General features: G+C 49.5%; 2 protein-coding genes and 2 pseudogenes across 3 annotated transcripts; 3 read left to right on the top strand and 1 right to left on the bottom strand.

Moving 5' to 3' along the window:
• Nucleotides 1-604: 604 nt before the first annotated feature.
• LOC147119250 (uncharacterized) lies at nt 605-1981 on the top strand (annotated as a pseudogene).
• A 52162-nt stretch (nt 1982-54143) lies between these two features.
• Nucleotides 54144-110871, bottom strand: LOC147119249 (uncharacterized; annotated as a pseudogene). Its single transcript, XR_015077879.1, has 4 exons — nt 110734-110871; nt 64541-66103; nt 59338-59394; nt 54144-55325 (listed from the first exon to the last, which is right to left on the bottom strand). The product of XR_015077879.1 is annotated as an uncharacterized LOC147119249 (transcript).
• A 5495-nt stretch (nt 110872-116366) lies between these two features.
• Nucleotides 116367-260056, top strand: LOC147119248 (uncharacterized). Its single transcript, XM_085984055.1, is given in 6 exon segments — nt 116367-116469; nt 116988-117890; nt 159767-160437; nt 252151-252237; nt 253891-254540; nt 259990-260056. Coding segments are annotated over 6 exon segments (2481 nt in total).
• A 21633-nt stretch (nt 260057-281689) lies between these two features.
• On the top strand, nt 281690-284688 carry LOC147119247 (uncharacterized; the record flags this gene model as incomplete). Its single annotated transcript, XM_085984054.1, has 1 exon — nt 281690-284688. A coding segment is annotated over one exon (1704 nt), but the record flags the coding sequence as incomplete, so codon positions are not given.
• Nucleotides 284689-288358: the final 3670 nt, after the last annotated feature.

Here is a 288358-nt window from a genome sequence, read left to right as displayed (position 1 = left end):
GGTTGGTGAGAAGGTCACGGAAGGAGGAGCGGCTGGTGAGCAGGCCCGGGCGTTGGGCTGAAGATTGTCGGACAGGAGGAATGTTGGAAATGGAATGGCGGCGTGCACCGATGCAGCGGCTTTGCTTCTCCCAGTCATGGGAGCTTGCAAGATCACATTTCGTTGTTCATGTACTTGTGCAATGACAATAAAGTTGAATTATTATTATTATTATTATTATTATACAGAGATAGATGACTGGGGGAGGGGGTGTTGCTCTGAGCATGCACAGTGCGGGCCAGCGCCAGTGGAGCAGAAGGGGGCGGGGCCATGTGGCGCATGCGCGGTGTCGGCCACAACTCAGCGCGGCGGCCAGAGCGCGGGGGCTTGTGGGTATTGCATCCTTTCAACCTGTGCAGCAGCTGGAGCCTGAAAATCAGCTTCACTGCCCCTGGGCTGGGAAAGGGGAACACAGCAACATTCTCCCTCTTACCCCTTTCTAAACTTGTTTTACAGGGTTTTAGAAGTGGAGCATTTACAGACAGGAAGCTCAGACCAAACATCACGTCAAGATCAGACAAAGTCGTTCGACTCATCAGAACCTGAATATCATTGGCCTTTGCACATGGAAGGAGAAAGCAGCGATCGCAGCGATGACAAACCGCACACGAGGTCCGTGTGTGGATGGGGATTCAGCCGATCGCCTGACCTGGCGAGACACAGGCACCGTCACATCGGGGAGAAACTGGGTAATGGTGGGGATGGCGGGAAGGGATTAAGTTCCCCGCCTGCATTGGAAGTTCAACGGCGCAGTCGCACCAGGGACAGTCCATTCACCTGCTCCGTGTGTGGAAAGGGATTTGTTTGTTCATCCCACCTGCAAACACACCAGCGAGTTCACACTGGGGAGAGGTCGTTCACCTGCTCAAAGTGTGGGAAAAAATTCATTCAGTCATCCCACCTGCTGACACACCAGCGAGTTCACACTGGGAAGAGACCATTCACCTGCTCCATGTGTGGGAAGGGATTCATTGATTCTTCCACCCTGCAGACACACCAGCTTGTTCACACTGACGAGAGACCGTTTCAGTGTTCTGACTGTGGGAAGAGTTTTAAAAGCCCCCAGGATCTGAAGTGACACCAGCTTGTTCACAATGGGGAGAGACCGTTTAACTGTTCTGAGTGCGTGAAGTGCTTTAAAAGCTCCGGGGCTCTGAAGGAACACCAGCGAGCTCACACTTGGGAGAGACCGTTTACATGCTCTGACTGTGGAAAGAGCTTTAAAATCCCCCAGGATCTGAAGCGACACCAACTTTTTCACTCTGATGAGTGACCGTTTAACTGTTCTGTCTGTGGCAAGGGCTTTAAAGGCTCTGGTGATCTGGTGCGACACCAGTTTGTTCACACTGATGAGAGGCCGTTTACATGTTCTGACTGTGGTAAGAGCTTTAAAAGCTCCGGGGATCTGCAGGCACGCCAACGAGTTCACACTGGGGCGAGGCCATTCACCTGCTCCGTGTGTGGAAAGGGATTCACTGAGTCATCCACCCTGCTGAGACATCAGCTTGTTCACACTGGGGAGAGGCCGTTCACCTGCTCTGTGTGTGGTGAGGGATTCACTGATTCATCCACCATGCTGAGACACCAGCGAGTTCACACTGACGAGAGACCCTTTAAATGTTCTGACTATGGGAAGAGCTTTAAAATCCCCCAGGAGCTCAAGCGACACCAGCGAGTTCACACTGGGGAGAGGCCGTTCACCTGCTCCGTGTGTAGGAAAGGATTCACTCAGTCATCCCACCTGCTGAGACACCGGTGAGTTCACACTGGAGAGAGGCCATTCACCTGTTCCGAGTGTGGGAAGGGATTCACTCAGTCATCCACCCAGCTGAGACACCAGCGAGTTCACACTGATGAGAGACCCTTGAAATGTTCTGACTGTGGGAAGAACTTTAAAAGCCTTAAGAGACACCAGTGTCTTCACACTGATCATAGAATCTAACAGCACAGAAGGAGATGATTTGGCCCATCGTGTCTGTGCCGGCTCTTTGAAAGAGCTGTCCAATATAGTTCCAAACCCCAGTTTTATCCCCAGAACTCTGCAAACTAGTCCTCTTCAAGTACATGTCCAATTACCGTTTGAAAGTTCCTGTGGAACCTGATTCCAGCATCCTTTCAGATGGTGCGTTCCAGATCTTAACAGCCCTCTGTGTGAAAACAATTCTCCTCATTCCCCTCTAGTTCTTTTAGCAACTATTTTAAATCTGTGACCTTTGGTTACCGACCCACTTGCCAGAGTGAACAGTTTCTCCCTACTTGCTCGATCAAAACCCCTCATCATTTTGAATACCTCTATTAGGTCTCATCTTAACCTTCTCTGCTATAAGGGGAACAATCCCAGCTTCTCCAATCTCTCCACATAACTGAAGCCCCTCATCCCTGGTACCATCCTGGTCAACCTCCTCTGCACCCTCTCCAAGGCCTTGACATCCTTCCTAAAGTGTGGTGCTCAGAACTGTACACAAGACTCCAGCTGAGGCCAAAACCCTGCAGCTGTACAAAACCCTGGTTAGCCCACACCTGGAGTACTGTGAGCAGTTCTGGGCACCACACCTTAGGAAGGAGATATTGGCCTTGGAGGGAGTGCAGCGTAGGTTTACCAGAATGATACCCAAACTTCAAGGGTTAAGTTACGGGGAGAGATTACACAAATTAGGGTTGTATTCCCTGGAATTTAGAAGGTTAAGGTGTGATCTGATCAAAGTTTTCAGGATATTAAGGGGAACAGATAGGGTTGATAGAGAGAAACTATTTCTGCTGGTTGGGGATTCTAGGACTGGGGGCATAGTCTAAAAGTTAGAGCCAGACCTTTCAGGAGTGAAATTAGGAAACACTTCTACACACAAAGGGTAGTAGAAGTTTGGAACTCTCTTCCGCAAAGGGCAACTGATGCGAGATCAATTGTTAATTTTATATCTGAGATTGATAGATTTTTGTTACCCAAAGGTATTAAGGGATATGGGCCAAAGGTGGGTGTATGGAGTTAGGTCACAGATCAGCCATGATCTCATTGAATGGCGGAACAGGCTCGAGGGGCTGAATGGCCTCCTCCTGTCCTATGTTCCTAACTAGTGATTTGTAAAGGTTTAATATAACTTCCTTCTTTTAGTATTCAGTGGCCCTATTTGCAAAGCCAAGTATCCCATACGCTTTCTGAACCGCCTCACCAACTTGCCGTGGTACTTTCAAAGATTTGTGAATATGGACCCCGAGGTCTATAGATATGTGAAGAGAAAAAGCGTAGGTCCCTTGCAGTCAGAATCAGGGGAATTTATAATGGGGAACAAAGAAATGACAGACCAATTAAATATATACTTTGGTTCTGTCTTCACAAAGGAGGACACAAATAACCTCCCAGAGATGTCGGGGAACATAGGGTCTAATGAGAGGGAAGAACTGAATGAAATCAGTATTTGTAGGGAAATGGTGTTAGGGAAATTGATGGGACTGAAAGCCGATAAATCCCCAGGGCCTGATAATCTACATCCTAGGGCACTTAAGGAAGTGGCCCTCGAAATAGTAGATGCATTGCTGATCATCTTCCAAAATTCTATAGACTCTGGAACAGTACCCATGGATTGGCGGGTAGCTAATGTTACCCTACTATTCAAAAAAGGTGGTAAAGAGAAAAAGGGGAATTATAGACCGGTAAGCCTGACATCGGTAATGGGGATAATGCTAGAGTCCATTATAAAAGATGTAATAGCAGAACACTTGGAAAACAGTGACAGGATCGGACAAAGTCAACATGGATTTACAAAAGGTTACTCGTGCTTGACTAATCTGCTGGAATTTTTTGAGGATGTAACTGGTAGAATAGATAAGGGAGAACCAGTGGATCTGGTGTATTTGGACATTCAGAATGCTTTTGATAAGGTCCCACATAAGAGATTAGCGTGTAAAGTTAAAGCACAAGGAATTGGGGGCAAGGTACTGACTTGGATAGAGATGGTTGGCAGACAGGAAGCAAAGAGTTGGAATAAATGGGTCTTTTTCCGAGTAGCAGGCAGTGACTAGTGGGGTACCACAGGGATCGGTGCTAGGACCCCAGCTATTCACAATATATATTAATGATCTAGACGAGGGCACTCGATGTAATATCTCCAAGTTTGCAGACGACACAAAGCTGGGTGGGCATGTGTGCTGTGAGGGGGATGCCGAGAAACTCCAGTATGATTTGGACAGGTTGGGTGATTGGGCAGATGCATGGCAGATGCAGTATAATGTGGATAAATGCGAGGTTATCCACTTTGGTGGCAAAAACAGGAAGGCAGATTATTATCTGAATGGCAATAGATTGGGAGAAGGGGAAGTGCAACGAGACCTGGGTGTCCTTGTGCACCAGTCGCTGAAGGTAAGCATGCAGGTGCAGCAGGCGGTTAAGAAGGCAAATGGTATGTTGGCCTTCGTAGCGAGAGGATTCGAGTACAGGAACAAGGATGTCTTGCTGCAGTTGTACAGGGCCTTGCTGAGACCACACCTTGAGTATTGTGTGCAGTTTTGGTCACCTTATCTGAGGAAGAATGTTCTTGCCATGGAGGGAGTGCAGCAAAGATTCACCAGACTGATACCTGGGATGGCAGAAATGACGTATGAGGAGAGATTGGGTCGATTAGGCTTATACTCGCTGGAGTTTGGAAGAATGAGAGGGGATCTCATTGAAACTTTAAAAATTCTTACAGGACTAGACAGACTAGATGCAGGAAGGATGTTCCCGATGGTGAGGGAGCCCAGAACCAGGGGTCACAGTCTAAGGATAAGGGGTAAGCCATTTAGGACGGAGATGAGGAGGAATTTCTTCACCCAGAGAGTGGTGAACCTGTGGAATTCTCTACGAAGAAGGCAGTTGATGCCAATTCATTAAATATATTCAAGAAGGAGTTAGATATATTTCTTAAGGCTAAAGGGATCAAGGGATATGGGGAGAAGGCAGGGACAGGGTACTGAATTTGGATGATCAGCCATGATCTCATTGAATGGCGGAGCAGGCTTGAGGGGCTGAATGGCCTACTCCTGCTCCTATCTTCTATGTTTCTATGTCCCTCTGCTCTTGCACCCCCTCAAAATAGTCCCATTTAGATTATACGACCTCTCCCTGTTGTTTCTCCCAAAGTGCATCACTTCACACTTATCCTCATTTAATTTCATCTGCCTTGTGTCTGCTCATTTCACAGTCTGTCTCTGTCCTTCTGAAGTCTGCTACTACTATGCTCACTATTTATTACATTGCCAAGTTTTGTATCATCTGTAAACTTCAAAATTGTACACATATATCCAAGTCCAGGTCAGTTATATATAACAAGAAAAGCAATGGTCCTAATCCCGACCCCTGGGGGAACCCACTCCATACTTCCCTCCAGTCAGAAAAACATCCCTCAGCACTGCTCACTGTCTCCTCTCCCTTAGCCAATTATATACCCAAATTACCATCAGCCCATTAATTCCCTGTGCTTCTATTTTCTGAGTAAGGCTCTTGTGTGGTACTTTATCAAATGCCTTTTGAAAGTCCATAAGAAATAGGAGCAGGAGTGGGCCACACGGCCCCTCGAGCCTGCTCCGCCATTCAATAAGATCATGGCTGATCATCGATCTCAACTCCACTTTCCCGCCTGATCTCCATATCCCTTGATTCCCCTAGAGTCCAAAAATTTATCTCAGCCTTGAATATACTCAAAGACTCAGCATCCACAGCCCTCTGGGGCAGAGAATCCCAAAGATTCACAACCCTCTGAGTGAAGAAATTCCTCCTCATCTCGGCCTTAAATGGCCGACCCCTTATCCTGAGACTATGACCCCTGGTTCTAGACACTCCAGCCAGGGGAAACATCTTCCCTGCATCTACCCTGTCAATCCCCCTCAGAATGTTGTATGTTTCAATGAGATCACCTCTCATTCTTCTAAACTCCAGAGAGTATCGGCCCATTCTACACAATCTCTCATCAGAGGACAGCCCTCTCATCCCAGGAATCAATCCAGTGAACCTTCTTTGCACCGCCTCCAAGGCAAGTATATCCTTCCTTAGATAAGGAGACTAGAACTGTGCACAGTACTCCAGGAGTGGTCTCACCAAGGCCCTGTACAATTGGAGCAAGACTTCCTTACTCTTATACTCCAACCCCCTTGCAATAAAGGCCAACATGCCATTTGCCTTCCTTATTTCTTGCTGTACCTGCGAGCTAGCTTTCTGTGTTTCTTGCACGAGGACACCCAAATCTCTCTGAACACCAACATTTGAAAGTTTCTCACCATTTAAAAAGTATTCTGTTTTTCTATTCTTCCTACCAAAGTGAATAACCTCACATTTCCCTACATTATACTCCATCTGCCACCTTACTGCCCACTCACTCAGTCTATCTATATCCCTTTGCAGATTCTTTGTATTCTCCTCACAGCTTACTGTCCCACCTAGCTTTGTATCAGCAACAAACTTGGATACATTACACTCTGTCCCTTCATCTAGGTCATTAATATAGATTGTAAATAGCTGAGGCCCCAACACTGATCCTTGCGGCACCCCACTAGTTACAGCCTGCCAACCTGAGAAAGATCCGTTTATCCCTACTCTCTGTTTTCTGCCCGTTAACCAATCCTCTATCCATGTTACTATATTACCCCCAGCCCCGTGAGCCCTTGTGTAATAACCTTTTATGTGGCACCTTATCGAATGCCTTTTGGAAATCCAAATATACTACATCCACTGGTTCCCCTTTATATACCCTGTTAGTTACATCCTCAAAAAACTCTAATAAATTCGTCAAACACGATTTCCTTTTCATAAAACCATGTTGACTCTGCCTAATCATGTTATGATTTTCTAAGTGCCCTGTTCCACTTCCTTAACAATAAATTCCAGCGTTTTCCCGACGACTGATGTCAGGCTAACTGGCCTGTAGTTCCCTGTTTTTTCTCTCCCTCCTTTCTTGAATAGCAGTGTTACATTTGCGACCTTCCAATCCGCTGGGACCATTCTAGAATCTAGGGAATTTTGGAAGATCAAAACCAATGCATCCACTATCTCTTCAGCCACCTCTTTTAGAACCCTAGGATGTAGGCCGTCAGGTCCAGGGGATTTGTCGGCTTTTAGTCCCATTAGTTTCACTAGTACATATATTAATGACATTAAGTTCCTCACCCTCATTAGACCCTCAGTTCCCCACCATTTTTGGTATGCTTTTGTGTCTTCTATTGTGAAGACAGATACAAAATATTTGTTTAACGTTTCTGCCATTTCCTTATTCCCCATAATAATTTCTCCTGTCTCGACCTCTAAGGGACCAACGTTGTCAGCTGTGGCTCAGTGGGTAGCACACTCGCCTCTGGGTCAAAGGGTGGTGGGTTCAAGTCCCACTCCAGGGACTTGAGCACATAAAGCTAGGCTGACACTCCAGTGCAGTGCCGAGGGAGTGCTGCACTGTCAGAGGGGCCGTCTTTCGGATGAGACTTTAAACCGAGGCCCCGTCTGCTCTCTCAGGTGAATGTATAAAATCCCATGGCAGTATTTCGAAGAGTAGGGGAGTTATCCCCGGTGTCCTGGCCAATATTTATCCCTCAACCAACATAACAAAAACAGATTATCTGGTGATTATCACATTGCTGTTAGTGGGAGCTTGCTGTGTGCAAATTGGCTGCCGCATTTCCTACATTACAACAGTGACTGCTCTTTAAAAAGTACTTCATTGACTGTAAAGTGCTTTGAGACGTCCGGTGGCCGTGAATGGCGCTATAGAAATGCAAGTCTTTCTTCTTTCTTTACTTTAGCTGCTCTCTTCCTTTTTGATGCTTTTGAATTAATTATTAAACATTTAAGAAATTATTGCAGTGACAAAGGCTGACTCTGAAACTGCAGGAAATTTGTTTTTAAATAATCTTTAGTGAAGCTGCTGTTGCTCTGGCCCTTGGCCAGGCCCGCTGACTGTGGCCCCTCTCCCATATTCCAGCCCCAGCTCTGTGCTGACTGCGGCCCCTTTCCCAGATTCCAGCCCCAGCTCTGTGCTGACTGCGGCCCCTCTCCCAGATTCCAGCCCCAGCTCTGTGCTGACTGCGGCCCCTCTCCCAGATTCCAGCCCCAGCTCTGTGCTGACTGTGGCCCCTCTCCCAGATTCCAGCCCCAGCTCTGTGCTGACTGTGGCCCCTCTCCCAGATTCCAGCCCCAGCTCTGTGCTGACTGTGGCCCCTCTCCCAGATTCCAGCCCCAGCTCTGTGCTGACTGAGGCCCCTCTCCCAGATTCCAGCCCCAGCTCTGTGCTGACTGTGGCCCCTCTCCCAGATTCCAGCCCCAGCTCTGTGCTGACTGTGGCCCCTCTCCCAGATTCCAGCCCCAGCTCTGTGCTGACTGAGGCCCCTCTCCCAGATTCCAGCCCCAGCTCTGTGCTGACTGTGGCCCCTCTCCCAGATTCCAGCCCCAGCTCTGTGCTGACTGCAGCCCCTCTCCCAGATTCCAGCCCCAGCTCTGTGCTGACTGAGGCCCCTCTCCCAGATTCCAGCCCCAGCTCTGTGCTGACTGTGGCCCCTCTCCCAGATTCCAGCCCCAGCTCTGTGCTGACTGCAGCCCCTCTCCCAGATTCCAGCCCCAGCTCTGTGCTGACTGTGGCCCCTCTCCCAGATTCCAGCCCCAGCTCTGTGCTGACTGAGGCCCCTCTCCCAGATTCCAGCCCCAGCTCTGTGCTGACTGCGGCCCATCTCCCAGATTCCAGCCCCAGCTCTGTGCTGACTGAGCTGCTCTCACCTGGGGACAGTGCGTCACAATCGGCCCCCGTGCACCTGAGCTGCTCACCAGGTCCCGCCCCCTTGCTGCGCCGCCATTGGTCGGAGGACCCGCCGCCAGTTCGATCCTCCAGCTCCGCCCCACTCTTCCTATTGGTCCAGAACACCCGTCAATCGCTCGGGCAGTGTGAGCAGAGCATGCGCGGACCTTGGCAGCACCCGCTAACACATCAGGTGAGAGAGCTCAGGGAGCGGGTTCATGAACCCCAGGGGGACGCGGGCTGCTCACACCCCGAGCTCAGGGAGCGGGTTCATGAACCCCGGGGGGACGCGGACTGCTCACACCCCGAGCTCAGGGAGCGGGTTCATGAACCCCGGGGGAGGCTGCGAGATTCTCAGCAGCTCAGCTCTGGTCGGTGCTGTGTGAACGGGCTGCTCCACACCCCGGCTGCTCACGGGGAATGCCAGTGCGGAGGGCCCAGTGCAGAAGGCCCAGGGTGGAAGACCCAGAGGAGAGTGTCCTAGGCAGGAGGCCCAGCACGGAGGACCCCAGGCGGAGGGCCTAGGGCGGAGCGGCTGGTCGACAGAAGCGGAGTCGGGAGATGCTGTGGGTGAGCATGCTGCACGGTTTCTAAAGGTGAAGAACGGTCTCCGGCCCGAATGAGTTCCAGCGGCCCATCTGTGCTCCATCTGGTGGCAGCTGTGAGGCTTTTTCTCGGTGACGGGGGCCGGTTTGTGCGCTGCCATTTTGGTGGAGGAAAGACAGACTGTTTCCATCTATAGTATGGTGCTTGAACAGCCATAAGATGGGAAAAGAGAACGGGATAAAGTGAAAAAGGAAAAAAGGAAAATAAAGGACGATAAAAGGCAAAACAAAGTAATATCGGCAAGGAATAACGAATGTCTTGATGGCTGGGTCCTGTGAGTGATAACAGCAAGAAGAAGGAAATTTGAGTAGTCGTTTTCTTCTTTTACAGGGTTTGAGAAAGTGGTCGGCTTCTATTCTGTGGAAAAGTTGAAGACCGTGGCCAAGGATCATGACATTATATGGTTAGATAACATCAAGTGAAGACGAGGAGTTATTAGAGGGCCAATAGGACTGGCGTAGAACTGGTATTTACTTGTTTTGTTGAAGAAGTTTCGGGTTTCTGGTTAAAAGTAGTTAACTTGAAGTTTTAATTGATTTCTGATATGGTTATGGGATTTTGTATATTGTGGTGTTATTTAGTGTTAAAGCCTTCCTTATTGTACGAACGATCGATCGAACGCTCAAGTGAACACACGCATGCGGACACAAATAATACGCACGCTCACACGCATACACAATGAAACTTATGTTTGACCGAATGAAGGGCCCTCGCTCCCCAGGATGAAAGTTGGCATCCTACTGGGTGAGCGTGAGGCCTGCCAGGTCGGATGAACGAACGCACACATGCACGCAGGTAGACAAATGACACGCACGCACGTAGACATGAACAATGGAATTTACGCTTAAGCGAACAAACGGAGGAATGAATGACTGAATGATTGAGCGATGCCAGTAGGACTGGTGTATACGGGTTCTTTCTTTTCTTGGTTTATTAAATAGTGGCAGTTTGTACTGTAAACATTATTGATTTACCTGTAAAAATTTATTATTGTATTTATATTGTTGACCATAAAGCTGTTTTTGAGGCTTTTAAAAAATAAACCCCGGGGGGACGTGGGCTGCTCACACCCGAGCTCAGGGAGCGGGTTCATGAACCCCGGGGGAGGCGGGCCGCTCACACCCCGAGTGCGGCCCCAGGCCCCATTATTAAAACACTCAACATTATCCGCCCGCCGCTTCCCGGTTTCTCACGATTCGCTCAGCAAAAGGGCCCCACGCCAAACTCCGGGACAGACAGGAAGTCAGGGAGCGTCTGTAAATGGAGGAGAAATGGTGACTGGTCAGGGAGAAACATAGAAGATAGGAGCAGGAGTAGGCCATTCGGCCCCTCGAGCCTGCTGAGCCATTCAATGAGATCATGTCTAATCGTCCAAATTCAGTACCCTGTCCCTGCTTTCTCCCCATATCCCTTGATCCCTTTAGTCTCAAGAAATATATCTAACTCCTTCACACAGAATCACAGAATCACAGAATCCCCACAGTGCAGATAGAGGCCATTTCGGCCCATCGAGCCTGCACCGACACATATCCCACCCTATCCCCGTAACCCCATATATTTAGTCCCCTAACACTAAGGGTCAATTTATCATAGCCAAATCAACCTAACCCGCACATCTTTGGACTGTGGGAGGAAACCGGAGCACCCGGAGGAAACCCACGCAGACACAGGGAGAATGTGCAAACTCCACACAGACAGTCGCCTGAGGCCAGATTTGAACCCGGGTCCCTGGCGCTGTGAGGCAACAGTGCTAACCACTATGCCACTGTGCCCCCCTTCTTGAATATATTTAATTAATTAGCCTCAACTGCCTTCTGTGGTAGAGAATTCCACAGGTTCACCACTCTCTGGGTGAAGAAATTTCTCCTCATCTCTGTCCTAAATGGCTTACCCCTTATCTTTAGACTGTGACCCCTGGTTCTGGACTCCCCCGCCTTCTGGAACATCCTTCCTGCATCTAGTCTGTCTAGTCCTATTAAAATTTTATAAATTTCAATGAGATCCCCTCTCATTCTTCTAAACTTCAGCGAGTACAAGCCCAATCGACCCAATCTCTCCTCATACGTCACTCCTGCCATCCCAGGTATCAGCCTGGTGAATCTTCGCTGAACTCCTTCCATGGCAAGAACATCCTTCCTCAGATAAGGCGACCAAAACTGCACACAATACTCAAGGTGTGGTCTCACCAAGGCCCTGTACAACTGCAGCAAGACATCCTGTGTTCCTGTACTTAAACCCTCTCGCTACGAAGGCCAACATACCATTTGCCGTCTTAACCGCCTGCTGCACCTGCATGCTTACCTTCAGCGATTGGTGCACAAGGGCACCCAGGTCTCGTTGCACTTCCCCTTCTCCCAATCCATTGCCATTCAGAAAATAATCTGCCTTCCTGTTTTTGCCACCAAAGTGGATAACCTCGCATTTATCCACATTATACTGCATCTGCCATGCATCTTCCCTGTCCAAATCATACTGGAGTTTCTCGGCATCCTCCTCACAGCACACACACCCACCCAGCTTTTTGTCATCTGCAAACTTGGAGACATTACATCTAGTTCCCTCGTCTAGATCATTAATATATATTGTGAATAGCTGGGGTCCTAGGACCGATCCCTGCGGTACCCCACTAGTCACTGCCTGCCACTCGGAAAAAGACCCGTTTATTCCAACTCTTTGCTTCCTGTCTGCCAACCAGTTCTCTATCGAAGTCAGTACCTTGCCCCCAATCCCATGTGCCTTAACTTTACATGCTAATCTCTTATGCGGGACTTTATCGAAAGCCTTCTGAAAGTCCAAGTACACCACATCCACTGGTTCTCCCTTATCTATTCTACCAGTTACATCCTCAAAAAATTCCAGTAGAATAGTCAAGCACAATTTACCTTTTGTAAATCCATGTTGACTTTGTCCGATCCCATCGCTGTTTTCCAAGTGCTCTGCTATTACATCTTTTATAATGGGAGCGTCTGTAATTGGAGGAGAAATGGTGACTGGTCAGGGAGCAATGTCATCAAAATATTAAAGTAGAAAGGGCTTGTCATCTTGGGTAAAATAGGAGATCTGAAATTAGATGGCGCTCTGGGTCCAGATGATATCCACCCACGGGTGTTTAAAGAGATGGGACAGTGCTCTGTGAGCCCCTTGCCCATATCATCAACAGCTCAATAGAGTCCGGGATTGTTCCCTGAGATTGGAAGGGAGCTCTCGTCATTCCCATTTTCAAAATAGGGAGAAGTCAGAGCCAGAGAACTACAGGCCCATCAGTGTGACCTCTATCTCAGGGAAGATGCTTGCAGGGATCCTGAGAGATGCTGTTTATGGTCACTGGGGCAGGGAAGAATCCATTAGAAATACTCACACAGCTTCTGGAAAAGAAGGTCGCGTCCCACAAACTTGCCTTAGTCGGACGTGGGACTTGCCTGTTTACTCTGCTTGATGGATCAATATAAGATACGGTAGAGGATGGAGAATCTGTTAATCTTAAAGTTGTTGACACTCAACTCTTGGACCTATTAATTAAATAATAAGACAAGGCGTTAGCTGGAATCTAACACCCACTTCTTTCTGCTCCTCTACTCCTCTTAAAGTTTTACTATTTAGATTTTTTAATTGAATTGGGATGTGGACATCGCTGGCAAGGCCAGCATTTATTGCCCATCCCCAGTTGCCATTGAGAAGCTGGTCTTGAGCTGCCTTCTTGAATCGCTACAGTCCGTGTGGTGAAGGTGCTCCCACAGTGCTGTTATAGAGGGAGTTCCAGGATTTGGAACCAGCGACGATGAAGGAACGGCAATATACTTACAAGTCAGGATGGTGTGTGTAACTTGGAGGGGAACTTGCAGTTGGTGGTGTTCCCATGTGCCTGCTGTCCTTGTCCTAGGTGGAGGAGGTTGCGGGTTTGGGAGGTGCTGTCAAAGAAGCTTTGGTGCAGTGCATCATGTAGATGGCACACTCTGCAGCCACGGTATGCCGGTGGTGGAGGGAGTGAATGATTAAGGTGGTGGACGGGGAGCCAATCAAGCAGGCTGCTTTGTCCTGAATGGTGTCGAGACTCTTGAGTGTTGTTGGAGCTGCACTCATCCAGGCAAGTGGAGAGTATTTCCATCAGACTCCTGACCTGTGCCTTGTACAGGAAACTTTCTGGTATCCAGCACTGATGGGACCGAGCTGGTGCCAACTGTTGTGTCTGTGTATAATAAGACACAGACTGCAGGAGAACGGTACAACAGGTGTTTACTCAACGTGGCTCACACGGGAACTGATCTGTACAGATTACTACGCAGGGCTATATACAGGTGTGGTTACTGCCGGTACTGCAGTATACAGCTCTGTAAAAGATAGTTCCCCCCTTAAAGGTATATACATTACAATTCCTCCCCTTTTAGATTAACAGTACCATAACACTCATTTAACAATTAAATATCAAACTAATTACAATTAACACTTTTAACATGCAACATTAGCTGAAAATAGTCTATTTATATATTCAGTCTTTGGGGAGGCTTTCTGATCCTTTCTGGGTAGCGCCTTTCCCGAGTGTCTTGCTCTTGGTGCGGAGGCAATTCTGGCCCCCTGTCGTCGGTTGGTTCATCAGCTTCCGATGCTACTGTTTCTGGGGTAGATGCGACCTGTACGTCGGGTTCATCACCAGGTACGTATGGGCGAGGCATGGGGTTGAGTTGTTCCTGTGACTCTAGGATCTGGTCAGCATGGCGTCTCACGATGCTCTCCCCAACGTCCACTGTGTACATTAGTGGGCCCTGCCATGTGCATATCGTTCCTGGCTACCATTTTTCTGTTCGGTAGTCGCGGGCCAAGACTGGTTGCCCTACATTGAAGCTCCTTGTTGGCTTCTCATGGATGTGCTGGAATTGCTTACTCTCAACATCTCTTCGTACGTTTGGTCTGAGCAAATCCAGGCGAGATCTTAACCTTCGGTTAAAGAACATCATGGCTGGGGCCTGGTTGGTGACTGCATGTGTCGCATTCCGGTAGGCGAACAGGAAATTGTCCACCTTGTGCTGCAGCGGAATGTTGTCATTGTACATAGCCTTTATTGCCTTCCTAAAGGTTTGTACGAACCTCTCAGCCAATCCATTTGTGGCTGGATGATACGGGGCGGATGTGTAATGCCTTACCCCATTCTTTTTCAAGAACCTCCGGAACTCTTCGGACACAAACTGTGGTCTGTTGTCGAAGCAAATCTGTTCTGGCAAGCCATTCCTGGCAATAATGGTCCGTAGGACTGCAATAGTTTTCTCCGTGGTGGTGGAGGACATTTTGATGACCTCAGGCCATTTCGAGTGCGCATCCACGGCTATTAAAAACATTGAGTCCATGAATGGACCAGCAAAATCAATATGCACCCGTTGCCATGGAGATGAGGGCCACTCCCATGGGTGTAAGGGTTTGGGGGCTTCTTTAAACTGGTTTAAAGTAATTTTCCTGGTCTTGCAGCCTTTGCCTGCACTCAGACCAATTCCAATAAAACCAATTTACAAACAGCGGTTTCCAATCACTACCCCTCCTTTAGTTCTGAGTGGAGGAACTTATAATTAATGATATTAAAACAGAACAAATGGTTTGGATGAGAGAAAAAAATCAAGTTTTATTACCTAAATAAACTACAATCCAAAGAATAAACTATACCACACGAACACAGTAATTACAGTAAAACAATATAACAGGGGGTTGCAGATGGTGAAAACGAGGGATACAATGGCTACAATGTTATTTAAACAATCTTAGCAATTCCCTTAAATCACCACCCCAAACTCCTGCTAGGTTGCCTTGTTGAGGAGTCAGAACACCCTGCTCACCTGTGGTCCAGCGAAGAAATAGAGAGAGAGAGAGAGAGAGAGAGAGAGGGAGGCTGACCTATGGCCCCAGGAAATAAAAAGAGAGAGAGAGAGAGAGAGAGAGAGAGAGAGAGAGAGAGAGGCTCACCTATGGTCCCAGGAAGTAAAGAGAGAGATAGCTTCTCAGCAGCCATCTTATATATGGTGAGCCCCCCCTCCCCCTGCTGTTCTGCCCTGCAAGCGCTGTGTGCAAAATTCCCCGCCGAAAGGGTCCAATACACAAGAGAAAGCTGTGATTGGATTATGTAACGAGAAAGGATTAATTAGCAATCTTGTTGTACGAGGCCCCTTGGGTCTGAGCGATCATAATATGATCGAATTCTTCATTAAGATGGAGAATGAATTAGTTGACTCAGAGACTAGGGTCCTCAATTTAAATAAAGGAAACTATGATGGTCTGAGGAGCGAGTTGGGTAGGATTGATTGGGGAATGGCACTCAAAGGGTTGACGGTGGATAGGCAATGGCAAACATTCAAAGACCGAATGGATGAGCTACAGAATTTGTTCATCCCAGTTTGGCATAAAAATAAAACAAAAAAGGTGACTCAACCGTGGCTAACAAGGGAAATTAGGGATAGCATAAGATCCAAGGAGACGACATATAAATGGGCCAGAAAAAGCAGTAATCCTGAGGATTGGGAGCAGTTTAGGATTCAACAAAGGAGGACAAAGGGATTAATTAAGAAAGGGAAAATAGAATATGAGAGTAAGCTATCAGGGAACATAAAAACTGACTGTAAAAGCTTTTATAGATATGTGAAGAGAAAAAGACTGGTGAAGTCAAGCGTAGGTCCCTTACAGTCAGAATCAGGGGAATTTATAATGGGAAACAAAGAAATGGCTGACCAACTAAATTCATACTTTGGTTCTGTCTTCACAAAGGAGGACACAAATAACCTCCCAGAGATGCCGGGGAACATAGGGCCTGATGAAAGGGTGGAACTGAAAGAAATCAGTATTTGTAGGGAAATGGTGCTGGGAAAATTGATGGGACTAAAGGCCGATAAATCCCCAGGGCCTGATAATCTACATCCCAGGGTACTTAAGGAAGTGGCCCTGGAAATAATAGATGCATTACTGGTCATCTTCCAGAACTCGATAGACTCTGGAACAGTACCCATGGATTGAAGGGTAGCTAATGTTACCCCACTATTCAAAAAAGGTGGTCGAGAAAAACCGGGGAATTATAGACCGGTAAGCCTGACATCGGTAGTGGGGAAAATGCTAGAATCTATTATAAAAGATGTAATAGCAGAGCACTTGGTAAGCAGTGACAGGATCGGACAAAGTCAACATGGATTTACAAAAGGTAAATCATGCTTGACTAATCTACTGGAATTTTTTGAGGATGTAACTGGTAAAATAGATGAGGGAGAATCAGTGGATGTGGTGTATTTGGACTTTCAGAAGGCTTTTGATAAGGTCCCACATCAGAGATTAGCGTGCAAAATTAAGGCACATGGGATTGGGGGCAAGATATTGACTTGGATAGAGAACTGGTTGGCGGACAGAAAGCAAAGAGTCGGAATAAACGGGTCATTTTCCGAGTGGCAGGCAGTGACTAGTGGGGTACCGCAAGGATCGGTCCTAGGACCCCAGCTGTTCACAATATATATTAATGATCTGGACGAGGGAATTGGATGTAATATCTCCAAATTTGCGGACGACACAAAGCTGGGTGGGATGGTAAGCTGTGAGGAGGATGTCGTGAAACTCCAGTACGATCTGGACAGATTGGGTGATTGGGGAGAAACATGGCAAATGCACTATAATGTGGATAAATGTGAGGTTATCCACTTTGGTGGCAAAAACAGGAAGGCAGATTATTATTTGAATGGCAATAGATTGGGAGAAGGGGAAGTGCCAAGAGACCAGGGTGTTCTTGTGCACCAGTCACTGAAGGTAAGCATGCAGGTGCAGCAGGTGGTTAAGAAGGCAAATGGTATGTTGGCCTTCGTAGCAAGAGGGTTCGAGTACAGGAACAAGGATGTCTTGCTACAGTTGTACAGGGCCTTGGTGAGACCGCACCTTGAGTACTGTGTGCAGTTTTGGTCGCATTACCTGAGGAAGGACGTTCTTGCCATGGAGGGAGTGCAGCGAAGATTCACCAGGCTGATACCTGGGATGGCAGGAATGATGTATGAGGAGAGATTGTGTCGATTGGGCTTATACTCACTGGAGTTTAGAAGATTGAGAGGGGATCTCATCGAAACTTATAAAATTCTGTCAGGCCTGGACAGACTAGATGCAGGAAGGATGTTTATGATGGCCGGGGAGTCCAGAACCAGGGGTCATAGTCTAAGCATAAGGGGTAAGCCATTTAGGACTGAAATGAGGAGGAATTTCTTCACCCAGAGAGTGGTGAACCTGTGGAATTCTCTGCCACAGAGGGCAGTGGAGGCCAGTTCATTAAATATATTCAAAAAAGAGTTGGATATATTTCTTAAGGCTAAAGGGATCAAGGGATATGGGGAGAAGGCAGGGACAGGGTACTGAATTTGGATGATCAGCCATGATCTCATTGAATGGTGGAGCAGGCTCGAAGGGCCGAATGGCCTACTCCTGCTCCTATCTTCTATGTTTCTATGTTTCTATGTGATTGGCTAACTCAGAGTGGTTGGACTGGATTAATGTGTCTTCCGGAGCTCCCTGGGCTGAAACAAAAGGGAAATACAACTGCTCTATTGTCCAGAATGCTAGGTGATTTAGACCCATTCAATTCTTAAACGGATCCCATTCAAGATACAAAAGTCTCTTCTGCAGTTTAGATGTATCCACTCGATATACAAACAAATGCTAATAGCATTCAATTGCTTTGTAAACAAAGCATTGTCCTTTGTCTTCGGCCATGTGGTGACAGCCATTTTTATCCCTGGAAATTTAAAAGCACAACGCCCATGGATTCTTTAATCAAAAAAAATTGATCGTCAGAACTGTAAATTATTGCGAATTCTTACAGTCCGCCCTTGGATACTTCCAGCTTGCTTGTAGTATCCTCTTGAAGAAATGAGCAATGATTTCTGACCCCTCACAAACAACCATCCCCTGTATTTACCTCATAGCTATCTGCCACTGATCCCCATCCCGTCTATTCCCCTTAAATTCAAGAAAAAAACCATGGTACGGTAGGCATCTTACAGATACTTCAGTTTTCAATAAGGGGTCTCATACCCCTACACGCTTGTAAAATTATACAGTGTAAACCAATTTTCAATCACTTTTTTACATCATAAGTTATTACAAAATGTTGCAATCTTAGTTACACAATGTACTCAAAATGATCCCAAGCACGGAGATGGTCCTACGCCTCTGCTCAACTTGGAGTTGTCACAAACTGGTCCCAAGCACGGAGAGGATCCTACGCCTTTGCTCAACTTGGGGCTGCAACACAAAAATACAAAAAATCATTAAACAACATGCTTAAACGAACCCCGATCATCACGTGCCGATGATGGGTCGCGAAATTCGAGTGGGCATTGCTCCTCCCACTCGGGCAGTAAATGTACCTTCCACCCACCTTTGATCATCTTAAACTTTAAAACAGGCAGAATGGATTTACAGACCAGCCTGCTCCGCCAGCCCCGAGCCGTTCCCTTGTCCTTTTGTGGAGGCACGGTACCCCTCCTGTTTAAAATATACCTTAGCACAGACCGAGACCGGGGAGCATGGGATCTTGATTCCCAGTCTTTCCCCCTCCCGTCTACCCTCAACTGGCTGTAGAAAATGATGGGTGCCTGTGTGGCGGCTCTCCCTGACCCCACACTGATCCGGCCACCCACTCATCCTTCCCAGCCACACTTATCCTCTTTGCCCGTGGGCCCCCGGGTGAGTTCCTCCCTCTCCCGACTGCACCCACGCGACTCTTGGGTCTCCCCCTCCTCTATACAATCATTCCCGGGCCATCACCACCCACCCCCGGGGAACGTGTCCCTATCACAAGTCGCCCGCGCTTCCCCATCGTGACTCCTCAACAGCAAGGTCTCCCGCACGTGAACTTCGGTCAGGATAGTGCTGGGTTGGGGGCCATGCCCCACCCAGCTGGAGCCATCTCCTCCCCGTAGGAGGAGTAGGCAAGTTCCTCTGGATCCTGTCCAGTTTTTCCCGAAGATCGCTGCAGGGTCTCCTGGATTCGTCCAGTGGCGAGGTGATCCCCAACATTCCGTATCCGTATCTTCATTCGATGCCCAGCTCGGGCTGGGCGAACATGGCTGCTTCATTTTCCAATCTCCTGCAAAAACTTAAAAGGACATGCAGCCAGGTCTCACTGACCTGCTGCCTTAGGTGGAGACATGGTCGGGTCCCTTGACCTCGGACCAAAATACAAACATTTGGCACACATGGAAACTTAAACTCTTTAAACTACCAGTTAAATCAACAAAACTTAAAATACACCTTAAAGCAAGCTATATACACACACATAGCTATAATACAAATGCCGCCCGTCTCCAGACGGCCAGGCTAATCTCTGGCCCCGTCGCAGATTGCTGCTGGCTGCAGCGAAGCTGGACTGCCTCCTGTCTCTGGTCCCCCGCAGCTTATGGCTGTTGAGTGGGGGCCTCTGTTCTGTGGCTTCTCCCCGGCTCGGGAGGCAGCCTTACTCCACTGTAAAGTGGGTGACCATGCTTTCTTAGGCTGGGGCACCCACTGAGACCTTCTGAGGGGTGTCTCTGTGGGGGAAACTTTGGCTGGCGGACCCTGAGCTTGGGTCACAGCCCCAGCTGGCTGGGAACCTTCTCCCCCATGTCCAAATAGCCCACACTGTATAATGTACATGGCAGCCTGCCAGTGCAAATCTCTCTCTGGGTTTGTCTGCTCTTCCCTGCCCACTCCTGTGCTGGGGGCAGGTATACTCTCACCACCCACTGCTGGTGGCTGGAAATTTTCCTCCCCATGTTTAAAACCTGGTGTCAGCTCCCTCCCTATGTCTGCTGCAAGAGGGATTGCTATCCCTGCCCCCGCAGGGTCCCACATCATGGGGGGGACCACTCTAGAAGCGGGCTGGGAAGCTGGTCCCTTTAAACAGGCCACAGTGCCTGTCTTTACAGGTGGTGAACTTGAACTTGCCTTGTACAATTTTTCTGAATTTCTCTGTGCCTCATCCCTGCCTGTAATCACTGCCACTGGCCCGGACCCATATGGGTCCCATAAAGTGCCTGCACGTGCACTCTCTTTGACCAGCATACCGGACAGTCATTGTGGGGAGGCAGAGGTGGGCGAGGCGGTTGCAGCACCATTGATGGCTGCTACCTTTCCCTGGTTGGTCAGGAGAGACCGCATTGCTTCCAGTAGTGACTCAACTGAGGCGGGGGGGAGATTCCTGTCTCTGCCCTTTGGGCTGGGGCTGGGGGATTCTTTCCCTTGCTATCCTTCCAGGGATTCTTACAGTCTTTTCTCCAGTGACCGTCTTTCCCACACCCATAGCAATTTAACCTAGCCTGGGAGGGACTGTTCCCCTCCTGGTGCCACTCTTCCTTATACTGAGCCCCAGGTTTAACCTCGTGGACCTCCTCCTGCTCTCTCTTCACACTCTTCCTAACCCAGCCACCTATACCCCGATAGGTCAGCCTACACACTGCCGCTAAAATTCGCAGGGCTACCCACATACTGAAAACGAGAGAAACAAGAGCTGGTACTTTCTCCAGATCCAGACCACTTATTAAATCAAAAACTGCCTCCACTCCTACCTGGCTCGCCATTGTAAGGGTTTGGGGGCTCCTTTAAACTGGTTTAAAGTAATTTTCCTGGTCTTGCAGCCTTTGCCTGCACTCAGACCAATTCCAATAAATCCAATTTTAAAACAGCGGTTTTGAATCGCTACCCCTCCTTCAGTTCTGAGTGGAGGAACTTATAATTAATGATATTAAAACAGAACAAGTGGTTTGGATGAGAGAAAAAAATCAAGTTTTATTACCTAAATAAACTACAATCCAAAGAATAAACTATACCACACGAACACAGTAATTACATTAAAACTATATAACGGGGGTTGCAGATGGCAAAAACGAGGGATACAATGGCTACAATGTTATTTAAACAATCTTAGCAATACCCTTAAATCACCACCCCGTAACTCCTGCTAGGTTGCCTTGTTGAGGAGTCAGAACACCCTGCTCACCTGTGGTCCAGCGAAGTAAGAGAGAGAGAGAGAGAGAGAGAGGGAGGCTCACCTATGGTCCCAGGAAGGATAAAGAGAGAGAGAGAGAGAGAGAGAGAGAGAGGGAGGCTCACCTATGGTCCCAGGAAGGATAAAGAGAGAGAGAGAGAGAGAGAGAGAGAGAGAGCGGGGCTCACCTATGGTCCCAGGAAGTAAAGAGAGAGATAGATTCTCAGCAGCCATCTTATATATGGTGAGCCCCCCTCCCCCCTGCTGTTCTGCCCTGCAAGGGCTGTGTGCAAAATTCCCCGCCGAAAGGGTCCACTACACAAGAGAAAGCTGTGATTGGCTAACTCAGAGTGGTTGGACTGGATTAATGTGTCTTCCGGAGCTCCCTGGGCTGAAACAAAAGGGAAATACAACTGCTCTATTGTCCAGCATGCTAGGTGATTTAGAGCCGTTCAATTCTTAAACGGATCCCATTCAAGATACAAAAGTCTCTTCTGCAGTTTAGATGTATCCACTCGATATACAAACAAATGCTAATAGCATTCAATTGCTTTGTAAACAAAGCATTGTCCTTTGTCTTCGGCCATGTGGTGACAGCCATTTTTATCCCTGGAAATTTAAAAGCACAACGCCCAGGGATTCTTTATTCAAAAAAAATTGATCTTCAGAACTGTAAATTATTGCGAATTCTTACAGTGGTGTAGAGGGGCCTGTGGTGGTGCATTTTGGACTTTCTGGCATCCTGAGCAGCTCTTGGTCAGGTCCTCGATTTGTTTATCAATTCCCGGCCACCACACATAAGCCCTGGCTAGGTTTTCATTTTTACCCCTCCCAGATGACCCTCATGAAGCTCATTGAGCACTCTATCCCTTAACTTGGGTGGAATTACCACTCGGGATTCACACATCAAGGTCCCCCGGCACACTGACAGCTGTTCTCTCCTTGTTGAGAATGCTGGCAACAGTGAGTCGCCATGTGCTGGCCATCACTTCACCGTCAAATCATATACCCGAGACAGTGTCGGGTCATTTCGGGTTTCCTTTTCGATACAAGCGTTAGTTACTGGTAGGTATTCAACTATAGTCGAATGGAATATTTTGACAGGATCCACTGCTGGTGCTTCCTCCACAGTAGGCAGTGGCAGGCGTGATAGCCCATCAGCATTTCCATGCTGTTTCGTGCCCTTATATTCAATCTCATAGTGGTGCGCCCCTAGAAAAAGTGACCATCTTTGTAGTCATTGCGCAGTCAACACCGGAACGCCCTTCTTCGGATTACAAATGGAGACAAGAGGCTGGTGGTCAGTCAGCAAGGTGAATTTCTGCCCGTGCAGATAATGATTGAACTTTTTCACTCCCCACACTAGGCTGAGGGCCTCCCTGTCAATCTGGGCGTAGTTACACTCGGCTGAGGTTAGTGATCGTGATGCAAAGGCTATTGGCCTCTCTGAGCCATCCGAGAATTTGTACGACAGCACCGCTCCAATGCCGTAGGGTGTCGCATCACATGCCAACCGAATTGGTAATGCTGGGTTGTAATGGGCCAATACCTCTTTCGATGTGATTAGTGTTTTGCTCTTCTGGAAAGCTCGTCTACATTCATCACTCCACTTCCATGGCACCCCAGTTTGCAGTAGGGTGTTCAGTGGGTGTAGTATTGTAGACAAATTTGGCAAGAACTTATGGTAGGAGCTTACCAGCCCGAGGAACGACCTCAGTTGTGACACATTTTCCAGTGCTGGAGCCTTGACTACTGCCTCAATCTTCTCTGGGGACTTATGTAACCCCTCTTTATCGATAACGTGGCCACAATACGAGATCTGTTTTCAAAAAAACTCGCATTTGGGGCGGTTAGCTCGGGGCCCATATTCCTGCAATCTAGTGAGCACCTGCTCCAGGTTGGCAAGGTGATCACTGTCATTTTCGCCCGTGACCAGGATGTCATCCAAATAACACTGGGTCCCTGAGATCCCTTGCAGGACTTGTTCCATTGCCCTCTGCCAAATAACCAGAGCTGATTCTACCCCGAATACCAGCCGGTTGTATTGGTAGAGACCTTTATGGGTGTTGATTGTGAGATATTTTTTTGATGCTTCTTCTACCTCCATTTGCAGATACGCCTGGGCCAGATCAATCTTAGTGAAGCATTTCCCTCCAGATAGCGAGGCGAAAATATCTTCAATCCGCAGAAGTGGATATTGTATGGTGTGAAGGATCGGGTTCACTGTTACCTTAAAGTCCCCACAGATGCGAACCTTCCTTGGTTCCCCAGGCGTGCTGCTCAATGACTTTTTCATCACAGGGATGATGGGTGTAGCCCACTCGCTCCAGTCTACCTTGGACAGTACACCTGAACGTTCCAGACTCTCTAGCTCTGCTTCGATGGCTGGGCGGATCGCATAAGGTACCGGTCTGGCCTTAAAAAATTTTGGGCTTGCGTTTTCTTCAATTTTAATTATCGCTGTCATGCCTTTTAGTGTTCCGAGTCCTTGCTGGAACACTTCTTTCGCATCAGTTAGGATCTTTGACAGTTGCCCAGGTGTGATGTCGTCATCCTTTTTGTCAGCCACAGTCAGTGCCTGTATGGAATGCCAATCCAGTTGTATTTTCCGGATCCATTCACGTCCCAGTAATGGCGGTCCTCCATCTTGCAATACATACAGGTCTAGTTTTGGTGTTTCCTTACCGTTATATATAACGGTCACCCTTATTTTACCTTTGGGGTAGACTTTTTGCCCCGTGTACGTCTTCAAAATAATTTTTGTGTCTCTCAAGGGTATGTGTGAGAATAGCCACTCGTAGTCCCGTCGGTTTATGACTGTTAGGGCTGATCCTGTCCAATTCCATGTTTACCTGGACTCCTGCTATCTGGAGAGTGACGCAAATGGTTCGGTGATCCTCCGTTGTGATCACATTATGTAGTTTCAGACAACTCAGTTCCCTGCTTTCGGAGTCGTTATCACTCTTTTGTTCATCTGAACTATTCTCCGTCATCTTATGTACCTTCTTGTACTTTTCTTTGGTAGGTTTCTTATTGTTGGTTTTCTTTCCCAACCTGCAGACTCGTGCTATGTGTCCTACTTTTCCACACTGTCTGCACACATTGTCTTTGAACCAGCAATCATTCTGGTCGTGTGTTGTTCTGCTGCAGCGATAGCACTTCTCTGTTCCATATGACATTTCGTTTGTGCCATATTCTTGCGGTCTCTGTTGTATCTCTGCAGCGCCCCGTGCTGCTGCTTCATATGATACCGCAATGCTGAAATCCTTTTCCAGCATAAGGTCCTTTTCAGATAAAAGCCGTTTCTGGGTTCCTTCACTTTGAAGCCCACACACAAACTTGTCCCTTAAGGTATCTGCCAGTCCCGCTCCAAACTGGCAGTGTTTCGATAGTTTGCGCAGTTCTGTTAAATAATCAGCATTGCTTTCATCCTTATGCTGGTTCCGTTTGTGAAACTTGAATCTTTCTGCTATCAGCAGTGGTGTGGGGTTTAAATGTTCCTGTAGTATCGTTACTATGTCTTCAAAACTCTTTTCCATTGGCTTCGTTGGGGCTACTAGATTTCGTAATAAACCATATGTCTTTGCACGCATTAAATTTAACAATACCGACGCTTTCTTGTCATCTGACACCTCATTTGCCTTGCAGTACACCTCTATTCGTTCGACATATGTAGTCCAATCTTCGACTTCATTGTCAAATGCGGTGATACTGGCACTCTTTGGCATTTTGGGTGTGGTTTAAAATGGCGTCTCCCAATGGCTTAAAATGGCATCTCCCGTGCTTTCCTTCCTCCCCCGCTGCTGCCAACGCCACTCCCGGCGGTTCTCGTGGCAATGGCGGCGCCCTGTAGGTTTCGCGCGCTTCCCCTGCGCTGCTGCCAATGCTGCTCTCGGTGGTCCTCATGGCAATGGCGGCGCCTCGCGGGTTTCTGCGCATCTCTCTCTCCCTCTCTTCGACGCTGCTCGGCCCCTGAACACTGGCTGCACCCTGTGCGCTCTGCCCTCTCTCTCTCTCCCCCGTCGACGCTGCTCGGCCCTTTGCTGTGCCGCTCGGTCGGGCTCTAGCCCGCCGCTGTCCGGGAAGGGTCTGCGCACTACCTGTTGCCAGCCCGTTTCGCTGGACCACCTTGACTGGAAAGCCAAGCCTGGCTCTCGACAGCCTCCCCCGCAATTCTCGAGTCTCTGCTGGATGACTGGGCGGTTGCCCGTGGTCGACACCTGAGTCTCTGGCCTTGACCTCCAATCCACTGATCTCCAGGAACGAATCCCCGGGAGGTGATGCAGAGTTGCAGGTAGGTTCGAACTTGCCTTGTCGCCAATGTTGTGTCTGTGTATAATAAGACACAGACTGCAGGAGAACGGTACAACAGGTGTTTACTCAACGTGGCTCACACGGGAACTGATCTGTACAGATTACTACTCAGGGCTATATACAGGTGTGGTTACTGCCGGTACTGCAGTATACATGAGCTGTAAAAGACAGTTCCCCCCTTAAAGATATAGACATTACACCGGCCCATCAAAACTGCGGAGAAATGAGCGCTACAGTTAAAACATACGGAGCTCAGAGCTCCGTATGAAGCAACAAAACCTGTTGCTTAGCAACAGCTTCAAAACAGTCGGCGTAGCTTGCAAGCGTCTCTGTAGCTAAGCAACAGCTTCAGCTACACGCTTGCACAGCCACAAATGGAGAAAAAAAGCAACTAAAAGTAAAAAAAGTTAACTGAACCGACTCCTGAATTTTGCCGGTGGATAGAGCGTTCCGGATATTTAACCTCCGTTTAAACGAAAGTTTCCTGTAGATGGTGGAAACGCTTTGGGGAGTCAGGAGGTGAGACACTCGCCACAGAATACCCAGCCTCTGACCTGCTCTTGTTGCCACAGTATTTACATGGTTGGTCCAGTTAATTTCTGGTCAATGGTAACCCCCAGGATATTGATGGTGGAAGATTCAGTGATGGTAATGCCGTTGAATGTCAAGGGTCAGTGGTTAAACTCTCTCGTGTTAGAGATAGCCAATGCCTGGCACTTGTGTGATGCGAATGTTACTTGCCACTTATCAGCTCAAGCCTGAATGTCATCCAAGTCTTGCTGCATGCAGGCACGGACTACTTCATTAACTGAGGAGTTGCAAATGGAATTGATCACTGTGCGAACATCAGCGAACATCCCCACTTCTGACCTTATGGTAAGGGAAGGACACTGGTGAAACAGCTGAAGATGGTTGGGCCTAGAACACAGCCTTGAGGCAAATCTGCAGCGATGTCCTGGGGCTGAGATACTTGACCTCCAACAACCACAACCATCTTCCTTTGTGCTCGGTGTGACTCCAGCCAGTGGAGATTTTTCCACCTGATTCCCATTGACTTCAATTTTACTGGGGCTCCTTGATGTCAAGAGCAGTCACTCTCCCCTCACCTCTCGAATTCAGCTCTTCTGTCCATGTTTGGATTAAGGCTGTAATGAGGTCTGGAGCCGAGCGGTCATGGTGGAACCCAAACTGAACATCAGTGAGCAGGTTATTGGTAAGTAAGTGCCGCTTGATAGCATTGTCGACGACACCTTCCATGATTTGCTGATGATTGAGAGCAGAGTGATGGGGCAGTAATTGGCCAGATTGGATTTGTCCTGCTTTTTGGGGAGAGGACATACCTCGGCAATTTTTCACATTGTCTAAAGTCTCCTCCTTTGTTTCGGTGTCAGTTTTTGACTGATTCCGCTCGAGAGAAGCACCTTGGAACGTTTTACTACGTTATAGGCGCTATGTAAATGAAAGTTGTTGTTGCTGTGCTACCATTGGCTTGAGCTTTGCCAGACAGAATCAGCCAGGGCCGGCGGCTGTGCTGCTCCCCATGGTCGAAATGTTGGCAGCTCGCTGTATCGGCTCACAAGCTCAGAATTAGCAATGTACTGGAGGGCAGATAGTGACTGGGGCCGAACCCCACCATCACACAGCACCTTCAGTATAGGCTCACAGCTCAGAATTACCACTCGGTGAGGTACTGGAGGGCAGACAGTGACTGGGGCCGAACCCCACCATCACACAGCACCTTCAGTACAGGCTCACAGCTCAGAATTAACACTCGGTGAGGTACTGTAGGGCAGACAGTGACTGGGGCCGAACCCCACCATCACACAGCACCTTCAGTGTAGGCTCACAGCTCAGAATTACCACTTGGTGAGGTACTGGACGGCAGACAGTGACTGGGGCCGAACCCCACCATCACACAGCACCTTCAGTGTAGGCTCACAGCTCAGAATTACCACTTGGTGAGGTACTGGAGGGCAGAGAGTGACTGGGTCCGAACCCCCTCATCACACAGCACCTTCAGTATAGGCTCACAGCTCAGAATTACCACTTGGTGAGGTACTGGAGGGCAGACAGTGACTGGGGCCGAACGCCACCATCACACATTCAGTATAGGCTCACAGCTCAGAATTGCCACTTGGCGAGGTACTGGAGGGCAGACAGTGACTGGGGCCGAACCCCACCATCACACAGCACCTTCAGTATAGGCTCACAGCTCAGAATTACCACTTGGTGAGGTACTGGGGGGCAGACAGTGACTGGGGCCGAACCCCACCATCACACAGCACCTTCAGTATAGGCTCACAGCTCAGAATTGCCACTTGGTGAGATACTGGAGGGCAGACAGTGACTGGGGCCGAACCCCACCATCACACAGCAGCTCCAGTATAGGCTCACAGCTCAGAATTACCACTTGGTGAGGTACTGGAGGGCAGACAGTGACTGGGGCCGAACGCCACCATCACACCTTCAGTATAGGCTCACAGCTCAGAATTGCCACTTGGCGAGGTACTGGAGGGCAGACAGTGACTGGGGCCGAACCCCACCATCACACAGCACCTTCAGTATAGGCTCACAGCTCAGAATTACCACTTGGTGAGGTACTGGAGGGCAGACAGTGACTGGGGCCGAACCCCACCATCACACAGCAGCTCCAGTATAGGCTCACAGCTCAGAATTACCACTTGGTGAGGTGCAGGAGGGCAGACAGTGACTGGGGCCAAACCCCACCATCACACAGCACCTTCAGTATAGGCTCACAGCTCAGAATTACCACTTGGTGAGGTGCAGGAGGGCAGACAGTGACTGGGGCCGAACCCCACCATCACACAGCACCTTCAGTATAGGCTCACAGCTCAGAATTACCACTTGGTGAGGTACTGGAGGGCAGACAGTGACTGGGGCCGAACCCCACCATCACACAACACCTTCAGTATAGGCTCACAGCTCAGAATTACCACTTGGTGAGGTACTGGAGGGCAGACAGTGACTGGGGCCGAACCCCACCATCACACAGCACCTTCAGTATAGGCTCACAGCTCAGAATTACCATTTGGTGAGGTACTGGGGGCACGGTGGCATAGTGGTTAGCACTGTTGCCTCACAGCGCCAGGGACCCGGGTTCAAATCTGGCCTCGGGCGACTGTCTGTGTGGAGTTTGCACATTCTCCCTGTGTCTGCGTGGGTTTCCTCCGGGTGCTCCGGTTTCCTCCCACAGTCCAAAGATGTGCAGGTTAGGTTGATTTGGCTATGATAAATTGAACCTTAGTGTTAGGGGATTAAATACGTGGGGTTACGGGGATAGGGTGGGATTTGTGTCGGTGCAGGCTCGATGGGCTGAAATGGCCTCTATCTGCACTGTAGATTCTGTGATTCTGTGTGTGATTCTGGAGGGCATACAGTGACTGGGGCCGAACCCCACCATCACACAGCACCTTCAGTATAGGCTCACAGCTCAGAATTACCACTCGGTGAGGTACTGGAGGGCAGACAGTGACTGGGGCCGAACCCACCATCACACAGCACCTTCAGTATAGGCTCACAGCTCAGAATTACCACTCGGTGAGGTACTGGAGGGCAGACAGTGACTGGGGCCGAACCCCACCATCACACAGCACCTCCAGTATAGGCTCACAGCTCAGAATTACCACTTGGTGAGGTACTGGAGGGCAGACAGTGACTGGGGCCGAACCCACCATCACACAGCACCTCCAGTATAGGCTCACAGCTCAGAATTACCACTTGGTGAGGTACTGGAGGGCAGACAGTGACTGGGGCCGAACCCCACCATCACACAGCACCTTCAGTATAGGCTCACAGCTCAGAATTACCATTTGGTGAGGTACTGGAGGGCAGACAGTGACTGGGGCCGAACCCCACCATCACACAGCACCTTCAGTATAGGCTCACAGCTCAGAATTACCACTCGGTGAGGTACTGGAGGGCAGACAGTGACTGGGGCCGAACCCACCATCACACAGCACCTCCAGTATAGGCTCACAGCTCAGAATTACCACTTGGTGAGGTACTGGAGGGCAGACAGTGACTGGGGCCGAACCCCACCATCACACCTTCAGTATAGGCTCACAGCTCAGAATTACCACTTGGTGAGGTACTGGAGGGCAGACAGTGACTGGGGCCGAACCCCACCATCACACAGCACCTCCCGAAGTGAACTACAAACCTGTTAGCCTCACATCAGTAGTTGGGATAATGCTGGAATCTATTATAAAGGATGCAATAACTGGGCACTTAGAAACTAATAGTAAGATTGGGCAGAGTCAACATGGATTTATGAAAGGGAAGTCCTGTTTGTCAAACCTATTGGAGTTCTTTGAGGATGTAACTAGTGGAGTAGACAAAGGGAAACTGGTAGATGTGGTGTATTTGGATTTTCAGAAGGGCTTCGATAAGTTCCCACACAAGAGGTTGGTGAACAAAATTAGGGCACATGGAATTGGGGGTAATATACTAGCGTGGCGGGTAAATGGAGTTAAGATACAGACCAGCTATGATCTAATAGAATGGCGGAATAGGCTTGAGGGGCTGAATGGCCTACTCCTGTTACTATGTTGCTATCTACAGTGATGACATTTGTAAACTCCTTTTACAGGATGTTAGAAGGGGAGGATTTGCAGACAGGAAACTCCATTCATCAGGACCTGAATATCATCAGCCTTTGAATGTGGAAGGAGGAATGTTTGTCTGTTCTGTCTGTGGGAAAAGATTTCAAACATCAGTGTGACTGGAAAAGTACCGAGACACACACACCCGAGTGAGAGTGTTCCAGTGCACTGACTGTGGAAAGAGGCTTAACCAGTTCCACAGCCTGAAAAACATCGCACCATTCACAGTGGGGAGAAACCGTACACGTGTTCTGTGTGTGGACGAGGCTTCAACTGATCGTCCAAACTGGAGAGACACAAGGACACCCACACCATGGAGAAACCGTGGAAATGTGGGGACTGTGGGAAGGGATTCAGTTCCCCGTCCAAGCTGGAATCCCATCGGCACAGTCACACTGGGGAGAGGCCGTTCACCTGTTCCATGTGTGGGAAGGGATTCCCTCTTTCATCCCTCCTGGTGAGACACCAGCGAGTTCACACTGGGGAGAGGCCGTTCACCTGCTCCGTGTGTGGGAAGGGATTTACTCAGTCATCCCACCTGCTGAAACACCAACTTGATCACCCTGATAAGAGACCTTTTAAATGTTCTAAGTGTGAACTGAGCTTTAAAATTGCAAGTGGTCTACTGAGACACCAACGCACTCACACCAGGGAGAGGCCGTTCACCTGCTCCATGTGTGGGAAGGGATTCACTAATTCATCCAACCTGCTGTCACACCAGCGAGTTCACACTGATAAGAGACCTTATCAATGCCCGGACTGCGGGAAGTGCTTTAAAATTTCGAGGGAACTGACATGCCATCAACGTGTTCACACTGATGAGAGGCCGTTCAGGTGCTCTCACTGCGGGTCTGGGTTCAGGCGATCACCTGAACTCACTGTACACCAGCGCACTCACACTGGAGAGAGACCGTTCACCTGCTCTGTGTGTGGGAAGGGATTCACTCAGTCATCCCACCTCACTGATCATCAACTTGTTCACACTGATGAGAGACCTTTTAAATGCTCTGACTGTGAGAAGAGATTTAAAAGCAAAAGGAAACTAATACAACAACGAACGCACTCACACTGGGGATTGGCCGTTCACCTGCTCCATGTGTGGGAAGGAATTTCCTCTGTCATCCCACCTGGTGAGACACCAGTGAATTCACACTGGGGAGAGGCCATTCACCTGCTCTGTGTGTGGGAAGGGATTCACTCGTTCATCCAACCTGCTTAAACACCAACGAGTTCACAAGTCACTGCAGGGGTTGGATTCTGTTGTTGCTGTTGTTAATCACATCCAGGACTGAACCATGTTCATTCTGACAGTTGGGGTTTGTTTCTGCTGATGTTAATAACCCCTATAACTGGGCTGGAGTATAATATTCTGGATAGATGTCAAATAAATCAGCTTTGTTTTCGTCTTTCCCACCTGAGTGTTCAGCATCACCTGGCTGGAGCTCAGAAAGGACAATCTGGGGGAGGATCATACGGCGGGAACAGTACTTCAACCTGGACACAGTCCTTCAGGGCCACACTGAGAGGGGCAAACGACACTTTGGTCTTTCTCGTCTCTCTTCATTGACAGCCAAGGCTCTGTGAGGGTTAATCTTGAGGCGTGTGAGAAATGTGTCCCAGCCGCTCTCTGCCATGGTTCAGAGCTCCAAGGCACGGAACAGAAGTCTCCTTTACAACTGAGTTTAGAGTCGGGAAGAACAACGGTGAATGCTGGAAACGTGCTGTCAAATCGGAGATTGGTGTCAAACTGCGATCTGTTCCTGGCTGAAAGTGAAACGGCAGGTTTGAGTTTCTAGTCTATAAATGACTGGTAATTATTCTATGAAGATTTAACGTGTTTGTGTGACAGTCCTGAGTCTACCATTTTAAGGCAGGCGTTAATCTATTTAAAATAAACCTGTTTAAAATAAGTTGGTTAAATCTGCATTAAAATAGCAGACGGAGGAGTTCACAGGAGCCTGTTAACTGCTGGTACAATTATACAACAGACATTTGATCTCCAGATAAAGAAGGACCTGCAGCGTGTTTCCAGGAATTCCCTGTTTTATTGATGTGTGTGTGTGTTAGACACCAGGATAAGAACTATTTTAAGAGTTGCACTACTTTATCTTGGCTGCTGTATACTGTAATACCGGTGGTGACCACACCGGTATATAAGTGCTGTGTAATGATTTATTGGGCAGTTCCGCCCCGACCTTCAACTAGTAAAGACCTGTTAAAAGTTACTCTTGTGGTCTGTGTAATAATTCTCATTATAACACACAGACTTAACAGTGGCGACGAGTACGATCTTACCCTGCGGCAGAGATACATCCAAGGCAGTTTAACGGGCGTCGAGAGGAGGCATCCGCCCTCATCATTCTGCTGAGAGAAGACTCGGGTCTGCAGAGCAAAGGAAGAATTCTGACACGAAGCCTTCCATCAGCAACAGGCAGTGATCATCCCTTCTATCATGGTGGTGGGTAAGCCGATCAGCGACGAACAGCAAGTCGGCCACGGTGGCTGTGAAGTAGGGGAGGGAAAAACGGAGGATATAAGGGCGGAAAACTCAACCACGGCCGGGGAAAAGAGCCGGACAGAAGTCGGGGCCAGAGGCGCTGAGACTGGGGCAGCGTAAGGCACGGGAGCCGCGGTGAATGCAAACGCAGCCGGTGCGAAAGACCGGGCTGCAAGCAGGCTGGGAGACGCAACAGCGTCGAGAGAGAGCTCGACCGCGACCGGTGAAAAAGGCCGGGCAGCTACCGAGGCCGCGAGGCGCAGCAACCGGGTCAGCGTAAGGCGCGGGAGAAAATTTTTAAAAAACCGCGGAGAACTCAGCCGCAGCCGGGGGAAAGGACCAGACTGCAAGAGGGGCTGGGAGGCACGATTTGAAAACCGCTGGGGAGGGCGAACGCAGCAATTCGGCAATCGCCATTACAGCCAGCGGGGGAGGAAGGCAAAACGCAGGAAGCTGCCATTTTCGTAGGCGGGGGAAGAAGACAAGCGCGGGAAACCGCCATTTTGAAAAAAAAAATAAAAGAAAAATTTCTTTGTGTTTCTCAAGAAGGTTGCGAAGATGCCTAAGCATGGTAACATCAACGATTTCGACCCCGATGTTGAAGATTGGGCCACGTATGTAGAACGTATAGAGATATATTGTAAGGCAAATAAAATATCAGATGAAGATAAAGCACTAACCTTACTAAACTCAATGGGTGCGAAGACATACGGGCTATTGAAGCATCTTCTATCACCAGCTAAACCAGCGGATCAGACTTTCGCTAAAATTGTGGCTGTCCTGAAAAATCATTTGAACCCCACACCGCTGATGTTAGCGGAACGATTTAAATTTTATGCGAGAACGCAACTGAAAGAGGAAAGCAACGCGGAGTATTTAATTGAACTGCGTAAGCTAGCGAAATACTGCCAGTTTGGGGAAAACCTGACGGAGGCACTGAGAGACAAATTCGTGTGTGGATTGTCGAAAGAAGGAACACAAAAGCGGCTGCTTGAAGAGAATGATCTTACACTTGATAAGGCTGTCACTATTGCAGCATCGCACGAAGCCGCAGCGAGAGGCACTGCAGAAATGCAGCTGAAGGCAGCGGTACTCAGCGTAGATCAAATGGTTTTGGGTACAACGAAATGTTATCGTTGTGGAAAGACAACACACGATCAGAACCAATGCTGGTTTAAAAACCAGGAATGTAGAAAATGTGGCAAGCTTGGTCACATAGCTAAAGTATGCCGGTCAGGAAAGAAGACCAGCAACAAAAAGTCACCGCAGGAAAAGTGCAGAAAGGTACATAAGGTGGCTGAGAAGAGTTCAGGTGAACAGAATTCGGACTCAGACTCCAACAGCAAGGAACTGGGTAGTCTGAGAATTCACAATGTGAGTAAGGAAGCTGACCGACAAATTATCTGGGCCACACTGCAGATAGCAGGAGTCCACGTGAAGATGGAATTGGACACCGGATCGGCGTTGATGGTCATGAATAAGCAAGATTACAAAAGGTTATTCAAACATATTCCCCTACGGGATACGAAGATAGTATTGCAGACATACACGGGGCAAAGAGTATACCCCATCGGAAAGATAAAAGTCAAGGTGGTACACCAGGGTAAAGAACACCAAGGAATGGACATATATGTACTACCTGAGGGAGGTCCACCACTTCTGGGACGGGAGTGGATCAGGAAAATAAATATGGACTGGCACTCCCTAAAAGCAATAACGGTAGTTTCCGGAAAAAACAAAGATGTCAAACCTGCACGATTGTCCAGAATATTGGATGAGGGCATATGCAGCAGTGACAGTGACAAAGCAGAGAGTGAGAACTCGGTGAAGATAATCAGCTCAGACTCTGGAACTGAAGACCAGCCCACGTGCAAAAGACAAGTCTAAAATGGACTTGCAGACTAATGACGAAGGAGTGCATAAATGCTTCAGAAGAGAACAAAGTATCAGAACAGAATTCCACTGAACAACAACAACATAGTTTGACAGAGAATTCTGAGTCTGTCCAGTCTACAGACATGCACATTTCTGAGGAACACTGGGCTCGAACTCAACTCAATTTCAAACTACAACAGCAATTAGAACAAATGATTCGCCGTTTTGAGCAAGAGATGAATGCAAAGAAAAAGTTCTTTGACACAGAGTGGGAGAATCTGGAAAGACAGCAGAAGCAGCTGATTGAGAAAATGGAACAGGAACACACAAACCGTCTGCGCGATGAGGCCAAACGAATCAAAGCTGAGCAAGAAAGGGAATATGTCAAATGCATCGATCAGTTGAAAGCTAAGAAGAAAGAGCACCCTTTTGTGAGCAGCGTCAGCAGTAATAAGCCACTCAGGGAATTGGTGGCAGAGGCAAAAACTGAAGATGCTGCAGAGATCAAGTTTGTTGCTGGAAGAGCTACTTCCAGAGCTTTGCTTCGAATGAAAGAATTGCCAGTTAAAATTGTGAAACCCTTAAGAGAGAAGATTGGCATGGAGAAACATCGTGTCATTTTCAAATGCAAGGTTTCCAGGCCAAATGCTGCTGTCAAGTGGTATTACAAAGACAAAGAGATTCATCCCAGTAATAAATATGAGATTGTGAGTGAAGAGGTGTACAGGAAGCTCGTTATTAGTAATGTCGCTTTTGAAGATGAAGGCAACTACATGTGCGATGCCATAGATGACCAAAGCACAGCAAAGTTATATGTAGAAGAGCAATCAATTGCCATCATTAAACCCATAGGTGATGTGGAAGTGACAGAGCCAAGTGACGCCATTCTTGAGTGTGAGCTTTCAGTTGCTGACGTGAAGCCTCCAAAATGGATACTAAATGGTGAAATTCTTCATGCTTCTGAAGAGGTGGACATTGAGCATCATGGCACTATTCATCGTCTCACTCTGAAAAAAACAACTTGTAAGGGGGGTAGATAGGAGTTTCTGTGGCCGAGACCGAGACTCCAAGATGGTATGTTGCCTCCCTGGTGCAAGGGTCAAGGATGTCTCGGAGCGGGTGCAGAGCATTCTGAAGGGGGAGGGGGATCAGCCAGTTGTCGTGGTACATGTAGGTACCAACGATGTAGGTAAAAAGAGGGAGGAGGTCCTACAAGCTGAATTTAGGGAGTTAGGAGCTAAATTGAAAAGTAGGACCTCAAAGGTAGTAATCTCTGGATTGCTACCAGTGCCACGAGCTAATAAGTTTAGAGGGAGTAAGATAGATAAGCTAAATACGTGGCTTGAGCAGTGGTGCAAGGGAGAGGGATTCAAATTCTTGAGGCATTGGAACCAGTTCTTGGGGAGGAGTGACCTGTACCAAGGGGACGGTCTACACCTGAACTGTGAGGGAGCCGATGTCCTCGGGGTAATATTTTCTAGGGCGGTTCGGGAGGATTTAAACTAATTTGGCAGGGGGATGGGAACCTAGGTAGTGGAAAAGAGGGAAGTCATATGAAGTTAGAAATAGATGGTAGAAAGGTGAGAAGCAATAAGCAAAGGAGAGAAACACAAAGGGCCAAACTAATTCATAATGAGAGTGTGAAAAAAGCAAGCCTGAAGGCTTTGTATCTTAATGCTAGAAGCATTAGGAACAAGGTGGATGAATTAGTTGTGGAAATAGAGGTAAACAAGTATGATTTGATTGGGATTACAGAAACGTGGCTGCAGGGTGGGCAAGGCTGGGAACTTAACATCCAGGGATATACAATATTTAGGAAGGATCGGCAAAAAGGTAGGGGAGGTGGGGTAGCATTGCTGGTAAAGGAGGGGATTAATGCAATGGAAAGGAAGGATATTAACTCGGATGAAACGGAATCTGTATGGGTAGAAATGAGAAATAGCAAGGGGAGGAAAACGTTAGTGGGTGTGATATATAGGCCTCCAAATAGTAATATGGAGGTGAGGGAAGGCATAAAAAGGGAAATTAGAGAAGCGTGCGATCAGAGCACAGCTGTCATCATGGGTGACTTTAATTTACATATTGATTGGACTACCCAAATTAGTAAAAATTCTGAGGAGGAGGAATTCCTGGAATGTTTTCGGGACGGTTATCTGGACCAATATGTCGAGGAGCCGACTCGAGATCAGGCCATTTTAGACTGGGTATTGTGCAATGAGAAGGGACTTATCAGCAATCTTCTTGTACGAGGCCCCTTGGGTCAGAGCGATCATAATATGATCGAGCTCTCAGTCGAGATGGAGAGTGAGGAAATTGAATCAGAGACTAAGGTCCAGAACTTAAATAAAGGGAATTACGAGGGTATGAGACGGGAATTGGGTAAGATTGATTGGGTGGTGTTTCTGGGGGGATTGACAGTGGATAGACAATGGCAAGCATTCAAAGATAGAATGGAAGAATTCCAGAACATGTTTATACCGGTTTGGCATAAAAATAAACCTAAAAAGGTGACTCAACCGTGGATAACGAGGGAAATTAGGGACAGCATAAAATCAAAAAAAAGGGCATATCAACTGGCAAAAAAAAGCACCAGACCGGAAGATTGGGGGCAGTACAGGATACAGCAAAAGAGGACAAAGGGATTAATCAGGAAGGGGAAAATAGAATACGAAAGTAAACTTGCAGCAAACATAAAGACAGACTGCAAAAGCTTTTATCGGTATATCAGGAGGAAAAGACTGGTAAAATCCCAAGTCGGTCCCTTGCAGTCCGATTCGGGAGAATATATAATGGAGAATAAGGAAATGGCAGACCAATTAAACTCATACTTTGGTTCTGTATTCACAAAGGAGGACACAAATAACCTCCCAGGAATATCGACAAACATAGGGACTAATGAGAGGGAGGAGCTGACAGAAATTAGTATCTCTAGGGATATGGTGTTGGGTAAGTTGAGGGGACTGAAGGCCGACAAATCCCCGGGGCCTGATAAACTACATCCTAGGGTACTTAAGGAGGTGGCCCTGGAGATAGCAGATGCTCTAAGGATCATCTTCCGGAACTCCATTGACTCGGGAACAGTACCCGTGGATTGGAGGGTAGCTAATGTTACCCCAATATTTAAAAAGGGGGGTAGAGAGAAAGCAGGGAATTATAGACCAGTAAGCCTTACATCGGTTGTGGGCAAAATGCTAGAGTCCATTATTAAGGATAAAGTAGCGGAGCACTTGACAAATGGGGAAAGGATCGGACAGAGTCAACATGGATTTACAAAGGGTAAATCGTGTTTGACTAATCTGCTGGAATTTTTTGAGGAAGTAACTGGTAAAATAGATGGGGGAGAGCCAGTGGATGTGGTGTACCTTGACTTCCAGAAAGCCTTCGATAAGGTTCCACACAAAAGATTATCATGCAAAATTAAGGCTCATGGGATTGGGGGCAAAGTATTAACGTGGATAGAGAACTGGCTGGCGGATAGAAAACAGAGAGTTGGAATAAACGGCTCGTTTTCGGAGTGGCAGGCAGTGACCAGCGGGGTGCCGCAAGGATCTGTCCTGGGACCCCAGCTGTTCACAATATATATAAATGATCTGGATCAGGGAATTGGATGCAATATTTCCAAATTCGCTGACGACACTAAACTAGGAGGAGGGGTGGGCTCTGATGAGGATGTCAGGAGGCTACAGTGCGATTTGGACAGGTTGGGGGAATGGGCGGATACGTGGCAGATGCACTATAATGTGGATAAATGCGAGGTTATCCACTTTGGGGGTAAAAACAGGAGGGTAGATTATTATCTAAATGGCAATAGATTGGGAGATGGGGAAGTGCAGAGGGACCTGGGTGTTCTTGTGCACCAGTCACTGAAGGAGAGCATGCAGGTGCAACAGGCGATTAAGAAGGCAAATGGTATGTTGGCCTTCATATCAAGGGGGTTCGAGTATAGGAATAGGGATACCTTACTACAGCTGTACAAGGTGCTGGTGAGACCGCATCTGGAGTATTGTGTACAGTTTTGGTCGCCCCATCTGCGGAAGGATGTTCTTGCCATGGAAAGAGTGCAACGGCGATTCACCAGGCTGATACCTGGAATGGCGGGAATGACCTACGAAGGGAAATTAAATAGTTTGGGCTTGTACTCACTGGAGTTTAGAAGATTGAGAGGGGATCTCATCGAAACATATAAAATTATGGCAGGCCTGGACAGGCTGAATTCAGAGAGAATGTTTCCAATGGCCGGGGAGCACAGAACGAGGGGCCACAGTCTAAAAATAGCGGGCAAATCATTTAAAACAGAGATGAGGAAGAATTTCTTCACTCAAAGAGTGGTGAGCCTGTGGAATTCCCTGCCACAGAGGGCTGTGAAGGCTAATTCAATAAATATTTTCAAGAGAGAATTGGATATATTTCTGAAGGCTAAGGGGATTAAGGGTTACGGAGAAAAGGCGGGGACGGGGTACTGAACTGGTAAGATCAGCTATGATCTCAGACGAAGATCAGCCATGATCTCATTGAATGGCGGAGCAGGCTCGAAGGGCCGAATGGCCTACTCCTGTTCCTATCTCTATGTTTCTATGTTTCTATGTAAGAGGACCGGCTTGCTGCAGGTTATCGCAGGGAAATCAAAATCTGAGGCGAGGCTGACTATTAAAGAGCCTCCATCAAAGGTAGTCAAAGAACTACAGAACATTACAGTGGAAGAGAAGCATTCTGCTACTTTGAGCTGTGAGTTTACACCTACTTCCAAGATGGTCAGATGGTACAAAGACCAGAGCTTAATCGAATCTTCTGACCGATACAAATTTAAACAAAATAAGACTGTGATAGAACTTACCATTACAAATCTCACACCCAAAGACTCTGGTGAATATAGCTGCAAATCAAGTAATGCACAGACCACAGCCACACTCACAGTTGAAGCTCCAAAAATAGAAATAATAAAACATTTGGAGGACATAGATACTGAGGAGGACAGCAATCTAGTATATTCATGTGAGTTGTCCCATGATGATGAAGATGATGACTCATCTGAATCATTATCACCCCTACCAGGCCACGCACGTGGTCCCTCCGAACTGAGCCAAATCAGTCTGGAAGCAGAAAAACTTCCCAAGGTACTCGAGCCTTTAGAAGTCAACAATGCTGGTTCTGAAGTTACGAAAATTCAAGCTGTTAAGTCCAGTGAAGGACTATTAGATAAGTCACCCCAGCAACGAAAACCTACTACACCACCAAAAACTACTACACCACCGAGGCGCTATCCGGACCGAGTCAGGAGGCGCAGGAGGCGCCACCTCAGAGACTGAATCTGTGAACTGTTTTTACATGAAGTTGTGTATATATGTTATGATGTTATGTTTAATGAGAAATATATACTGTTAAGCTAAAAAGGGAGGATTGTAGTGTATGTAACCGTTCCACCTTTAAGAGAACCGTCCCACCTTTAAGAGAACTATTTTAAGAGTTGCACTACTTTATCTTGGCTGCTGTATACTGTAATACTGGTGGTGACCACACCGGTATATAAGTGCTGTGTAATGATTTATTGGGCAGTTCCGCCCCGACCTTCAACTAGTAAAGACCTGTTAAAAGTTACTCTTGTGGTCTGTGTAATAATTCTCATTATAACACACAGACTTAACATATACGACCCGGAACATCCACGGCGGTGCGATCCTGACAGTTACTCTGGGATCACTCCCACTGTGGAACTCCACCACTGACCCTGCTGAAGGTTGTAGGCTCAGGGAGTGGGGCCTCCGGGAGTGGACAGTAAGAAAGCTGGGCTTCAGTATCCTGACAAATACATGGCGAGGAACCAGAGGAATCATTACTGAGGAACTGTGTGGGATTTACTGGCCAGCGTAGGTCTAAGGATGAGTAATGCCTGACTCACCAAACTGTTTTACATTAAAGCCACAACAGAAAGGTCCAGTTTTCTCCTGGAGTTTGAGAGAAATCAGGTTTGAAAATGATGCAGAGTTTCGGTCAATGAGGGAGCTCCGGGCTGAGCCCCGCCCACTGGCTGCCGCAAGCCCTGCCCCTCACACACTCCGATTGGTTGGAGGACCCGCCGCCCGCTTGGTCCTCCAGCCCCGCCCTGCGCTTCTTATTTGTCCGGAGCTCCCGTCAATCACCCGGGCAGTGTGAGCTGAGCATGCGCGGACCTTGGCAGCAGCCGCTGACACATCAGGTGAGAGAGCTCAGGGAGCGGGTTCATGAACCCCGGGGGGGACGCAGGCCACTCACACCCCGAGCTCAGGGAGCGGGTTCATGAACCCCGGGGGAGGCGGGCCGCTCGCACCCCGAGCTCAGGGAGCGGGTTCATGAACCCCGGGGGAGACTGCGAGATTCTCAGCAGCTCAGCTCTGCTCGGTGCTCTGTGAACGGGCTGCTCCACACCCCGGCTGCTCACGGGGAATGCCAGTGTGGAGGGCCCAGTGCAGAAGGCCCAGGGTGGAAGACCCAGAGGAGAGTGTCCTAGGCGGGAGGCCCAGCACGGAGGACCCCAGGCGGGGGGCCTAGGGTGGAGCGGCTGGTCGACAGAAGCAGAGACGGGAGATGCTGTGGGTGAGCATGCTGCACGGTTTCTAAAGGTGAAGAACGGTCTCCGGCCCGAATGAGTTCCAGCGGCCCCGCCTGTGCTCCGTTTGGTGGCAGCTGTGAGGCTTTTTCTCGGTGACGGGGGCCGGTTTGTGCGCTGCCATTTTGGTGGAGGAAAGACAGACTGTTTCCATCTATAGTATGGTGCTTGAACAGCCATAAGATGGGAAAAGAGAATGGGATAAAAGTGAAAAAGGAAAATAAATGGAAGATAAAAGACAAAACAAAGTAATATCGGCAATGAATAATGAATGTCTTGATGGCTGGGTCCTGTGAGTGATAACAGCAAGAAGAAGGAAATTTGAGTAGTCGTTTTCTTCTTTTACGGGATTTGAGAAAGTGGTCGGCTTCTTTTTTGTGGAAAGGTTGAAGACTGTGGATAAGGATTATGACATTATATGGTTAGATAACATCAAGTGAAGACGAGGAGTTATTAGAGTGCCAATAGGACTGGCGTAGAACTGGTATTTACTTGTTTTGTTGAAGAAGTTTTGGGTTCTGGTTAAAAGTAGTTAACTTGAAGTTTTAATTGATTTCTGATATGGTTGTGGGACTTTGTATATTGTGGTGTTATTTAGTTTTAAAGCCTTCCTTAATGTACGAACAATCAAACGAACGAACGCTCAAGTGAACGCACGCATGCGGACACAAATAATACGCACGCTCACACACATACACAATGGAACTTACGTTCGACCGAATGAAGGGCCCTCGCTCCCTAGGATGAAAGTGGGCATCCTACTGGGTGAGCGTGAGGCCTGTCTGGACAGATGAACGAACACACGCATGCACGCAGGTAGACAAATGACACGCACGCACGCAGACATGCACAATGGAATTTACGCTTGAGCGAATGAACGAACGAACAGAGGAAAGAATGACTGAATGATTGAACGATGCCAGTAGGACTGGCATATATGGGTTCTTTCTTTTCTTGGTTTATTAAATAGTGGCAGTTTCTACTGTAAACATTATTGATTTACCTGTAAAAATTTATGATTGTATTTATATTGTTGACCATAAAGCTGTTTTGAGGGTTTATCCTTTTAATTGTAGTCAATGAATGTAATGGATTTACTATGTAATTGATGAGTTGTATAAGTACTGTTGTACTTGAATGTTTAAATAAAATTAAATAAACCTAGGGGGGATGCGGGCTTCATGCACCGAGTGCGGCCCCAGGCCTGATTATAAGAGCAGTGAACATTATCTGCCCCCACCCGCGGGTTCCCGTTTCGCTCCGGCCTGAATCTCAACAAAGCGCCAAATTCCGGGACAGACAGGAAGTGAGTCAGGGAGCGTCTGTAAATGGAGGAGAAATGGTGACTGGTCAGGGAGCGTCTGTAAATAGAGGAGAAATGGAGACTGGTCAGGGAGCGTCTGTAATGGAGACTGGTCAGGGAGCGTCTGTAAATGGTGACTGGTCAGGGACCGGATGTAAATGGAGGAGAAATGGTGACTGGTCAGGGAGCGTCTGTAAATGGAGGAGAAATGGAGACTGGCCAGGGAGCATCTGTAAATGGAGGAGGAATGGTGACTGGTCAGGGAGCGTCTGTAAATGGAAGAGAAATGGAGACTGGTCAGGGAGCGTCTGTAAATGGAGGAGAAATAGAGACTGGTCAGGGAGCGTCTGTAAATGGAGGAGAAATGGTGACTGGTCAGGGAGAAATCATTCAGCATTTTTTGGGGGTTGGTTTGTGTGAACTAATATATCAGTGATTTTAATGAGAGTTTTTCTGTGTCCCAGCTCCTGTAAATACTGGCTGGAAAGGGGCCGGACTCTCAGGAGGCTCCACACCGCTGACTGCTCGTGTGTCAGTGATCTCCCATCAGATTAATGTGCTTCTGCTGTGTGTGTGTTTAATAAAGTGCCCGAAGCCCTCACTGTAACACTCTCTCATATCCCAACTGCAGTGTAATGTCCGTGCTGTGTGCTTCCTGTCCAATATCCCCCTGATCCCTGGCTCTCCTGTTACACCAACTCGGTATAATGGGACAAGAAGTGCCAGCTCAAGAGATTCCCAGATCAGGGACGGAATGAAAGGTTCAGACATGTGGAATGTTAATCTTACACAATGTGTGAGATGCTGAGCATCCGCCCAACATTTCACCACCACACCTTCTTTTAAATAGTTTCTTCAATCTCTCTTCTGAAGCCATGGTTTTGTGACAGAGTCAGGTGAGTGAAAAAACTGGGATTGGAGGAAAATACTATGGGGTTTGTTTTCAGGAGAGGGAGGAGGGAGAGTGTGTGGGACCGGGATTTACAGCTTTAGGAGTAAGAACAAACAATGTTCCACAGAAACTAAAGTTGTCTGTTCTGAATTTCTATCCTGTACTTACAATGCTGACTTTTATAAATTCCTTTTACAGGCTGTTGGAAGGGGAGGATTTGCAGGCAGGAAACTCAAACCAAACATCACTTCAAGATCTGACAGAGTCACTCGGTTCACAGGGCCTGAATAACACTGGCCTTTGAACATAGAATGAGAAATGTTTTAACCAGTTTCACAGCCTGAAAAAACATCACACTGTTCACAGCGGGGAGAAACCGTACACGTGTTCTGTGTGTGAATGAGGCTGCAACCGGTCATCCAACCTGGAGAGACACAAGGACACCCACACCACGGTGAAACCGTGGAAATGTGGGGACTGTGAGAAGGGATTCAAATACCCGTCTGAGCTGGAAACTCATTGAAGCAGTCACACTGGGGAGAGGCCATTCACCTGCTCTGTGTGTGGGGAGGGATTCACTCAGTCATCCCACCTGCTGGCACACCAGCGAGTTCACACTGGGGAGAGGGCGTTCACCTGCTCCGCGTGTGGGAAGGGATTCACTCAGTCATCCAACCTGCTGACACACCAGCGAGGCTGTTCACCTGCACCTTGTGTGGGAAGGGATTCACTCAGTCATCCCACCTGCTGGCACACCAGCGCGTTCACAACTGACTACAGGGGGTGGATTCTGCTGTAATTGCTGCTGTTAATCACATCCAGGCCTGAACCATGTTCATTCTGACAGTTGGAGTTTGTTTCTGCTGATGTCAATAACTCCTGTAACTGGGCTGGATTTTAATATTCTGGCTATATGTTAAATAGATCAGCTTTGTTTTAAACATGTTGTAGATTTTTCTCTTTCCCACCTGAGTGTTTAGCATCACCTGGCTGGAGCTCAGAAAGGACAATCTGGGGGAGGATCGTACGGCAGGAACAGAACTTCAGCCTGGACACAGTCCTTCAGGGCCACACTGAGAGGGGCAAACGGCACTTTGGTCTCTATCGTCTTCTCGGGTGAATTTCTCACATGTGTTCAGGATAATTTTCTGCAACAATATGTTCTAGAACCAACAAGGGGGCAGGCCATATTAGATTTAGGAATGCACCAAATTTAGTGAACAGCCTAACTATGAGTGAACATTTATCTAACAGCGATCATAACATGATCAAGTTCATCATTATGTTTGAAAGGGAGAAATGTGAAACAGCTACAAAGATTCTAGTAGAATAAAGGGTTTTGACCTGAAACGTCGACTCTAATTTCTCTCCACAGATGTTGCCTGGCCTGCTGAGTTTTTCCAGCGTTTTCTGTTGTTACTAAGATTCTAGTGTTAGTTCAGGGCAAATTCAACGGGATGAGACAGAGATTGTCCACAGTAAACTGGAAAAAGTGTTAATGAGTAAAACAACAGATGATCAGTGGGAGATGTTCAAAAAAGAATTTAAGGTGATACAGAAGCAGCTTATACCCCTGAGATGCAAGAGCTCTATTGCCAAAAAAAACCAGCCATGGACGACTAAAGAGAGAAGGGACAACATAAAACTAAAAGAAAAAGTACACAGAAATGCAATAAATAGCACAAATCCTGGTGATTGGGAGAAATACAAAGAACAACAAAGGGTGACAAAACAGACAGTAAGAGCTACAAAAAGGGAGTATGAAAAGAAACTTGTAAGGATTATCAAAATCAACACAATTTTTATTACAATTATCTGAGGAAAAAGAGGGTGGTCAGGAGCAATGTGGGCCCCTTGAAAACTGATAATGGTGATATTGTAAATGATAATAAAAAGGCGGACATGTTGAATAATTATTTTGTGTCAGTATTGACAGAGTGGAAGAGGATAGCAGGCCGGACATCCCAAAGAAACTAATATTGAATCAGGGACAGGGACTCACCAAAATAACAGTAATGAAGAAAATAATGGCACTAAAGAGTAACAAATCCCCAGGACCAGATGGTTTCCAAGCCAGGGTTTTAAAGGAAGTAGGTGAGAACATTGCAGATGCCCAAACTATAATCTTCCAAAGTTCTCTCGATTAGGTAACCATTTCATCAGATTTGAAAACTGCGCATGTCACTCCGCTATTTCAGAAAGGTGAGAGAGGGAAACCAGGGAATTAGAGACCAGTTAGCCTAACATCTGTTGTCGGGAAATTACTAGAGTCTATAATTAAGGATAGGGTGACTGAACACCTTGAAAATTTTCAGCAGATTAGAGAGAGCCAGCATGGATTTGTGAAAGGTCGGTCATGCCTGCTGAACCTGATTGAATATTTTGAAGAGGTGATTGAAGTAGACGAGGGAATGTCTGTGGATGTTATTTATATGGACTTCCAGAAGGCATTTAATAAAGTCCCTTATAAGAGTCTGTTAGCTAAAGTTGAAGCCCATGTAATTGGCTGAGTAGCGGGAGACAGAGAGTGGGGATAATGGGCAGGGATTCTAATTGGCAGGATGTGACTAGTGCTGTCCAGCAAGGATCTGTGTTGGGGCCTCAACTATTCACCACATTTATTAATGATTTAGATGATGGGATAGAAAGCCACATATGCAAGTTGCCGATGACACAAAGAGAGGTGGCATTGTAAGCAGTGTAGATGGTAGCATAAAATTAGAGAGATATTAATACATTAAGTGAATGGGTAAAACTGTGGCAAATGGATTTCAATGTAGGCAAATGTGAGGTCATCCACTTTGGACCTAAAAAGCATAGAACAGAGTACTTTCTAAATGGTGAAAAGCTAGAAACAGTGGAGGTCCAACGAGACTTGGGGATCCAGGTACATAGATCATTAAAATGTCATAGACAGGTACAGGAAATAATCAAAAAGGCTAATGGGATGCTGGTCTTTATATCTCGAGGACTAGAATACAAGTGGGTAGAAGTTACACTACAGCTATACAAAGCCCTGGTTAGACCACACCTGGAGTACTGAGAGCAGTTCTGGGCACCACACCTTGGGGAGGATAGAAACATAGAAACATAGAGATAGGAACAGGAGTAGGCCATTCGGCCCTTCGAGCCTGCTCCGCCATTCAATGAGATCATGGCTGATCTTCGTCTGAGATCATAGCTGATCTTACCAGTTCAGTACCCCGTCCCCGCCTTTTCTCCGTAACCCTTAATCCCCTTAGCCTTCAGAAATATATCCAATTCTCTCTTGAAAATATTTATTGAATTAGCCTTCACAGCCCTCTGTGGCAGGGAATTCCACAGGCTCACCACTCTTTGAGTGAAGAAATTCTTCCTCATCTCTGTTTTAAATGATTTGCCCGCTATTTTTAGACTGTGGCCCCTGGTTCTGTGCTCCCCGGCCATTGGAAACATTCTCTCTGAATTCAGCCTGTCCAGGCCTGCCATAATTTTATATGTTTCGATGAGATCCCCTCTCAATCTTCTAAACTCCAGTGAGTACAAGCCCAAACTATTCAATCTCTCCTCGTAGGTCATTCCCGCCATTCCAGGTATCAGCCTGGTGAATCGCTGCTGCACTCTTTCCATGGCAAGAACATCCTTCCGCAGATGGGGCGACCAAAACTGTACACAATACTCCAGATGCGGTCTCACCAGCACCTTGTACAGCTGTAGTAAGGTATCCCTATTCCTATACTCGAACCCCCTTGATATGAAGGCCAACATACCATTTGCCTTCTTAATCGCCTGTTGCACCTGCATGCTCTCCTTCAGTGACTGGTGCACAAGAACACCCAGGTCCCTCTGCACTTCCCCATCTCCCAATCTATTGCCATTTAGATAATAATCCACCCTCCTGTTTTTACCCCCAAAGTGGATAACCTCGCATTTATCCACATTATAGTGCATCTGCCACGTATCCGCCCATTCCCCCAACCTGTCCAAATCGCACTGTAGCCTCCTGACATCCTCATCAGAGCCCACCCCTCCTCCTAGTTTAATGTCGTCAGCGAATTTGGAAATATTGCATCCAATTCCCTGATCCAGATCATTTATATATATTGTGAACAGCTGGGGTCCCAGGACAGATCCTTGCGGCACCCTGCTGGTCACTGCCTGCCACTCCGAAAACGAGCCGTTTATTCCAACTCTCTGTTTTCTATCCGCCAGCCAGTTCTCTATCCACGTTAATACTTTGCCCCCAATCCCATGAGCCTTAATTTTGCATGATAATCTTTTGTGTGGAACCTTATCGAAGGCTTTCTGGAAGTCAAGGTACACCACATCCACTGGCTCTCCCCCATCTATTTTACCAGTTACTTCCTCAAAAAATTCCAGCAGATTAGTCAAACACGATTTACCCTTTGTAAATCCATGTTGACTCTGTCCGATCCTTTCCCCATTTGTCAAGTGCTCCGCTATTTTATCCTTAATAATGGACTCTAGCATTTTGCCCACAACCGATGTAAGGCTTACTGGTCTATAATTCCCTGCTTTCTCTCTACCCCCCTTTTTAAATATTGGGGTAACATTAGCTACCCTCCAATCCACGGGTACTGTTCCCGAGTCAATGGAGTTCCGGAAGATGATCCTTAGAGCATCTGCTATCTCCAGGGCCACCTCCTTAAGTACCCTAGGATGTAGTTTATCAGGCCCCGGGGATTTGTCGGCCTTCAGTCCCCTCAACTTACCCAACACCATATCCCTAGAGATACTAATTTCTGTCAGCTCCTCCCTCTCATTAGTCCCTATGTTTGTCGATATTCCTGGGAGGTTATTTGTGTCCTCCTTTGTGAATACAGAACCAAAGTATGAGTTTAATTGGTCTGCCATTTCCTTATTCTCCATTATATATTCTCCCGAATCGGACTGCAAGGGACCGACTTGGGATTTTACCAGTCTTTTCCTCCTGATATACCGATAAAAGCTTTTGCAGTCTGTCTTTATGTTTGCTGCAAGTTTACTTTCGTATTCTATTTTCCCCTTCCTGATTAATCCCTTTGTCCTCTTTTGCTGTATCCTGTACTGCCCCCAATCTTCCGGTCTGGTGCTTTTTTTTGCCAGTTGATATGCCCTTTTTTTTTATTTTATGCTGTCCCTAATTTCCCTCGTTATCCACGGTTGAGTCACCTTTTTAGGTTTATTTTTATGCCAAACCGGTATAAACATGTTCTGGAATTCTTCCATTCTATCTTTGAATGCTTGCCATTGTCTATCCACTGTCAATCCCCCCAGAAACACCACCCAATCAATCTTACCCAATTCCCGTCTCATACCCTCGTAATTCCCTTTATTTAAGTTCTGGACCTTAGTCTCTGATTCAATTTCCTCACTCTCCATCTCGACTGAGAGCTCGATCATATTATGATCGCTCTGACCCAAGGGGCCTCGTACAAGAAGATTGCTGATAAGTCCCTTCTCATTGCACAATACCCAGTCTAAAATGGCCTGATCTCGAGTCGGCTCCTCGACATATTGGTCCAGATAACCGTCCCGAAAACATTCCAGGAATTCCTCCTCCTCAGAATTTTTACTAATTTGGGTAGTCCAATCAATATGTAAATTAAAGTCACCCATGATGACAGCTGTGCTCTTATCGCACGCTTCTCTAATTTCCCTTTTTATGCCTTCCCTCACCTCCATATTACTATTTGGAGGCCTATATATCACACCCACTAACGTTTTCCTCCCCTTGCTATTTCTCATTTCTACCCATACAGATTCCGTTTCATCCGAGTTAATATCCTTCCTTTCCATTGCATTAATCCCCTCCTTTACCAGCAATGCTACCCCACCTCCCCTACCTTTTTGCCGATCCTTCCTAAATATTGTATATCCCTGGATGTTAAGTTCCCAGCCTTGCCCACCCTGCAGCCACGTTTCTGTAATCCCAATCAAATCATACTTGTTTACCTCTATTTCCACAACTAATTCATCCACCTTGTTCCTAATGCTTCTAGCATTAAGATACAAAGCCTTCAGGCTTGCTTTTTTCACACTCTCATTATGAATTAGTTTGGCCCTTTGTGTTTCTCTCCTTTGCTTATTGCTTCTCACCTTTCTACCATCTATTTCTAACTTCATATGACTTCCCTCTTTTCCACTACCTAGGTTCCCATCCCCCTGCCAAATTAGTTTAAATCCTCCCGAACCGCCCTAGAAAATATTACCCCGAGGACATCGGCTCCCTCACAGTTCAGGTGTAGACCGTCCCCTTGGTACAGGCCACTCCTCCCCAAGAACTGGTTCCAATGCCTCAAGAATTTAAATCCCTCTCCCTTGCACCACTGCTCAAGCCACGTATTTAGCTTATCTATCTTACTCCCTCTAAACTTATTAGCTCGTGGCACTGGTAGCAATCCAGAGATTACTACCTTTGAGGTCCTACTTTTCAATTTAGCTCCTAACTCCCTAAATTCAGCTTGTAGGACCTCCTCCCTCTTTTTACCTACATCGTTGGTACCTACATGTACCACGACAACTGGCTGATCCCCCTCCCCCTTCAGAATGCTCTGCACCCGCTCCGAGACATCCTTGACCCTTGCACCAGGGAGGCAACATACCATCTTGGAGTCTCGGTCTCGGCCACAGAAACTCCTATCTATCCCCCTTACAATTGAATCCCCTATCACTATAGCCCTATCCCTCTTTTTCCCGCCCTTCTGTGCAGCAGAGCCAGTCATGGTGCCCTGAACCTGGCTGCTGGTGCCTTCCCCTGATAAGTCATCTCCCCCAACAGTACCCAAAACGGTAAACCTGTTTTGGAGGGAGATGACCGCAGGTGACTCCTGCACTGTTGGCCTTGGGAGGAGTGCAGCGTAGGTTTACCAGAATGATACCTGGACTTCAGGGGTTAAATTACAAGGAGAGATTAAACAAATTAGGGTTGTATTTCCTGGAATTTAGAAGGTTAAGAGGTGATTTGATTGAAGTTTTCAAGATATTAAGGGGAACTGATAGAGAGAAACTATTTCTGCTGGTTGGGGAGTCTAGGACTAGGGGGCAGAATGTAAAAATTAGAGTCAGACCTTTCAGGAGTGAAGTTAGGAAATACTTCTACACACAAAATGTGTTAGAAGTTTGGAACCCTCTTCCACAAACAGCAGTTGATGCTCGGTCAATTGTTAATTTTAAATCTGGGATTGATAGATTTGTGTTAACCAAAGGTGTAAGATTCGAAATTTTCAGTAATTAATCACGCAAGAAAATAGGGTTAATAAGACAGTTTATTGACCAAAAGAAGCTTGTACAGAAAAACCTTTGATAAAAGGGCATACAAAATGGCCACCGGACCTCGTGATCAGTTTCTGGGACCATTTGATTTCTGCTCCTGCAAGCCAGACAGGCTTGTGGATTGAGGACAGTAAGCCAGAGAAAGCCAGTATCGGGAAACCGAAACTCATGGAACTGAGCATACATACTAATTAGATTCTAAGTACAGGACAGTTTTGGGTAACAGGATGAGGCCCATCAAGAAATGGGCGGACAATTGAATGAACACTTAAACCCATTTACTGTACAAAGGAAAACCGTTTAACAGCCATCAAGGGCAATCTCCAGACCGATCAATATACGAACCGAGTTACGGTGACAAAGAAAAAGACATTATCGGCCCAGGAAGGCCAGTTAAGCAATCACCGGCTCCCGTTACAAAGACAAAGCGCCCCTGCAGAGATTTCTGCCTGCCAAAAATATTAAAAAGACTGGACTATGATTTGGCGGGAGATAAGACTGTCCCAAAAAGGTATAACTGTGGATTGAAAGGTCCATCAGTACGCTTCGCTTCAGATTCACGCTTCGGGAACACGATTCAGTAGTTACAATTTGATTCAGGATGTCTCTTCTTTTGAGAACGCTTCGGGATGGACTCTTTGGCCAAACAAGGCTCGGCCACGACGGGAAGACGAAGGAGGGTGGCCCGGGTACCTTTGTCGGGAGATCATCGACGACCCAGGCCGAAGGAGAAGACACCATCGGGAAAAACGATGATCCAGGCCGGAGAAAAGGACACTCCGGGCCTAGCACTCCAGTGCCTCAACATCCCATTCGGTAACGGACCTTCCATGTGCATCCATTTCTACAACATCACATCGGTAGCAGAGTCTCCATGTGCATCCAGTTCTTCGGCAGCCTTTCAGTAAAGGTAACACAGATTTAACGGATTCATCCATGACGAGCGCTCATCAAGGCTGTATCTGCTGCTTCACCGCGTAAGGAAAACCAAACTGCGCCAGAAGTTTCCAAATCCACGTGACGACGGAAAGCTGTGCCAAAAAGGCTGCGAACTCCCTTTTCGCGAATCTGAAAGTGGTGAGCATGATCCCAAGTTCCTCAAGTCGAAACTTAGTTTAGGTCTAGGGGAGGGGGTTAAGGGTAATCGTAATGTGTTTCCCCTTTTACGATGTGCCGTGTGTTCCCCATTTCCATAGAGTTAAGTTTATAGATATGTGCATGCTTGTAGTTACTTTAATCTGTGCTTATGACATGTATTTATAATGCTGCAAACTGTTCAATAAAGGCATCCATTTCGTGCTATTCAACCTGGTCTATTGAGTCTTTCTCTGCACTACAGTTCCCTGCACCTAAGTCCAAGGTCTAGAACCGTAGGGAAGAGTGGGTCGAACCACTCAAGGGTAGTTATTGCACGAAGCTTGGTAGGAGACCAGAACGAGCAAGAGAAACCCCCTACAAAGGTATTAAGGACTATGGGGTAAAGGCGGGTATATGGAGTAAGATCTCATTGAATGGTGGGCAGGCTCGAGGGGCTGAATGGCCTACTCCTGTTCCTATGTTGCCAAGCTCTGGAATTTCATTCCTAAACCTTGCCACCTCTCTGCCACTCTTTCCTCCTTTAAGATACTCCTTAAAACCTACCTCTTTGACCAAGATTTTGGTTACCTGCCCTAATATCTCCTTATATGACTCGGTCAAATTTTGTTTGAAAATGTTCCTGTGAAGCAACATGGGCTGTTTACTGTGTTAAAGGCACTATATAAATGCAAGTTATTGTCTGTGACCACTTACACTTTGATACCAAATCGAGGTACCATTTACACTGTGACACCAAATCCAGGGACCATTTACACTGTGGCACCAAATCCAGGGACCACTTACACTGAGGCTATAAATGGGAATCAGAGAGCCTCAGTGTGGAGAATGGTCATGGTTGTGAAACCAGCTCTAGTGAGGGTGAAAGGCAGGTAATGGATGAAGATATGATGGTGGAATCAGATGGTGATTGGTGGGGCCTGGTGACAGGTTATTGTCAGAAGCCCTTTTCAGGCAGGCTGATGACTGGATGTAATCTGCACAATACCTGGATCCGCCTGTTCTTGTCCAAAATCACAAAGTCTAATGTCCGTGATGTCTATTTCTGTGAGAATTGTAGAGGTGTGAAAGAAGAGAGGAAATCAGGCTCGGGCCAGAAAGAAGGTTCCTTGAATGAACAATTCATGAGGCTGTTTTGTGACTCGTCTGCGTGAGGTTCAAAAACATGAAATGGAAAAGGACGCGTCCAGTGACACTGGTGCTGTCAATAGTGCTTTCTAACCTTAATCACTATTTCCTAAGCGTAATATCCTCTCGACTACCCCCAAGCACTGACCCCAATCCTGACCACTAACCCCAATCCTAACCAATAACCATGAGCCCCAACCACTAACCCCAATCCTAACCAATAACCACGAGCCCCAACCACTAACCCCAATCCTAACCAATAACCATGAGCCCCAACCACTAACCCCAATCCTAACCAATAACCACTAGCCCCAACCACTAACTCCAATCCTAACCAATAACTACTAGCCCCAACCACTAACCCCAATCCTAACCAATAACCACTGGCCCCAACCACTAACCCCAATCCTAACCAATAACCACTTGGATTGGGGTTAGTGGTTGGGGCTAACCAATAACCACTAGCCCCAACCACTAACCCCAATCCTAACCAATAACCACGAGCCCCAACCACTAACCCCAATCCTAACCAATAACCACTAGCCCCAACCACTAACCCCAATCCTAACCAATAACCACGAGCCCCAACCACTAACCCCAATCCTAACCAATAACCACGAGCCCCAACCACTAACCTAATCCTAACCAATAACCACGAGCCCCAACCACTAACCCCAATCCTAACCAATAACCACGAGCCCCAACCACTAACCCCAATCCTAACCAATAACCAGTAGCCCCAACCACTAACCCCAATCCTAACCAATAACCATGAACCCCAACCACTAACCCCAATCCTACACCTTAACCCCAGCCCCTGACCAAGGATTATTGACAGGGATCAATGGAGAAGCTAAAGAGCTGATAAAGGAAGTATTTGAAACAATTATCTCGATTAAAGAAATAGTGCAAGGTATGTTAGTAACAAGAGATTAAATCAAAGAGACCATCAAAATCAGCAATGACAATTACAAAGATCAGAACATTTCTAAGGCTGTCACATGCAGTATGTGTGGAGTTTAAAAAAAAATCAGATCCAAGAGATGTTAAATGATACAGAAAATAACAGATTTCAAATCTTATGCAAGGTAGTTCTGTAAAGAGGTGGTTCAAAGGAATTGCAGATGAGTGTAAAGTGAGACACTACAGTTCAGTCTATGACACCCACAAGCTGTGTACACAAATGGAACAAGTTTGGGGTTTGATGTGGTAGGTGAACTAGATGAGAACTGAAATAATCCAGAGTAAGAAAAGGCCCAAAAATGGAAGAGTCAGTAACAGAACATCAATTAGTCTCCTCTTATCATGGAGAAATCAAATATTAGACACACTGTGTGTTTGAAACAAAGCTGATTTATTTAATATTTGTCCAGAATATTAATCTCAAGCCCAGTTATTCTAGTTATTAACATCAGTAGAAACAAAGCCCAATTGCCAGAGTGAACATGGTTCAGTCCTTGATGTGATTAATAGCAGCAATAACAGCAGAATCCAACCTCTGCAATCACTGGTGAACTCGCTGGTGTCTCAGCAAAGTGCATGACTGAGTGAATCCCTTCCCACACACGGAGCAGGTGAATGGTCTCTCCCCAGTGTAAACTTGCTGGTGATTAAGCAGGTTAGACTTCCAAGTGAAAACCTTCCCACAATAAGAGGTGAAAGATCGCTCCTCAGTGTGAACTCGCTGGTGTCTCAGCAGAGTGCATGACTGAGTGAATCCCTTCCTACACACGGAGCAGGTGAATGGTCTCTCCCCAGTGTGAGTGTGTTGGTGGGTCAGCAGGTCGCTTGTGTTTTTAAAGCTCTTCTCAGTCAGAACATCTAAATGGTCTCTTAACAGTGCGAACAAGTTGGTGAGTCAGAAAATGGGATGACTGAGTGAATCCCTTCCCACACACAGAGCAGGTGAACAGCCTCTCCCCACTGTGAACTCGCTGGTGTATCTGGAGATGGTATAACTGAGTGAATCCCTTCCCACATTCAATACACGTGAACAGTCTCTTGCCAGTATGAACTCTCTGGTGTATCTGGAGCTTGGATAACTCTGTGAATCCCTTCCCACACACGGAGCAGGAGAACGGTTTCTCCCCAGTGTGAACTCGCTGGTGTCTATGGAGGTTGGATGACTGAGTGAATCCCTTCCCACATTCAATACACGTGAACAGCCTCTCCCCAGTGTGAACTCGCTGGTGTATCTGGAGCTTGGATAACTCTGCGAATCCCTTCCCACACACGGAGCAGGTGAACGGCCTCTCCCCAGTGCGAGTGCGCCGATGAGTTTCCAGCTTGGATGGATAATTGAATCTCTTCCCACAGTCCCCACATTTCCACGGTTTCTCCGTGGTGCGGGTGTCCTTGTGTCTCTCCAGGTTGGACGATCGGTTGAAGCCTCGTCCACACACAGAACACGTGTATGGTGCGATGTTTTTTCAGGTTGTGTAACTGGTTAAAGCTTTTTCCACAGTCAGTGCTCTGGAACACTCTCACTCGGGTGTGTGTGTCTCGGTGCTTTTCCGGTCACACTGATGTTTGAAATCTTTTCCCACAGACAGAACAGACAAACATTCCTCCTTCCACATTCAAAGGCCGATGATATTCGGGTCCTGATGAATGGAGTGACTGTCAGATCTTGATGTGATGTTTGGTTTGAGTTTCCCGTCTGTAAATCCTCCCCTTCTAATACCCCTGTTAGAACGGATTCTTTTACCCTCAGTCTGGTTCAGCAAACACTGAGTCGAATACAACTGGATGAATTCAAATGATTTATTATCCGCGGAGTCCTACTCTGAAATGTCGGCACCGACTCCTGCAAGAGTCTGACGAACCCAACAGAGCAAGCAATTTGCCATACAGTGTGCTACATTATTATACTTGCATTTGAGAAGACATTAACACATCGTACATTCTGAGCCAATCCTGAGCTGTGCACGTATACATTTAATTTGATTTCCTGGCCTGGCAGTTTGAAATAAAGAAGTCACATTTAACTGAATGGGTTACAGTTAAGTAAATATCCTGGTAATGTGCTCATGATCACCTAAACATTATGCTAATGCGTTTGCAATCATGGTAAAGCGTTTTCTGATCGCCTATTGTCTGTATAACTTCTGCACACTGACTTATATTGTTCCTAACAGCAAGGTGTGACATTTGTGGGCGCCAGCCATATTAGCAGCCAAAGATCAGTTTAGCCTTTTTATTTTACTTCTTGCTGCCTTCGCAGTTTCTGGTTTCTATTTCCTTGACCTTGGTATTCTCATTCCCTCCTTTTATCATTCTATGATAACCAACCGTTATTCGGTTACGTCTATTTTATCTCGTTCATGTCTCCTTGTGAGGATACCTTCTACCCTCGAATAGTCGAAGCTGCTCATAGGGGTCAGTCCATTTCTTTTCCTTTCCTGGTTGGACTTCGGATAACAGCTTTGTCCTTTGGTATCGGTAGTTCTGTTGCATGGTCCTGCAGTAACAGACTTGGTCACCTGGCGTCGACAGACGTAATCAAATTTGCACTCGGTCCAATAGCATGGCAATGTTCCTCTGTGTATGTATCTCAGCATTAGCGAGCGGTGGGGCTGTCTAATAAGCCCAATGTAGGTGTCCCAGTTGATCACATTCCATTTCCCGAACCCGCCTGGGTTATCATCATTGCACCGAAGCACGTCTCCGTGGCATATGTGGTGTACCCACTTGGGCTGGTTCCGCCGGCATGTCCTCCTTCTGGGCTGTCGAGTTATTCCAAGGGTGATCAGGACACTGATAGAGAGGATCCACAGCGACGTCTGCATGGCTGGTCGGTGCGGCACGTCTGTTTAGGGAGAGATTTCTTGGAAGCAAGAGAGGTTTAACATTCTTTAAGTTTCAGGCATAGCATTACTGACAATTTTACAGTGGTGGAGGTGAACCCAAGCACTCTTTCCCTCTACTTTGGCAGCAGTTGGGGTGGTGAGTAGGACTTGATAGGGTCCTTCCCAACGAGGTTCCAATCCTTTTCGCGTCCAATTCTTGATTAATACATACGCTCCGGGCTCGACCTGGGACGGACTGACTATAGGAGGGAGGTCGATGTCGGCAGCGCGTACCCGGGAGTGCAAACTTTTCAATGCCCTGGTTAACGACAAAATATAGTTAGTCATTTCTGCCGTCATGTGGTGAAAGTGGACAGTCTTTGGGACTTCCTGGTTCCACGGGGTTTTGACAGGTCTGCCATATATAATTTCAGCAGGGCTTAACCTTGCTGCACCAGCTGGGGTAGTACGTATTTGGAACAAGGCCACGGGGAGTAATTTGAGCCATGTAGTTCCCGTCTCGGCCTGTAATTTGGCAAGTTTATTTTTCAAGGTCTGATTAGCCTGCTCGACCAGTCCGGCGGCCTGTGGCCTGTAAGCACAATGTAGCTGCTGTTGGATGCCCATTTGAGTGCAGAACTCCTTGTTTACCAGACCCACGAAGTGAGGGCCGTTGTCTGAACTTAATCGGTTTGGAATTCTGTACCTTGGAATAATTTCTCTCATTAAAATTTTTACAACAGTGGAGGCTTTGTTACCCGTAGTCGGGTAGGCCTCAATCCACTTACTAAATACATCAACAACAACCAGTACATATTTATAACACTGGCACCTTTCTAACTCAATGTAGTCCATCTGGAGGGTCTCAAAGGGACCCGTGGGTAACGGCGTCTTACCCATTTCACAAGGTATGCCTTTTCCCGGGTTATGCTGCTGACAAATGAGGCAGCGACTGCTAATACCTTGAGCCAGGGATTGTAATCTAGGATGCCACCATGTAGCTAATAACGTCTCACTAGTTGCTCTGGCACCACAATGAGTTGCAAAGTGTATACATTCAATAACCCATAATGCTAGCTCATCTGACATACAAGTTTGCTCGGCAGGGGTGACCCATAATTTAGACACACAATCATATGTACAACCGAGCTGTTTCCACAGTCCCTTATCACAGTCAGGAGCGTCCTCCTGTAACTTAATGATGTCTTGGATGGTTGGCATTGGCTTTTCCGAGGGAGACTTGCTTTTATTTGAGCTTTTAGTCTGGCTCATCATTCTAGGCACAACCACTCGTTGTTCCTGGGATGCTTCCCTAGCTTCCTGGTCTGCGCATCTATTCCCTATATCTACAGGGGTCTGTCCTGCTGTGTGTGCGGAGCACTTTATCACGGAGATCTGTTTTGGTAGCAGGAGGGCTTGTAGCAAATGAGATACTAATTTTTGATGAGATATCTGTGTTCCTGCAGAGGTTAGGAACCCTCTGTTTTTCCATAATTGTCCGAAATCATGAACCACTCCGAAGGCATATCTCGAGTCTGTATAAACGTTAACCTTTAAGTCCTTCCCTAAGATACAAGCTCGTATTAATGCGAACAGTTCTGCTTGTTGGGCGGAATACGGAAGTTCAAAGGCGGCCGACTCCAAAGTATTACTGTCCTGATCTACGATTGCATATCCAGAAAGTCTTTTCCCAAGGGGACTGACGGACGCACTTCCATCTACATACATGGTTGTGTCAGGACTCTGCATTGGGGCATCAGATAGATCCTCCCTGACGGAGGTATCTTCCTTGATTAAAAATAGACAATCATGTCCTGGGTCTGTTTGTTCGAGGGGTGGTTCTGTGAGAAAACATGCTGGGTTGATAGTAGTACAATGCTTAAATTGCAGTTTAGGATTATTCAACAGGTATATCTCGTACTTATTTTGTCGGGCCATGGTGAGGTGCTGAGTTTGTAATTGGCCTAATAATGCAGTTACCGAATGCGAACTGTATACAGTAATATCTTGTTGCAAAGTTAGGTTGGCAGCCGATTGTAGGCTATTATAGATGGCGGTCAGAATCTGGGTGCATACGGGATGCCCTAGCGCTACCGGATCTAACTTCGAGGAGTAGTAAGCCACTGGCCTATGCTTGTCCCCATGTTTTTGTGTTAGGACAGCAGTCGAACAATCAGTGAGGATAGTGCAGTATAGCTGGAGGGGCCTGTCATACAGGGGTCTCCCCAGTGCTGGGGCTTGTGACAATGCTTCTTTTAGGCTTTCAAACGCTCTTATGGCAACAGGGTCTAGCTGAAACTTGCCCTCCATACTGGTGTATGGTGTTAGTCGTTTGGTTTCTAGAGCGATGTTGGGTATCCATTGTCTACAGTAGTTTACCATCCCCATCCATTGCCTCACTTGTTTTGCACTACGGGGTACGGGAAACTGACAGATTGGCTCAATCCTGCTTCTCTCTAGACTCCGCTCGGTTGCTGAGAGCATGAAGCCGAGGAATTTAACTTTCTGTTGGGCCACTAGTACCTTTGATTGAGAGACTACGTACCCGAGTGAGAATAGGTGATTAAGCAACTGGGCGGTGTCTTCCCGGTTACTTTGTTCGTCAGGGCTAGCTATTAGCAAATCGTCCACGTACTGGACCAGAGCAGAACCATGTTTCAAGGTCAAAGTCTGCAACTGTCCTTGTAGGCACCTAGAGAATAATGTTGGAGAGTTTACAAAGCCTTGCGGCAGTCGGGTCCACGTATATTGTTGTCCATTATAAGTAAAAGCAAAGAGGTACTGGCTTGCCGGTTCCAGTGGCAAGGCGAAGGCGGCGTGCTGGAGATCGACTACTGCAAAGATTTTCGCTTGTGCAGGGACCTGGGCCAGAATGTAAGCTGGATTAGGTACTAGTGCATGAAGCGGTTGTACAATAGCATTGATAGATCGTAAGTCCTGTACTAATCTGTACTGGTTTGGCTTTCCTGATTTTGGAACTGCAAGTATGGGCGTGTTGCACGGGGACTGACATTTAATCAGGATTCCTTGTGTCAGTAGTCCCGTGATCAGTTTATCAATGCTGGGTATCGCTTGTTGTTTCAGCGGATACTGTCGTATGGAGGGTAGTACAACATTTTCCTGTAGGGCGATTTGGATGGGAGTTATTTTAACGCATCCTACCTGTGTGGGGTCTTCTGCTCACACTTGCGGATTGACGTATTCCGGTACCTCACTCCCAGCGTGGTGGTGCAACTGTGTCAAGACTACCTTTGGCTCTTGGTATAACAGGATAGTTCGACCGCCTGACAGGGCCTGCTCCTGCCGGTCATCTGGGTTAGCTTGTTCAACTGCCTGTTTTACCATGGGTCCCAGATCTTTCGCACGGTAGGGGGAGTTCACTTCCCGGGTGAGGTGTGGGGCTACAGTTAGGGGTTGCTTCCACAATTCCGAGGGAACCTCAACATATTCTGCTTTCCCCTCCGGTCCCGTAACTATGGCTCGGAGAAGAACATCCCACTCAGTCCCTTCATAAGCTTGGTAAAAATTCTCCAATTCCTTATCCTTTCCACTTCGATCATAAGCTAGGGTTACATGAGATGGGGGTTCATCTTTTAAGTCCAGAGTCCACCATTGTGGGGTGATAGAGACGTAACATTGTCTTTTAGGGGCCCATGGTTTTACAGTTATTCCTTCGTTCCCACACTCAAGTCTTAGTTGAAATGCACATAACAGGTCTCTGGCCATGAGATTGCAATCCAGCCCATTTGAGATCACGAATTGGTGTTTCACAGACTCATTTTGAAATGCTACTTCAACTGGTTCTGATATCGGGTACTGGCACACTTGTCCTTGGAATCCGGACAGGCTTTGTGTCTCCCCGGTTTTAGGGAGATTGAGCTCTGATCGGACAGATGACATAGCAGCTCCGGTGTCTACCAGAAACGTATGCCGGCTCCCTTCAATCAGCAGGGATAGAACAGGCTCCTTGTCCGACTGGAACCCGTTCGCCACGAGGTTGGCTAGTCAGTACTGGGGAAACGGATTATTCTGGGAGAAGTCTGTATATCTTCCTCGTCCCCGATTTCCCTGCCAACCTCCCTGTTGTCCTTGCATATGGCCCCCTCTTCCTTGTCTTCGGGAGGGACATTCCCTGCTCCAATGGCCTTGCTGGCCACAATTAAAACAGGTATCTGACCCTGCTTGCCTCCCTCCTCTTCCTCTATCGCCGAAATTTTGTCTTGGGGGAGCGTAGGGTGGGCCATAATTAGGGACGGTTGGTCCGTTGGGATGGCTGGTATCTCTGTACCCTTGTCTATCAACCTACCCTGGGACGCAGTACTGGGGCTCCGTCTGATATCCTATCACATCTTGGGTGGGCTTTGGCTCTTCCTTTTTTATCACGTACTCAGTCTTGACCTTGACCTGGGGCTGACTCTCTTGACTCTTACTCTTTCCAATAATATTTCACTGCCCTGGCCATCTGGCTGGGACTATTCTCTGACCTGTCCATATTGTTAGTCTTAATTGCTTCAGACACCGAGGTTGGTAGGCAATTTATCAGGATAGCACAGTATTGTGGTGAGTTTGCTCCGTTCCAGTAATTAGCATCTCCTGACTGACTCCGATATACCTCAGAGAATCTCTCTAGGAATTCCTCTGCTCCCTCGCCCTTTCGTGGTTTAGTATCCAACACCTTGGATATATCAATGGGTTTCTGCAGGGTGGTGGTTAAAGCAGTGAGTATGGCGCGTTCACGAGCAGCACTCTGTGCGTGTTGAGCCTCTAATGTGGCATGGTCCTCAAAGCCCAGGTTAACCAAAAACCTTGCGTGTTTGGCGGGAGTCAAGATCTGCTGTACTAACGCCCATAAGTCTCTTGATTCAGCATTATAGACGAGTATAGTAGTCCGGAGGAATTCTACAAACAAGGTGGGGGATTTCTTCCTATCTGGCATCCCGGCTAAGATAGCCATTATCTCGTTAGGTTTCCAGGGGTAGAAGATACCTATGGTTCGGGGGTTATCGGCAGCCACTGGAATATTCGCGTTAAAGGCAGGGTTAGGCATTTGTCTCACCGGCAACTGCCGGGGTGTCGGTTTATGTCTGGCGGGTCTCTCGGTATCAGATTCTGATTCCAGGGATGACAAGTCATCTCCTGAATCTCCACTGTCAATGTCACTATGGTCCCGGCACTCTAAAAAGGACCTTAAAGCCTTGAGGGTACTCTGGCTCTGACTCTCTAGTCTCTGACTTTGAATCATCTGCCTTTGATTTCTCCGTTTTCGTGACCTTGATGGACTGGGTTGGGGTGGGGAGGGTGTCGTCGGGGGCCGATTATTCTTAGTCCTGAGTCGGGTGTAAAAGGCAACAGGGTCGGTATACTGGGGACCAGGATGTTGGTCTCTCATCTGGACCGGCGGGGGATTATTTACTTGAACCGTGACTGACGGCGGCGGGGAAACGGCACTGGCAGATACTTGAGGTGTCGGCGCGGGGGTTTGTACAGCTGGTGCGGGTGCCACCGGGGGATAAATGTTAACGTACGGGGGGGGAGCGTGGGGAACAACCTGAGCCCTGTGATTCCATTCGTCCAAATCATCATCACCATCTCCCTCTGTCAAGGCAAGGCCAACCATTGGATTACTTAATCCACTCTTAGCAGCCTTTCCAGGCTCGCTCATGGTCTTTTCAGGCTCCTGTTTTGAGCGTTTCTCATGAGCGCATTCCTTTTTCAATACCTCTACTGATTTGACTACCCCTCCCCCTGTAAGTGCTATTCCTAATTTTAAGGCATTATCCTGCCAACTTGCTAGCAAGGAAGTTTCTTTCAGTTCCTGACAGTACTGTCTCCATAGGGCAATTAGTTCTTTGGCTGTGGTACCCCTGTTACTTTTCCAAATTAGTTCTTGAGCCTTTTTAGCGGCATCTAGATTCTTAGTTCCTCCTAGTGGCCATTGATCACTTCCTAATTTCTTATTTAATCCTCCCGACAACTGTCTGAGTTGCTTCGCTTTGTCAGGATGTTGTTCACAAAGGGTCTGTAAGGCACTACCCGATTCAGTCGTGGTATCTAAACAGTTGCCCATCTTACTCCCCTTGTGAACTTTACATGGTCGTGTTTTAAACTTGTTCAGAGCCTAGGCGGGCCAAGTGAGATACGAGGTCGACGCGTTACCTGACACAAGTGCTTATTTCTAAGTTTACACAGTTCCTAGTTATTCCCTCAGTACGTATACTGACCCTCAGTGATATCCGATCACTGACCCTCAGTGATATCCGATCACTGACCTAATCACCTATCCCTTCCAGTATTCGCCAGACTGACCTGGATCTCGGCGGGACACCACACGGGGGTTAGCGATTGGCCGACTCATCGTCAGACTGGCGGAATCGGAGGAAAACCGAGGCAGTACAAAAATTACTCACATCGGGGGCCCATTTCCTCTCTCCACGTCCGAGATGATTCAGCTCCTAGTTCGCGAACTCTCGGTGACTGTCCGTTGAGATCCCACTTCTGACACCAAATGATAGAACGGATTCTTTTACCCTCAGTCTGGTTTAGTAATCACTGAGTTGAATGCAACTGGAGAATTCAAACGATTTATTATCCGCGGAGTCTTACACTGAAATGTCGGCACCGACTCCTGCAAGAGTCTGACGAACCCAACAGAGCAAGCAATTTGCCATACAGTGTGCTACATTATTATACTTGCATTTGAGAAGACATTAACACATCGTACATTCTGAGCCAATCCTGAGCTGTGCACGTATACATTTAATTTGATTTCCTGGCCTGGCAGTTTGAAATAAGGAAGTCACATTTAACTGAATGGGTTACAGTTAAGTAAATATCCTGGTAATGTGCTCACGATCACCTAAACATTATGGTAATGCTTTTGCAATCATGGTAATGCGTTTTCTGATCGCCTATTGTCTGTATAACTTCTGCACACTGACTTATATTGTTCCTGACAGCAAGGTGTGACATTTGTGGGTGCCAGCCATATTAGCAGCCAAAGATCAGTTTAGCCTTTTTATTTTACTTCTTGCTGCCTTCGCAGTTTCTGGTTTCTATTTCCTTGACCTTGGTATTCTCACCCCGTAAAAGGAGTTTACAAAAGCCATCACTGTATGTACAGGATAGAAATTCAGAACAGACTATTCTAGTTTCTATGGAACATTCTTTCCTCTCTTGTTCCCTCAAAGCTGTAAATCCCCATCCCACACACTCTCCCGCCTCCCTGTGCTGAAATTCAAACCCATCGCACCATCTCCAACATTTCTTTCCTCCGCTCTGTTTTCTCCCTCCCTCTACTCTGGTTGGGTTCAGTTCTACACCCGCTGTGTGCAGAGTGAGAATAAAATCAGTGAGTCAATGATTGTCTCTCCTGGTCACTGGGACCCTGAAGCCCCGCCCACTCTCTGTTCCTCTACCAAGATGGCCGCGCATGCACCGTGCTGCAGGTGGAACTGGTCCGTCTTCGCTCCACCAAGATGGCAACGCGTAAATGATGAGCGGTTTTGATCGAGCAAGTAGGGAGAAACTGTTTACTCTGGCAAGTGGGTCGGTAACCAAAGGTCACAGATTTAAAATAGTTGCTAAAAGAACTGGAGGGAAATGAGGAGAATTGTTTTCACACAGGGTTAAGATCTGGAATGCACCATCTGAAAGGATGCTGGAATCAGGTTCCACAGGAACTTTCAAACAGTAATTGGACATGTCCTTGAAGAGGACTAGTTTGCAGAGTTCTGGGGATAAAGCTGGGGTTTGGGACCAAATTGGACAGCTCTTTCAAAGAGCCGGCACAGACACGATGGGCTGAATCACCACCTTCTGTGCTGTTAGATTCTATGATCAGTGTGAAGACGCTGGTGTCTCTTAAGGTTCTTCGAGCTTTTAAAGCCCTTCCCACAGTCAGAACATTGAAAGAGTCTCTCGTCGGTGTGAACAAGCTGGTGTGACAGGAGGGTGGATGACTGAGTGAATCCCTTCCCACACATGGAGCGGGTGAACGTCCTCTCACCAGTGTGGAAGAGCTGGTGTCTCTTCAGCTCCCCGGAGCTTTTAAAGCTCTTTCCACAGTCAGAACATTTAAAGGGGTTCTCTCCAGTGTGAACAAGCTGATGTGCCAGCAGGTGGGATGATTCAGTGAATCCCTTCCCACATATGGAGCAGATGAACGACCTCTCCCCAGTGTGAACTCGCTGGTGTCTCTTCAGCTCCCTGGAGCTTTTAAAGCTCTTCCCACAGTCAGAACATTTAAAGGGTCTCTCGTCAGTGTGAGCTCGCTGGTGATGCTTCAGATACTGGGGGCTTTTAAAGCTCTTCCCACAGTCAGAACACTGAAATGGTCTCTCCCCAGTGTGAACAAGCTGGTGTCCCTTCAGTTCCCCAGGGCGTTTAAAGCTCTTCCCACAGTCAGGACACTGAAATGGTCTCTCATCAGTGTGAACTCGCTGGTGTTGCTTCAAATCTCTGGCATTTTTAAAGCTCTTCCCACAGTCAGAACACTGAAATGGTCTCTCATCAGTGTGAACTCGCTGGTGTCGCTTCAGTTCCCTGGCGCTTTTAAAGCTCTTCCCACAGTTAGGACACTGAAATGGTCTCTCATCAGTGTGAACAAGCTGGTGTTCCTTCAGATCCCTGGTGCTTTTAAAGCTCTTCCCACAGTTAGGACACTGAAATGGTCTCTCATCAGTGTGAACAAGCTGGTGGTCCTTCAGATCCTGGGGGCTTTTAAAGCTCTTCCCACAGTCAGAACAGTTAAACGGTCTCTCATCAGTGTGAACAAGCTGGTGTACCTTCAGATACTGGGCGCTTTTAAAGCTCTTCCCACAGTCAGAACACTGAAATGGTCTCTCATCAGTGTGAACAAGCTGGTGTTCCTTCAGATCCTGGGGGCTTTTAAAGCTCTTCCCACAGTTAGGACACTGAAATGGTCTCTCGTCAGTGTGAACAAGCTGGTGTACCTTCAGATCCTGGGGGCTTTTAAAGCTCTTTCCACAGTCAGAACACTGAAATGGTCTCTCCCCAGTGTGAACTCGCTGGTGTGTTTGCAGGTGGGATGAACGAACAAATCCCTTTCCACACACGGAGCAGGTGAATGGAGTGTCCCTGGTGCGACTGCGCCATTGAACTTCTATTGCAGACGGGGAACTGAATCCCTTCCCACCGTCCCCACCTTTACCCGGTTTCGCCCCGGTGTGACGATGCAAGTGTCTCGCCAGGTCAGGCGATCGGCTGAATCCACGTCCACACACTGAACATGTGTGCGGTTTGTCATCGCTGCAATCGCTGCTTTCTCCTTCCATGTGCAAAGGCCGATGATATTCAGGTCCTGATGAATCGAGCGACTCTGTCAGATCTTGACATGATGTTTGGATGAGCTTCCCGCCTGTAACTGCTCCACTTCTATAACCCTGTAAATTGAGATCAGAAAAGGATCAGAGACAAACTGTTGTTTAATTGTCCCCTTTCCGAACCTAGGGGCAGTGAAGCTGATTTTCAGGCCCCAGCTGCTGCACAGGTTGGTTGAAAGGATCAGCAGTAATGGCGGCTGTAACACCCACAAGCCCCGGCGCTCCAGAAAGCGCTCTGTTGACGCTGAGTCCCGCGCATGTGCTCATGGCCCCCGCGCTCTCCCTCCTGCTCCACAATCGCCCGCCCCGATCAGTCGGCAACGCGCATGCTCAGCGCACAAATCCCTGCAGTTGGAACATCAGGCGCACATGCGGAGCCGCAACATCTGGTACGCGTGAGCGGCTCAGGTGGGGGCGAGTCGGTGTTTCGCCTCAGCCGCCAGGGAGGTGCAGGACGACCCAACATTCTTCCTGTCACTCCCTCGTTTCTGTAATAAAAACAGAAAATGCTGGAAATACTCAGCAGGTCAGGCAGCATCTGTGGAGAGAGAAACAGAGTTAACGGCCCAGTAATTCCGGTCCCAACGCGTGAGTACGGACAGGGTACTCATGCGTGGGCCCATTGGAAGTGCCGGATTTCAGCATGCACAGCGCATGCGCGGAAAACCGGCATTTCCTCTCCTCTGAACCAAGGGGTTAAGAGGCGGTTCCCTAGCGACGTTGGAGGCAGCGCGGACGCGTTGAACTTCGTTTTTTTTGACAGGTTTGTCCGTGCGTGAAAGCCTCCACTTTTTACGAATGTAAAAAGCAGACGTAAGGACTTAGTTTTATATGGTAAGTGGTCTAATAATTAAAGTTCGAAAATGTTTTCCACAGGTTTATTATTTTTAAAGAATTTACAGTAAGGTAAGTGTATATTTGGACCCAATTTCTTGAAAAAAAATTTTTGGCAGAAATTTGAATAATTGTTTAAATTATTTTTTTAAAGTTATTAATAGTTAATTTAATTATTGGAATTTTTAAAAAACTTTTATTTAAAGTTTAAGTAGTGTTTTCAGCGCCTGTACTTTTCATGAGTTTGACAGGTCTTATGTCTAACTCATGAATGGACTTTTGTAAACTCCTATTGGTTGCCCAGTGCTCACGTGATCCCAGCCGGCTCGTCACACTAAGTACGCTGCTGGATCACGCAAGCACAGCGCGCCGGGAGCTGAACCGGGCCACAGGCCGGAAATCCAAGCAGGCCCAGTCTTCAAATGTCAGCGCAATATGTAAGTGTAGGTCGGGGGCTTGCACCCGCGGGAAGCCCCCGACCCGAATTTCTGGGCCAACGTTTCAGGTCGATGCCCCTTCATCATAGACATAGAAAATAGGGGCAGGAGTAGGCCATTCGGCCCCTCGAGCCTGCTCCGCCATTCAATGTGATCATGGCTGATCATCCAAACTAAGTACCCTGTCCCTGCTTTCTCTCCATATCCCTTGATCCCTTTAGCCTTAAGAAATATATCTAACTCCTTCTTGAATATATTTAATGGATTGGCCTCTACTGCCTTCTGTGGTAGGACCAGAGCGGCGGACCTGGGTGAGGATTGAGGAGCGTGGCGGCAGTTAAAAGCGGCGGCAACGAGGCGAGGCAATGGGGGAGAGGGGTAAAAAGTAATCAAAGTGTGACATCACCAGGAAGCAGGTAAGTGATTGGTTGGTGAGTATTTCTCTTTTTTTAAACTTTAACTCTGGTTTATAGTTACTAAGGTCTCTCTGGTGTAGTGGGGACTGTTGGTAAACCATTTAACTGTAGTGTAATTAGTGGGATTGATTGAATTTAAATTAAATCAATTAATTGAAGGGTAAGTCATGGCAGGACAGCCTGGCCACGTGGTGTGCTCCTCCTGCGACATGTGGGAACTCAGGGACACTTCCTGTGTCCCTGACAACTACATGTGCAGGAAGTGCATCCAGCTGCAGCTACTGACATACCGCATTGCGGCGCTGGAGCTGCGTTTGGATGCATACTGGAGCGTTCGCGATGCTCGGGACGCCGTGAATAGCACGTTTACGGAGTTGGACACACCGCAGGTAGAGGTTGGACAGGAAGAAAGGGAATGGGTGACCAATAGGCAGAGTACTAGGTGCAGGCAGGTAGTGCAGGGCTCCCCTGTGGACATCCCCCTCTCAAACAGACACACCACTTTGAGTACTTTTGAGGGGGGGGGTGGTGAGTGGCTTATCAGAGGAAAGCAGCAGCAGCCAACTTCCTGGCACCAGGGGTGGCTCTGCTGCACAGGACGGGAGGAAAAAGAGCGGGAGAGCTATAGTAATAGGGGATTCTATTGTAAGGGGGATAGGCGTTTCTGCAGGCGCAAACGGGACTCCAGGATGGTGTGTTGCCTCCCTGGTGCATTGGTGAAGGATGTCTCAGAGCGGCTGCAGAATATCTTGGAAGGGGAGGGTGAATAGCCAGTTGTCGTGGTGCATATAGGCACCAACGATATAGCTAAAAAGCGGGATGAGGTCCTAAAAGCAGAATATAGGGAGTAAGGAGGTAAATTAAAAAATAGGACCTCAAAAGGTAGTAATCCCAGGATTGCTACCAGTGCCACGTGCTAGTCAGAGTAGAAATAGAAGGATATTTCAGATGAATACGTGGCTAGAGGAATGGTGCAACGGGGAGGGATTCAAGTTCCTGAGACATTGGAACCGGTTCTGGGGGAGGTGGGACCAGTTCAAACCGGACAGTTTGCACCTGGGCAGGGCTGGAACCAATGTCCAAGGGGGAGTGTTTGCTAGTGCTCTGGGGGAGGGTTTAAACTAAAATGGCAGGGGTTTGGGAGCCCGAGCAGGGAGACAGGGGAAAGGGAAACAAGGATAAAAGCAAAAGATAGGAAGGAGAAAAACAAAAGTGGCAGTCAGAGCAATCAACGGCCTAAATCAAACGTGGCCACAGTAAATAATAATTCTAATAGGTGTAAGAGTGTTAAAAAAACAAGCCTGAAGGATTTGTGTCTTAATGCGAAGAGCATTTGTAATAAGGTGGATGAATTGGCTGCGCAAATAGAGGTAAACGAATATGATTTGGCTGGGATTACGGAAACGTGGCTCAAGGATGGCCAAGGCTGGGAACTCAACATCCAAGGGTATTCAATATTCAGGAAAGATAGGCAAAAAGGAAAGGGAGGTGTGGTAGCATTACTGGTTAAAGAAGGGATTAACACAATTGTAAGGAAGGATATTAGCTCTGATGATGTGGAATCTGTATGGGTAGAATTGAGAAATACTAAAGGGGCAGAAAACGTTAGTGGGAGTGGTATACAGACCTCCAAACAGTAAGGCAGAGGTTGGGGATGGCATTAAAAGGGAAATTAAAGAAGCGTGCAATAAGGGCACAGCAGTCATCATGGGTGACTTTAATCCACATATAGATTGGGCTAACCAAATTAGTAACAATACTGTGGAGGAGGAATTCCTGGAGTGTATACAGGATGGTTTCCTGGACCAATATGTCGAGGAACCAACCAGAGATCAGGCCATCTTAGACTGGGTATTATGTAACGAGAAAGGATTAATTAGCAATCTTGTTGTACGAGGCCCCTTGGGTCGGAGCGATCATATGATCGAATTCTTCATTAAGATGGAGAATGAAGTAGTTGACTGAGACTAGGGTCCTCAATTTAAATAAAGGAAACTATGATGGTCTGAGGAGCGAGTTGGGTAGGATTGATTGGGGAATGTCACTCAAAGGGTAGACGGTGGATAGGCAATGGCAAACATTCAAAGACCGAATGGATGAACTACAGAATTTGTTCATCCCAGTTTGGCATAAAAATAAAGCAAAAAAGGTGACTCAACCGTGGCTAGCAAGGGAAATTAGGGATAGCGTAAGATCCAAGGCGAGGACATATAAATTGGCCAGAAAAAGCAATAATCCTGAGGATTGGGAGCAGTTTAGGATTCAACAAAGGAGGACAAAGGGATTAATTAAGAAAGGGAAAATAGAATATGAGAGTAAGCTTTCAGGGAACATAAAAGCTGACTGTAAAAGCTTTTATAGATATGTGAAGAGAAAAAGATTGGTGAAGTCAAGCGTAGGTCCCTTGCAGTCAGAATCAGGGGAATTTATAATGGGGAACAAAGAAATGGCAGACCAACTAAATACATATTTTGGTTTTGTCTTCACAAAGGAGGACACAAATAACCTCCCAGAGATGCCGGGGAACATAGGGTCTGATGAAAGGGTGGAACTGAAAGAAATCAGTATTTGTAGGGAAATGGTGTTAGGAAAATTGATGGGACTGAAGGCCAATAAATCCCCAGGGCCTGATAATCTACATCCTAGGGTACTTAAGGAAGCGGCCCTAGAAATAGATGATGCATTGCTGGTTGTCATCCAAAACTCGATAGACTCTAGAACAGTACCCATGGATTGGAGGGTAGCTAATGTTACCCCACTATTCAAAAAAGGTGGTAGAGAAAAAGCAGGGAATTATAGACCGGTAAGCCTGACATCGGTAGTGGGGAAAATGCTAGAGTCCATTATAAAAGATGTAATAGCAGAGCACTTGGAAATCAGTGACAGGATCGGACAAAGTCAACATGGATTTACAAAAGGTAAATCGTGCTTGACTAACCTACTGGAAATTTTCGAGGATGTAACTGGTAAAATAGATAAGGGAGAACCAGTGGATGTGGTATTGATGCGCTATCAATTACTCATAAAAGACTGAGAGTTAGAAGAGTAACTAAAGGCTTTTATTAACAACAGAATGGAGGTCTGCCTCGCATGGTCGACCGGTCCAGGATACAAAGGGCTGGGGAGCAGTCACCTTTATACTAGGACCTGTGGGAGGAGTCAGCCGAGGCATGTCCAGGCATGTACACAGTGGAATACAAACAGGACAAACAGGAATACAAACAGTGGTTTACCACAGGTATATTTGGACTTTCAGAAGGCTTTCGATAAGGTCCCGCATAAGAGATTAGCGTGCAAAATTAAGGCACATGGGATTGGGGGCAAGGTATTGACTTGGATAGAGAACTGGTTGGTGGACAGAAAGCAAAGAGTTGGAATAAACGGGTCGTTTTCCGAGTGGCAGGCAGTGACTAGTGGGGTACCGCAAGGATCAGTCCTAGGACCCCAGCTGTTCACAATATATATTAATGATCTGGACGAGGGAATTGGATGTAATATCTCCAAATTTGCAGACGACACAAAGCTGGGTGGGAGGGTATGCTGTGAGGAGGATGTTGTGAAACTCCAGTATGATTTGGACAGGTTGGGTGATTTGGCAGAAACATGGCAAATGCACTATAATGTGGATAAATGTGAGGTTATCCACTTTGGTGGCAAAAACAGGAGGGCAGACTATTATTTGAATGGCAATAGATTGGGAGAAAGGGAAGTGCAAAGAGACCTGGCTGTTCTTGTGCACCAGTCGCTGAAGGTAAGCATGCAGGCGCAGCAGGCGGTTAAGGCGGCAAATGGTATGTTGGCCTTTGTAGCAAGAGGGTACCGAGTACAGGAACAAGGATGTCTTGCTACAGTTGTACAGGGCCTTGGTGAGACCGCACCTTGAGTATGATGCACTATCAACAACACCAAAGACTATGAGTTGAACTTATACGAAGTAGGCTTTTATTGACAAAGAACTGGAGCATGCCTCTGCTAGTGGATCCATCCTAAGAGCTCCCGGGGGAAGGGTGGTGAGTCACCTTTATACCCGGGCTTAGGGGTGGAGCCAGGGGCGGAGGCATGCCCGGACCTGTACAGAGTTAACAGTGGTTTGCCACACAGACATGTACAGAGTTAGCAGTGGTTTACCACATTCACCCCTCGTTTAAAAAAGAGTCCGGCGGGGTGAAGTGTTTCAAAAGTTCGTATATGAAAGTCTCTCCGGGGGTCTTGTCTGCCGTAATGATCTTCGTGGTGCCGGTTGCGGCGGTTCTTTGCCCGCGGCCGCTTCTCGCGTGGGACGGAGCACTGGCGTGTCGTCCTCTCGGGGTAGGGATGGCACCGGCATGTCGTCAGTTCGTGGGAGACACCCCGGTGGTGCGTCATGGATAGTGGTGGTGGGTGCAGGTAGTGGATGGTGATCGATGGTGTTTCCGGTGGTACCTGAGGGTGCGAGGTCTCGAATTGAGACTGTCTCCTCCCGCCCGTCAGGATACGCCACGTAGGCGTACTGTGGGTTGGCGTGGAGGAGGTGAACCTTTTCGACCAGGGGGTCCATCTTATGGCTCCTCACGTGTTTCCTGAGCAGGACGGGTCCCGGAGACGTCAGCCATGGCGGTAGTGATGTCCCCGAGGTGGATTTCCTGGGGAAGACGAACATCTTCTCCTGAGGGGTGGCGTTTGTGGCAGTACAGAGCAGTGATCGTATGGAGTGGAGCGCATCAGGGAGGACATCTTGCCAGCGGGAGATTGGGAGGCCCTTGGATTTTAGGGCGAGCATGGCGGTCTTCCACACCGTTGTGTTCTCCCTCTCTACCTGTCCGTTACCCCGGGGGTTGTAGCTGGTAGTCCTGCTCGTGGCTATGCCCTTCTCGAGCAGGTACTGGCGCAGCTCGTCGCTCATGAACGACGAGCCCGTCGCTGTGGATGTAATTGGGGAAGCCAAATATGGCGAACAGGTCGTTGAGGCACCTGATGACTGTGGCGCTGGTCATGTCCGGGCAGGGGATGGTGAAGGGGAAACAGGAGTACTCGTCAATAATATTGAGGAAGTACGTGTTGCGGTCAGAGGAGGGAAGGGGCCCCTTGAAATCGACGCTGAGACGTTCAAAGGGGCGGGTGGCTTTAATCAGGTGTGCCCTGTCTGGCCTATAAAAATGCGGTTTGCATTCGGCGCAGACCTGGCAGTTCCTGGTCATGGTCCTGACCTCCTCGATGGAGTAAGGCAGGTTGCGAGCTTTAATAAAGTGGAAGAACCTGGTGACCCCCGGGTGGCAGAGATCATTGTGGAGGGTCCGTAGCCTATCGACTTGTGCGTTGGCACATGTCCCACGGGATAGGGCGTCTGGGGGCTCATTAAGTTTCCCGGGCCGGTATAAGATATCGTAGTTGTAGGTGGATAACTCGATCCTCCACCGCAATATCTTACCATTTTTGATTTCCCCCCTTTGTCTGTTGTTAAACATAAATGCTACTGACCGTTGGTCAGTGAGCAGGGTGAAATGTTTACCGGCCAGGTAATGCCTCCAGTGCCATACAGCCTCCACTATCGCCTGGGCCTCCTTCTCGACTGAGGAGTGTCGAATTTCGGGGCCCTGGAGGGTCCGTGAAAAGGCCACGGGTCTCCCCGCTTGGTTAAGGGTTGCGGCTAGGGCGAAGTCGGATGCATCGCTCTCCACTTGGAAAGGGATGGACTCATCCACTGCGTGCATTGTGGCCTTCGCAATGTCCTCTTTTATGAGGGTGAAGGCCGCACGGGCCTCTGCCGTCAGGGGGAAGGAGGTTGACTTGATGAGGGGCCGGGCTTTGTCCGCATAGTTGGGCACCCACTGGGCATAGTAAGAGAAGAACCCAAGGCATCTCTTCAGGGCTTTTAGGCAGTGGGGGAGGGGTAGTTCCAGGAGGGGGCGCAGTCGGTCGGGGTCAGGGCCGATGACTCCGTTTTTCACCACGCAGCCAAGAATAGCGAGGCGCGCGGTGCGGAACATACATTTTTCTCTGTTGTATGTCAGATTCAGCCGTTGGGCCGTACGGAGGAATTTTTCCAGGTTGGCGTCGCAGATGGTGACGTTGTCTAGATAGGGGAAGGTGGCCTGCAGCGCGTTCTGGTCAACCATCCGGTCCATCTCCCTTTGGAAGACCGAGACCCCGTTGGTGACGCCGAAGGGGACTCGGAGGAAGTGGTAGAGGCGACCGTCAGCCTCGAAGGCCGTGTACTGGCGGTCCTCAGGCCTGATGGGGAGCTGGTGGTATGCCGACTTCAGATCAATCGTCGAGAATACCCGGTATTGTGCTATCTGGTTGACCATGTCAGATATGCGGGGAAGTGGGTATGCGTCTAATTGCGTGTATCGATTGATCGTCTGGCTGTAATCAATAACCAGGCGCTGTTTTTCGCCGGTCTTCACTACCACCACTTGGGCTTGCCATGGGCTGGTGCTGCCCTCGATAATCCCTTCCCTCAGGAGTCTTTCTACTTCTGATTTAATAAAGCTCCTATCCCCGGCACTGTACCGCCTGCTTTTAGTAGCAATTGGCTTGCAGTCTTTGGCGAGGTTAGCGAACAACTGGGGGGGGGGGGGGTTTGACCTTCAGGGTCGACAGGCTGCATACTTTGCGCGGCGCCGTGTTTAAATTCTGCCGGCTGCAGACTGTAAGTGGGGGCAGGGGCCCGCCATATGCCATCGTGATGCTCTCCAGATGGCACTGGAAGTCTAATCCTAGCAGTATGGGAGCGCAGAGCTGTGGCAGGACGAGGAATTTAAAATCTCTGTACTCCACGCCGTTCACTGTCAGAATCGCTACACAGTAGCCGCCGACGTCCACCATATGGGTGAGGCCATAAAGACCTGGTGGCGTGCGGGCATAACCGATAGGGAGTAGCGTCGCACCGTGTCGGGGTGGATGAAGCTCTCCGTGCTTCCGCAGTCGAAAAGGCAATTTGTGGCATGGCCATTTACCTTTACGTTCATCATGGGCCTGGCTAGTTGATGGGGCCTAGATTGGTCCAGGATGATGGAGGCCATCGGCAAGGTCAGTGGGTTGCTGTAGTATTCGCCCACGCCGGGGGCCTGGTCCCGAAATGGTGTCCAAGATGGCAGCTCCCCCGTGGCTGGTGGTGCCCAAAATGGCGGCCCGCACGGCTCACACGTGGTTGGTGGGGTCCAAAATGGCGGCCTGCACGGTTCACACGCGGCGCTGCTGGAATTGGGGGTCGATTTCGCCCTGCACACTCTCGCGTAGTGGCCTTTCTTGCCGCATTTGGAGCAGGTCGCGTCCTTTGCTGGGCATTGCTGTCTGGGGTGCTTGGCCTGGCCGCAGAAGTAGCATTTCTGGCCTCTGGTCATTGCAGCTGTAGTTGGGCTGCTGGCGGCTTGTGGCCTTACCGGGTCCCAAGATGGCTGCTCCCGTGACATCCACGTGGTCATCCGGTCAGGGGGGTAGGCGTCCATGTTCTGGAGGGCCACGTCTAACGAGTTAGCGAGGGCCACCGTCTTCTGCAGGTCGAGCCCCCTCTGTTCCAGCAGCCTCTGCCGTGTATAGTTGGACCTGATGCCGGCTACGTAGGCGTCTCAGATCAGGTCTTCCGTGCATTCCTTGGCCGTCACCGCTTTGCAATTACAGGCCCGGCCGAGGACTCTCAGTGCCAGTAAATATTCAGTGCCCGATTCCCCGGGGCGCTGTTTTCGGGTAGCCAGGTGTCTGGCGTAGACCTCGTTAACAGGCCTCACGTATTGTTCCTTTAGCGTCGCGATGGCGGCCGCGTAAGTTGTGGCGTCTCGGATGATCGAGTAGACTCGGTGGCTCACCCGTGAGTTCAAGACAAGCCGTTTCGCGTCATCTGTAGTGCTGGAGGCCTCCAGGAAGGCTTCGAAACAGCTCAGCCAGTGTTCAAAGTTATTGGCTGCATCTGCTGCTTGAGGATCCAGGTCTAAACGTTCCGGCTTCAAGATTTGCTCCATGTCGAAAATTTAGTCAATAAAATTGATGCACTATCAACAACACCAAAGACTACGAGTTGAACGTATACGAAGTAGGCTTTTATTGACTAAGAACTGGAGCATGCCTCTGCTAGTGGATCCATCCTAAGAGCTCCCGGGGGAAGGGTGGTGAGTCACCTTTATACCCAGGCTTAGGGGAGGAGCCAGGGGCGGAGACATGCCCGGACCTGTACAGAGTTAGCAGTGGTTTACCACAGAGTATTGTGTGCAGTTTTGGTCGCCTTATCTGAGGAAGGATGTTCTTGCCATGGAGGGAGTTCAGCGAAGATTCACCAGGCTGATACCTGGGATGGCAAGAATGACTATGAGGAGAGATTGTATCGATTGGGCTTATACTCACTGGAGTTTAGAAGATTGAGAAGGAATCTCATCGAAACCTATAAAAAACTGTCAGGCCTGGACAGACTAGATGCAGGGTGTTTCCGATGGCCGGGGAGTACAGAACCAGGGGTCATAGTCTAAGGATAAGGGGTAGGCCATTTAGGACTGAAGTGAGGAGGAATTTCTTCACCCAGACAGTGGTGAACCTGTGGAATTCTCTGCCACGGAGGGCAGTGGAGGCCAGTTCATTAAATATATTCAAGAAGGAGTTGGATATATTTCTTAAGGCTAAAGGGATCAAGGGATATGGGGAGAAGGCAGGGACAGGGTACTGAATTTGGATGATCAGCCATGATCCCATTGAATGGTGGAGCAGGCTCGAGGGGCCGAATGGCCTACTCCTGCTCCTATCTTCTATGTTTCTATGTAGAGAATTCCACAGGTTCACCACTCTATGGGTGAAGAAATTCCTCCTCATCTCTGTCCTAAATGGCTTACCCCTTATCCTTTAACTGTGACCCCTGGTTCTGGACTCCCCGGCCATCGGGAACATCCTTCCTGCATCTAGTCTGTCTAGTCCTGTTAGAATTTTATAAGTTTCAATGAGATCCCCTCTCATTCTTCTAAACTCCAGCGAATATAAGCCCAATCGACCCAATCTCTCCTCAAACTTCATTCCTGCCATCCCAGGTATCAGCCTGGTGAATCTTCGCTGCACTCCCTCCATGGCAAGAACATCCTTCCTCTGATAAGGCGACCAAAACTGCACACAATACTCACGATGTGGTCTCACCATGGCCCTGTACAACTGCAGCAAGACATCCTTGTTCCTGTACTCGAACCCTCTCGCTTCGAAGGCCAACATACCATTTGCCTTAACCACCTGCTGCACCTGCATGCTTACCTTCAGCGACTGGTGCACAAGGACACCCAGGTCTCGTTGCACTTCCCCTTCTCCCAATCTATTGCCATTCAGATAATAATCTGCCTTCCTGTTTTTGACACCAAAGTGGATAACCTCACATTTATCCACATTATATTGCATCTGCCATGCTTCTGCCCAATCACCCAACCTGTCCAAATCATACTGGAGTTTCTCGACATCCTCCTTACAGCACACATGCCCACCAAGCTTTGTGTCGTCTGCAAACTTGGAGATATTACATTTAGTTCCCTCATCTAGATCATTAATATATATTGTGAATAGCTGGGGTTCTAGAACCGATCCCTGCGGTACCCCACTAGTCATTGCCTGCCACTCGGAAAAAGAGCCGTTTATTCCAACTGTTTGCTGTCTGCCAACCAATTCTCTATCCAAGTCAATACCTTGCCCCCAATCCCATGTGCCTTAACTTTGCACGCTAATCTCTTATGCGGGACCTTATCGAAAGCCTTCTGAAAGTCCAAATATACCACATCCACTGGTTCTCCCTTATCTATTTTACCAGTTACATCCTCAAAAATTTCCAGATTAGTCAAGCGATTTACATTTTGTAAATCCATGTTGACTTTGTCCGATCCTGTCACTGTTTTCCAAGTGCTCTGCTATTACATCTTTTATAATGGACTCTAGCATTTTCCCCACTACCGATGTTAGGCTTACCGGTCTATAATTCCCTGTTTCCTATCTACCATGTTTTTTGAACACCAGGGTAACATTAGTTACCCTCCAACCCATAGGTACTGTTCCAGAGTCTATCGAATTTTGGAAGATGACCAGCAATGCATCTACTATTTCTAGGGCCACTTCCTTAAGTACCCTGTATGTAGATTATCAGGCCCTGGGGATTTATCGGCCTTCAATCCCGTCAATTTCCCTAACACCATTTCCCTACAAATACTGATTTCATTCAATTCCTCCCTCTCATTAGACCCTATGTTCCCCGACATCTCTGGGAGGTTATTTGTGTCTTCCTTTGTGAAGACAGAACCAAAGTATGTATTTAATTGGTCTGCCATTTCTTTGTTCCCCATTATAAATTCCCCTGATTCTGACTGCAAGGGACCTACACTTGACTTCACCAATCTTTTTCTCTTCACATATCTATAAAAGCTTTTACAGTCTGTTTTTATGTTCCCTGCAAGCTTACTCTCATACTCTATTTTGCCCCTTTTAATTAATTCCTTTGTCCTCCTTTGCTGAATCTTAAACTGCTCCCAATCCTCAGGTTTACTGCTTTTTCTGACCAATTTATATGTCCTCTCCTTGGATCTTATGCTATCCCTAATTTCCCTTGTTAGCCACGGTTGAGTCACCTTCTTTGTTTTATTTTTATGCCAAACAGGGATGAACAAATTCTGTAGTTCATTCATGCGATCTTTGAATGTTTGCCATTGCCTATCCACTGTCAACCCTTTGAATGACATTCCCCAATCAATCCTACCCAATTTGCGCCTCATACCTTCGTAGTTTCCTTTATTTAAATTCAGGACCCTAGTCTCTGAGTCAACTACTTCATTCTCCATCTTAATGAAGAATTCTATCATATTATGATCGCTCTGACCCGTCAGAACTGCTTGTTCTTTAGTGTCAGCCAGTGGCTCAGTTGGTAGCACTCTTGCCTCTGTATCAGAAGGTTGTGGGTTCAAGTCCCACTCCAGAGACTGGAGCACAAAAATCTAGGCTGACACTCCAGTGCAGTGCTGAGGGAGTGCTGCACTGTCGGTGGTGCCGATTTTTGGAGTAGACGTTAAACCAAGGCTCCGTCTGCTCTTTCAGGTGGACATCAAAGATCCTATGGCACTATTTCAAAGAAGAAAAGCAAAGAGAGGGCATGAAAAAATATTGGCAAGGAAAACAAGTGGAGCCTATTAGGGACTATAAAGGTAACCTGTGTGTGGAAGCAGAAGACATGAATATGGTTCTTAATGAATACTTTGCGCCTGTTTTCACAAAAGAGAGGGACGATGCAGACATTGCAATCAAGGAGGAGGAGGAGTGTTGCAGTGGGGAAAGAGTTAAACGGACATCGCTGGCAGTAATAAGCTTTTTCTAAGTTGCTGAATTGGCAGTGGAGATAACATAGCTGGACATAGAACCAACAGAGGTCAGAGGTGCAACAAAAGCTTGACATATATTTTTCCGATAATAAAGGCGGTACTTTAATGTAACGCAGCATAGGCAACCAATCAGTGAAGATGCATGTGGGCCAAGGTCCAATTGGGTGGCAGGAATGAATTGTGCATGAGATGGCCATGTGTATTGTAATGTATAAAAATGTAGTGTTTACTGTGGCAATTTGGAAGGGTCTGGCTAAGACAGAGCAGACTGTTTCTCCGCCGGTGCAATAAAGACAACTTGACTATCGATCTAAAACCTTGTGTCGAGTGTTGGTTTAAAATACTCCACAACAATTGGAGTCACAAACAGGATTCGAACCTGTGTGGGGATAGACAGTATACATGGACCAGGGTCCCGCAGGGGTTCCACAATAGTCCAAATATATTCCACCGTGTACTGAGTCAAGCCTTAGACGAGTTAGACCTATCAAAGTACCAGACTGCCCTACTCCAATATGTCGATGGCATAATGATTGCATCAGAGGATGCCAAAGGACACATGGGAGCAGTACTAGACACCCTCCAGACACTTAAGAAAGCTGGCTTTAAATTGAACCCCCAAAAAAAAGGCACAGGTTGGACTGTCCAAAGTAAAGTATCTGGGGCACGAAATGAGCCGGGGGTATAAGGCACTCCCGCAGGAACGAAAGGCAGCCATAAAAGACATGCCAAGGCGAGTGACCGTCCGGGGAGTGAGGAAAGTGTTGGGACTGTTTAACTACTGCAGGAATTTTATATCAGACTTTGCAGGGAAAGCAGAGCCAATTCAACGGTTAGTTAAAAGGGGGAGACCCGCCACTGATGAGATAGAATGGGAATCGGAGCAGGACGAGGCTTATGCAAAATTAAAAGCAGCCCTGACGTCCACACCCACACTAGGATTGCCAAATATAGTCAAACCATTCCATATATACTACAGTATAGACGGGAACTTCTATAATGCTGTAGTCACCCAAGAGTACGGGGGAGATATGAGGCCAATTGCCTATTACTCCACCCAACAAACCCACGTGGCTAAAGGAATGGCGAGGTGCGTCGCGGCCCTCGACTGTGCCACATGGGCAGTGCGGATATGCGAGCCCGTCACTATGTCAGGACAGCCATATTACACATGCAAAACACAGTGTGGACCTGCTAAACACAGGCAAAATGAAGGTTGTATCAGACAGAAGGAGGGCAGCTTGGGAAGCAGTATTGATACCCAAGGACAGATTAGTCCAGATTATAAGGGAACATAGAGTCAACCCTGCAGAGGGAATGCTAACAGAGGGTGAGGCACACGAGTGTCAGTTAGTAATCGAAGAAGAGGTCAGAGGAACCGTATCAGAATCGCCCCTTGAAAATCCCCAAAACACCTTTTATGTAGACAGATCTCGCCGATATATAAATGGGGAGCCACCCGCTGGTTGGGCAGTAGTATCCGAGAACGGAGAAACAGTCGCAAAGGGAGGGCTTGAAGGAGGAACCTCAGCGCAGGTAGCAGAACCAGTGGCTTTCACGGAAGTAATGAAATTGGCAAAAGGAAAACGAGTAAATATATACACAGGTAGTGGGTATGCGTTTGGGGTAGTACATGATTATATGATAGCGTGGAATAGGAGAGGATATGTAACCTCCGGAGGGGGACAAATACAGCATGAGGAGGTAGTGAGAGACCTAGTAGAAGCGGTAAAAGGAGAAGAGGTAGCAGTGATTAAAATAAAGGCACACCGCAAGATAGTGAGTGAGCAACAAAAAGGAAATATGCCAGCTGATCAGGCAGCAAGAGCAGCAGGTAGAATAACAGCAGAGGAAGTGAACATTAAAAGAATCCAAGAGGAGACCGAAATGGAGGAGCAGGAGCAGTGGACAAAGAGAGGCGCAGCCAAAGGTAGAGATGGAATATGGAAAAAGGATCATGGGGTGACCGGACTGACACCATATGAACTCAGGACTGGACGAACAATGTGTCTGCCGGAAGGAGTAGCATCTGGTAGCGAGGGACTGGGACCCTTAAAAGATAAAATTAGGAAATACGTACAAACATTGGATAATCAATTGAAAGAGCTCAAACAAGAAGTTAAAGAACAACAAGACATCAGAGATAAAAATACACAAAAGCAGGGGGCCTCGGAGCCCCTACCCAAGGTGGGCGAGCAGGTATTTGTTAAAATATTGCCAGAGAGATCGGGATTCTCACCTAGATGGACCGGACCATTTGAGGTTATCATGACCAGCGATACGTGCGCATGTATAGATATGAGGGGAAAGGGTAGATGGAAACATTGGACCCAATTAAAACGGTACAGCAATAACCCATCTGATCTTAAATCCCACAGGAACAATGGAATAAACACCGGAGATAAACTAACCTCTGGTGATGACCAGGCTTCTGCTTAATTTACAGGGAAACTTCACCATGAAGGTGGGATTACTGCTGGGACATGAAATAAGCGAAGGGACATCCCACATTACATGACAAGTACATGATGAAGAAGCACCATGTTTTAATGGAACAATCACATTCGGAGTCTCACCCACGAAAGAGACAAGCGAACCGAGGATGCTACAATGTCCAGATATGAAACCTGGACCCATGAATGGACTAGTATTATTTACCGAGGGAGAACAATTGTATGGTAATGTGAGACACAAAATTGTACCGGTACTAATGAACTTAACCATATTACAATGGCCAGGATATTGTGAAAGGTTTACTAAAACTAGAGAATTGTAAGCATATATGATGAAGAATGTAATTAACCAAGCTGCTGATGCGACAGGGGCTACTAATTTTAGGGGACATGCTGCATTCCACCAAAGGATTAAGAGGAGCTTAGGAACCGATATACTCACGGGAATAAACACGGGGACATCATTCATTAATGGCCTAGATATACAAGGAGTCCAAAGTAGTGTGGAACGATTACAAAGGGTAATACAGCAGATTTTAGAGAAGGAAACTGGTTTGGTTCGACAAGGATCAGAGTTGGGAGGACACACGATAAGGAAATTACTCGAGGGAATCAAGGTTATAGAGGACCATGCCAGCATTATCAACAAACTAAACCATAGAGATGAGGAACAGGCAAAAGACAGGGTAGGGAGAGGCTTGTGTCATGCCTATGGCCAATGGATCACCGGACAGTTAAAACATAATCTGGCACAGACACAGCGAGGCGAGGTACCAGACTGGATTAACAATACACAGCTCTATGGCCTGAGCCAGAATCCAGGCCCTCTGAGTGCTTGTACCCTCAAAGGGATGACCAGAGTATATCCAGTGATACAAAAATGTAAAGCAGAAGTGACAGCAATGATAGGCATGGTACTCCTGATACCAGTGGTGGGACTAGACATGACTCCATACCCACAGTACCAGGTAACAAACATAGGCATAGTGAGGGGTGAGACATACCTCCAATACTATCCAACTGATACCTATGCCAGCAGGAAGAATGGTACTATGAGAGGAGTCTCCCTAAACGGATGCCACGGGAAAGGCACGCTTACGATATGCCCACATCCGGTAGGAGAAGGCCGTAAGGATGAGTGCGGCTATAATAAGACAGAGGGGTGTGTGTTGGAATTATCACATGTTGATCACCATCACACCCGCTCGGGATATAGAGGTGAAGGGGAGTATTGTATAGTCACCACAGAGACTGAGTACCAATATAGTAATCTTGTATGTGCAATCACAATGCCCAACTTCTGCTTTACGCCAAAGATCCCTGTGACAATTGGACACACCAGATTGGTGTATGTACATTCAAGGGACGAGATAAAACTGAATGTGCCAGATAGTCTGAAGGACGAGTTGGTTAATTATGAAGATCCGGTCGGGGCCCCAATACCCCGCCTGCAAGAAATGAAAGCGGATTTAAGTAAGATGGTGAAACAATACATAGCGTTGCAAAGGAATCTTGGGGAATTAGAAAGGGACATAGAGGTAGAGCTACAGGAAGTCCCGTGGTATGAGAAGCTGTGGGATTGGGGAATGAATGTCAACATACACCCATGGATCCGCATCACTTCTCATATATTAGTGATAGTACAGTTAGTCATGGCTATAGGATGGGGAATAGCAGCATGCACCGCTTGTAAAAAGAAACGGACCAAACAAAGTGAGACGGAAAGAGTTGGAAAACACAAGTTTACTCTAAACATGATGTTAATGCAGGGCCTCCTGAACCAGCGCCTGATCACCACATGGGGCAGGAGGCACAGCGATGCTTATACATGTGGTTTAACTTGGGCAAGGGCCAAGTACCAAAAGGGGGGATTGCAGTGGGGAAAGAGTTAAACTGACATCGCTGGCAGTTTCACTGAATGGTGTATTAAAGACAATAATCTAATGGGCCTTTTGCAGCAGTAAGCTTTTTCTAAGTTGATAACATAGTCGGATGTGGAAACCATAAGAGGCCTAAGAGGATGTAAGTTCTGTTCTGGCAGGAAAGTAAAACAATGAAAGAGGCCGAGGGAGGCAGGAAAGGAGGACAATGAGTCAGAAGTACAATGTTGATGAGACCCATCTGGCATAAACAAAGGTCAGAGGTGCAACAACAGCTTGTGGGATAACGGCCAATAATAAAGGCGGTACTTTAACGCAACGCGGCATAGGCAACCAATCACTGAAGATGCATGCGGGCCAAGGTCCAATCGGGTGGCAGGAATGAATTGTGCATGAGATGGCCATGTATATCGTAATGTATAAAAATGTAGTGTTTGCTGTACCAATTTGGAAAGGTCTGGCTAAGACAGAGCAGACTGTTTCCCCACCGGTGCAATAAAGACAACTTGACTATCGATCTAAAACCTTGTGTCGAGTGTTGGTTTAAAATACTCCACAACAGTGTGGTCACGGACAAATTATTCTGAAGAGCTTTTAAAAGCTACAAGATACGGGACTGAAGACGTTCCTCAAACGGAGGGGGGACAAATCCCAGGGACATGATGGTTTCCATCCGAGGATTCTGAGGGAAGCCAGGGGAAGGAATAACGGAGGGTCCCAGAGTATAAATTGGCTGGCGCCTTTCCCTACATTACAACAATGACAGCAATTCAAAATCAATGAATTGGCCGTGAAGCCCTTTGGGCATCCTGGGGTCGTGAAGGGCGGCGAATAAATGCACCCTCGCCTCTGAGTCAGAGGTTGTGGATTCAAGTCCCACTCCAGAGACTTGAGCCCAAAAATCCAGGCTGACACTCCAGTGCAGTGCTGAGGGACTGCTGCACTGTCAGAGGTGCCATCTTTCAGATGAGACGTTAAACCGACGCCTCGTCTGCTCTCTCAGGTGGACGTAAATGATCCCAGGGCACTATTTCGAAGAAGATTAGGGGAATTATCCCTGCTGTCCTGGCCAATATCTATCCCCCAATCAACATCACAAAAAAAACAACAGATTATCTAGTCATCATCACATTGCATAGAAACATAGAAAAATAGGAGCAGGAGTAGGCCATTCGGCCCTTCGAGCCTGTTCCACCATTCAGTATGATCATGGCTGATCCTCTATCTCAATACTATATTCCCGCTCTCTCCCCGTACCCCTTGATGCCTTTTGTGTCTAGAAATCTATCTATCTCCTTCTGTGGTAGAGAATTCCACAGGTTCACCACCCTCGGAGTGAAGACATTTCTTCTCATCTCAATCCTAAATGTCCTAAATATCCTGAGACTGTGACCCCTCGTTCTAGACCCCCAGCCAGGGGAAACATCCTCCAGTCTGTCTGCCCTGTCAGAATGTTATATGTTTCAATGAGATCCCCTCTCATTCTTCTAAACTCTAGTGAATACAGGCCTAGACGACCCAATCTCTCTTCATACGACAGTCTTGCCATCCCAGGAATCAGTCTGGTGAACCTTCGCTGCACTCCCCCTATGGCAAGTACATCCTTTCTTAGGTAAGGAGACCAAAACTGCACACAGTACTCCAGGTGTGGTCTCACCAAGGCCCTGTATAACTGTAGTAAGACATCCTTGCTCCTGTACTCAAATCCTCTTGCAATGAAGGCCAACATACCATTTGCCTTCCTAACTGCCTGCTGCACCTGCATGTTTGCTTTCAGTGACTGGTGTACAAGGACACCCAGGTCCCTTTGTAAATCAACATTTCCCAATCTATCACCATTTAAATAATACTCTGCCTTTCTGTTTTTTCTACCGAAGTGGATAACTTCACATTTATCCACGTTATGCTGCATCTGTCATGTATTTGCCCACTCACTCAACTTGTCTAAATTGCCTTGAAGCCTCTTTGCATCCTCCTCACAACTCACAATCCCACCTAGTTTTGTGTCGTCAGCAAACTTGGAAATATTATATTTGGTTCTCTCATCCAAATCATTGATATATATTGTGAATAGCTGGGGCCCAAGCACTGATCCCTGCGGTACCCCACTAGTCACCGCCTGTCACCCCAAAAAAGACCCATTTATTCCTACTCTCTGTTTCCTGTCTGTTAACTATTTTTAATCCATGCCAGTATATTACCCCCAATCCCATGTGCTTTAATTTTGCACACTGACCTCTTATGTGGGGCTTTATCAAAGGCCTTCTGAAAATCCAAATACACCACATCCACTGGTTCTCCCTTATCTATTCTACCAGTTACATCCTCAAAAACTCCAGTAGGTTTGTCAAACACGATTTCCCTTTCATAAATCCAGGTTGACTCTGTCTAATCCCATTGATATTTTCTAAGTGTCCTGTTATCACATCCTTTATAATCGAGTCTCGCATTTTCCCTACTACTGATGTGAGGCTAGCCAGTCTGTAGTTCCCCGTTTTCTCTCTCCCTCCTTTTTTAAATAGCGGGGTTACATTTGCCACCCTCCAATCTGCAGGAACTGTTCCATAATCTATAGAATTTTTGAATTGCTGTTTGTGGGAGCTTGCTGAGCGCAAATTGGCTGCTGGATTTCCTACATTACAACAGTGACTCCACTTCATTGGCTGTAAAGAGCTTTGGGGCGTGCGATGGTCGTGAAAGGCGCTATATAAATGCAAGTCTCTTTTCTTACTTTAAGTTCTTTGTTTCGCTTTTTCACTCCATTTTGACCCAGACTGTCTAGCAATGGAGAGCTTATCATAGAATCACAGAAATTTAGGGCACAGAAGGAGGCCATTCGGCCCATCGTGCCTGAGCCGGCCGAAAAACAGCTTTCCAGCCTAATCTCACTTTCCAGCTCTTGGTCCGTAGCCCTGCAGGTGACAGCACTTCATGTGCATATCCAAGTACTTTTCAACTGAGATGAGGGTTTCTGCCTCTACCACCCTTTCAGGCAGAAAGTTCCAGACCCCCACCGCCCTCTGAGTGAAAAAAGTTCTCCTCACCTCCCCTGTAATCGTTCTACCAATTACTTTAAATCTATGGCCCCTGGTTATTGAGCTCTCTGCTAAGGAAAATAGGTCCCTCCTACCCATTCTATCCAGGCCCCTCATAATTTTATACGCCTCAATCAAGTCTCCCTCAGTCTCCTCTGTTCCAAAGAGCAGTTAGTAACAGAGATTGGAGAAGTTTGGGGCTCTTTTTTGCACTGAAGCAGCGAAGGATGAGGGCCAGCCTGATGGAGGCCCAGCCTGATGGAGGCCCTCAAGACCATGAGGGTTATTGATCAAAGGCAAATGACAGATTCCTCTCCAGGCACCTCAACGTCCGCATGCGCCGCTCTTGTTGGGGTTTAGAATGCGCATGCTCAGGGGCAGAGTCCCAGGACCAGCTGCTAGTGGGCGTGCTCAGGGGCAGCAGAGTCCCAGGACCAGCTGCTAGTGCGCATGCTCAGGGGCAGCAGAGTCCCAGGACCAGCTGCTAGTGGGCATGCTCAGGGGCAGAGCCCCAGGACCAGCTGCTAGTGCGCATGCTCAGGGGCAGAGTCCCAGGACCAGCTGCTAGTGGGCGTGCTCAGGGGCAGCAGAGTCCCAGGACCAGCTGCTAGTGCGCATGCTCAGGGGCAGCAGAGTCCCAGGACCAGCTGCTAGTGGGCATGCTTAGGGGCAGAGCCCCAGGACCAGCTGCTAGTGCGCATGCTCAGGGGCAGAGTCCCAGGACCAGCTGCTAGTGGGCATGCTCAGGGGCAGCAGAGTCCCAGGACCAGCTGCTAGTGGGCGTGCTCGGGGGCAGAGTCCTAGGACCAGCTGCTAGTGCGCATGCTCAGGGACAGAGTCCCAGGACCAGCTGCTAGTGGGCATGCTCAGGGGCAGAGTCCCAGAACCAGCTGCTAGTGGGCATGCTCAGGGGCAGAGTTCCAGGACTAGCTGCTAGTGGGCATGCTCAGGGGCTCAGAGTCCCAGGACCAGCTGCTAGTGGGCATGCTCAGGGCAGCAGAGTCGCAGGACCAGCTGCTAGTGCGCATGCTCAGGGGCAGAGTCCTAGGACCAGGGGCTAGTGGGCATGCTCAGGGGCAGAGTCCCAGGACCAGCTGCTAGTGGCATGCTCAGGGGCAGCAGAGTCCCAGGGCCAGCTGTTAGTGGGCATGTTCGGGGGCAGAGTCCCAGGACCAGGGGCTAGTGGGCATGCTCAGGGGCAGAGTCGCAGGACCAGCTGTTAGTTGGCATGCTCGGGGGGCAGCAGAGCCCCAGGGCCAGCAGCTAGTGGGGATGCTCAGGGGCCCAGAGTCCCAGGACCAGCTGCTAGTGCGTATGCTCAGGGGCAGAGTCCCAGGACCAGCTGCTAGTGGGCATGCTCAGGGGCCCAGAGTCCCAAGACCAGCTGCTTGTGGGCATGCTCAGGGGCCCAGAGTCCCAGGACCAGCTGTTAGTTGGCATGCTCGGGGGGCAGCAGAGCCCCAGGGCCAGCAGCTAGTGGGGATGCTCAGGGGCCCAGAGTCCCAGGACCAGCTGCTAGTGCGTATGCTCAGGGGCAGAGTCCCAGGACCAGCTGCTAGTGGGCATGCTCAGGGGCCCAGAGTCCCAGGACCAGCTGTTAGTTGGCATGCTCGGGGGGCAGCAGAGCCCCAGGGCCAGCAGCTAGTGGGGATGCTCAGGGGCCCAGAGTCCCAGGACCAGCTGCTAGTGCGTATGCTCAGGGGCAGAGTCCCAGGACCAGCTGCTAGTGGGCATGCTCAGGGGCCCAGAGTCCCAGGACCAGCTGCTTGTGGGCATGCTCAGGGGAGAGCCCTAGGACCAGCTGCTAGTGGGCATGTTCAGGGGCCCAGAGTCCCAGGACCAGCTGCTAGTGGGCATGCTCAGGGGCAGCAGAGTCCCAGGATCAGCTGCTAGTGCCCATGCTCAGGGGCAGAGTCCCAGGACCAGGGGCTAGTGGGCATGCTCAGTGGCAGCAGAGTCCCAGGACCAGCTGCTAGTGGGCATGCTCAGGGGCAGCAGAGTACCAGGACCAGCTGCTAGTGTGCATGCTCAGGGGCAGCAGAGTCCCAGGACCAGCTGCTAGTGCCCATGCTCAGGGGCAGAGTCCCAGGACCAGGGGCTAGTGGGCATGCTCAGTGGCAGCAGAGTCCCAGGACCAGCTGCTAGTGGGCATGCTCAGGGGTAGCAGAGTCACAGGACCAGCTGCTAGTGGGCATGCTCACGGGCAGAGTTGCAGGACCAGCTGTTAGTGGGCATGCTCGGGGGCAGAGTCCCAGGACCAGCTGCTAATGGGCATGCTCAGGGGCCCAGAGTCCCAGGACTGGCTGCCAGTGGGCATGCTCAGGGCAGCAGAGTCCCAGGACCAGCTGCTAGTGCGCATGCTCAGGGGCAGAGTCTCAGGACCAGCTGCTAGTGGGCATGCTCAGGGGCAGAGTCCCAGGACCAGCTGCTAGTGGGCATGCTCAGGGGCAGAGTCCCAGGACCAGGGGCTAGTGGGCATGCTCAGTGGCAGCAGAGTCCCAGGACCAGCTGCTAGTGGGCATGCTCAGGGCAGCAGAGTCACAGGGCCAGCTGCTAGTGGGCATGCTCAGGGGCAGAGTCCTAGGACCAGCTGCTAGTGCGCATGCTCAGGGGCAGAGTCCCAGGACCAGCTGCTAGTGCGCATGCTCAGGGGCTGCAGAGTACCAGGACCAGCTGCTAGTGGGCATGCTCAAGGGCAGCAGAGTCCCAGGACCAGCTGCTAGTGGGCATGCTCAGGGGCAGAGTTCCAGGACTAGCTGCTAGTGGGCATGCTCAGGGGCTCAGAGTCCCAGGACCAGCTGCTAGTGGGCATGCTAAGGGCAGCAGAGTTGCAGGACCAGCTGTTAGTGGGCATGCTCAGGGGCAGAGTCCCAGGACCAGCTGCTAGTGGGCATGCTCAGGGGCAGAGTCCCAGGACCAGCTGCCAATGCGCATGCTCAGGGGCAGAGTCCCAGGACCAGGGGCTAGTGGGCATGCTCAGTGGCAGCAGAGTCCCAGGACCAGCTGCTAGTGGGCATGCTCAGGGCAGCAGAGTCGCAGGACCAGCTGCTAGTGCGCATGCTCAGGGGCAGAGTCCTAGGACCAGGGGCGAGTGGGCATGCTCAGGGGCAGAGTCCCAGGACCAGCTGCTAGTGGGCATGCTCAGGGGCAGCAGAGTCCCAGGACCAGCTGCTAGTGCGCATGCTCAGGGGCAGAGTCTCAGAACCAGCTGCTAGTGGGCATGCTCAGGGGCAGAGTCCCAGGACCAGCTGCTAGTGGGCATGCTCAGGGGCAGAGTCCCAGGACCAGGGGCTAGTGGGCATGCTCAGTGGCAGCAGAGTCCCAGGACCAGCTGCTAGTGGGCATGCTCAGGGCAGCAGAGTCACAGGGCCAGCTGCTAGTGGGCATGCTCAGGGGCAGAGTCCTAGGACCAGGGGCTAGTGGGCATGCTCAGTGGCAGCAGAGTCCCAGGACCAGCTGCTAGTGGGCATGCTCAGGGCAGCCTCAGGGCAGCAGAGTCACAGGGCCAGCTGCTAGTGGGCATGCTCAGGGGCAGAGTCCCAGGACCAGCTGCTAGTGGGCATGCTCAGGGGCAGCAGAGTCCCAGGACCAGCTGCTAGTGGGCATGCTCAGGGGCAGAGTCCCAGGACCAGCTGCTAGTGCGCATGCTCAGGGGAGAGTCCCAGGACCAGCTGCTAGTGGGCATGCTCAGGGGCAGAAGAGTACCAGGACCAGCTGCTAGTGCGCATGCTCAGGGGCAGCAGAGTACCAGGACCAGCTGCTAGTGTGCATGCTCAGGGGCAGAGTCCCAGGACCAGCTGCTAGTGGGCATGCTCAGGGGCAGAGTCCCAGGACCAGCTGCTAGTGGGCATGCTCAGGGGCAGAGCCCCAGGACCAGCTGCTAGTGCGCATGCTCAGGGGCAGCAGAGTACCAGGACCAGCTGCTAGTGGGCATGCTCAGGGCAGCAGAGTCGCAGGACCAGCTGCTAGTGCGCATGCTCAGGGGCAGAGTCCTAGGACCAGGGGCTAGTGGGCATGCTCAGGGGCAGAGTCCCAGGACCAGCTGCTAGTGCGCATGCTCAGGGGCAGAGTCTCAGAACCAGCTGCTCGTGCGCATGCTCAGGGGCAGAGTCCCAGGACCAGCTGCTAGTGGGCATGCTCAGGGGCAGAGTCCCAGGACCAGCTGCTAGTGGGCATGCTCAGGGGCAGCAGAGTACCAGGACCAGCTGCTAGTGCGTATGCTCAAGGGCAGCAGAGTCCCAGGACCAGCTGCTAGTGGGCATGCTCAGGGGCAGAGTCCCAGGACCAGGGGCTAGTGGGCATGCTCAGTGGCAGCAGAGTCCCAGGGCCAGCTGCTAGTGGGCATGCTCAGGGGCAGAGTCCCGGGACCAGCTGCTAGTGCGCATGCTCAGGGGCAGAGGCCCAGGGCCAGCTGCAAGTGGGCATGCTCAGAGGCAGAGCCCCAGGACCAGCTGCTAGTGCGCATGCTCAGGGGCAGAGTCCCAGGACCAGCTGCTAGTGGGCATGCTCAGGGGTAGCAGAGTCCCAGGACCAGCTGCTAGTGCGCATGCTCAGTGGCAGAGCCCCAGGACCAGCTGCTAGTGCGCATGCTCAGGGGCAGCAGAGTACCAGGACCAGCTGCTAGCGCGCATGCTCAAGGGCAGCAGAGTCCCAGGACCAGCTGCTAGTGGGCATGCTCAGGGGCAGAGACCCAGGACCAGCTGCTAGTGGGCATGCTCAGGGGCAGCAGAGTCCCAGGACCAGCTGCAAATGGGCATGCTCAAGTGCAGAGTCGCAGGACCAGCTGCTAGTGGGCATGCTCAGTGGCAGAGCCCCAGGACCAGCTGCTAGTGCGCATGCTCGTGGCCAGAGTACCAGGACCAGCTGCTGGTGCGCATGCGCAAGGGCAGAGTCCCAGGACCAGCTGCTAGTGGGCATGCACAAGGGCAGCAGAGTCCCAGGACCAGCTGCTAGTGCGCATGCTCAGGGGCCCAGAGTCCCAGGACCAGCTGCTAGTGCGCATGCTCAGGGGCAGAGTCCCAGGACCAGCTGCGAGTGGGCATGCTCAAGGGCAGCAGAGTCCCAGGACCAGCTGCTAGTGCGCATGCTCAGGGGCCCAGAGTCCGAGGACCATCTGCTAGTGGGCATGCTCAGGGGCAGAGCCCCAGGACCAGCTGCTAGTGCGCATGCTCAGGGACAGAGTCCCAGGACCAGCTGCTAGTGGGCATGCTCAGGGGCAGAGTCCCAGAACCAGCTGCTAGTGGGCATGCTCAGGGGCAGAGTTCCAGGACTAGCTGCTAGTGGGCATGCTCAGGGGCTCAGAGTCCCAGGACCAGCTGCTAGTGGGCATGCTCAGGGCAGCAGAGTCGCAGGACCAGCTGCTAGTGCGCATGCTCAGGGGCAGAGTCCTAGGACCAGGGGCTAGTGGGCATGCTCAGGGGCAGAGTCCCAGGACCAGCTGCTAGTGGCATGCTCAGGGGCAGCAGAGTCCCAGGGCCAGCTGTTAGTGGGCATGTTCGGGGGCAGAGTCCCAGGACCAGGGGCTAGTGGGCATGCTCAGGGGCAGAGTCGCAGGACCAGCTGTTAGTTGGCATGCTCGGGGGGCAGCAGAGCCCCAGGGCCAGCAGCTAGTGGGGATGCTCAGGGGCCCAGAGTCCCAGGACCAGCTGCTAGTGCGTATGCTCAGGGGCAGAGTCCCAGGACCAGCTGCTAGTGGGCATGCTCAGGGGCCCAGAGTCCCAAGACCAGCTGCTTGTGGGCATGCTCAGGGGCCCAGAGTCCCAGGACCAGCTGTTAGTTGGCATGCTCGGGGGGCAGCAGAGCCCCAGGGCCAGCAGCTAGTGGGGATGCTCAGGGGCCCAGAGTCCCAGGACCAGCTGCTAGTGCGTATGCTCAGGGGCAGAGTCCCAGGACCAGCTGCTAGTGGGCATGCTCAGGGGCCCAGAGTCCCAGGACCAGCTGTTAGTTGGCATGCTCGGGGGGCAGCAGAGCCCCAGGGCCAGCAGCTAGTGGGGATGCTCAGGGGCCCAGAGTCCCAGGACCAGCTGCTAGTGCGTATGCTCAGGGGCAGAGTCCCAGGACCAGCTGCTAGTGGGCATGCTCAGGGGCCCAGAGTCCCAGGACCAGCTGCTTGTGGGCATGCTCAGGGGAGAGCCCTAGGACCAGCTGCTAGTGGGCATGTTCAGGGGCCCAGAGTCCCAGGACCAGCTGCTAGTGGGCATGCTCAGGGGCAGCAGAGTCCCAGGATCAGCTGCTAGTGCCCATGCTCAGGGGCAGAGTCCCAGGACCAGGGGCTAGTGGGCATGCTCAGTGGCAGCAGAGTCCCAGGACCAGCTGCTAGTGGGCATGCTCAGGGGCAGCAGAGTACCAGGACCAGCTGCTAGTGTGCATGCTCAGGGGCAGCAGAGTCCCAGGACCAGCTGCTAGTGCCCATGCTCAGGGGCAGAGTCCCAGGACCAGGGGCTAGTGGGCATGCTCAGTGGCAGCAGAGTCCCAGGACCAGCTGCTAGTGGGCATGCTCAGGGGTAGCAGAGTCACAGGACCAGCTGCTAGTGGGCATGCTCACGGGCAGAGTTGCAGGACCAGCTGTTAGTGGGCATGCTCGGGGGCAGAGTCCCAGGACCAGCTGCTAATGGGCATGCTCAGGGGCCCAGAGTCCCAGGACTGGCTGCCAGTGGGCATGCTCAGGGCAGCAGAGTCCCAGGACCAGCTGCTAGTGCGCATGCTCAGGGGCAGAGTCTCAGGACCAGCTGCTAGTGGGCATGCTCAGGGGCAGAGTCCCAGGACCAGCTGCTAGTGGGCATGCTCAGGGGCAGAGTCCCAGGACCAGGGGCTAGTGGGCATGCTCAGTGGCAGCAGAGTCCCAGGACCAGCTGCTAGTGGGCATGCTCAGGGCAGCAGAGTCACAGGGCCAGCTGCTAGTGGGCATGCTCAGGGGCAGAGTCCTAGGACCAGCTGCTAGTGCGCATGCTCAGGGGCAGAGTCCCAGGACCAGCTGCTAGTGCGCATGCTCAGGGGCTGCAGAGTACCAGGACCAGCTGCTAGTGGGCATGCTCAAGGGCAGCAGAGTCCCAGGACCAGCTGCTAGTGGGCATGCTCAGGGGCAGAGTTCCAGGACTAGCTGCTAGTGGGCATGCTCAGGGGCTCAGAGTCCCAGGACCAGCTGCTAGTGGGCATGCTAAGGGCAGCAGAGTTGCAGGACCAGCTGTTAGTGGGCATGCTCAGGGGCAGAGTCCCAGGACCAGCTGCTAGTGGGCATGCTCAGGGGCAGAGTCCCAGGACCAGCTGCCAATGCGCATGCTCAGGGGCAGAGTCCCAGGACCAGGGGCTAGTGGGCATGCTCAGTGGCAGCAGAGTCCCAGGACCAGCTGCTAGTGGGCATGCTCAGGGCAGCAGAGTCGCAGGACCAGCTGCTAGTGCGCATGCTCAGGGGCAGAGTCCTAGGACCAGGGGCGAGTGGGCATGCTCAGGGGCAGAGTCCCAGGACCAGCTGCTAGTGGGCATGCTCAGGGGCAGCAGAGTCCCAGGACCAGCTGCTAGTGCGCATGCTCAGGGGCAGAGTCTCAGAACCAGCTGCTAGTGGGCATGCTCAGGGGCAGAGTCCCAGGACCAGCTGCTAGTGGGCATGCTCAGGGGCAGAGTCCCAGGACCAGGGGCTAGTGGGCATGCTCAGTGGCAGCAGAGTCCCAGGACCAGCTGCTAGTGGGCATGCTCAGGGCAGCAGAGTCACAGGGCCAGCTGCTAGTGGGCATGCTCAGGGGCAGAGTCCTAGGACCAGGGGCTAGTGGGCATGCTCAGTGGCAGCAGAGTCCCAGGACCAGCTGCTAGTGGGCATGCTCAGGGCAGCCTCAGGGCAGCAGAGTCACAGGGCCAGCTGCTAGTGGGCATGCTCAGGGGCAGAGTCCCAGGACCAGCTGCTAGTGGGCATGCTCAGGGGCAGCAGAGTCCCAGGACCAGCTGCTAGTGGGCATGCTCAGGGGCAGAGTCCCAGGACCAGCTGCTAGTGCGCATGCTCAGGGGAGAGTCCCAGGACCAGCTGCTAGTGGGCATGCTCAGGGGCAGAAGAGTACCAGGACCAGCTGCTAGTGCGCATGCTCAGGGGCAGCAGAGTACCAGGACCAGCTGCTAGTGTGCATGCTCAGGGGCAGAGTCCCAGGACCAGCTGCTAGTGGGCATGCTCAGGGGCAGAGCCCCAGGACCAGCTGCTAGTGCGCATGCTCAGGGGCAGCAGAGTACCAGGACCAGCTGCTAGTGGGCATGCTCAGGGCAGCAGAGTCGCAGGACCAGCTGCTAGTGCGCATGCTCAGGGGCAGAGTCCTAGGACCAGGGGCTAGTGGGCATGCTCAGGGGCAGAGTCCCAGGACCAGCTGCTAGTGCGCATGCTCAGGGGCAGAGTCTCAGAACCAGCTGCTCGTGCGCATGCTCAGGGGCAGAGTCCCAGGACCAGCTGCTAGTGGGCATGCTCAGGGGCAGAGTCCCAGGACCAGCTGCTAGTGGGCATGCTCAGGGGCAGCAGAGTACCAGGACCAGCTGCTAGTGCGTATGCTCAAGGGCAGCAGAGTCCCAGGACCAGCTGCTAGTGGGCATGCTCAGGGGCAGAGTCCCAGGACCAGGGGCTAGTGGGCATGCTCAGTGGCAGCAGAGTCCCAGGGCCAGCTGCTAGTGGGCATGCTCAGGGGCAGAGTCCCGGGACCAGCTGCTAGTGCGCATGCTCAGGGGCAGAGGCCCAGGGCCAGCTGCAAGTGGGCATGCTCAGAGGCAGAGCCCCAGGACCAGCTGCTAGTGCGCATGCTCAGGGGCAGAGTCCCAGGACCAGCTGCTAGTGGGCATGCTCAGGGGTAGCAGAGTCCCAGGACCAGCTGCTAGTGCGCATGCTCAGTGGCAGAGCCCCAGGACCAGCTGCTAGTGCGCATGCTCAGGGGCAGCAGAGTACCAGGACCAGCTGCTAGCGCGCATGCTCAAGGGCAGCAGAGTCCCAGGACCAGCTGCTAGTGGGCATGCTCAGGGGCAGAGACCCAGGACCAGCTGCTAGTGGGCATGCTCAGGGGCAGCAGAGTCCCAGGACCAGCTGCAAATGGGCATGCTCAAGTGCAGAGTCGCAGGACCAGCTGCTAGTGGGCATGCTCAGTGGCAGAGCCCCAGGACCAGCTGCTAGTGCGCATGCTCGTGGCCAGAGTACCAGGACCAGCTGCTGGTGCGCATGCGCAAGGGCAGAGTCCCAGGACCAGCTGCTAGTGGGCATGCACAAGGGCAGCAGAGTCCCAGGACCAGCTGCTAGTGCGCATGCTCAGGGGCCCAGAGTCCCAGGACCAGCTGCTAGTGCGCATGCTCAGGGGCAGAGTCCCAGGACCAGCTGCGAGTGGGCATGCTCAAGGGCAGCAGAGTCCCAGGACCAGCTGCTAGTGCGCATGCTCAGGGGCCCAGAGTCCGAGGACCATCTGCTAGTGGGCATGCTCAGGGGCAGAGCCCCAGGACCAGCTGCTAGTGCGCATGCTCAGGGGCAGAGTACCAGGACCAGCTGCTAGTGCGCATGCTCAGGGGCAGAGTCCCAGGAACAGCTGCTAGTGGGCATGCTCAAGGGCAGCAGAGTACCAGGACCAGCTGCTAGTGCGCATGCTCAAGGGCAGCAGAGTCCCAGGACCAGCTGCTAGTGCGCATGCTCAGGGGCAGCAGAGTCCCAGGACCAGCTGCTAGTGGGCATGCTCAGGGGCAGAGCCCCAGGACCAGCTGCTAGTGCGCATGCTCAGGGGCAGAGTCCCAGGACCAGCTGCTAGTGGGCATGCTCAGGGGCAGCAGAGTCCCAGGACCAGCTGCTAGTGCGCATGCTCAGGGGCAGAGTCTCAGAACCAGCTGCTCGTGCGCATGCTCAGGGGCAGAGTCCCAGGACCAGCTGCTAGTGGGCATGCTCAGGGGAAGAGTCCCAGGACCAGCTGCTAGTGGGCATGCTCAGGGGCAGCAGAGTCCCAGGACCAGCTGCTAGTGGGCATGCTCAGGGGCCCAGAGTCCCAGGACCAGCTGCTTGTGGGCATGCTCAGGGGCAGAGTCCCAGGACCACCTGCTAGTGCGCATGCTCAGGGGAGAGCCCTAGGACCAGATGCTAGTGGGCATGTTCAGGGGCCTAGAGTCCCAGGACCAGCTGCTAGTGGGCATGCTCAGGGGCAGAGCCCCAGGACCAGCTGCTAGTGCGCATGCTCAGGGGCAGCAGAGTACCAGGACCAGCTGCTAGTGCGTATGCTCAAGGGCAGCAGAGTCCCAGGACCAGCTGCTAGTGGGCATGCTCAGGGGCAGAGTCCCAGGACCAGGGGCTAGTGGGCATGCTCAGTGGCAGCAGAGTCCCAGGGCCAGCTGCTAGTGGGCATGCTCAGGGGCAGAGTCCCGGGACCAGCTGCTAGTGCGCATGCTCAGGGGCAGAGGCCCAGGGCCAGCTGCAAGTGGGCATGCTCAGAGGCAGAGCCCCAGGACCAGCTGCTAGTGCGCATGCTCAGGGGCAGAGTCCCAGGACCAGCTGCTAGTGGGGATGCTCAGGGGTAGCAGAGTCCCAGGACCAGCTGCTAGTGCGCATGCTCAGTGGCAGAGCCCCAGGACCAGCTGCTAGTGCGCATGCTCAGGGGCAGCAGAGTACCAGGACCAGCTGCTAGCGCGCATGCTCAAGGGCAGCAGAGTCCCAGGACCAGCTGCTAGTGGGCATGCTCAGGGGCAGAGACCCAGGACCAGCTGCTAGTGGGCATGCTCAGGGGCAGCAGGGTCCCAGGACCAGCTGCAAATGGGCATGCTCAAGTGCAGAGTCGCAGGACCAGCTGCTAGTGGGCATGCTCAGTGGCAGAGCCCCAGGACCAGCTGCTAGTGCGCATGCTCGTGGCCAGAGTACCAGGACCAGCTGCTGGTGCGCATGCGCAAGGGCAGAGTCCCAGGACCAGCTGCGAGTGGGCATGCACAAGGGCAGCAGAGTCCCAGGACCAGCTGCTAGTGCGCATGCTCAGGGGCCCAGAGTCCCAGGACCAGCTGCTAGTGCGCATGCTCAGGGGCAGAGTCCCAGGACCAGCTGCTAGTGGGCATGCTCAAGGGCAGCAGAGTCCCAGGACCAGCTGCTAGTGCGCATGCTCAGGGGCCCAGAGTCCGAGGACCATCTGCTAGTGGGCATGCTCAGGGGCAGAGCCCCAGGACCAGCTGCTAGTGCGCATGCTCAGGGGCAGAGTCCCAGGACCAGCTGCTAGTGCGCATGCTCAGGGGCAGAGTCCCAGGAACAGCTGCTAGTGGGCATGCTCAAGGGCAGCAGAGTCCCAGGACCAGCTGCTAGTGGGCATGCTAAGGGCAGCAGAGTTGCAGGACCAGCTGTTAGTGGGCATGCTCAGGGGCAGAGTCCCAGGACCAGCTGCTAGTGGGCATGCTCAGGGGCAGAGTCCCAGGACCAGCTGCCAATGCGCATGCTCAGGAGCAGAGTCCCAGGGCCAGCTGTTAGTGGGCATGCTCGGGGGCAGAGTCCCAGGACCAGCTGCTAGTGGGCATGCTCAGGGGGCAGCAGAGCCCCAGGAGCAGCCGCTAGTGGGCATGCTCAGGGTCCCAGAGTCCCAGGACTGGCTGCCAGTGGGCATGCTCAGGGCAGCAGAGTCCCAGGACCAGCTGCTAGTGGGCATGCTCAGGGGCAGAGTCCCAGGGCCAGCTGCTAGTGGGCATGCTCAGGGGGCAGCAGAGCCCCAGGAGCAGCCGCTAGTGGGCATGCTCAGGGTCCCAGAGTCCCAGGACTGGCTGCCAGTGGGCATGCTCAGGGCAGCAGAGTCCCAGGACCAGCTGCTAGTGGGCATGCTCAGGGGCAGAGTCCCAGGGCCAGCTGCTAGTGCGCATGCTCAGGGGCAGAGTCCCAGGACCAGCTGCTAGTGGGCATGCTCATGGGCAGCAGAGTCCCAGGACCAGCTGCTGGTGGGCATGCTCAGGGGCAGCAGAGTCCCAGGACCAGCTGTTAGTCGGCATGCTCAGAGGCGGAGCCCCAGGACCAGCTGCTAGTGCGCATGCTCAGGGGCCCAGAGTCCCAGGACCAGCTGCTAGTGGGCATGCTCAGGGGCAGAGTCCCAGGACCAGCTGCTAGTGCGCATGCTCAGGGGCAGAGGCCCAGGACCAGCTGCAAGTGGGCATGCTCAGGGGCAGCAGAGTCCCAGCACCAGCTGCTAGTGGGCATGCTCAGGGGCGGAGCCCCAGGACCAGCTGCTAGTGCGCATGCTCAAGGGCAGCACAGTCCCAGGACCAGCTGCTAGGGTGCATGCTCAAGGGCAGCAGGGTCCCAGGACCAGCTGCTAGTGGGCATGCTCAGGGGCAGAGTCCCAGGACCAGCTGCTAGTGGGCATGCTCAGGGGCCGAGACCCAGCACCAGCTGCTAGTGCTAGTGGGCATGCTCGGGGGCAGAGTCCTAGGACCAGCTGCTAGTGCGCATGCTCAGGGGCAGAGTCTCAGGACCAGCTGCTCGTGGGCATGCTCAGGGGCAGCAGAGTCCCAGGGCCAGCTGTTAGTGGGCATGCTCGGGGGCAGAGTCCTAGGACCAGCTGCTAGTGGGCATGCTCAGGGGGCAGCAGAGCCCCAGGACCAGCTGCTAGTGGGCATGCTCAGGGGCAGAGTCCCAGGACCAGCTGTTAGTGGGCATGCTCAGGGGCAGCAGAGTACCAGGACCAGCTGCTGGTGCGTATGCTCAGGGGCAGAGTCCCAGGACCAGCTGCTAGTGCGCATGCTCAGGGGCAGAGTCCCAGGACCAGCTGCTCGTGGGCATGCTCAGGGCAGAGTCCCGGGACCAGCTGCTAGTGCGCATGCTCAGGGGCAGAGGCCCAGGACCAGCTGCAAGTGGGCATGCTCAGGGGCAGAGCCCCAGGACCAGCTGCAAGTGCGCATGCTCAGGGGCAGAGTCCCAGGACCAGATGCCAGAGCGCATGCTCAGGGGCAGAGTCCCAGGACCAGCTGCTAGTGGGCATGCTCAGGGCAGAGTCCCGGGACCAGCTGCTAGTGCGCATGCTCAGGGGCAGAGGCCCAGGACCAGCTGCAAGTGGGCATGCTCAGGGGCAGAGCCCCAGGACCAGCTGCAAGTGCGCATGCTCAGGGGCAGAGTCCCAGGACCAGATGCCAGAGCGCATGCTCAGTGGCAGAGCCCCAGGACCAGCTGCTAGTGTGCATGCTCAGTGGCAGAGTCCCAGGACCAGCTGCTAGTGGGCATGCTCAGGGGCAGAGTCCCAGGACCAGCTGCTAGTGCGCATGCTCAGGGGCAGAGTCCCAGGACCAGCTGCTAGTGGGCATGCTCAGGGGCAGAGTCCCAGGACCAGCTGCGAGTGGGCATGCTCAGGGGCCGAGACCCAGGACCAGCTGCTAGTGGGCATGCTCAGGGGCAGCAGAGTACCAGGACCAGCTGCTCGTGCGCATGCTCATGGGCCCAGAGTCCGAGGACCATCTGCTAGTGGGCATGCTCGGGGCAGAGCCCCAGGACCAGCTGCTAGTGCGCATGCTCAGGGGCAGAGTCCCAGGACCAGCTGCTAGTGCGCATGCTCAGGGGCAGAGTCCCAGGACCAGCTGCTAGTGGGCACGCTCAGGGGCAGCAGAGTACCAGGACCAGCTGCTAGGGCGCATGCTCAAGGGCAGCAGAGTCCCAGGACCAGCTGCTAGTGGGCATGCTCAGGGGCAGAGTCCCAGGACCAGCTGCTAGTGGGCATGCTCAGGGGCCGAGACCCAGGACCAGCTGCTAGTGCTAGTGGGCATGCTCGGGGGCAGAGTCCCAGGACCAGCTGCTAGTGGGCATGCTCAGGGACAGAGTCCCAGGACCAGCTGCTAGTGGGCATGCTCAAGGGCAGAGTTCCAGGACCAGCTGCTAGTGGGCATGCTCAGGGGGCAGCAGAGCCCCAGGACCAGCTGCTAGTGGGCATGCTCAGGGGCAGAGTCCCAGGACCAGCTGCTAGTGGGCATGCTCAGGGGCCGAGACCCAGGACCAGCTGCTAGTGGGCATGCTCAGGGGCCCAGAGTCCCAGGACTGGCTGCCAGTGGGCACGCTCAGGGGCAGCAGAGTACCAGGACCAGCTGCTAGTGCGCATGCTCAAGGGCAGCAGAGTCCCAGGACCAGCTGCTAGTGGGCATGCTCAGGGGCCGAGACCCAGGACCAGCTGCTAGTGCTAGTGGGCATGCTCAGGGGCCCAGAGTCCCAGGACCAGCTGCTCGTGCGCATGCTCAGGGGCAGAGTCCCAGGACCAGGGGCTAGTGGGTGTGGTAAACCACTGTTATAACCTGTCTGCGTCTGTCTGTGTATTCCACTAGGTACAGGTCTGGACATGCCTCGGCTGACTCCTCCCACTATTCCAGGTATATAAGTGACTACCTTCCAGTCCCTTAGTATTCTGGATGGGTCGACCACTCGAGACAAGACCTTCATTCTTTAGTTAATAAAAGCCTGGTTGTTACTCGCTCAACCTCAGTCTTTTGAGTAATTGATGGCGCATCAATTTTATTAACTAAATTTTTTATAATGGAGAAGATCCTCACACCAGCATGCCTGGACCTGGACAGTCGGGAAGCGGACGCTTCCACCAAGTTTGCTCACTGGCTCACGTGCTTCGAGACATTCCTGACTGCCTCCACTGCAGTCGAAACGGATGCGGACAAACTGTCTGTCCTGTTCTCCAAGGTGAACCACCGAGTGTACTCAGTCATCCGGGACGCGACCTCGTACACAGCCGCCCTCCAGCTCCTCAAGACCCAGTACACGCGCCCTGTGAACGAAGTATACGCTAGGCACCTTCTGGGGAGTCGCAAGCAACAACCTGGGGAATCGACTGAGGAATACCTCCAAGCACTGTCCGTGCTTGGCCGGGCCTGTGGGTGTAAGGCGGTAACGCCCACTAAGTACACGGAGGAACTGATCCGGGATGCCTTCGTAGCGGGCCACAGGTCCAACTACACCCGACAGCGACTGCTGGAGCAGAGTGACCTCACCCTCGACAAAGCCTCCGACATCGCACTAACGCTGGACGCAGCCTTCCGGGACATGGATGCCTACTCCTCCGCACCGTGGACGCCACGGGGAACGACAACCTGGGACACGATAGGACAGCCCCATAGCACCGTGCCACCCCAGCCACAGCCCAACTACCGCAGCAGTGTCCCAAAGCCAGACAGCAGTATCCCAAGGCCAGAAATGCTACTTCTGTGGCCAGGCCAAACACCCCAGAGCGTGCTGCCCGGCGAAGAATGCGACCTGCTCGGGCTGCGGGAAAAAGGGACACTACGCTAGCATCTGCAAGGCCAAAGCCACCCCGAACGCCAGCAGCGCCGCGTGTGGGCCGTGCGAGCCGCCATCTTGGGCCCCCAACAGCGCCGCGTGTGGGCCGTGCGGGCCGCCATCTTGGGCCTCCCCAGCCATGTGCGAACCACCACAGCAGCAGCCATCTTGGACGACTCCAGCCACATGGGAATCATGGTCGCCGCCATCTTGGACACCAGCCGGGACGCAGCAGATCGCCAACCGCCCCCCCCCCCCCCATCTGATACTCGCAGCGACACACCGACCCCTACGCTGGCCTCTGTGACGCTGGACCAAACGAGACCGCACCAGCTAGCTCGGTCCAAAATGGACGTTAAGGTAAACGGCCATGCAATAAACTGCCTTTTTGACTCCAGGAGCACAGAGAGCTTCATCCACCCCGACACGGTGCGGCGTTGCTCTCTCCCAGTCCTGCCTGCGCACCAGCGGATTTCTATGGCCTCCGAGTCACAGTCAGCGGACATTGGCGGCTACTGCGTGGTGACACTAGTAGTAGACGGGACTGTGTTCAATGATTTTAAACTCCTGGTCCTGCCCCACCTCTGCGCTGCCGTTCTACTGGGGTTGGATTTCCAGTGCCACCTCAAAAGCGTTACGATGGCGTACGGTGGCCCCCTCCCCCCACTCACAGTCCGCAGCCAGCAGCCTCCAAATTGCCCGCCGCGCACCAGATGCAACCTCTCCACACTCAGAGTCCCACCCCCCCACTGTTTGCTAACCTCACCCCCGACTGTAAGCCCATCGCCACAAAGAGCAGGCGATACAGTGCCGGGGACAGGGTTTTCATCAAAACCGAAGTGGAACGGCTCCTGAAGGAGGGGATTATTGAGGGCAGCTCCAGCCCCTGGCAAGCCCAGGTTGTAGTCGTTAAGACCGGCGAGAAACAACGCCTCGTCATCGACTACAGCCAAACAATAAACCGCTACACCCTGCTGGACGCTTACCCACTCCCCCGCATAGCTGACATGGTCAACCAGATCGCGCAGTACCGCGTCTTTTCGACCATTGACCTGAAATCAGCGTACCACCAGCTCCTCATCAGCCCTGAAGACCGCCAGTATACTGCTTTTGAGGCAAACGGCCGCCTCTATCACTTCCTTAGGGTTCCCTTCAGCGTTACTAACGGGGTCTCCGTCTTCCAAAGGGAGATGGACCGGATGGTCGATCAAAACGAGCTGCAGGCCACTTTCCCTTACCTAGATAATGTGACCATCTGTGGCCATGACTTGCAGGACCATGACGCAAACCTCGAGAAATTCCTCCGCACCGCCCAACTCCTGAACCTGACATATAACAAGGAGAAGTGCATATTCCGCACAGACCGCCTCGCCATCCTTGGCTGTGTTGCGGAACACGGGGTCATCGGTCCCGACCCAGACCGGATGCGTCCCCTTATGGAACTCCCACTGCCCCACTGCCTAAAAGCTCTGAAGAGGTGCCTATGGTTTTTTTCCTACTACGCTCAGTGGGTCCCCTACTATGCAGACAAAGCCCGTCCGCTGATCAAGTCCACCTCTTTTCCCGTGACGGCAGAGGCCCGCTTAGCCTTCCACCGTATCAAGGAAGACATTGCCAAAGCCACCATGCACGCAGTGGACGAATCCATCCCCTTCCAGGTGGAAAGCGATACGTCCGACTTCGCTCTGGCCGCCACCCTTAATCAGGCGGGGAGACCTGTGGCATTCTTCTCACGAACCCTCCAGGGCCCGGAGACCAGACACTCCGCGGTCGAGAAGGAGGCCCAGGCTATTGTGGAGGCTGTGCGTCATTGGAGGCACTACCTGGCCGGAAAACGATTTACCCTGCTCACTGACCAGTGTTCAGTTGCTTTTATGTTCAACAACAAGCAGAAGGGCAAAATCAAAAATGACAAGATCTTGAGGTGGAGAATCGAACTTTCCACCTACAATTACGAGATCTTGTACCGGCCTGGGAAGCTCAATGAACCCCCAGATGCCCTATCGCGTGGCACCTGCGCCAGCGCGCAGATCGATAGGCTGAGGGCCCTCCACAATGACCTCTGCCACCCGGGGGTCACCAGGTTCTTCCACTTCATCAAGGCCCGCAACCTGCCTTACTCCATCGGAGGAGGTCAGGACCATGACCAAGAACTGCCAAGTCTGCGCTGAGTGCAAACCGCACTTTTATAGACCAGACAGAGCCCACCTGATAAAAGCCACTCGCCCTTTCGAACGCCTGAGCGTCGATTTCAAAGGGCCTCTCCCCTCCTCCGACCGCAATGTGTACTTCCTCAACATCATTGACGAGTACTCCCAGTTCCCGTTCGCTATCCCCTGCCCGGACATGACCAGTGCCACGGTCATTAAATCTCTGAACAGCCTCTTCACCCTGTTCGGTTTCCCCAGCTATATCCATAGCGACCGGGGCTCATCGTTTATGAGCGACGAACTCCGCCAGTACCTGCACGCTAGGGGTATAGCCACAAGCAGGACCACCAGTTACAACCCCCGGGGGAACGGACAGGTGGAAAGAGAGAATGCAACAGTTTGGAAGGCCGCCCTACTAGCCTTAAAGTCTAGGGGCCTTCCGACCTCCCGCTGGCAGGAGGTGCTCCCCGAGGCGCTCCACTCGATTCGGTCACTGCTCTGCACTGCCACCAATGCCAGCCCTCACGAGAAAATGTTTGTCTTCCCAAGGAAGTCCACATCGGGGACATCGTTACCGCCATGGCTGACGTCCCCAGGGCCGGTACTACTGAGAAGACACGTGAGGGCCAATAAAACGGATCCCCTGGTCGAGAGGGTCGACCTCCTCCACGCCAACCCCCAGTACGCTTACATTGCGTACCCGGACGGGCGGGAGGACACAGTCTCCATACGAGACCTCGCACCCTCGGGGACCGCTGTAACCCACTACCCATTACCACCCCCCCACGACCCGATATAAAACCCCAGCAGCCGGCTCGCCTTGGACCGTCACCCACGAGGACTACACTCCAGGGCCCCAGCCTACACGGGACGCGACGCCGGAAGCTCCACCACCCCTGCCGTCGCCACGTCGATCACAGCGGCAGACAAGACCTCCGGAGAGACTCCAATACACGAACTTTTAAATACACTTCACCCCGCCGGACTCATTTTTAAACAAGGGGTGAATGTGGTAAACCACTGTATACCTGTCTGTATGTGTAATGTGTATTCCACTAGGTACAGGTCTGGACATGCCTCGGCTGACTCCTCCCACTATTCCAGGTATATAAGTGACTACCTCCCAGTCCCTTAGTATTCTGGACGGGTCGACCACTCGAGACAAGACCTTCATTCTTTAGTTAATAAAAGCCTGGTTGTTACTCGCTTAACCTCAGTCTTTTGAGTAATTGATGGCGCATCAGGGGGCATGCTCAGGGGCCCGGAGTCCCAAGACCAGCTGCTTGTGCACATGCTCAGGGGCAGAGTCTCAGGACCAGCTGCTAGTGGGCATGCTCAGGGGCAGAGTCCCAGGACCAGGGGCTAGTGGGCATGCTCAGGGTAGCAGTGTCCCAGGACCAGCTGCTAGTGCGCATGCTCAGGGGCAGAGGCCCAGGACCAGGACCAGCTGCAAGTGGGCATGCTCAGGGGCAGCAGAGTCCCAGCACCAGCTGCTAGTGGGCATGCTCAGGGGCAGCAGAGTCCCAGCACCAGCTGCTAGTGGGCATGCTCAGGGGCAGAGTCCCAGGACCAGCTGCTAGTGCGCATGCTCAGGGGCAGAGTCCCAGGACCAGGGGCTAGTGGGCATGCTCAGGGGCAGAGTCCCAGGACCAGCTGCTAGTGGGCATGCTCAGGGGCAGCAGAGTCACAGGACCAGCTGCTGGTGGGCATGCTCAGGGGCAGAGTACCAGGGCCAGCTGTTAGTGGGCATGCTCAGGGGCCCAGAGTCCCAGGACCAGCTGTTAGTGGGCATGCTCAGGGGCCCAGAGTCCCAGGACCAGCTGCTTGTGGGCATGCTCAGAGGCACAGTCCCAGGACCAGCTTCTAGTGCCCATGCTCAGGGGCAGAGTCCCAGGACCAGGGGCCAGTGGGCATGCTCAGGGTAGCAGTGTCCCAGGACCAGCTGCTAGTGCGCATGCTCAGGGGCAGAGGCCCAGGACCAGGTGCAAGTGGGCATGCTCAGGGGCAGCAGAGTCCCAGCACCAGCTGCTAGTGGGCATGCTCAGGGGCAGAGTCCCAGGACCAGCTGCTAGTGCGCATGCTCAGGGGCAGAGTCCCAGGACCAGCTGCTAGTGGGCATGCTCAGGGGCAGCAGAGTACCAGGACCAGCTGCTAGTGCGCAAGCTCAAGGGCAGCAGAGTCCCAGCACCAGCTGCTAGTGGGCATGCTCAGGGGCAGAGTCCCAGGACCAGCTGCTAGTGCGCATGCTCAGGGGCAGAGTACCAGGGCCAGCTGCTAGTGCGCCTGCTCAGGGCAGCAGAGTCGCAGGACCAGCTGTTAGTGGGCATGCTCAGGGGCAGAGTCCCAGGACCAGCTGCTAGTGCGCATGCTCAGGGACAGAGTCCTAGGACCAGGGGCTAGTGGGCATGCTCAGGGGCAGAGTCCCAGGACCAGCTGCTAGTGGGCATGCTCAGGGGCAGAAGAGTCCCAGGACCAGCTGCTAGTGGGCATGCTCAGGGGCAGAGTCTCAGGACCAGCTGCTAGTGGGCATGCTCAGGGGCAGAGTCTCAGGACCAGCTGCTAGTGGGCATGCTCAGGGGCAGAGTCCCAGGACCAGCTGCTAGTGGGCATGCTCAGGGGCAGAGTCTCAGGACCAGCTGCTAGTGGGCATGCTCAGGGGCAGCAGAGCCCCAGGACCAGCTGCTAGTGGGCATGTTCAGGGGCCCAGAGTCCCAGGACTGGCTGCCAGTGGGCGTGCTCAGGGCAGCAGAGTCTCAGGACCAGCTGCCAGTGCGCATGCTCAGGGGCAGAGTCTCAGGACCAGCTGCTAATGCGCATGCTCAGGGGCAGAGTCCCAGGACCAGGGGCTAGTGGGCATGCTCGGGGGCAGAGTCCCAGGACCAGCTGCTAGTGGGCATGCTCAGGGGCAGAGTCCCAGGACCAGCTGTTAGTGGGCATGCTCAGGGGCAGAATCCCAGGATCAGCTGCTAGTGCGCATGCTCAGAGGCAGAGTCCCAGGACCAGCTTCTAGTGCCCATGCTCAGGGGCAGAGTCCCAGGACCAGGGGCTAGTGCGCATGCTCAGTGGCAGCAGAGTCCCAGGACCAGCTGCTAGTGCACATGCTCAGGGGCAGAGTCCCAGGACCAGGGGCTAGTGCGCATGCTCAGTGGCAGCAGAGTCCCAGGACCAGCTGCTAGTGCACATGCTCAGGGGCAGAGTCCCAGGACCAGCTGCTAGTGGGCATGCTCAGGGGCAGAGTCCCAGGACCAGCTGCTAGTGGGCATGCTCAGGGGCAGAGCCCCAGGATCAGCTGCTAGTGCGCATGCTCAGGGGCAACAGAGTACCAGGACCAGCTGCTAGTGGGCATGCTCAGGGGCAACAGAGTACCAGGACCAGCTGCTAGTGCGCATGCTCAGGGGCAGAGCCCGAGGACCAGATGCTAGTGCGCATGCTCAGGGGCAGAGCCCCAGGACCAGGGGCGAGTGGGCATGCTCAGTGGCAGCAGAGTCCCAGGGCCAGCTGCTAGTGCGCATGCTCAGGGGCAGAGCCCCAGGACAAAGCTGCTTGTGCGCATGCTCAGGGGCAGCAGAGTACCAGGACCAGCTGCTAGTGCGCATGCGCAAGGGCAGCAGAGTCCCAGGGCCAGCTGCTAGTGGGCATGCTCAGGGGCAGAGTCCCAGGACCAGCTGCAAGTGGGCATGCTCAGGGGCCCAGAGTCCCAGGACCAGCGGCTAGTGGGCATGCTCAGGGGCAGAGTCCCAGGACCAGCTGCTAGTGGGCATGCTCAGGGGCAGAGTCCCAGGACCAGCTGCAAGTGGGCATGCTCAGGGGCAGCAGAGTCCCAGGACCAGCTGCTGGTGGGCATGCTCAGGGGCAGCAGAGTCCCAGGACCAGCTGTTAGTGGGCATGCTCAGGGGCAGCAGAGTCCCAGGACCAGCTGCTTGTGGGCATGCTCAGGGGCAGAGTCCCAGGACCAGCTGCTAGTGCGCATGCTCAAAGGCACAGTCCCAGGACCAGCTTCTAGTGCCTATGCTCAGGGGCAGTGTCCCAGGACCAGGGGCTAGTGGGCATGCTCAGTGGCAGCAGAGTTCCAGGACCAGCTGCTAGTGCGCATGCTCAGGGGCAGAGTCCCAGGGCCAGCTGCTAGTGCGTATGCTCAGAGGCAGAGGCCCAGGACCAGCTGCAAGTGGGCATGCTCAAGGGAAGCAGAGTCCCAGGACCAACTGCTAGTGCGCATGCTCAGGGGCCCAGAGTCCGAGGACCATCTGCTAGTGGGCATGCTCAGGGGCAGAGCCCCAGGACCAGCTGCTAGTGCGCATGCTCAGGGGCAGAGTCCCAGGACCAGCTGCTAGTGCGCATGCTCAGGGGCAGAGTCCCAGGACCAGCTGCTAGTGGGCACGCTCAGGGGCAGCAGAGTCCCAGGACCAGCTGCTGGTGCGCATGCTCAGGGGCAGAGTCTCAGGACCAGCTGCTAGTGGGCATGCTCAGGGGCAGAGTCCCAGGACCAGCTGCTAGTGGGCGTGCTCGGGGGCAGAGTCCCAGGACCAGCTGCTAGTGCGCATGCTCAGGGGCAGAGTCCCAGGACCAGCTGCTAGTGGGCACGCTCAGGGGCAGCAGAGTCCCAGGACCAGCTGCTAGTGCGCATGCTCAGGGGCAGAGTCTCAGGACCAGCTGCTAGTGCGCATGCTCAGGGGCAGAGTCCCAGGGCCAGCGGTTAGTGGGCATGCTCGGGGGCAGAGTCCCAGGACCAGGGGCTAGTGGGCATGCTCATGGGCAGAGTCCCAGGACCAGCTGCTAGTGGGCATGCTCAGGGGCAGAGTCTCAGGACCAGCTGCTAGTGGGCATGCTCAGGGGCAGAGCCCCAGGACCAGCTGCTCGTGGGCATGTTCAGGGGCCCAGAGTCCCAGGACTGGCTGCCAGTGGGCATGCTCAGGGGCAGAGTCTCAGGACCAGCTGCTAATGCGCATGCTCAGGGGCAGAGTCCCAGGACCAGGGGCTAGTGGGCATGCTCAGGGGCAGAGTCCCAGGACCAGCTGCTAGTGGGCATGCTCAGGGGCAGAGTCCCAGGACCAGCTGCTAGTGGGCATGCTCAGGGGCAGAGTCCCAGGACCAGCTTCTAGTGCCCATGCTCAGGGGCAGAGGCAGAGTCCCAGGACCAGGGGCTAGTGCGCATGCTCAGAGGCAGAGTCCCAGGACCAGCTTCTAGTGCCCATGCTCAGGGGCAGAGGCAGAGTCCCAGGACCAGGGGCTAGTGCGCATGCTCAGTGGCAGCAGAGTCCCAGGACCAGCTGCTAGTGCACATGCTCAGGGGCAGAGCCCCAGGACCAGCTGCTAGTGCGCATGCTCAGGGGCAGAGCCCCAGGACCAGCTGCTAGTGCGCATGCTCAGGGGCAGAGCCCGAGGACCAGATGCTAGTGGGCATGCTCAGGGGCAGAGCCCCAGGATCAGCTGCTAGTGCGCATGCTCAGGGGCAGAGCCCCAGGACCAGGGGCTAGTGGGCATGCTCAGTGGCAGCAGAGTCCCAGGGCCAGCTGCTAGTGCGCATGCTCAGGGGCAGAGCCCCAGGACAATGCTGCTAGTGGGCATGCTCAGGGGCAGAGCACCAGGACCAGCTGCTAGTGCGCATGCTCAGGGGCAGCAGAGTACCAGGACCAGCTGCTAGTAGGCATGCGCAAGGGCAGCAGAGTCCCAGGACCAGCTGCTGGTGGGCATGCTCAGGGGCAGAGACCCAGGACCAGCTGCTAGTGGGCATGCTCAGGGGCAGAGCCCCAGAACCAGCTGCTGATGCGCATGCTCAGAGGCAGAGTCCCAGGGCCAGCTGCTAGTGCGCATGCTCAGGGGCCCAGAGTCCCAGGACCAGCTGCTAGTGGGCATGCTCAGGGGCCCAGAGTCCCAGGACCAGCGGCTAGTGGGCATGCTCAGGGGCAGAGTCCCAGGACCAGCTGCTAGTGGGCATGCTCAGGGGCAGAGTCCCAGGACCAGCTGCAAGTGGGCATGCTCAGGGGCAGCAGAGTCCCAGGACCAGCTGCTGGTGGGCATGCTCAGGGGCAGCAGAGTCCCAGGACCAGCTGTTAGTGGGCATGCTCAGGGGCAGCAGAGTCCCAGGACCAGCTGTTTGTGGGCATGCTCAGGGGCAGAGTCCCAGGACCAGCTGCTAGTGCGCATGCTCAAAGGCACAGTCCCAGGACCAGCTTCTAGTGCCTATGCTCAGGGGCAGAGTCCCAGGACCAGGGGCTAGTGGGCATGCTCAGTGGCAGCAGAGTCCCAGGACCAGCTGCTAGTGCGCATGCTCAGGGGCAGAGTCCCAGGGCCAGCTGCTAGTGCGTATGCTCAGAGGCAGAGGCCCAGGACCAGCTGCAAGTGGGCATGCTCAAGGGAAGCAGAGTCCCAGGACCAGCTGCTAGTGCGCATGCTCAGGGGCCCAGAGTCCGAGGACCATCTGCTAGTGGGCATGCTCAGGGGCAGAGCCCCAGGACCAGCTGCTAGTGCGCATGCTCAGGGGCAGAGTCCCAGGACCAGCTGCTAGTGCGCATGCTCAGGGGCAGAGTCCCAGGACCAGCTGCTAGTGGGCACGCTCAGGGGCAGCAGAGTCCCAGGACCAGCTGCTAGTGCGCATGCTCAGGGGCAGAGTCTCAGGACCAGCTGCTAGTGGGCATGCTCAGGGGCAGAGTCCCAGGACCAGCTGCTAGTGGGCGTGCTCGGGGGCAGAGTCCCAGGACCAGCTGCTAGTGCGCATGCTCAGGGGCAGAGTCCCAGGACCAGCTGCTAGTGGGCACGCTCAGGGGCAGCAGAGTCCCAGGACCAGCTGCTAGTGGGCATGCTCAAGGGCAGAGTCCCAGGACCAGCTGTTAGTGCGCATGCTCGGGGGCGACACTCTGGGTAACGGTTGTTAACAGTTAAAGAGTCGGAATTACCGGCGGAAAGCGAGTTTTCTCAGCTGGACGGACGAGCGGAGAGAGACGGGGTAATAAATGACGGTAAACACAAACCTGGGAGTCCGAGGGTCCCGGGAAGCGAACGGAACAGATTCAGCCTCGCGGAACGGATCGGACTTTCTCAGAGACACGTGACCGGAACCGCAGTGACGCCAGCACCTCATGAACACGTGATCCTGGCCCACTGCCTGATTGACGTGAACTTCCGACCAATAGGGACCGAGCGGGGCGGGACTGGAGGAGCGAGTCGGCGGCGGGTCCTCCAAGCAATCTAGGAGCCCGAGGGCGGGACCAGCGCCGGCTGATTGGCTGATCCGCAGGGCAGCGAGTTTCTCCAGTTTTGAAGAAGGGTCAAACCCGAAACGTCAACTCAAATTTCTCTCCACGGACGTTGCCTGACTTGCTGAGTTTTTCCAGCATTTTCTGTTGTTATTTCTCCAGTCCCTTGTTCAGATGGAAACACGTCATTAATTAATGCATATAGAGCAACGTAGCGCGCATGCGCTTGGGGGGGCTTACTTTGAGCATGCGCAGTACGGTACTGGAGACCGAAGGCGGAGGAACTGAAGCCGGTCGCGCGATTAAGAATCAGAGCCGCATGAGAGTAATGGACCGATGGATGGTTGCGAAGGCTTCATAAACAACTGGTGTGGGCCGCAAGCCCCGAATAATAACGTGAAGAACCCGTGTTTGCAGCTGTGGGGATTTCTTCCGCGAGCAGGCCCAGGTTAACGGTCACCATCTTTGTAAAGGAGTGCAGAACGTTCCAAGCGACGCCATTTTGACTGTGTTACCGAGCGCATGCGCGGCCATCTTTGTACAGGACAATAGAGTGGACGGGGCCTTCAGTGTCTGCTTCTAACCGGGTCCCAGTGCCCCGCAGAGACAAGCAATGTCTCAGTTATTATATCCTCACCCTCCACCCAGGGGATTTCTCACCGTCTCTCCTGAAGGCGCTGGTAAGTGGCAAGCATAGAGTTTACATGTCATAGAATTGTAAGAGAAGAGCCCCAGAAGGTTGTGGGTTCGTCCCACTCCAGAGATTTGAGTGCAAAAATCTAGGCTGACTCTCCAGTGCAGTACTGAGGGAGTGCTACACTGTCAGAGGTGCTGTTTTTTCAGATACGACGTTAAACCGAAGCCCCGTCTGCCCTCTCAGGTGGGCGTAAAAGATCCCATGGCACTATTTCAAAGAAGAGCAGGGGAGTTATCCATGGTGTCCTGGCCAATATTTATCCCTCAATCAACATCATTAAAAAAAAACAGATTATCTGGTCATTATCACATTGCTGTTTGCGGGAGCTTGCTGTGCACAAACTGGCTGCCGCATGTCCTACACTGCAACAGTGACTACACTTCAAAAAGCACTTCATTGGCTGTAAATCGCTTTGGGACGTCCAAGGTCGTAAAAGGCGCTATAGAAATGCAAATCTTTCATTCTTTCAGAGCTGCGCCCCCATGTACAGTCCCATGGTTGGAATCCCCATGTACAGTCCCAGGGTTAGACTCCCCATGCACAGTCCCAGGGTTGGAATCCCCATGTACAGTCCCAGGGTTAGAATCCCCCTGTACAGCCCCAGGGTTAGAATCCCCATGTACAGTCCCAGGGTTAGAATCCCCCTGTACAGTCCCAGGGTCAGAATCCCCCTGTACAGTCCCAGGGTTAGAATCCCCATGTACAGTCCCAGGGTTAGAATCCCCATGTACATTCCCAGGGTTAGAATCCCCATGTACAGTCCCAGGGTTAGAATCCCCATGTACAGTCCCAGTGTGACAATCCCCATGTACAGTCCCAGGGTGAGAATCCCCATGTACAGTCCCAGGGTGAGAATCCCCATGTACAGTCCCAGGGTGAGAATCCCCATGTACAGTCCCAGGGCTAGAATCCCCATGTACAGTCCCAGGGTGAGAATCCCCATGTACAGTCCCAGGGTGAGAATCCCCATGTACAGTCCCAGGGTGAGAATCCCCATGTACAGTCCCAGGGTGATAATCCCCATGTACAGTCCCAGGGTGATAATCCCCATGTACAGTCCCAGGGTGATAATCCCCATGTACAGTCCCAGGGTTAAAATCCCCATGTACAGTCCCAGGGTTAGAATCCCCATGTACAGTCCAAGGTTCAGAATCCCCATGTACATTCCCAGGGTTAGAATCCCCATGTACAGCCCCAGGGTTAGAATCCCCATGTACAGTCCCAGGGTTAGAATCCCCATGTACCATCCCAGGGTTAGAATCCCCATGTACAGTCCCAGGGTTAGAATCCCCATGTACAGCCCCAGGGTTAGAATCCGCATGTACAGTCCCAGGGTTAGAATCCCCATGTACAGTCCCAGGGTTAGAATCCCCATGTACAGTCCCAGGATTAGAATCTCCATGTACAGTGCCAGGGTTAGAATCCCCATGTACATTCCCAAGGTTAGAATCCTCATGTACAGTCCCAGGGTTAGAATCCCCATGTACAGTCCCAGGGTTAGAATCCCCATGTACAGTCCCAGGGTTGGAATCCCCATGTACATTCCCAGGGTTAGAATCCCCATGTACAGTCCCATGGTTAGAATCCCCATGTACAGTCCCAGGGTTAGAATCCCCATGTACAGTCCCAGGGTTAGAATCCCCATGGATAGTCCCAGGGATAGAATACCCACGTACAGTCCCAGGTTTAGAATCCCCACGTACAGTCCCAGGGTTAGAATCCCCATGTACAGTCCCAGGGTCAGCATCCCCATGTACAGTCCAAGTTTCAGAATCCCCATATACAGGCCCAGGGTCAGAATCCCCATTTACAGTCCCAGGGTTAGAATTCCCATGTACAGTCTCAGGGTTAGAATCCCCATGTACAGTCCCAGGGTTAGAATTCCCATGTACAGTCGCAGGGTTAGAATCCCCATGTACAGTCCAAGGTTCAGAATCCACATGTACAGTCCCAGGGTTAGAATCCCCATGTACAGTCCCAGGGTTAGAATCCCCATGTACAGTCCCAGGGTTAGAATCCCCATGGATAGTCCCAGGGTTAGACTCCCCATGTACAGTCCCAGGGTTAGACTCCCCATGTACAGTCCCAGGGTTAGACTCCCCATGTACAGTCCCAGGGTTAGACTCCCCATGTACAGTCCCAGGGTTAGAATCCCCATGTACAGTCCCAGGGTTAGAATCCCCATGTACGTTCCCAGGGTTAGAATCCCCATATACAGTCCCAGGTTTAGAATCCCCATGTACAGTCCCAGGGTTAGAATCCCCATGTACGTTCCCAGGGTTAGAATCCCCATATACAGTCCCAGGGTTAGAATCCCCATGTACATTCCCAGGGTTAGAATCCCCATGTAAAGTCCCAGGGTTAGAACCCCCATGTACAGTCCCAGGGTTAGAATCCCCATGTACAGTCCCAGGGTTAGAAACCCGTTGTACAGTCCCAGGGTTAGAATCCCCATGTACAGTCCCAGGGTTAGAATCCCCATGTACAGTCCCAGGGTTAGAAACCCGTTGTACAGTCCCAGGGTTAGAATCCCCATGGACAGTGCCAGGGTTAAAATCCCGATGCACAGCCCCAGGGTTAGAATCCCCATGGACAGGCCCAGGGTTAGAATCCCCATGTACAGTCCTATGGAAACGTGAATAAAATGGGCAATGAATTTGCTCACAAAATGGCTTCACACAAGAAAAGTCTAGATTAGATTAAAAAGCAGCCCCAGCTTTGCAAAGTGCAAAAGCTAGCAGAACAGAGAGAATCTGCCTCAGCCTGAGGCAAGTGTTAACGAAGTGCTAACGACCAGATCAGGGCCACTGAAAAAGCCTAACTGCTGACTAGAGAATGATTGACAGTTCCGACGGGCCACAGCGAAAAATCGCATAGACCTCCTCAGAAGACAAACACGGGACACAACCAACAGAGTACTCTTCGTCGTCCAGTACTTCCCCGGAGCGGAGAAACTACGCCATGTTCTTCGCAGCCTTCAACATGTCATCGATGACGACGAACACCTCGCTAAGGCCATCCCCACGCCTCCACTACTCGCTTTCAAACAGCCGCCTAACCTCAAACAGACCATCGTTCGCAGCAAATTACCCAGCCTTCAGGAGAACAGCGACCACGACACCACACAACCCTGCCACAGCAACCTCTGCAAGACATGCCAGATCATCAACACAGATACCATCATCACACGTGAGGACACCACCCACCAGGTACATGGTACATACTCATGTGACTCGGCCAACGTTGTCTACCTCATACGTTGCAGGAAATGATGCCCCGGAGCATGGTACATCGGCGAGACCATGCAGACACTGCGACAACGGATGAATGGACACCGCGCAACAATCACCAGGCAGGAGTGTTCCCTCCCAGTCGGGGAACACTTCAGCAGTCAAGGACATTCAGCCTCCGATCTTCGGGTAAGCGTTCTCCAAGGTGGCCTTCGAGACACACGACAACGCAAAATCGTCGAGCAGAAACTGATAGCCAAGTTCCGCACCCATGAGGACGGCCTCAACCGAGATCTTGGGTTCATGTCACGCTACATGTAACCCCACCTGATGCAGGGTCATCCAGACTCGAGTCGACATTGGCTTGTTCTCTCTACACAGATGCGGCCGGACCTGCTGTGGTTTCCAGCCAAAAAAAAAAAAAAAAAAATGTTTTTTGTCTTTTTTTTGTTTTTCATACAGACCCCAGCATCTGCAATATTTGACCCCTTGTGACCCCACCTCATTGTTCTTGGATGTAATGTTTCCCTGACTGACCTGTTTGGACACCATTCACACCTTTGACTGCTGTGATTATCTCTCTGCCGAGGTGTGATAAATGGCAGTTGGAAAGGTTACCTGTAAACATCTGACATGATTCTCTGACTATATAAGCTGTGTCTTTATGCATTTCTCCACTTCACCTGAAGAAGGAGCAGCGCTCCGAAAGCTTGTGATTTCAAATAAAGCTGTTGGACTATAACCTGGTGTTGTGTGACTTCTTACATAGAGAATGATTGACTAGCCATTGTTCGGTGCCCACAGCAGTGAGGCAAGTCAGGACTTGCCTGCCAGACTGAAGACCAGATCATGGTCAAACCGAAAGGGCTTGAGTGATCCCTTTATTGGAGAACGCTTGTTGCCAGGGAAGTGATGTAAGGAAACACTTGTTGCCAGGGAAGTGATGTAGTGACCCTTGTCCAACGGTATAATAGGGGCTTCCCCACAGGTATTCTCTCTCTTAGCCAGAAGGCGTGTGGAACATCAAGAGGGTCAGACATCTCCCGGGGATGTAAATGCTGGCACCACGTGTCTAACCCGGTGTGACCCTCGGGACACGAATGTACTGTCGATATGCTGTATGACCACTCCGAACAGTAATGAATAAAATGATGTTGTTTTAACTCTCCGAACCCTCGAGCCTGGAATTCTTCGTACTACGGAACTCAAGAAGAGGACCAGAAAAACCCGGTTCTTACAGCTTGGCGCAGTCGGCAGGATCGCAAGACATCAAGAAAGGGGAAAAAGGTAAGCACTGGAATTTATTGTGCCCTTTTTACACCCTGTCTCTGCGATCTTTATTGAACGAACCAACCGGGTAGCGTACCCTCTGGCTGGCGGTTAACGGAGCACAGGTCCCATTGCTAGCTAGCACGCGGCAGAGTCCGGGACGACTCTCGTCTATTTTAAACTTATTCGTTAAGTCTACGACCTGTGGCAACATGACGGAACCAAGTAGAAAACCAACGACGGAAAAAGGAGGCAGAGCCCCTCCTGAGACCACGTTAGAAGAAATAGTAATCCAACTCAAACAGTATATAGAAAGTACATTCGATGTCCCACAACATGAATATAATATCGAACAAAAATTTGGTGCCTCAAAAGGACAATGGTCCCTTGATGATATAAAAAGAGCATGGGGCAAGACCACCCGTATGAAAGGAGGGGAAAGAAAAACGGGCTGGGTATTGGCCACCTTGAAACAGTGTAGGCAGAGAGGAGAAATAACTCGGAAGGCGGCAGAGGCCAAAGAGAAAGAACAAAAACAGCTCTCCACGAACAGATAACAAAATACAAAACAGAGTTAGAGAAACACCAAAAATGCCTTGAAAAAGCAAACGAAAGAGCAGAAAAGTGGAAGGCAAAAACCAAGAAAGAAAGGGAGATACACAGGGAAAATAGGGAAAATCCCGGAGTGGTGACGACTACTCCAACACCCTTGTATCCTACCTATCTTGCAGCGCCCCCTACAGCCCCTCCGGCATATGAACAGCCCACGCTCCAACCCCGATCAAACGAAGCCCATATTGCTATAATAAATACCCCTCTTACGGACTCATCAGATGAAGAAGATATAACCAAGAAACCACCCCCACGCCTTGCCCCCATCAGGTTTCAAAAACATGAAGTAGGCGGCCGAAATCTCCGAATTTATACCTGCTACCCGGCCAACCCAAAAGATATAGATCAATGGGCAACTGATATGCCACATCCAAAGAAAAGCGGAGTAAAAGCCTGGCAGTTCCTGGAACGAAAAAGAACAATCTATAACCTGCACCCATTTGATGGATGCCAGGTTATAGCAGTAGTAGTTAGCGCAAGAGAGTCGGCCGCCCTGACGGCAATAGTAAATATGGCCGTCACCAGACAAGCAAACGCCCTACTTAACGCAGCCAGACATGCACACCAAGTGGCCTTAGCGGCGCACCAAGCAGCCAACCCACCTCCAGCTGTCGGAGCCCAACCCCCCGCCGTACCACCTCCAGCACCACCAGTCCTAATAGTCCCCCCTGACCTAGCTCTGATAGAATCAGAAGCCGATAGGACAGAAGGGTGGACGGCCATTAGAAATTGGCTACAGGAAAGGGGCCCGACCAATCCAGACTGGTCCAAAATAGCCTCCTGTGTCCAAAAAGAAAAAGAAGACCCCAATGACTTCGCCGGTCGTTTCGCCAACCAGTGGTTAGAGTACTCTGGCATGGGACAGAATACCGAAGCAGAGGTGGATGCCTGCACCCATGAACCATTGAAAAACGCCTTTATGAATGGTTTGAGACCTGACCTGGCAAAATTGGTAAAATTAACAATGGCAAACTGGAAAACAAACGCAGTTTCTTTTGCGGACCTGACCCAACAAGCCGTAACCCAGGATAGAGAACACTGTGCCAAGCTCCGAGCCATGAAACTAAACCCCCCGGAGCGAGTAAACTCTGCACCCCCCTGGGAAAACCCAGATAAGAAACCAGGCAATTGCCACAAATGTGGGAAAGAGGGACACTGGGCTAGAACATGCCGAGTGGGCAACAGGGGTAGAGGAAGAGGTGGGGGAGGACAATGGCAAGGACAGGCAGTCCCAGATAATCAACCCGGCACAAATCCGTGGCAGACCCTGGGCGCCGCCGGCCTGTATGACACCCAGGCAATTACCCCCTCCCCACCGACCCTTAGCCCTGGAGAGATGGCGATGGTAGAAATGTACCGGAACTCAAACTCCACCAGAAGGGAAACCTTCGACAGCATGGCCCGACAGCATTCAAAAAACCAATAGACCCCACCAACAAACCCCCGAAGGTAGAGATACCTTGGCAACTGAGAGCTTTAATCACCCAAGCCAGGGACGGCCTCTATATGACTTTGTTGGTGGGAAAAACAGATAACTCACCCCCACTGGAAGTAGACTGCCTATTGGATACAGGAGCAGAATTAACGGTCTTCCCCACACAATATGCCCAAGACTGCCCATTAGATGGAAAGACTAAGAAAGCCTCAGGGGCCAGCGGAGAAGACATCATCTTACATAGAACCCACCAAATGACCTTGTGTTTCGGCCCCGATGAAACAAGGGAACATATATGGATTGGGCCCGTCACCGCCCCCATCATAGGCTTGGACATATTGACAAAGCTAGACTTTAGCCTACACTTCACTGGGAATGGAGACATAGGCTGGATGATCCAAAACAGCCCCCGCAGGATAAGAGCTGTGAAAGAGAATAGTAAGGACGAGTGGGGCCTGAAGGATCACGACTGTGTAAACCTGTTAGACGCCATGCAGCAAAGGGCTGAGACACAGGAAATACCCTTACACAATCCCGAAATGGTCCTTTACACGGATGGGTCATCCTTTGTGGAAAAAGGAACTCGATTGGCAGGGTGGGCGGTCACAACAGAATTCGCAGTAGCACGAGCAGGAAGCATGGGAGGAGGGGCCTCAGCACAACAGGCAGAACTAGTCGCCCTCACCCAAGCCTGCCTCTATGCTCGAGACAAGACGGCCAATATATATACCGATTCTAGATATGCCTTTGGCATCGCTCATGACGTTGGACAATTATGGAAACAAAGAGGCTTTCTGACAGCTGCAGGTACACCCATAAAAAATGGAAGAGAGGTAACAGCATTAATGGAGGCCATCCAGTTACCCGAAGAAGTGGCCATACTAAAATGTAAGGGCCATAGCAAAGAGGATACCCCTGAAGCTAGGGGCAACGCTAGGGCAGACGAAGCAGCAAAACACGCCGCCTGTACCATTACCCCCCCCAACACCTCCGGTGCGATATATCACGACAAACAACGACCAAGGGGACATCCTACTAATGCAAAGAGAGACCCCAAGGGAGGAGCAATGGACATGGTTAGAAAATGGGTTGCAACCCAATAAAGATGGCATATGGCAACATCTCAAAACGGGAGCAGTAGGATGCCCAAAGAAACTGATGCCGTTTTTGGCCCAACAAATACACTCGTGTGGACACATAGCTGCACAGCAAATGACAGCCAGATTCCAGAGAAATTGGTGGGCAAAAGGGTTTCGAACTCAAGCCCAAAGAATAGTGGAGCAATGTGTGACATGCCAGAAAGTAAATCCCGGACAAAAAATTGAAGTACCAATGTTAAAAGCACCTGCTCCGGCAGGGCCCTTCCAACATTTACAGGTCGACTATATTTCCTTGCCAAAATGTCAGGGATATACAGATGTATTGGTGATAGTCGATCGCTTTTCACGATGGATTGAAGCCACCCCAGTTCGAAGCGCCACCGCTGCTGCAACCGCGAAAGTCTTGTGTAAAGATTACATTCCTAGATGGGGCGTGCCCTTATGTATTGACTCAGACCAAGGCACACATTTTACGGGGGAAATAATTAAAGAACTTTGCAGACTACTACAAATACAATGGTCATTGCATTGCCCATACCACCCCCAATCATCGGGACAAGTGGAAAGAGCAAACAGGACAATTAAACAACGGCTCACTAAGTATCACTCTGAAGGAGTGCCATGGCCTCAGGCCCTACCCCTTGTCCTATGTAGTATTCGAGCCACCCCGAATAGGACCACTGGACTCAGCCCCTATGAGGTCGTTACCGGTAGACCAATGTCGCTACCCGGAACAATAGATCTACGTAGGGCTGACATTCATCTTCTAAGTGACACAGTACTAAAGTATTGCAAAGATCTAACAGATGCTGTCAGTTTTGCTTCCCAACAGGTCAGCGCAGCGTGGCAAGAACCCCCACCGGGAGGACACAGTTTAGTCCCCGGGCTACAAGTTTGGGTAAAGAAAATAAAGCCAGCCCCCCTGGAAGACAAGTGGGAAGGTCCGTATGTCATCCTGTTGACCACAGGAGCAGCCGTGAAAGTACAAGGAAAGAAGGCTTGGATACACGCGTCACACGTGAAAAGAGAGACGACAGGAGCCCCAACAGAAGAATAAATTGGACTTATTGTGTACCATGATTCCCATCAACATATTGCTAGCCATCTCCTTTACCCCTTTTAAAAATCAACTGGCCGACTTCATTGAAGCCGGAGGGGGTGAAGGATGGTTTACATGGCTGAAAACATTGGGACAGAAATTACTGTATGGTTTGATTGTTATAAGTGGTGTAATTTTGGGAATTATTATTTTTGTAAATAGTATCAAATGTTGTATAAGTCGTGCAGGAGCTACTATACCCCCTCGCCTCTCCCGAATTAGGGTAGAAGTAGACACAGCAAAGCAGGGGGAACCCCCAGAGGAAGCCTGTTCGGTCCTACACAGTTATCTGTAAATTCGAAATTCAAACCCTTTTGGTTGTGTTCATGGCCAGAACACAAACAAAACGGAGACACAGGGTATGTTTTTGATAAAGTGCACTATCAAGAGTATACCTTGTATATAATGATTCTTGTAGATTGTATAAAGAATCAAAGGGAGGGATGTGGAAACGTGAATAAAATGGGCAATGAATTGGCTCACAAAATGGCTTCACACAAGAAAAGTCTAGATTAGATTAAAAAGCAGCCCCAGCTTTGCAAAGTGCAAAAGCTAGCAGAACAGAGAGAATCTGCCTCAGCCTGAGGCCAAGTGTTAACGAAGTGCTAACGACCAGATCAGGGCCACTGAAAAAGCCTAACTGCTGACCAGAGAATGATTGACTAGCCATTGTTCAGTGCCCACAGCAGTGAGGCAAGTCAGGACTTGCCTGCCAGACTGAAGACCAGATCATGGTCAAACCGAAAGGGCTTGAGTGATCCCTTATTGGAGAACGCTTGTTGCCAGGGAAGTGATGTAAGGAAACACTTGTTGCCAGGAAAGTGATGCAGTGACCCTTGTCCAACGGTATAATAGGGGCTTCCCCACAGGTATTCGCTCTCTTAGCCAGAAGGCGTGTGGAACATCAAGAGGGTCAGCCATCTCCCGGGGGCGTAAATGCTGGAACCACGTGTCTAACCCGGTGTGACCCTCGGGACACGAATGTACTGTCGATATGCTGTATGACCACTCCGAACAGTAATGAATAAAATGATGTTGTTTTAACTCTCCGAACCCTCGAGCCTGGAATTCTTCGTACTACGGAACTCAAGAAGAGGACCAGAAAAACCCGGTTCTTACAGTCCCATGGTTAGAATCACCATGTACAGTCCAAGTGTTAGAATCCCCATGTACGTTCCCAGGGTTAGAATCCCCATGTACAGTCCCAGGATTAGAATCCCCATGTACAGTCCCAGTGTTAGAATCCCCATGTACGTTCCCAGGGTTAGAATCCCCATGTACAGTCCCAGGATTAGAATCCCCATGTATAGTCCCAGGGTTGGAATCCCCATGTACGTTCCCAGGGTTAGAATCCCCATGTACAGTCCCATGGTTAGAATCCCCATGTACAGTCCCAGTGTTAGAATCCTCATGTACAGTCTCAGGGTTAGAATCCCCATGTACAGTCCCATGGTTAGAATCCCCATGTACATTCCCATGGTTAGAATCCCCATGTACATTCCCAGGGTTAGAATCCCCATGTACCATCCCAGGGTTAGAATCCCCATGTACATTCCCAAGGTTAGAATCCCCATGTACAGTCCCAGGGTTAGAATCCCCATGTACATTCCCAAGGTTAGAATCCCCAAGTACAGTCCCAGGGTTAGAATCCCCATGTACAGTCCCAGCGTTAGAATCCCCAAGTACAGTCCCAGGGTGAGAATCCCCATGTACGTTCCCAGGGTTAGAATCCCCATGTACAATCCCAGGGTTGGAATCCCCATGTACATTCCCAAGGTTAGAATCCCCAAGTACAGTCCCAGGGTGAGAATCCCCATGTACGTTCCCAGGGTTAGAATCCCCATGTACCATCCCAGGGTTGGAATCCCCATGTACATTCCCAAGGTTAGAATCCCCAAGTACAGTCCCAGGGTGAGAATCCCCATGTACGTTCCCAGGGTTAGAATCCCCATATACAGTCCCAGGGTTAGAATCCCCATGTACATTCCCAAGGTTAGTATCCCCAAGTACAGTCCCAGGGTTAGACTCCCCAAGTACAGTCCCAGGGTTAGAATCCCCATGTACCATTCCAGGGTTAGAATCCCCATGTACATTCCCAAGGTTAGAATCCCCAAGTATAGTCCCAGGGTGAGAATTCCCATGTACATTCCCAGGGTTAGAATCCCCATATACAGTCCCAGGGTTGGAATCTCCATGTACATTCCCAAGGTTAGAAGCCCCAAGTACAGTCCCAGGGTTAGAATCCCCATGTACCATCCCAGGGTTAGAATCCCCATGTACATTCCCAAGGTTAGAATCCCCAAGTACAGTCCCAGGGTGAGAATCCCCATGTACGTTCCCAGGGTAAGAATCCCCATATACAGTCCCAGGGTTTAGAATCCCCATGTACAGTCCCAGGGTTAGAATCTCCATGGACAGTCCCAGGGTTAAAATCCCCATCTACAGTCCCAGGGTTAGAATCCCCATGTACAGTCCCAGGGTTAGAAACCCCATGTAAAGTCCCAGGGTTAGAATCCCCATGTACGATCCCAGGGTTAGAATCCCCATGTACAGTCCCAGGGTTAGAATCCCCATGTACAGTCCCAGGGTTAGAATCTCCATGTACAGTCCCAGGGTTAAAATCCCCATGTACAGTCCCAGGGTTAGAATCCCCATGTACAGTCCCAGGGTTAGAATCCCCATGTACAGTCCCAGGGTAAGAATCCCCATGTACGTTCCCAGGGTTAGAATCCCCATGTACAGTCCCAGGGTTAGAATCCCCATGTACAGTCCCAGGGTTAGAATCCCCATGTACAGTCCCAGGATTAGAATCCCCATGTACAGTCCCAGGGTTAGAATCCCCATGTACAGTCCCAGGGTTAGAATCCCCATGTACAGTCCCAGGGTTAGAATCTCCATGTACAGTCCCAGGGTTAGAATCCCCAAGTACATTCCCAAGGTTAGAATCCTCATGTACAGTCCCAGGGTTAGAATCCCCATGTACAGTCCCAGGGTTAGAATCCCCATGTACAGTCCCAGGGTTAGAATCCCCATGAACAGTCCCGGGGTTAGAATCCCCATGTACAGTCCCAGGGTTAGAATCGCCATGTACACTCCCAGGGTTAGAATCCCCATGTACAGTCCCAGGGTTAGAATCCCCATGTACAGTCCCAGGGTTAGAATCCCCATGTACAGTCCCATGGTTAGAATCCCCATGTACAGTCCCAGGGTTAGAATCCCCATGTACGTTCCCAGGGTTAGAATCCCTTTGTACAGTCCCAGGGTTAGAATCCCCACCTACAGTCCCAGGCTTAGAATTCCCATGTACGTTCCAGGAGTTAGAATCCCCATGTACAATCCCAGGGTTAGAACCCCCATGTACAGTCCCAGGGTTAGAACCCCCATGTACAGTCCCAGGGTTAGAATCCACATGTACGTTCCCAGGGTTAGAATCCCCATGTACAGTCCCAGGGTTAGAATCCCCATGTACAGTCCCAGCATTAGAATCCCCATGTACAGTCCCAGGGTTAGAATCCCCATGTTCAGTCCCGGGGTTAGAATCCCCATGTACAGTCCCGGGGTTAGAATCCCCATGTACAGTCCCAGGGTTAGAATCGCCACGTGCACTCCCAGGGTTAGAATCCCCAAGTGCAGTCCCAGGGTTAGAATCCCCATGTACAGTCCCAGGGTTAGAATCCCCATGTACAGTCCCAGGGTTAGAATCCCCATGTACAGTCCCAGGGTTAGAATCCCCATGTACGTTCCCGGGGTTAGAATCCCCATGTACAGTCCCAGGGTTAGAATCCCCACCTACAGTCCCAGGGTTAGAAACCCCATGTACGTTCCCAAGGTTAGAATCCCCATATACAGTCCCAGGGTTAGAATCCCCATGTACAGTCCCAGGGTTTGAATCCCCATGTACGTTCCCAGGGTTAGAATGCCCATGTACAGTCCCAGGGTTAGAATCCCCATATACAGTCCCAGCGTTAGAATCCCCATGTACAGTCCCAGGGTTAGAATCCCCATGTTCAGTCCCGGGGTTAGAATCCCCATTTACAGTCCCGGGGTTAGAATCCCCATGTACAGACCCAGGGATAGAATCCCCATGTACTGTCCCAGTGTTAGAATTGCCATGTACACTACCAGGGTTAGAATCTCCATGTACAGTCCCTGGGTTAGAATCACCATGTACAGTCCCAGGGTTAGAATCCCCATGTACAGTCCCAGGGTTAGAATCCCCATGGATAGTCCCAGGGTTAGAATCCCCATGTACAGTCCCAGGGTTAGAATCCCCATGTACAGTCCCAGGGTTAGAATCCCCATGTACGTTCCCAGGTTAAGAATCGTCATGTACAGTCCCAGGGTTAAAATCCCGATGCACAGCCCCAGGGTTAGAATCCCCATGGACAGTCCCAGGGTTAGAATCCCCATGTACAGTCCCAGGGTTAGAATCCCCATGTATAGTGCCAGTGTTAGAATCCCCATGTACAGTCCCAGGGTTAGAATCCCCATGTACAATCTCAGGGTTAGAATCCCCATGTACATTCCCAGGGTTAGAATCCTCATGTACAGTCCCTGGGTTAGAAACCCCATGTACAGTCCCAGGGTTAGAAACCCCATGTACATTCCCAAGGTTAGAATCCCCATGTACAGTCCCATGGTTAGAATCCCCATGTACAGTCCCAGTGTTTGAATCCTCATGTACAGTCTCAGGGTTAGTATCCCCGTGTACATTCCCAGGGTTAGTATCCCCATGTACAGTACCAGGTTTAGAATCCCCATGTACAGTCCCAGGGTTAGAATCCCCATGTACAGTCCCAGGGTTAGAATCCCCATGTACAGTCCCTGGGTTAGAATCCCCATGTACAGTCCCAGGGTTAGAATCCCCATGTACAGTCCCAGGGTTAAAATCCCGATGCACAGCCCCAGGGTTAGTATCCCCATGGAGAGTCCGAGGGTTAGAATCCCCATGGACAGTCCCAGGGTTAGTATCCCGATGGAGAGTCCCAGGGTTAGAATCCCCATGTACAGTCCCAGTGTTAGAATCCCCATGTACAGTCCCAGGGTTAGAATCCCCATGTACATTCCCAGGGTTAGAATCCACATGTACATTCCCAGGGTTAGAATCCCCATGTACAATCTCAGGGTTAGAATCCCCATGTACATTCTCAGGGTTAGAATCCCCATGTACAGTCCCTGGGTTAGAATCCCCATGTGCAGTCCCATGGTTAGAATCCCCATGTACAGTCCCAGGGTTAGAATCCCCATGTACGTTCCCAGGGTTAGAATCCCTTTGTACAGTCCCAGGGTTAGAATCCCCACCTACAGTCCCAGGCTTAGAATTCCCATGTACGTTCCAGGAGTTAGAATCCCCATGTACAATCCCAGGGTTAGAACCCCCATGTACAGTCCCAGGGTTAGAACCCCCATGTACAGTCCCAGGGTTAGAATCCACATGTACGTTCCCAGGGTTAGAATCCCCATGTACAGTCCCAGGGTTAGAATCCCCATGTACAGTCCCAGCATTAGAATCCCCATGTACAGTCCCAGGGTTAGAATCCCCATGTTCAGTCCCGGGGTTAGAATCCCCATGTACAGTCCCGGGGTTAGAATCCCCAGGTACAGTCCCAGGGTTAGAATCGCCACGTGCACTCCCAGGGTTAGAATCCCCAAGTGCAGTCCCAGGGTTAGAATCCCCATGTACAGTCCCAGGGTTAGAATCCCCATGTACAGTCCCAGGGTTAGAATCCCCATGTACAGTCCCAGGGTTAGAATCCCCATGTACGTTCCCGGGGTTAGAATCCCCATGTACAGTCCCAGGGTTAGAATCCCCACCTACAGTCCCAGGGTTAGAAACCCCATGTACGTTCCCAAGGTTAGAATCCCCATATACAGTCCCAGGGTTAGAATCCCCATGTACAGTCCCAGGGTTTGAATCCCCATGTACGTTCCCAGGGTTAGAATCCCCATGTACAGTCCCAGGGTTAGAATCCCCATATACAGTCCCAGCGTTAGAATCCCCATGTACAGTCCCAGGGTTAGAATCCCCATGTTCAGTCCCGGGGTTAGAATCCCCATTTACAGTCCCGGGGTTAGAATCCCCATGTACAGACCCAGGGATAGAATCCCCATGTACTGTCCCAGTGTTAGAATTGCCATGTACACTCCCAGGGTTAGAATCTCCATGTACAGTCCCTGGGTTAGAATCACCATGTACAGTCCCAGGGTTAGAATCCCCATGTACAGTCCCAGGGTTAGAATCCCCATGGATAGTCCCAGGGTTAGAATCCCCATGTACAGTCCCAGGGTTAGAATCCCCATGTACAGTCCCAGGGTTAGAATCCCCATGTACGTTCCCAGGTTAAGAATCGTCATGTACAGTCCCAGGGTTAAAATCCCGATGCACAGCCCCAGGGTTAGAATCCCCATGGACAGTCCCAGGGTTAGAATCCCCATATACAGTCCCAGGGTTAGAATCCCCATGTACAGTCCCAGGGTTAGAATCCCCATGTACAGTCCCAGGGTTAGAATCCCCATGTATAGTGCCAGTGTTAGAATCCCCATGTACAGTCCCAGGGTTAGAATCCCCATGTACAATCTCAGGGTTAGAATCCCCATGTACATTCCCAGGGTTAGAATCCTCATGTACAGTCCCTGGGTTAGAAACCCCATGTACAGTCCCAGGGTTAGAAACCCCATGTACATTCCCAAGGTTAGAATCCCCATTTACAGTCCCATGGTTAGAATCCCCATGTACAGTCCCAGTGTTTGAATCCTCATGTACAGTCTCAGGGTTAGTATCCCCGTGTACATTCCCAGGGCTAGAATCCCCATGTACAGTACCAGGTTTAGAATCCCCATGTACAGTCCCAGGGTTAGAATCCCCATGTACAGTCCCAGGGTTAGAATCCCCATGTACAGTCCCTGGGTTAGAATCCCCATGTACAGTCCCAGGGTTAGAATCCCCATGTACAGTCCCAGGGTTAAAATCCCGATGCACAGCCCCAGGGTTAGTATCCCCATGGAGAGTCCGAGGGTTAGAATCCCCATGGACAGTCCCAGGGTTAGTATCCCGATGGAGAGTCCCAGAGTTAGAATCCCCATGTACAGTCCCAGTGTTAGAATCCCCATGTACAGTCCCAGGGTTAGAATCCCCATGTACATTCCCAGGGTTAGAATCCACATGTACATTCCCAGGGTTAGAATCCCCATGCACAATCTCAGGGTTAGAATCCCCATGTACATTCTCAGGGTTAGAATCCCCATGTACAGTCCCTGGGTTAGAATCCCCATGTGCAGTCCCATGGTTAGAATCCCCATGTACAGTCCCAGGGTTAGAATCCCCATGTACGTTCCCAGGGTTAGAATCCCTTTGTACAGTCCCAGGGTTAGAATCCCCAAATACAGTCCCAGGGTTAGAATCCCCAGGGTTAGAATCCCCATGTACATTCCCAGGGTTAGAATCCCCATGTACAGTCCCAGGGTTAGAATCCCCATGGACAGTCCCAGGGTTAGAATCCCCATGTACAGTCCCAGGGTTAGAATCCCCATGTACATTCCCAGGGTTAGAATCCCCATGTACATTCCCAGGGTTAGAATCCCCATGTACAATCTCAGGGTTAGAATCCCCATGTACATTCTCAGGGTTAGAATCCCCATGTACAGTCCCTGGGTTAGAATCCCCATGTACAGTCCCAGGGTTAGAATTCCCATGTACATTCCCAAGGTTAGAATCCCCATGTACCGTCCCAGGGTTAGAATCCCGATGTACATTCCCAGGGTTAGAATCCCCATGTACTGTCCCAGGGTTAGAATCCCCATATACAGTCCCAGGGTTAGAATCCCCAGGGTTATAATCCCCATGTACATTCCCAGGGTTAGAATCCCCATGTACAGTCCCAGGGTTAGAATCCCCATGGACAGTCCCAGGGTTAGAATCCCCATTTACAGTCCCAGGGTTAGAATCCCCATGTACGTTCCCAGGGTTAGAATCCCCATATACAGTCCCAGGGTTAGAATCCCCAGGGTTAGAATCCCCATGTATGTTCCCAGGGTTAGAATCCCCATGTACAGTGTCAGGGTTAGAATCCCCATGTACAGTCCCAGGTTAGAATCCCCATGTACAGTCCCAGGGTTAGAATCCCCATGTACAGCCCCAAGGTTAGAATCCACATGTACACTCCCAGGGTTAGAATCCCCATGTACAGTCCCAGGGTTAGAATCCCCATGCAAAGTCCCAGGGTTAGAAGCCCCATGTACAGTCCCAGGGTTAGAATCCCCATGTACAGTCCCAGGGTTAGAATCCCCATGTACAGTCCCAGGGTTAGAATCCCCATGTACAGTCCCAGGGTTAGAATCCCCATGTACAGTCCCAGGGTTAGAATCCCCATGTACAGTCCCAGGGTTAGAATGCCCATGTACACTCCCAGGGTTAGAATCCCCATGTACAGTCCCAGGGTTAGAATCCTCATGTACAGCCCCAGGGTTAGAATCCCCATGTACAGTCCGAGGGTTAGAATCCCCATGTACAGTCCCAGGGTTAGAATCCCCATGTACAGTCCCCGGATTAGAATTCCCATGTACAGTCCCAGGTTTAGAATCCCCATGTACAGTCCCAGGTTTAGAATTCCCATGTACAGTCCCAGGGTTAGAATCCCCATGTACAGTCCCAGGGTTAGAATCTCCATGTACAGTCCCAGGGTTAGAATCCCCATGTACATTCCCAAGGTTAGAATCCTCATGTACAGTCCCAGGGTTAGAATCCCCATGTACAGTCCCAGGGTTAGAATCCCCATGTACAGTCCCAGGGTTAGAATCCCCATGAACAGTCCGGGGGTTAGAATCCCCATGTACAGTCCCAGGGTTAGAATCGCCATGTACACTCCCAGGGTTAGAATCCCCATGTACAGTCCCAGGGTTAGAATCCCCATGTACAGTCCCAGGGTTAGAATCCCCATGTACAGTCCGAGGGTTAGAATCCCCATGTACAGTCCCAGGGTTAGAATCCCCATGTACAGTCCCCGGATTAGAATTCCCATGTACAGTCCCAGGGTTAAAATCCCCATGTACAGTCCCAGGTTTAGAATTCCCATGTACAGTCCCAGGGTTAGAATCCCCATGTACAGCCCCAGGGTTAGAAACCCCAAGTACAGTCCCATGGTTAGAATCCCCATGTACAGTCCCAGGGTTAGAATCCCCATGTACGTTCCCAGGGTTAGAATCCCTTTGTACAGTCCCAGGGTTAGAATCCCCACCAACAGTCCCAGGGTTAGAATCCCCATGTACGTTCCCAGAGTTAGAATCCCCATGTACAATCCCAGGGTTAGAACCCCCATGTACAGTCCCAGGGTTAGAACCCCCATGTACAGTCCCAGGGTTAGAATCCACATGTACGTTCCCAGGGTTAGAATCCCCATGTACAATCCCAGGGTTAGAATCCCCATGTACAGTCCCAGCTTTAGAATCCCCATGTACAGTCCCAGGGTTAGAATCCCCATGTTCAGTCCCGGGGTTAGAATCCCCAAGTGCAGTCCCAGGGTTAGAATCCCCATGTACAGTCCCAGGGTTAGAATCCCCATGTACAGTCCCAGGGTTAGAATCCCCATGTACAGTCCCAGGGTTAGAATCCCCATGTACATTCCCGGGGTTAGAATCCCCATGTACAGTCCCAGGGTTAGAATCCCCACCTACAATCCTTGGTTTGAAACCCCATATACGTTCCCAAGGTTAGAATCCACATATACAGTCCCAGGATTAGAATCCCCATGTACAGTCCCTGGGTTTGAATCCCCATGTACGTTCCCAGGGTTAGAATCCGCATGTACAGTCCCAGGGTTAGAATCCCCATATACAGTCCCAGCGTTAGAATCCCCATGTACAGTCCCGGGGTTAGAATCCCCATGTACAGACCCAGGGATAGAATCCCCATGTACTGTCCCAGTGTAAGAATTGCCATGTACACTCCCAGGGTTAGAATCTCCATGTACAGTCCCTGGGTTAGAATCACCATGTACAGTCCCAGGGTTAGAATCACAATGTACAGTTCCAGGGTTAGAATCCCCATGGATAGTCCCAGGGTTAGAATCCCCATGTACAGTCTCAGGTTAAGAATCGCCATGTACAGTCCCAGGGTTAAAATCCCGATGCACAGCCCCAGGGTTAGAATTCCCATGGACAGTCCCAGGGTTAGAATCCCCATATACAGTCCCAGGGTTAGTATCCCCATGTACAGTCCCAGGGTTAGAATCCCCATGTACAGTCCCATGGTTAGAATCCCCATGTACAGCCCCAGGGTTAGAATCCCCATGTACAGTCCCAGGGTTAGAATCCCCATGTATAGTGCCAGTGTTAGAATCCCCATGTACAGTCCCAGGGTTAGAATCCCCATGTACAGTCCCAGGGTTCGAATCCTCATGTACAGTCCCTGGGTTGGAATCCCCATGTACAGCCCCAGGGTTAGAATCCCCAGGTACATTCCCAAGGTTAGAATCCCCATGTACAGACCCAGGGTTAGAATCCCCAGGTACATTCCCAAGGTTAGAATCCCCATGTACAGTCCCAGGGTTAGAATCCCCAGGTACATTCCCAAGGTTAGAATCCCCATGTACAGTCCCATGGTTAGAATCCCCATGTACAGTCCCAGTGTTTGAATCCTCATGTACAGTCTCAGGGTTAGTATCCCCGTGTGCATTCCCAGGGTTAGAATCCCCATGTACAGTCCCAGGGTTAGAATCCCCATGTACAGTCCCAGGGTTAAAATCCAGATGCACAGCCCCAGGGTTAGTATCCCCATGGAGAGTCCCAGGGTTAGAATCCCCATGGACAGTCCCAGGGTTAGTATCCCCATGGAGAGTCCCAGGGTTAGAATCCCCATGTACAGTCCCAGTGTTAGAATCCCCATGTACAGTCCCAGGGTTAGAATCCCCATGTACATTCCCAGGGTTAGAATCCACATGTACATTCCCAGGGTTAGAATCCCCATGTACAATCTCAGGGTTAGAATACCCATGTACATTCTCAGGGTTAGAATCCCCTTGTACAGTCCCTGGGTTAGAATCCCCATGTACAGTCCCAGGGTTAGAATTCCCATGTACATTCCCAAGGTTAGAATCCCCATGTACCGTCCCAGGGTTAGAATACCGATGTACATTCCCAGGGTTAGAATCCCCATGTACTGTCCCAGGGTTAGAATCCCCATATACAGTCCCAGGGTTAGAATCCCCAGGGTTAGAATCCCCATGTACATTCCCAGGGTTAGAATCCCCATGTACAGTCCCAGGGTTAGAATCCCCATGGACAGTCCCAGGGTTAGAATCCCCATGTACAGTCCCAGGGTTAGAATCCCCATGTACATTCCCAGGGTTAGAATCCCCATGTACATTCCCAGGGTTAGAATCCCCATGTACAATCTCAGGGTTAGAATCCCCATGTACATTCTCAGGGTTAGAATCCCCATGTAGAGTCCCTGGGTTAGAATCCCCATGTACAGTCCCAGGGTTAGAATTCCCATGTACATTCCCAAGGTTAGAATCCCCATGTACCGTCCCAGGGTTAGAATCCCGATGTATATTCCCAGGGTTAGAATCCCCATGTACTTTCCCAGGGTTAGATTCCCCATATACAGTCCCAGGGTTAGAATCCCCAGGGTTATAATCCCCATGTACATTCCCAGGGTTAGAATCCCCATGTACAGTCCCAGGGCTGGAATCCCCATGGACAGTCCCAGGGTTAGAATCCCCATGTACGTTCCCAGGGTTAGAATCCCCATATACAGTCCCAGGGTTAGAATCCCCAGGGTTAGAATCCCCATGTACGTTCCCAGGGTTAGAATCCCCATGTACAGTCTCAGGGTTAGAATCCCCATGTACAGTCCCAGGTTAGAATCCCCATGTACAGTCCCAGGGTTAGAATCCCCATGTACAGCCCCAGGGTAAGAATCCACATGTGTACACTCCCAGGGTTAGAATCCCCATGTACAGTCCCAGGGTTAGAATCCCCATGCAAAGTCCCAGGGTTAGAAGCCCCATGTACAGTCCCAGGGTTAGAATCCCCATGTACAGTCCCAGGGTTAGAATCCCCATGTACAGTCCCAGGGTTAGAATCCCCATGTACAGTCCCAGGGTTAGAATCCCCATGTACAGTCCCAGGGTTAGAATCCCCATGTACAGTCCCAGGGTTAGAATCCCCATGTACACTCCCAGGGTTAGAATCCCCATGTACAGTCCCAGGGTTAGAATACTCATGTACAGCCCCAGGGTTAGAATCCCCATGTACAGTCCGAGGGTTAGAATCCCCATGTACAGTCCCAGGGTTAGAATCCCCATGTACAGTCCCCGGATTAGAATTCCCATGTACAGTCCCAGGGTTAGAATCCCCATATACAGTGCCAGGTTTAGAATTCCCATGTACAGTCCCAGGGTTAGAATCCCCATGTACAGCCCCAGGGTTAGAATCCGCATGGACAGTCCCAGGGTTAGAATCCCCATGTACAGTCCCAGGGTTAGAATCCCCATGTACAGTCCCAGGGTTAGAATCCCCATGTACAGTCCCAGGGTTAGAATCTCCATGTACAGTCCCAGGGTTAGAATCCCCATGTACATTCCCAAGGTTAGAATCCTCATGTACAGTCCCAGGGTTAGAATCCCCATGTACAGTCCCAGGGTTAGAATCCCCATGTACAGTCCCAGGGTTAGAATCCCCATGAACAGTCCCGGGGTTAGAAACCCCATGTACAGTCCCAGGGTTAGAATCGCCATGTACACTCCCAGGGTTAGAATCCCCATGTACAGTCCCAGGGTTAGAATCCCCATGTACAGTCCCAGGGTTAGAATCCCCATGTACAGTCTGAGGGTTAGAATCCCCATGTACAGTCCCAGGGTTAGAATCCCCATATACAGTCCCCGGATTAGAATTCCCATGTACAGTCCCAGCGTTAGAATCCCCATGTACAGTCCCAGGTTTAGAATTCCCATGTCCAGTCCCAGGGTTTGAATCCCCATGTACGTTCCCAGGGTTAGAATACCCATGTACAGTCCCAGGGTTAGAATCCCCATATACAGTCCCAGCGTTAGAATCCCCATGTACAGTCCCAGGGTTAGAATCCCCATGTTCAGTCCCGGGGTTAGAATCCCCATGTTCTGTCCCGGGGTTAGAATCCCCATGTACAGTCCCGGGGTTAGAATCCCCATGTACAGACCCAGGGATAGAATCCCCATGTACTGTCCCAGGGTTAGAATTGCCAAGTACAGTCCCAGGGTTAGAATCTCCATGTACAGTCCCTGGGTTAGAATCACCATGTACAGTCCCAGGGTTAGAATCCCCATGTACAGTCCCAGGGTTAGAATCCCCATGGATAGTCCCAGGCTTAGAATCCCCATGTACAGTCCCAGGGTTGGAATCCCCATGTACAGTCCCAGGGTTAGAATCCCCATGTACGTTCCCAGGTTAAGAATCGCCATGTACAGTCCCAGGGTTAAAATCCCGATGCACAGCCCCAGGGTTAGTATCCCCATGGGCAGTCCCAGGGTTAGAATCCCCATATACAGTCCCAGGGTTAGTATCCACATGGACATTCCCAGGGTTAGAATCCCCATGTACAGTCCCATGGTTAGAATCCCCATGTACAGTCCCAGGGTTAGAATCCCCATGTACAGTCCCAGGGTTAGAAGCCCCATGTACAGTCCCAGGGTTAGAATCCCCATGTACAGTCCCAGGGTTAGAATCCCCATGTACTGTCCCAGGGTTAGAATCCCCATGTACAGTCCCAGGGTTAGAATCCCCATGTACAGTCCCAGGGTTAGAATCCCCATGTACAGTCCCAGGGTTAGAATCCCCATGTACACTCCCAGCGTTAGAATCCCCATGTACAGTCCCAGGGTTAGAATCCTCATGTACAGCCCCAGGGTTAGAATCCCCATGTACAGTCCGAGGGTTAGAATCCCCATGTACAGTCCCAGGGTTAGAATCCCCATGTACAGTCCCCGGATTAGAATTCCCATGTACAGTCCCAGGGTTAGAATCCCCATGTACAGTCCCAGGTTTAGAATTCCCATGTACAGTCCCAGGGTTAGAATCCCCATGTACAGCCCCAGGGTTAGAATCCGCATGGACAGTCCCAGGGTTAGAATCCCCATGTACAGTCCCAGGGTTAGAATCCCCATGTACAGTCCCAGGGTTAGAATCCCCATGTACAGTCCCAGGGTTAGAATCTCCATGTACAGTCCCAGGGTGAGAATCCCCATGTACATTCCCAAGGTTAGAATCCTCATGTACAGTCCCAGGGTTAGAATCCCCATGTACAGTCCCAGGGTTAGAATCCCCATGTACAGTCCCAGGTTTAGAATCCCCATGAACAGTCCCGGGGTTAGAATCCCCATGTACAGTCCCAGGGTTAGAATCGCCATGTACACTCCCAGGGTTAGAATCCCCATGTACAGTCCCAGGGTTAGAATCCCCATGTACAGTCCCAGGGTTAGAATCCCCATGTGCAGTCCCAGGGTTAGAATCCCCATGTACAGTCCCAGGGTTAGAATCACTATATACAGTCCCCGGATTAGAATTCCCATGTACAGTCCCAGGGTTAGAATCCCCATGTACAGTCCCAGGTTTAGAATTCCCATGTACAGTCCCAGGGTTTGAATCCCCATGTACGTTCCCAGGGTTAGAATACGCATGTACAGTCCCAGGGTTAGAATCCCCATATACAGTCCCAGCGTTAGAATCCCCATGTACAGTCCCAGGGTTAGAATCCCCATGTTCAGTCCCGGGGTTAGAATCCCCATGTTCTGTCCCGGGGTTAGAATCCCCATGTACAGTCCCGGGGTTAGAATCCCCATGTACAGACCCAGGGATAGAATCCTCATGTACAGTCCCAGGGTTAGAATTGCCAAGTACAGTCCCAGGGTTAGAATCTCCATGTACAGTCCCTGGGTTAGAATCACCATGTACAGTCCCAGGGTTAGAATCCCCATGTACAGTCCCAGGGTTAGAATCCCCATGGATAGTCCCAGGTTTAGAATCCCCATGTACAGTCCCAGGTTTGGAATCCCCATGTACAGTCCCAGGGTTAGAATCCCCATGTACGTTCCCAGGTTAAGAATCGCCATGTACAGTCCCAGGGTTAAAATCCCGATGCACAGCCCCAGGGTTAGTATCCCCATGGGCAGTCCCAGGGTTAGAATCCCCATATACAGTCCCAGGGTTAGTATCCACATGGACATTCCCAGGGTTAGAATACCCATGTCCAGTCCCATGGTTAGAATCCCCATGTACAGTCCCAGGGTTAGAATCCCCATGTACAGTACCAGGGTTAGAACCCCATGTACAGTCCCAGGGTTAGAATCCCCATGGATAGTCCCAGGGTTAGAATCCCCATGTACAGTCCCAGGGTTAGAATCCCCATGGATAGTCCCAGGGTTAGAATTCCCATGTACAGTCCCAAAGTTGGAATCCCCATGTACGTTCCCAGGTTAAGAGTCGCCATGTACAGTCCCAGGGTTAAAATCCCGATGCACAGCCCCAGGGTTAGTATCCCCATGGGCAGTCCCAGGGTTAGAATCCCCATATACAGTCCCAGGGTTAGTATCCACATGGACATTACCAGGGTTACAATCTCCATGTACAATCTCAGGGTTGGAATCCCCGTGTACATTCCCAGGGTTAGAATCCCCATGTACAGTACCAGGGTTAGAATCCCCATGTACAGTCCCAGGGTTAGAATCCCCATGTACAGTCCCAGGGTTAGAATCCCCATGCAAAGTCCCAGGGTTAGAAGCCCCATGTACAGTCCCAGGGTTAGAATCCCCATGTACAGTCCCAGGGTTAGAAACCCCATGTACAGTCCCAGGGTTAGAATCCCCATGTACATTCCCAGGGTTAGAATCCCCATGTACAGTCCCAGGGTTAGAATCCCCTTGTACAGTCCCAGGTTTAGAATCCCCATGTACAGTCCCAGGGTTAGAATCCCCATGTACAGTCCCAGGGTTAGAATCCCCATGTACAGTCCCAGGGTTAGAATCCCCATGTACAGTCCCAGGGTTAGAATCCCCATGTACATTCCCAGGGTTAGAATCCCCATGTACAGTCCCAGGGTTAGAATCCCCTTGTACAGTCCCAGGGTTAGAATCCCCATGTACAGTCCCAGGGTTAGAATCCCCATGTACAGTCCCAGGGTTAGAATCCCCATGTACGTTCCCAGGGTTAGAATCCCCATATACAGTCCCAGCGTTAGAATCCCCAGGGTGAGAATCCCCATGTACGTTCCCAGGGTTAGAATCCCCATGTACAGTCCCAGGGTTAGAATACCCATGTACAGTCCCAGGGTTAGAATCTCCATGTACAGTCCCAGGGTTAGAATCCCCATGTACAGTCCCAGGGTTAGAATCCCCATGTACACTCCCAGGGTTAGAATCCCCATGTACAGTCCCAGGGTTAGAATCCTCATGTACAGCCCCAGGGTTAGAATCCCCATGTACAGTCCGAGGGTTAGAATCCCCATGTACAGTCCCAGGGTTAGAATCCCCATGTACAATCCCCGGATTAGAATTCCCATGTACAGTCCCAGGGTTAGAATCCCCATGTACAGTCCCAGGTTTAGAATTCCCATGTACAGTCCCAGGGTTAGAATCCCCATGTACAGCCCCAGGGTTAGAATCCGCATGGACAGTCCCAGGGTTAGAATCCCCATGTACAGTCCCAGGGTTAGAATCCCCATGTACAGTCCCAGGGTTAGAATCCCCATGTACAGTCCCAGGGTTAGAATCTCCATGTACAGTCCCAGGGTTTGAATCCCCATGTACATTCCCAAGGTTAGAATCCTCATGTACAGTCCCAGGGTTAGAATCCCCATGTACAGTACCAGGGTTAGAATCCCCATGTAAAGTCCCAGGGTTAGAATCCCCATGAACAGTCCCGGGGTTAGAATCCCCATGTACAGTCCCAGGGTTAGAATCGCCATGTACACTCCCAGGGTTAGAATCCCCATGTACAGTCCCAGGGTTGGAATTCCGATGTACAGTCCGAGGGTTAGAATCCCCATGTACAGTCCCATGGTTAGAATCCCCATGTCCAGCCCAGGGTTAGAATCCCCATGTACGTTCCCAGGGTTAGAATCCCTTTGTACAGTCCCAGGGTTAGAATCCCCACCTACAGTCCCAGGGTTAGAATCCCCATGTACGTTCCCAGAGTTAGAATCCCCATGTACAATCCCAGGGTTAGAACCCCCATGTACAGTCCCAGGGTTAGAACCCCCTTGTACAGTCCCAGGGTTAGAATCCACATGTACGTTCCCAGGGTTAGAATCCCCATGTACAGTCCCAGGGTTAGAATCCCCATGTACAGTCCCAGCATTAGAATCCCCATGTACAGTCCCAGGGTTAGAATCCCCATGTTCAGTCCCGGGGTTAGAATCCCCATGTACAGTCCCGGGGTTAGAATCCCCATGTACAGTCCCAGGGTTAGAATCGCCATGTACACTCCCAGGGTTAGAATCCCCAAGTGCAGTCCCAGGGTTAGAATCCCCATGTACAGTCCCAGGGTTAGAATCCCCATGTACAGTCCCAGGGTTAGAATCCCCATGTACAGTCCCAGGGTTAGAATCCCCATGTACGTTCCCGGGGTTAGAATCCCTATGTACAGTCCCAGGGTTAGAATCCCCACCTACAGTCCCAGGGTTAGAAACCCCATGTACGTTCCCAAGGTTAGAATCCCCATATACAGTCCCAGGGTTAGAACCCCCTTGTACAGTCCCAGGGTTTGAATCCCCATGTACGTTCCCAGGGTTAGAATACCCATGTACAGTCCCAGGGTTAGAATCCCCACATACAGTCCCAGCGTTAGAATCCCCATGTACAGTCCCAGGGTTAGAATCCCCATGTTCAGTCCCGGGGTTAGAATCCCCATGTTCTGTCCCGGGGTTAGAATCCCCATGTACAGTCCCGGGGTTAGAATCCCCATGTACAGACCCAGGGATAGAATCCCCATGTACTGTCCCAGGGTTAGAATTGCCATGTACACTCCCAGGATTAGAATCACCATGTACAGTCCCTGGGTTAGAATCACCATGTACAGTCCCAGGGTTAGAATCCCCATGTACAGTCCCAGAGTTAGAATCCCCATGGATAGTCCCAGGGTTAGAATCCCCATGTACAGTCCCAGGGTTAGAATCCCCATGTACAGTCCCAGGGTTACAATCCCCATGTACGTTCCCAGGTTAAGAATCGCCATGTACAGTCCCAGGGTTAAAATCCCGATGCACAGCCCCAGGGTTAGAATCCCCATGGACAGTCCCAGGGTTAGAATCCCCATATACAGTCCGAGGGTTAGTATCCACATGGACATTCCCAGGGTTAGAATCCCCATGTACAGTCCCTTGGTTAGAATCCCCATGTACAGTCCCAGGGTTAGAATCCCCATGTATAGTGCCAGTGTTAGAATCCCCATGTACAGTCCCAGGGTTAGAATCCCCATGTACGGCCCCAGGGTTAGAATCCCCATGTACATTCCCAGGGTTAGAATCCCTATGTATAGTGCCAGTGTTAGAATCCCCATGTACAGTCCCAGGGTTAGAACCCCCATGTACAATCTCAGGGTTAGAATCCCCATGTACATTCCCAGGGTTAGAATCCCCATGTACAGTCCCTGGGTTAGAATCCCCATGTACATTCCCAGGGTTACAATCCCCAGGTACATTCCCAAGGTTAGAATATCCATGTACAGTCCCATGGTTAGTATCCCCATGTGCAGTCCCAGTGTTAGAATCCTCATGTACAGTCTCAGGGTTAGAATCCCCGTGTACATTCCAAGATCAGAATCCCCATGTACAGTACCAGGGTTAGAATCCCCATGTACAGTCCCAGGGTTAGAATCCCCATGTACAGTCCCAGGGTTAGAATCCCCATGTACAGTCCCTGGGTTAGAATCCCCATGTACAGTTTCAGGGTTAGAATCCCCATGTACAGTCCCAGGGTTAAAATCCCGATGCACAGCCCCAGGGTTAGTATCCCCATGGAGAGTCCCAGGGTTAGAATCCCCATGGACAGTCCCAGGGTCAGAATCCCCATATACATTCCCAAGGTTAGAATCCCCATGTACCATCCCAGGGTTAGAATCCCGATGTACATTCCCAGGGTTAGAATCCCCATGTACTGTCCCAGGGTTAGAATCCCCATATACAGTCCCAGGGTTAGAATCCCCAGAGTTAGAATCCCCATGTACATTCCCAGGGTTAGAATCCCCATGTACAGTCCCAGGGTTAGAATCCCCATGGACAGTCCCAGGGTTAGAATCCCCATGTACAGTCCCAGGGTTAGAATCCCCATGTACATTCCCAGGGTTAGAATCCCCATGTACATTCCCAGGGTTAGAATCCCCATGTACAATTTCAGGGTTAGAATCCCCATGTACATTCTCAGGGTTAGAATCCCCATGTACAGTCCCTGGGTTAGAATCCCCATGTACAGTCCCAGGGTTAGAATTCGCATGTACATTCCCAAGGTTAGAAACCCCATGTACCGTCCCAGGGTTAGAATCCCAATGTACATTCCCAGGGTTAGAATCCCCATGTACTGTCCCAGGGTTAGAATCCCCATATACAGTCCCAGGGTTAGAATCCCCAGGGTTAGAATCCCCATGTACATTCCCAGGGTTAGAATCCCCATGAACAGTCCCAGGGTTAGAATCCCCATGGACAGTCCCAGGGTTAGAATCCCCATGTACAGTCCCAGGGTTAGAATCCCCATGTAGGTTCCCAGGGTTAGAATCCCCATATACAGTCCCAGGGTTAGAATCCCCAGGGTTAGAATCCCCATGTACGTTCCCAGGGATAGAATCCCCATGTACAGTCTCAGGGTTAGAATTCCCATGTACAGTCCCAGGTTAGAATCCCCATGTACAGTCCCAGGGTTAGAATCCCCATGTACAGCCCCAGGGTTAGAATCCACATGTACACTCCCAGGGTTAGAATCCCCATGTACAGTCCCAGGGTTAGAATCCCCATGCAAAGTCCCAGGGTTAGAAGCCCCATGTACAGTCCCAGGGTTAGAATCCCCATGTACAGTCCCAGGGTTAGAATCCCCATGTACAGTCCCAGGGTTAGAATCCCCATGTACAGTCCCAGGGTTAGAATCCCCATGTACGTTCCCAGGGTTAGAATCCCCATGTACAGTCCCAGGGTTAGAATCCCCTTGTACAGTACCAGGGTTAGAATCCCCATGTACAGTCCCAGGGTTAGAATCCCCATGTACAGTCCCAGGGTTAGAATCCCCATGTACGTTCCCAGGGTTAGAATCCCCATATACAGTCCCAGGGTTAGAATCCCCAGGGTTAGAATCCCCATGTACGTTCCCAGGGTTAGAATCTCCATGTACAGTCCCAGGGTTAGAATCCCCATGTGCAGTCCCAGGGTTAGAGTCCCCATGTACAGCCCTAGGGTTAGAATCCCCATGTACAGTCCGAGGGTTAGAATCCCCATGTACAGTCCCAGGGTTAGAATCCCCATGTACAGTCCCATGGTTAGAATCCCCATGTACAGTCCCAGGTTTAGAATTCCCATGTACAGTCCCAGGGTTAGAATCCCCATGTACAGTCCCAGGGATAGAATCTCCATGTACAGCCCCAGGGTTAGAATCCCCATGTACAGCCACAGGGTTAGAATCCCCATGTACAGTCCCAGGGTTAGAATCCCCATGTACAATCCCAGGGTTAGAATCCCCATGTACAGCCCCAGAGATCGAATCCCCATGTACAATCTCAGGGTTAGATTCCCCATGTATGTTCCCAGGGTTAGAATCCCCATGTACAGTTCCTGCGTTAGAATCCCCATGTACAGTCCCAGGGTTAGAATCCCCATGTACATTCCCAGGGTTAGAATACCCATGTACAGGCCCAGTGTTATAATCTCCATGTACTGTCCCAGGGTTAGCATCCCCATGTACACTCCCAGGGTTAGAATCCCCATGTACATTCCCAGGGTTAGAATCCCCATGTGCAGTTCCAGGGTGAGAAACCCCATGAACAGTCCAAGGGTTAGAATCCTCATGTAGTCACAGGGTTCGAATCACCAAGTGCAGTCCCAGGGTTAGAATCCCCATGTGCAGTCCCAGGGTTAGAATCCCGATGTGCAGTCCCAGGGTTAGAATCCCCATGTGCAGTCCCAGGGTTAGAATCCCCATGTGCAGTCCAAGGGTTAGAATCCCCATGTGCAGTCCCAGGGTTAGAATCCCCATGTACAGTCCCAGGGTTAGAATCCCCATGTACAGTCCCAGGGTTCGAATCCCCATGTACAGTCCCAGGGTTAGAATCCCCATGTACAGTCCCAGGGTTAGAATCCCCATGTACAGTCCTGGGTTAGAATCCCCATGTACAGTCCCAGGGTTAGAATCCCCATGTACGTTCCCAGGGTTAGAATCCCCATGTACAGTCCCAGGGTTAGAATCCCAACCTACAGTCCCAGGCTTAGAATCCACATGTACGGTCCCAGGGTTAGAATCCCCATATACAGTCCCAGGGTTAGAATCCCCATGAACAGTCCCGGGGTTAGAATCCCCATGTACAGTCCCAGGTTTAGAATCGCCATGTACACTCCCAGGGTTAGAATCCCCATGTACAATCCCAGGGTTAGAATCCCCATGTACAGTTCCATGGTTAGCATCCCCATGTACAGTCCCAGGGTTAGAATCCCCATGTACGTTCCCAGGGTTTGAATCCCCATGTACAGTCCCAGGGTTAGAATCCCCACCTGCAGTCCCAGGGTTAGAATCCCCATGTACGTTCCCAGAGTTAGAATCCCCATGTACAATCCCAGGGTTAGAACCCCCATGTACAGTCCCAGTGTTAGAATCCCCATGTACAGTCCCAGCATTAGAATCCCCATGTACATTCCCAGGGTTAGAATCCCCATGTACAGTCCCAGGGTTAGAATCCCCATGTACAGTCCCAGCATTAGAATCCCCATGTACAGTCCCAGGGTTAGAATCCCCATGTTCAGTCCCGGGGTTAGAAACCCCATGTACAGTCCCGGGGTTAGAATCCCCATGTACAGTCCCAGGGTTAGAATCGCCATGTATACTCCCAGGGTTAGAATCCCCATGTGCAGTCCCAGGGTTAGAATCCCCATTTACAGTCCCAGGGTTAGAATCCCCATGTACAGTCCCAGGGTTAGAATCCCCATGTACAGTCCCAGGGTTAGAATCCCCATGTACATTCCCAGGGTTAGAATCCCCATGTACAGTCCCAGGGTTAGAATCCCCACCTACAGTCCCAGGGTTAGAAATCCCATGTACGTTCCCAAGGTTAGAAGCCCCATATACAGTCCCAGGGTTAGAATCCCCATGTACAGTCCCAGGGTTTGAATCCCCATGTACGTTCCCAGGGTTAGAATCCCCATGTACAGTCCCAGGGTTAGAATCCCCATATAGAGTCCCAGCGTTAGAAGCCCCATGTACAGCCCCAGGGTTAGAATCCCCATGTTCAGTCCCGGTGTTAGAATCCCCATGTACAGTCCCGGGGTTAGAATCCCCATGTACAGACCCAGGGATTGAATCCCCATGTACTGTCCCAGGGTTAGAATTGCCATGTACACTCCCAGGGTTAGAATCTCCATGTACAGTCCCTGGGTTAGAATAACCATGTACAGTCCCAGGGTTAGAATCCCCATGTACAGTCCCAGGGTTAGAATCCCCATGGATAGTCCCAGGGTTAGAATCCCCATGTACAGTCCCAGGGTTAGAATCCCCATGTACAGTCCCAGGGTTAGAATCCCCATGTACGTTCCCAGGTTAAGAATCGCCATGTACAGTCCCAGGGTTAAAATCCCGATGCACAGCCCCAGGGTTAGAATCCCCATGGACAGTCCCAGGGTTAGAATCCCCATATACAGTCCCAGGGTTAGTATCCCCATGGACAGTCCCAGGGTTAGAATCCCCATGTACAGTCCCATGGTTAGAATCCCCATTTACAGTCCCAGTGTTAGAATCCCCATGTACAGTCCCAGGGTTAGAATCCCCATGTATAGTGCCAGTGTTAGAATCCCCAGGTACAGTCCCAGTGTTAGAATCCCCATGTACAATCTCAGGGTTAGAATCCCCATGTACATTCCCAGGGTTAGAATCCCCATGTACAGTCCCAGGGTTAGAATTCCCATGTACATTCCCAAGGTTAGAATCCCCATGTACCGTCCCAGGGTTAGAATCCCGATGTACATTCCCAGGGTTAGAATCCCCATGTACTGTCCCAGGGTTAGAATCCCCATATACAGTCCCAGGGTTAGAATCCCCAGGGTTAGAATCCCCATGTACATTCCCAGGGTTAGAATCCCCATGTACAGTCCCAGGGTTAGAATCCCCATGGACAGTCCCAGGGTTAGAATCCCCATGTACAGTCCCAGGGTTAGAATCCCCATGTACGTTCCCAGGGTTAGAATCCCCATATACAGTCCCAGGGTTAGAATCCCCAGGGTTAGAATCCCCATGTACGTTCTCAGGGTCAGAATCCCCATGTACAGTCTCAGGGTTAGAATCCCCATGTACAGTCCCAGGGTTAGAATCCCCATGTACAGTCCCAGGGTTAGAATCCCCATGTACAGTCCCAGGGTTAGAATCCCCATGTACGTTCCCAGGGTTAGAATCCCCATGTACAGTCCCAGGGTTAGAATCCCCTTGTACAGTCCCAGGGTTAGAATCCCCATGTACATTCCCAAGGTTAGAATCCCCATGTACCGTCCCAGGGTTAGAATCCCGATGTACATTCCCAGGGTTAGAATCCCCATGTACTGTCCCAGGGTTAGAATCCCCATATACAGTCCCAGGGTTAGAATCCCCAGGGTTAGAATCCCCATGTACATTCCCAGGGTTAGAATCCCCATGTACAGTCCCAGGGTTAGAATCCCCATGGACAGTCCCAGGGTTAGAATCCCCATGTACAGTCCCAGGGTTAGAATCCCCATGTACGTTCCCAGGGTTAGAATCCCCATATACAGTCCCAGGTTTAGAATCCCCAGGGTTAGAATCCCCATGTACGTTCTCAGGGTCAGAATCCCCATGTACAGTCTCAGGGTTAGAATCCCCATGTACAGTCCCAGGTTAGAATCCCCATGTACAGTCCCAGGGTTAGAATCCCCATGAACAGTCCCAGGGTTAGAATCCACATGTACACTCCCAGGGTTCGAATCCCCATGTACAGTCCCAGGGTTAGAACCCCCATGCAAAGTCCCAGGTTTAGAATCCCCATATACAGTCCCAGGGTTAGAATCCCCATGTACAGTCCCAGGGTTAGAATCCCCATGTAGAGTCCCAGGGTTAGAATCCCCATGTACAGTCCCAGGGTTAGAATCCCCATGTACGTTCCCAGGGTTAGAATCCCCATGTACAGTCCCAGGGTTAGAATCCCCTTGTACAGTCCCAGGGTTAGAATCCCCATGTACAGTCCCAGGGTTAGAATCCCCATGTACAGTCCCAGGGTTAGAATCCCCATGTACGTTCCCAGGGTTAGAATCCCCATATACAGTCCCAGGGTTAGAATCCCCAGGGTTAGAATCCCCATGTACGTTCCCAGGGTTAGAATCCCCATGTACAGTCCCAGGGTTAGAATCCCCATGTACAGTCCCAGGGTTAGAATCCCCATGTACAGTCCCAGGGTTAGAATCCCCATGTACATTCCCAGTGTTAGAATCCCCGTGTACACTCCCAGGGTTAGAATCCCCATGTACAGTCCCAGGGTTAGAATCCCCATGTACAGCCCCAGGTTTAGAATCCCCATGTACAGTCCGAGGGTTAGAATCACCATGTACAGTCCCAGGGTTAGAATCCCCATGTACAGTCCCCGGATTAGAATTCCCATGTACAGTCTCAGGGTTAGAATCCCCATGTACAGTACCAGGTTTAGAATTCCAATGTACAGTCCCAGGGTTAGAATCGCCATGTACAGTCCCAGGGATAGAATCCCCATGTACAGCCCCAGGGTTAGAATCCCCATGTACAGCCATAGGGTTAGAATCCCCATGTACATTCCCAGGGTTAGAATCCCCATGTACAGTCCCAGGGTTAGAATCCCCATGGATAGTCCCAGGGTTAGAATCCCCATGTACAGTCCCAGGATTAGAATCCCCATGTACAGTCCCAGGGTTAGAATCCCCATGTACGTTCCCAGGTTAAGAATCGCCATGTACAGTCCCAGGGTTAAAATCCCGATGCACAGCCCCAGGGTTAGAATCCCCATGGACAGTCCCAGGGTTAGAATCCCCATATACAGTCCCAGGGTTAGTATCCCCATGGACAGTCCCAGGGTTAGAATCCCCATGTACAGTCCCATGGTTAGAATCCCCATTTACAGTCCCAGTGTTAGAATCCCCATGTACAGTCCCAGGGTTAGAATCCCCATGTATAGTGCCAGTGTTAGAATCCCCAGGTACAGTCCCAGTGTTAGAATCCCCATGTACAATCTCAGGGTTAGAATCCCCATGTACATTCCCAGGGTTAGAATCCCCATGTACAGTCCCAGGGTTAGAATTCCCATGTACATTCCCAAGGTTAGAATCCCCATGTACCGTCCCAGGGTTAGAATCCCGATGTACATTCCCAGGGTTAGAATCCCCATGTACTGTCCCAGGGTTAGAATCCCCATATACAGTCCCAGGGTTAGAATCCCCAGGGTTAGAATCCCCATGTACATTCCCAGGGTTAGAATCCCCATGTACAGTCCCAGGGTTAGAATCCCCATGGACAGTCCCAGGGTTAGAATCCCCATGTACAGTCCCAGGGTTAGAATCCCCATGTACGTTCCCAGGGTTAGAATCCCCATATACAGTCCCAGGGTTAGAATCCCCAGGGTTAGAATCCCCATGTACGTTCTCAGGGTCAGAATCCCCATGTACAGTCACAGGGTTAGAATCCCCATGTACAGTCCCAGGGTTAGAATCCCCATGTACAGTCCCAGGGTTAGAATCCCCATGTACAGTCCCAGGGTTAGAATCCCCATGTACGTTCCCAGGGTTAGAATCCCCATGTACAGTCCCAGGGTTAGAATCCCCTTGTACAGTCCCAGGGTTAGAATCCCCATGTACATTCCCAAGGTTAGAATCCCCATGTACCGTCCCAGGGTTAGAATCCCGATGTACATTCCCAGGGTTAGAATCCCCATGTACTGTCCCAGGGTTAGAATCCCCATATACAGTCCCAGGGTTAGAATCCCCAGGGTTAGAATCCCCATGTACATTCCCAGGGTTAGAATCCCCATGTACAGTCCCAGGGTTAGAATCCCCATGGACAGTCCCAGGGTTAGAATCCCCATGTACAGTCCCAGGGTTAGAATCCCCATGTACGTTCCCAGGGTTAGAATCCCCATATACAGTCCCAGGTTTAGAATCCCCAGGGTTAGAATCCCCATGTACGTTCTCAGGGTCAGAATCCCCATGTACAGTCTCAGGGTTAGAATCCCCATGTACAGTCCCAGGTTAGAATCCCCATGTACAGTCCCAGGGTTAGAATCCCCATGAACAGTCCCAGGGTTAGAATCCACATGTACACTCCCAGGGTTCGAAACCCCATGTACAGTCCCAGGGTTAGAACCCCCATGCAAAGTCCCAGGTTTAGAATCCCCATATACAGTCCCAGGGTTAGAATCCCCATGTACAGTCCCAGGGTTAGAATCCCCATGTAGAGTCCCAGGGTTAGAATCCCCATGTACAGTCCCAGGGTTAGAATCCCCATGTACGTTCCCAGGGTTAGAATCCCCATGTACAGTCCCAGGGTTAGAATCCCCTTGTACAGTCCCAGGGTTAGAATCCCCATGTACAGTCCCAGGGTTAGAATCCCCATGTACAGTCCCAGGGTTAGAATCCCCATGTACGTTCCCAGGGTTAGAATCCCCATATACAGTCCCAGGGTTAGAATCCCCAGGGTTAGAATCCCCATGTACGTTCCCAGGGTTAGAATCCCCATGTACAGTCCCAGGGTTAGAATCCCCATGTACAGTCCCAGGGTTAGAATCCCCATGTACAGTCCCAGGGTTAGAATCCCCATGTACATTCCCAGTGTTAGAATCCCCGTGTACACTCCCAGGGTTAGAATCCCCATGTACAGTCCCAGGGTTAGAATCCCCATGTACAGCCCCAGGTTTAGAATCCCCATGTACAGTCCGAGGGTTAGAATCACCATGTACAGTCCCAGGGTTAGAATCCCCATGTACAGTCCCCGGATTAGAATTCCCATGTACAGTCTCAGGGTTAGAATCCCCATGTACAGTACCAGGTTTAGAATTCCAATGTACAGTCCCAGGGTTAGAATCGCCATGTACAGTCCCAGGGATAGAATCCCCATGTACAGCCCCAGGGTTAGAATCCCCATGTACAGCCATAGGGTTAGAATCCCCATGTACATTCCCAGGGTTAGAATCCCCATGTACAGTCCCAGGGTTAGAATCCCCATGTACAGCCCCAGGGTTAGAATCCCCATGTAGAATCTCAGGGTTAGATTAACCATGTACATTCCCAGGGTTAGAATCCCCATGTACAGTCCCTGGGTTAGAATCCCCATGTACAGCCCCAGGTTTGAAACCCAAGGTACATTCCCAAGGTTAGAATCCCCATGTACAGTCCCATGGTTAGAATCCCCATGTACAGTCCCAGTGTTAGAATCCTCATGTACAGTCTCAGGGTTAGAATCCCCATGTACATTCCCAGGGTTAGAATCCCCATGTACAGTACCAGGGTTAGAATCCCCATGTACAGTCCCAGGGTTAGAATCCCCATGTACAGTCCCAGGGTTAGAATCCCCATGTACAGTACCAGGTTTAGAATTCCAATGTACAGTCCCAGGGTTAGAATCGCCATGTACAGTCCCAGGGATAGAATCCCCATGTACAGCCCCAGGGTTAGAATCCCCATGTACAGCCATAGGGTTAGAATCCCCATGTACATTCCCAGGGTTAGAATCCCCATGTACAGTCCCAGGGTTAGAATCCCCATGTACAGCCCCAGGGTTAGAATCCCCATGTAGAATCTCAGGGTTAGATTAACCATGTACATTCCCAGGGTTAGAATCCCCATGTACAGTCCCTGGGTTAGAATCCCCATGTACAGCCCCAGGTTTGAAACCCAAGGTACATTCCCAAGGTTAGAATCCCCATGTACAGTCCCATGGTTAGAATCCCCATGTACAGTCCCAGTGTTAGAATCCTCATGTACAGTCTCAGGGTTAGAATCCCCATGTACATTCCCAGGGTTAGAATCCCCATGTACAGTACCAGGGTTAGAATCCCCATGTACAGTCCCAGGGTTAGAATCCCCATGTACAGTCCCAGGGTTAGAATCCCCATGTACAGTCCCCGGATTAGAATTCCCATGTACAGTCTCAGGGTTAGAATCCCCATGTACCGTCCCAGGGTTAGAATCCCGATGTACATTCCCAGGGTTAGAATCCCCATGTACTGTCCCAGGGTTAGAATCCCCATATACAGTCCCAGGGTTAGAATCCCCAGGGTTAGAATCCCCATGTACATTCCCAGGGTTAGAATCCCCATGTACAGTCCCAGGGTTAGAATCCCCATGGACAGTCCCAGGGTTAGAATCCCCATGTACAGTCCCAGGGTTAGAATCCCCATGTACGTTCCCAGGGTTAGAATCCCCATATACAGTCCCAGGGTTAGAATCCCCAGGGTTAGAATCCCCATGTACGTTCTCAGGGTCAGAATCCCCATGTACAGTCTCAGGGTTAGAATCCCCATGTACAGTCCCAGGGTTAGAATCCCCATGTACAGTCCCAGGGTTAGAATCCCCATGTACAGTCCCAGGGTTAGAATCCCCATGTACGTTCCCAGGGTTAGAATCCCCATGTACAGTCCCAGGGTTAGAATCCCCTTGTACAGTCCCAGGGTTAGAATCCCCATGTACATTCCCAAGGTTAGAATCCCCATGTACCGTCCCAGGGTTAGAATCCCGATGTACATTCCCAGGGTTAGAATCCCCATGTACTGTCCCAGGGTTAGAATCCCCATATACAGTCCCAGGGTTAGAATCCCCAGGGTTAGAATCCCCATGTACATTCCCAGGGTTAGAATCCCCATGTACAGTCCCAGGGTTAGAATCCCCATGGACAGTCCCAGGGTTAGAATCCCCATGTACAGTCCCAGGGTTAGAATCCCCATGTACGTTCCCAGGGTTAGAATCCCCATATACAGTCCCAGGTTTAGAATCCCCAGGGTTAGAATCCCCATGTACGTTCTCAGGGTCAGAATCCCCATGTACAGTCTCAGGGTTAGAATCCCCATGTACAGTCCCAGGTTAGAATCCCCATGTACAGTCCCAGGGTTAGAATCCCCATGAACAGTCCCAGGGTTAGAATCCACATGTACACTCCCAGGGTTCGAAACCCCATGTACAGTCCCAGGGTTAGAACCCCCATGCAAAGTCCCAGGTTTAGAATCCCCATATACAGTCCCAGGGTTAGAATCCCCATGTACAGTCCCAGGGTTAGAATCCCCATGTAGAGTCCCAGGGTTAGAATCCCCATGTACAGTCCCAGGGTTAGAATCCCCATGTACGTTCCCAGGGTTAGAATCCCCATGTACAGTCCCAGGGTTAGAATCCCCTTGTACAGTCCCAGGGTTAGAATCCCCATGTACAGTCCCAGGGTTAGAATCCCCATGTACAGTCCCAGGGTTAGAATCCCCATGTACGTTCCCAGGGTTAGAATCCCCATATACAGTCCCAGGGTTAGAATCCCCAGGGTTAGAATCCCCATGTACGTTCCCAGGGTTAGAATCCCCATGTACAGTCCCAGGGTTAGAATCCCCATGTACAGTCCCAGGGTTAGAATCCCCATGTACAGTCCCAGGGTTAGAATCCCCATGTACATTCCCAGTGTTAGAATCCCCGTGTACACTCCCAGGGTTAGAATCCCCATGTACAGTCCCAGGGTTAGAATCCCCATGTACAGCCCCAGGTTTAGAATCCCCATGTACAGTCCGAGGGTTAGAATCACCATGTACAGTCCCAGGGTTAGAATCCCCATGTACAGTCCCCGGATTAGAATTCCCATGTACAGTCTCAGGGTTAGAATCCCCATGTACAGTACCAGGTTTAGAATTCCAATGTACAGTCCCAGGGTTAGAATCGCCATGTACAGTCCCAGGGATAGAATCCCCATGTACAGCCCCAGGGTTAGAATCCCCATGTACAGCCATAGGGTTAGAATCCCCATGTACATTCCCAGGGTTAGAATCCCCATGTACAGTCCCAGGGTTAGAATCCCCATGTACAGCCCCAGGGTTAGAATCCCCATGTAGAATCTCAGGGTTAGATTAACCATGTACATTCCCAGGGTTAGAATCCCCATGTACAGTCCCTGGGTTAGAATCCCCATGTACAGCCCCAGGTTTGAAACCCAAGGTACATTCCCAAGGTTAGAATCCCCATGTACAGTCCCATGGTTAGAATCCCCATGTACAGTCCCAGTGTTAGAATCCTCATGTACAGTCTCAGGGTTAGAATCCCCATGTACATTCCCAGGGTTAGAATCCCCATGTACAGTACCAGGGTTAGAATCCCCATGTACAGTCCCAGGGTTAGAATCCCCATGTACAGTCCCAGGGTTAGAATCCCCATGTACAGTCCCTGGGTTACAATCCCCATGTACAGTCCCAGGGTTAGAATCCCCATGTACAGTCCCAGGGTTAAAATCCCGATGCACAGCCCCAGGGTTAGAATCCCCATGGACAGTCCCAGGGTTAGAATCCCCATGGACAGTCCCAGGGTTAGAATCCCCATGTACAGTCCCGGGGTTAGAATCCCCATGTACAGACCCAGGGGTTGAATCCCCATGTACTGTCCCAGGGTTAGAATTGCCATGTACACTCCCAGGGTTAGAATCTCCATGTACAGTCCCTGGGTTAGAATCACCATGTACAGTCCCAGGGTTAGAATCCCCATGTACAGTCCCAGGGTTAGAATCCCCATGGATAGTCCCAGGGTTAGAATCCCCATGTACAGTCCCAGGGTTAGAATCCCCATGTACAGTCCCAGGGTTAGAATCCCCATGTACGTTCCCAGGTTAAGAATCGCCATGTACAGTCCCAGGGTTAAAATCCCGATGCACAGCCCAAGGGTTAGAATCCCCATGGACAGTCCCAGGGTTAGAATCCCCATATACAGTCCCAGGGTTAGTATCCCCATGGACAGTCCCAGGGTTAGAATCCCCATGTACAGTCCCATGGTTAGAATCCCCATGTACAGTCCCAGTGTTAGAATCCCCATGTACAGTCCCAGGGTTAGAATCCCCATGTATAGTGCCAGTGTTAGAATCCCCAGGTAAAGTCCCAGGGTTAGAATCCCCATGTACAATCTCAGGGTTAGAATCCCCATGTACATTCCCAGGGTTAGAATCCCCATGTACAGTCCCAGGGTTAGAATTCCCATGTACATTCCCAAGGATAGAATCCCCATGTACCGTCCCAGGGTTAGAATCCCGATGTACATTCCCAGGGTTAGAATCCCCATGTACTGTCCCAGGGTTAGAATCCCCATATACAGTCCCAGGGTTAGAATCCCCAGGGTTAGAATCCCATGTACATTCCCAGGGTTAGAATCCCCATGTACAGTCCCAGGGTTAGAATCCCCATGTACGTTCCCAGGGTTAGAATCCCCATATACAGTCCCAGGGTTAGAATCCCCAGGGTTAGAATCCCCATGTACGTTCTCAGGGTCAGAATCCCCATGTACAGTCTCAGGGTTAGAATCCCCATGTACAGTCCCAGGTTAGAATCCCCATGTACAGTCCCAGGGTTAGAATCCCCATGTACAGTCCCAGGGTTAGAATCCACATGTACACTCCCAGGGTTAGAATCCCCATGTACAGTCCCAGGGTTAGAATCCCCATGCAAAGTCCCAGGGTTAGAATCCCCATGTACAGTCCCAGGGTTAGAATCCCCATGTACAGTCCCAGGGTTAGAATCCCCATGTACAGTCCCAGGGTTAGAATCCCCATGTACAGTCCCAGGGTTAGAATCCCCATGTACGTTCCCAGGGTTAGAATCCCCATGTACAGTCCCAGGGTTAGAATCCCCTTGTACAGTCCCAGGGTTAGAATCCCCATGTACATTCCCAAGGTTAGAATCCCCATGTACCGTCCCAGGGTTAGAATCCCGATGTACATTCCCAGGGTTAGAATCCCCATGTACTGTCCCAGGGTTAGAATCCCCATATACAGTCCCAGGGTTAGAATCCCCAGGGTTAGAATCCCCATGTACATTCCCAGGGTTAGAATCCCCATGTACAGTCCCAGGGTTAGAATCCCCATGGACAGTCCCAGGGTTAGAATCCCCATGTACAGTCCCAGTGTTAGAATCCCCATGTACGTTCCCAGGGTTAGAATCCCCATATACAGTCCCAGGTTTAGAATCCCCAGGGTTAGAATCCCCATGTACGTTCTCAGGGTCAGAATCCCCATGTACAGTCTCAGGGTTAGAATCCCCATGTACAGTCCCAGGTTAGAATCCTCATGTACAGTCCCAGGGTTAGAATCCCCATGTACAGTCCCAGGGTTAGAATCCACATGTACACTCCCAGGGTTAGAATCCCCATGTACAGTCTCAGGGTTAGAACCCCCATGCAAAGTCCCAGGGTTAGAATCCCCATGTACAGTCCCAGGGTTAGAATCCCCATGTACAGTCCCAGGGTTAGAATCCCCATGTAGAGTCCCAGGGTTAGAATCCCCATGTACAGTCCCAGGGTTAGAATCCCCATGTACGTTCCCAGGGTTAGAATCCCCATGTACAGTCCCAGGGTTAGAACCCCTTGTACAGTCCCAGGGTTAGAAACCCCATGTACAGTCCCAGGGTTAGAATCCCCATGTACAGTCCCAGGGTTAGAATCCCCATGTACGTTCCCAGGGTTAGAATCCCCATATACAGTCCCAGGGTTAGAATCCCCAGGGTTAGAATCCCCATGTACGTTCCCAGGGTTAGAATCCCCATGTAGAGTCCCAGGGTTAGAATCCCCATGTACAGTCCCAGGGTTAGAATCCCCATGTACAGTCCCAGGGTTAGAATCCCCATGTACATTCCCAGTGTTAGAATCCCCATGTACACTCCCAGGGTTAGAATCCCCATGTACAGTCCCAGGGTTAGAATCCCCATGTCCAGCCCCAGGGTTAGAATCCCCATGTACAGTCCGAGGGTTAGAATCCCCATGTACAGTCCCAGGGTTAGAATCCCCATTTACAGTCCCCGGATTAGAATTCCCATGTACAGTCTCAGGGTTAGAATCCCCATGTACAGTACCAGGTTTAGAATTCCAATGTACAGTCCCAGGGTTAGAATCGCCATGTACAGTCCCAGGGATAGAATCCCCATGTACAGCCCCAGGGTTAGAATCCCCATGTACAGCCATAGGGTTAGAATCCCCATGTACATTCCCAGGGTTAGAATCCCCATGTACAGTCCCAGGGTTAGAATCCCCATGTACAGCCCCAGGGTTAGAATCCCCATGTAGAATCTCAGGGTTAGATTACCCATGTACATTCCCAGGGTTAGAATCCCCATGTACAGTCCCTGGGTTAGAATCCCCATGTACAGCCCCAGGGTTTGAAACCCAAGGTACATTCCCAAGGTTAGAATCCCCATGTACAGTCCCATGGTTAGAATCCCCATGTACAGTCCCAGTGTTAGAATCCTCATGTACAGTCTCAGGGTTAGAATCCCCATGTACATTCCCAGGGTTAGAATCCCCATGTACAGTACCAGGGTTAGAATCCCCATGTACAGTCCCAGGGTTAGAATCCCCATGTACAGTCCCAGGGTTTGAATCTCCATGTACAGTCCCTGGGTTAGAATCACCATGTACAGTCCCAGGGTTAGAATCCCCATGTACAGTCCCAGGGTTAGAATCCCCATGGATAGTCCCAGGGTTAGAATCCCCATGTACAGTCCCAGGGTTAGAATCCCCATGTACAGTCCCAGGGTTAGAATCCCCATGTACGTTCCCAGGTTAAGAATCGCCATGTACAGTCCCAGGGTTAAAATCCCGATGCACAGCCCCAGGGTTAGAATCCCCATGGACAGTCCCAGGGTTAGAATCCCCATATACAGTCCCAGGGTTAGTATCCCCATGGACAGTCCCAGGGTTAGAATCCCCATGTACAGTCCCATGGTTAGAATCCCCATGTACAGTCCCAGTGTTAGAATCCCCATGTACAGTCCCAGGGTTAGAATCCCCATGTATAGTGCCAGTGTTAGAATCCCCAGGTAAAGTCCCAGGGTTAGAATCCCCATGTACAATCTCAGGGTTAGAATCCCCATGTACATTCCCAGGGTTAGAATCCCCATGTACAGTCCCAGGGTTAGAATTCCCATGTACATTCCCAAGGTTAGAATCCCCATGTACCGTCCCAGGGTTAGAATCCCGATGTACATTCCCAGGGTTAGAATCCCCATGTACTGTCCCGGGGTTAGAATCCCCATTTACAGTCCCAGGGTTAGAATCCCCAGGGTTCGAATCCCATGTACATTCCCAGGGTTAGAATCCCCATGTACAGTCCCAAAGTTGGAATCCCCATGGACAGTCCCAGGGTTAGAATCCCCATGTACAGTCCCAGGGTTAGAATCCCCATGTACGTTCCCAGGGTTAGAATCCCCATATACAGTCCCAGGGTTAGAATCCCCAGGGTTAGAATCCCCATGTACGTTCTCAGGGTCAGAATCCCCATGTACAGTCTCAGGGTTAGAATCCCCATGTACAGTCCCAGGTTAGAATCCCCATGTACAGTCCCAGGGTTAGAATCCCCATGTACAGTCCCAGGGTTAGAATCCACATGTACACTCCCAGGGTTAGAATCCCCATGTACAGTCCCAGGGTTAGAATCCCCATGCAAAGTCCCAGGGTTAGAATCCCCATGTACAGTCCCAGGGTTAGAATCCCCATGTACAGTCCCAGGGTTAGAATCCCCATGTACAGTCCCAGGGTTAGAATCCCCATGTACAGTCCCAGGGTTAGAATCCCCATGTACGTTCCCAGGGTTAGAATCCCCATGTACAGTCCCAGGGTTAGAATCCCCTTGTACAGTCCCAGGGTTAGAATCCCCATGTACATTCCCAAGGTTAGAATCCCCATGTACCGTCCCAGGGTTAGAATCCCGATGTACATTCCCAGGGTTAGAATCCCCATGTACTGTCCCAGGGTTAGAATCCCCATATACAGTCCCAGGGTTAGAATCCCCAGGGTTAGAATCCCCATGTACATTCCCAGGGTTAGAATCCCCATGTACAGTCCCAGGGTTAGAATCCCCATGGACAGTCCCAGGGTTAGAATCCCCATGTACAGTCCCAGGGTTGGAATCCCCATGTACGTTCCCAGGGTTAGAATCCCCATATACAGTCCCAGGTTTAGAATCGCCAGGGTTAGAATCCCCATGTACGTTCTCAGGGTCAGAATCCCCATGTACAGTCTCAGGGTTAGAATCCCCATGTACAGTCCCAGGTTAGAATCCCCATGTACAGTCCCAGGGTTAGAATCCCCATGTACAGTCCCAGGGTTAGAATCCACATGTACACTCCCAGGGTTAGAATCCCCATGTACAGTCCCAGGGTTAGAACCCCCATGCAAAGTCCCAGGGTTAGAATCCCCATGTACAGTCCCAGGGTTAGAATCCCCATGTACAGTCCCAGGGTTAGAATCCCCATGTAGAGTCCCAGGGTTAGAATCCCCATGTACAGTCCCAGGGTTAGAATCCCCATGTACGTTCCCAGGGTTAGAATCCCCATGTACAGTCCCAGGGTTAGAATCCCCAGGGTTAGAATCCCCATGTACGTTCCCAGGGTTAGAATCCCCATGTAGAGTCCCAGGGTTAGAATCCCCATGTACAGTCCCAGGGTTAGAATCCCCATGTACAGTCCCAGGGTTAGAATCCCCATGTACATTCCCAGTGTTAGAATCCCCATGTACACTCCCAGGGTTAGAATCCCCATGTACAGTCCCAGGGTTAGAATCCCCATGTACAGCCCCAGGGTTAGAATCCCCATGTACAGTCCGAGGGTTAGAATCCCCATGTACAGTCCCAGGGTTAGAATCCCCATGTACAGTCCCCGGATTAGAATTCCCATGTACAGTCTCAGGGTTAGAATCCCCATGTACAGTACCAGGTTTAGAATTCCCATGTACAGTCCCAGGGTTAGAATCCCCATGTGCAGTCCCAGGGATAGAATCCCCATGTACAGCCCCAGGGTTAGAATCCCCATGTACAGCCACAGGGTTAGAATCCCCATGTACATTCCCAGGGTTAGAATCCCCATGTACAGTCCCAGGGTTAGAATCCCCATGTACAGCCCCAGGGTTAGAATCCCCATGTAGAATCTCAGGGTTAGATTACCCATGTACATTCCCAGGGTTAGAATCCCCATGTACAGTCCCTGGGTTAGAATCCCCATGTACAGCCCCAGGGTTTGAAACCCAAGGTACATTCCCAAGGTTAGAATTCCCATGCACAGTCCCATGGTTAGAATCCCCATGTACAGTCCCAGTGTTAGAATCCTCATGTACAGTCTCAGGGTTAGAATCCCCATGTAAATTCCCAGGGTTAGAATCCCCATGTACAGTACCAGGGTTAGAATCCCCATGTACAGTCCCAGGGTTAGAATCCCCATGTAAAGTCCCAGGGTTAGAATCCCCATGTACAGTCCCTGGGTTACAATCCCCATGTACAGTCCCAGGGTTAGAATCCCCATGTACAGTCCCAGGGTTAAAATCCCGATGCACAGCCCCAGGGTTAGAATCCCCATGGACAGTCCCAGGGTTAGAATCCCCATGGACAGTCCCAGGGTTAGAATCCCCATGGACAGTCCCAGGGTTAGAATCCCCATGTACAGTCCCATGGTTAGAATCCCCATGTACAGTCCCATGGTTAGAATCCCCATATACAGTCCCAGGGTTAGAATCCCCATGTACAGTCCCAGTGTTAGAATCCCCATGTACAGTCCCAGGGTTAAAATCCCCATGTACATTCCCAGGGTTAGAATCCCCATGTACATTCCCAGGGTTAGAATCCCCATGTACAATCTCAGGGTTAGAATCCCCATGTACATTCTCAGGGTTAGAATCCCCATTTACAGTCCCTGGTTTAGAATCCCCATGTACAGTCCCAGGATTAGAATCCCCATGTACATTCCCAAGGTTAGAATCCCCATGTACCGTCCCAGGGTTAGAATCCTGATGTACGTTCCCAGGGTTAGAATCCCCATGTCCTGTCCCAGGGTTAGAATCCCCATATGCAGTCCCAGGGTTAGAATCCCCAGTGTTAGAATCCCCATGTACATTCCCAGGGTTAGAATCCCCATGTACAGTCCCAGGGTTTGAATCCCCATGGACAGTCCCAGGGTTAGAATCCCCATGTACAGTCCCTGGGTTAGAATCCCCATATACGTTCCCAGGTTTAGAATCCCCATATACAGTCCCAGGGTTAGAATCCCCAGGGTTAGAATCCCCATGTACGTTCCCAGGGTTAGAATCCACATGTACAGTCTCAGGGTTAGAATCCCCATGTACAGTCCCAGGTTAGAATCCCCATGTACAGTCCCAGGGTTAGAATCCCCATGTACAGTCCCAGGATTAGAATCCCCATGTACACTCCCAGGGTTAGAATCCCCATGTTCAGTCCCAGGGTTAGAATCCCCATGCAATATCCCAGGGTTAGAATCCCCATGTACAGTCCCAGGGTTAGAATCCCCTTGTACAGTCCCAGGGTTAGAATCCCCATGTACAGTCCCAGCGTTAGAATCCCCATGTACAGTCCCAGGGTTAGAATCCCCATGTACGTTCCCAGGGTTTGAATCCCCATATACAGTCCCAGGGTTAGAATCCCCAGGGTTACAATCCCCATGTACGTTCCCAGGGTTAGAATCCCCATGTACAGTCCCAGGGTTAGAATCCCCATGTACAGTCCCAGGGTTAGAATCCCCATGTACAGTCACAGGGTTAGAATCCCCATGTACAGTCCCAGGGTTAGAATCCCCATGTACACTCCCAGGGTTAGAATCCCCATGTACAGTCCCAGGGTTAGAATCCCCATGTACAGCCCCAGGGTTAGAATCCCCATGTACAGCCCCAGGGTTAGAATCCCCATGTACAGTCCGAGGGTTAGAATCCCCATGTACAGTCCCAGGGTTAGAATCCCCATGTACAGTCCCCGGATTAGAATTCCCATGTACAGTCCCAGGGTTAGAATCCCCATGTACAGTCCCAGGTTTAGAATTCCCATGTACAGTCCCAGGGTTAGAATCCCCATGTACAGTCCCAGGGATAGAATCCCCATGTACAGCCCTAGGGTTAGAATCCCCATATACAGCCACAGGGTTAGAATCCCCATGTACAGTCCCAGGGTTAGAATCCCCATGTACAGTCCCAGTGTTAGAATCCCCATTTACAGCCCCAGGTTTAGAATCCCCATGTACAGTCCCAGAGTTAGAATCCCCATGTACAGCCCCAGGGTTAGAAACCCCATGTACAGTCCCAGGGTTAGAATCCCCATGTACAGTCCCAGGTTTAGAATCCCCATGTACGTTCCCAGTGTTAGAATCCCCATGTACAGTCCTAGGGTTAGAATCCCCACCTACAGTCCAAGGGTTAGAATCCCCATGTACGTTCCCAGGGTTAAAATCCCCATATACAGTCTCAGGTTTAGAATCCCCATGTACAGTCCCAGGGTTAGAATTCCCATGTACAGTCCCAGGGTTAGAATCCCCATGTACAGTCCCAGGGTTAGAATTCCCATGTACAGTCCCAGGGTTAGGATCCCCATGTACAGTCCCAGGGATAGAATCCCCATGTACAGCCCCAGGGTTAGAATCCCCATGTACAGCCACAGGGTTAGAATCCCCATGTACAGTCCCAGGGTTAGAATCCCCATGTGTGAAAGAACGTTGTACAGAAACTGGAATTGTCTTTTCTGAATTTCTATCCTGTACTTAGAATTATGACTTTTGTAAACTCCTTTTACAGGGTGTTAGAAAGGGAGGATTTACAGACGGGAAACTGAAACGAACATCACGTCAAGACCTGACAGTCACTCAATTCATCAGGACCTGAATATCATCGGCCTTTGAATATGGAAGGAGAAATGTTTGTCTGTTCTGTCTGTGGGAAAAGATTTCAAACATCAGTGTGGCTGGAAAAGCACCAAGACACACACACCTGAGTGATAGTGTTCCAGTGCACTGACTGTGGAAAGAGCTTTAACCAGTTACACAGCCTGAATAAACATCGCACCATACACTGTGGAGAGAAACCGGACACGTGTTCTGTGTGTGGACGAGGCTTCAACTGATTGTCCAACCTGGAGAGACACAAGGACACCCACACCACGGAGAAACCCTGGAAATGTGGGGTCTGTGGGAGGGGATTCAATTACCCATCAGATCTGGAAACTCATCGACGCAGTCACACTGGGGAGAGGCCATACACCTGCTCAGAGTGTGGGAAGGGATTCACTAATTCATCCCACCTGCTGAGACACCAGCGGGTTCACACTGACGAGAGACCTTTTAAATGCTCCGACTGTGCGAACTGCTTTAAAAGCTCTGAGGAACTGATTCGACACCAGCGAGTTCACACTGACGAGAAACCATTCAGTTGCTCTCACTGTGGGAAAAGGTTCACTCAGTCATCCAATCTCATTGTACACCAGCGAGTTCACACTGGGGAGAGCCCGTTCACCTGCTCCGTGTGTGGGAAGGGATTCACTCACTCATCCAGCCTGCTGATACACCAGCGAGTTCACACTTGGGCGAGGCCATTCATCTGCTCTGTGTGTGGGAAGGGATTCACTTGTTCATCCACCCTGCTGACACACCAGCGAGTTCACACTGGGGAGAGGCCATTCATCTGCTATGTGTGTGGGAAGGGATTCTCCAGTTCATCCCACCTGCTGACACACCAGCGAGTTCACACTGGGAAGAGACCTTTCACCTGCTCTGAGTGTGGGAAGGGATTCACTCGGTCATCCAACCTGCTGACACACCAGCGAGTTCACAAGGGACTGCAGAAGTTAGATTCTGATGTTATTGCTGCTGTTAATCACATCCAGGACTGAAATCATCCTGACAGCTGAGGTTTATTTCTGCTGATGTTAAACTCCAGCCCAGTTATAGGGTTAATATTATTGATATATGGCTGATTGGCTTGTTGGGGGCCTGCAGTGTCCCTTTAAGAACCGCTGTCTGTGATCTTTCCCCTTAATTTAGGACTTTCATAAGAAATTATTTGACAAAATTATGAATTTTATTTTAACCCTAAATTGATCTTTGGTGCAAAATCTACAATTTATTGTCTGAAAAGTTCCACATATTAACATTTCCAATTAAAAACTGCTGATTAATCTTCGCTGACAATTCTTACTGACTTGCACATTACACACAGTGGCACCTCCATTATCCACCAGAAAGAAGGGGAATGGGAATTGGTGGAGAATCGAGAGTCCCCAAATGTTGCCCCTCCCGTCTGGTACAGCAATCCCCTCGGCACGGGAATGGAGACATAGAAACATAGAAGATAGGAGCAGGAGTAGGCCATTCGGCCCTTCGAGCCTGCTCCACCATTCAATGAGATCATAGCTGATCATCCAAATTCAGTACCCTGTCCCTGCCTTCTCCCCATATCCCTTGATCCCTTTAGCCTTAAAAAATATATCCAACTCTTTCTTGAATATACTTAATGAACTGGCCTCTACCGCCCTCTGTGGCAGAGAATTCCACAGGTTCACCACTCTCTGGGTGAAGAAATTCCTCCTCATTTCAGTCCTAAATGGCTTACCCCTTATCCTTAGACGATGACCCCTGGTTCTGGACTCCCCGGCCATCAGAAACACCCTTCCTGCAAATAGTCTGTCCAGGCCTGACAGAATTTTATAGGTTTCGATGAGATCCCCTCTCAATCTTCTTAACTCCAGTGAGTATAAGCCCAATCGACCCAATCTCTCCTCATACGTCATTCCTGCCATCCCAGGTATCAGCCTGGTGAATCTTCGCTGCACTCCTTCCATGGCAAGAACGTCCTTCCTCAGGTAAGGCGACCAAAACTGCATGCAATACTCAAGGTGTGGTCTCACCAAGGCCCTGTACAACTGTAGCAAGACATCCTTGTTCTTGTACTCGAACCCTCTTGCTACGAAGGCCAACATACCATTTGCCTTCTTAACCGCCTGCTGCACCTGCATGCTTACCTTCAGCGACTGGTGCACAAGAACAGCCAGGTCTCTTTGCACTTCCCCTTCTCCCAATCTATTGCCATTCAAATAATAATCTGCCTTCCTGTTTTTGCCACCAAAGTGGATAACCTCACATTTATCCACATTATACTGCATTTGCCATGTTTCTGCCCAATCACCCAACCTGTCCAAATCGTACTGGAGTTTCACGACATCCTCCCCACAGCGTACCCTCCCACCCAGCTTTGTGTCATCTGCAAATTTGGAGATATTACAGCCAATTCCCTTGTCCAGATCATTAATATATATTGTGAACAGCTGGGGTCCTAGGACCGATCCTTGCGGTGCCCCACTTGTCACTGCCTGCCACTCGGAAAATGACCCGTTTATTCCAACTCTTTGCTTTCTGTCCGCCAACCAGTTCTCTATCCAAGTCAACACCTTGCCCCCAATCCCATGTGCCTTAATTTTGCATGCTAATCTCTTATGCGGGACCTTATCGAAAGCCTTCTGAAAGTCCAAATACATCACATCCACTGGTTCTCCCTTATCTATTCTACCAGTTACATCCTCAAAAAATTCCAGTAGATTAGTCAAGCATGATTTACCTTTTGTAAATCCATGTTGACTTTGTCCGATCCTGTCACTACTTTCCAAGTGCTCTGCTATTACATCTTTTATAATGGACTCTAGCATTTTCCCCACTACCGATGTCAGGCTTACCAGTCTATAATTCCCCGCTTTTTCCTCTACCACCTTTTTTGAATAGTGGGGTAACATTAGCTACCCTCCAATCCATGGGTACTGTTCCAGAGTCTATCGAGTTCTGGAAGATGACCAGCAATGCATCTACTATTTCTAGGGCCACTTCCTTAAGTACCCTGGAATGTAGATTATCAGGCCCTGGGGATTTATCGGCCTTCAGTCCCATCAATTTTCCTAACACCATTTCCTTACAAATACTGATTTCTTTCAGTTCCATCCTTTCATCAGACCCTATGTTCCCCGACATCTCTGGGAGGTTATTTGTGTCCTCCTTTGTGAAGACAGAACCAAAATATGTATTTAGTTGGTCAGCCATTTCTTTGTTCCCCATTATAAATTCCCCTGATTCTGACTGCAAGGGACCTACGCTTGACTTCACCAATCATTTTCTCTTCACATATCTATAAAAGCTTTTACAGTCTGTTTTTATGTTCCCTACTAGCTTACTCTCACATTCTATTTTCCCCTTCTTAATTAATCCCTTTGTCCTCCTTTGTTGAATCCTAAACTTCTCCCAATCCTTAGGATTATTGCTTTTTCTGGCCAATTTATATGTCCTCTCCTTGGATCTTATGCTATTCCTAATTTCCCTTATTTGCCACGGTTGAGTCACCTTTTTTGTTTTATTTTTATGCCAAACTGGGATGAACAAATTCTATAGCTCATCCATTCGGTCTTTGAATGTTTGCCATTGCCTATCCACCGACAACCCTTTGAGTGCTATTCCCCAATCAATCCTACCAAACTCGCTCCTCGGACCATCGTAGTTTCCTTTATTTAAATTCAGGACCCTGGTCTCTGAGTCAACTACTTCATTCTCCATCTTAATGAAGAATTCGATCATATTATGATCGCTCCGACCCAAGGGGCCTCGTACAACAAGATTGCTAATTCATCCTTTCTCGAGACAAGTCCTATCCAAGTAATGGGCTGAGTTTAATCTTTCTGGGCCTGTGGGATTGGTTTATATCAGAGAGGAGGAGATTGGTGTCAGTGACTGTGGTGTTGGTTTATATCAGACGGGAAGATTGGTGGCCGAGACTGCATCTAACCCGTGCTGTACCTGCCGTGGGAGTGTTTGATGGGACCGTGTAGAGGGAGCTTTACTCTGTATCTCACCCATGCTGTACCTGCCCTGGGAGTGTTTGATGGGACAGTGTAGAGGGAGCTTTACTCTGTATCTAACCCGTGCTGCACCTGCCCTGGGATTCTTTGATGGGACAGTGTAGAGGGAGCTATACTCTGTATCTGACCCGTGTTGTACCTGCCCTGGGATTGTTAGATGGCACAGTATAGAGGGAGCTTTGAGCTTTATTCTGTATCTAACCCGTGCTGTACCTACCCTGGGAGCGTTTGATGGGACAGTGTAGAGGGAGCTTTATTCTGTATATAACCCGTGCTGTACCCGCCCTGGAAGTGTTTGATGGGACAGTGTAGAGGGAGCTTTGAGCTTTATTCTGTATCTAACCTGGGCTGTACCTGCCCTGGGAGTGTTTGATGGGACAGTGTAGAGGGAGCTTTACTTTGTATCTAACCCATACTGTACCTGCCCTGGGAGTGTTTGATGGGACAGTGTAGAGGGAGCTTTACTCTGTAGCTAACCCGTGCTGTACCTGCCCTGAGAGTGTTAGATGGCACAGCGTAGAGGGAGCTTTGAGCTTTATTCTGTATCTAACCCGTGCTGTACCTGCCCTGGGAGTGTTTGATGGGACAGTGTAGAGGGAGCTTTACTCTGTATCTAACCCATGCTGTACCTGCCCTGGGAGTGTTTGATGGGACAGTGTAGAGGGGGCTTTACTCTGTAACCCGTGCTGTAGCTGCCCTGGGAGTGTTTGATGGGACAGTGTAGAGGGAGCTATACTCTGTATCTGACCCGTGTTGTACCTGCCCTGGGAGTGTTAGATGGCACAGTATAGAGGGAGCTTTGAGCTTTATTCTGTATCTAACCCGTGCTGTACCTGCCCTGGGAGCATTTGATGGGACAGTGTAGAGGGAGCATTATTCTGTATATAACCCGTGCTGTACCCGCCCTGGAAGTGTTTGATGGGACCGTGTAGAGGGAGCTTTACTCTGTATCTAACCCGTGCTGTACCTGCCCTGGGAGTGTTTGATGGGACAGTGTAGAGGGAGCTTTACTCTGTAGCTAACCTGTGCTGTACCTGCCCTGAGAGTGTTAGATGGCACAGCGTAGAGGGAGCTTTGAGCTTTATTCTGTATCTAACCCGTGCTGTACCTGCCCTGGGAGTGTTTGATGGGACAGTGTAGAGGGAGATTTACTCTGTAACCCGTGCTGTAGCTGCCCTGGGAGTGTTTGATGGGACAGTGTAGAGGAAGCTTTACTCTGTATCTAACCCGTGCTGTATCTGCCCTGGGAGTGTTTGATGGGACAGTGTAGAGGGAGCTTTACTCTGTATTTAACTCATGCTGTATCTGCCCTGGGAGTGTTTGATGGGACAGTGTAGAGGGAGCTTTACTCTGTATCTAACCCGTGCTTTACCTGCCGTGGGAGGTTAATATCCAAAAAATTAATATCAAAAAACGAGCAATCAAATTTTGGAAACACCTAAAAATGAGCAACCCCCACTGCTATCATTACGATGCCTTGAATTGCCAAGAGCTAATCATAGAGGAGTCCCCTCAGTCAACTAGTCCTGGGACTCAGTGAAGCAACCACCAACACTAATAATAATAACCAGCCCCAGGACAGTGACACCCTAGCACAGAGAATTCAACCCAACACAATTATCACTGAACAAAAGGAAAAGTACTTGAACTATTGGACAGAAACGACAAAAACCCAAAACAAACTCGAGTGCTATTTGGCCCTAAACAGACAATACACCATGGCTGAATACCTGACCATGGTAAAGGATAGCAAACTGAGAAAAATCTTGACAATGTACAGACTTAGTAAACATAGCCTGGCCATCAAAAAAGGCAGAAACGGCTGCCCAGAGAGGACAGGATATGCTCTCACTGCAGTCAGGGAGTGGTGGAGACAGAGATGCACTTCCTCACAACTTGTGGAAACTATCAGGACATGAGGGAGAATTTCTGCCCAAAATTCACAAAAATATGTCCTGAATTCAAAAATTTGAATGACCTCCAAAAACTCCCATATCTATTGGGGGAACAGAGAAAATGTGTAACTATAGCGGCAAACTATGTTACAGCTTGCCGCAAGCAGAGGGACAACCAGTGACACATTGGCCCAGAACTTGGTGTCGGGGGCTTGCCGCGCGTGCAAGCCCCCGATGTGCACTTACCCGACGCGCCGACATCTGAAACCTGGCCCGCAGTGGATTTCCTGTAAGTGGCCCGGTTCTGATCTCGGCGCTTTGTGCTAACCTGACCCAACGGCGTAGTTAGTGCGATGTGCCGGCTGGGATCAGGTCAGCACTGTTCAGCCAATCAGGGGAGGGGAAACTTCATTCATAAGTTTGACAGTAAAGACTGTCAAACTCATGAAAAGTACGGCACCCCAAAACACTACTTAAACTTTAAATAAAATTTTAAAAAGCATCCCAATAATTAAATTAACTATGAATAACTTTAAAAACTATTTTAAACAATTAATCAAATTTTTGAAAAAAATAAATTTTTAAAAAATAGGGTCTAAAACTAAACTTACCTTACTGTAGATTCTTTAAAAATAATAAACCTGTGGAAAAAAAAATTCTAAATTGTACTAAAAGACCACTTACCTGTAAAACTAAGTACTTACGTGTGGTTTTTCAATGCGTAAAAACCGGAGCCCTTTACACATGCGCAAATCTGTAAAAATACAGGAAATCCAAGTCGCACGCGCTGCCCAATACCGCGCATGCGTTCAGCCTCTTAACCCCTTGGGTCAGAGGACAGGAAATGCAGGTTTTCAGCGCATGCGCTGTGCATGCTGAAAACCGGCAATTCCTCCTGGCACACGCGTGAGTACCCTGTCCGTACTCGCGCGTTGTGACAGGAATTACTGGGTCATTAAATCTAAGAAAAGATTATATGCATATTATATGTGCATATATCTATGTATACATGGGTACACTTGTCTATACACTGTATGTCTAGATCAGTGTTTAGGTGGTCAATCATACATGTATTTCTGTGCTTTGGCAACATAAGATGTATCATGTCATGCCAATAAAGCAAATTGAATTGAATTGAATTGAGTGTTTGATGGGACAGTGTAGAGGGAGCTTTACTCTGTGTCAAACCCGTGCTGTAACTGCCCTGGGAGTGTTTGATGGGACAGTGTAGAGGGAGCTTTGAGCTTTATTCTGTATCTAACCCGGGCTGTACCTGCCCTGGGTGCGTTTGATGGGACAGTGTAGAGGGAGCTTTAGTCTGTATCTAACCCGTGCTGTACCTACCCTGGCAGTGATTGATGGGACAGCTTAGAGGGAGCTTTATTCTGTATCTAACCCGTTCTGTAGCTGTCCTGGGAGTGTTAGATGGCACAGTGTAGAGGGAGCTTTACTCTGTATCTAACCCGTGCTGTACCTGCCATGGGAGTGTTTGATGGGACAGTGTAGAGGGAGCTTTATTCTGTATCTAACCCGTGCTGTACCTGCCCTGGCAGTGTTTGATGGGACAGTGCAGAAGGAGATTTAGTCTGTATCTAACCCGTGCTGTACCTGCCCTGGCAGTGTTTGATGGGACAGTGTAGAGGGAGCTTTACTCTGTATCTAACCCATGCTGCAGCTGCCCTGGGAGTGTTTGATGGGACAGTGTAGAGGGAGCTTTAGTCTGTATCTAACCCGTGCTGTACCTGCCCTGGGAGTGTTTGATGGGACAGTGTAGAGGGAGCTTTAGTCTGTATCTAACCCGTGCTGTACCTGCCCTGGGAGTGTTTGATGGGAAAGTGTAGAGGGAGCTTTAGTCTATATCTGACCCATGCTGTACCTGCCCTGGCAGTGTTTGATGGGACAGCTTAGAGGGAGCTTTACTCTGTATTTAACCCATTCTGTAGCTGCCCTGGGAGTGTTTGATGGGACACTGTAGAGGGAGCTTTGAGCTTTATTCTATATCTAACCCGGGCTGTACCTGCCTTGGGAGTGTTTGATGGGACAGTGTAGAGGGAGCTTTGAGCTTTATTCTGTATCTAACCCGTGCTGTACCTGCCCTTGGAGTGTTAGATGGCACAGTGTAGAGGGAGCTTTACTTTGTATCTGACCCGTGCTGTACCTGCTCTGGGAGTGTTTGATGGGACAGTGTAGAGGGAGCTTTACTCTGTATCTAACCCGTGCCGTACATGCCCTGGGAGTGTTAGATGGCACAGCTGAGCGGGAGGTTTGAGCTTTATTCTGTATCTAACCCGTGCTGTACCTGCCCTGGGAGAATTTGATCGGACAGTGTAGAGGGAGCTTTATTCTGTATCTAACCCGTGCTGTACCTGCCCTGGCAGTGTTTGATGGGACAGTGCAGAAGGAGATTTAGTCTGTATCTAACCCGTGCTGTACCTGCCCTGGCAGTGTTTGATGGGACAGTGTAGAGGGAGCTTTACTCTGTATCTAACCCATGCTGCAGCTGCCCTGGGAGTGTTAGATTTCACATTGTAGAGAGAGCTTTGAGCTTTATTCTGTATCTAACCCGTGCTGTACCTGCCCTGGCAGTTTTGATGGGACAGTGTCGAGGGAGCTTTACTCTGTATCTAACCCGGGCTGTACCTGCCCTGGGAGTGTTTGATGGGACAGTGTAGAGGGAGCTTTATTCTGTATCTAACCCGTGCTGTACCTGCCCTGGGAGTGTTTGATGGGACAGTGTAGAGGGTGCTGTGAGCTTTATTCTGTATCAAACCCATGCTGTACCTGCCTTGGGAGTGTTTGATGGGACAGTGTAGAGGGAGCTTTGTGCTTTATTCTGCATCTAACCCGTGCTGTACCTGCCCTGGGAGTGTTTGATGGGACAGTGTAGAGGGAGCTTTACTCAGTATCTAACCTGTACTGTACCTACCTTGGGAGTGTTTGATGGGACAGTGTAGATGCAGCTTTACTCTGTATCTAAACCGTGCTGTACCTGTCCTTGAAGTGTTTGATGGGACAGTGTAGAGGGAGCTTTACTCTGTATCTAACCCGTGCTGTACCTTCCCTGGGAGTGTTAGATGGCACAGTGTAGGGGGAGCTTTGAACTGTATTCTGTTTCTAACCCGTGTTGTGCCTGCCCTGGGAGTGTTTGATGGCACAGTGTAGAGGGAGCTTTACTCTGTACCTAACCCGTGCTGTACCTGCTGTATTGATTTCTATGTGGGTTCAATGACGACACATTGTTGAAAGAGAATGTCTTTCAATCTAAAGTTTGTTCAACTAAGTTAACAGCATTACAGGAGACACCTTCTTAGAGATCCATCTAAAACAAAACTAAAACTAAACTGTCTCTCTCACATGCCCTCTGCTGGTAAGGCATAAATAATCAAACAGGCAAATACGCTGGTAAGGCATAATAATCAAACAGGCAAATACCATCACTATTTGCTGATATCATTACATCTCCCTTTCTTAAAACAAATGTATTTTGCTTTTATCTAACAACATGTTTTCTTTGTATTACTCTGCATTTTAACTGTAACACTTAATGAACTTACATTATCATTATCAAGGTTAGTTAACCTTGTTTTGTGTGTTCACATGAAATATGTAAATACACTAGAAGTTGAAGAGAGAATAAGATAACATTACTTCCTTCTATAACAAGAGTCCTTAAACTTGCTCAATGAGTCTCTCAGGAGGCTGCATGTGTCTTGAGGATTTTCTGATTGATAGTCCTTGAATCTGAGTTGTTGCCTCAGATGATGATTTCTCAGCTGTGTGATCAGGTTGTTCAACAGTATCAGTCTTTTGACTTGCTGTGTGATCAGGTTGTTCAACAGTATCAGTCTTTTGACCTGCTGTGACTGGTCCCATGAGAAGATCCCGACGATTTCTTCTCAGAACAGCACCCTCATCTGTCTGAATGGTGTATGATCTTGGTTGGACTTCACTCAGGACAGTTCCCTTCTGAGTCCATATGTTTGTTTTGTCTTTGAACCTTACTTGGTCACCAGTGTGGAGTTCAGGTAGGTTTTGTGTTCCTCTGTCATAGTAGTACTTTTGCTTTTCTTTCTGTTGTTCTTTGAACTTCCTCACTTTCTCCCCCTCTTTTGTTTTCAGGAGGTTCTCTGGGATGGGTAGGTTTGACCTTAGCAGACGTCCCATAAGGAGTTGGGCTGGTGACATACCACACTCGAGCGGCGTTGTGCGGTACACAAGCATGCTCTGGTAGAAGTCAGTTCCACTGTCTTTTGCCTTGTACATCAGTTTTTTCACTGGACCAATTTTTCCACTAGTCCATTGGACTGTGGATAGTGAGGACTTGACGTTGTGTGGACAAAGTCCCACTCTTTGGCAAAGTGTCGGAAACTTGCATTGTAAAACTGGGGTCCGTTGTCTGTGAAGACCTCGCTTGCCACGCCATGTCTGGAGAATATGGCTTTCATACATGTTATCACAGCATCTGCAGTGGTGGTGTACAGTCTACAAACCTCTGGATACAGGGAGTAATAGTCTGTGACTACAAGATAGTCCTTCCCTTGACATACGAATAGGTCAGCGCCTACCTTCTGGTAAGGTCTGTCTGGCGCTGGGTGTGGCTTTAGTGGTTCTACCGGATTGCTTGCTCGATATTTCAGGCATATTGTGCCGTTTGACACCTCATTTGTCACATCTTGGTTGATTCCTGGCCAGTACATCACCTCTCATGCTCTTTTCTTACACTTTTCGATTCCCAGATGTCCTCCATGGATCCTTTTTAGCATCTCTTTTCTCAGACTCTTTGGGATAACTATTTTACTTCCTTTGTAGATGATGTTTTCGACCAGTGATAGTTCCGCCCTGCAGTTCCAGTACTCTGCCATGTCAGGTGAGCAGACTTGCTTCATCTTGGGCCATCCATCCAAGATGCTTTTCCTCAGTCGTCTCAGTGTTTCATCTTTGTTTGTCTCAGTCTTTATGAGCTCCATTTTTGCATCTGCTATGGGCAGTGCACTTGTGATCATGTCCACGTAGGCGTTCACTTTTTCATCCATTTTGGTGTTTGCGGGCTCTCTTGGGTCAACAGCTCTGGACAACGTGTCTGCTGTATACATCAGCTTACCCGGGGTGTACGCAACATTCAGTGCATAGCGTTGCAGCCTGATCATCATTCTTTGTATTCTAAGCGGACATCCATTTAGTGGCTTTTGGAACAATGCAATCAAGGGCTTATGGTCAGTCTCTACACTGATTGCTTGTCCTGACACAAACCGGTGAAATCTTTCACAGGCGTATGTGATGCTGAGCAGCTCCTTTTCTATTTGAGCATATCGCGTCTCCGCGTCTGTCATTGAGCGCGATGCATATGCAATAGGTTGCCAGTAGTCATATTTTTGCAGAAGAACGGCACCGAGCCCACTCTGTGATGCATCTGATGATATCTTGATGGGTCTCGCTGGGTCATAAAACCTCAGAACTGGTTCCTCTGTGAGCAGTTTCTTTAGATCGCTCCATGACTTCTCATGATTCCATTCCCATTCTATGTTCTTTTCAGTTAGTCGTCTCAGTGGCGCCATCTTTTCTGAGAGGTTGGATATGAATTTACCCATGTAGTTGATCATTCCATTAAACCTCTGCACGTCCTTTTTGCATTGTGGCTTTGGCATATTCTCAATAGCGGACACCTTTCTGGGATCTGGTCTGATGCCCTCACTGCTAAGGATATCTCCCACGAATGTCAGTTCTGTCACCCCGAGCTGGCATTTCTCTCTATTCAGCTTCAGGTTTGTTTTCCTTGTTGCTTCCAGCACTTTTTTCAGTCTCTCGTCATGCTCAGTTCTCGTGGTTCCCCATACTATGATGTCATCCATCGAGGTATCAACTCCCTCCAGGTGCTCATAGACCATATGGATAGTTTTGTGATACACTTCAGGAGCTGAGGCAATGCCAAATGGTAACCTTAGGAATCTGTATCTGCCAAATGGACTGTTGAATGTGCACAGTCTTGAACTTGCCTCGTCCAGTTTCATCTGCCAAAATCCTGATGATGCATCTAACTTGCTGAAATACTTTGCATTTGCAAACTGTGACATGATTTCCTCACGTGTAGGAAGCTTGAAGTGCTCTCTCTTTATTGCTCTGTTTAGATCTCTTGGATCCAGGCAAATTCTGAGCTTTCCATTCTTTTTGTCCACAATGACAAGGGAACTCACCCACTCAGTTGGCTCATCTATCTTCTGAATCACGTTCAGGCTTTCCATCCTGTCCAACTCTGCCTTCAGTTGCTTTTGAAGAGCAAACGGAACTTTTCTGCATGGATGTATGGCCGTTGGCATACTTTTATCTACTCTGATCGTGTGTTCTCCTGGAAGGCAGCCTAGACCCTGAAATAGGTCGTTGTACTCTTTCATGAGTTCATCATAGGCTGTCTCTCCTTCGCTTTCCACAACGAGGACACTCTTTACCAGGTTCAGTCTCTCACAGGCTTTTAAACCTAGTATGGCCTGCACATCCTTTGGCACCACGATTAATGCTAACGTGTGCTCTCTGTCCTTGTGTGTTACTTTGACAATGCATTTTCCTTTCACTGGTATATCAGTACCTGAGTATCCTGTCACTTTCACTTTTATTCCATGTATCTTTGGTCTGGGTCTAATTTTCTTAAAATCAGTCTCTGATATCACATTAACTTGTGCTCCAGTATCCAATTTAAATGGAATGTGTATGTCATTCACTTTTAGTGTCAACATCCAGTCTCTTTTTTCTTTTATGTTTTCAGACACAACATCCACATAGAACTCCTCTATCTCGCTTTCATCTACTGCATGGACCTTGCTTTGTTGCGCTTGGTTCTTACAGCAACGGGCATAATGGTTGTTTTTGTTGCAACTATTGCATGTTTTACCATATGCTGGACACTTTCTTGGTGGATGCTGTGTACCGCATCGACTACATGACTTTCGATTGCCCCTTTCATTTTTGTTCTCTGGCCACGCCTCTTTTTTCATATTGGCGCTCTTTTTGTTAAACGGTTTGTGTCCGTTCATTCTCATTGCATCCACGTTGCAGCTACTGTCACTGAACAGCTCCTTTGCCTGCGACTTCACAATCTCTGTAGCCCTACGCAGTGCTATGGCTTTTCCCAGGTCTAGATTTTGCTCTCTTAGCAGTCTTTCCCTTAGACCATTATCTGGAATACCACACACCAGCCTGTCTTTTATCAGCGAGTCTGTCAGTCCCCCAAATTCACATGTTTTGCTTCTGTTTCTCAGTTCAGTCACATACTGATCAATAGTCTCTCCCGTTTTCTGTACACATGTGAAAAATCTGTGCCTCTCAAATGTCACATTACGTTTAGGTATGCAGTAGGCCTCAAACTGTTCCATTATTTTATCCAGCTTCATTTAGTCTCCATCAGCAGCGAATGTGAAGTTATTATACACCTCCAGCGCTTCATCACCCACGACATGTGAGAACACTGACGCTTTCATTTTATCACTTTTCTCGTTGGCTCCGATTGCCGCTAAATACAACTCCAAACGTTGTTTGAACCTCCTCCGACTTTCAGCCACATTACCTGTCAACTGAAGCTTCGCCGGTGGGTGTAAACCTTCCATTTTTCACTTCGTTAGCTATTCTCCAAAGGTAAGTAACGATGTTCTCTTTTGGCTTGCTAATATGTGAAGAGCTGATTTCGCTGGGTAGCTTTCTTGCCACGACTCCGTTCACTATCTCGTCGAGTTGCTAACTTCAGATTTTTCCTCTTCATTTCTTTCAATCACTTCTGACACCATGTATTGATTTCTATCTGGGTTCAATGATGACACATTGATGAAAGAGAATGTCTTTCAATCTAACGTTTGTTCAACTAAGTTAACAGCATTACAGGAGACACCATCTTAGAGATCCATCTAAAACGAAACTAAAACTAAACTGTCTCTCTCACATGCCCCCTGCTGGTAAGGCATAAATAATCAAACAGGCAAATATGCTGGTAAGGCATAATAATCAAACGGGCAAATACCATCACTATTTGCTGATATCATTATACCTGCCCTGGGAGTGTTTGATGGGACAGTGTAGAGGGAGCTTTACTCTGTATCTAATCCGTGCTGCACCTGCCCTGGGAGTGTTTGATGGGACAGTGTAGCGGGAGCTTTACTCTGTATCTAACCTGTGCTGTACCTGCCCTGGGAGTGTTTGATGGGACAGTGTAGAGGGAGCTTTATTCTGTATCTAACCCGTGCTGTACCTGCCCTGGGAGTGTTTGATGGGACAGTGTAGAGGGAGCTTTACTCTGTATCTAACCCGTGCTGTACCGGCTGTGGGAATGTTTGATGGGACAGTGCAGAGGGAGCTTTCCTCTGTATCTAATCCGTGCTGTACCTGGCCTGGAAGTGTTTGATGGGACAGTGTAGAGGGAGCTTTGCTCTGTATCTAACCCATGCTGTACCTGTCCTGGGAGTGTTTGATGGGATAGTGTCGAGGGAGCTTTACTCTGTATCTAACCTGTGCTGTCCCTGCCCTGGCAGTGTTTGATGGGACAGTGGAGAGGGAGCTTTACTCTGTATCTAAGCCATGCTGTACCTGCCCTGGAAGTGTTTGATGGGACAGTGCGGAGGTAGCTTTTGTCTGTATATAACCCGTGCTGTACCTGCCCTGGGAGTGTTTGATGGGACAGTGTAGAGGGAGCTTTACTCTGTATCTAACCCGTGCTGTACCTGCTGTGGGAGTGTTTGATGGGACAGTGTAGAGGGAGCTTTACCCTGTATCTAACCCGTGCTGTACCTGCCCTGGGAGTGTTTGTTGGGACAGTGTAGAGGGTGCTGTGAGCTTTATTCTGTATCAAACCCGGACTGTAGCTGCCCTGGGAGTGTTAGATGGTACAGTGTAGAGGGAGCTTTACTCTGTATATAACCCGTGCTGTACCTGCCCTGTGAGTGTTTGATGGGACAGTGTAGAGGGAGCTTTACTCTGTATCTAACCCGTGCTGCACCTGCCCTGGGAGTGTTTGATGGGACAGTGTAGAGGGAGCTTTACTATGTAGCTTTATATAACCCGTGCTGTGCCTGCCCTGGGAGTGTTTGAGGGGACAGTGTAGTGGGAGCTTTAGTCTGTATCTAACCTGTGCTGTCGCTGCCCTGGGAGTGTTAGATGGCACAGTGTAGAGGGAGCTTTACTCTGTATATTACCCATGCTTTACCTGCTCTGGGAGTGTTTGATGGGAGAGTGTAGAGGGAGCATTACTCTGTATCTAACACAGGAAGTGCGTCCGTGCGCGCCCTCTACACTCTCCCATCAAACACTCCCAGGGCAGGTACAGCACGGGTTAGATACAGAGTAAATCTCCCTCTACACTGTGCCATCTAACACTCCCAGGGCAGCTACAGCACAGTTTAGATACGGACTAAAGCTCCCACTACACTGCCCCCTCAAACACTCCCAGGGCAGGCACAGCACGGGTTATATACAGCTACATAGTAAAGCTCCCTCTACACTGTCCCATCAAACACTCCCAGGAAAGATGGCGACGCGCACGGATGCAGCGGCTTTGTCTCTCCCGAGGCTGAGCATTTTCACCCTCCTTCTGAGTCTCTTCTGGACTCTACTGATTCGGGAATTAAAGGCTGACCTACCATACAGCCGGCAGACGCTCCTAGACATCGGGGCCGACTGCGTGCGGCTTACACTCGGCGACATCGATCTGCCTCCTGACATCGCCCGACCCCTGGGACCAGCGTGGCATCCTTCCCCAGCCGGAAGTCAGCGCAGACCGCGCAGGGAACGCAAGCAGAAGCGGGGTAAGAGAGCAGGTATCCCAAACAGGCTGAAGAGGGCCCCACACAAACCCTCCCTCCCAAGTATTGTCCTGGCCAACGTCAGGTCACTGGAGAACAAAATGGATGAGATCAAACTGGATCTCTCCACACAGAAAAGGACAAAGGAATGCTGCGCCATGATCTTCACAGAGACCTGGCTGAACAACGGCATCGCTGACACCACCATACAACTAGAAGGACGCACGGTCTTCCGCGCCGACAGAACTGCAGACTCCGGTAAGAGCAAGGGAGGCGGTTTGTGCATTTACACTAACAATGCCTGGTGCACTAACACTGATATAATTGATAGATCCTGCTCGGCTGATTTGGAATTCCTCATGGTAAGGTGCAGACCCTTCTACCTGCCTCGGGAATTCATGGCTGTTATCATCACTGCGGTCTACATCCCACCACACGCTAATGCCAAACTAGCACTGAAGGACCTCTACAGGGCCATTAGCGAACAACAAACTGCGCACCCAGACAGAGCTTTTATCGCCGCGGGGGACTTCAATCACATAAACCTAAAAACTGTACTACCGAAATTCCACCAGAAAGTCTCCTGCCCCACAAGAGGGGAGAACACACTGGATCAAGTCTACACGAGCATTGTAGATGCTTATAAGGCCATTCCCTGCCCCCACCTTGGGAAGTCTGACCACCTCTCCCTGTTTCTAGCCCCGGCATACAAACCGCTCATCAAAAGAGAGAGAACATCAATGAGAGCAGTGAAAGTATGGCCAGAGGGGGCAGTATCGGAGCTTCAGGACTGCTTCGAACGCACTGACTGGGGCATGTTTGCCCATAATGACATCGAGGAATACGCATCCACAGTGCTATTCTACATCAACAGCTGCGTCGTGGTTGTCACAACCCATAAAAATATCAGGACATACCCCAACCAGAAACCCTGGATGAACGGAAAGGTCCACTCACTGTTGAAAGCATGCGACGCAGCATTTAAATCTGGCGACGCGACGGCTTACAGTGCAGCTAGGACCAAACTAAAAAAGGCTATCAGGACTGCCAAAAGGAAACAGACACTGCGGATAGAGGATCACTTCCGCAACAACTCGGACCCCTGGCGCATGTGGCAAGGCATCCAGTCCATCACTGACTACAAGGGCAAAAACACCAGTCCCCCGGTTAGCGATGCCTCCCTTCCGGAGGAGCTTAACAACTTCTACGCTCGCTTCGACAGGGACAACATGGAGCCGGCTACCAAAGCCTTGCCACCCCCGGAAGACCAGGTGCTCACTCTGTCGACCTCCGACGTAAGGGGTGTTCTACGCGGAGTGAACACACGAAAGGCTGCTGGACCGGATAGCATCCCTGGATGGGTATTCAAGGAATGTGCTGATCAGCTGGCTGATGTCTTCACCGCCATCTTCAATCTGCCATTGGCCCAGGCAGTAGTCCCTACATGCTTCAAGACCGCTACCATTATTCCTGTGCCAAAACAAACGGCTGTGACGTGCCTGAATGACTATCGACCTGTCGCACTCACACCCACCATAATGAAGTGTTTCGAGAGACTGGTCTTAGCCCACATCAAAGCCAGTGTTCCTGCCTCCCTTGACCAACACCAGTTTGCCTATCGTGCAAACAGATCAACGGAGGATGCAATCACAACTGCTCTACACTCGGCACTGAATCACCTAGATGGTAAGGAGACCTACATCAGAATGCTGTTTATAGACTGCAGCTCAGCATTCAACACTCATCCCCAACAAGCTGGCCTCCAAACTCTTGGCCTGAACACTTCCCTCTGCAACTGGACCCTGGACTTCCTAACAAACAGACCCCAGTCTGTCAAATTAGGTAACCACACCTCCCCCCCGCCTGACCCTGAACACAGGGGCCCCACAAGGATGTGTGCTGAGCCCCCTCCTCTACTCCCTCTTCACCCACGACTGTGTGGCTGCTCATGGTTCCAACACCATCATCAAGTTTGCGGATGATACCACGGTAGTAGGCCAGATCACCAACAACGATGAGTCAGCCTACAGGGAGGAGGTCCAGCATCTCGTGAAGTGGTGCGCCGATAACAACCTGGCCCTTAACACTAAGAAAACAAAAGAAATCATTGTGGACTTCAGGAAGTCCAAAGGCGGAAGTCACGCCCCCATCCACATCAATGGGGCTGTGGTGGAAAGGGTGGACAGCTTTAAGTTCCTCGGAGTCCACATCACGGAAGACCTCTCCTGGTCCATCGACACCTCCTCTCTGGTGAAGAAGGCCCAGCAGCGCCTATATTTCTTAAGGAGGCTGAAGGGATGTAATCTGTCACCCCTGATCCTCTCTAACTTTTACCGCTGCACTATAGAGAGCATCCTGACAAACTGTATCACAGTATGGTATGGCAGCTGTAGCTACTATGACCGGACAGCCCTGCAGCGGGTAGTCAAAACTGCCCAACGCATTACCGGCACCCGGCTACCGACCATAGAGCACATATACCAGAAACGCTGACTACAGAGGTCACGGTCGATCATCAAAGACCCTACCCACCCCAGCCACAGTCTGTTCACCCTCCTACCATCTGTGAGATGCTACAGATGCATTCGCACCCGTACGACCAGATTTAGGAACAGCTTCTTTCCCAGGGCTGTCATCCTACTGAACTCCAGAAATAAACTCTAAAGCCTGCACATCTGCCAATGCACTTTATTATGGACATATTTATGTTAATTTACTACAAGCCAAATGTATGTTGAATGTTTAAATGTCTTAATCCAAATGTACACTCTCGGGAGCCGCAAGCCTATATTTCGTTGTACTGCACTTGTGCACTAACAATGACAATAAAAGTTGATTTGATTTGATTTGATTTGGGTGCTGTACCGGCTGTGGGAATGTTTGATGGGACAGTGTAGAGGGAGCTTTACTCTGTATCTAACCCGTGCAGCACCTGCCCTGGGAGCATTTGATGGGACAGTGCAGAGGGAGCTTTACTCTATCTAACCCGTGCTCTACCTGCCCTGGGAGTTTTTGATGGGACAGTGTCGAGTGAGCTTTGCACTGTATCTAACCTGCACTGCACCTGCCCTGGGACTGTTTGATGGGAGAGTGTAGAGGGAGCTTTACTCTGTATCTAATCCGTGCTGTACCTGGCCTGGAAGTGTTTGATGGGACAGTGTAGAGGGAGCTTTACTCAGTATCTAACCCGTGCTGCACCTGCCCTGGGAGTGTTTGATGGGACAGTGTAGAGGGAGCTTTATTCTGTATCTAACCTGTGCTGTACCTGCCCTGGGAGTGTTTGATGGGACAATTTAGAGGGAGCTTTGAGCTTTATTCTGTATCTAACCTGTGCTGTACCTGCCCTGGGAGAATTTGATGGGACAGTGTAGAGGGAGCTTTACTCTGTATCTAACCTGGGCTGCACCTGCCCTGGGAGTGCTTGGTGGGACAGTGTAGAGGTAGATTTTGTCTGTATATAACCCGTGCTGTACCTGCCCTGGCAGTGTTTGATGGGACAGTGGAGAGGGAGCTTTACTCTGTATCTAACCCATGCTGTACCTGCTGTGGGAGTGTTTGATGGGACAGTGTAGAGGGAGGTTTACTCTGTATCTAACCCGTGCTGTACCTGCCCTGGGAGTGTCTGATGGGAAAGTGTAGAGGGTGCTGTGAGCTTTATTCTGTATTAAACCTGGGCTGCAGCTGCCCTGGGACTAGGGACAGGGTCACTGGCAAGGCTTGTGAAGCTAAGCAGAGCCAGGCCTGGTTAGTACCTGGAGAGGTGACCATCAGGGAAGACCAGGTGCAGAAGGTCACGGAAGGAGCCCCGAGGAGGGGCGGTTGGTGAGAAGGTCACGGAAGGAGCCCCGGGAGAGGTGGCTGGTGAGCAGGCCCGGGCGTTGGGCTGAAGATTGTCGGACAGGAGGAATGGTGGAAAAGGAATGGCGGTGCGCACAGACGCAGCGGCTTTGCTTCTCCCAGGACGGTCCTATTTATGTTTAATGTTAATGTTATTTGTACTGGACTCATGGGAGCTTGCAAGATCACATTTTGTTGTTCATGTACTTGTGCATTGTACAATGACAATAAAGTTGAATTATTATTATTATTATATAGCACAGAGTAGAGGGAGCTTTACTCTGTATATAACCCGTGCTGTACCTGCCCTGGGAGTGTTTGATGGGACAGTGAACAAGGAGCTTTACTCTGTATCTAATCCGTGCTGCACCTGCCCTGGGAGTGTTTGATGGGACAGTGTAGAGGGAGCTTTACTCTGTAACTAACTCGTGCTGTACCTGCCCTGGGAGTCTTTGATGGGACAGTGTCGAGGGAGATTTCCGCTGTATCTAACCCGTGCTGTACCTGTCCTGGGAGTGTTTGATGGGACAGTGTAGATGGAGCTTTACTCTGTATCTAACCCGTGCTGCACCTGCCCTGACAGTGTTTGATGGGACAGTGTAGAGGGAGCTTTAGTCTGTATCTAACCCGTGCTGTACCTGCCCTGCGAGTGTTGATGGGAAAGTGTAGAGGGAGCTTTACTGTTTATCTAACCCGTGCTGTACCTGCCCTGGGTGTGTTAGATGGCACAGTGTAGAGGGAGCTTTGAGCTTTATTCTGTATCTAACCTGTGCTGTACCTGCCCTGGGAGTGTTTGATGGGACCATTTAGAGGGAGCTTTGAGCTTTATTCTGTATCTAACCGGTGCTGTACCTGCCCTGGGAGAGTTTGATGGGACAGTGCAGAGGGAGATTTACTCTGTATCTAACCCGTGCTGCACCTTCCCTGGGAGAATTTGATGGGACAGTGTAGAGGGAGCTTTACTCTGTAACTAACCCGTGTTGTACCTGCCCTGGGAGTGTTTGATGGGACAGTGTAGAGGGAGCTTTATTATGTATCTAACCCGTGCTGTACCTGCCCTGGGTGTGTTAGATGGCACAGTGTAGAGGGTGCTTTGAGTTTTATTCTGTATCTAATCCGTGCTGTATCTGCCATGGGAGTGTTTGGTGGGACAGTGTAGATGCAGCTTTACTCTGTATCTAACCCATGCTGTACCTGTCCTGGAAGTGTTTGATGGGACAGTGTGGAGGGAGCTTTACTCTGCATCTAACCTGTGCTGTACCTTCCCTGGGAGTGTTAGATGGCACAGCGTAGAGGGAGCTTTGAACTTTATTCTGTATATAACCCGTGCTGTACCTGCCCTGGGAGTGTTTGAAGGGAGAGTGTAGACGGAGCTTTACTCTGTATCTAACCCGTGCTGTAGCTGCCCTGGGAGTGTGATATGGGACAGTGTAGAGGGAGCTTTGCTCTGTATCTAACCCATGCTGTACCTGCCCTGGGAGTGTTAGACGGCACAGTGTAGAGGGAGCTTTGAGTTTTATTCTGTGTCTAACCTGTGCTGTACCTGCCCTGGGAGTGTTAGATGGCACTGTGTAGGGGGTGCATTGAGCCTTATTTTGTAACTAACCTGTGCTGCACCTGCCCTGGGAGTGTTTGATGGGACAGTATAGAGGGAGCTTTGAGCTTTATTTTGCGTCTAACCTGTGCTGTACCTGCTCTGGGAGAGTTTGATGGGACAGTGTAGAGGGAGCTTTACTCTGCATCTAAGCCATGCTGTACCTGCCCTGGCAGTGTTAGATGGCACAGTGTCGAGGGAGCTTTGAGCTTTATTCTGTATCTAGCCCGTGCTGTACCTGCCCTGGGAATGTTTGATGGGACAGTGTAGTGGGAGCTTTACTCTGTATCTAACCCGTGCTGTACCTCCCTGGGAGTGTTTGATGGGAAAGTGTAGAGGGAGCATTAGTCTGTATGTAACCCGTGCTGTACCTGCCCTGGGAGTGTTTGATGGGACAGTGTAGAGGGAGCTTTCCTCTGTATCTAGCCCGTGCTGTACCTGCCCTGGGACTCTTTGATGGGACAATGTAAAGGGCGCTTTACTCTGTATCTAACCCGTGCTGTTCATGCCCTGGGAGTCTTCGTTGGCACAGCTTAGAGGGAGCTTTGAGCTTTATTTTGTATCTAACCCGTGCTGTACCTGCTGTGGGAGTTTTGATGGGACAGTTTAGTGGGAGCTTTACTCTGTATCTATCCCGTGCTGTACCTGCCCTGGGAGTGTTTGATGGGACAGTGTAGACAGAGCTTTATTCTGTAGCTAACCCATGCTGTACCTGCCCTTGGAGTGTTAGATGGCACAGTGTAGAGGGAGCTTTGAGCTTTATTCTGTGTCTAACCCGTGCTCTACCTGCCCTGGGAGTTTTTGATGGGACAGTGTCGAGTGAGCTTTACACTGTATCTAACCTGTGCTGCACCTGCCCTGGGAGTGTTTGATGGGAGAGTGTAGAGGGAGGTTTACTCTGTATCTACTCCGTGCTGTACCTGGCCTGGAAGTGTTTGATGATACAGTGTAGCGGGAGCTTTACTCTGTATCTAACCAGTGCTGCACCTGTCCTGGGAGTGTTTGATGGGACACTGTAGAGGGTGCTTTACTCTGTATCTAACCCGTGCTGCACCTGCCCTGGGAGTGTTTGATGGGACAGTGTAGAGGAAGCTTTAGTCTGTATCAACTCATGCTGTACCTGCCCTGGGAGTGTTTGATGGGAAAGTGTAGAGGGAGCTTTACCGTGAATCTAACCCGTGCTGTACCTGCCCTGGGAATGTTACATGGCACAGTGTAGAGGGAGCTTTGAGCTTTATTTTGTATCTAACCTGTGCTGTACCTGCCTTGGGAGTGTTTGATGGGACCAGTTAGAGAGAGCTTTGAGCTTTATTCTGTGTCTAACTGGTGCTGTACTTGCCTTGGGAGAATTTGATGGGACAGTGTGGAGGGAGCTTTACTCTGTATCTAACCCAGGCTGCACCTGCCCTCGGAGTTTTTGATGGGACAGTGTAGAGGGAGCTTTACTCTGTATCTAACCTGTGCTGTACCTGCCTTGGTAGTGTTTGATGGGACAGTGGAGAGGGAGCTTTCCTCTGTATCTAAGCCATGCTGTACCTGCCTGGGAGTGTTTGATGGGACAGTGTAGAGGTAGCTTTTGTCTGTATATAACCCGTGCTGTACCTGCCCTGGGAGTGTTTGATGGGACAGTGTAGACGGAGCTTTACTATGTATCTAACCCGTGCTGTACCTGTTGTGGGAGTGTTTGATGGGATATTGTAGAGGGAGCTTTACTCTGTATCTAACCCGTGCTGTACCTGCCCTGGGAGTGTTAGATGGCACAGCGTAGAGGGAGCTTTGAGCTTTATTCTGTATCTAACCCGTGCTGTACCTGCCCTGGGAGTGTTTGATGGGACAGTGTAGAGGGTGCTGTGACCTTTATTCTGTATCAAACCCGGGCTGTCGCTGCCCTGGGAGTGTTAGATGGCACAGTGTAGAGGGAGCTTTACTCTGTATATAACCCGTGCTGTAGCTGCCCTGGGAGTGTGTGATGGGTCAGTGTAGAGGGAGCTTTACTCTGTATCTAACCCATGCTGCACCTGCCCTGGGAGTGTTTGATTCGACAGTGTAAAAGGAGCTTTACTCTGTATCTAACCCGTGCTGCACCTGCCCTGGGAGTCTTTGATGGGACAGTGTAGAGGGAGCGTTACTATGTTGCTAACCCGTGCTGTACCTGCCCTGGGTTTGTTAGATGGCACAGTGCAGAAGGAGCTTTGAGTTTTATTCTGTATCTAACCCGTGCTGTACCTGTCCTGGGAGTGTTTGATGGGACAGTGTAGAGGGAGCTTTGAGCTTTATTCTGTATCTAACCCGTGCTGTGTCTATAAAGTATGTGTCTATACCTAATCCAATAATGAAGAGACAGCTTGGAAGATTCAACGTCGGTCTTTACTTAATACCAACAGGCGGGAACTGAGGGGAGATCAGTACCCACAGTACTATTTATACCCCTATGTCCAGGAGTGGTACTATGGTATCACTACACCCTACAAAGTAGTGCCGCCCTGGCCATAGGTTTAAAGTAACATACATATTACATACACAACATTCCTCCCCTTTTAATTAAAATGTACCCGTGCAATTAAGTCAACAGATGCACCATAGCTAGGGCTAATAACATTTGGTAACACAATATACATAACATATTTACATCAGAGTTGTCTACCTATATATATATATAAAAAGAAACACGTTATAGATTCAGTCTCTGAGGAGGCCTCCTGTCTCGACTAGGATAACGTCTTTCTCTAGTCGGTCTCGGTGTAGGCGGCGGTACTTCCGTCACCACTTCATCGCTGGAGTCGTCGGTGTCTGATGGCACATCCTGTGCCGTGGAGATCACTGGAGTGCTGAACTCCTCACAATCCTGAGACCTCTGTAATGACGAGCTGGGCCGTGATTCCGCTGTAGCAATGTGCTGAGATGTTTGAGGTAGTGAATCAGTTGGGTTTCTGGACTCCACAAGTTGATCAGCATGTCGTCTGATTATGCCGTCCCCTGTATCCACTGTGTACATCAAAGGTCCCTGGCGGGCCTTTATCGTACCAGACCGCCACTTTTCATTTCTATAATCACGGGCCAACACTTGCTGCCCCACCTCGAAGCTCCGTGTCTGTCTGTCAGGAGCCCTACGAAATACTCGGTTTTCCACATCTCTCCGGATGTTTGGTCTGAGCAATTCAAGGCGAGACCTTAACCTTCTATTAAAGAACATGACGGCGGGGGCCTGGTTGGTCACCGTATGTGCAGCATTACGGTACGCGAATAGGAAATTGTCCACCTTGTGTTGTAGTGGCAACCTTTCCTCCCCCATCGCCTTGATGGCCTTTTTAAAAGTCTGTACAAAGCGCTCTGCCAGCCCATTTGTAGACGGATGATATGGTGCAGACGTATAATGTCGCACTCCATTCCTTTTTAGGAATGCTTGAAATTCTTCTGCCACAAATTGTGGCCCATTGTCCGAACAGACTTGCTCGGGCACCCCGTTTCGGGCAAAAATGGTCCTTAAGACTGCGACCGTCTTTTCGGCTGTCGTTGATGACATCTTTATGACCTCCGGCCATTTTGAGTGGGCGTCCACTACAATAAGGAACATCGCATCCAGGAAGGGTCCAGCGAAGTCCACGTGGATCCTTTGCCACGGCGTTGAGGGCCACTCCCACAGATGTAGTGGGGCTTGGGGTGGTACGTTCTGTACCATCTGGCACCCTTGGCACGCTTTTGCTACTTCCTCGATGTCCCTGTCAATGCCGGGCCACCAGACGTAGGCTCTGGCGAGGCTTTTCATTTTGACACCCCCCAGATGACCTTCGTGTAAGTCCCGCAACACTTTATGTTGTAATTTTTGAGGGACCACCACCCTGGCTCCGCACATCAACGTGCCCCGGCAGACGGACAACTGGTCCTTCCTTGCCGAAAACGCCGGCAATGATGCGTCACCCTGCGCCGGCCAGCCTTTCACGGTCAATTCGTAAACCCTTGCCAGTGTTGGGTCGTTCTGTGTTTTCCGCTCGATACATTGGCTGGTGATGGGCAAGTGTTCCATAACAGCCATATGATATATTTCCACGGGGTCCTGTACTATCTCTTCGATCTCGGCAGGCAATGGTAGCTGCGACAGGCCATCCGCATTGCCATGCTGTTTGGTAACCTTATATTCGATAAGGTACTGGTGAGCGCCTAAGAACAGTGACCATCTCTGTAGCCTTTGGGCCGTCATCAGGGGCACCCCTTTTGTTGGATTAAATATCGACACCAACGGTTGATGATCCATCAGTAGTGTGAAACGTTGCCCATGTAGGTAGTGGTGGAATTTTTTTACACCCCACACCAGACTGAGGGCCTCCCTGTCGATTTGCGCATAGTTTCTTTCAGCTGTAGTTAACGACCTTGAGGCAAATGCTATTGGCCTCTCCGTCCCATTGGGAAATTTGTGTGACAACACTGCCCCTATACCATACGGGGAGGCGTCACATGCCAACCTCATTGGCATTTTTGGGTCAAAGTGTGCGAGCACTTCCTTTGATGTAATGAGTTGTTTACCCTTTTTAAAAGCAGCCTCACATGCTTCGTCCCAATTCCAGGAGACTCCCCTTTGCAGCAATGAATTTAGTGGAAGTAAAATGGATGATAAGTTCGGGAGGAACTTATGGTAATAGTTTATAAGGCCTAAGAATGATCGTAACTGAGATACATTCTCAGGGGGCGGGGCCTTCACTACTGCCTCGATCTTTTCCGGGGACTTATGCAGGCCTTCCTTGTCTATAATGTGACCACAGTATGAGATACGTTCCTGGAAAAACTCACATTTCTGCTTGTTCGCCCTGAGTCCGTATTGTTGTAACCGCAGAAGTACTCGCTCCAGGTTAGCGAGGTGGTCGTTATCCGTTTGTCCTGTCACCAGGATGTCATCCAGGTAGCATTGCGTTCCTGGAATGCCCTCTAAGACCTGTTCCATGGTCCTCTGCCATATTGCCGGGGCGGACGCCACACCAAATACCAGGCGATTGTACTGGTACAATCCCTTGTGTGTGTTAATCGTTAGGAGCTTTTTCGAGTCCTGTTCCACCTCCATCTATAAATAAGCTTGACAAAGGTCAATCTTCATTAAGTGTCTACCCCCAGCTAACGATGCGAATATGTCCTCTATCCGTGGCAGCGGATACTGTACCGTGTGCAGGACTGGGTTAATAGTTATCTTAAAATCCCCGCAAATGCGAACCTTCTTTGGTTCCCCCGGTGTGTTATTTGCAGATTTCTTTATAACTGGGACGATGGGCGTGGCCCACTCACTCCACTCAATCTTTGTAAGGACACCTGCACTCTCTAAGGCATCCAGTTCTGCTTCCACAGCTGGCCGAATGGCGTAAGGCACCGGTCTGGCCTTACAAAACTTGGGGTTTGCGTCTTGAGCAATAGTTATTTTTGCTCTAATGTCCTTTCAGGTCCCCAGCCCTTGTTGGAACACCTCTGGCGTTTTTGCCAATATTTTCGACAGCCTGCTTGTAATGGTTGTATCATCCTTGGTGGTCTCTACTTTTAACTCGTGTATCGACTTCCAGTAGAAATGGATTTTTCTTATCCATTCCCTACCCAAAAGTGGTGGTCCACCATTTGGTAGGACGTATAAATAAAGTCCTGGCACGTTTCTGCCGTTGTATTTAACTGTTACTTGCATTTTTCCCTTCGGGTAAACTTTTTGTCCCGTATATGTTTTTAATTTAATTTCCGTATCCTTTAAGGGAATGCGTTTGAACAGCCTGTTATAATCTTGTTCATTAATTACTGATAGGGCTGAACCCGTGTCCAGCTCCATATTAACTTCGACGCCTGCTACCTTCATTTTAACCCACATTGTGCTGTGGTCCTCCGTTTTGTCTACACCATATAACTTGAGACATCCCAGACCTTTAGGCTCTGCTTTTGTGCCTTCCTGTGACTCGTCTGAGCTACTGTCAGACATCTTATGTATTTTTGTCCTTGCCTTGGTACTGCTCGGACTGCCCCCACTATTGGGTTTCGTACCCGACCGACAAACTTTCGCTATATGCCCCTTTTTCCCACACTGCCGGCATATTTTATCACGAAACCAACAATTACTTTGGTCGTGGGTGGTTTTGCCACAACGGTAGCATTTACCTTTGTGAAATGTCACCTCATGGGTGTCATAGCAGGTTGTGTTTTGTTGCATTTGAGCAGCACCCTGTGCTGCTGCTTCTTGGACCGATGCTATTTCAATCGCCTGATCTAGACTGAGCTGTTTCTTGGCTAGCAACTGTTTTCATGTACTCTCATTTAACATGCCACAGACAAATCTGTCTCTGATCGCGTCTGCCAAAAAGGCTCCAAACTGGCAATGTTTGGACAACCTTCTGAGCTCAGCCAAATAGGCTGCCTGCGACTCATCATTCCTTTGGTCGCGTCTGTAGAAGCGGTACCTTTCCGCTATAAATGGTGGCTTAGGGTTTAAATGTTCCCTTAACGTATCAACAATTTGGGCATACGTTTTGTCTGCTGGCTTTTCTGGAGTAAGAAGATTCCTCAGCAGACCGTATGTTTTTGCCCCCATAAAATTTAATAAGGTTGCTGCCTTTTCGTCATCTTTCACCTTGTTTACTATGCAATAAAGTTCATGCCTTTCGACATAGGCATCCCACTCTTCTGTGTCCTCAACAAATGCTAACAACCAATCTTCTTTAGACATTTTAAACTGCTGAATAGCTTTTCCCGCCTTTGTCCACTAGATGGAGTTTAAAAAAAAAATATTTTAAACTGCTGAAGAGAAAAAACTTTTCCCCTTTGTCCACTAGATGGCGTTTTTCCCGCCTTTTCTCCTGCTGCTGCTAACGACCTCTCTCCAGCGTCATTATTTTTGGCCCTTGCAGCTCCCGTTATTGCCACTGCCGCTATTAACAACGACCTTCCCCTCTCGTGGCTTGCTAGTCCTCGTGGCTCCGTTTGTTCCCCAGATCGCCTGCCCGTTCTGGCCCATGCAGCTCCCGTTCCCCGGGAAGGATTTCAGTTTACCTGGCCCTGGGTGGACTTTTGCCCCGTGGCTGGAGCGCCCGTTCAGCCTCTTCTCTCAGCTGCTGCAGCTTCTGTTGGAACCCTCTCTCTCTCTCTCTGTTGCTGCTGCTCCTCCCGAACCTGGAGTGCTGGGCGGTTTCCTTTGGTCGATGCTGGACTCTGCAGGCTGGCTGGTAAGAAGCCTCTCTCCTTCTCTCTCCGTACTGCTGCCATTCCTTTGTTGCACCGTGTACTGGTGAGTTCGAACCTTATTCGTCGCCAGTATAAAGTATGTGTCTATACTTAATCCAATAATGAAGAGACAGCTTGGAAGATTCAACGTAGGTCTTTACTTAATACCAACAGGCGGGAACTGAGGGGAGATCAGTACCCACAGTACTATTTATACCCCTATGGCCAGGAGTGGTACTATGGTATCACTACGCCCAACAAAGTAGTGCCGCCCTGGCCATAGGTTTAAAGTAACATACATATTACATACACAACAGTATCTGCCCTGGAAGTGTTTGATGGGACAGTGTAGAGGGAGCTTTACTCTGTATCTAACCCGTGCTGTACCTGCCCTGGGAGTGTTTGATGAGACAGTGTAGAGAGAGATTTACTCTGTATCTAACCCGTGCTGTACCTTCCCTGGGAGTGTTAGATGGCACAGCGTAGAGGGAGCTTTGAACTTTTTTCTGTATATAACCCGTGCTGTACCTGTCCTGGAAGTGTTTGATGGGACAGTGTAGAGGGAGGTTTAGTCTGTATCTAACCCGTGCTGTACCTGCCCTGGGAGTGTTTGATGGGACAGTGTAGAGGGAGCTTTACTCTGTATCTAACCCGTTGTGGTGATTATTCTTGTTTTATAAGAAGCATTGTAATTGGTTGCCTGTTTTCCTGCCTTAAGATATATGCTGTAAACTTATTGGTTAGTTGATTCCATGTGACCTGTGGTGGCCATCTTAAATTCAGTTTTCTACAGCTTGGTTGAGACTGGGTGCTCAACATGTACTGCTGGTTTTTAAGGTTAATAAAGCCTAGCTTTTGAAAGGCAAGCTACTCTTTATTTCAATTTATTAACCTTTTGCTATAATGGAACGATATCTTCGACCGGAATGATTTAATGCTGACCCTAACTCTGCAGGAGTGGATGATCAATGGAAACATTGGTATCGTACATTTAAAAACTTTTTGGGTGTGTTGGATCAGCAATCTCTGAATAAGTTGGATATACTAATCAACTGCATTGCTCCGGATGTGTATAAGTATATTTTGGACTGTGAAATTTATGAATTGGCTATTGCTACATTGGGAAAAAATTTTGTTAAACCCAAAAATGAGGTATTTGCATGTCACCTTTTATCTGCCCGTAGGCAGCAGGCGGGAGAATCCTTGGATGCTTATTTACAAGCACTCCGGTGCCTTGGTGCTAACTGTAATTATAAGGCCGTGTCTGCAGAAGAACATAAGGAAGAGTCGGTACGGGATGCATTCATTAATGGATTACTGTCTAGATCAATTCGTCAGCGGATATTAGAAAATAAGACCTTGGATCTTAAGAGTGCTTTTGAGCAAGCCTCTACATTGGATTTGGCTCAGAGAAGTTTGGATTCTTATGCTCTTTTTGATCGGCCTGCGACCGTGGTTTCGGCAGTTCCGGATGAAAGGAGTGGTTTACCAGATTCCGAAACAGTTTCTACTTCGGCAGCTGTTGCCTCCAGGATTCAGAAGTGTTATTTTTGCGGGAACGCCCGGCACCCCCGTCTGAAGTGCCCTGCCCGGGAGGCTGTGTGTAGTAAATGCGGCAAGGGAGGTCATTATGCACGTGTTTGCAAATCGGTTGCCTCCTCTGCAACCATTCAGCCTTTAGATAGGGCGTTTATTGCATCAGTTTCTGCCGCCTTTTCCCATGGCCTAAACAAAGCTATAGTTATGGCCCAAGTTAATGTGTTAGAAGTGAAGGCCCTTATAGATGCGGGCAGTACTGAGAGCTTTATAAGTCTTCAGTTTGTGAGGGAGAAGCGTTTGAAAATTTTGCCTGCTTCCTATCAGGTGTGTATGGCTCAGATGACTCTCACCTCACAAGTAGCTGGTTGTTGCCTTGTGAAATTAATTCTCCTAGGTAATACGTATACTGATATACGCCTATCCGTTCTGCCTAATCTCTGTGCGGACATTTTGATTGGTCATGATGTGCTTCAATTACATGAGTCTCTCAGTCTTTCTTTCGGAGGAACTAAGCCACCTTTGTCTATTTGTGGATTAACTTCTTTATTCATTTCTCCATTATCACTTTTTTCCAATTTGATGCCGGACTGTAAGCCAATTGCTACCAAGTCAAGAAGGTATAGCAGTCAGGGTAAAGAATGTATTAATTCTGAAGTTCAACGTCTTTTATCGGAAGGAATCATTGAACCTAGTTTTTTGCCCTGGCAGGCACAGGTAGTTGTCACCACTAATGAGAGACATAAGAAGCGAATGGTGATAGACTACTCTCAAACTATTAACAGGTATACTCAATTAGATGCGTACCCCCTGCCTAAGATTGATGAGCTTATCAATAAAGTATCTCAATATAAGGTTTTTAGCACTATTGACCTAAAGAGTGCTTATCATCAGATTCCTATCGCTAAGAGGGACAAACCATATACGGCCTTTGAAGCTGGCGGAAAGCTGTACCAGTTTTGCCGAGTACCATTCGGTGTTACTAACGGTGTCGCCTGTTTTCAACGGGCAATGGATGCTTTTATAAGTGATAACTCTCTCTCTGACACCTTCTCATATTTAGATGACATCACGGTGTGTGGCAAATCAAGGGTGGAGCACGATTTTAATCTAGAAAGATTCCTTCAAGTTGCGGAAAAAGTTGGCTTAACTTTCAATAAAGAGAAGTGTATCTTTTCGACCACCGAGGTAAATTTACTGGGGTATATTATCTCGGGAAACAAGATTAAACCAGATCCAGAACGGCTGCGACCACTGATTGAGTTACCTTGCCCTACTAATTCTAAGGCCTTGCAACGAGTTGTTGGACTGTTTTCTTATTATTCTAATTGGATTGCAAACTTCTCGCAGAAGATCTGGCCCCTTATTCGGGTTACGACATATCCTCTATCATGGGAGGCCAGGATGTGTTTTGATAATCTTAAAAAGGATATCCTTGGAGCAGTTGTGCATTCTATTGATGAGCAGGTTCCCTTTGTGATTGAGACGGACGCTTCCGATTTTGCAATTGGGGCTACCCTGAACCAAAATGGAAGACCTGTGGTCTTTTTCTCACGTACTCTGAGCAATAGTGAGCAGAGACATTCATCAATAGAGAAAGAGACGTACGCAATAGTAGAAGCACTACGTAAATGGAGACATTATTTATCTGGGCGACATTTTACGTTAGTAACTGACCAAAAATCTGTGTCCTTCATGTTTGATGTCAAACATTTCGGAAAGATTAAGAATGATAAAATAATGAGGTGGAGGATCGAGTTGGCAGGCTATCATTTCGATACAGTCTATCGTCCGGGGAAGGATAATGTTGCCGCTGATGCGCTGTCGAGGGCTTATTGTTCTGTGCTTCACGGAGATATGCTTATTAATCTTCATAATGCTTTGTGCCATCCTGGTGTTACGAGGATGATACATTTCGTACGCAGTAAGAATTTGCCCTTTTCAGTTGAAGACGTCAAGCGGATGACTTCGTCATGCTCTGTCTGCACCCGGTGTAAACCGAATTTCTTTAAGCCTCAACGAGCTCATCTTATAAAGGCTACTTCTCCCTTTGAACGCCTGAGCGTTGATTTTAAGGGGCCTCTTCCTTCAACGACTCAGAATCGATATATATTTACTGTTGTGGATGAGTTTTCAAGGTTCTCTTTTGCTTTTCCTTGTGCAGATGTATCAGCTGCTACAGTTATTAAATGTCTGACAACTTTTTGCCATCTTTGGGATGCCTGCGTATATCCATTCGGATCAGGGAAGTTCTTTTATGTCTTCCCAGTTGAAGGAATACCTCCAGAGTCGGGGAATTTCTACTAGCAGAACTACCCCGTATAATCCCCAGGGTAATGGACAGTGCGAACGATACAATGGGGTGATCTGGAAGGCAGTTATGTTGGCTTTGACATCCCGGAACCTTAAGAATGCACAGTGGGAAACGATACTGCCTGATGCCCTGCATTCCATTAGATCATTGCTTTCAACGGCTACTAATGTGACCCCCATGAAAGGCTCTTCAACTATCCGCGGAGATCCTCTACGGGATATTCGGTACCTTCATGGCTTACTATGCAGGGACCTGTGCTGCTCCGACGCCATGTTAGACTGTCAAAGTACGATCCTTTAGTGGAGGAGGTGGAGCTATTGGAGGCAAATTCCCAATATGCTCATATTCGATTCCAAGATGGGAAAGAAAGTACGGTTTCAGTTAAAGACTTAGCTCCTTGTAGTGGCCAGCCCTCTCCTGAGGACATTAACAATAGCCATAATTCAGAAAATGTTGATGTCGTCACAGATACTACGAACATTTCCAATCCTATTGCAGACACTTACAGTTCTCTTAGTCTGCCCCCGATGGATGCTCATGACCCTCCCAGTCTACCTTCTAATGGGACTTCCAATCCAGAAACCGTTGATAATCGGGATATTGATAGCCTCCCTGCAGAAGATATTTCTGTGTCTCCTGGTGTGGGAGGGCAAGGAACTCCACCAAGGCTAAGAAGGTCGACACGAACAAGATATCCGGTCGACCGATTAAATATGGACTTTTAAAATAATTAATAATTTAATAGTAAAATTTTAAAATTGTTGAAGGCATTATACATGTATTGCTCTAGTCATAAATAACTAATTGTAAACTGTAAAGGCTACCTAGGTTGAAGTATATTTTAAAAGGAGGGGTGAATGTGGTGATTATTCTTGTTTTATAAGAAGCATTGTAATTGGTTGCCTGTTTTCCTGCCTTGAGATACATGCTGTAAACTTATTGGTTAGTTGATACCATGTGACCTGTGGTGGCCATCTTAAATTCAGTTTTCTACAGCTTGGTTGAGACTGGGTGCTCAACATGTACTGCTGGTTTTTAAGGTTAATAAAGGCTAGCTTTTGAAAGGCAAGCTGCTCTTTATTTCACCCGTACTGTAGCTGCCCGGGGAGTGTTAGATGGCAAAGTGTAGAGGGAGCATTACTCTATCTAACCCGTGCTGTACCTGCCCTGGGAGTGTTTGATGGGACAGTGTAGAGGGAGCTTTACTCTGTATCTAACCCGTGCTGTACCTGCCCTGGGAGTGTTTGATGGGACAGTATGGAGGGAGCTTAACTCTGTACCCAACATGTGCTGTACCTGCCCTGGGAGTGTTAGATGGCACAGCGTAGAGGGAGCTTTGAGCTTTATTCTGTATCTAACCTGTGCTGTACCTGGCCTGGGAGTGTTTGATGGGACAGTGTCGAGGGCGCTTTACTCTGTATCTAACCCGTGCTGTACATGCCCTGGGAGTGTTTGATGGGACAGTGTAGAGGAAGCTTTAGTCTGTATCTAAACCGTGCTGCACCTGCTTGGGATTCTTTGATGGGACAGTGTAGAGGGAGCTTTACTCTGTATCTAACCCGTGCTGTACATGCCCTGGGAGTGTTCGATGGCACTGTGTAGAGGGAGCTTTGAGCTTTATTCTTTATCTAATCCGTGCTGTGCCTGCTCTGGGAGTGTTTGATGGGACAGTGTAGAGGGAGCTTTATTCTGTATCTAACCCGTGCTGTACATGCCCTGGGAGTGTCAGATGGCACAGCTTAGAGGGAGGTTTGAGCTTTATTCTGTATCTAACCCGTGCTGTACCTGCTCTGGGAGTGTTTGATGGGACAGTGTAGAGGGAGCTTAACTCTGTATCTATCCCATGATGTACCTGCCCAGGGAGTGTTTGATGGGACAGTGTAGACGGAGCTTTATTCTGTAGCTAACCCATGCTGTACTTGCCCTGGGAGTGTTAGATGGCACAGTGTAGAGGGAGCTTTACACGGTATCTAACCTGTGCTGCACCTGCCCTGGGAGTGTTTGATGCGAAAGTGCAGAGGGAGCTTTACTCTGTATCTAAACCGTGCTGTACCTGCCCTGGGAGTGTTTGATGGGACAGTATGGAGGGAGCTTAACTCTGTACCTAACCTGTGCTGTACCTGCCCTGGGAGTGTTAGATGGCACAGCGTAGAGGGAGCTTTGAGCTTTATTCTGTATCTAACCTGTGCTGTACTATCCCCTGGGAGTGTTAGATGGCACAGTGCAGAGGGAGCTTTGAGCTTTATTCTGTATCTAACCTGTGCTGTACCTGGCCTGGGAGTGTTTGATGGGACAGTGTAGAGGGCGCTTTACTCTGTATCTAACCGGTGCTGTACATGCCCTTGGAGTGTTTGATGGGACAGTGTAGAGGGAGCTTTAGTCTGTATCTAAACCGTGCTGCACCTGCCTGGGATTCTTTGATGGGACAGTGTAGAGGGAGCTTTACTCTGGATCTAACCCGTGCTGTACATGCCCTGGGAGTGTCAGATGGCACAGCTTAGAGGGAGCTTTGAGCTTTATTCTGTATCTAACCCGTGCTGTACCTGCTCTGGGAGTGTTTGATGGGACAGTGTAGAGGGAGCTTTACTCTGTATCTATCCCGTGATGTACCTGCCCAGGGAGTGTTTGATGGGACAGTATGGAGGGAGCTTAACTCTGTACCTAACCTGTGCTGTACCTGCCCTGGGAGTGTTAGATGGCACAGCGTAGAGGGAGCTTTGAGCTTTATTCTGTATCTAACCTGTGCTGTACTATCCCCTGGGAGTGTTAGATGGCACAGTGCAGAGGGAGCTTTGAGCTTTATTCTGTATCTAACCTGTGCTGTACCTGGCCTGGGAGTGTTTGATGGGACAGTGTAGAGGGCGCTTTACTCTGTATCTAACCGGTGCTGTACATGCCCTTGGAGTGTTTGATGGGACAGTGTAGAGGGAGCTTTAGTCTGTATCTAAACCGTGCTGCACCTGCCTGGGATTCTTTGATGGGACAGTGTAGAGGGAGCTTTACTCTGGATCTAACCCGTGCTGTACATGCCCTGGGAGTGTCAGATGGCACAGCTTAGAGGGAGCTTTGAGCTTTATTCTGTATCTAACCCGTGCTGTACCTGCTCTGGGAGTGTTTGATGGGACAGTGTAGAGGGAGCTTTACTCTGTATCTATCCCGTGATGTACCTGCCCAGGGAGTGTTTGATGGGACAGTGTAGACGGAGCTTTATTCTGTAGCTAACCCATGCTGTACTTGCCCTGGGAGTGTTAGATGTCACAGTGTAGAGAGAGCTTTACACTGTATCTAACCTGTGCTGCACCTCCCCTGGGAGTGTTTGATGCGAGAGTGCAGAGGGAGCTTTACTCTATATCTAATCCATGCTTACCTGGCCTGGAAGTGTTTGATGGGACAGTGTAGAGGGAGCTTTACTCTGTATCTAAACCGTGCTGTACCTGTCCTGGGAGTGATTGATGGGAAAGTTTAGAGGGAGCTTTAGTCTGTATCTAACCCATGCTGTTCCTGCCCTGGAAGTGTTAGATGGTACAGTGTAGAGGGTGCATTGAGCCTTATTCTGTATCTAACCCGTGCTGTACCTTTCCTGGGAGTGTTTGATGGGACAGTGTAGAGGGAGCTTTGAGCTTTATTCTGTATCTAACCCGTGCTGTACCTGCCCTGGAAGTGTTTGATGGGACAGTGTAGAGGGAGCTTTGAGCTTTATTCTGTATCTAACCCGTGCTGTATCTGCCCTGGAAGTGTTTGATGGGACAGTGTAGAGGGAGCTTTACTCGGTATCTAACCCGTGCTGTACCTTCCCTGGGAGTGTTAGATGGCACAGCTTAGAGGGAGCTTTAAAAAAATTTCTGTATATCACCCGTGCAGTACCTGTCCTGGAAGTGTTTGATGGGACAGTGTAGAGGGAGGTTTAGTCTGTAACTAACCCGTGCTGTAGCTGCCCTGGGAGTGTTAGATGGCACAGTGTAGAGGGAGCTTTACTCTGTATCTAACCCGTGCTGTACCTGCCCTGGGAGTGTTTGATGGGACAGTGTAGAGGGAGCATTAGTCTGCATCTAACCCGTGCTGTACCTGTCCTGGGAGTGTTTGATGGGACAGTGTTGAGGGAGCTTTACTCTGTATCTAACCCGTGCTGCACCTGCCCTGTGAGTCTTTGATGGGACAGTGTCGAGGGAGCTTTACTCTGTATCTAACCCGTGCTATACCTTCCCTGTGAGTGTCAGATGGCACAGCGTAGAGGGAGCTTTGAACTTTATTCTGTATCTAACCTGTGCTGTACCTGCCCTGGGAGAGTTTGATGGGAAAGTGAAGAAGGAGCTTTACTCTGTATCTAAGCCATGCTGTACCTGCCCTGGGAGTGTTTGATCGGACAGTGTAGAGGTAGATTTTGTCTGTATCTAACCCGTGCTGTACCTGCCCTGGGAGTGTTTGATGGGACAGTGCAGAGGGTGCTGTGAGCTTTATTCTGTATAATACCCGGGCTGTAGCTGCCCTGGGTGTGTTAGATGGCACAGCGTAGAGGGAGTTTTACTCTGTATCTAATCTGTGCTGTACCTGCCCTGGGAGTGTTTGATGGGACAGTGTAGAGTGAGCTTTAGTCTGTATCTAACCCATGCTGTACCGGCTGTGGGAGTGTTTGATGGGACAGTGTAGAGGTAGTTTTACTCTGTATCTAAACCGTGCTGCACCTGCCCTGGGATTCTTTGATGGGACAGTGAAGAGGGAGCTTTACTATGTAGCTAACCCATGCTGTACCTGCCCTGGGTGTGTTAGATGGCACAGTGCAGAGGGAGCTTTGAGTTTTATTCTGTATCTAACCCGTGCTGCTCCTGCCCTGGAAGTGTTAGATGGCACAGTGTAGAGGGAGCTTTACTCTATCTAACCCGTGCTGTACCTGCCCTGGGAGTGTTTGATGGGACAGTATGGAGGGAGCTTAACTCTGCACCTAACCTGTGCTGTACCTGCCCTGGGAGTGTTAGATGGCACAGCATAGAGGGAGCTTTGAGCTTTATTCTCTATCTAACCTGTGCTGTACCTGGCCTGGGAGTCTTTGATGGGACAGTGCAGAGGGCGCTTTACTCTGTATCTAACCCATGCTGTACATGCCCTGGGAGTGCTTGATGGGACAGTTTAGAGGGAGCTTTAGTCTGTATCTAACCTGTGCTGTTCCTGCCCTGGGAGTGTTTGATGGGACAGTGTAGAGGGTGCTGTGAGCTTTATTCTGTATAATACCCGGGCTGTAGCTGCCCTGGGTGTGTTAGATGGCACAGTGTAGAGGGAGTTTTACTCTGTATCTAATCTGTGCTGTACCTGCCCTGGGAGTGTTTGATGGGACAGTGTAGAGTGAGCTTTAGTCTGTATCTAACCCATGCTGTACCGGCTGTGGGAGTGTTTGATGGGACAGTGTAGAGGTAGTTTTACTCTGTATCTAAACCGTGCTGCACCTGCCCTGGGATTCTTTGATGGGACAGTGTAGAGGGAGCTTTACTATGTAGCTAACCCATGCTGTACCTGCCCTGGGTGTGTTAGATGGCACAGTGCAGAGGGAGCTTTGAGTTTTATTCTGTATCTAACCCGTGCTGTTCCTGCCCTGGAAGTGTTAGATGGCACAGTGTAGAGGGAGCTTTACTCTATCTAACCCGTGCTGTACCTGCCCTGGGAGTGTTTGATGGGACAGTATGGAGGGAGCTTAACTCTGCACCTAACCTGTGCTGTACCTGCCCTGGGAGTGTTAGATGGCACAGCGTAGAGGGAGCTTTGAGCTTTATTCTCTATCTAACCTGTGCTGTACCTGGCCTGGGAGTCTTTGATGGGACAGTGCAGAGGGCGCTTTACTCTGTATCTAACCCATGCTGTACATGCCCTGGGAGTGCTTGATGGGACAGTTTAGAGGGAGCTTTAGTCTGTATCTAACCTGTGCTGTTCCTGCCCTGGGAGTGTTTGATGGGACAGTGTAGAGGGAGCTTTACTCTGTATCTAACATGTGCTGTACCTTCCCTGGGAGTGTTTGATGGGACAGTGTAGAGGGAGCTTTGAGCTTTATTCTTTATCTAACCCGTGCTGTACCTGCTCCGGGAGTGTTAGATGGGACAGTGTAGAGGGAGCTTTACTCTGTATCTAACCCGTGCTGCACCTGCCCTGGGAGTGTTTGATGCGACAGTGTAAAAGGAGCTTTACTCTGTATCTAACCCATGCTGTACCTGCCCTGGGAGTCTTTGATGGGACAGTGTAGTGGGAGCTTTACTCTGTAACTAACCCGTGCTGTACCTGCTCTGGGATTATTTGATGGGACAGTGTAGAGGGAGCTTTGTGCTTTATTCTGTATATACCCCGTGCTTTGCCTGCCCTGGAAGTGTTTGATGGGACATTGTAGAGGTAGCTTTACTCTGTATCTAACCCGTACAGTACCTACCCTGGGAGTTTATGATGGGGCAGTGTAGACGGAGCTTTAGTCTGTATCTAACCCGTGCTGTACCTGCCCTGGGAGTGTTAGATGGCACAGTGTAGAGGGGGCTTTCAGCTTTTTTCTGTATCTAACCTGTGCTGTACCTGCCCTGGGAGTGTTTGATGGGACCATTCAGAGGGAGCTTTGAGCTTTATTCTGTATCTAACCGGTGCTGTAGCTGCCCTGGGAGAATTTGATGGGACAGTGTAGAGGGAGCTTTACTCTGTATGTAACCCGGGCTGCACCTGCCCTGGGAGTGCTTGATGGGACGGTGTCGAGGGAGCTTTACTCTGTATCTAACCCGGGCTGCACCTGCCCTGGGAGTGTTTGATGGGACAGTGTAGAGGGAGCTTTAGTCTGTATCTAACCTGTGCTGTACCTGCCCTGGGAGTGTTAGATGGCACAGTGTAGAGGGAGCTTTGAGCTTTTTTCTGTAACTAACCTGTGCTGTACCTGCCCTGGGAGAGTTTGATGGGACAGTGTAGAGGGAGCTTTACTCTGTATCTAACCCATGCTCTACCTTCCCTCGAAGTGTTTGATGGGACAGTGTAGAGGGAGCTTTGAGCTTTATTCTGTATATAACCCGTGCTGTGCCTGCCCTGGAAGTGTTTGATGGGACAGTGTGGAGGGAGCTTTGCTCTGTATCTAACCCGTACTGTACCTACCCTGGGAGTGTTTGATGGGACAGTGTAGAGGGAGCTTTAGTTTGTATCTAACCCATGCTGTACCTGCCCTGGGAGTGTTTGATGGGACAGTGTAGAGGGAGCTTTAGTCTCTATCTAACCCGTGCTGTACCTGCCCTGGGAGTGTTAGATGGCACAGTGTAGAGGGAGCTTTGAGCTTTATTCTTTACCTAACCTGTGCTGTACCTGCCCTGGGAGTGTTTGATGGGACCACTCAGAGGGAGCTTTGAGCTTTATCCTGTATCTAACCCATGCTGTACCTGCCCTGGGAGTGTTTGATTGGACAGTATAGTGGGAGCTTTACTCTGTATCTAACCCGTGCTGTGCCTGCCCTGGGAGTGCTTGATGGGACAGTGTAGAGGGAGCTTTGAACTTTATTCTGTATCTAACCAGTGCTGTATCTGCCCTGGGAGTGTTTGTTGGGACAGTGTTGTAATGATCAGTAACCTGTCATTCTGGAATTGTACACTAGGTGGTGCTGTATGTATATAAGAGTTGGGTACCCATGATGCACCAGGCTACCCACAAGGCAGCAGTCAAGATGGAAGCCTCTACAGATACTGTACCTAGTCCACATGTGCTCAATAAAATGTCTAGCAAAAGCTAGCTGTTCTTAATAAAAATTATTAGTTATTAATGAACATTAAATGGTACCAGGGTGGTGAAGATCTGCTGAATATTGTGCAACACGACATGGAGAATTTGAAGCCACCAGAGCATTTGAAACTCACAGGAACAGTCGACTACAATTGGCAGACTTTTAAACAACAATTCGATCTCTACATTGCTGCCATCGTGTACAGTACGAAGCCAGATGCAAGGAAAATAGTGTTGCTGCTCACGGTTGCAGGCCCACAGGCAATAGAGGTATTTAATACATTTGTATTTAATCCAGAGGAGAACAGAGAAAAATTAGACAATGTGCTAAAGAAGTTTGATACACATTGTTCTCCCAAAAAGCATGAAACCTATGAGAGGTACATCTTCCGTTCTCGGACACAGCAGCAAAATGAGACTTTTGATAGCTTTTTGACTGATCTGAAACTGAAAGCACAGACATGTAATTTCTCTGAGCTGAAAGCATCCATGATTCGTGACCAGATTGTGTTTGGTATTCATGATAAAAAAAGTCAGGGAACGTCTGTTGAGAGAAACCGAACTAACATTGGAAATTGCTGTGAAAATATGCCAAGCTAGCGAGCTAGCTCAAAAGCATGCCAAGACTTTCAGTGAAATCAATGATGATGCGATTGCAGTAAGTGCTGCTTTCGGTGCTGTGTCCTACAAGGGGAAGAAACATGGGCAGAACAGAATTGAAAAGCCATCGGAGGAAGGAAATTTTAATTGTAAACGCTGTGGTTACAAACACCAGTTAAAACAATGTCCAGCATTTGGAAAAATGTGCACAAAATGTCATGGAAAGAATCACTTTGCCAAACAATGCTTTTCAAAAGTAAAAACTAAGGGCAACGAGTTAATGTAATTGAGGACACTGATTTAAGTGCGACATGTTTTGTAGGAATGGTATCATGTGACAATATCAAAAAGGATACAGAAAATGTGCAGCCCTCAGGAATTAACAATGCTGAACATAAAGTTAATGCAGGAAAAGAGGACAAATGGATGATCCCACTGCAGGTAAATTGAGCATTAGTTACATTGAAACTAAACACTGGGGCAAAAGCAAACTTAATCAGTATGAGTGACATTAACAATATGAAAGAAAAGCCCAAAATACAGAAAAAGTCAGTACTACTGAAGGACTATAATGGACAGAAAATAGATAGCTTAGGTGTATGCAAACTTAAAGTGACAGTCAAAGACAAAGTGCATCATCTCATGTTTTCTGTTGTGGCTGAAAGACTTGATTTACTACTGGGTGACAAAGCTTGTGAGGACTTAGAACTGGTCAAGAGAGTCTACCGTATAAACTGTGCCATAAGCAGACCAGATGACTCGGTGGATTCTGTAGTGAATAATTTCCAGGATGTGTTCAAAGGATTTGGAGTTCTACCATTCACTTACAAGATCCAGCTAAAGGAGGATGCTCAGCCAGTAGTACATGCTCCACGAAGAGTTCCAGCACCCCTGCGTGACTGGCTCAAGAATGAACTGGACAGAATGACCACGCTAGGAGTCATCAGGAAAGTCGAAGAGCCAACAGACTGGGTTAACTCCATGGTATGTGTAAAGAAAAAGAACAATGATCTAAGAATATGCATGGATCCAAAGGACTCAAATGCAAACATAAAAAGTGAACACTACCAGATTCCCAAGCGAGAAGAAATCACCAGTGAAATGTCAGGTGCCAGATACTTTACAAAGCTCGATGCCTCACAAGGATTTTGGCAACTAAAACTGGATGAAGAGAGCACCAAATACTGTACCTTCAACACACCATTTGGCAGGTATTGTTTACTCAGAATGCCTTTCGGGATAATATCTGCATCTGAAATCTTTCATAGAGCGATGGAACACATAATTGAAGGTCTGGAAGGAGTTCGGGTCTATGTTGATGACATCATCATCTGGGGCTCCACACTGAAAGAACACAATGAGAGACTGACTAAAGTGCTACAGAGCATACGCCGGAATGGACTGAAGCTCAACAAAGCCAAGTGTCAGTTTGGCGGCCAGGAAGTCACTTTCCTAGGAGATAATCTATCTGGTAAAGGAATAGAGCCAGATATGGAAAAAGTAAACGCCATACACAAAATGCCCCGACCCACTGACAAAAAAGGAGTGCTACGCATCATGGGGATGATAAACTTCATTGGAAAGTTCATTCCTAACTTGTCAGCCAAGACAGCCTGTCTGCGAGACCTGCTACATAAAACAAATGAGTTCGCATGGACAGAAAGACATGAACACAAGTGGATAAACCTCAAAACAGTGCTGACAACCACACCTGTACTCACCTTCTTTGACCCAACAAAAAGAATCAAAGTGTCAACGGATGCATCAAAAGATGGCCTAGGTGCGGTCTTGCTACAAGCAGAGGGTGAAGATTGGAAGCCTGTTGCCTATGTCTCCAGGTCTATTACTGATGCTGAGTGTCGATACGCCCAGATTGAAAAGGAATGTCTAGGCTTGGTAGTTGGAATAGAAAAGTTTCATGGCTACATATATGGACATCCCAGCTTCACAGTTGAGACAGACCACAGCCCACTGGTTGCCATCATAAAAAAGAACCTGAATGAGATGTCTCCAAGGATTCAACGACTCATGATGAAGCTGCAAAGATATGACTTTGAACTGATCTACACACCAGGCAAATACATAGTGTTAGCAGATGCACTATCCCGAGCACCCACAATGAGTCATGTGAGCTCTACTGAAGAAGACGTGGATGTTCATGTGATTATGGTCACTGCTGCGCTGCCCATGTCAGACACAAAATCAAAGCAAATAGCAGAAGAAATAGTAAAAGATACAGTATTACAAACAGTAATAGAGAACATTCACCATGGTTGGCCAAAAGGTTCCTGTCCAAAATATTTTCACAAGGTCAGAATTGAGTGTCGCAAGTGGACTATTACTAAAACAGAACAGAATAGTCATTCCACAGGCTCTACGTCAAGACATGCTCAAAAGGATTCATGAGGGACACCTCGGAATTGAAAAATGCAAAAGGAGAGCAAGAGACACTGTTTATTGGCCTGGCATAAATAAGGACATTGAGAACATGATAGGCAAATGTGAGACATGTCAGAAACACCAAAACAAACAAGCAAAAGAAGCAATGATAGTAGCTGACATACCAACAGCACCATGGCAAAAGGTTGGTATGGACCTTTTTCATTTAAATGGTAAAGACTATCTAATAGTGATTGACTACTATTCTAACTATCCTGAGATGGCACTGCTCTCAACCACCACAGCAAGCAGTGTCATAATGCATGTGAAATCCATCTTCGCCAGACATGGAATTCCCAGGATTGCCGTCAGCAACAATGGTCCGTGCTTCAACTGTAAGGAGAGGCAACAGTTTGCAGCACATTATGACTATCAACACCTCACATCCAGTCCTTTGTATGCTCAGTCGAATGGTAAGGCAGAGAAAGGTGGTCAAGTTCTCAAGCAGCTACTGAAGAAAGCGACAGAAAGCAAGTCTGATCCTTATCTCGCCCTGCTGAGCTACCGAGCCTCACCTTTAGGCTCTGGTTCTTCACCTGCTGAACTCCTAATGGGTCGCAAGTTGTGTACCATGCTACCCTGCTGTGCAAAAGAAAAGCAGAGTAAGGAACTGAGACAGAGACTTCAACTGTTAAAGCTGAAACAGAAATCATACTATGACAAGTCATCCAAAACTCTGAAACCATTGACAAGGGATGGTGTTGTCAGGATTGAGGATCCAGATGCATGGAACAGGAAAGCTACAGTTCTTGAGGAAGTAGGACCAAGGTCATACACTGTTAGAACTGAGGAAGGACAGATTCTCAGGAGGAACCGCTGTTCCCTCCTAAAAACACAAGAGACTATCGAAGAGCAAATCGATGACAATGCTGCAACTAAATCTTGTCACTCACCACCAGAACAAACTAACACAAATAAACATACAGGCTCTCATGAAAACACATCAGACTTACCTGTGCTGAGAAGATCCACACGTGAAGTAAAAAAGACTGATAGACTTAATATTTGAGTACAAAGAAAACTACATTGAAAATGTATTGACTGTTGACGATGTCTATGTTGTTATTGATTGATATTGATTGATACTGATTTTGTTCAACCTCAAAGAAAGGGGGTTGTAATGATCAGTAAACTGTCATTCTGGAATGGTACACTAGGTGGTGCTGTATGTATATGAGTGGGCTAGCCACGATGCACCAGGCTACCCACAAGGCAGCAGTCAAGATGGAGGCCTCTACAGATATTGTACCTAGTCCACATGTGCTCAATAAAATGTGTAGCAAAAGCTAGCTGTTCTTAATAAAAATGACTAGTTATTAATGAACATAACAAGTGTAGATGGAGCTTTAATCTGTATCTAACCCATGCTGAATGTACCCTGGGAGTGTTTGATGGGACAGTGTAGAGGGAGCTTTATTCTGTATCTAACCCGTGCTGTACCTGCCCTGGGAGTGTTAGATGGCACAGTGTAGAGGGAGATTTACTCTGTATCTAACCCGTGCTGTACCTGCCCTGGGAGTGTTTGATGGGACAGTGTAGAGGGAGCTTTAGTCTGTATCTAACCAGTGCTGTACCTGCCCTGGGAGTGTTAGATGGCACAGCGTAGAGGGAGCTTTGAGCTTTACTGTGTATCTAACCCGTGCTGTACCTGCCCTGGGAGTGTTTGATGGGATAGTGTAGAGGGAGCTTTACACTGTATCTAACCCGTACTGTACCTACCCTGGAAGTGTTTGATGGGACAGCATAGAGGGTGCTGTGAGCTTTATTCTGTATCTAACCCGGGCTGTACCTGCCCTGGGAGTGTTAGATGGCACAGTTTAGAGGGAGCTTTACTCTGTAGATAACCCGTGCTGCACCTGCCCTGGGAGTGTTTGATGCAACAGTGTAAAAGGAGCTTTACTCTGTATCTAACCCGTGCTGTACCTGCCCTGGGAGTCTTTGATGGGACAGTGTAGAGGGAGCTTTACTCTGTATCTAACCCGTGCTGTACCTGCCCGGGGAGTGTTAGATGGCACAGTGTAGAAGGAGATTTACTCAGTATCTAACCCGTGCTGTACCTGGCCTGGGAGTGTTTGATGGGACAGTGTAGAGGGAGCTTTACTCTGTATCTAACCCGTGCTGTACCTGCCCTGGGAGTGTTAGATGGCACAATGTAGAGGGAGCTTTACTCTGTATTGAAACCATGCTGCACCTGCCCTGGGAGTGTTAGATGGCCCAGTGTAGAGGGAGCTTTACTCTGTATCTAACCCATACTGTACCTGCCATGGGAGTGTTTGATGGGACAGTGTAGAGGGAGCTTTGAGCTTTATTCTGTATCTAACCTGTGCTGTATCTGCCGTGGGAGTGTTTGATGGGACAGTGTAGATGGAGCTTTATTCTGTATCTAACCCGCGCTGTATCTGTCCTTGAAGTGCTGGATGGGACAGTGTAGAGGGAGCTTTACTCTGTATCTACCCCGTGATGTACCTGCCCTGCAAGTGCTTGATGGGACACTGTAGAGGAAGCTTTGAGCTTTATTCTGTATATAACCCGTGCTATACCTGCCCTGGGAGTGTTTGATGGGACAGTGCAGAGGGAGCTTTACTCTGTATCTAAACCGTGCTGCACCTGCCCAGGGAGTGTTTGATGGGACAGTGTAGAGTGAGCTTTACTCTGTATTTAACCCTTGCTGTACCTGCCCTGGGAGTCTTTGATAGGACAGTGTAGAGGGAGCTTTACTCTGTATCTAACCCGTGCTGTACCTTCCCTGGGAGTGTTAGACGGCATAGTGTAGAGGGAGATTTGAGCTTTATTCTGTATCTAACCCGTGCTGTACCTACTCTGGGAGGGTTTGATGGGACAGTTTACAGCGAGCTTTGAGCTGTATTCTGTATCTAACCCGTGCTGTACCTGCTCTGGGAGTGTTTGATGGGACAGTGTAGTGGGAGATTTACTCTATATCTAATCCATGCTGTGCCTGCCCTGGGAGTGTTTGATGGGACCATTTAGAGGGATTTTTACTCTGTATCTAACCCGTGCTGTACTTGCCCTGGGAGTGTTTGATGGGACCATTTAGAGGGAGCTTTGAGCTTTATTCTGTATCTAACCCGTGCCTTACCTGCCATGTGAGAATTTGATGGGACAGTGTAGAGGGAGCTTTACTCTGTATCTAAACCGTGCTGTACTTGCCCTGGGAGTGTTTGATGGGACAGTGTAGAGGGAGCTTTACTCTGTATTAACATGTGCTGCACCTTCCCTGGGAGTGTTTGATGGGAAAGTGTAGAGGGAGCTTTGCTCTGTAACTAACCCGTGCTGTACCTGCCCTGGGAGTGTTTGATGGGACAGTGCAAAGGGAACTTTACTCTGTATCTAACCCGTGCTGTACCTGCCCTGGGAGTGTTAGATGGCACAGTGTAGAGGCAGATTTGAGCTTTATTCTGTATCTAACCCATGCTGTACCTGCTCTGGGAGTGTTTGATGGGACAGTGCTGAGGGAGCTTTACTCTGTATCTAACCCGTGCTGTACCTGCCCTGGGAGTGTTTGATGGGACAGTGTAGAGGGAGCTTTAGTCTGTATCTAACCAGTGCTGTACCTGCCCTGGGAGTGTTAGATGGCACAGCGTAGAGGGAGCTTTGAGCTTTACTGTGTATCTAACCCGTGCTGTACCTGCCCTGGGAGTGTTTGATGGGATAGTGTAGAGGGAGCTTTACACTGTATCTAACCCGTACTGTACCTACCCTGGAAGTGTTTGATGGGACAGCATAGAGGGTGCTGTGAGCTTTATTCTGTATCTAACCCGGGCTGTACCTGCCCTGGGAGTGTTAGATGGCACAGTTTAGAGGGAGCTTTACTCTGTAGATAACCCGTGCTGCACCTGCCCTGGGAGTGTTTGATGCAACAGTGTAAAAGGAGCTTTACTCTGTATCTAACCCGTGCTGTACCTGCCCTGGGAGTCTTTGATGGGACAGTGTAGAGGGAGCTTTACTCTGTATCTAACCCGTGCTGTACCTGCCCGGGGAGTGTTAGATGGCACAGTGTAGAAGGAGATTTACTCAGTATCTAACCCGTGCTGTACCTGGCCTGGGAGTGTTTGATGGGACAGTGTAGAGGGAGCTTTACTCTGTATCTAACCCGTGCTGTACCTGCCCTGGGAGTGTTAGATGGCACAATGTAGAGGGAGCTTTACTCTGTATTGAAACCATGCTGCACCTGCCCTGGGAGTGTTAGATGGCCCAGTGTAGAGGGAGCTTTACTCTGTATCTAACCCATACTGTACCTGCCATGGGAGTGTTTGATGGGACAGTGTAGAGGGAGCTTTGAGCTTTATTCTGTATCTAACCTGTGCTGTATCTGCCGTGGGAGTGTTTGATGGGACAGTGTAGATGGAGCTTTATTCTGTATCTAACCCGCGCTGTATCTGTCCTTGAAGTGCTGGATGGGACAGTGTAGAGGGAGCTTTACTCTGTATCTACCCCGTGATGTACCTGCCCTGCAAGTGCTTGATGGGACACTGTAGAGGAAGCTTTGAGCTTTATTCTGTATATAACCCGTGCTATACCTGCCCTGGGAGTGTTTGATGGGACAGTGCAGAGGGAGCTTTACTCTGTATCTAAACCGTGCTGCACCTGCCCAGGGAGTGTTTGATGGGACAGTGTAGAGTGAGCTTTACTCTGTATTTAACCCTTGCTGTACCTGCCCTGGGAGTCTTTGATAGGACAGTGTAGAGGGAGCTTTACTCTGTATCTAACCCGTGCTGTACCTTCCCTGGGAGTGTTAGACGGCATAGTGTAGAGGGAGATTTGAGCTTTATTCTGTATCTAACCCGTGCTGTACCTACTCTGGGAGGGTTTGATGGGACAGTTTACAGCGAGCTTTGAGCTGTATTCTGTATCTAACCCGTGCTGTACCTGCTCTGGGAGTGTTTGATGGGACAGTGTAGTGGGAGATTTACTCTATATCTAATCCATGCTGTGCCTGCCCTGGGAGTGTTTGATGGGACCATTTAGAGGGATTTTTACTCTGTATCTAACCCGTGCTGTACTTGCCCTGGGAGTGTTTGATGGGACCATTTAGAGGGAGCTTTGAGCTTTATTCTGTATCTAACCCGTGCCTTACCTGCCATGTGAGAATTTGATGGGACAGTGTAGAGGGAGCTTTACTCTGTATCTAAACCGTGCTGTACTTGCCCTGGGAGTGTTTGATGGGACAGTGTAGAGGGAGCTTTACTCTGTATTAACATGTGCTGCACCTTCCCTGGGAGTGTTTGATGGGAAAGTGTAGAGGGAGCTTTGCTCTGTAACTAACCCGTGCTGTACCTGCCCTGGGAGTGTTTGATGGGACAGTGCAAAGGGAACTTTACTCTGTATCTAACCCGTGCTGTACCTGCCCTGGGAGTGTTAGATGGCACAGTGTAGAGGCAGATTTGAGCTTTATTCTGTATCTAACCCATGCTGTACCTGCTCTGGGAGTGTTTGATGGGACAGTGCTGAGGGAGCTTTACTCTGTATCTAACCAGTGCTGTACGTGCCCTGGGAGTGTGAGATGGCACAGTTTAGAGCGAGCTTTTAGCTTTATTCTGTATCTAACCCGTGCTGTACCTGCCCTGGGAGTGTATGATGGGTGAGTGTAGAGGCAGCTTTACTCTGTATCTAACCCGTGATGTACCTGCCCTGGGAGTGTTTGATGCGACAGTGTAGAAGGAGCTTCAGTTTGTATTATCCCATGCTGCGCCGCCCTGGGAGTGTTTGATGGGACAGTGTAGAGGGAGCTTTACTCTGTATTTAACCCGTGCTGTACCTGCCGTGGGAGTCTTTGCTGGGGCAGTGTAGAGGGGGCTTTACTCTGTATCTAACCCGTGCTGTACCTGCCCTGGGAGTGTTTGATGGGAAAGTATAGAGGGAGTTTTACTCTGTATCTATCCCATGCTGTACCTGCACTGGGAGTGTTAGATGGGACAGTGTAGAGGGAGCTTTGAGCTTTATTCTGTATCTAACCCGTGCCGTACCTGCCCTATGAGCGATTGATGGGACAGTGTAGAGGGAGCTTTACTGTGTAACTAACCCGTGCTGTACCTGCCCTGGGAGTGTTTGATGGGACAGTGTAGAGGGAGATTTACTCTGTATCTAAACCGAGCTGCACCTTCCCTGGGAGTATTTGATGGGACAGTGTAGAGGGAGCTTTACTCTCCATCTAACCCGTGCTGTATCTGTCCTGGGAGTGTTTGATGGGTCAGTGTAGAGGGAGCTTTGAGCTTTATTCTGTATCTAACCCGTGCTGTATCTGCTGTGAGAATGTTTGATGGGACAGTGTAGATGGAGCTTCACTCTGTATCTAACCCGTGCTGTAACTTTCCTGGAAGTGCTGGATGGGACAGTGTAGAGGGAGCTTTACTCTATATCTAACCCGTGCTGTACCTGCCCTGGGAGTGTTAGATTGCACAGCGTAGAGGGAGCTTTAGAACTTTATTCTGTATCTAACCTGTGCTGTACCTGCCCTGGGAGAGTGTGATGGGAAAGTGTAGAGGGAGCTGTACTCTGTATGTAACCCACGCTGTACCTGCCCTGGAAGTGTTTGATGGGACACTGCAGAGGGAGCTTTGAGCTTTATTCTGTATCTAACCCATGCTGTACCTGCCGTGGGAGTGTTTGATGGGAAAATATAGAGGGAGCTTTACTCTGTATCTAACCCGTGCTGTACCTGCCATGGGCGCGTTTGATGGGTCAGTGTAGAGGGAGATTTACTCTGTATCTAACCTGTGCTGTACCTGCCCTGGGAGTGTTAGATGGCACAGTCTAGAGGGACCTTTGAGCTTTATTCTGTATCTAACCCGTGCTGTACCTGGCATGTGAGAATTTGATGGGACAGTGCAGAGGGAGCTTTACTCTGTATCTAACCCGTGCTGTGCTTGCCCTGGGAGTGTTTGATCGGACAGTGTAGAGGGAGATTTACTCTGTATCTAACCCGTGCTGTACCTGCCCTGGGAGTCTTTGTTGGGACAGTTTAGAGGGAGCTTTACTCTGTATCTAACCCGTGCTGTACCTGCACTGGGAGTGTTGAATGGCACAGTGTAGAGGCAGATTTGAGCTTTATGCTGTATCTAACCCATGCTGTACCTGCTCTGGGAGTGTTTGATGGGGCAGTGTCGAAGGAGCTTTACTCTGTATCTAACCCGTGCTGTACCTGCCCTGGGAGTGTTTGATGGGACAGTGTAGAGGGAGTTTTACTCTGTATCTAAACCGTGCTGCACCTGCCCTGGGAGTGTTTGATGGGACAGTGTAGAGGGAGCTTTACTCTGTATTTAACCCTTGCTGTACCTGCCCTGGGAGTCATTGATGGGACAGTGTAGAGGGAGATTTACTCTGTATCGAACTCGTGCTGTACCTGCCCTGGGAGTGTTAGACGGCACAGAGTAGAGGGAGATTTGAGCTTTATTCTGTATCAAACCCGTGCTGTACCTGCCCTGGGATTGTTTGATGGGAAAGTATAGAGGGAGCTTTACTCTGTATCTAACCCGTGCAGTACCTGCCCTGGGATTGTTTGATGCGACAGTGTTAAAGGAGATTTACTCTGTATGTAACCCGTGCTGTACCTGCCCTGGGAGTCTTTGATGGGACAGTGTAGAGGGAGTTTTACTCTGTATCTAACCCGTGCTTTACCTGCTCTGGGAGTGTTAGATGGCACAGTGTAGAGGGAGCTTTGAGCTTTATTCTGTATCTAACCCGTGCTGTACCTGCCCTGGGAGCGATTGATGGGACAGTGTAGAGGGAGCTTCACTCTGTAACTAACCCGTGCTGTACCTGCCCTGGGAGTGTTTGATGGGACAGTGTAGAGGGAGATTTACTCTGTATCTAAACCGTGCTGCACCTTCCCTGGGAATATTTGATGGGACAGTGTAGATGGAGCATTACTCTGTATCTTACGCGTGCTGTACCTGCCATGGGAGAGTTTGATGGGAAAGTGTAGAGGGAGCTGTACTCTGTATCTAACCCGTGCTGTACCTGCCCTGGAAGTGTTTGATGGCACACTATAGAGGGAGCTTTGAGATTTATTCTGTATATAACCCGTGCTGTGCCTGCCTTGGAAATATTTGATGGGACAGTGTAGAGGGAGCTTTATTCTGTATCTAACCCGTGCTGTACCTACCTTGGGAGTGTTTGATGGGACAGTTTAGAGCGAGCTTGGAGCTTTATTCTCTATCTAACCCGTGCTGTACCTGCTCTGGGAGTATTTGATGGGACAGTTTAGAGGGAGCTTTTCTCTGTATCTAACCCATGTTGTACCTGCCCTGGGAGTGTTTGATGGGACAGTGTAGAGGAAGCTTTACTTTGTATCTAACCCGTGCTGTACCTGCCCTGGGAGTGTTAGATGGCACAGTCTAGAGGGAGCTTTGAGCTTTATTCTGTATCTAACACGTGCTGTACCTGCCATGTGAGAATTTGATGGGACAGTGTAGAGGGAGCTTTAAGCTTTATTCTGTATCTAACCCATGCTGTACCTTCCCTGGTAGTGCTGGATGTGACAGTGTAGAGCGAGCTTTACTCTGTATCTAACCTGTGCTGTACCTGCCTGGGTGTGTTAGATGGCACAATGTAGAGGGAGCTTTAGAACTTTATTCTGTATCTAACCTGTGCTGTACCTGCCCTGGGAGAGTTTGATGGGATAGTGTAGAGGGAGCTGTACTCTGTATCTAACCCGTGCTGTGCCTGCCCTGGGAGTGTTTGATGGGACAGTGCAGAGGGAGCTTTACTCTGTATCTTAACCGTGCTGCACCTGCCCTGGGAGTGTTTGATGGGACAGTGTAGAGGGAGCTTTACTCTGTATTTAACCCGTGCTGTACCTGGCCTGGGAGTCTTTGATGGGACAGTGTAGAGGGAGCTTTACTCTGTATCTAACCCGTGCTGTACCTGCCCTGGGAGTGTTAGACGGCACAGTGTAGAGGGAGATTTGAGCTTTATTCTGTCTCTAACCCGTGCTGTACCTGCTCTGGGAGTGTTTGATGGGACAGTTTAGAGCGAGCTTGGAGTTTATTCTGTATCTACCTCGTGCTCTACCTGCTCTGGAGTGTTTGATGGGACAGTGTAGAGGGAGCTTTTCTCTGTATCTAACCCATGTTGTACCTGCCGTGGGAGTGTTTGATAGGACAGTGTAGAGGGAGCTTTTCTCTGTATCTAACCCGTGCTGTACCTGCCGTGAATGTGTTTGATGGGACAGTGTAGAGGGAGCTTTACTCTGTATCTAACCCGTGCTGTAGCTGCCCTGGGAGTGTTAGATGGCACAGTGTAGAGGGAGATTTACTCTGTATTTACCCGTGCTGCACCTGCCCTGGGAGTGTTTGATGGGACAGTGAAGAGGGAGCTTTACTCCGTATCTAACCCGTGCTGTACCTGCCCTGGGAGTCTTTGATGGGACAGTGTAGAGGGAGCTGTACTCTGTATCTAACCCATGCTGTACCTGCCCTGGGAGTGTTAGATGGCACAGTGTAGAGGGAGCTTTTAGCTTTATTCTGTAGCTAACCCGTGCACTACCTGCCGTTGGATTGTTTGATGGGACAGTGTAGAGGGAGCTTTACTCTGTATCTAACCCGTGCTGTACCTGCCCTGGGAGTGTTAGATGGGACAGTGTAGAGGGAGCTTTACTCTGTATCTAACCAGTGCTGTACCTGCCCTGGGAGTGTTTGATGGGACAGTGTCGAGGGAGCTTTACTCTCTATCTAACTGTAAGAATTCGCAATAATTTACACTTCTGAAGATCAATTTTTTTGATTAAAGTATCCCTGGGCGTTGTGCTTTTAAATTTCCAGGGATAAAAATGGCTGTCATACCACATGGCCGAAGACAAAGGACAATGCTTTGTTTACAAAGCAATTGAATGCTATTAGCATTTGTTTGTATATCGAGTGGATACATCTAAACTGCAGAAGAGACTTTTGTACCTTGAATGGGAAATGTTTAAGAATTGAATGTGTTTTTAAATCGCCCAGCACTGGAGTATAGGGCTGTTGCATTCTCTTTTGTTTCAGCCCAGGGAGCTCCAGAAGACACATTAATCCAGTCCAACCACTCTGAGTTAGCCAATCACAGCTTTCTCTTGAGTATTGGACCCTTTGGACGGGGAATTTTGCACACAGCCCTTGCAAAGCAGAACGGCAGGGGGCTCACCAGGTATAAAGATAGCTGCTGAGAAGCTATCTCTCTCTCTCTTACTTCGCTGGATCACAGGCGAGCAGGGTGTTCTGACTGCTCAAAAAGTCAACCTAGCAGGAGTTTGGTGTGGTGATTTGAGGGTAATTGCTAAGATTGTTTAAATAACATTGTAGTCATTTTATCCCTCGTTTTCTCCATCTGCAACACCGTTATATAGTTTTAATGTAATTACTGTGTTTGTGTGGTATCGTTTATTCTTTGGACTTTAGATCATTTAGGTAATAAAACATGATTTTTCTCTCATCCAAACCACTTGATCCGTTTTAATATCATTAATTATAAGTTCCTCCACTCAGAACTGAAGGTGGGGTAGTGATTCAGAACCGCTGTTTGTAAATTGGTTTTATTGGAATTTGTCTGGGTGCAGGCAAAGGCTGCAAGACCAGGAAAATTACTTTAAACTTGTTTAAAGAAGCCCCCAAACCCTTACATAACTCGTGCTGTACCTGTCCTGGGAATGTTTGATGGGACGATGTAGAGGGAGCTTTATTCTGTATCTAACCCGTGCTGTATCTGCCGTGGGAGTGTTTGATGGGACAGTGTAGAGAGAGCTTTAGAACTTTATTCTGTATCTAACCCGTGCTGTACCTGCACTGGGAGTGTTTCAGGGGACAGTGTAGAGGGAGCTTTACTCTGTATCTAACCCATGCTGTACCTGGGCTGGGAGTGTTAGATGTCACGTTGTAGAGGGAGCTTTGAGCTTCATTCTGTATCTAACCCGTGCTGTACCTGCCCTGGGATTGTTAGATGGCACAGTGTAGAGGGAGCTTTACTGAGTATCTAACCCATGCTGTACCTGCCCTGGGAGTGTTTGATGGGACAGTCTAGAGGGAGCTTTACTGAGTATCTAACCCATGCTGTACCTGCCCTGGGAGTGTTTGATGGGACAGTGTAGAGGGAGCTTTACTGAGTATCTAACCCATGCTGTACCTGCCCTGGGAGTGTTTGATGGGACAGTCTAGAGGGAGCTTTACTGAGTATCTAACCCATGCTGTACCTGCCCTGGGAGTGTTTGATGGGACAGTGTAGAGGGAGCTTTACTCTGTATCTAACCCATGCTGTACCTGCCCTGGGAGTGTTAGATGTCACGTTGTAGAGGGAGCTTTGAGCTTCATTCTGTATCTAACCCGTGCTGTACCTGCCCTGGGATTGTTTGATGGGACAGTGTAGATGGAGCTTTACTCTGCATCTAACCCATGCTGTACCTGCCCTGGGAGTGTTTGATGGGACAGTGTAGAGGGAGCTTTACTCTGTATCTAACCCGTGCTGTACCTGCCCTGGGAGTGTTTGATGCGACAGTGTAGAGGGAGCTTTACTGAGTATCTAACCCATGCTGTACCTGCCCTGGGATTGTTTGATGGGACAGTGTAGAGGGAGCTTTACTCTGTATCTAAACCGTGCTGTACCTGCCCTGGGAGTGTTTGATGCGACAGTGTAGAGGGAGCTTTACTCTGTATCTAACCCGTGCTGTACCTGCCCTGGGAGTGTTTCAGGGGACAGTGTAGAGGGAGCTTTATTCTGTATCTAACCTGTGCTGTAGCTGCCCTGGGAGTGTTAGATGGCACAGTGTAGAGGGAGCTTTACTCTGCATCTAACCCGTGCTGTAACTGCCCTGGTAGTGTTTGATGGGACAGTGCAGAGGGAGCTTTACTCTGTACCAAACCCACGCTGTACCTGCCCTGGGAGTGTTAGATGGCACAGCATAGAGGGAGCATTGAGCTTTACTGTGTATCTAACCCGTGCTGTACATGCCCTGGGAGTGTTTGATGGGAGAGTGTAGAGGGAGCTTTACTCAGTATCTAACCCGTGCTGTAACTGCCCTGGGAGTGTTAGATGGCACAGTGTAGAGGCAGATTTGAGCTTTATTCTGTATCTAACCCGTGCTGTACCTGCTGTGGGAGTGTTTGATGGGACAGTGAAGACGGAGCTTTATTCTGTAGCTAACCCATGCTGTACCTGCCCTGGGAGTGTTAGATGACACAGTGTAGAGGGAGCTTTTAGCTTTATTCTGTAGCTAACCCGTGCACTACCTGCCCTGGGAATTTTTGATGGGAAAGTATCGAGGGAGCTTTACTCTGTATTTACCCGTGCTGCACCTGCCCTGGGAGTGTTTGATGGGACAGTGAAGAGGGAGCTTTACTCTGTATCTAATCCGTGCTGTACCTGGCCTGGGAGTGTTTGATGGGATAGTGTAGAGGGAGCTTTACTCTGTATCTAACCCGTGCTGTACCTGGCCTGGGAGTGTTAGATGGCACAGTGTAGAGGGAGCTTTTAGCTTTATTCTGTACCTTACCCGTGCTATACCTGCCGTTGGATTGTTTGATGGGACAGTGTAGAGGGAGCTTTACTCTGTATCTAACCCGTGCTGTACCTGCCCTGGGAGTGTTAGATGGCACAGTGTAGAGGGAGCTTTACTCTGTATCTAACCAGTGCTGTACCTGCCCTGGGAGTGTTTGATGGGACAGTGTCGAGGGAGCTTTACTCTCTATCTAACTGTAAGAATTCGCAATAATTTACAGTTCTGAAGATCAATTTTTTTGATTAAAGAATCCCTGGGCGATGTGCTTTTAAATTTCCAGGGATAAAAATGGCTGTCATACCACATGGCCGAAGACAAAGGACAATGCTTTGTTTACAAAGCAATTGAATGCTATTAGCATTTGTTTGTATATCGAGTGGATACATCTAAACTGCAGAAGAGACTTTTGTACCTTGAATGGGAAATGTTTAAGAATTGAATGTGTTTTTAAATGGCCCAGCACTGGAGTATAGGGCTGTTGCATTCTCTTTTGTTTCAGCCCAGGGAGCTCCGGAAGACACATTAATCCAGTCCAACCACTCTGAGTTAGCCAATCACAGCTTTCTCTTGTGTAGTGGACCCTTTGGGCGGGGAATTTTGCACACAGCCCTTGCAAAGCAGCATGGCAGGGGGCTCACCAGGTATAAAGATAGCTGCTGAGAAGCTATCTCTCTCTCTCTTACTTCGCTGGATCACAGGTGAGCAGGGTGTTCTGACTGCTCAACAAGTCAACCTAGCAGGAGTTTGGTGTGGTGATTTGAGGGTCATTGCTAAGATTGTTTAAATAACATTGTAGTCATTTTATCCCTCGTTTTCTCCGTCTGCAACACCGTTATATAGTTTTAATGTAATTACTGTGTTTGTGTGGTATCGTTTATTCTTTGGACTTTAGATCATTTAGGTAATAAAACATGATTTTTCTCTCATCCAAACCACTTGATCCGTTTTAATATCATTAATTATAAGTTCCTCCACTCAGAACTGAAGGAGGGGTAGCGATTCAGAACCGCTGTTTTAAAATTGGTTTTATTGGAATTGGTCTGGGTGCAGGCAAAGGCTGCAAGACCAGGAAAATTACTTTAAACTTGTTTAAAGAAGCCCCCAAACCCTTACATAACCCGTGCTGTATCTGTCCTGGGAGTGTTTGATGGGACAGTGTAGAGGGAGCTTTACTCTGTATCTAATCCGTGCTGTACCTGGGCTGGGAGTGTTAGATGTCACGTTGTAGAGGGAGCTTTGAGCTTCATTCTGTATCTAACCCGTGCTGTACCTGCCCTGGGATTGTTAGATGGCACAGTCTAGAGGGAGCTTTACTGAGTATCTAACCCATGCTGTACCTGCCCTGGGAGTGTTTGATGCGACAGTGTAGAGGGAGCTTTACTGAGTATCTAACCCATGCTGTACCTGCCCTGGGAGTGTTTGATGCGACAGTGTAGAGGGAGCTTTACTCTGTATCTAACCCGTGCTGTACCTGCCCTGGGAGTGTTTCAGGGGACAGTGTAGAGGGAGCTTTAATCTGTATCTAACCTGTGCTGTAGCTGCCCTGGGAGTGTTAGATGGCACAGTGTAGAGGGAGCTTTACTCTGCATCTAACCCGTGCTGTAACTGCCCTGGTAGTGTTAGATGGCACAGTGTAGAGGGAGCTTTACTCTGCATCTAACCTGTGCTGTAGCTGCCCTGGGAGTGTTTGATGGGACAGTGTAGAGGGAGCTTTACTCTGCATCTAACCCGTGCTGTAACTGCCCTGGTAGTGTTAGATGGCACAGTGTAGAGGGAGCTTTACTCTGTATCTATCCCGTGCTGTACCTGCCCTGGGAGTGTTTGATGGGACAGTGTAGAGGGAGCTTTACTCTGTACCAAACCCATGCTGTACCTGCCCTGGGAGTGTTAGATGGCACAGCATAGAGGGAGCTTTGAGCTTTACTGTGTATCTAACCCGTGCTGTACCTGCCCCGGGAGTGTTTGATGGGAGAGTGTAGAGGGAGCTTTACTCAGTATCTAATCCGTGCTGTACCTGCCCTGGGAGTGTTAGATGGCACAGTGTAGAGGCAGATTTGAGCTTTATTCTGTATCTAACCCGTGCTGTACCTGCTGTGGGAGTGTTTGATGGGACAGTGAAGACGGAGCTTTATTCTGTAGCTAACCCATGCTGTACCTGCCCTGGGAGTGTTAGATGACACAGTGTAGAGGGAGCTTTTAGCTTTATTCTGTAGCTAACCCGTGCACTACCTGCCCTGGGAATTTTTGATGGGAAAGTATCGAGGGAGCATTACTCTGTATCTAACCTGTGCTGCACCTGCCCTGGGAGTGTTTGATGGGACAGTGTAGAGGGAGCTTTACTCTGTATCTAATCTGTGCTGTACCTGGCCTGGGAGTGTTAGATGTCACATTGTAGAGGGAGCTTTGAGCTTTATTCTGTATCTAACCCGTGCTGTATCTGCCCTGGGAGTGTTTGATGGAAAAGTATAGAGAGAGCTTTGCTCTGTATCTAACCCGTGCTGTACCTGCCATGGGAGTGTATGATGGGACAGTGTAGAGGGAGATTTACTCTGTATCTAACCCGTGCTGTACCTGCCCTGGGATTGTTAGATGGTACATTGTAGAGGGAGCTTTGAGCTTTATTCTGTATCTATCCCGTGCTGTATCTGCCCTGGGAGTGTTTGATGGAAAAGTATAGAGGGAGCTTTACTCTGTACCTAACCCGTGCTGTACCTGCCGTTGGAGTGTTTGATCGGAGAGTGTAGAGGGAGCTTTACTCTGTATCTAACCCGTGCTGTACCTGCCTTGGAAGTGTTTGATGGGAGAGTGTAGAGGGTGCTTTACTCTGAATCTAACCTGTGCTGTACCTGCCTTGAGAGTGTTTGATAGGACAGTGTAGAGGGAGCATTGAGCTTTATTCTGTATCTAACCTGTGCTGTACCTGCCCTGGGAGTGTTTGATGGGACCGTTGAAAGGGAGCATTGAGCTTTATTCTGTATCTAACCCGTGCTGTATCTGCCCTGGGAGTGGTTGATGGGACAGTGTAGCGGGAGCTTTTTTCTGTATCTAACCAGTGCTGTACCTGCCCTGGGAGTGTTTGTTGGGACAGTGTAGAGGGAGCTTTACTCTGTATCTGACCCGAGCTGTATGTACCCTGGGAGTGTTTGATGTGACAGTGTAGAGTGAGCTTTATCCTGTATCTAACCCGTGCTGAACCTACCCTGGGAGTGTTTGATGGGAGACTGTAGAGGGAGCTTTAGTCTGTATCTAACCCGTGCTGTACCTGCCCTGGGAGTGTATGATGGGACAGTGTAGAGGGAGCTTTAATCTGTATCTAACCTGTGCTGCACCTGCCCTGGGAGTGTTTGATGGGACAGTGTAGAGGGAGCTTTACTCTGTAACTGACCCGTGCTGTACCTGCCCTGGGAGTGTTAGACGGCACAGTGTAGAGGGAGATTTGAGCTTTATTCTGTATCTAATCCCGTGCTGTACCTGCTCTGGGAGTGTTTGATGGGTGTAGGGATTGTTGGTTGGGTGGTCGGTTTGGCCCGGGCCTGACCCAGTGGACGTTTTCGAGGCGTCCCCACACTCCCGCTTAGTTCTGACACTGGGATCCTACCAGGCAGCTGATGTGAAGAATAACAAGCTCGAGACAGACAAGCAGGTGAAAGGTTAAAATAATAACGGTTTTATTGAGAGAAAAATAAAACAAAACAAGCAAGCAGTGAAATTAATTGGTTCAACGATACTAAACCAAGGCTACAGCTCTATACACTTTAAAAAGAGAAAAAAAAGGAATACTATATATTCAAAACAGAGGGCACGCGAGTGCGGGAAGGAGTACGACACATCGAGGGGTATCACACATTAACACTCCCCTTAGCCTTATCCCCACCTCCTGCACTATCCCTAACCTAGGTCGAACTAAAGGGGGGCCAGACTCTCTTGCTCACCCAACGCATTGGAACAAAGGCCTTTCGGTTGTCCTGGGACGGCAACTTTAGTTGGTCTGGCCTGGTAAAGTTCAGTGTGCACTGGCCACACACTCTCCCGTCAGTCAGGTAGTGGATCTTCCTCCTTGGCTGGGCGAAAAGGCTTCCCTCCTGGGTCGGGCTGCGCCGTTTAGCGAGGCCCGCTCTGAGCTCCGGTCCGTACCGGGATGGTGCACTCTGTCCCGTGTCTTCCTGGTTCCACTCTGAATCCCTGCCTGAGGTGGTGGGCATGGCGGGGGTGGGGAACAGTTAGGTTTAAATCGGGAGGCAGTACGGACCGGGAGCTTCGCCTGCTGACCAAAGCATGGGCCTGCTGCGCATAGCCTTCCCCATCTTGGAGACTGCTTCTCCCAGTAGAGTCCTCGAGGTTTCCCTTTTGCAGCGAAGTCCCAGGATGAAGTCGAAGTGAAGTGTAGAAGCTATCTCTCCCGAAGTGTGTTCCAAGTCGAAGTGTCTCCAACTGCCCTTTCTGTCTGCTTACTAAAAACAGTTATACTCTCTCGATCTGCCTGGCCTCCCCCAGATCGAGAGGTGTCCCAGGTTACCTTGTTAACTGTAAATGGCTGCAAAATGGCCGATTTCCCACTAACGGCCTTATCACCGGCTCTCATTGTTTTTGGTTTCAGTCACACAATGGTGTCTCTGGTGCCTAGTCCGCTAAAACGGTTTCTGATATGATTGGATCTGTTAGGATGGGCCCGATGATGGTTATAACTAGCTTAACCCTGATTGCAGTGCAACCAGGTTCATTGTTCTTACCGTCCTACTGGCGACTTGCTATTACATATTCAATTCCATGTCTGGCCTGGAATCCACATAGGGACTGTGGAATTCCAGGCCCTGTCTCCAGTCTTGTTGCTGGGGAGAAAAATGACTCGCTTCCAGCAGCTTTCTGGTCACGTGTCCAAGAACTCCATTTTGTTCGTTTAAAAAGTGGCCAACTTTGTTTGATTCGGAAAGCAGGCGAGGTGGGGGAATTGTGCAAACTCCCTACAAGGGAGCTTTACTCTGTATCTAACCTGTGCTGTACCTGCCCTAGGAGTGTTAGATGGCACAGTGTAGAGGGAGATTTGAGTTTTATTCTGTATCTAACCCGTGCTGTACCTGCCCTGGGAGTGTTTGATGAGACAGTGTAGAGGGAGCATTACTCTGTAGCAAACCTGTGCTGTACCTGACCTGGGAGTGTTGGATGGCACAGTGTAGAGGGAGTTTTGAGCATTATTCTGTATCTAACCCTTGCTGTACCTGCCCTGGGAGTGTTTGATGGGACAGTGTAGAGGGAGCTTTATTCTGTATCTAACCCGTGCTGTACCTGCTCTGGGAGTGTTTGATGGGACAGTGTAGAGGGAGCTTTATTCTGTATCTAACCCATGCTGCACCTGCCCTGACAGTGTTAGATGGCACAGTGTAGAGGGAGGTATGAGCTTTATTCTGTATCTAACCCGTGCTGTACCTGCCCTGGGATTTTTTGATGGGACAGTGTCGAGGGAGCTTTACTCTGTATCTAAACTGTGTTGCACCTGCATTGGGAGTGTTTGATGGGACAGTGTAGAGGGAGCTTCACTCTGTATCTAACCCATGCTGTACCTGGCCTGGGAGTGTTAGATGGGACAGTGTAGAGGGAGCATGACTCTGTATCTAACCCGTGCTGTACCTGTCCTGGGAGTGTTTGATGGGACAGTGTGGACGGAGCTTTACTCTGTATCTAACATGTGCTGCACCTGCCCTGGGAGTGTTTGATGTGACAGTGCAGAGGGAGCTTTACTCTGTATCTAACCCGTGCTGCACCTGCCCTGGGAGTGTTTGATGGGACAGTGTAGAGGGAGCTTTACTCTGTATCTAATCCGTGCTGTACCTGTCCTGGGAGTCTTTGATGGGACAGTGTAGAGGGAGCTTTACTCTGTATCTAACCCATGCTGTACCTGCCCTAGAAGTGTTTGATGGCACCATGTAGAGCGAGCTTTCAGCTTTATTCTGTATCTAACCCATGCTGTATCTGCCCTGGGAGCAATTGATTGGACAGTGTAGATTGAGCTTTACTCTGTGTGGTGATTATTCTTCTTTTGTAAGAAGCATTATAATTGGTTGCCTGTTTCCTGCCTTGAGAGATATGCTGTAAACTCATTGGTAGTTGATGTCATGTGATTTGTGGTGGCCATCTTAAATTCAGTTCTCTACAGCCTTGGTTGGGACTGGGTGTTGAAGATGTGCTGCTGGGTTTTTAAGGTTAATAAAGCCTAGATTTAGAAAGGCAAATCTACTCTTTATCTCAATTTATTAACCTTTTGTTAGAATGGAGCGATATCTTCAACTGGAACGATTTAATGCTGACCCTAATTCTGCAGGAGTGAATGATAAATGGAAACACTGGTATCGTACATTTAAAAACTTTTTGGGTGTGTTGGATCAAGAGTCTCTAAATAAGTTGAATATACTGATCAACTACATTGCTCCGGATGTGTATAAGTATATCTTGGACTGTGAAACTTACGAATTGGCTATTGCTACATTGGAAAAGATTTTTGTTAAACCAAAGAATGAGGTATTTGCACATCACCTTCTATCTGCCCGTAGGCAGCAGGTGGGAGAATCTTTGGATGCTTATTTACAAGCACTTCGGCGCCTTGGAGCTAACTGTAATTATAAGGCCGTGTCGTCAGAAGATTATAAGGAAGAATCGGTACGGGATGCTTTTATTAATGGATTACTGTCTAGATCAATTCGTCAGCGGTTATTAGAAAATAAGACTGGATCTCAAGAGTGCCTTTGAGCAAGCCTCTACATTGGATTTGGCTCAGAGAAGTACGGATTCTTACGCTCTATTTAATCAGCCTGCGACTGTGGTTTCGGCAGTTCCGGATGAAAAGGAATTATGTGGACTTAATAGGAGTGGTTTACCAGATTCTGAAACAGTTTCTACTTCGGCTGCTGTTGCCTCTAGGATTCAGAAGTGTTATTTTTGTGGGAACGCCCGGCACCCTCGTCTGAAGTGTCCTGCTCGGGAGGCTGTGTATAGTAAATGCGGCAAGAGAGGTCATTATGCACATGTTTGTAAATCAATTGCCTCCTCTGCGACTATTCAGCCTTTAGATAGGGCGTTTATTGCATCAGTTTCAGCTGCCTTTGCTCATGGCCTAAACAAAGCTATAGTTATGGCCCAAGTTAATGGGTTAGAAGTGAAGGCCCTTATAGATACGGGCAGTACCGAGAGTTTTATGTCTTCAGTTTGTGAAGGAGAAGCGTTTGAAAATTTCGCCTGTTACTTATCAGGTGTGTATGGCTCAGACGACTCTCACCTCACAAGTAGCTGGTTGTTGCCTTGTGAAATTAATTCTTCTAGGTAATACGTATACTGATATAGGCCTATCTGTTTTGCCTAATCTCTGTGCGGATATTTTGATTGGTCATGATGTGCTTCAATTACACGAGTCTCTCAGTCTTTCTATTGGAGGAACTAAGCCACCTTTATCTATTTGTGGATTAACTTCTTTATCCATTTCTCCATTATCACTTTTTTCCAATTTGATGCCGGATTGTAAGCCAATTGCTACCAAGTCAAGAAGGTATAGCAGTCAGGATAAAGAATTTATTAATTCTGAAGTTCAACGTCTTTTATTGGAAGGAATCATTGAACCTAGTTGTTCGCCCTGGCGGGCACAAGTAGTTGTCACCACTAACGAGAGACATAAGAAACGAATGGTGATAGACTACTCTCAAACTATTAATAGGTATACTCAATTAGATGCGTACCCTTTGCCTAAGATTGATGAGCTTATCAACAAAGTATCTCAGTATAAGGTTTTTAGCACTATTGACCTAAAGAGTGCTTATCATCAGATTCCTATCGTTAAGAGGGACCAACCATATACGGCCTTTGAGGCTGGCGGAAAGCTGTATCAGTTTTGCCGAGTACCATTTGGTGTAACTAATGGTGTTGCCTGTTTTCAACGGGCAATGGATGCTTTTATAAGTGATAACTCTCTCTCTGACACCTTTTCATATTTAGATGACATTACGGTGTGTGGCAAATCAAGGGTGGAGCATGATTCTAATTTAGAAAGATTCCTTCAAGCCGCCTAAAAAGTTGGTTTAACTTTCAATAAAGAGAAGTGTATCTTTTCGACCACTGAGGTAAATCTACTGGGGTATATTATCTCGGGAAACAAGATTAAACCAGATCCAGAACGGCTGTGACCATTGATTGATTTACCTTGTCCTACTAATTCTAAGGCTTTGCAACGAGTTGTTGGACTGTTTTCTTATTATTCTAATTGGATTGCAAACTTTTTGTGGAAGATCCGGCCCCTTATTCGGGTTACGACATATCCTCTATCATGGGAGGCTAGGACGTGTTTTGATAATTTCAAAAAGGATATCCTTGGAGCAGTTGTGCATTCTATTGATGAGCAGGTTCCCTTTGTGATTGAGACGGATGCTTCCGATTTTGCAATTGGGGCTACTCTGAACCAAAATGGAAGACCTGTGGCCTTTTTCTCACGTACTTTGAACAATAGTGAGAAAAGACACTCCTCAATAGAGAAAGAGGCGTATGCGTAAATGGAGACATTATTTATCGGGGCGACATTTTACGTTAGTAACTGACCAAATATCTGTGTGCTTTATGTATGATGTCAAACATTTTGGAAAGATCAAGAATGATAAAATAATGAGGTGGAGGATTGAGTTGGCATGTTATCATTTTGATATAGTTTAGCGTCCGGGGAAGGATAATGTTGCCGCTGATGCGCTGTCGAGGGCTTATTGTTCTGTGATTCATGGAGATACGCTTATTAACCTTTGTAGTGTCCGTGTGTTGATAAAGACACTGAAGACAGGAGTTGGTTCATAGGTATTTACTAAGCAAGTCTGGGGGGGGTTCTAAAGGATATACACAATACACAGGCTTATATAGCCCAAGTGGCAATTACCGGCATTATGCACACCTGGGGCTCTTAAAGGCACATACACCACAATTGCTCTTAAAGGCACATACACCACAATTCCTCCCCTTCTAGCTAACTAGTACATTATATTTTAAGTAATTATTAATTACATGTTATATGCAAAATAATATACATTGCTGTATTAATTAATTATAAGTTAGTCTCTCAGGAGGCTTCCTGACTCGGTCCGGATAACGCCTCGGTGGTGTAGTAGTTTCTGGTGGTGTAGTAGGTTCTTCTGGCAAGGCTGATTCGGCTTGAAGGCCAGTGTCGGGTTCATCGGGTCCCAGTATCACTGGATCGGAGGTAGATATGGGTATCTCTACTTCATCGTTAGATGTATAGCGTGGTGGTGTAGGTTGTCCCTTTTCGGATGACTTGATGATTTGGTCAGCATGGCGCCTTATTATGCTTTCTCCGATGTCCACGGTATACATCAGTGGTCCTAGTCGTGTGCAGATAGTTCCAGGCTGCCATTTCTCGGTACGGTAGTCCCGGGCCAAAACCGGTTGGCCTATCTGGAAGGCCCTAGTTGGCCTTTCATTCATGCCCTGAAACTGCCAGTTCTCCACGTCCCTTCGGATGTTGGGCTTGACCAAATCCAGCCGGCATCTTAGGTTTCTATTGTAGAACATCATGGCGGGAGTTTGGTTTGTAACCATATGTGTTGCATTCCTATATGCAAATAAGAAGTTATCCACCTTGTGCTGAAGTTTTATGTCTTCATTACCCATGGCCTTTATGGCCTTCTTAAAGGTCTGGACAAACCTTTCAGCCAATCCATTGGTGGCGGGATGGTATGGGGCGGACGTGTAGTGCTTTACCCCATTGTTCTTTAAGAACTTTCTGAATTCTTCGGACACAAATTGCGGTCCATTATCAGAACATATCTGTTCCGGCAGCCCATTCCTGGCAAATATGGTCCTTAATACTGTGATGGTTTTTTCCGTGGTGGTGGAGGACATCTTTATTACCTCCAGCCACTTGGAGTGTGCATCAACTGCGATTAAGAACATTGAGTCCATAAATGGACCAGCAAAGTCGATGTGCACCCTTTGCCAGGGAGATGAGGGCCACTCCCATGGATGTAGAGGGGCCTGTGGCGGAGCATTTTGGACCTTCTGGCATCCTAGGCAGCTCTTGGTCATGTGTTCGATGTCTCCATCGATACCTGGCCACCATACAAATGCCCTAGCTAGGTTCTTCATTTTCACTCCACCCAGATGCCCCTCGTGAAGCTCCTTTAGCACTTTATCCTGGAGTTTGGGTGGAATCACCACTCTGGATCCACACATCAAGATTCCTCGGCACACTGACAGCTGTTCTCTTCTTTGCGAGAATGCTGGCAACAGTGGTTCGCCATGTGCTGGCCATCCCTTCATTGTTAAATCGTAGACCCGTGAGAGAGTAGGGTCATTTCTGGTCTCCCTTTCAATGGCAGAATTTGTCACCGGTAGACATTCCACTATGGTAGAGTGGAATATCTCTACTGGGTCTACTGTAGGTGTCTCTTCTATCGTTGGCAACGGCAGGCGCGATAAACCGTCAGCATTCCCATACTGTTTTGACCCTTTGTATTCAATGTTGTATTGGTGTGCCCCTAGAAAAAGGGACCACCTCTGTAGTCTTTGTGCCATCATAATGGGGACACCTTTCTTAGGGTTGAATATGGAGATGAGGGGTTGATGGTCAGTCAGCAAGGTAAATTTTTGTCCGTGTAGGTAATGGTTGAATTTCTTCACTCCCCATACCAGGCTGAGTGTTTCCCTGTCTATCTGGGAATAGTTACGCTCAGCTGAGTTCAATGAGCGTGACGCAAAAGCTATCGGCCATTCCGAGCCATTAGGGAATCTATGGGACAATACCGCTCCTATGCCATAAGGGGATGCATCGCACACCAGTCTGATTGGTAGTGATGGGTTGTAATGAGCCAAAACTTTCTTGGATGTGATTAAGTCTTTACATTTATGGAAGGCACGTTTACAGTCTTCGTTCCATTTCCAAATCACTCCTGTTTGTAGAAGATCATTAAGAGGGTGTAGAATAGTTGATAAGTTCGGTAAAATTTATGATAGTAATTTATTAATCCCAGGAATGACCTCAATTGTGAAACATTTTCAGGTGCTGGGGCTTTTATAACTGCTTCAATTTTTTCAGGTGACTTATGCAACCCTTCCTTATTAATTATGTGGCCACAATATGATATCTGATTTTGGAAAAATTCGCACTTGGGGCGATTTGCTCGTAGGCCCCGTTCTTTCAGCCTAGTGAGCACCTGCTCCAAATTGGCAAGGTGCTCGTTGTCGTTTTCTCCTGTTATAAGGATGTCGTCTAGGTAACACTGAGTCCCCGGAATCCCTTGCAGGACTTGCTCCATAGCTCTTTGCCAGATAGCTGGAGCTGATGCTACTCCAAAAACCAGTCGATTGTACTGGTACAGGCCTTTGTGTGTGTTTATTGTGAGATACTTTTTAGAGGTCTCCTCAACCTCCATCTGTAGATATGCCTGTGCCAAGTCAATTTTTGTGAAACGTTTTCCTCCGGATAGTGAGGCGAAAATATCTTCTATCCTCGGAAGAGGATACTGTACCATGTGAAGGACCGGATTTACAGTCACCTTAAAGTCCCCACACATGCGAATTTTTCTCTGTTCCTCAGAGTTATTTTTCAATGCTTTTTTCATGACTGGAATGATGGGTGTTGCCCATTCGCTCCAATCTATTTTGGATAATACGCCTGCCTTTTCCAAATTCTCCAGCTGTGCCTCGACTGCCGGACGTATTGCGTATGGTACCGGTCTTGCCTTAAAAAATTTTGGAATTGCTGCATCTTCCACTTTTATTGAGGCGGTGATGCCTTTCAAGGTTCCTAGTTTCTCTTGAAACACTTCTTTGGCGTTGGCCAAGATGTCTTTTAATCGTTCAGGTATGATATCATCATTGTTTTTTTCCTTACTGGTCACCGTCAGTGCCTGAATGGAGTGCCAGTCTAAACGTATCTTCCTTATCCATTCACGTCCCAACAACGGTGGACCACCATCTTGTAGAATGTATAAATACAACTTTTGTATTTCTTTGCCGTTGTATACCACAGGCACCTTTATTTTTCCTTTGGGGTATACTTTCTGCCCCGTATATGTTTTTAAGATAATGGATGTGTCTTTTAGAGGTATATGCAAAAATAGCCTCTCGTAATCTCGTCGATTTATTACGGTTAGAGCTGATCCTGTATCTAGCTCCATTTTAACTGGGGACCCTGCTATGATGAGGGTAACCCAAATGGTCTGGTAATCTTCATTGGCAATTACATTATGTAATTTGAGAGAGCTTAGTCTCTTGTTCCCGGAGTCGCTATCGCTCTTCTGGTCTTTGGAGCTACTGTCCGTCATCATTTGTACCTTTCTGTGCTTTTCCTTATTGATTCTTTTCCCGTTAGTGGATTTTTTATTTTCAGATCGGCATACACGTGGAATGTGTCCCATCTTTCCGCATCGCCTGCATGCTTTTTCTTTGAACCAGCAATCCCTCTGGTCATGGTTGGATCTGCCGCAGCGATAACATCTCTCGAAACCCCGTGTCATTTCATGGGTGCCGAAGTCCTGTGGCCTTTGCTGTATCTTTGCCGCTCCTATTGCACTGAAAGCCTTGTCCAGTGTTAAATCTTTTCCAGAAGATACCTTCTTTTATGTTTCTACACTTAGGGGATCGCAGATGAATTTGTCTTGCAGGGAATCTGCCAGTCCTGCCTCGAATTGGCAGTGTAGGGTATCAACAATCTCCTCAAAATTCTTGTCCATCGGTTCGGCTGGAGTGATTAAGTTGCGTAACAGCTTGTATGTTTCTGCGCCCATTAGATCCAGAAGCACTGAAGCTTTTTTTCATCTTCTATTCCATTTGCGGTGCAAAACACCTCCACTCTTTCTACATATGTGGTCCAATCCTCTATCTTGTTATCAAAAACATCAATATTGCCAAAGTTAGGCTCTGTTTCGTTATCAAAAGCATCAATATTGCCAGACTTAGGCATTTCAAAAAAAGATATGGCGCTTCCCGCGCTTTTTTTTTCTCTCTGTAGCAACGATATGGCGCTTCCTGCGCTTTCCCGCTGCTGCTACCGATAACAACGCTGTTTTACTGTGGTTTCCGTTTATTCACTGTTGGAGACTCGTTCCCGACGGAGGTCTAAACGCTGACCTGCTTGCCGCGCCGGCCGTCTCCCGAGTGCACCCTTCCAGTCCGTTATTGCTTGCCTCCGATTTCGCTGCCTGTCTCAGCTGTAGAGCCCGACGCTGGAGCCCCAGCCTGACACCCAGGAAGGATTAGCACAGTGCCTGCCACCAGCTTGGCCAGCTGGTGAAACCACAGTTTCTATTACTTCCTTGAGTCTTCTGGACGCTGGAGGAATCGATGTCCTTGAGGTGCTGCCGAATTGCAGGTAAGTCCGTTTCCACTTCGTCGCCACTGTAGTGTCCGTGTGTAGATAAAGACACTAAAGACAGGAGTTGGTTCATAGGTATTTACTAAGCAAGTCTGGGGGGGGTTCTAAAGGATATACACAATACACAGGCTTATATACCCAAGTGGCAATTACCGGCATTACGCACACCTGGGGCTCTTAAAGGCACATACACCACAATTGCTCTTAAAGGCACATACACCACAATCTTCATAATGCTTTGTGCCATCCTGGTGTTACGAGGATGATACACTTTGTACGCAGTAAGAATTTGCCCTTTTCAGTTGAAGACATCAAGTGGATGACTTCATCATGTTCTATCTGTGCTCGGTGTAAACCGAATTTCTTTAAGCCTCGACGAGCTCATCTTATAAAGGCTACTTCTCCCTTTGAACACCTGAGCATTGATTTTAAGGGGCCTCTTCCTTCAACGACTCAGAATCAATATATATTTACTGTTGTGGATGAGTTTTCAAGGTTCCCTTTTGCCTTTCCTTGCGCAGATGTATCAGCTGCTACAGTTATCAAATGTCTGACTCAACTTTTTGTCATCTTTGGGATGCCTGCGTATATCCATTCGGATCAGGGAAGTTCTTTTATGTCTTCCCAGTTGAAGGAATACCTCCAGAGTCGGGGAATCTCTACTAGTAGAACTACCCCGTATAATCCCCAGGGTAATGGACAGTGCGAACGATATAATGGGGTGATCTGGAAGGCAGTTATGTTGGCTTTGACATCCCGGAACCTTAAGAATACACAGTGGGAAATGGTGCTGCCTGATGCCCTGCATTCCATTAGATCATTGCTTTCAACGGCTACGAATGTGAACCCCCATGAAAGGCTCTTTAACTATCCGCGGAGATCTACTACAGGATATTCGGTACCTTCATGGCTTACTATGCAGGGACCTGTGCTGCTTCGACGCCATGTTAGATTGTCAAAATATGATCCTTTAGTGGAGGAGGTGGAGCTATTGGAGGCAAATTCCCAATATGCTCATATTCGATTCCAAGATGGGAAAGAAAGTACTGTTTCAGTTAAAGACTTGGCTCCTTGTGGTGGCCAGCCCTCTTCTGAGGATATTAACAATAGTCATGATTCAGATAATGTGGATGTCGTCACAGATACTATGAATATTTCCAATCCTATTGCAGGTAATTATAATTCTATTAGTCAGCCCTCGATGGATGTTCATGACCATCCCAGTTTACCTTCTGATGGGATTTCCAATCCGGAAACCGTTGATAATCGGGATATGGATAGCCTTCCTGCAGCAGATACTTCCGTGTCTCCTGGTGTGGGAGGGCAAGGAATTTCACCAAGGTTAAGAAGGTTGACACGAACAAGATATCTGGTCGACCGATTGAAAATGGACTTTTAAAATAATTTGATAGTAATGTTTTAAAATTGTTGAAATATTATATTTGTATTGTTTTAGTTATAAATAATTAATTGTAAATTGAAAAGGCTACCTAGGTTGGAGTATGTTTTAAAAGGAGGGGTGAATGTGGTGATTATTCTTGTTTTGTAAGAAGCATTATAATTGGTTGCCTGTTTCCTGCCTTGAGAGATATACTGTAAACTCATTGGTAGTTGATGTCATGTGATTTGTGGTGGCCATCTTAAATTCAGTTCTCTACAGCCTTGGTTGGGACTGGGTGTTGAAGATGTGCTGCTGGGTTTTTAAGGTTAATAAAGCCTAGATTTAGAAAGGCAGATCTACTCTTTATTTCAATCTGTAACTAACCCATGCTGTACCTGCCCTGGGTGTGTTTGATGGGACAGTGTAGCGGGAGCATTACTCTGTAGCTAACCTGTGCTGTACCTGACCTGGGAGTGTTAGATGACACAGTGTAGAGGGAGCTTTGAGCTTCATTCTGTATCTAACCTGTGCTGTAACTGCCCTGGGAGTGTTTGATGGGACAGTGTAGAGGGAGCTTTACTCTGTATCTAACCCGTGCTGTACCTGCCCTGGGAGTGTTTGATGGGACAGTGTAGAGGGAGCTTTATTCTGTGTCTAACCCGTGCTGTACCTGCCCTGGGATTTTCTGATGGGACAGTATCGAGGGAGCTTTACTCTGTATCTAAACTGTGCTGCACATGGCCTGGCAGTGTTTGATGGGACAGTGTAGAGTGAGCATTACTCTGTATCTAGCCCATGCTGTACCTGCCCTGGAAGTGTTTGATGGGACAGTGTAGAGGGAGGTTTGAGCTTTATTCTGTATCTAACCCGGGCTGTACCTGCCCTGGGAGTGTTTGATGTGACAGTGTACAGGGAGCTTTACTCTGTATCTAAACCATGCTGTACCTGCCGTGGGAGTGTTTGATGGGACAGTGTAGAGGGAGCTTTACTCTGCATCTAACCCGTGGTGTACCTGCCCTGGGAGTGCTTGATGGGACAGTGTAGAGGGAGCTTTACTCTGTATCTAACCCGTGCTGTACCTGCCATGGGAATGTTTGATGGGACAGTGTAGAGGGAGCTTTACTCTGTGTCTAACCCGTGCTGTACCTGCTCTGGGAGTGTTTGATGGGAAAGTGTAGAGGGAGCTTTATTCTGTATCTAACCTGTGCTGTACCTGCCCTGGGAGTGCTTGATGGGACTGTTTAGAGGGAGCTTTGAGCTTTAGTCTGTATCTAACCCGTGCTGTACCTGCCCTGGGAGTGTTTGATGGGACAGTGTAGATGGAGCTTTACTCTCTATCTAACCGGTGCTGTTCCTGCTCTGGGAGTGTTAGATGGCACAGTGTAGAGGGAGCTTTGAGCTTTATTCTGTATCTAACCCATGCTGTACCTGCCCTGGGTGCGTTTGATGGGACAGTGTAGAGGCAGCTTTATTCTGTAACCAACCCGTGCTATACCTGCCCTGGGAGTGTTTGATGGAACAGTTTAGAGGGAGCTTTACTCTGTAGCTAACCTGTGCTGTACCTGCCCTGGGAGTGTTAAATGGCACAGTGTAGAGGGAGCTTTATTCTGTATCTAACCCGTGCTGTACCTGCCCTGGGAGTGTTTGATGGGACAGTGTAGATGGAGCTTTACCCTGTAGCTAACCTGTGCTGTAGCTGCCCTGGGAGTGTGTAGGATTCGCAAAATTGGACTTTATATTAAAAGGGTTAAATGGCAGAAGAGGCTGTGATTTTAAAGACTGTATTAAAAGAAGCCCAGAAAAAGGGGCATACAAAATGGCCACCATACCATGTGACCAGCTTATTGGGACTCTTTAAAATGGTTCCTGCGCAACCTCAGACAGATTTGTGGATTCAACCTACAGCAAGTTCTGGAAGCCGTTCCTGAGAGAACGAAACCAGACCCACAGGTATGCATGTGGATTAGATGCAGATCTAGTCAAGATCGGCCTGGAGACAGAGGCCATAAAAAATGTTGACCCAAACAAAAGGGGACAATTTCATATTCATGAGAACAGAACCCAGGACTAGATAACGAGATCAGCAGCACATTAAAACAATGAAGGTAATTCCAGACCAGAGATGGGCCTTTACCAGCTGCTTAAAACATTAAAAAATATAATGGCTACCCCACTGTGCTCGCAGCCCACCAAAATTAAAACAAAGACTAAGCTGATTTTGGTTGGGAAGTGAAGCCTCTGGAAGAAAGGTATATCTAGAAGACTTTTTCGGCAGTGGGACACAGCAAAAAGCACTCGGGGACACACTCGACACAGCTTGCAGGCTTGCAGTTGGCACACAGACACGCCGGGTTGGAGAGCTGGTAACACGCAGCTTGAATCCGGACACCCAGAAGAAGGAGCAGTCAATCGCAGGAGGAAGAAGAAAGCCAACATTGAGAAGGCCGTCTCGAAGCCAGCGTGCCGCCCCGGGAAAACACATCGGGAGATCATCGACCATCCCCGGGCCATTGCCGGAACGAGAGGCCATCGACCCAACTTGGGAGAAGAGACAAAAAAATAAAGGTCCCAAGAGATGAAACCTTCCAGCCACCCCGGCTCGGGAGAAGAGAGAAAAGGAAACTGAAGAAGCGATGGGAGCCAGCCCAAGGCTCCTCTAATCAGGAGCGAGCTGACGATCCTCGACCCCACAGACATTCAGGCCCGCCGGTGTCCAACCGCCCCCGACCCCCACCTCGGGAGAGAGGTGTGGCGCAGCTCGCAGGGGCTCCACGATCCACGTGGAGATGAAACGCCTGAGAGGACCAAACACAGACTGGTTCAAAACCTTGCACTTCCTAGTGGGATTGGTGAGCATGTTTCTGGCCCTTCACAATCAGATCTAGATAGGTTTAATAAGGGGGTGGATTTAAGGGTACAATTAACATGAGTTGTTGTCCCTCGATGTTCCGTGTGTTTCCTTATTTCATGATGATCTTTGTAGAGTATAAGATGCCTGTATTTGCCTCAGTTAGTACTGTGTCGTTATGATTTGTTTGTGTGTTTTTCCCTCCCATGTACTCCCTTATCTGCTTGCATTTGATTTGATATTTTTCCTTATGCAATAAAATTTCATTTTGTTTCATCAAACTTGGTCTACATGAGTTTTCTCTACATTGTAGTTCCTGCCCCTAAGTCCAGAGTATAGAATCTAAGGGGCAAGTGGGTCGAACCACTCAAGGTTTTACTGTGCAAGGGAGAGAGGCCTCTAGAGAGAGTAACCTCGGAAATCTCTCGAGGAAAACCCCTTACAGAAAATGGTGACCACGGCAGGACTCTGGCAGCAGGATTGCAATGTAGTAGATCCAAGTTTGAATGGTCGAAATGCAATGGATGAGAGGATAGCGGATTATGTCGTTGGCAAGGTAAATCTCACTAAACAGTGGATTTCTGATCTCTTGCTCGATGGGCGTCCGGTGGACGCAGCCATCAGGTGGACAGAGAGCAAAGAGCATAAGAAGTCAGTGGAGAAGGCAGTGTGGCTGATGTGTTACAAGAAGCAGCTCCAGATCTTGGACCGGGTCGTTGCAGCACAGGCAGCCAAGATCACAACCCAGGCAGCAGAGATAGAGGAAAAGGCCATGGGTGGGGAAAAACTCATCACAGCGCTTCACGCACTGAATCAGGAATGCCAAGTGGTAGCTAGTCAGCATCAGGCTAGGATAGAGTACCTGGAGTGCCAGGTTACTGAGGCAAAGATTAATGAAACGAGGATACGGGAGAAAAGCGCCCGCCTCGCACAACAGCTAAGAGCGCAGGAGGAGAGAGTAGTGGAGGTTAAGGCACCTTACAAGCTGACCCTCGAGCACGGGTTTGAGAGCACAGACCACGGACCCTGCCAAAAGAGCATAGAGGACCTAAGAACGGCCTTGGTTAAGGCAAGAGGTATGGTGTGTCTCGTCAGCCCGAAAGCCAGTCACATGGACTTTTTAAAGGAATCTAAGCAGCCGATTCCAGCTGAGGTAATTGTGGTACCAGCCAGCGAGCCCTCAGCACCGCCGAGCTATAGTGAGACTTGGTCGGAAAAGGAGGGGGTAGCGAAAGAGGAGGTAGCCGAGGTGGAGTGTGTGGAAGAACCACTGGTCGCAAAGCCAGGACCGGCACCAATGTGTCCCGCTTGGCACCAGAGGTTCGGTCCCAACGCTGTCGATGGCAGTATTGGGCCCCACCAGAACCAACTCGTGGTGCCCTACGATGGCCCACAATTAAGGTCCATGGTGAGCCACCTCGCATGACTCACAGTAAAGGGAGATCCCTCGCTCCAATTCAGGGAGATAGAGGAAACAGCAGCCATTAATGACTGTGATGATCAGGAACAGGTCAAACTGTTGCTTTTCTCCCTGGATTCCACAATCCTTCAGTGCCTCTCAGAGGATGGTAAAAGGGGACGAAAAGGGTATGCGGATCTCGGAGGAAGTTTTAGAAGTAATGGGAGTGGACGACGGTAGTCCGTTAGACCGCGTAGAAGGGACCGTGCAGCTATCTGGAGAACCCCCACGGGTTTTCGCAGAAAGGCTGTGGCCAGTATATCGACACAGCTGTCAGGGTATGCCTGAATGGGCTTTAATGAGCAATGAACAGCGGGTTCATTGGCTCCATTGCTTGGTCACCAACAGCTTGCCAGAGATACGGGCCCTAGCCAGGTCATGGCTTGATCCCCAAGGTCCCGGTGTCATGGAGGAGATGGTACTCCGTCAGTTAAATGTAGCGTATAAGAATTGCAGAGGTCAGAAAACACCACCCCGGAAGGGAAAGGTGCATGAGGCAAAACCCGCAGCCCCAAGCAAGCAGGAGTGGCGTCAGGAGGGGAATCACCCTGTCCAGGCCAAGCTCAATTGCTACGGGTGTGGGAAGGATGGACATTGGTGCAAGGACTGTAGAAATCCGTGGAAGGATGATAAAGGGAGATTTCCCACAGCCCAAGCCCAGACCGCCGCCCCAGCACCAGCCCAAACCCAAGCCGTAGCTCCTGCCCCAGCGCAAGGAGCTGGTGCAGTTATGAATCCCGCTGCGATTGAGTCGATCATAGAGACAATGCGGTCTCTGATGACCTCGCAGGGGAATATAGCTGTTACCACCGGCCTTGTCGCTCCTGAAACTCCAATCGCTGTGCCCAAATGACTAGAATCGGCGCAGCCCATCTACCTGTGTGCGCTCCGATATGATGTATGGAGACGACCCCTCGTGGAGATGGAAGTGGAGGAGGTGAAGGGAACCTATCTGTTGGATACGGGAGCATCGTGCACCATGATCCACGCAGATAACCCCACCGCCTCGCCTCTGTCCACCGGGGTCCCATATCTTCTGTCGAGCTTCACGGGAGAAGAACAGGCTGGCGCACATTCCCTTCCCCTCTCCATTCGTTTAGGACCACTCTGCACCACGTGGAAGTGTACCCTGATGAAGTGGGAGGTGGGAGGTGGAACGGGAGTCCTGGGGTCTGATTTCTTGGTAGCCCACGGGATCCACGTGGACCTGAGAAATCATTGTCTCTGGGGAGAGGGTACGAGTGTGAAGGAGATAGAGTGTTAAGGAAACCCCGACAAAGGCACGGGTTGGCCGGCGAGAAGTAAAATTCTTGGGTCTAACCCTATGCGCTGGCGAGAGAACCGTAGACCAGGAGGATGAGCCGGAATCGGTGCAAAATCCACTGGTCTATGCCACTCACACAGTGGAGGTGGCCCAATGCAACAAGTGGTTTAGCATGAAGAGGTGCAAACTGTTTAAACCGGGTGCGAAAGCATCAGCAACCGAAGCCAGGTCTGAGGATAAAGATCCTCAGCCTGAGGCGCGCGATGAGTCACAGACCACACAAGCTGGCGTTGTAGCCTGCTTGGAAGGAGAAGAGGTCCCGCCCACCTGGGGGGAGCCTTCTCCGATGGCCTGGGACTCGGACGAGGAGGGACCCGAACAACAAGGTCCCGCCCTCGGCACAATTCTGGAAGAGGTGGAGTCGGAGGACGGAGATCCCGCCCTCGACTCGAGCGTGGGGGAGGTAGAAATTGGGGGCAGAGATTCTCCACCTGTAGGGACAGGTGAGGAGGAGCCGTCTGCCACAGGCCCAATTCCAGAAGGGGCGGAGCCTGAGGGGAGGGAGCCGAAGCCCACAGTCGTGGAAGAGCCACGGGCTGTGAGAGCCGAAGTCCCACCCGAAGGTCCACTCGCTAAGGGAACCTGCCCAAATCCCAAAGGGGCAGAGCCTGAGGGAAGGGAGCCGAAGCCTACAGTCGTGGAAGAGCCATGGGCTGAGAGAGCTAAGGTCCCACCCGAAGGTCCACTCACTAAGGGAGCCATGCCCAAAGCACTTTTTCGCAGGTCGACTCGAATGCCTCAGCCTGTAAAACCTTGGCCCGAGTCCCCTGTTCCCAGTAAACGCCGACTTCAGAAGTCCATGAAAAAACACAGTCCCCGTTTAACAGCAAAAGGCTGCGGGGAACCAGAACCACAGGTCACTGCGGCCCCTCCACAGGGAGTGGCGAGCTGCAGACCAGAACCGCAGGTCACTGCAACCCCGCCACAGGGAGCGGCAAGCTGCAGTCCGATCAGGGATTAGGCAAGCTGCCCGGGGACGAGCGGCACTGTACATAAGTTTAGTTTAAGTTTAAGTTTAAGGTGTGTAAATATTAAAATGATTAGAGTTTAAGTAGTTTAAAATCTGCCCAGTATATGTGTGTGTTTTGGGATCGAGGTCGAAAGACCCGATCATGCCGTCACCTAAGCCAGAATCTCTCAGGAGCCTGTCCATATTGTTTGATTTGTTGCAGAAGCCAGTAAAGATGAGAGAGATCCTCGTCGCGTTCGTGATGGTCGGGTGGAGCTGGGCCTATCAGGGCCGCACCAAGGACTCCACCGTCTACGGGTGCTCTGGAAATAGAGGCCCCATCGTGACTGATGGAACCGGCTCACGGGACGCTGAAGAGAATGCTGCCTACTTCCATGAAGGGAGATGGCCAGGCTGGCTGGGGTTGAACTCTTCTGAATACTCCAGCCAGACGGGGTTTGCATACAAAGAAACGTCTCTGATGTGCCCCAGGGTGCGGATCATTGCACCCAGGATCAGCGTCACCGTGGGCAAGAAGATTTGCCTTGTTTGCAACGGACACGTACCTTTGGACCACTGCTGGTGGCTGCTTAAGTTGAGCAGCACCATGAAGAACTCCACTGTGGAGTGGGAAAGACTGGGTAACCACACCCATCAGACAATAACGGGAACTCACGGAGGGTTGAGTGTCTGTTGGGACAAATGGTGGGAACCAGATGAGGGGATCTACATCTGTATGTGGGGTTCAGAACGCGCTTGCCCCACAGGCGTCTCCATCATTTTCCAAAGACAGTGGCAGGATGCTGGACAAGGAATGAGGTGGGACGTCAGCTCACGGGCGTGCGGAGTACCATACTCACAGATCCCAGTAAACGCCACTGAGCTCATCACCCGACCCCGCAAGCCCCTGCCCACAGTTCCGGTAGCTAAAGCCCTCAAGGAGGGGTGCCCCACCACGACAAAGGGACCCGGGAACAGATTGGTATTGGTACCCACAGATCAGACACTGTACCAAGGGGTCCACTACACGGTGGCTTCGGTGATTTTAAACCTCATCGAGGTAAGATTGCCAGCGTGGTGCCCCAAGGAAATGGAGCAATTATACCAGGTCCTGTTAACAAACATGTTTAAACAGTTTTACGAATTCGACTTTGCCGAGGTCGACAGAGCCGAATTGTACACCACACCACATGAGGTCTTGGACAGAATAGGGAGACAAAGAAGGGGTGCAGTAAATGATATTTTTACTGCTTTTAATACAGGAACTTCCGTCATCAACACACTGGATGACATGTGATGCGCTATCAATTACTGAGAAAGACTGGAAGTTAAGAGAGTAACAAACAGGCTTTTATTAGCTAAAGAACGAAGGCATGCCTCTAGTGGTCGACCGGTCCTGAATGCCTGGGGAACTGCAGAGCAGCCGCCTTTATACCAGGGCATATGGGTGGAGCCAGGGGCGGAGCCAGCTGAGGCATGCACAGACAGATACAACAATGGGCAAGAGTGAACAACAGTGAAGTGAACAACAGTGAAGTGAACAACAGTGGTTTACCACATTCACCCCTTGCTTAAAAAATGAGTCCGACGGGGTGAAGTGTATTAAAAGTTCGTATAATTAAGTCTTTCTGGGGGTCTTGTATGCCGTCGTGATCGTCGTGGCGACGGCTGAGGTGGTGCAGCTTCTGACGCCAAGTCCCGCGTGGGCCGGAGCACTGGCGTGTCGCCCTCATGGGTGTTGAGTTGGTTGGTGATCAATGGCGGGTCATGGGGCCACAGCGTGCCATCTACAGGGGTTAGGTATGGGCCCGTTGCCGCCGGTGCATTGTGGGTAGCGGTGATGTTGGTTTCAGGGGCCCCCGAGGGTGCGAGGTCTCGTATGGAGACTGTGTCCTCCCGCCCGTCCGGGTACGCAATGTAAGCATACTGGGGGTTGGCGTGGAGGAGGTCGACCCTCTCGACCAGGGGGTCCATTTTATGGGTCCTCACGTGTCTTCTCAGTAGGACCGGCCCTGGGGACGTCAGCCATGGTGGCAGCGATGTCCCCGATGTGGACTTCCTTGGGAAGACAAACATTTTCTCATGAGGGGTGGCATTAGTGGCAGTGCAGAGCAGTGACCGAATAGAGTGGAGCGCATCGGGGAGCACATCCTGCCAGCGGGAGGTCGGAAGGCCCCTAGACTTTAAGGCTAGCAGGGCGGCCTTCCAAACTGTCGCATTCTCTCTTTCCACCTGTCCGTTCCCCCGGGGGTTGTAACTGGTGGTCCTGCTTGTGGCAATACCCCTAGCGAGCAGGTACTGGCGGAGTTCGTCGCTCATAAACGATGAGCCCCGATCGCTATGGATATAGCTGGGGAAACCAAACAGGGTGAAGAGGTCGTTCAGACATTTAATGACCGTGGCACTGGTCATGTCCGGGCAGGGGATGGCGAATGGGAAACGGGAGTACTCATCAATAATGTTGAGGAAGTACACATTGTGGTTGGAGGAGGGGAGAGACCCTTTAAAATCAACGCTCAGGCGCTCGAAGGGGCGAGTGGCTTTTATCAGGTGAGCCCTGTCTGGTCTATAAAAGTGCGGTTTGCACTCAGCGCAGACTTGGCAGTTCCTGGTCATGGTCCTGACCTCCTCAATGGAGTAAGGCAGGTTGCGGGCCTTGATGAAATGGAAGAACCTGGTGACCCCCGGGTGGCAGAGGTTATTGTGGAGGGCCCGCAGTCTATCAACCTGTGCGTTGGCACATGTACCTCGCGATAGAGCATCTGGGGGCTCATTGAGTTTCCCGGGCTGGTACAAGATATCGTAATTGTAGGTGGAAAGTTCAATTCTCCACCTCCAAAACCTTGTCATTTTTGATTTTGCCCCTCTGCTTGTTATTAAACATAAAAGCAACTGAACACTGGTCAGTGAGTAGGGTGAATCGTTTTCCGGCCAGGTAATGCCTCCAATGTCGCACAGCTTCCACAATGGCCTGGGCCTCCTTTTCGACAGAGGAGTGTCTGATTTCGGAGCCTTGGAGGGTTCGTGAAAAGAAGGCCACGGGCCTTCCCGCCTGGTTAAGGGTAGCGGCCAGGGCAAAGTCGGACGCATCGCTCTCCACCTGGAAAGGGATGGACTCGTCCACCGCATGCCTGGTGGCTTTAGCAATGTCCTCTTTGATACGGTGGAAGGCTAAGCGGGCCTCTGCCGCCAGGGGAAAAGAGGTGGACTTGATAAGTGGACGGGCTTTGTCCGCATAATTAGGGACCCACTGGGCGTAGTAGGAGAAAAACCCCAGGCATCTCTTCAGGGCCTTGAGGCAGTGGGGCAGGGGAAGGTCCATAAGGGGACGCATCCGGTCGGGGTCGGGGCCGATGACTCCGTGTTCCACAACACAGCCAAGGATAGCGAGGCGGGTTGTGCGGAATATGCACTTCTCCTTGTTATACGTAAGGTTTAGGAGTTGGGCAGTGCGGAGGAATTTGTCGAGGTTGGCGTCATGGTCCTGCAGGTCATGGCCACAGATGGTCACATTGTCCAGGTAGGGAAAAGTGGCCTGCAACGCATTCTGGTCGACCATCTGGTCCATCTCCCTTTGGAAAACGGAGACCCCGTTGGTGACGCCGAAGGGAACCCGAAGGAAGTGGTAGAGGCGTCCATTTGCCTCGAAGGCAGTATACTGGCGGTCCTCATAGCGGATAGGGAGTTGGTGATATGCTGACTTAAGGTCAATGGTGGAGAATATGCGGTATTGTGCGATCTGATTGACCATATCAGATATGCGGGGGAGGGGGTATGCGTCCAGTTGGGTATATCGGTTAATTGTTTGGCTGTAGTCAATGACTAGGCGCTGCTTCTCGCCGGTCTTGACGACCACAACCTGGGCTCGCCAGGGGCTGGTGCTGCCCTCAATAATCCCCTCCTTCAGGAGCCGCTCCACCTCAGATTTAATAAAAACTCTGTCACCAGCGCTGTATCGCCTGCTTTTGGTGGCGATGGGCTTACAGTCGTGGGCGAGGTTAGCGAACAACCGGGGGGGGGGTGACTTTAAGCGTGGAGAGGCTGCAAAAGGTGCGCGGCGGGCAATTTGAAAACTGCTGGTTGCAAACTGTGAGTGGGGGAAGGGGTCCACCGTACACCATCGTGACACTCTTAAGGTGGCACTGAAAATCCAACCCCAGTAGAACGGCAGCGCAGAGATGGGGCAGGACAAGCAGATTAAAGTTTCTGTACTCTGTGCCCCTCACCGAAAGGGTCACCACGCAGTAGCCGCCGACGTCCGCTGAATGGGACTTGGAGGCCATAGAGACCCGGTGGCGTGCTGGCAGGACCAGGAGAGAGTAACGCCGCACCGTGTCAGGGTGGATAAAGCTCTCCGTGCTCCCGCAGTCGAAAAGGCAGGTCGTGGTGCGGCCGTTTACCTTAATGTCCATCATGGACCTGGCTAGTTGGTGAGGTCTAGATTGGTCCAGTGTAACGGAGGCCAGCATAGGGTCAGGCGTGTCGCTGCAGTCATCAGGTGAGGTGGTGGGTGAGTCGGGGGCCCGTTGCAAAAATGGCGGCCGGAACGGATCACCCATGGTCGAAGGCGTCCAAGATGGCGGCGCCCATGATCCACATGCAGCTGGAGGCGTACAAGATGGCGTCCAAGATGGCGGCGTCCAAGATGGCGGCCCGCTTGGTCCACACGCGGCACTGCTGGAGTTTGGGGTAGGTTTAGCCTTGCAGACGCTGGTGTAGTGCCCTTTCTTCCCACAACCAGAGCAAGTAGCGTTTTTCGCCGGGCAGCGCGCTCTGGGGTGTTTGGCTTGGCCACAGAAGTAACACTTCAGGCCCCGGGACATCGCTGCAGAAGTTGGGCCGTTGGCGGGATGTGACGGGGGTGGCGCGGCGCAGGGTGGTGGTCCTACCGTGTCCCAGGATGGTGGCGCCCACGCCATCCACGATGCGGCCGCGCGGTCAGGGGAGTAGGCGTCCATATTCCGGTGGGCCACGTCTAGCGAGAGTGCGAGGGCCGTGGCCTTCTTCAGGTCTAGTTCGCCCTGCTCCAACAGTCTCTGCCGGGTGTAGTTGGACCTGAGGCCCGCGACGAAGGCGTCCCGGACAAGTTCCTCCGTGTACACCGCGGCCGACACCTCTTTACATTTGCAGGCCCGGCCGAGCACCTTCAGCGCCCGTAGGTATACCTCCATCGATTCCCCGGGTTGCTGTTTGCGGGACCCCAGGAGGTGTCTGGCGTAAACCTCATTTACCGGGCGTGCGTACTGCTCTTTAAGGAGGTCGAGAGCACCCTTGTAGGTAGTCGCATCTTGGATGAGCGAATAAGCTTGGTGGTTCACCTTGGAGGTCAGAACCCTTAGTTTGTCGCCATCGTTTTGAACAGTTTCGACGGAGGCTTCTAGGAAAAATTCGAAGCATCGCAGCCAGTGTGCGAACTTGGTAGATGAATCCACCTCTTGAGGGTCTAGTTCCAGGCGTGCTGGTTTGAGGATTTGCTCCATCGAAAAAAAAGTTTAGCTAATAAAATTGATGCACTATCAATTACTGAGAAAGACTGGAAGTTAAGAGAGTAACAAACAGGCTTTTATTAGCTAAAGAACGAAGGCATGCCTCTAGTGGTCGACCGGTCCTGAATGCCTGGGGAACTGCAGAGCAGCCGCCTTTATACCAGGGCATATGGGTGGAGCCAGGGGCGGAGCCAGCTGAGGCATGCACAGACAGGTACAACAATGGGCAAGAGTGAACAACAGTGAAGTGAACAACAGTGAAGTGAACAACAGTGGTTTACCACAACGTGGAGCTGCAAACCCAGATTAATGGTTTAAAAACACAGTTGAGGAAGATACTGACTGATGAGAATAAGGTAGTGGGTTCTGAGTTACATGAGGACCAGGCCATGACACTACACTTAAAAGAGCTTATAGCTGAGCTGGAAAAAAAGAGATTATAGCTGAGCTGGAAAAACATGCCAGAGCGGTAAATGCTCTCATCAGGGAGGATCAGAATGCGTCCGATCAGGCTGCGCAGAACGAAGCTTGTGTGCTATACGGGGCGTGGTTACCGGGCGAGGGCCGCAGTAATCTGGAGGATTTAAAGCAAGATTTAGTCCCCTCCTGGATCAGCAACAAGCACCTCGCAGCCCTCCACCCTTTTGAGAATACATTGAGTCCGTGCCAGCTCAGACTAGCTTCAGAGGCCTACCCAGTCCCAGTGGACTGTGGACGGTCTAATCACACCATTATGGGTATAGTGGTAAGAATGCCGGTGATGGGAAAGACAGCCAAACCCGCCCCGGTATACAGGGTGGAGAACATTGGAGTAATTCAGGGGGGTGCGCACATTCGCTACACGGGGGTCCCACCCTACGTCATTCGATGGGAGCCTGCAATGACGGGTACCGACCTCTCGGGGTGCCGGAGCTGGGGAGCACACATCATCCTGTGCCCCCAGCACTTGAATGCCCATTCAAAACCACAGTGCGGGTTCAGAACTGCTGGCGCGAACCCTATAAATTGCACCATGGAGGCAATGGCACAAGGCCATGTGCCCCCGCAGGTGGCATAGATAGGAGGTGGGACATACTGCGTCACCACTGCAGCGCCCCACTACCAACACGGACAGCACGGTTGGTGACAGCAGCTTCTGTTTCAAGCCCAGGGCAGAAGTTCAAGTGGCCCAAGAACGAATTGTCGCCATTCCTGAACCTTCCACTGTTCACATCACTGTGAAAGAGAATTTCACCGATTTGCAGCGTTTCATTGCACATTTTGGATATATCATTCCCCCTCTCCCTGAACACCTCACCAAGATATTAAAAGCCGTTGTTGTTTCACAGAAACACTTCTACACACTGGAGCAGAAGACTCTAGAGATAGGGGCAGACATATTGGATATAGTGACCCCACAGTGGTGGGACCTGTTCACTAATATAGAAGTCCCTTCCTGGATTAGGATAGCCTCCCACATTCTTGTAGTGTGCCAGGTTGTCATTGTAGTTTATTTGTTGTTTGTACATTGTAAAAAGGTCAAACACTCGCAAAAGTATGCGAATAGAGGGGAATGGAGGGAGCATTATGTGCGGGTAGAAGAAGAGACACCCATTTAGATTTTGCTGCTTTTTATAAAGTTAAAGTTTTCCCTTCCTCCTCTGTATTATTTTTGATATGTATTCACGTGTATCTTGAATTTTTCGTGTGTGTACTTTATTTTTATTATTGAAGTTTTATTAGATGTGATGTTATTACTAGAAAGTAATGTGTATGCACTTGGTGATGTAGGGGTATAAGGACCCCCTCCATGCCTGGAAGTAAGTTGTTAGATTTTTAACTCCAAGGTATTGCCGTCTATAGATGTTTGATGTACACTAGATTTTTTTGAAATGGGAAATGCATGTGTCATGGGGTCATAGATAGGTAAATACTGGGGATGGTTAGATTGTGGAAGGTCAGAAAATTTTGCTCACCCAGAATTATGATACTTCAAGCAAGTTACAGTATCATCAGGGGGGAGTGTAGGATTCGCAAAATTGGACTTTGTATTTGTGGTGAAATAAGTCTTATAAGTATATACCTTATTCTACCTGTGTATAGTTTCCTATTGTAATCTATTGTAACCCTGCTGTTTTCTTGGTTGGCCAGGAATGCTGATGTACTGTATACCACTCTGCTGTGCCATTGATTGTCCTGATCTGTTACTTCGCCCCTGGCTCCGCCTCCTAGTTCACTTCTGAGAAGCTGGTCAGAAGGCTAACATGTGTGTTCTGTTCTGTCCAGTTCTAAGCTATTAAAAGCCAACTGTTTGAGTTATAACTACCAGTCTCTGTAGCTATTTAAGGTATATCAATTTTAATAGCTTATTACTTCCAGGGATGGACAGACTCCTGAAGCCGGAGCGTCTAGACAGTGATCCACATTCGGCGGACGCATCGAAGAAATTCGCACATTGGCTCCGGTGTTTCGAACATTTCATTGCATCGCTCGATGATGGGGCCAACAAACTGGGCCTACTGACTAACCTAATAAGTCATCGGACTTACTCGCTAATCGAGGACACTTCTACATACGAGGATGCACTCGCGACTCTCGAGGCCCAATACCTGAAGCCTGTTAACGAGGTGTATGCCAGGCATCTCTTGGCTACCCGCAGGCAACTACCGGAGGAATCGCTGGATGATTTTCTACAGAATCTAAAGGCTCTGGCGAAGGACAGCAACTACAAGGCCGTGACGGCCATTTTGTACCAGGAAGAAGCGGTTCGCGATTCGTTTATATCGGGCCTTCGATCGAATTACATTAGGCAAAGGTTGCTTGAAAGGGACACTTTGGATCTAAAGACGGCCGTGGCTACAGCTCAATCGCTGGATGTGGCGCAGAAGAACTCCGAGACCTATGCGTCATGCCATGCGGCCCTCTCAGCCTCGTGCGTGCCGAGCGAGGAGGCGCCATCCTCTCCGCCTGGGCCTCGGACCAGCCCGACACCACGGGAGTCTCCACCCAGCCCCACCACTGCAGCGATGTCCCGCGGACCAAGATGCTACTTCTGCGGCCAGCTCAAGCACCCCAGACACCGATGTCCTGCGAAAGACGCCACATGTTTCAAGTGCAAGAAACGGGGACATTTCAGCAAGGTATGTAAGGGGAATCCCGTACCTGATACAGCCTCCGTGGCCCTACACGTGGTCCCAGAATTTGATACCGTCTCAGCGGCCGCCTACGGATCTACGATAGCCTCAGTCATGGTTGACCAGTCCAGACCGCATCCACTATCAAAGTCTATGATGGACGTTAAGGTAAACGGACACCCGACGAAGTGTTTAATCGATTGCGGGAGTACTGAGAGTTTTATTCACCCTAGCCTCATCAAACCGTACTCACTAAAGGTGTACCCTACCCGGAGCAAAATCGCGATGGCATCTAAGTCCCTCACTTCGGAGGTAATCGGTTTCTGTAAAGTAACACTGACTGTTAAGGGCACAGAGTATAAAGATTTTAAACTCCTTGTGTTGCCACAGCTCTGCGTGAAACTAATTCTAGGCCTAGATTTCCAGTGCCACCACGAGAGCGTCACACTTGCTTATGGCGGATCCCAGCCCCCACTCACAGTTTGCGGCCTCTCCACTTTAAAGATAAGCCCGCCATCCCTGTTTGTGAACCTCACCCCAAACTGTAGACCTATCGCGACCAAAAGTCGACGGTACTGTTCGGAAGATAAAAAATTTATAAAAGAAGAAGTAGGAAGGCTACAGCGGGAGGGTATCATCGAAAATAGTAATAGCCCGTGGCGTGCTCAGGTAGTGGTGGTTAAAACTAACGAAAAGAAACGGCTCGTGGTCGACTACAGCCAGACCATCAACATATATACGCAACTAGACGCTTATCCCTTGCCTCGCATCTCCGAGATGGTGAACCAGATTGCCCAGTATCGTGTGTTTTCCACTATTGACTTAAAGTCTGCCTATCACCAGCTCCCCATAAAAGTAGACGACCGTCCTTATACGGCTTTTGAAGCAAATGGGCGCCTGTACCAATTCCTTAGGGTACCCTTCGGGGTCACGAATGGAGTTTCCGTTTTCCAACGGGAAATGGACCGTATGGTAGATGAGAATACGTTGGAGGCAACATTTCCGTACCTGGACAATGTTACTATCTGTGGATGCGACCAACAGGAGCATGACTGGAATCTCACTAAATTTCTAGAGACTGCCCAAAAGCTAAACCTGACCTATAACGAGCACAAATGTACTTTCAACACCACTCGTCTGTGTATTCTCGGCTGTGTGGTAGAGAATGGGGTAATCGGGCCAGACCCTGAACGATTACGCCCGCTTAAAGAACTACCACTGCCACATAACTCTAAGGCCTTAAGAAGGTGTCTGGGATTCTTCTCTTATTATGCTCAGTGGGTGGCCAACTATTCGGACAAAGTCCGAGCCCTTATCAAGTCGACGTCCTTCCCTCTATCAGTAGAAGCGCAGGAGGCATTCACCAACATCAAACGGGACATTGAAAAGGCCGTGGTATGTGCTGTAGATGAGAGGATACCCTTCCAGGTAGAGAGCGATGCTTCTGATTTCGCGTTGGCTGCAACCCTCAACCAGGCCGGGAGACCGGTAGCCTTCTTTTCCCGTACACTACAGGGTCCTGAAGTCAGGCATTCTTCCGTTGAGAAGGAAGCACAAGCAATTATCGAGGCGGTCAGATATTGGAGACATTATCTCGCTGGCAAACGTTTCACACTCCTCACTGACCAGCGGTCTGTGGCCTTCATGTTTAACACGAAGCAGAGAGGCAAGATAAAAAATGACGAGATCCTAAGATGGCGGATAGAACTGTCCACTTACGACTACAATATTATGTACAGGCCGGGAGCACTCAACGAGCCACCCGATGCCCTATCTCGAGGGGTATGTGCCAGCCTTAGTACTGACAAGCTCCAAAGTCTCAACGACGCACTCTGCCACCCAGGAATCACCCGATTGAATCACTTCATCAAGTCTCGCAACTTACCCTACTCCATTGAGGAGGTCCGAACGATGACCAGAGCCTGCCGCATTTGTGCGGAATGCAAACCCCGCTCCTACAGGCCTGAACAAGCTCACCTCATCAAGGCAACTCGGCCATTCGAGCGCCTAAGCCTTGATTTCAAAGGTCCTCTCCCATCGGTTGATCGTAATGTCTATTTCCTCAATGTTATAGACGAATACTCTCGTTTCCCCTTTGCCATTCCCTGCCCGGACATGACCAGTGCTACGGTAATCAAAAGCCTCTGCAACTTATTCTGTCTGTTCGGTATGCCCAACTATATCCATAGCGACAGAGGGACGTCGTTTATGAGTGATGAATTACGCCGGTTCTTACTATCAAAAGGGATTGCTACTAGTAGAACCAGTAGCTACAACCCCCGGGGCAATGGGCAGGTTGAGAGGGAGAATGCGACAGTGTGGAAGGCAGTCATTCTGTCTTTAAAATCGAAAGGCCTACCGACCTCTCGCTGGCAGGAAGTTCTTCCCGATGTACTGCATTCCATAAGGTCTCTGCTGTGCACCGCAACAAATGCTACTCCTCATGAGAGGATGTTCGGTTTCCCCAGGAAATCTTCCTCCGGTATTTCACTACCCGGGTGGTTGATGTCCCCGGGCACTGTACTGCTACGAAAACATGTGAGAGGTCATAAGACTGATCCCCTAGTGGAGGAAGTACAGCTCCTCCATGCCAATCCTCAGTACGCATATATTCAATACCCTGATGGATGTGAGGATACTGTTTCAATAAAGGACCTGGCTCCGGCAGGAGAAGAGAGAGAGAGCGATGCTGCTAGCGAAGTCGCGGGTGTGGAGCACCGTGATGCGCCGCCTGTGGGGGTGGGATGCCCGGAGGTACAAGACGTACAAAACGTTGTTTTGGAAAACCCAGCAGACGCCGGGACGGCGGAGGAACCTGAGCAAGTCCCCCAAGAGGTTCCTCGGCCGACGCTACGTCGCTCACTACGAACTGTAAAACCCCCGGTCAGACTTAACTTATAGGAGGGGCGAATGTGGTGAAATAAGTCTTATAAGTATATACCTTATTCTACCTGTGTATAGTTTCCTATTGTAATCTATTGTAACCCTGCTGTTTTCTTGGTTGGCCAGGAATGCTGATGTACTGTATACCACTCTGCTGTGCCATTGATTGTCCTGATCTGTTACTTCGCCCCTGGCTCCGCCTCCTAGTTCACTTCTGAGAAGCTGGTCAGAAGGCTAACATGTGTGTTCTGTTCTGTCCAGTTCTAAGCTATTAAAAGCCAACTGTTTGAGTTATAACTACCAGTCTCTGTAGCTATTTAAGGTATATCAGTATTAATAAGGGTCAAATGGCAGAAGAGGCTGTGATTTTAAAGACTGTATTAAAAGAAGCCCAGAAAAAGGGGCCAACAAAATGGCCACCATACCATGTGACCAGCTTATTGGGACACTTTAAAATGGTTCCTGCGCAACCTCAGACAGATTTGTGGATTCAACCTACAGCAAGTTCTGGAAGCCGTTCCTGAGAGAACGAAACCAGACCCACACATATACATATGGATTAGATGCAGATCTAGTCAAGATCGGCCTGGAGACAGAGGCCATCAAAATGTTGACCCAGACAGAAGGGGACAATTTCATATTCATGAGAACAGGACCCAGGACTAGATAACGAGATCAGCAGGACATTAAAAACAATGAAGGTAATTCCAGACCAGAGATGGGCCTTTACCAGCCATTTAAGACATTTTAAAACATAATGGCCCAGTAATTCCTGTCACAACGCGTGAGTACGGATGGGGTACTCACGCGTGTGCCCGGAGGAATTGCCGGTTTTCAGCATGCACAGCGCATGTGCTGAAAACCGGCATTTCCTGTCTTCTGACCCAAGGGGTTAAGAGGCAGAACGCGCGCGACTGCACAGGCAGCGCGTGCGCAGTGTAATTCCTTTTTTTTTTCCCCAAAGTTGCGCGTGTGTAAAGGCCTCCGATCTTTACGCGTTGAAAAACCACACGTAAGTACTTAGTTTTTCAGGTAAGTGGTCTATTAATACAATTGAGAATTTTTTTTTCCACAGGTTTGTTATTTTTAAAGAATTTACAGTAAGGTAAGTTTAGTTTTAGCCCCGATTTTTTATATAATTTTTTTTTTCAAATTTTAAAATTATTGTTTAAAATAGTTTTTCAGAGTTCTCTATAGTTCATTTAAGTAGTGTAATGTTTTTTTAAATTTTCTTTCAGGTTTAAGTAGTGTTTTGGGGCCAGAGTTTTCATGAGTTTGACAGCTCTTACTGTCAAACTCATGAATGAACTTTTGCAACCTCCCATTGGTTGCCCTGTGCTCATGTGATCCCAGCCGGCTCATCGCACTAAGTACGCCGCTGGGTCATGCACGCACAGCGCGGCAGGACCTCAAGCAGGCCAGTCAGAGGAAATGCAATGCAGGCCAGAATTAATATGTCAGCGCACCGGGTAAGTGCACATCGGGGGCTTGCACACGCGGCAAGCTCCCGATCCTAATTTCAGGGCCAATAACTACCCCACTGTGCTCCCAGCCCGCCAAAAGTAAAACAAAGACTAACCTGATTTTGGGCGGGAGACGGAAGCTTCTGGAAGAAAAGTATATCTGGAAGACTTTTCGGCAGTTGGGGCAAGCTAGAGCGGGCAGCTGGTAGCTTGAGCTCAGATGGAAGACACACTCAGAAGAAGAAGCAGGCACTCGCAGGAGGAAGAAGAAAGCCATCATCGAGAAGGCCGTCTCGAAGCCGGCGTGCCGCCCCGGGAAAACACATCGGGAGATCATCGACCATTCCCGGAACGAGAGGCCATCGACCCAACTTGGGAGAAGAGACATAAAAATAAAGTTCCCAAGAGAAGAAACCTTCCAGCCACCCCGGCTCGGGAGAAGAGAGAAAAGGAAACTGAAGAAGCGATGGGATCCAGCCCAAGGCTCCTCTAACCAGGATCGAGCCGATGATTCTCGACCCCGCAGATATCCAGACCCGCCGGTGTCCAGCCGCCCCCGACCCCCACCTCAGGAGAGAGGTGTGGCGCAGCTCGTAGGGGCTCCACTTTCCACGTGGAGACGAAATGCCTGAAAGGACCAAACACAGACTCGATTTCAAAACCTTGCACTGCCTAGTGGGATTGGTGAGCATGTTTCTGGCCCTTCACAATCAGATCTAGATAGGTTTAATAAGGGGGTGGATTTAAGGGTACAATTAACATGAGTTGTTGTCCCTCGATGTTCCGTGTGTTTCCTTATTTCATGATGATCTTTGTAGAGTATAAGATGCCTGTATTTGCTTTAGTTAGTACTGTGTCGTTATGATTTATTTGTGTGTTTTTCCCTCCCATGTACTCTCTTATCTGCTTGCATTTGATTTGATATTTTTCCTTATGCAATAAAATTTCATTTTGTTTCATCAAACTTGGTCCACAAGAGTTTTCTCTACATTGTAGTTCCTGCGCCTAAGTCCAGAGTACAGAATCTAAGGGGCAAGTGGGTCGAACCACTCAAGGTTTTACTGTGCAAGAGAGAGGCGCCTCCAGAGAGAGAAACCTGAGGGAAATCTCTTGAGGAAAACCCCTTACAGATATGGAAAGGTGTTGACATTTTCAAGGGTGTTATTATCAATCTTTATAGAGGGCGGAGTTGCAAGCTGATTACGTGGTGGCTGGTGGAGCACCTGGGTTTTCTTTATGTTCATGGTGAGGCCCAGAAGTTTATAGGCTCTGGAAAAAGCATTCAAGGTGTTTTGTAGATCATGCTCTGAAAGAGCTGTGATGGCGTTATCATCTGCATACTGTAACTCCATAATGGTAGTGATGGAGACTTTGCTCTTGGCCTTAAGCCTATTGAGATTGAAAAGTCGGCCATCAGTACGGTAAAGGATTTGAATTCCGGTGGGCAGATCATTGCCGATGAGATGGAGGATAACTGAGATAAACACTGCAAAAAGGGTTGGAGCAATGATGCAGCCATTTTACTCCTATCTCAACTGTAAAGGGCTCTGAAATAGAACCGCTGCTGCTGAGAACTGCTGCGGACATGTTATCATGTAGCAGCCTCGGGACTAAGATGAATTTATCGGGCCAACCAAGCTTAGACAAGATATGCCATAAAGTCTGGCGGTGGACGGTGTCAAAAGCTTTAGTTAAGTCTATGAAAGCTATGAATAGTGGTTGCTTTTGCTCACGGCATTTCTCCTGTAATTGACGTGCTGTGAAGATCATATCAGCTGTTCCTCTGGATGGTCGGAAACCACACTGCGACTCCGGAAGCACCTCCTCAGATAACGGCAAAAGTCTGTTAGCAAGGACACGGGCAAGCACTTTTCCTGTGGAAGAAAGAAGGGAGATACCTCGGTAGTTACAACACACCGACTTTTCCCTCTTTTTAAAGATAGTAACAATCAAAGCGTCTCTGAGATCTTGTGGAATTTCTTCCTGCTGCCATATTTTTAGGAGGAAGGCATGTATGTGTGTCAGGAGCTCAGGGCCACCTTTTTTAAGGATTTCTGCTGGAATCCCATCTGAGCCGGCAGCTTTGTTGTTTTTCATAGACCTGATGGCATTCTGCACTTCTACAATGCTTGGGGGTGCCCCCATTTCCTTCCTTTCTGGTCTCTGCGGTAATTGATTGATGGACTCCAGATCTGCGCTACTGTGTCGGTTGAGCAGTTCTTGAAAATGCGCCCTCCATCTTGTGTCAACTGCCTCCTTGTCATTGAACAGAATTAAACCATCCTTAGAGCGTAAGGGGTTTAAGCCACGGTAGCTTGGTCCGAAAACTGCCTTGGTGGCACTGAAGAAGCCTCTGGAGTCCCCAGTATCAGCCATACGTTGTATTTCTAGGGACTTTTGAGACCACCAGTTGTTCTTCATCTCCCTTATTCTCTGCTGGACATCTGCCTTAACTCTGGCATAAGCATCTCTTTTGGCCTTGCTGCTGATGTTGTTTTGCCAGGCGCAGAAAGCTTTCCTTTTCCTTTCTATGAGCTGTTCAATTTCTGAGTCGTTCTCATCAAACCAGTCCTGATGTTTTCTGGACTTGAAACCGAGTATGTTCTGGGAGGTGTTGAGGATAGTGGCTTTCAGCAGTTCCCAATGTTCTCCAGTATCATGTGGGTATTCCTTTGGAAGACTTTGCCTGATGGAATCCTGAAAGCACTGCTGTATGGCAGTGTCCTCAAGACATTCAATGTTTAATTTTGGCAGGAACTGCTTCTTCTGAGCACATATCTTGGGCTTTAGTTTGAGGGACATAGTTGCTCGGATAAGGCGATGATCTATCCAGCAGTCATCAGTGCTGAACATGGCCCTAGCGACCAGAACATCACAACGATCCCTTGCCCGTACAATGACATAGTCAATGAGATGCCACAATTTTGAGCGGGAGTGCCTCCAGGAGGTTTTGCACTTGTTTTTTTGTCGGAAGAAAGTGTTTGTGATTATGAGGTTGTGCTCGGCACATTTAGTGAGAAGTAGTAGTCTGTTTGAGTTGGACTATCCGATGCCCACTTTTTTCCTATGATGCCTTTCCATAGTTGATAATCCCGACCAACCCTGGCATTGAAGTCCCCAAGAAGAATGTCTTTATCATCTTTTGGGATACCAGACAAGGTTTTATCCAGGTCAGCATAGAAGATCTCCTTTACTTCATCTAGCAAAATTCGATAGACTCTGGAACAGTACCCATGGATTGGAGGGTAGCTAATGTTACCCCACTATTCAAAAAAAGGTGGTAGATAGGAAATGGGGAATTACAGACCGGTAAACCTGACATTGGTAGTGGGGAAAATGCTAGAGTCCATTATAAAAGATGTAATAGCAGAGCACTTGGAAAACAGTGACACGATCGGACAAAGTCAACATGGATTTACAAAAGGTAAATCATGCTTGACTAATCTACTGGAATTTTTTGAGGCTGTAACTGGTAAAATAGATAAGGGAGAACCAGTGGATGTGGTGTATTTGGATTTTCAGAAGGCTTATAAAATTCTAACAGGACTAGACAGACTCGATGCAGGAAGGATGTTCCCGATGGCCGGGGAGTCCAGAACCAGGGGGCACAGTTAAAGGATAAGGGGTAAGCCATTTAGGACAGAGATGAGGAGGAATTTCTTCACCCAGAGAGTAGTGAACCTGTGGAATTCTCTACCACAGAAGGCAGTAGAGGTCAATTCATTAAATATATTCAAGGAGGAGTTAGATATATTTCTTAAGGCTAAATGGATCAAGGGATATGGAGAGAAAGCAGGGACATGGTACTAATTTTGGATGATCAGCCATGATCACATTGAATGGCGGAGCAGGCTCGAGGGGCCGAATGGCCTAATCCTGCTCCTATCTTCTATGTTTATGATGAAGTGTCATCGACCTGAAACGTTAACTCTGTTTCTGTCTCTCTCCACAGATGCTGCCTGACCTGCTGAGTATTTCCAGCAGTTTCTGTTATTATTAAAGAAACGAGGGAGTGATTGCTGACAGGAAGAATGTTGGGTCGTCCTGCGCATGCGCACCTCCCAGGCCGCTGAGGTGAAACACCGACTCGCCCCCACCTGAGCCGCGCATGCGTACCAGATGTTGCAGCTCCGCATGCGCGACCGATGTTCCAACCGCGGGGTTTTGTGTGCTGAGCATGCGCGTTGCGGACCGATCGGGACGGGCGATTGTGGAGCAGGAGGGAGAACGCGGGGGCCATGAGGCGCATGCGCGGGACTCAGTCAACAGAGCACTTTCTGGAGCGTCGGGGCTTGTGGGTATTACAGCCACCATTACTGCTGATCCTTTCAACCAACCTGTGCAGCAGCTGGGGCCTGAAAATCAGCTTCACTGCCAGTAGGTTGGGAAAGCGGAAAATTAAACAACAGTTTGCCTGTGATCCTTTTCTGAACTCATTTTACAGGGTTATAGAAGTGGAGCAGTTACAGGCGGGCAGCTCAGACCAAACATCATGTCAAGATCTGACAGAGTCACTCGATTCATCAGGACCTGAATATCATCGGCCTTTGCACATGGAAGGAGAAAGCAGCGATGACAAACTGCACACGTGTTCAGTGTGTGGACGCGCATTCAGCCGATTGCTTGACCTGGCGAGACACGTGCACCGTCACACCGGGGAGAAACCAGGTAGAGGTGCAGACGGCGGGAAGGGATTCAGTTCCCCATCTGCATTGGAAGTTCAACGGCGCAGTCACACCAGGGACATTCCGTTCACCTACGCCGTGTGTGGAAAGGGATTTGTTTGTTCATCCCACCTGCAAATACATCAGCGAGTTCACACTGGGGAGAGACCATTTCAGTGTTCTGACTGTGGGAAGAGCTTTAAAAGCTCCGGGGAGCTGAAGAGACACCAAAACCTACACACTGGAGAGAGACCGTTCACCTGCCCCGTGTGTGGGAAGGGATTCGCTCAGCCGTCCAACCTGTTGGTACATCAGCGAGTTCACACTGACGAGAGACCATTTCAGTGTTCTGACTGTGGGAAGAGCTTTAAAAGCCCCAGGGATCTGAAGGAACACCAGCGAGCTCACGCTGATGAGAGACCATTCACCTGCTCCGTGTGTGGGAAGGGATTCGCTCAGCTCTCCAACCAGCTGGTACATCAGCGAGTTCACACTGATGAGAGACCATTTCAGTGTTCTGACTGTGGGAAGAGCTTTAAAAGCCCCGGGGAACTGAAGGGACACCAGCTTGTTCACATTGATGAGAGACCATTTCAGTGTTCTGACTGTGGGAAGAGCTTTAAAAGCCCCGGGGAACTGAAGGGACACCAGCGAGCTCACACTGAAGAGAGACCCTTTAAATGTTCTGACTGTGGGAAGAGCTTTGAAAGCTCCTGGGAGCTGAAGAGACACTAATGAGTTCACACTGGGGAGAGGCCGTTCACCTGCTCCGTGTGTGGGAAGGGATTCACTGAATCATCCGACCTGCTGTCACACCAGCTTGTTCACACTGACGAGAGACCCGTTAAATGTTCTGACTGTGGGAAGAACTTTAAAAGCTCTAAGAACCTTAAGAGACACCAGCGTCTTCACACTGATCACAGAATCTAACAGCACAGAAGGTGGTGATTCGGCCCATCTTGTCTGTGCCGGCTCTTTGAAAGAGCTGTCCAATTTAGCCCCAAACCCCAGCTTTATCCCCAGAACTCTGCAAACTAGTCCTCTTCAAGTACACGTCCAATTACCATTTGAAAGTTCCTGTGGAACCTGATTCCAGCATCCTTTCAGATGGTGCGTTCCAGATCTTAAAAGCCCTCTGTGTGAAAACAATTCTCCTCATTCCCCTCTAGTTCTTTTAGCAACTATTTTAAATCTGTGACCTTTGGTTACCGACCCACTTGCCAGAGTGAACAGTTTCTCCCTACTTGCTCGATCAAAACCCCTCATCATTTTGAACACCTCTATTAGGTCTCCTCTTAACCTTCTCTGCTCTAAGGGGAACAATCCCAGCTTCTCCAATCTCTCCACATAACTGAAGTCCCTCATCCCTGGTACCATCCTGGTCAACCTCCTCTGTACCCTCTCCAAGGCCTTGACATCCTTCCTAAAGTGTGGTGCCCAGAACTGTACACAAGACTCCAGCTGAGGCCAAAACCCTGCAGCTGTACAAAACCCTGGTTAGCCCACACCTGGAGTACTGTGAGCAGTTCTGGGCACCACACCTTAGGAAGGATATATTGGCCTTGGAGGGAGTGCAGCGTAGGTTTACCAGAATGATACCCGGACTTCAAGGGTTAAGTTACGGGGAGAGATTACACAAATTAGGGTTGTATTCCCTGGAATTTAGAAGATTAAGGGGTGATCTGATCGAAGTTTTCAGGATATTAAGGGGAACAGATAGGGTAGATAGAGAGAAACTATTTCCGCTGGTTAGGGATTCTAGGACTGGGGGCATAGTCTAAAAATTAGAGCCAGACCTTTCAGGAGTGAAATTAGGAAACACTTCTACACACAAAGGGTGGTAGAAGTTTGGAACTCTCTTCCGTAAACGGCAATTGATGTGAGATCAATTGTTAATTTTAAATCTGAGACTGATAGGTTTTTGTTACCCAAAGGTATTAAGGGATATGGGCCAAAGGCGGGTGTATGGAGTCAGGTCGCAGATCAGCCATGATCTCATTGAATGGCGGAACAGGCTCGAGGGGCTGAATGGCCTCCTCCTGTCCTATGTTCCAAACTAGTGATTTGTAAAGGTTTAGTGTAACTTCCTTGTTTTTGTATTCAATGGCCCTATTTACAAAGCCAAGTATCCCATACGCTTTCTGAACCGCCTCACCAACTTGCCGTGGCACTTTCAAAGATTTGTGAATATGGATCCCCAGGTCCCTCTGCTCTTGCACCCCCTTAAAATAGTCGCATTTAGATTATACGGCCTCTCCCTGTTGTTTCTCCCAAAGTGCATCACTTCACACTTATCCTCATTTAATTTCATCTGCCTTGTGCCTGCTCATTTCACAGTCTGTGTCTGTCCTCCTGAAGTCTGCTACGACTATACTCACTATTTCAGCCCTTTAATTCCCTGTGCTTCTATTTTCCGAGTAAGTCTCTTGTGTGGTACTTTATCAAATGCCTTTAGAAAGTCCATATATACAACATCTGCTGCACTACCTTCATCAACCCTCTGTTACTTCATCAAAGAACTCAATCAGGTTTGTCAGACAGGATTTACCTTTAACAAATCCATACTGGCTGCCCCTTATTAACCCATGCTTCTCCAAGTGAGAATTAATTTTGTCCTTGACAATGGTCTCTAGTCGTTCACCCATGACTGACATTAGACTGATTGGCCTGTAGTTACCAGGTTTATCCCTCTCCCCTTTTTTGAACAGGGTGTAACATTTGCAATCCTCCAGTCCTCTGGCACCACTCCCATATATCTGAGGAAGATTGAAAGATTGTGGTCAGAACTTCTGCTATCTCCACCCTAGCTTCCCTCAGCAATCTAGGATGCTTCCCATCTGGACCGGGTGACTTGTTAACTTTGAGTGATGACAACCTATTTAGCACCGCCTTTCTATCTATTTTTATCCAATTTCTCTACTCTCCCCTCCTCTACTGCGACATTAACTTCATCCTCTTCTTTTGTGAGGACAGATGCTAAGTACTCATTCAGTACCTCAGCCACGCCCTCTGCCTCCGTATGATGAGCTCCTATTTGGTCCCTAATTGGCCCCACCATTCCTTTAACTATCCTTTCACTTTTGATATGTTTATAGAAGATTTTTGGGTTCTCTTTTATGTTACCCGCTAAACTTTTTTCATAATGTCTCTTTGCCCTTCTTACATTCTGTTTCAATTTCCCCCGCACTCTCTGTATTCTGCCTGGTTTTTGACGGTATTCTGTACCTGACATTTGTTGCAAACCTCCTTTTTCTGTTTTATTCTAACCTCGATATCCTTTGTCATCGGGAGTTCTAGCTTTGGATGCCCCATCTTTCCTCCTTATAGGAATATGCTTGGTTTGTACCCGAACGATCTCAGCCTTGAAGGCCTGCCATTGGTCATTCACTGTTTTCCTGGACAATCTTTGTTTCCAGTCCACCTGTGCTCGATCCCTTCCCAAATCACTGCAATTGGCTCTCTTCCAGCTGGGTGTTTTCAACGTTGATTTTTCTTTGTCCCTTTCCATAACTACTTTAAACCTACTGATATTGTGATCACCGTTAACCAGATCCCTCCTGCCCCAGAACCAATTAGAGACCCTTTAAATGTTTTGACTGTGCAAAGAGGTTTCAGAGTTCATCCAACCTGCTGAGTCACCAGCGAGTTCACACAGATCTTCAAAGAAAGGAAGATGTTTTAGAAAGGCTGGCGGCACTAAAAGTTCACAGCCATCTCAGAGTAGTGACCCTTTAGTTACAATCTCGCAGAACAAGGAGAATCACTGTCCCTTTAACTACCACAAATCCCTGTGTGGAGGAGAGGGGGAGATACAGTCTGTCCCAGTAACTGTTGCAGAACAGAATTAACAACCCTGTCCCATAAGGGCTTGACCCTCCCCCACTCTCTGCTTTTCCTCAAGTGTCTCATCCTTAAAATTCTCATCCTTGTTTTCAAATCCCTCCATGGCCTCGCCCCTCCCTATCCCTGTAATCTCTTCCAGCCCCTACAACCCCCCGAGATATCTGCGCTCCTCTAATTCCGGCCTCTTGAGCATCCCTGATTTTAATCGCTCCACCATTGGCGGCCGTGCCTTCAGTTGCCTGGGCCCTAAGCTCTGGAATTCCTTCCCTAAACCTCTCCATCTCTCTACCTCTCTCTCCTTCTTTAAGATGCTCCTTAAAACCTACCTCTTTGACCAAGCTTTTGGTCATCTGCCCGAATATCTCCTTATGTGGCTCGGTGTCAATTTTTGTTTTATAATGATCCTGTGAAGAGCCTTGGGACGTTTTACTACATTAAAGGCGCTTTATAAATACAAGTGGTTGTTGTTGTTTCCTGAAACTAATAACAAATTCCCCAGAGGGAAAGAAACTTGTACTTTTACTCCCAAATATTAAAAAGTTTATTCTTCAGAAGCATCCAGGTTTATTTGCTTTTATTGATGAATTTAAAAAGTCTCTATTAAAACCTGAGCCAGTGTGTTGTGAGACAAAGAGCCTTGTGTCCAATAAGGGGAATAAAGGCCCACAGCCTCCCCTGGCCCTGAACAAGGGACTGGAGAAACTCTCTGCCCTGCGGATCAGACAATCAGCCGGCGCTAGTCCCGCCCCTCAGGCTCCCCGATTGGTTGGAGGACCCGCCGCTGGCTCGCTCCTCCAGACCCGCCCCGCTCGCTCCCTATTGGTCGAAAGCTGCCGTCAATCTGGCTGCGGGCCCGGGTCACGTGTCCCTCGACGACTTTACGAAGAAAGCCTCGCGCGGTAGCCGGGTGGAGCTGCAGGTCGGCGGGGTCGGGAGATTAATAAACTGCGGGTAGGCCGCGCCGCAGGGTTTATAAAGTTGGAGAACAGCCTCAGGCCCGAATGAGATCCAGTGGCCAAAAGTGTTCCGCCGGATGGCAGCGGTGAGGCTTTTACTTGGCAACAGGCCCGGGTTACGCGCTGCCATCTTGGTGGAGGAAAGACAGACCGGTTCCACCTGCAGCAGGGCGCATGCGCGGCCATCTTGGCCAGGAACAGAGAGTGGGCGGGGCTTCAGGGTCCCAGTGACCAGGAGAGACAATCATTGACTCATTGATTTTATTCTCACTCTGCACACAGCGGGTGTAGAACTGAACCCAACCAGAGTAGAGGGAGGGGGAAACTGGGAGTGGAGGAAAGAAATGTTGGAGATGGTGCGATGGGTTTGGATTTCAGCACAGGGAGGAGGGAGTGTGTGTGGGACGGGGATTTACAGCTTTGGGGGAACAAGAGAGGAAAGAATGTTCCATAGAAACTAGAATTGTCTGTTCTGAATTTATATCCTGCACTTACAGTGATGACTTTTGTAAACTCCTTTTACAGGGTATTAGAAGGGGAGGATTTACAGACGGGAAACTCAAACCAAACATCACATCAAGATTTGACAGAGTCACTCAATTCATCAGGACCTGAATATCATCGGCCTTTTTCTCTGTTCTGTCTGTGGGAAAAGATTTCAAACATCAGTGTGACTGGAAAAGCACTGAGACACACAGACCCAAGTGAGTGTGTTCTATTGCCCTGACTGTGGAAAGAGCTTTAACCAGTTACACAGCCTGAAAAAACATCGCACCATTCACAGCGGGGAGAAACCGCGTTCTGTGTGTGGACGAGGCTTCAACCGATCATCCAACCTGGAGGGACACAAGGACACCCGCACCACGAAGAAACTGTGGAAATGTGGGGAGTGTAGAAAGGGATTCCGATGCCCGTTCCACCTGGAAACTCATCGACACAGTGACACCAGGGAGAGGCCGTTCACCTGCTCCGCGTGTGGGAAGGGATTCACTCACTCACCCTACCTGATCAGACATCAGCGAGTTCACACTGGAGAGAAACCGTTCTCCTGCTCTGTGTGTGGAAATGGATTCACTCATTCAACCACACTGCTGAGACACCAGCGAGTTCACACTGGGGAGAGGCCATTCACCTGCTCCGTGTGTGGAAATGGATTCACTCATTCAACCACACTGCTGAGACACCAGCGAGTTCACACTGGGGAGAGGCCATTCACCTGCTCCGTGTGTGGAAATGGATTCACTCATTCAACCACACTGCTGAGACACCAGCGAGTTCACACTGGGGAGAGGCCATTCACCTGCTCCGTGTGTGGGAAGAGATTCACTCAGTCATCCCACCTGCGGAAACACCAGCTTGTTCACTCTGATAAGAGACCTTTTAAATGTTCTAAGTGTGAGCTGAGCTTTAAAAGTGCAAGTGGTCTGCTGTGTCACCAACGCACTCACACCGGGGAGAGGCCGTTCACCTGCTCCGAGTGTTTGAAGGGATTCACGAATTCATCCATCCTGCTGACACACCAGTGAGTTCACTCTGATGAGAGACCTTTTAAATGCTCGGAACGCGGGAAGTGCTATAAAAGTTCTGGGGAACTGATGCGCCATCAACGTGTTCACACTGACGAGAGACCTTTTAAATGTTCTGACTGTGAGAAGAGCTTTAAAAGCAAAAGGAAACTGATACAACATGAATGCACTCACACTGGGGATTGGCCATTCACCTGTTCCGTATGTGGGAAGGGATTCACTCAGTCATCCACCCTGCTGAGACACCAGCTAGTTCACAAGTCACTGCAGGGGTTGGATTCTGCTGGTTTGCTGCTGTTAATCACATCCAGGACTGAACCATGTTCATTCTGACAGTTGGGGTTTATTTCTGATGAGGCTAATGACCACTATAACTGGGCTGGAGTTTAATATTCTGGATATGTGTCAAATAAATCAGCTTTGTTTTCAATGCATTTTTGTAGATTTTTGTCTTCTCACCTGACTGTTTAGCATCACCTGGCTGGAGCTCAGAAAGGACAATCTGGGGGAGGATCGTACGGCGGGAACAGAACTTCAGCCTGGACACAGTCCTTCAGGGTCACACAGAGGGGCAAACGGCACTTTGGTCTTCCTCGTCTCTCTTCACTGACAGCAAATTCCCCGTGCGGGTTAATCTTGAGGCCTGTGAGAAACGTGTCCCAGCCGCTCTCTTCCATGGTTCAGAGCTCCTAGACATGGAGCAGAAGGCTCCTTTACAACTGTGTTTAGAGTCAGGAAGAACGGCGAATGCTGGAACTGTGCTGTCAAATCAGAGATTGGGGTCAAAGTGCGATCAGTTCCTGACTGAAAGTGAAACGTATGAGCGCCTCATGACTCTTCGGCTCACCCCAGCCCGGAACCAGTGTGCTTCGGTCATCAGTGCGTACGCCCCAACACTGACACCCTAGCCCGGAACCAGTGTGCTACGGTCATCAGTGCGTACGCCCCAACACTGACACCCTAGCCCGGAACCAGTGTGCTTCGGTCATCAGTGCGTACGCCCCAACACTGACACCCTAGCCCAGAACCAGTGTGCTACGGTCATCAGTGCGTACACCCCAACACTGACACCCTAGCCCGGAACCAGTGTGCTACGGTCATCAGTGCGTACACCCCAACACTGGCACCCTAGCCCGGAACCAGTGTGCTATGGTCATCAGTGCGTACACCCCAACACTGACACCCTAGCCCGGAACCAGTGTGCTATGGTCATCAGTGCGTACACCCCAACACTGACACCCTAACCCGGAACCAGTGTGCTACGGTCATCAGTGCGTACACCCCAACACTGACACCCTAGCCCGGAACCAGTGTGCTACGGTCATCAGTGCGTACACCCCAACACTGACACCCTAGCCCGGAACCAGTGTGCTACGGTCATCAGTGCGTACACCCCAACACTGGCACCCTAGCCCAGAACCAGTGCGTACACCCCAACACTGACACCCTAGCCCAGAACCAGTGTGCTACGGTCATCAGTGCGTACACCCCAACACTGACACCCTAGCCCGGAACCAGTGTACTACGGTCATCAGTGCGTACGCCCCAACAGTGACACCCTAGCCCAGAACCAGTGTGCTACGGTCATCAGTGCGTACGCCCCAACAGTGACACCCTAGCCCAGAACCAGTGTGCTACGATCATCAGTGCGTACACCCCAACACTGACACCCTAGCCCAGAACCAGTGTGCTACGGTCATCAGTGCGTACACCCCAACACTGACACCCTAGCCCAGAACCAGTGTGCTACGGTCATCAGTGCGTACACCCCAACACTGACACCATAGCCCAGAACCAGTGTGCTACGGTCATCAGTGCGTACGCCCCAACACTGACACCCTAGCCCAGAACCAGTGTGCTACGGTCATCAGTGCGTACACCCCAACACTGACACCCTAGCCCGGAACCAGTGTGCTACGGTCATCAGTGCGTACACCCCAACACTGACACCCTAGCCCAGAACCAGTGTGCTACGGTCATCAGTGCGTACACCCCAACACTGACACCCTAGCCTGGAACCAGTGTGCTACGGTCATCAGTGCGTACGCCCGAACACTGGAAGCCACAGACGAGACCAAAGAGGAATTCTACTCCAGCCTCGAACAATCCCTGTCCCGAGTCCCAACGGGCGACAAGCTGATCCTCCTTGGCGACTTTACCGCCAGAGTTAGAAAGGACACAGACCTCTGGGGAGGTGTGATCGGCAGAGAGGGGGTAGGGAAAGCCAACTCCAACGGTACCCTCCTCCTGACAAAATGCTTAGAACATGGCCTTGTCATAACCAACACCTTGTTCCGGCAGAGAGACAAGTACAAGGCTTCATGGCAGCACCCTCGCTCCAAGCAGTGGCATCTGCTGGACTACGTCATCGTCCGAGCGAGGGACCACAAGGATATCCGCATCACCTGCGCCATGACAGGAGCTGACGACTGCTGGAAAAACCACCGCCTAATCCGCTCTGTCATCTCCATCAATGTAGCCCCAAAACAGCAGCGGCAACAGAAACAATGCCGCAGGAAAATCAACGCTGGAGCACTCAAAGACCCGGCTAAGAAAGCCCTATTCAGCCTGCGCCTCACAACCAACCTGACGACTCCCAGTGATGCAGAGACACAGAGTGTCCACAGCGCCTGGTCTGCACTCACGGCCTCCATAATCAGCACCTGTGAAGAGACGCTCGGTCACTCGACCAGGAAACACCAAGACTGGTTTGACAAGAACGATCAGGAGATCCAGGAGCTAATCTGCAAGCGCAAGGCATTCCTGATCTGGAAACAGCAACACAACTCAAGAGTAAGAAAGCAGCTCTACAGACGCCTGAAGGCCGAGATCCAACAAAAAACTCGCGACCTAAAGAACAGGTGGTGGGTGGAGAAAGCGCAGGAGATCCAGCAGCTAGCCGACAACCACATGGAGTCTTTAGCGCAGTCAAGACCGCCTACAGCTCAAGCACCCAAGGTCCTACCCCACTGTGGGCCAAGAACGGAGAGGTACTCATCAAGGACAGGGTGCGCAGTCATTGCCCACTGGAAGGAGCACTTCGAAGATCTCCTTAACCGAGACTCCGTCTTCGACGAGAGTGTCTTCAACTACATCCCGCAGCATGCTACCCGCCACCATCTCAGCACAACCCCAGCCTGGCATGAGGTTGAAAAGGCCATCCGACAACTGAAGAACAATAAGACCTCAGGAGCAGATGGAATCCCTGCTGAGGCACTAAAGCATGGCGGAGAAGCACTACTGGTGCGAATTCATGAACTCATTTCTCTTCTCTGGAAGGAGGAGAGCATGACAGGGGATCTCAGACACTGTAATTATGACCATCTTCAAGAAAGGTGACAAGTCCGATTGCGGTAATTACAGAGGAGTTTCTCTGCTGTCTGCCACAGGGAAAGTCATCACAAGAATCCTCCTCAATCGCCTTCTCCCAGTGGCTGAAGAGCTCCTCCCAGAGTCGCAATGCGGATTCCGCCCACTAGGGGGCACAATGGAAATGATCTTCACCGCGCGCCAATGACAAGAGAAATACAAGGAACAGCACCAACCACTGTACATGGCCTTCTTTGACCTCACAAAGGCCTTGACACTGTCAACCGTGAGGGATTATGGAATGTCCTCCTCAAATTCGGCTGCCTTCAAAAGTTTGTCACCATCCTCCGCCTGCTTCACGACGACATGCAAGCCATGATCCTGACAAACGGTTCAGCCACAGACCCAATTCATGTACGGACCGGGGTCAAGCAAGGCCGTGTCATCGCACCAACGCTCTTCTCAATCTTCCTTGCGACAATGCTCCATCTCACCCTCAGGAAGCTCCCCGCTGGAGTGGAGCTAATTTACAAAACAAATGGGAAACTGTTCAACCTCCGTTGCCTCCAGTCCAGATCCAAGGTCGTCCCATCCTCTCTCGTCGAATTACAGTATGCAGACGATGCTTGCGTCTGCGCACACTTGGAGGTCGAACTCCAAACCATCGTTAACACCTTCACTGAAGCGTATGAGGGCATGGGCCTTACACTAAACATCCGTAAAACAAAGGTCCTCTACCAACCTGCCTCTGTCACACAGTACTTCCCCCTGATTATCAAAATCCATGAGAAGGCCTTGGACAAGGTGGACCACTTTCCATACCTCGGGAGCCTACTGTCAACAAGGGCAGACGTCGATGACGAAGTCCAACACCGCCTGCAGTGTGCCAGTGCAGCCTTCGGTCGCCTGAGGAAGAGAGTTTTTGAAGACCAGGACCTCAAACCCAGCACCAAGCTCATGGTCTACAGAGCAGCAGTGATACCCGCCCTGCTGTATGCCTCAGAGACATAGACCATGTACAGCAGGCACCTCAAAGCACTGGAGAGGTACCACCAACGCTGCCTCCGCAAGATTCTGCAAATCCATTGGCAGGATAGGCGCACCAACATCAGTGTTCTCGCTCAGGCCAACATCCCCAGCATCGAAGATTTGACCACGCCTGATCAGCTCCGATAGACGGGTCACATCGTCCGCATCCCCGATACGAGACTCCCAAAACAAGTGCTCTACTCGGAGCTCCGACACGGCAAGAGAGCCCCAGGTGGGCAGAGGAAACGCTTCAAGGACACCCTCAAAGCCTCCTTGAAAAAGTGCAACATCCCCACCGACACCTGGGAATCCCTGGCCCAAAACCGCACAAAGTGGAGGAGAAGCATCCGGGAAGGCGCCGAACACCTCGAGTCTCTTCACCGGGAGCAAGCAGAAGCCAAGCGCAGGCAGCACAAGGAGCACACGTCAACCCAATACCCCACCCACCTGCCCCTTCAACCACTGTCTGCCCCACCTGTGACAGACTGTAGGTCCCGCATGGACTCATCAGTCACCTGAGAACTAATTTTTAATGCGGAAGCAAGTCATCCTCGGTTCCGAGGGACTGCCTAAGAAGAAGAGGTGTAAAACTGCGATCTGTTCCTGACTGAAAGTGAAACAGGTTTAAGTTTCCAGTGTAAAATGACTGGCAATTATTCTATGAAGATTTAAAGTGTTTGTGTGACAGTTTTGTGTCTACCATTGTAAGGCAGGTTAAAATATAAATTGGTTAAATTCTGCATTAAAATAGCAGAGGGAGGAGTTCACAGGAGCCTGTTAACTGCTGGTACAATTATACAACAGACATTTGATCTCCAGATAAAGAAGGACCTGCAGCGTGTTTCCAGGAATTCCCTGTTTTATTGATGTGTGTGCGTTAGACACCAGGATAACTAAAAATATACGACCTGGAACATCCACGGGGGTGCGATCCCGACAATTACTTTGGGATCACTCCCGCTGTGGAACTCCACCAGTGACCCTGCTGGAGGTTGTAGGCTCCAGGAGTGGACGGTAAGAAAGCTGGGCTTCAGTATCCTGACAAATATATTAGCCATGAGGACGGCTTCAACCGAGATCTTGGGTTCATGTCACGCTACATGTAACCTCACCTGACGCAGGGTCATCCAGACTCGAGTCGACATTGGCTTGTTCTCTCTACACAGATGCGGCCGGACCTGCTGTGATTTCCAGCAAAAAAAAATGTTTTTTGTCTGTTTTTTTGTTTTTCATACAAACCCCAGCATCTGCAATATTTGACCCCTTGTGACCCCACCTCATTGTTCTTTGATGTAATGTTTTCCTGACTGACCTGTTTGGACACCATTCACACCTTTGATTGCTGTGATTATCTCTCTGCCAAGGTGTGATAAATGGCAGTTGGAAACATCTGACATGATTCTCTGACTATATAAGCTGTGTCTTTATGCATTTCTCCACTTCACCTGACGAAGGAGCAGCGCTCCGAAAGCTTGTGATTTCAAGTAAAGCTGTTGGACTATAACCTGGTGTTGTGTGACTTCTTACATTTGACAAATATACACTGAGGAACCAGAGGAATCCTTACTGAGGAACCGTCTGGGATTTCACTGGCCAGCGTAGGTCTCTGGGTGAATGATTCCCTGACTCCCCGAACTGTCTTACATTGAACCCAGTTCAGATCAAGGTGAGTTCAGTTTATAGGAGAATAGGGTCAAATATCACCCACAATTGAGGGAGTCAAAAGCAGCCATTAGAGAGGCTAAAATATCTTTTGGAAGATGGTGTAAAATTACGGTAATAATAGTAAAAGCTTTTCCAGCTACATCAGGAGTCAGAAGACATAGAATTACAGAGTCTACAGCACAGGAACAGGCCATTCGGCCCAACTGGTCACTGCCGGTGTTTCTGCTCCACACGAGTCTCCTCCCACCACTCTTCATCTAAACCTATTAGCATATCCTTCTATTCCTTTCTCCCTCATGTGCTTATCTACCTTCCCCATGAATGCATCTGTGCTATTCACCTCAACTACTCCCTTGTGGTAGCACGTTCCACATTCTTACCTCTCTTTGGGTAAAGAAGTTTCCCCTGAATTCCCCATTGGATTTATTAGAGACTGTGTTATATTTATGACCTGTAGTTTTGGACTCCCCCACAAGTGGAAACATTTTCTCCAGGTCCACCCAATATAACCTTTTCATAATCTTAAAGACCTCGATCAGGTCACCCATCGGCCTTCTCTTTATTCTAGAGAAAAGAGCCCCAGCCTGTTCAGCCTTTCCTGATAAGTATAACCTCTCAGTTCTAGGATCATCCTTGCAAAGCCTTTTTCCACCTTCTCCAGTGCCTCTATATCCTTTTTATAATATGGAGACCAGAACTGTGCACTGTACTCCAAGTGTGGTCTAACCAAGGTTCAATACAAGTTTAACATAACTTTTCTGCTTTTCAATTCTATCCCTCTAGAAATGATCCCCAGTCCATTGTTTGCTCCTGTTATGGCCTCATTAACCTGCGTCGCTACTTTTAGTGATTTGTGTATCTGGACCCCGAGATCCCTTTGCTCCTCTACCCCATTTAAACTCTTATTTTCCAAGTAGTATGTGGCCTCCTTATTCTACCTACCAAACTGCACCACCTATCTTAAAATTAATTTGCCAATTACCCTCCCATTCTGCAAGTTTGTTAATGTCTTCTTGCATGTTGTCGCAGTCTTCCTCAGTATTAGCTCTACCTCCCGATTTGGTGTCATCGACAAATTTTGAAATTGTACCTCTGATTCCCAAGTCCAAATAGTTTCTGCCAATGGAGTTAGGAGGTAAATTTAAAAAATAAGACCTCAAAGGTAGTAATCTCAGGATTGCTACCAGTGCCATGTGCTAGTCAGGGTAGAAATAGAAGGATATTTCAGATGAATACGTGGCTAGAGGAATAGTGCAAGGGGGAGGGATTCAAATTCCTGGGACATTGGAACCGGTTCTGGGGGAGGTGGGACCAGTACAAAACGGACGGTTTGCACCTGGGCAGGGCTGGAACCGATGTCCCAGCGGGAGTGTTTGCGAATGCTCTGGAGGAGGGTTTAAACTAAAATGGCAGGGGGTTGGGAACCTGAGCGGGGAGACAGAGGAAAGGGAAACAAGGATAAAAGCAAAAGACAGGAAGGAGAAAAACAAAAGTGGCAGGCAGAGAAATCAAGAGTTTAAATCAAACATGGCCACAGTAAATAATAATTCTAAAGGATCTAAGAGCGTTAAAAGACAAGCCTGAAGGCTTTGTGTCTTAATACAAGGCGCATTCGTAATAAGGTGGATGAATTAGCTGCGCAAATAGAGGTAAACGAATATGATATGATTGGGATTACGGAAACATGACTCGAGGGTGGCCAAGGCTGGGAACTCAATATTCAGGAAAGATAGGCAAAAAGGAAAAGGAGGTGGGGTAGCATTGCTGGTTAAAGAGGGGATTAACACAATTGAAAGGAAGGATATTAGCTCTGATGATGTGGAATCTGTATGGGTAGAACTGAAAAATACCAAGGGGCAGAAAACGTTAGTGGGAGTGGTATATAGACCTCCAAACAGTAACGCGGAGGTTGGGGATGGCATTAAACGGGAAATTAGAGAAGCGTGCAATAAGGGCACAGCAGTTATCATGGGTGACTTTAATCTACATATAGATTGGGCTAACCAAATTAGTAACAATACGTGGAGAAGGAATTCCTGGAGTTTATACGGGATGGTTTCCTGGACGAATATGTCGAGGAACCAACTAGAGATCAGGCCATCTTAGCCTGGGTATTATGTAATGAGAAAGGATTAATTAGCAATCTTGTTGTGCGAGGCCCCTTGGGTCAGAGCGATCATAATATGATCGAATTCTTCATTAAGATGGAGAGTGAAATAGTTGACTCAGAGACTAGGGTCCTGAATTTAAATAAAGGGGACTACGATAGTATGAGGTGAGAGTTGGGAAGGATTGATTGGGGAATGACACTCGAAGGGTTGACGGTGGATAGGCAATGGCAAACATTCAAAGATCGCATGGATGAACTACAGAATTTGTTCATTCCAATTTGGCATAAAAATAAAACAAAAAAGGTGACTCAACCGTGGCTAACAAGGCAAATTAGGGATAGCATAAGATCCAAGGAGAGGACATATAAATTGGCCAGAAAAAGCAGTAAACCTGAGGATTGGGAGCAGTTTAGGATTCAACAAATGAGGACAAAGGGATTAATTAAGAGGGGGGAAATAGAGTATGAGAGTAAGCTTTCAGGGAACATAAAAACTGACTGTAAAAGCTTTTATAGATATGTGAAGAGAAAAAGATTGGTGCAGTCAAGCGTAGGTCCCTTGCAGTCAGAATCAGGGGAATTTATAATGGGGAACAAAGAAATGGCAGACCAATTAAATACATACTTTGTTTCTGTCTTCACAAAGAAGGACACAAATAACCTCCCAGAGATATCGGGGAAGATAGGGTCTAATGAAAGGGAGGAACTGATAGAAATCAGTATTTGTAGGGAAATGGTGTTAGGGAAATTGATGGGATTGAGGGTCGATAAATCCCCAGGGTCTGATAATCTACATTCTAGGGTACTTAAGGAAGTGGCCCTAGAAATAGTAGATGCATTGCTGGTCATCTTCCAAAATTCGATAGACTCTGGAACAGTACCCATGGATTGGCGGGTAGCTAATGTTACCCCACTGTTCAAAAAGGGTGGTAGAGAGAAAACGGGGAATTACAGACCGGTAAGCCTAACATCGGTAGTGGGGAAAATGCTAGAGTCCATTATAAAGGATGTAATAGCAGAGCACTTGGAAAAAAGTGACCGGATCGGACAAAGCCAACATGAATTTACAAAAGGTAAATCGTGCTTGACTAATCTACTGGAATTTTTTGAGGATATAACTGGTAAAATAGATAAGGGAGAACCAGTGGATGTGGTGTACTTGGATTTTCAAAAGGCTTTCGATAAGGTCCCGCATAAGAGATTAGCATGTAAAATTAAAGCACATGGGATTGGGGGAAAGGTATTGACTTGGATAGAGAACTGGTTGGCAGACAGAAAGCAAAGAGTTGGAATAAACAGCTCTTTTTCCGAATGGCAGGCAGTGACTAGTGGGGTACCGCAGCGATCGGTCCTTGGACCCCAGCTATTCACAATATATATTAATGATCTGCATGAGGGAACTAGATGTAATATCTCCAAGTTTGCAGACGACACAAAGCTGGGTGGGCGTGTGTGCTGTGAGGAGGATACCAAGAAACTCCAGTATGATTTGGACAGGTTGGGTGATTGTGCAGAAGCATGGCAGATGCAATATAACGTGGATAAATGCGAGGTTATCCACTTTGGTGTCAAAAACAGGAAGGCAGATTATTATCTGAATGGCAATAGATTGGGAAAAGGGGAAGTGCAACGAGACCTGGGCGTCCTTGTGCACCAGTCGCTGAAAGTAAGCATGCAGGTGCAGCAGGCAGTTAAGGCGGCAAATGGTATGTTGGCCTTCGTAGCGAGGGGGTTTGAGTACAGGAATAAGGATGTCTTGCTGCAGTTGTACAGGGCCTTGGTGAGACCACATCTGGAGTATTGTGTGCAGTTTTGGTCGCCTTATCTGAGGATGTTCTTGCCATGGAGGGAGTGCAACGAAGATTCACCAGGCTGATACCTGGGATGGCGGGAATGACGTATGAGGAGAGATTGAGTCGATTGGGCTTGTACTCACTGGAGTTTAGAAGAATGAGAGGGGATCTCATCGAAACTTATAAAATTCTAACAGGACTAGACAGACTAGATGCTGAAAGGATGTTCCCGATGGTCAGGGAGTCCAGAACCAGGGGTCACTGTCTAAGGATAAGGGGTAAGCCATTTAGGACAGAGATGAGGAGGAATTTCTTCACCCAGAGAGTGGTGAACCTGTGGAATTCTCTACCACAGAAGGCAGTAGAGGCCAATTCATTAAATATATTCAAGAAGGAGTTGGATATATTTCTTAAGGCTAAAGGGATCAAGGGATATGGAGAGAAGACAGGAACAGGGTACTGAATTTGGACGATCAGCCATGATCTCATTGAATGGCGGAGCAGGCTCGAGGGGCCGAATGGCCTACTCCTTCTATGTTTCTAATGGTGAACAACAGTGGTCCCAGCATCAATCCCTGTGGAACACCACTTTCTAAAGCAGCATGAATCCACCAATCAGCCAAGAAGCTTCTTGGGCTAAAATATAAATTATTCAAAAGCCCAGAGTCCAAAAGAACACAAAACATAAGCATTCTATTTTTGTAAAAGTATCAATACTTTGTAGTGCAGCACTTTCAAAAAGACTGACGTCATAGTAAAATACTGTAATTCACTCATGAAATAGTAGATTGAAAGAAGATGCCACAAAAAGTAGAACTATTTCAGCAAGAAACTGAGACAAGTTATTGGGGGTAGGCGGGAAAGTGGAGTAATCGGATCAGCCACGATCTCATTGAATGGTGGAGCAGGCTCGAAGGGCCGAGTGGCCACTCCTGCTCCTAATTCGTATGCAAGGAAATATTTCAAAGAAAGAACTCAACTGATTTCCCTTTCCTTGATTACATACAACTCAGTATTTCAGTTAGCAATGGTTTATCAGATACAGAAAATAAAATGTTGATAATATAACCCGCTCCCTGAGCTCAGGGTGTGAGCGGCCCGCGTTCCCCCGGGGTTCATGAACCCGCTCCCTGAGCTCTCTCACCTGATGTGTCAGCGGCTCAAATTGACGGGAGCTCCGGACCAATAGGAAGAGCGGGGCGGGGCGGGGCTGGAGGACCGAGCGGGCGGCGGGTCCTCCAACCAATCGGAGTGTGTGGGGGCGGGGCTTGACCTTTAAACCTGAACAACAGAAGGTGATCTGAGCATGCGCGGGAGAGGCTGATTGTTGGGTGACGCGTCCGAATTCGAGAGGCTGCAGCGGGTAAAGGCGGGTTAATGAACCCCAGGGGGACGCGGGCTTCACACACCCCGAGTGCTGCCCTAGGCCCCATTATAAAAGCAGTGAACATTATCCGCCCCCACCCGCGGGTTCCCGTTTCACTCCGGCCCGAATCTCAACAAAGCGCCAAACTCCGGGACAGACAGGAAGTGAGTCCGGGAGAGTCTGTAAATGGAGGAGAAATGGAGACTGGTCAGGGAGCGTCTGTAAATGGAGGAGGAATGGAGCCTGGTCAGGGAGCGTCTGTAAATGAAGGACAAATGGCGACTGGTCAGGGAGCGTCTGTAAATGGAGGAGAAATGGTGACTGGTCAGGGAGCATCTATAAATGGTGACTGATCAGGGAGCGTCTGTAAATGGAGACTGGTCAGGGAGCGTCTGTAAATGGAGACTGGCCGGGGAGCGTCTGTAAATGGTGACTGGTCGGGGAGCGTCTGTAAATGGTGACTGGTCGGGGAGCGTCTGTAAATGGTGACTGGTCGGGGAGCGTCTGTAAATGGAGGAGAAATGGAGACTGTTCAGGGAGCATCTGGGAGAAATCATTCAGCATTTTTTGGGGGTTGGTTTGTGTGAACAAATATATCAGTGATTTTAATGAGACTCTGTGTCCCAGCTCCTGTAAATACTGGCTGGAAAGGGGCCGGACTCTCAGGAGGCTCCACACCGCTGGCTGCTCGTGTGTCAGTGATCTCCCATCAGATTAATGTGCTTCTGCTGTGGGTGTGTTTAATAAAGTGCCCGAAGCCCTCACTGTAACGCTCTCGTATATCCCACCTGCAGTGTAATGTCCGTGCTGTGTGCTTCCTGTCCAAAATCTCCCTGATCCCCGGCTCTCCTGTTGCACCAACTCGGTATAATGGGACAAGAAGTGCCAGCTCAAGAGATGCCCACATCAGGGACGGAATGAAAGGTTCAGACATGTGGAATGTTAATCTTACACAATGTGTGAGATGCTGAGCACCTGCCCAACATTTCACCACCACACCTTCTTTCAATTAGTTTCTTCAATTTCTCTTCTGAAGCCATTATTGTATGACAGAGTCCGGTCCCCGCAGGGTACTGGCTTCCAGTCCCTCATGAGTGTAGAACTGAACCCATCAGAGTCAACACCTTCAGGGGGAGGAAGAAAAGTCGATTAAAAGGAAAAATGTTGGAGATGGTGCGATGGATTTGGATTTCAGCACAGGGAGGAGGGAGAGTGTGTGGGACGGGGATTTACAGCTTTGGGGAAAAAGAGACAAAAGATTGTTCCATAGAAACTAGAATTGTCTGTTCTGAATTTCTATCCTCTACTTACAGTGATGTCTCTTGTAAACTCCTTTTACAGGGTATTAGAAGGGGTGGGTTTACAGACAGGAAACTCAAACCAAACATCACCGCAACATCAGTGTGACTGGAAAAGCACCGAGACACACACACCCGAGTGAGAGTGTTCCCGTGCACTGACTGTGGAAAGAGCTTTAACCAGTTACACAGCCTGAAAAAACATCGCGCCATTCACAGCGAGGAGAAACCGTACACGTGTTTTGTGTGTGGACGAGGCTTCAACCGATCGTCCAACCCGGAGAGACACAAGGATACCCGCACCACGGAGAAACCGTGAAGATGTGGGGACTGTGGGAAGGGATTCAATTACCCATCTGAACTGGAAACTCATCGACACAGTCACACTGGGGAGAGGCCGTTTACCTGCTCCGTGTGTGGGAAGGGATTCATTTCCCCAACCCAGCTGGAAACTCATCGCTACAGTCACACTGGGGAGAGGCCATTCAGTTGCTCCATGTGTGGGAAGGGATTCATTCAGTCATCCAACCTGCTGACTCACCAGCGAGTTCACACTGGGGAGAGGGCGTTCACCTGCTCTGTGTGGGAAGGGATTTACTAATTCATCCCACCTTCTGAGACACCAGCGAGTTCACACTGACGAGAGACCTTTTAAATGCTCCGATTGTGCGAACTGCTTTAAAAGCTCTGAGGAACTGATTCAACACCAGCGAGTTCACACTGACGATAAACCATTAAGTTGATCCCTCTGTGGGAAGAGGTTCAGGTATTCATCCAATCTCATTGTACACCAGCGCACTCACACTGGGGAGAGACCGTTCACCTGCTCCGTGTGTGGGAAGGGATTCACTTGTTCTTCCAGCCTTCGGACACACTAGTGAGTTCACACCGGGGAGAGGAAGTTCACCTGCGCTGTGTGTGGGAAGGGATTCACTCAGTCATCAAACCTGCTGAGACACCAAGTTCACAAGTGACTGCAGGGGTTGGATTCTGCTGTTATTGCTGCTGTTAATCACATCCAGGACTGAACCATGTACATAAGAAGTAGGAGCAGGAGTAGGCCATACGGCCCCTCAGGCCTGCTCCGCCATTCAATAGGATCATGGCTGATCCGAATCTAGACTCCTGTCCACTTCCCTGCCCTCTCCCCGTAACCCCTAATTCCCTTATCTGTTAGGAAACTTTCTATCTCCAATTTAAATCTATTTAATGTTGCAGCTTCCGCAGCTCTCTGGGGTAGCAAATTCCATAGATTTACTGCCCTCTGAGTGAAGAAGTTTCTCCTCATCTTAGTTTTGAAAGGGCAGCCCCTTATTCTAAGATTATGCCCCCTAGTTCTAGTCTCACCCATCAGTGGAAACATCCTCACCGCATCCACCCGATCAAGCCCCCTCACAATCTTATATGTTTCGATAAGATCGCCTCTCATTCTTCTGAACTCCAATGAGTAGAGTCCCAACCTACTCAACCTTTCCTCATACGTCAACCCCCTCATCTCCGGAATCAACCGAGTGAACCTTCTCTGAACCGCCTCGAGAGCAAGTATATCTTTTAAATATGGAAACCAAAACTGCACGCAGTATTCCAGGTGTGGCCTCACCAATACCCTGTATAACTGCAGCAAGACTTCCCTGTTTTTATACTCCATCCCCCTTGCAATAAAAGCCAAGATTCCATTGGCCTTCCTGATCACCTGCTGACTAACTTTTTGTGTTTCATGCACCAGGACCCCCAGATCCCTTTGTACTGTAGCACTTTGCAGTTTCTCTCCATTTAGATAATAATAACTTGCTCTTTGATTTTTTCTGCCAAAGTGCATAACCTCACACTTTCCAGTATTATATTTCATCTGCCAAGTCTCTGCCCACTCACTTAGCCTGTCTATGTCCTTTTGCAGGTTTTTTATGTCCTCCTCACTCACTGCTTTCCCTCCCATCTTTGTATCGTCGGCAAACTTGGATATGTTGCACTCGGTCCCTTCCTCCAAATCGTTAATATAGATTGTAAAGAGTTGGGGTCCCAGCACTGACCCCTGCGGAACACCACTAGTTACTGATTGCCAGCCCGAGAACGAACCATTTATCCCAACTCTTTGTTTTCTGTTAGATAGCCAATCTTCCACCCATGCCAGTATATTACCCCCAATCCCGTGATTTTTTTATCTTGATCAGTAATCTTTTGTGTGGAACCTTGTCAAATGCCTTTTGGAAGTCCAAATACACGACATCCACTGGTTCCCCTTTATCCACCCTGTATGTTACATCCTCAAAGAATTCGAGCAAATTTGTCAAACATGACTTCCCCTTCATAAAACCATGCTGACTCTGTCCTATTAAATTATGTTTATCCAAATGCTCTGATACTGTTTCCTTAATAATGGACTCCAACATTTTGCCAACCACAGATGTTAGGCTAACTGGTCTATAGTTTCCAGCTTTTTGTCTACTTCCCTTCTTAAATAAGGGTGTTACATTAGCAGTTTTCCAATCTGCCGGGACGTTTCCTGAGTCCAGGGAGTTCTGGAAAATAATCACCAATGCATCCACAATCCCTACCGCCACTTCTCTCAAGACCCTAGGATGTAGGCCATCAGGTCCGGGGGATTTATCCGCCTTAAGTCCCATTATTTTACCGAGTACCATCTCCTTAGTGATTTTAATCGTGTTTACTCCTCCCGCCCACCCCCCCATTGCCCCCTGTTTGTCCAGTGTTGGGATATTTTTAGTGTCTTCTACTGTAAAGACTGATACAAAATATTTGTTCAGCGTCTTTGCCATCTCCATGTTCCCCACCACTAGTTTCCCGGTCTCATCCTCTAAGGGACCAATGTTCACTTTAGCCACCCTTTTTCTTTTTATATAGCTGTAGAAACTCTTGCTATCTGTTTTTATATTTTTTGCTAGTTTACTTTCATAATCTATCTTCCCTTTCTTAATTAATCTTCGAGTTATTCTTTGCTGGCTTTTAAATGCTTCCCAATCTTCTATCCTCCCACTAGATTTGGCTAATTTATATGCCCTGTTTTTCAGTCGGATGCTATCCTTTATTACTTTACTAAGCCATGGATGGCTGTCTTTTCTTTTACTCCCCTTTTTCCTCAGTGGAATATATTTATCTTGAAAGATGTGAAATATCTCCTTGAATGTAGACGACTGCCCTTGTACCGTCTTACACTTTAATCTGTTTTCCCAGTCCACTTTAGTCAATTCTACTCTCATACCTTCATAGTCTCCTTTATTTAAGCTCAGTACGCTGGGTTGAGATCCAACTCTCTCGCCCTCAAACTGAATTTGAAATTCAACCATATTATGGTCACTCATTCCAAGGGGATCCTTTACTAGGGCATTTTTTATTAATCCTGTCTCATTACACAGGACCAGATCTAAGATTGCCTGCCCCCCTGGTTGGTTCAGTTACATACTGCTCAAGGAACCCGTCCCTAATACACTCTATGAACTCTTCCTCAAGGCTGCCATGCCCAATTTGATTAGTCCAGTCAATATGAAAGTTAAAATCCCCCATGATTATAGCTGTTCCCTTATTACAAGCCATCTGCTGATGTTAAACTCCAGCCAGTTATAGGGTTATTAATATTCTGGATATATAGCTGATTGACTTGTTGGGGCTGCAGTGTCCCTTTAAGAATCATTGTCTTTGATCTTTCCCCTTAATTCAGGACTTTCATAATTTCTTATGAATTTTACTTTAACCCTAAATTGACCTTTGGTACAAAATCTACAATTTATTCTCCGAAAAGTTCCACTGATTAACATCTCCAGTTAGAAAGCGCTGATTAATCCTCACTGACAATTCTTACTGACTTGCACATTACACACAGTGGCAACTCCATTATCCACCAGAAAGAAGGGGAATGGGAATTGGTGGAGAATCGAGAGTCCCCAAATGTTGCCCCTCCCGTCTGGTACAGCAATCCCCTCGGCACGGGAATGGAGACAAGTCCAATCCAAGTAACTGGCTGAGTTTAATCTTTCTGGGCCTGTGGGATTGGTTTATATCAGACAGGAAGAGATTGGTGTCAGTGACTGTATCTAAACCATACTGTATCTGCCCTGGGAGTGTTTGATGGGACAGTGTAGAGGGAGCTTTACTCTGTATCTAACCCATGCTGTACCTGCCCTGGGAGTGTTTGATGGGACAGTGTAGAGGGAGCTTTACTCTGTATCTAACCCGTGCTGTACTTGCCCTGGGAGTGCTTGATGGGACAGTGTAGAGGTAGCTTTACTCTGTATCTAACCCGTGCTGTATCTGCCCTGGGAGTGTTTGATGGGACAGTGTAGAGGGAGCTTTACTCTGTATCTAACCCGTGCTGTACTTGCCCTGGGAGTGCTTGATGGGACAGTGTAGAGGGAGCTTTACTCTGTATCTAACCCATGCTGTACATGCCCTGGGAGTGCTTGATGGGACAGTGTAGAGGGAGCTTTACTCTGTATCTAACCCATGCTGTATTTGCACTGGGAGTATTTGATGGTGGGGACAGTTTTTAAAATCAAAATGTATTCGTTTTTATGGGATGTGGGCATCGCTGGCAAGTCAGCATTTATTGCCCATCCCTAGTTGCCCTTGAGAAGGTGGTGGTGAGCCGCCTTCTTGAACCACTGCAGTCCGTGTGGTGAAGGTGCTCCTACAGTGCTGTTAGGGAGGGAGTTCCAGGATTTTGACCCAGCGACGATGAAGGATCAGCGATATACTTCTAAGTCAGGATGAAGTGTGACTTGGTGTAACTTGGAGGTGGTGGTGTTCCCATGTGCCTGCTGCGCTTGTCCTTCTCGGTGGTCGAGGTCACGGGTTTGGGAGGTGCTGCTGAAGAAGCCTTGGCGAGTTGCTGCGGTGCATCTTGTAGATGGTACACACTGCAGCCACGGTACGCCGGTGGTGGAGGGAGTGAATGTTTAACGTGGTGGACGGGGAGCTGATCAAGCGAGCTGCTTTGTCCTGAATGGTGTTGAGGCTCTTGAGTGTTGTTGGAGCTGCACTCATCCAGGCAAGTGGAGACTATTCCATCACACTACTTACTTGTGCCTTGTAGATGTCAAGGGCAGTCACGCTTACCTCTCACCTCACCTTGGAATTCAGCTCCTTTGTCCATGTTTTGACCAAGGCTGTAATGAGATCGGGAGCCGAGTGGTCTTGGCGGAACCCAAACTGGGCATCAGTGAGCAGGTTATTGGTGAGTAAGTGCTGCTTGATAGCACTGTCGATGACACCTTCCCTCACTTTGCTGATGATTGAGAGTAGACTGATGGAGCGGTAATTGGCCGGATTGGATTTGTTCTGCTTTTTGTGGACAGGACATACCTGGGCAGTTTTCCACATTGTCGGATAGATGCCAGTGTTGTAGCTGTAATGGAACAGTTTAGCTAGAGGTGGGGCTAGTTCTGGAGCACAAGTCTTCAGCACGATAGCCGGGATGTTGTCGGGGCCCATAGCCTTTGCTGTATCCAGTGCGCTTAGCTGTTTCTTGATATCACGTGGAGTGAATCGAATTGGCTGAAGACTGGCATTTGTGATGCTGGGGACCTGAAGAGGAGGCCGATATGGATCATCCACTCGGCACTTCTGGTTGAAAATGGTTGCAAATGTTTCAGCCTTGTCTTTTGCACTCACATGCTGGGCTCCACCATCATTGAGGATGGGGATATTCATGGAGCCTCCTCCTCCTGTTAGTTGTTTAGTGGTCACCATTCATGACTAGATGTGGCAGGACTGCAGAGCTTTGATCTGATCTGTTGATTGTGGGATTGCTTAGCCCTGTCTATAGCATGCTGCTTCTACTTTTTAGCATTCATGTAGTCCTGTGTTGCAGCTTCCCCACGTTGGCACCTCATTTTTAGGTACGCCTGGTGATGCTCCTGGCATGCTCTTCTACACTCCTTATTAAACCTGGCTTGATGGTAATGGTAGAGTGAGGGATATGCCGGGCCATGAGGTTACAGATTGTGTTGGAATACAATTCTGCTGCTGATGGCCCACAGCACCTCATAGATGCCCAGTTTTGAGCTGCTAGAACTGTTCTGCACCTATCCCATTTAGCACGGTGGTAGTACCACACAACACGATGGAGGGTGTCCTCAGTGTGAAGATGAGACTTCGTCTCCACAATGACTGTGCGGTGGTCATTGCTACCAATACTGTCATGGACAGATGCATCTGCGACAGGTAGATTGGTGAGGACGAGGTCAAGTAGGTTTTTCCCTCATGTTGGTTCTCTCACCACCTGTCGCAGGCCCAGACTGGCAGCTATGTCCTTCAGGAATGGGACAGCTCGGTCAGTAGTGGTGGTACCGAGCCACTCTTGGTGATGGACATTGAAGTCCCCCACCCAGAGTACATTCTGTGCCCTTGCTACTCTCAGTGCTTCTTCCAAGTGGTGTTCAACACGGAGGAGTACTGATTCATCAGCTGAGGGAGGGCGGTAGGTGGTAATCAGCAGGAGGTTTCCTTGCCCTTGCTTGACCTGAAGCCATGAGACTTCATGGGGTCCACAGTCAATGTTGACAACTCCCAGGGCCACTCCTTCCCGACTGTATACCACTGTACCACCACCAGCCCTGTTGGGTCTGTCCTGCCAGTGTGACAGGACATATCCAGGGATGGTGATGGAGGAATCTGGGACATTGGCTGAAGTGCAGAGGGAACCTTACTCTGTATGTAACCCGTGCTGTACCTGCCCTGGGAGTGTTTGATGGGACAGTGTAGAGGGAGCTTTACTCTGTATCTAACCCGTGCTGTACCTGCCCTGGGAGTGTTTGATGCGACAGTGTAGAGGGAGCTTTACTCTGTATCTAACCCGTGCTGTACCTGCCCTGGGAGTGTTTGATGGGACAGTGTAGAGGGAGCTTTACTCTGTATCTAACCCCGTGCTGTACCTGCCCTGGTAGTCCTTGATGGGACCTGGAGGAATGAGAGGTGATCTCATATGAACATAAGATTCTGAGGGGAATTGACAGGGTAGATGCTATGAGGTTGTTTCCCCTGGCTGGAGAGTCTCAAAATAGGGGGCATAATCTCAGGATAAGAGGTCGACTATTGAAGACAGAGATGAGGAATTTCTTCACTCAGAGGGTTGTGAATCTTTGGAATTCTCTGCCCCAAAGGGCTGTGGATGCTGAATCGTTGAGTATATTCAATGCTGAGATAGATTTTCGGCCTCTAGGGGAATCAAGTGATATGTGAATCAGGTGGGAAAGTGGAGTTGAGGTCGAAGATCAGCCATGATCTCATTGAATGGTGGAGCAGGCTCGAGGGGCCGTATGGTCCACTCCTGCTCCTATTTCTTATGTTCTGAAGGTGACCACTGTGTGTTTTTATTCATTCACAGGATGTGGGCATCGCCAGCAAGGCCAGTATTTATTGCCCATCTCTAATTGCCCTCGAAGGTGGTGGTGAGCCGCCTTCTGGATACAACTGAGTGACTCGCTGGGTCATTTCAGAGGGCAGTTAAGAGTGAGCCACATTGCTGTGGGTCTGGAGTCACCAATAGGCCAGACCGGGTAAGGATGGCAGATTTCCTGCCCTAAAGGACATTAGTGAACCAGATGGGTTTTTACACAATCCGATAGTTTCATGGTCATCATCACTGATACAAACTTTTCATTCCAGATTTATTTAATGTTGTACTTCATCTTTTTCTGGCAAATCAAATATTTTAAAAACCTGAGCCGCTGTATTGTGAGACAATAGCAAAATACTGCAGATGCTGGAAATACGAAATAACAACAGAAAATGCTGGAAAAACTCAGGCCAGGCAACATCCATGGAGAGAAATTAGAGTCAACGTTTTGGGTCAAAACCCTTTATCAAGACTAAAGAGGCACAGGGAATGAAATAATCTCTTAATCTATTTCATTCCCTGTGCCTCTTTAGTCTTGATAAAGGGTTTTGACCCGAAACGTTGACTCTAATTTCTCTCCACAGATGTTGCCTGACCTGCTGAGTTTTTCCAACATTTTCTGTTGTTATATTGAGACAAAGCGCCTTGTGTCCAATAAGGGGAATAAAGGCCCACAGCCTCCCCTGGCCCCGGGCCCTGAACAAGGGACTGGAGAAACTCGCTGCCCTGTGGATCAGACAATCAGCCGGCGCCAGTCCCGCCCCTCGGGCTCCCCGATTGGTTGGAGGACCCGCCGCCGGCTCGCTCCTCCAGCCCTGCCCCGCTCGCTCCCTATTGGTCAGAAGCTCCCGTCAATCAGGCCGTGGGCCTGGGTCACGCGTCCCTCGCCAACTTTACAAAGCAAGCTTCGTGAGGTCGCCGGGCGGAGCTGCAGGTCGGCGGGAGCGGGGTCGGGAGATTAATAAACTGCGGGTAGGCCACGCCGCAGGGTTTATAAAGTTGGAGAACGGCCTCAGGCCCAAATGAGATCCCGCGGCCCGGTCTGTGTTCCACCGGACGGCAGCGGTGAGGCTTTTTCTCGGTGATAGGCCAGGGCTATGCGCCGCCATCTTGGTGGAGGAAAGACATGCCGGTTCCACCTGCAGCACAGCGCATGCGTGGCCATCTTGGTACAGGAACAGGGAGTGGGCGGGGCTTCAGGGTCCCAGTGACCAAGAGAGACAATCATTGACTCGTTGATTTTATTCTCACTGCACACAGCGGGTGGAGAACTGAACCCAACCAGAGTAGAGGGAGGGGGAAAACTGGGAGTGGAGGAAAGAAATGTTGGAAATGGTGCGATGGGTTTGGATTTCAGCACAGGGAGGAGGGAGAGTGTGTGGGACGGGGATTTACAGCTTTGGGGGAACAAGAGAGGAAAGAATGTTCCATAGAAACTAGAATTGTCTGTTTTGAATTTCTATCCTGTACTTCCAGTAATGACTTTTGTAAACTCATTTTACAGGCTGTGAGAAGGGGAGGATTGACAGACGGGAAACTCAAACCAAACATCACGTCAAGATCTGACAGAGTCGCTCAATTCATCAGGACCTGAATATCCTCGGCCTTTTTCTCTGTTCTTTCTATGGGAAAAGATTTCAAACATCAGTGTGACTGGAAAAGCACCGAGACACACACACCCGAGTGAGAGTGTTCCAGTGCACTGACTGTAAAAGAGCTTTAACCGGTTACACAGCCTGAAACATCATCGCACCATTCACAGCGGGGAGAAACCGTACACGTGTTCTGTGTGTGGACGAGGCTTCAACCGATTGTCCAACCTGGAGGGACACAAGGACACCCGCACCACGAAGAAACCGTGGAAATGTGGGGACTGTGGAAAGGGATTCAGTTGCCCGTCCCACCTGGAAACTCATCGACGCAGTCACACCGGGGAGAGGCCGTTCACCTGCTCCATGTGTGGGAAGGGATTCGCTCACTCATCCTACCTGATCAGACACCAGCGAGTTCACACTGGAAACATGCCGTTCTCCTGCTCCGTGTGTGGAAATGGATTCACTCATTCAACCACACTGCTGATACACCAGCGAGTTCACACTGGGGAGAGGCCGTTCACCTGCTCCGTGTGTGGGAAGAGATTCACTCAGTCATCCAACCTGCTGAAACACCAGCTTGTTCACTCTGATAAGAGACCTTTTAAATGTTCTAAGTGTGAGCTGAGCTTTAAAAGTGCAACTGGTCTGCTGAGACACCAACGCACTCACACTGGGGAGAGGCCGTTCACCTGCTCCGAGTGTGGGAAGGGATTCACTAATTCATCCAACCTGCTGACACACCAGCGACTTCACACTGAGGAGAGACCTTTTAAATGTTCTAAGTGTGAGCTGAGCTTTAAAAGTGCAACTGGTCTGCTGAGACACCAACGCACTCACACTGGGGAGAGGCAGTTCACCTGCTCCGAGTGTGGGAAGGGATTCACTAATTCATCCAACCTGCTGACACACCAGCGAGTTCACACTGAGGAGAGACCTTTTAAATGTTCTAAGTGTGAGCTGAGCTTTAAAAGTGCAACTAGTCTGCTGAGACACCAACGCACTCACACTGGGGAGAGGCAGTTCACCTGCTCCGAGTGTGGGAAGGGATTCACTAATTCATCCAACCTGCTGACACACCAGCGACTTCACACTGAGGAGAGACCTTTTAAATGTTCTAAGTGTGAGCTGAGCTTTAAAAGTGCAACTGGTCTGCTGAGACACCAACGCACTCACACTGGGGAGAGGCAGTTCACCTGCTCCGAGTGTGGGAAGGGATTCACTAATTCATCCAACCTGCTGACACACCAGCGAGTTCACACTGAGGAGAGACCTTTTAAATGCTCGGACTGCGGGAAGTGCTATAAAAGTTCCGGGGAACTGATGTGCCATCAACGTGTTCACACTGATGAGAGACCGTTCAGGTGCTCTCACTGTGGGACTGGGTTCAGGCAGTCATCTGACCTCACTGTACACCAGCGCACTCACACTGGGGAGAGACCGTTCACCTGCTCTGTGTGTGGGAAGGGGTTCACTCGCTCATCCCACCTCACTGCTCATCAACTTGTTCACACTGATGAGAGACCTTTTAAATGTTCTGACTGTGAGAAGAGTTTTAAAAGCAAAAGGAAACTGATACAACACAAACACACTCACACTGGGGATTGGCCGTTCAGCTGCTCCATGTGTGGGAAGGGATTCACTCAGTCATCCACCCTATTGAGACACCAGCCAGTTCACACTGGGGATTGGCCGTTCAGCTGCTCCATGTGTGGGAAGGGATTCACTCAGTCATCCACCCTGCTGAGACACCAGCGAGTTCACAATTCACTGCAGGGGTTGGATTCTGCTGTTATTGCTGCTGTTAATCACATCCAGGACTGAACCATGTTAATTGTGACAGTTGGGGTTTGTTTCTGTTGATGTTAATGACCCCTACAACTGGGCTGGAGTTTAATATTCTGGATATGTGTCAGCTTTGTGTTAAACACATTGTTGTAGATTTTTGTCTTTCCCACCTGAGTGTTTAGCATCACCTGGCTGGAGCTCAGAAAGGACAATCTGGGGGAGGATCGTACGGTGGGAACAGAACTTCAGCCTGGACACAGTCCTTCAGGGCCACACTGAGAGGGGCAAACAGCACTTTGGTCTTTCTCGTCTCTCTTCATTGACAGCAAAGGCTCTGTGAGGGTTAATCTTGAGGCCTGTAAGAAATGTGTCCCATCTGCTCTCTTCCATGGTTCAGAGCTCCTAGGCACGGAACAGAAGGCTCCTTTAAAACTGTGTTTAGAGTCGGGAAGAACAACGGTGAACGCTAGAAACGTGCTGTCAAATCAGCGATTGGTGTCAAACTGCGATCTGTTCCTGACTGAAAGTGAAACGGCAGGTTTAAGTTTCCAGTCTAAAAATGACTGGCAATTATTCTATGAAGATTTAAAGTGTTTATGTGACAGTCCTGAGTCTACCATTTTAAGGCAGGCATTAACCCATTTAAAATAAACCCGTTTAAAATAAATTGGTTAAAGTCTGCATTAAAATAGCAGAGGGAGGAGTTCACAGGAGCCTGTTAACTGCTGGTACAATTATACAACAGACATTTGATCTCCAGATAAAGAAGGACCTGCAGCGTGTTTCCAGGAATTCCCTGTTTTATTGATGTGTGTGTGTTAGTCACCAGGATAACTAAAAATACACGACCCGGAACATCCACGGGGTGCGATCCCGACAGTTACTCTGGGATCACTCCCGCTGTGGAACTCCACCACTGACCCTGCTGAAGGTTGTAGAGTCAGGGAGTGGGGCCTCCAGGAGTGGACGGTGAGAAAGCTGGGCTTCGGTATCCTGACAAATATATGGCGAGGAACCAGAGGAATCCTTACTGAGGAACCGTCTGGGGTTTTACCGGCCAGCGTAGGTCTAGGGGTGAATGATGCCTGACTCCCCGAACTGTCTTACATTGAACCCAGTTTGTAACAAGATGAGTTCAGTTTACAGGAGAATAGGGACAAATATCACCCACAATTGAGGGAGTCAAAAGCAGCCATTAGAGAGGCTAAGAGATCTTTGGAAATGAAGATGGTGCACAATTGTGGTAATAATAGTAAAAGCTTTTCCAGCTACGTCAGGAGTCAGAAGACATAGTTACACATAGTTACATAGAATTACAGAGTCTACAGCACAGGAACAGGCCATTCGGCCCAACTGGTCACTGCCGGTGTTTCTGCTCCACACGAGCCTCCTCCCACCACTCTTCATCTAACCCTATTAGCATATCCTTCTATTCCTTTCTCCCTCATGTGCTTATCTACCTTCCCCATGAATGTATCTGTGCTATTCACCTCAACTACTCCTTGTGGTAGCACGTTCCACATTCTGACCTCTCTTTGGGTAAAGAAGTTTCCCCTGAATTCCCCATTGGATTTATTAGAGACTGTGTTATATTTATGACCTGTAGTTTTGGACTCCCCCACAAGTAGAAACATTTTCTCCAGGTCCACCCGATATAACCTTTTCACAATCTTAAAGACCTCGATCAGGTCACCCATCGGCCTTCTCTTTATTCTAGAGAAAAGAGCCCCAGCCTGTTCAGCCTTTCCTGATAAGTATATCCTCTCATTTCTAGGATCATCCTTGCAAAGCCTTTTTCCACCTTCTCCAGTGCCTCTATATCCTTTTTATAATATGGTGACCAGAACTGTGCACTGTACTCCAAGTGTGGTCTAACCAAGGTTCAATACAAGTTTAACATAACTTTTCTGCTTTTTAATTCTATCCCTCTAGAAATGATCCCCAGTCCATTGTTTGCTCCTGTTATGGCCTCATTAACCTGCGTCGCTACTTTTAGTGATTTGTGTATCTGGACCCCGAGATCCCTTTGCTCCTCTACCCCATTTAGATTCTTATTTTCTAAGTAGTATGTGGCCTCCTTATTATTCCTACCAAAATGCACCACCTTTCTTAAAATTAATTTGCTAATTGCCCTCCCATTCTGGAAGTCTTGCATTTTTTAAATATTCGTTCATGGGATGTGGGCGTCGCTGGCAAGGCCAGCATTTATTGCCCATCCCTAGTTGCCCTTGTGAAGGTGGTGGTGAGCCGCTGCCTTGAACCGCTGCAGTCCGTGTGGTGAAGTTGCTCCCACAGTGCTGTTAGGAAGGGAGTTTAACCCATGATTTTGTCACAGTCTTCCTCAGTATTAACTCTACCTCCCAATTTGGTCATGGTGTGGAGATGCCGGAGTTGGACTGGGGTGGACAAATGTAAGAAGTCACACAACACCAGGTTATAGCCCAACAGCTTTATTTGAAATCACAAGCTTTCGGAGCGCTGCTCCTTCGTCAGGTGAAGTGGAGAAGTGCATTTCTCCACTTCACCTGACGAAGGAGCAGCGCTCCGAAAGCTTGAGATTTCAAATAAAGCTGTTGGACGATAACCTGGTGTTGTGTGACTTCTTACATTTGTCCCAATTTGGTGTCATGGACAAATTTTGGAATTGTACCTCTGATTCCCAAGTCCAAATTGTTTCTGTAAATGGTGAACAACAGTGGTCCCAGCATCGATCCCTGTGGAACACCACTTCCCACCTTTTGCCAGTCTGAGTAGCTACTCCCAACCCCTACTCTGTTTTCTGTTTTGTAACCAGCTTGCTATCCATAACAGTTTGTAAGATCTAGAAGATGACCAAGGTCAGGCCGTGTGGAGTGAAGGGCCAGGCAGCAGAATGGATGGAAAGATGGCTACAAAACAGAAATCAGAGGGTTGGAGTTAAGGGAAGTTTGTTGTGATCTTTCCATCCATTCTGCTGCCTGGCCCTTGACTCCACAGGGCCTGACTGTGGTCATCTTGTAGACCGTACATACTGCAGACACAGTGCACCAGTGGTGGAGGGGGTGGATATTGAGTCCTGTGGCAGGGGCACTGATGAAGTGGATTTCTCTGTCCGTGAGTTTTGAAGCATCGTTAGTGGCGTTTTTCACCACTTTCCACCTTTTAAAAACAACCTTGCTGCCAGTTTATTAAAGCCATTAACAGCCGCTCGGGTGGGACACACCAATAACTGAGGCCTTGTTTCCCTCACAATGACAGGCCTGAACCCGAGTTAGAAAACATTTAGCAATTAAACCAGACTGGGCGGGGACTGAGGTGTGAGTCAGTAACGGAAAATTGGTGGCCAGCGTACTTCACACCAGGCCTGAGGACTCGGGTTTCTGTATCATTTATTTATACATTTGTTTATTGCCCAATCTCAATCAGACGGGCGGGTCATCTTGCTGTCCGGCGGAGGCGAGGTTCCCCAATGGAGGGCTCTCTACGTGGGGGTCCTTCCCTGCACCATTGGGGATCTGGGGTGGAGACTGTTACAAGGAGCTGTCATGTGCAACAACTTTTAAGCTCCTTTCTGGACTCCAAGGCCAGATGTGTTTTCTGCGGCCTAGAGGAGTCCATGGGCCGTGTATATATTCAGTGTGAGAGGTTGCAGCCCCTGTATAGTTACCTGAAGGGGCTGCTCCTCAACTCTTGGTTACACTTTAGCCCCACGCTCCTAATCTTTGCCCGCCCAGTGCGGAGGGGGGTGGGTAAGTCAGAGGATCTTCTCCTGGACCTGCTCTTGGGCCTGGCAAAAACAGCAACTTGTAGACCCAGGATGGGCGGGGCCCATGGGGGGTCACTCTGGCTGCCTGCCTCTCTCCCGTGGTCTTGTCCCTGCCCAGGTGGCCCTGGAGAGGGAGCAGGCGGTGTCCACCGGTTCACTTGATACCTTCCTCGACCGGTGGGCACCTCGGGTTAAAGAGACGATAATCGATCCTCACAATCACATTGTGATGTAATTATTAATTGTGTGTGTGTCACAAATACATTTCTTCTATTTTGATACAAAAGCTCGACTAGACATGTTAAACGACTAGTTATTTAATCAGGGCTGCAGCTGCTGAAAGGTTGACTGTACTGAGGTTTGTGGCCAGAGCTGGCAGACGTGTTGTTCTGAAGTCTGATGTCTCACACCTGAAGAGTCTGTTTATGTCGTGTTGTAATGACCTTTTTCTGTTGCCTGGTGTCAGAAATAGAAATCAAAGGGAGATGATGCCCCATTCTGTTAATCAACTCTTTGACACATTTCCATGCATTTCCACTTCTTAATTTACAAAGATCACAACTCCATTAGTGAACAATGGATTGCCAGTCTGCCACTTTTTAGTGAGGCTTGAAAGGATTCGCTGTGAAGCGACACCTGCCCATCTGTCTGTGTGTCACTGTGTTTGGATTGTGTTAGACAACAGTCCTAATATCTCGCCTACATCCATTACAATTTTTGAAATGTTAGATTGTACTTGGAAGAAGTTGAGTTTGAATCTGACAATTCTGAAATTGGGAGCTGTTAATGATTTCTGTTTTTCACGTAACTATATAGTGATGTGATCAGTCAAAGCAAATTAAAAGATGCTGCTATTTACTGAACACAACTGAATAATTCTACAAGGATGCTATCGCAGTCTTCCTCAGTATTAACTACACCCCCCAATTTAGTGTCATCTGCAAATTTTGAAATTGAACTTCTGATTCCAGAGTCCAAATCATTCATGTAAATGGTGAACAACAGTGGTCCCAGCACCGATCCCCGTGGAACACCACTTCCCACCTTCCGGCTGTCTGAGTAAATACCTTTAACTCATCCCGTCACTATAACTGGACTTGTCTCCATTCCCGTGCTGAGGGGATTGCTGTACCAGACTGGAGGGGAAACATTTGGGGACTGTTGTGTATTTTGAATGTGTATTAGAATTGTCCCACATGGGATACCGTAGTGGTGATTTGCAGTGCACTATGGGAAATGTAGTGCATTGAGTGAAG

This window comes from Somniosus microcephalus, chromosome 4 (assembly GCF_052327205.1).
Source record: "Somniosus microcephalus isolate GS21.2 chromosome 4, FLI_Smic_1.0, whole genome shotgun sequence".
In the NCBI taxonomy this organism is placed as follows: domain Eukaryota; kingdom Metazoa; phylum Chordata; class Chondrichthyes; order Squaliformes; family Somniosidae; genus Somniosus; species Somniosus microcephalus.
The sequence above is the reverse complement of the archived record's forward strand: the minus strand, read 5'-3'. Positions and strand labels throughout refer to the sequence as shown.